The sequence below is a fragment of the Carcharhinus amblyrhynchos genome, chromosome 25 (genome assembly GCF_965287045.1).
Source record: "Carcharhinus amblyrhynchos chromosome 25, sCarAmb.v2.hapA, whole genome shotgun sequence".
Taxonomy (NCBI): Eukaryota; Metazoa; Chordata; class Chondrichthyes; order Carcharhiniformes; family Carcharhinidae; genus Carcharhinus; species Carcharhinus amblyrhynchos.
The window spans coordinates 4733431-5009108 of NC_137348.1; the positions used below are offsets into that span (position 1 = coordinate 4733431).

At 45.9% G+C, this 275678-nt stretch overlaps 3 protein-coding genes across 4 annotated transcripts; 2 read left to right on the forward strand and 1 right to left on the reverse strand.

Moving 5' to 3' along the window:
* The first annotated feature begins 912 nt into the window (after positions 1–912).
* aif1l (allograft inflammatory factor 1-like) lies at positions 913–37353 on the forward strand. 2 transcript variants are annotated; one of them, XM_080212228.1, is made up of 6 exons: positions 913–1002; positions 9001–9062; positions 20000–20066; positions 24086–24127; positions 30207–30369; positions 36036–37353. In XM_080212228.1, exons 1-6 carry the CDS (start codon positions 915–917, stop codon positions 36121–36123), a joined length of 510 nt encoding a protein of 169 aa, XP_080068354.1. In that variant the 5' UTR covers positions 913–914; the 3' UTR covers positions 36124–37353. The 2 variants fall into 2 exon arrangements, with proteins under 2 accessions (XP_080068354.1, XP_080068355.1); XM_080212229.1 differs by lacking the exon at positions 913–1002 and adding an exon at positions 8753–8918 and having other exon boundaries at positions 36036–37352.
* A 9665-nt stretch (positions 37354–47018) lies between these two features.
* Positions 47019–206592, forward strand: nup214 (nucleoporin 214). Its single transcript, XM_080211964.1, has 36 exons — positions 47019–47076; positions 54512–54707; positions 57495–57646; positions 59835–60027; positions 60692–60762; positions 62807–62870; positions 65657–65760; positions 69914–70020; positions 71631–71697; positions 73131–73257; positions 76451–76609; positions 77985–78261; positions 83285–83483; positions 85213–85308; positions 86687–86836; positions 88853–89011; positions 93014–93117; positions 95670–95849; positions 98282–98367; positions 104788–104871; positions 105628–105870; positions 112168–112296; positions 115336–115432; positions 132171–132219; positions 133580–133682; positions 138169–138250; positions 140484–140545; positions 146968–147848; positions 147939–149268; positions 169129–169196; positions 175148–175286; positions 187998–188153; positions 188802–188973; positions 193939–194078; positions 200902–200929; positions 206320–206592. Exons 1-36 carry the CDS (start codon positions 47035–47037, stop codon positions 206354–206356), a joined length of 6333 nt encoding a protein of 2110 aa, XP_080068090.1. The 5' UTR covers positions 47019–47034; the 3' UTR covers positions 206357–206592.
* A 22092-nt stretch (positions 206593–228684) lies between these two features.
* Positions 228685–263006, reverse strand: fam78ab (family with sequence similarity 78 member Ab). Its single transcript, XM_080212153.1, has 2 exons — positions 261462–263006; positions 228685–230828 (listed from the first exon to the last, which is right to left on the reverse strand). The coding sequence occupies exons 1-2, from the start codon at positions 261785–261787 to the stop codon at positions 230303–230305; spliced, it is 852 nt and encodes a 283-aa protein (XP_080068279.1). The 5' UTR covers positions 261788–263006; the 3' UTR covers positions 228685–230302.
* Between the last annotated feature and the right edge of the window lie 12672 nt (positions 263007–275678).

Here is a 275678-nt window from a genome sequence, read left to right on the forward strand (position 1 = left end):
GGTGCTTGTTTGTCAGTTCTGGTGATGAGGCGTTCTGCCAGGTGACACTGACAGTCTGATTTGGCCATGATCAATTTTTTTTTCCAAAAATATACTTTATTCATAAAAATCTCAAGTAATCCATTGCAAATGTACAGGGCTTCGAATAGCAAAGCAATGTGGAATCAAAACATTTTAACAGATCTGTCCAAATTACAGTGTCTACATTTCAATACTTAAAAAACTATATCCATGTCTCAAATATTTACATATTTGTACTAATTACATGAATTACATTTCAGTTCTTAAAAATATATACATGCCTCAATAGATTTCTGTGTGCCATTATTGCTCAGATTGGCACACAGTTACGCAGGTCGAGGGTATTCTGCAGTTCCTGGGCCCTCGGTCTGCCTCCGTTAGAAGGCCTTACAGTGTGGCCTTTCCCCATTGTGCCTTTGCGGCGGCTGCCCCAAGCTTCAGCCCGTCCCTCAGCACGTAGTCCTGGACCTTGGAATGTGCCAGTCTGCAACACTCGGTCGAGGACAGTTCTTTCAGCTGGAAGATCAGCAAGTTTCGGGCGGACGAAAGTGCGTCCTTCGCCGAGTTGATGACCTTCCAGCAGCAGTTGAGCTAGAGTAAACATGTGGGGTTATGGGGATAGGAGTGTGGATGGTGCAGACTCAATGGCCTGAATGGCTTCCCCCTGCACTGTAAGGTTTCTATGACTTTATTTTGCTCCCCACAGAACCTGGCCTGCTGAGTTTTTCCAGCATTTTCTGTTTTTATTTTGGGTTTTCAGCATCTGCAGTATTTTTAGTTTTGTTTGGGTCGCATTAAACCCGGGCTTCACCTCTACCGCAGAATAATGCAGATCGCATGTTATAATCTACCCAATAACAACAAGTGATGCTACAGAACATCTCTATTATAGAATGTTACTGCATCGCAGTCCAAATGATGTGACTTTCAGCATCAACATAACATGGACGAAAAGTCTCGCGTTCCTGGAATGTTACATTGGTGAGTCCCACTTAACCCTAACCCTAACCCTAACCTTTACCTAACCCCAACTTTTATCTAACCCCAACTCCAACCTTTACCTAACCGAACCCTAACCCATTTAACCCTGACCCGAACCTGTACCTGACCCTAACCTGTACCTGACCTGAACCTTTACATTGTGTCCAGTTCTGGATGCCACACTTCAGAAAAGATGTGAGAGCATTAGAGAGAGTGCCGGAAAGATTCACCACAATGGTTCCAGCAATGAGGAACTTCAGTTATGAAGATCGATTGGAGAAGTTGGAACTCTTTCCCTTGGGGAAGGTAAAGTTTGAGAGGAGATTCGATAGAGGTATTCAAAACCATAAGGGTCCTGGTCAGAGTAGATAGGGAATTCAGAAGAATGAGAGGGGATCTTATAGAAACATATTATGAAGGGAATAGATAAGGTAGAAGCAGGGAAGTTGTTTCCACTGGTGGGTGAAACTAGGACTAGGGGCATAGCCTCAAAATAAGGGGAAACAGATATAGAACTGAGTTGAGGGGGAACTTCTTATACAAAGGGTTGTGAATCTGTGGAATTCCCTGCCCAGTGAAGTTGTTGAGACTACCTCTTTGAATATTTATAAGGCAAGGATAGATAAATTTTTGATCAGTAAAGGAATTGAGGGCTATGGTGAGTGGGCAGATAAGTGGAGCTGAGTCCACAAAAAGGTCAGCCATGATCTTATTGAATGGCGGAGCAGGCTCGAGGGGCCGAATGGCCTCCTCCTGCTCCTAGATCTTATGTTCTTAAAAAGTGTTCCCATTGATTGGACAGGCAGTACAGTGGTTAGCACTGCTGTCTCATAGCGTAAGGGACCTGGGTTCAATCCCAGCTTGGGTCACTGTCTGTGCAGTGTCTGCACGTTCTCCCCGTGTCTGCCTGGTATGGAGGGGAAGTCCTATGAGGAGAGACTGAGGGATTTGGGGTTGTTTTCGCTAGAAAGAAGGCGGCTAAGAGGGGATCTTATTGAAACATATAAGATGATTAGAGGTTTAGATAGGGTGGATAGTGATAGCCTTTTTCCTCGGATGGAGAAAGCTAGCACGAGGGGGCATGGCTTTAAATTAAGGGGTGGTAGATATAGGACGGATGTCAGGGGTAGGTTCTTTACCCAGAGGGTGGTGAGGGATTGGAATGCCCTGCCTGCTGCAGTTGTAAATGCGCCAAGTTTGGGGGCGTTTAAGAGATCCGTGGATAGGTTTATGGACAAAAAGGGATTGGTTTAGATTAGTGGGTCATTGTTTTTTAACTGGTCGGCGCAACATCGTGGGCCGAAGGGCCTGTTCTGCGCTGTAATGTTCTATGTTCTATGTTCTGCGTGGGTTTCCTTCGGGTGCTCCAGTTTCCTTCCACAGTCTGAAAGACGTGCTGGTTAGATGCATTAGCCATGCTAAATTCTCCCCCAGTGTACCCGAACAGGTGCCGGAGTGTGGTGACTAGGGGAGTTTCACAGTAACTTCATTGCAGTGTTAATGTAAGCCTACTTGTGACACTAGTTAAAATAAACTTCTTTAAAAAAGGGATCAAGAATGATGGGACACAGATTTAAGGAAATTGGAAAAAGAATTATTGGAGACTGGAAGAGAAAGATTTTCACGCAGTCCTTTGGATGTGGAATGAGCTGCCTGAGAGGGTGTTGGAGGCAGGGCCAATTACGTAAGAACATAAGAAATAGGAGCAGGAGTAGGCCATCTAGCCCTTCGAGCCTGCCCCGCCATTCAATAAGATCATGGCTGATCTGTTGTGGCTCAGTTCCACATTCCCGCCCTCTCCCCATAACCCTTAATCCCCTCTCATCAAAAACCCATCAATCCGCGTCTTAAAAATATTTAGCGAGGCAGCCTCCACCACTTCAACGGGCAGAGAATTCCAGAGATTCACCACCCTTTGAGTGAAGAAGTTCCTCCTCAACTCCGTTCTAAACCGCACCCCCCTTTATCTTGAGGCTGTGCCCCCTAGTCCTACTGTCCTTTCTGAGCGGGAAGAGTCTCTCCACCTCTATCCTATCCATCCCATTCATCATCTTATATGTCTCAATGAGATCTCCCCTCATTCTTCTAAACTCTAACGAGTACAAGCCTAGTTTATTCAGCCTCTCCTCATAACTCAACCCCCTCAACTCCGGTATCAGCCTAGTAAACCTCCTCTGCACTCCCTCCAAGGCCAAAATAACCTTGCGTAAGTGCGGCGACCAAAACTGCACACAGTACTCCAGCTGCGGCCTCACCAGTGCCCTGTACAGCTGCAGCAAGACCTCCCTACTTTTATATTCAATCCCCCTCGCTATGAAGGCCAGCATCCCATTAGCCTTCCTGACCACCTGCTGCACTTGCAGGCTGGTTGGCATTCAAGAAGAATGTGCAGGTTACGGGGAAAAGGCGGGAGAATGGGACTAGGTGAATTGCTCATTCAACGAGCTGGCACAGACACGATGGACTGAATAGCTTTCTGCACCATAACAATCCCCAGTGCCAGAGACATTATCTCTCTTTTCATTTCCGTCACTGTACAGGAACTGGATTTGCAAACAAACCAAGATCAGCGTTGGGATTTGGGCTGTTGTCAGCGCTGAGGTGAAAGGGTAATAGTGACTCCCCTCACTCGTTGTACACTTAAATTGTCAGGATATCAGGAATTTCGTGTGGAGGAGCAGAGTGTGCAGAAATCACTGCAACAGCCCAAAAATAACTGATAACAGAGTGAGCAAACTTAAACAATTCCAAATTCAAAGCTGCTGCTTCTGGAGATTGCTGGGAAGGTCACAGCGTGAAGTAACTTGGAGAAAGTTTGGACGGTGATAAGAGGAGCCTACACATTCCACAGTCTGGAGTGAGTGATTCGCAGGGACAGGATGTGGGTGAAAGGGTGCACCTGGATTAACCTTCAGGAAATCAAGCAATGCAAACCAGTCGGCCGTCCAGCGTGAATGTCCAGTGACGGGGGCGGGGGGTGTAATCGGGATTCTACTGAATCGACAAACAACTTAAAAATAGGCCATGGTGCGTCTCTGGCCTGTCTTTCCAGAGGAGCCTGGTAAAGCCTAGCTTGAAGAAAGCATGAACTGATTTGATCTTGAAACCCTTGGATTTAATGAGTTATTTAACGTTGCTTTTCTGTTTGTATAAAGTGGCTTTGAAGCCCTTGTACAAAATGACAAAGTTTATTTATTAGTGTCACAAGTAGGCTTACATAAACACTGCAATGAAGTTAGTGTAAAACACGCTTTGGAGCAGAAGGAGGCCATTTGGCCCTTCAAGCCTGTTCCACCATTCAGCACAATCATGGCTGATCATCCAACTCACTGGCCTAATCCTGCTTTCTCCCTATAGCCTTTGATCTCATTTGCCCCAAATGAAGGAGAATGTGGCACAGCCAATGTACCAAACCAGCACATGTTTCGGAACCTTTGAATAACGAGACCAAGGTGATTTTCTCTAGTGTTTACTATACCAAGTTCACAAATTACTGAAATTTTGGGTTAATGTTGGTCTGGGGGTAGCAGGGGGGTGGGGGGTGGTTGTGGTAAGGTGGATAGCAAGGGTCTCCTAATCTGTCATTGGGAATGGGTTGGATCTGGGTTTGAGGTGGAATTAATGAAGAGGAGTGTGTTTGGAACTTGCGGGGGGGAGGTGGTGGTGATGAGATTGGATTTGGGCTTGGGTTATATTTGGGGGTTGGCAGAGGTACTGGATCTGGGGCTGAGTCCAGTTCTGCGGGGGTAGAGATTGACAGTTTGGTTTGAGTCAGGTTTTGGTGCTTGTTTGGGTCAGTTTTAGGGGCTGGGGCTGGAATTAAGACTGAGAATGGGGTTCGGCTTGGTGTTGACTCGGCTCCTGCTGTGGAGTTAATGTTTAGGTTAGAGTGGGTGATTTCTGGGGTTAGGTATTGGGGAGGTTGGGATTGGCTCCAGGTCCTGGTGTGGAGTTAGGGTTGGTGATTTTGGGTGGGTATTGTGTGTGTGTGTGTGTGGGGCTGGGTGGGGGCGGTGGGGTGGGGATTGGTAGGGTTGAGATTTGTTCTGGGACCTGGTGCGGGGGTTAGGGTTGGTGATTTGGGGTGTGGGTATTGGATATCCTTGTCTGGTGTTAGCCTGGGTGATTTTGAGGAGGGGTAGTTATTGGTGGGGGGGGTGGAATGGAGTTTGCTCTGGGATCTAGTTCTGCTCAGGGTCCTGCTGTGGGATTAGGGTTAGTAATATTTTTTGGGAGAGGTATGTTGGTTGGGGTTTGGGGTTTGCTGTGGGTTAGAGTTGGAGGTTTGGGGTTAGGATTGGTGATTTTGGGCGGGGGGGTTTGTCTCTGGGTCTAGGGTGGGTGATTTGAGGGAGTGATTTGGGGGTAGCTATGGGGGTGGGTATGATGTGGGCTCAGTAATGGGTTTGTCTCTGGGTCTGGGAGTGGGTGATTTGTGGAATAGCTATGGGGGGTGGATATTGTGTGGGGTAGGTAAGGAGGTGGTGATTTGGCCCTGGGGCCTGGTTTGGGTTTAGAGTTTGGGGTTAGGGTTGGTGATTTTGGGGGTGGGTGTGGTTTGGTTCCAGGATGGGTGATTTTGCAGGGGGGGGGGTGATTTGGGGGATAGCTATGGAGGTGGGTATTATGTGGGCTCGGTAAGGGGTTTTGCAGAGTGGGGGAGATGGTTTGGGGGTGGATGTTGTGTGGGTTGGGCTGGGGGCATGGGTATTATGTGGGAGAGTATTGATGTATGGGAGGGTGGCCAGATTGGCTCTGGGTACGGGGGGTGAATGATTTTGGGAGGGGGGTGATTTGGGGGAGTGGGTGATAGCTATGGGAGTGGGTATTATGTGGACTGTGTAAGGGGCCTGGGGGTGGATGATTTTGAGGGAGGTGATTTTGGAGTTGGGTAATTTGGAAGAGAGCTACGGGGGGGTGGGTATTGTGTGGGCTCGGTAAGGGGTTTGGGTCCGCGGGGTGATTTGGGGGTGGGTTTTACCCCTGGGGGTATTGTGTGGGCTGGGTAAGGGTTTGTCTTGGGTCTGGGGAGGTGCTGATTTGGGGGATGGATATGTGGAGATGATTTTATGGGGGGTGATTTTGGGAGGGTGGGTGATAGCTATTGGGGAGGAGGGTGGGTGTTGTGTGGGCTGTGTCTGGGGGTGGGTGTTGTGTGGGCTGGGGGTGGGTTTTATATGGGCTGGGTCTGGGGGGGGTGGGTGTTATATGGGCTGGGTCTGGGGGGGGTGGGTGTTATATGGGCTGGGTCTGGGGGTGGGTTTTATATGGGCTGGGTCTGGTCTGGGGGGGGTGGGTTTTATATGGGCTGGGTCTGGTCTGGGGGGGTGGGTTTTATATGGGCTGGGTCTGGTCTGTGGGGGTGGGTTTTATATGGGCTGGGTCTGGTCTGTGGGGGTGGGTTTTATATGGGCTGGGTCTGGTCTGGGGGGGTGGGTATTATATGGGCTGGGTCTGGGGGTGGGTGTTATGTGGGCTGGGTCTGGGGGTGGGTTTTATATGGGCTGGGTCTGGTCTGGGGGGGTTGGGTTTTATATGGGCTGGGTCTGGTCTGGGGGGGTGGGTTTTATATGGGCTGGGTCTGGTCTGTGGGGGTGGGTTTTATATGGGCTGGGTCTGGTCTGGGGGGGTGGGTTTTATATGGGCTGGGTCTGGGGGGGTGGGTGTTATATGGGCTGGGTCTGGTCTGGGGGGTGGGTATTATATGGGCTGGGTCTGGGGGTGGGTGTTATATGGGCTGGGTCTGGGGGTGGGTATTATATGGGCTGGGTCTGGGGGTGGGTATTATATGGGCTGGGCCTGGGGGTGGGTGTTATATGGGCTGGGTCTGGGGGTGGGTGTTATATGGGCTGGGTCTGGGGGTGGGTATTATATGGGCTTGGTCTGGGGGTGGGTGTTATATGGGCTGGGTCTGGGGGTGGGTGTTATATGGGCTGGGTCTGGGGGTGGGTATTATATGGGCTGGGTCTGGGGGTGGGTATTATATGGGCTGGGTCTGGGGGTGGGTATTATATGGTCTGGGGGTGGGTATTATATGGGCTGGGTCTGGGGGTGGGTATTATATGGGCTGGGTCTGGGGGTGGGTATTATATGGGCTGGGTCTGGGGGTGGGTGTTATATGGGCTGGGTCTGGGGGTGGGTATTATATGGGCTGGGTCTCGGGGTGGGTGTTATATGGGCTGGGTCTGGGGGTGGGTATTATATGGGCTGGGTCTGGGGGTGGGTATTATATGGGCTGGGTCTGGGGGTGGGTGTTATATGGGCTGGGTCTGGGGGTGGGTGTTATATGGGCTGGGGGTGGGTGTTATATGGGCTGGGTCTGGGGGTGGGTATTATATGGGCTGGGTCTGGGGGTGGGTATTATATGGTCTGGGGGTGGGTATTATATGGGCTGGGTCTGGGGGTGGGTATTATATGGTCTGGGGGTGGGTATTATATGGGCTGGGTCTGGGGGTGGGTATTATATGGGCTGGGTCTGGGGGTGGGTATTATATGGGCTGGGTCTGGGGGTGGGTGTTATATGGGCTGGGTCTGGGGGTGGGTGTTATATGGGCTGGGTCTGGGGGTGGGTATTATATGGGCTGGGTCTGGGGGTGGGTATTATATGGGCTGGGTCTGGGGGTGGGTATTATATGGTCTGGGGGTGGGTATTATATGGGCTGGGTCTGGGGGTGGGTATTATATGGGCTGGGTCTGGGGGTGGGTATTATATGGGCTGGGTCTGGGGGTGGGTGTTATATGGGCTGGGTCTGGGGGTGGGTATTATATGGGCTGGGTCTCGGGGTGGGTGTTATATGGGCTGGGTCTGGGGGTGGGTATTATATGGGCTGGGTCTGGGGGTGGGTATTATATGGGCTGGGTCTGGGGGTGGGTGTTATATGGGCTGGGTCTGGGGGTGGGTGTTATATGGGCTGGGGGTGGGTGTTATATGGGCTGGGTCTGGGGGTGGGTATTATATGGGCTGGGTCTGGGGGTGGGTATTATATGGTCTGGGGGTGGGTATTATATGGGCTGGGTCTGGGGGTGGGTATTATATGGTCTGGGGGTGGGTATTATATGGGCTGGGTCTGGGGGTGGGTATTATATGGGCTGGGTCTGGGGGTGGGTATTATATGGGCTGGGTCTGGGGGTGGGTGTTATATGGGCTGGGTCTGGGGGTGGGTATTATATGGGCTGGGTCTCGGGGTGGGTGTTATATGGGCTGGGTCTGGGGGTGGGTATTATATGGGCTGGGTCTGGGGGTGGGTATTATATGGGCTGGGTCTGGGGGTGGGTGTTATATGGGCTGGGTCTGGGGGTGGGTGTTATATGGGCTGGGGGTGGGTGTTATATGGGCTGGGTCTGGGGGTGGGTATTATATGGGCTGGGTCTGGGGGTGGGTATTATATGGTCTGGGGGTGGGTATTATATGGGCTGGGTCTGGGGGTGGGTATTATATGGTCTGGGGGTGGGTATTATATGGGCTGGGTCTGGGGGTGGGTATTATATGGGCTGGGTCTGGGGGTGGGTATTATATGGGCTGGGTCTGGGGGTGGGTGTTATATGGGCTGGGTCTGGGGGTGGGTGTTATATGGGCTGGGTCTGGGGGTGGGTATTATATGGGCTGGGTCTGGGGGTGGGTATTATATGGGCTGGGTCTGGGGGTGGGTGTTATATGGGCTGGGTCTGGGGGTGGGTATTATATGGGCTGGGTCTGGGGGTGGGTATTATATGGGCTGGGTCTGGGGGTGGGTATTATATGGGCTGGGTCTCCCGCTGCTGTAGTTTCTCTCCTTTCCCGCAGCGGGCGTTTCCGCCCCGGGTCCCCGCGGCTCAGAGCAGCGGCTCCGGCTCAGCAGTGAGTTCAGTCCCGGAGCTGGAAACCGAGGCTCGGATCCCTCCGTCTGTCGAGATGCCCTCGGGACAGGAGGCTCAGGGTGAGACTGGGGGAGACAGGGTGTCTGGGGGGGTGAGTCTGGGGTATGTCCCCGCTCTGATCTGCTCCTCTCTCATTCACAGGGGGGAAGATGTTCGGTTTGCGGAAAGCGCAGCAGGAGGAGAGATTACACACAGTGAACAAGGTCAGAAACTCTGCTCAAACTCTGCTCACTGCAGATTCAACTTTACCCCAACCCTAAACTTGTCTTTTCCTCTGTGTATGTGTGTGAGATTCTCTCTTTCCCTCTTTTGTGTTCCTTTCTCTTCATTTTACTCCCTCTCTCTATTTCTGTCTGTTTTCTTATGTTCTGTCCCTCTGCCTCTTTTTACTCTCTCTCTGCCGCCTCCATAAAGAACATGTTTAAAGCTGTAATCATTTCTGCCTCAATCAGATCTCTGAATATTTTTGCAACTGGAACACACCCAGAGCTAAAAACAGAAAATGCTTGAAAAACTTTGGCAGAATTTGTGGAGAGAAACAGACTGATCTGACTCTGAACTTAGATACATTTATGTCTGATTTGCTTTATTAGTTTAGTTTATTTATTAGTGTTACAAGTAGGCTTATATTAACACTGCAATGAAGTGACTGTGAAAATCCCCTAGTCGCCACGCTCTGGCACCTGTTTGGGTTACACTGAGTGAGAATTTAGCATGCCCAATGCACCCTAACCAGCACGTCTTTTGGATTGTGGGAGGAAACCCACTCTAACATGGGGAGAATGACCCAAAGTGGGAATCGAACCTGAGTCTCTAGCATTGAGGTAGCAGTGCTAATCACTGTGCCACCATGCCGCCCATGGTGTTTGAGTCAGTGGAAGGGTGTGGGTTGGATTCCTGAGGGTGGGTGGGGGATTGTCCCTGGGTGGGTTAGACTTATCACCAAGCTTTGGTTATGTGTCTTACTCCAACCCCTGTCACTGTCCCTTTGTCAATGAGTTTGTATCTTCAGCTCTGAGCGTCCCCCAGCAATGTACCTTCCTTGGAAGACCAACAGGTACAGTTACTGAGGGGCAGTGGGGAGGGGTGGCTAGTGAGGGATCAATCCCCCTCGCCCCACCCCCAATTATTATTCCAAATTCCACAACACTTATTGCTTCTGGTTATCAGATCGTGAGGAATAAAGAGATTTGCATGTCTATCTCATACTGCCCCGTGGCCCTCAACAACCAATGAAGTACTTTCTGAAGTGTGGTCACTGCTGTTGTGTAGGTTACATAACAGTTCATCATCACCGCCTGGAGATTCCCTTCCCCCAGATCACTCACCATCCTGACTTGGAAATATCAGCTGTTCCTTCACTGTCGCTGGGTTAAAATCCCAGAATATCTTCCCTAACAGCACTGTGGGTGTACTTACACCACATGGACTGCAGCTCACCACCACCTTCTCAAGGGGCAACTAGGGATGGGCAATAAAAATGTGGAATTTCATATCCTGTGAAGAAATAAAAAGTTAATTTGTGCATAGCAAGCTTCCACAAGTAGCTCCATGATAATAACCAGCTAATCTGCTTTTAATGATCTTGGTTGAGGGATAATCATTGTCTGGCATTCCCAAGTTCTTTTGATACTCCCATAGGATCTGTTGGGTAAAGATTACTTGTCGGGTGAAAATGGATCTGAATCTGAGGCAGGTAATTAGAGTCAAGATCCAAGTTACTCATCTGTAAGGAGAGAAAAGAGCTGACGTTTTGAGTCCGGGTGACCCGTTGTTAAAGCTTTGACGAAGAGTCACCTGGACTCGAAACGTCAGCTCTTTTCTCTCCTTACAGATGCTGCCAGACCTGCTGAGATTTTCCAGCGTTTTCTCTTTTGGTTTCAGATTCCAGCATCTGCAGTAATTTGTTTTTATCCGAGTCACTCATGATCTACTTGACTGGTAGAACAGGTTCACGGGGCCTCCTGCTTCTATTTTCTTTGTTTTCTGTAACCCCAGTTTTATTTCTTTCAACAATTTAACTTTATATCCGTAAAGCCTCGAACCAGATTCCACGTTGCGCTATTTTAGCTGCAGTGTAGTTCACGGTGAGCTTCACTGGACAAATCTCCTGCAGTTTCAGCAATGCCACAGGAGGGCTGCTAGTGAACATCTGAAACCGTTTGCTGGGATTTCCATTTTGGAATGCGGATGGGCGGATGGGCCAGGGGTGGAGGATTGGAATTCACACGACCAGTCTGACGATGTTGTCCAGCAATATTGTCGGGTTAGGCGGGTGGCACATTCATCTTTGGAGTCAGAATGTCACAGGTTCGAGTCTCACTCCTGACACTCAAGCACAAAGTCCAGATTGAGAATCCTGCTGGGGTGCTGAGGGAGTGCTGCGCTGTCAAAGGTGCCATCTTTGAGATGGAACATTAAGCTCAGGCCCTGCCCATCCTCTCAGTTGGATAGGAAAGATCCCACAGACACAATTTCAAAGACAGGCATGGGCGTTTGCCTGGGTGGGGTGGGGGGGGGGGGGGGAGGTGTTGATTATTCATCCAACATCAGTAAAAAGCAGATTTTCTGATCACTATCTCATTGCAGTTTGTGTGATCTTTCTGTACGATCTGGCTGCTGTGTGTTAGCGGTTACAAAAATAACTTCACTTCCAAAGTACTGGCACAGTGGTTAGCACTGCTATCTCGTAGCGCCAGGGAGCAGGATTCGATTCCCGGCTTGGATCACTGTCTATGCGGAGTTTGCACATTCTCCCCGTGTCTGTGTGGGTTTCCTCCGGGTGCTCCGGTTTCCTCCCACAGCCCGAAAGACGTGCTGGTTAGATGCATTGCCCCTGTTAAATTTTCCCTCAGTGTACCCGTACAGGTGCTGGAGTGTGGCAACTATGGGATTTTCACTGTAACTTCATTGCAGTGTTAATGTAAACCTACTTGTGATGCTAATAAACATAAACTGACTTGTCCCTTGAGCTCAAAGGTGACACGGTGGTTAGCACTGCTGCCTGAGTGCCTGGGACCTGGATTCGATTTCCAGCTTGGGTCACTGTCTGTTTGGAGTTTGTACATTCTTCCTGTGTCTGCGTGGGTTTCCTCTGGGTGCTCTGGTTTCCTCCCACAGTGTGAAAGAGGTGCTGGTTAGATGCATTTACCCGAACAGGCACCGGAGTGTGGCGACTAGGGGAATTTCACAGTAACTTGTGACCAATAAATAAACTTTACTCTAACTTTAGTTGTGAAAGGCACTATATAAATGCAGGGGGGTTTTTTTTGTTTGTCCAGGCAGTGAGTCCTCAGTGGGTTTATCACTGTACACATTCCTCGTGCAGTACCAGCTGGGTTAAGTGTGTGCTGGTATTATACAGGCACTTAGCAAAGCAAATATTCTGGGAGAGGGCCAGAAGTTGGGATTGATTAGATCTCTGGCCTTTCCAGAGTTGCAGGGATAGAAGGCTCCAATAAAAAGCTCCCATTGTCCAAATGTTTTCACAAAAACACATTGTGTTCGCAGAGAGCCAGCATCGAGGCAGAATACTATTCCTCTTTCTGAAAAGGTAGGAATGTTATTGATGTCAGTCTCTACATCGAGACCCTGAATTTCCTCGTATTACACATCACCATGAGAAAAACCAGTATCACCTCTTCACAATCAGCCATGATTGAATGGTGGAACAGACTCAATGATCCGAATGGTCTAATTCTGCTCCTATATCTAATGGTTTAATTTGAAGAGTTAAGGCAGCTCTAGTCAGTTCATTAAATCACAGAACTTTACAACTAAAGAGAATATTCAGCTCGTTGTGCCTCTGCCAGCTCTTTGATGTAACGCTCATGTTAAGTTCCACATCCCGTCTGTAACCCTGTAAGTTCCTTGATCTTAGGCGCCTAATCCCAAATCCCTCTTTGTGTTATTTATGGAGTTGCTTTCTGTCAACTTTTCGGATCAAGCATTCCAGATCCCGACAACCCTCTGAGTGGAACACCTTTCTCCCCAATCTCAATCTTTAGCCGTTGACTCTGAATCTGGGATCTCTGCTCATTGTCACCCCCTCTGGAGGGAATAGGGTTTCTCAATGTATATTTTACCAAAGCCTCCCTCATCACCCTGAAACCCCCCCCCCCATTACGTCACATCTTCACCAGCTTTGTTCCAATGTGAACAGTCCTAGATTTTCCAGTCTCTCCTCATGACTGAGATCCCTCAACCCTGGTGACATCCTGGAAAACCTGCCCCACCCTCTTTGTAAAGACTATTTACCAAGGAATTATGCAGAGATGTATCATAGAATCCCTACAGTGCAAAAGAGGCCATTCGGCCCATCGTGCCTTCACCGACTCACCCAGGCTCTATCCCTGTAACCCCACACAATCACCGTGGCTAATCCCATCTAACCTACACATCTTGGGGCACTAAGGAGTAACTTAGCAATGACCAGTGTGCCTAACCTGCACAGCTTTGGAGTCTGGGAGGAAACCCATGCAGAAACGGGGAGAACATGCAGATTCCACAAAGACAGTAAACCAAGGCTGGAATTGAACTCAGGTCCTTGGAGCTGTGAAGCAGCAGTGCCACCCATGGGAAGGAGCTTTGATCGGGTAGATAGGGAGGAACTGACAGGAGGCTGTTTAACCAGAGGACATTGATTGATGGTAATTGACAGAGGAAGCAGAGAGGGGACGAGGAGTGATTTATTTTGTTGAGAATTGTTGTAATCTGCCTGAGAAGAGTGGAAACAGTATTAATAATGTTTAAAAGGCAGGTGGATAAATATCTGAAATGGGGAAAGTGCAGAGCCATTGGGGAAGAGCAGAGGAATGGGACCAGATGGATATCTCATTCAAAGAACTGACACAGGCTCAAAGGGCTGAATGGCCTGCTGTGTTCCCTGTAATGCTGTGAAGCACAAGAACAGGCCAAGTCTTCTTGCCGCTGTGATAAGCAGCTCAGTGTTTCTTCACTGCTGGCTCTGAGTTTGGGAGGATTCTCCCAGACACTGGATTTCAGCATTCCAACCCAGAATTCCGAGCTGGCGCTCCGGATTCCACTCCCTGGGGGACAGATTTGTGCTCTCCGACCTGGAGACTGGAAGGCTGCCACTGAACCAAGGACTGTGGCACAGTGGTTAGAACTGCTGCCTCACAGCGCTAGGGACCTGGGTTCAATTCCCAGCTTGGGTCACTCTCTGTGCAGAGTTTGCACGTTCTCCCCGTATCTGCATGGGTTTCCTCTGGGTGCTCTGGTTTCCTCCCTCAGTTCGAAAGACGTGCTAGTTAGGTGTATTGGCCATGCTAAATTCTCCCACAGTGTACCCGAACAGGTGCTGGAGTGTGGTGACTAGGGGATTTTCACAGTAACTTCACTGTGGTGTTAATGTAAGCCTATCTGTGACACTAATAAATCAATAAACTCCATAAGGGCTTGCTATCTGAAAATACAGAATGGAAACTTAGAACAGTAAGGAGAAGTCGCTGACTCTTGGTGCTGGTAAATTATTACAGTCGTATCGTTATCTGTGACCAGCCATATTTCACTGTGGAAGTGAACTATTGTTTGAGGCGGTGAACTTGCTGCTGGATTTCCTTCTGCTCTAATCAGAACTGGTCACGTGATTTATTTAGCACTGCTGTCTCACAATGCCAGGGACCCAGGTTCAATTCCTGCCTCGGGTGACTCTGTGCAGTTTGCACATTCTCCCCATGTATGTGGGTTTCCTCCAGGTGCTCCAGTTTCCTTCCACAGTCCAATGATGTGCCAGTTAGGTGGATTGGCTGTGCTAAATTGCCCCTTAGTGTCCAAAGATGGTGTAGATCAGGGGATTAGCAGGGTAAATGCATGAGGATATGGAGCCCAACCCCCACTCGAAGATGCTGTGTTGGAGAATCAGTGCAGGCTTGATGGGCCAAATGGCCTCCTTCAGCATTGCAGAGATTCCGTTTATCCTGTCCTGACCCCTGGATCTTGGATTAGTTATGAGCGTGTTCATTTCAGACAAAGCCCCTCCGCTCCAAAGCCTATGATAATGGCATACATCACAACAAAGATACAAAGTGGAGGAATTAAACACACGGTCAGCCTGTGGGTGAGGAAGTGTTTGGAGCTGGGACTTGACTCCAGCTTTTCCTCGCTGGCTTCTGATTTCTCTCTGCCTCGAAAGGCAGCTCTCAGCTGGCTGAATATTGCTGACACTGACGCTCATTCAAAGCACACGAGTTGGCAGCAGTTCCCAGCATTGTGGAGATCGGACCATGAGGCTGGTTTGAGTTCCAGAAATGTGCCAGTGAATGGTGTCGAGGTGAATGAGTAGTGGCTTTGTGCTCACAAGCCACCAACTTATAAGAGATCCTCACCACAAAATAAAACCAGGCAGTCAAACCAACATGGTTGTGACAGCAGAATGGATTGTTTATTGATTTGATTTGTTTTATTATTGCAACATGTATTAAGTGAAAAGTATTGTTTCTTACGCGCTATACAGACAAAGCATACTGTTCATACAGAAGGAAAGGAGAGTGCAGAATGTAGGGTTACGGTCATAGCTAGGGTGTAGAGAAAGATCAACTTAATGCGAGGTAGGTCCATTCAAAAGTCTGACAGCAGCAGGGAAGAAGCCGTTCTTGAAGCAGTTGGTACGTGATCTCAGATTTTTGTACCTTTTTCCCGACGGAAGAAGGTGGAAGAGAGAATGTCTGGGGTGCGTGGGGTCCTTGATTATGCTGGCTGCTTTTCTGAGGCAGTGGGAAGTGTAGACAGAGTCAATGGATGGGAGGCTGGTTTGCGCAAAGGACTGGGCTTCGTTCACAACTCTTGGTGTGTGTTTTTAAAAAGTTTTCGTGGGATGTGGGCATTGGTGGCAAGGGCAGCATTTATTGCCCCTTAAGGAACAGGGAGTGTTGATGCCCTGCTTTGAACATGTAGCGTAGGTACATCCACAGTGCTGTTGGGAAGTTCTAGCATTTTGACGCAATGACAGTGAAGCAACATAAATAAGATCATAAGACAAGAGCAGAATTTGGCCACTCAGCCCATCGAGTCTGTTCTGCCATTAAATCATCCCCATTCTCCTGCCTTTTCCCTATAACCCCTGATCAGGATGGTGAGTGGCTTGGAGGGGAACTTGCAGGTGGTGGTGTTCCCATACGTTTGCTGTCTCTGTCCTTCTGAGTGGCAGAGGTTACAGGTTTGGAAGGTGCTGTTGAAGGAGCCCTGGTGAGTTGGTGAAATGCTGCCATGGTGATGCCATTGAATGTCTGGGCTCTTTCCTGAATATTTACAAAGCTCAGATCTCTCCGCTTTGCCAGTCTTCTACATGATGGACGGAACGATCTCCTTCGCTGAATGATACAAGCTATATGAGGGCTCAGCAAGTTGGAAAAGGCTGCTTTTTGATGGACTTCAGGCCAAGTGGGGTTGGTCAACTCTGGCTTGTGCCTGGTGGGTTCATCACATGACCTCTTGTCCTCCTGTCATTGGCCCAACCGTTGGGAATCCTGCCTTTCCACAACCAATTGGAGTGAGAACAGGCTCCCTATTGGCTGACAGGATAATCCCCCTCAGTTCATGAAACAGAATGTCCCCCCCTGCCCCTCACTGAGAAATCAGTCTGCGCCGGGCTTACTGCAGTCCGGGTATCAGTGTGGAGTCCATGGCAGGAAGTGTTAGTTCCCCAGGGATTTGTACCCATAGCTCAGGCTGACACTCCCAGCGCAGTACTGAGGGAGCTGCACTGCTGGAGGAGACTTGCATTGATATAGCACCTTTCTCAACCTCAGCACACCCCAAGGACTCCTTGGCCTACTTTTGAAGTGCTGTCATTCTTGGGGAACATGGAAGCGAATGTGTGCACAGCAAGATCCCACAAACAGCAATGCTGGTGTTGTTGGTTGAAGCATGAATACTGGCCAGGACACCCCCAAATTCTTCTTTGAAACTGTGTCATGTTCATCCAACCCAGAAAGCAGAACAGCCCTTGATTTAATATCATAGAATCCCTACAGTACAGAAGGAGGCCATTCAGCCCATCAAGCCTGCACCAACAGCAATCCCACCCAGGCCCTAACACTGTAACCCACATGTATTTACCCTGCTAATCCCCTTGACACCAAGGGGAAATTTAGCATAGGAAACCAACCATGCTAATCTTTGGACTGTGGGAGGAAACTGGGGCATGCAGAGGAAACCCACGCAGACATGGGGAGAATGTACAAACTCTGCACAGACAATGACCCGAGGCTGGAATTGAACTGGGTTCCCTGGTGCTGCGAGGAAGCTGTGCTAGCCACTGTGCCACTCTATAATCAGAGGGCAGCCCTGACAGTGCGGGACTCCCTCAGTGCTGCACAGGGAGGGTCGGTCTGGATATGGTGCTGAAGCTTCTGGGTTGGAGACTTGAACCCTCACCTTCCTGATCCGGCACTTACAGGCGTGCTTTGGAAAGTAAATGGGGAGGGAGATTGTGGGAAGGGGGGAGTGTAATCCCATTACCCCGACACGAAAGCTCGCTGCTTTACACTGCTATTGGGCAGGGAAAATATAGAGAATTTTCCTTAGAGCAAGGTTGTAAAAGTAATTAATAAAGTAGGATTTTGTACTGCTGTAATCAGTCTCTGTGCCTTGAAGGTATTCTGACTCATTTTAACTCGATATTCTGAACTCCAGCCCTGGTTTACTGATTCTTCAGAGGAGTTTAGATGTTACCAAAGCACTAACAACCCCCCAACACCCCCGTGCGCACCCCCCACCCCCCAAGAATGATTCTGCAATGACTTGTGGTGTTATAGAATCACAAAGCAGTACAGATCAATAGGTGACCATTCGATCCATCAGGTTCCTGCTTGCTCTTGCAAAGAGCAACTCAATCTCACCTCTCTCATTTGTGTAGCGGGCTCAGAAATGCTTCCCAATCAATGCTTCTCCTTTTCTCTGGAGGTGTAGTTACTGTTCTGGGAAACACGGCAGACTAACTGTACAGCAAGATCTCTCAAGCTGTGCTCCCTCCTCCCCCACCTTGTGATCTCTGCATTTCTTTTTCTCCTCCCCTATATTTTCCAGTTCCCTTTTTATGATTTCCTTGTTTCCCAGGCTGTGTGCTGATCTTAATATCAAAGATCATAGCATTCCTACAGTGCAGCAAGAGGCCATTCGGCCCAACAAAACTGCAAGACTCTCTGATAGAGTACCCCACCCAGGACCTATCCCTGTTACCCACACGTACTTACCCCGCCAATCCCCCTAATTTACACATCTTGGGACACTTGGGGACAATTTAACATGACCAATGCACCTGGAGGAAACCCACGCAGACACAGGGAGAACATGCAGAGTCCACACAGATAGTCACCCAAGTGGGGAATTGAACCCAGTTCCCTGGTGTTGTGAGGTAGCAGTGCTAACCATGTACCACCATGCCACCCTTATATTCCAGATTATTTATTTGAATTTTACCAGTTGCCATTGGTGGCACAGTGGTTAGCACTGCTGCCTCACAGCTCCAGAGCCTGGGTTCAATTCAGGCCTCGGACCACCGTCTATGTGGAATTTGCACGTTCTCCCTGTGTCTGCGTGGGTTTCCTCCGGGTGCTCCCACAGTCCAAAGGTGTGGGTCAGGTTGATTGGCCATGATAAATTTACCCTTAGTGTCAGGAGTTGGGGGTAAATATGTAGGGTTGCGTGAATAGGGACTGGGTGGGATTGTGGTTAGTGCCAGATCAATGGGCTGAATGACCTTCTGCACTTTGGGATTTGAACCCATGCCCCAGAACATTAGTCTGGCCTCTGGATTACTAGTCCAATGAAATTACCACTCTGCTACTATCTCCCCATCCTGTTATACACCGATAGCTATGAAGCATTTTGCATTATCCCAATCCCATGGAATGTGAGTTTATTTTCTCTATCTTCAGTTTGCAGCTGGAGATGGGACAGTGAGTAAGAGGCAGTCTCTGAGCAAGAGTGATGAGATTGACAATTCATGTATGTTGTTTCTATTCAGCCATGGAACAAGGATGTCGCTAGCTAGGCCAGCATTTATTGTCCATCCCTAATTGCCCCTTGAGAAGGAGATGGTGAGCTGCCTTCTTGAACTGCTGCAGTCCTTTGTGGTGTCAGTGCACCCACAGTGCTGCGAGGGAGGGTGTTCCAGGATTTTGACCCAGTGAAGGAACAGCCAATATATTTCCAAGTCAGGATGGTGAGTGTCTTGGAGGGGAGCCCCAGGTGGTGGTGTTCCACGTATCTGCTGCCGTTTTGTCCTTCCAGGTGGCAGTGGTTGTGGCTTTGGAAGGTGTTACCTAAGGAGAAAATAAGCAAAATTCTGCAGATACTGGAATCTGAAACAGAAAATGCTGGAAAAGCTCAGCGGGTCTGTCAGTGTCTGCAAGGAGTGAAACAGAGTCAATGTTTCGGGTTAGTTTGATTCTTCACCCAAACTGAGAGAAAGGGAGAATCTGTTAAACACTCTGCTGTAACTGGAAGGGATTGCAACAAAACTGAAGAACAAGAGGTAGAGGACTGGGGGTGAATCATAGAATCCCTACAGTGCAGAAGGAGGCCATTCGGCCCATCAAATCTGCACTGACAACAATCCCACCCAGGCCCTATCCCCATAACCCCACACACTTACCCACTAATCCCGCTAACCTACACATCCTGGGACACTAAGGGAAATTTAGCATGGCCAATCAATCTAACCCACACATCTTTGGACTGGGGTCGATCATGGGGAGAATGTGCAAACTCTGCCAAGGCTGGAATTGAACCTGGGTCCCTGGCACTGAGGGGCAGCACTGCTAACCACTGTGCCACCTTTTGATATTAAGGTAAGTTGCTGTCATATGATCGGATTGGTGGTGGAGGGAGCACGGCCCATCCACCTAATGGAGCTGCTTTGTCCTGGATGATGTTGAGTTTCTTGCATGTTGTTGGAGCTGCACTCATCCAGGCTGTGGGCAGTTTTCCAACACACTCCTGACTTGTGCCTTGTAGATGGTGGACAGGCTTTGGGGAGTCAGGAGGTGAGTTACTGGCTGCAGGATTCCAAGTCTCTGACCCGATCTGGTAACCACTGTATTTATCTGGGTGCTCCATGCTGTATATCAACTAGTGAATGCTTTATAACTGTACACTTTCAAACTCTCTCCTCCAGGAATTTCTGGAAGATCAGAAATATAACGATGAAGAAAACCTGGCAGAAAATCTGGAATCTTTTAAAAGTAAATGTCAGAATATTCCCATTATTGTTAGTGTCAATGCTCTTCATAATGTGGAGATGTTGGTGTTGGACTGGGGTGGGCACAGTAAGCAGTCTCTCTACACCAGGTTAAAGTCCAACAGGTTTATTTGGAGTCACGAGCTTTCGGAGCGCTGCCCCTTCATCAGGTGAGTGACTTTAACCTGGTGTTGTGAGACTTCTTACAACCTCTTCACGCCAGTGGGAACCGTGGCTCAGCACCTCTTGCACTCACCTCTGAATCAAAAGGTTCTGGGTTCAAACCCCAGGGCAGTGCGATATTCAAAGTGAATATTCCAGTGAACTGCGCTGTCGGAGCTTCTACCCTTTGGATGATATTTAAACTCGGGCCCAAACTGCCTGTTCAGGTGGCTGTAAATGATCAGGTGGTGTTATTCTGAAGGACAGCCAGGAAGTCCGACTCACTGTCCTGGTCACTATTTATCCCTTGGTCAAAAACACAGGCCATTATCACACTGCTGCTTGTGGGATCCTGCTGTGCACAAATTGGCTGCTGCGTTTCCCACATTACAACAGTGACAACCTTTCAAAAGTATTTCATTGGCTGTAAAGTGCTTTGAGATCCCTGATGGTTGTGAAAGGTGCTATAGAAATGAAAATCTTCCCTATTCCTATTATTCCAATTGGTTAGCCCAGTCAGTACAGGAGAACCCTTACGATCTCTGCTGTCCCCTGTGGGTGTTGTGTATCTAAAGTAAAGTTTATTTATTAGGGTACCAAGTAGGCTTACATTAACACTGCAATGAAGTTACTGTGAAAATCCCCTAGTCGCCACACTCTGCCGTCTGTTCGGGTACACTGAGGGAGAATTTAGCACGCCCAATGCACCTAATCAACACATCTTTCAGACTTTAGGAGAAAACTGAAGCACCCGAAGAAAACCCACGCAGACACAGGGAGAACGTGCAAACTCTCCACAGACAGTGATCCAAGGCTAGGAATCGAACCAGCTCCCTGGTGCCGTGAGGTAGCAGTGCTAACCACTGTGCCACCCTACTGCCCACCTTCCTCTGTGTTGGATACATGGATGGGTGCCAGTTATCCCCGTGGGTGCCATGTGGCCTTTGATAGTGGATATTTGGGTCAGTGCCAGTTGTCCCCAAGTGCTCAGTTGATCTCCTGACAGAGTTAGATTGTGTTTGTGTGGGGGTTTGGGACATTGCTTGTTAACGACAGTGATTGCTGATAACCCACTGATAAAACATTCCACAATTACAGAGAGCAGGCCACCTTCATGCCTTGTCCTCTACTCTGTTCCCATTTGCTATAAACAGCCTTTCACTGCCTCAGGAAGTGTTGCTAAAATTCAATTATCCACCGCTGGTGATGGTGAACTCTTTATATTTCTCTGTAGTGGATTGTGCTGAGATAGACTGTGAGATTGATTGTCAGACTGGTGTTAAGCATCAGAATGAAATGATCCTCTGCATTACTGATCACAGGCAAATAAATCCCAGTGAAAGGAGCACATTAACTCCCTGTGGGCTGGTAAGGAAGGTGACAGAATGGCTAGGAGGCCCTTCAGCCCACTAATTGTGCTTGTACTGACCCTTTGAGAGAATCCCATTCTCTCTTTTCCCACCTCTCTGTCATTTTTAATATGTTTCCCTCCCAAGTTTTAAAGTTTATTTTAGTTTCACAAGTAGGCTTAATTTAACATTGCAATGACGTCACTGAAAATCCCCTCGTCGCCACATTCTGGCACCTGTTCAGGTACACAGCTACCTGTGTGCATTGGCCGTGCTAAATTCTCCCTCAGTGTACCCGAACAAATGCCAGAGTGTGGCGACGAGGGGATTTTCACAGTAACTTCATTGCAATGTTAATGTAAGCCTACTCATGAGACTAATAAACCTCTCCCTCCAATGTTCCTGATGGTGATTCTGGGTGGCCAGGGTGGGGGTGGGGATAAGGTGGGATCCACTCCCCGGTCCTTGACAACCTGAGGTCAATGTAATGATGCTTGGACACCAGGGCAGGGGACACTTGTCACCCACTGGCACCCACCCAGGTCCGCAACACCGGGTGGTGTACTGTGTACTGACTGAGATAACTGGAATAATAGGGAAAGGAAGAAAGGTTTTCATTTATATTACATTTTCATGACCACCGGATGTCATGAAGTCTTTACAGCCAATGGAGTGTAGCCACTGCTGGAATGCAGGAAACATGGCAGACAATTCATGCACAGCAAGATCCCACAAACAGCAAATCTGGGCACACTGTGTGAAATGGTGCCATTGGCAAGGTTGGCATTTATTGTCCACCCTGAGCTACCCCTGAGAAGATGGTGACAATGCTTCTTGAACTGTTCCCGTCACCAAGACCACCCACCTCCATCTTTCTAACACGGCCTCTATCTGCCATGGCTCAGCCCACCTGCTGCTGGAACCCCCAGCCACACCTCTGTTATCTCAAAACTCACCGATTCTGATACTTTCCTGAAGAGATCCCAATATTCTAAACTTCCGATAAACCCTAGCTCACCCAAAACTCTGCTTCCTGCTTCCTCATGTCCCATGCAATCATCTCTCCCCCCGCCCCACCCCAAATCCCGCTGACTTACACTGGCCTAGCCAGCGGCACCCACCTGCCCTGAATGAGTATTACTGTCCCAGCAATGCTGTGGTTTTAAAATTCTCATCCTCGTTTCCAAAGCCCTCCAGACCTCAACCCTGCTTGACTTCCTCCAACTCCAAGATCTCTGCCTTCCTACAATTCCACCCTCTTCAGCATCTCTGATTTTAATTGTTCCACCATTCCTGGATCCTAAACCCTGGAATTCCCTTCTTATAAACTCTGGAATTCCCCTCCTGCATCTTTCCCTCGCTACCTCGTTCCTCCCTAAAATCTTCCTCCAAGTTTTTTGGTCACCTATCCCTATTGTTTCCTGCTGTGTCTTGATGTCACATTTTTACCTGTTAATGCTGCAGTGAAGGTTTACAGCTCCTTCTCCTCCCTGCACCATGTCTTCAGAAGGTGTTGGCGATCATGGACCTCCGTTGGATTGGTCCATGAATACACTTGACAAAGCACTGCAGTGGTTTGCTGTTGCTGTCTACAGTGTGTCTGTATTTTACACAGAGGGTGGTGAATGCCTGGGGCAGTGGTAGGAGCAGGTACGATAGTGTCATTTAAAGGGCGACCTGATGAATACATGAATCAGGTGGGAATGGATACAGTAAAGTTTATTTATTAGTCACAAGTAGATTTACATTTACTGTGAAAATCCCCTAGTCGCCACACTCCGGTGCCTGTTCGGGTACACTGAGGGAGAATTTAGCACGGCCAATGCACTGAACCAGCACGTCTTTTGGACTGTGGGAGGAAACCGGAGGCCCCCGAAGAAACCCATGCAGACACGGGGAGAACATGCAAACTCCAACCAGACAGTGACCTGAGCTGGGAATCGAATCTGGGTCCCTGGCGCTGTGAGGCAGCAGTTCTAACCACTGTGCCACCATGCTGCTCATATGGTTATGGACCCTGTAAGTGCGTACAGTTTTAGTTTAGGCAGGCTTCATGATCAGTGCAGGCTTGGCGGGCTGAAGGGCCTGTTCCTGTGCTGTACTTTTCTTTATTCTTTGAAGCAGGAATCTCACCTACCCTCACTGCCTGCCATCAGACACTTGGGAAGGGTCTACTGGTTGATAATCAACCTGTGTCTTGTTACAAACACACCTTCCATGGTCATCAAGCCCCGAAGTGGGACTTGAACCTGCAGCTTCTGGCCCAGAGGTAGAGAGGCTGCTCCCACTGGACTACAAGACCTCTCCTTGCGCTACATTCAAGGTGCTATATAAATGCAAGTAGCTGTTAATGATTATTTCAATGGTACGTCAGTCGTTCTATTCTAAGTTTGATTCTTTCTCTGAAGATTGTAAATCCACAGTGGAGTTAGCTGGGGAGAGAGTAAGCAGCTATTGCCGTGTTCAGCAGGGTGTGGAGATTTGCCTAATCTTCCTTCTCTGTTTTTTGCAGAGAAGTACATGGAATTTGATCTCAACGACCAAGGTGACATTGGTGAGTGTCAGAGTGTCACACACGCACACAGACCTGATAATTCTTTATCTGACTTTGAGATGATATTGACTGCGGTGGAAATATTCCTCCGGCCAGCCTTGCTACTAGTGTTCCATGTTTTAAAGTGAAAAAGGGAACATATTCTTTGGCTGTGATCTGGGCCCGTGCTGTTGGTGAGAAGATTCTTGCTGAACCTGCTCTCAGGGATGGTACCTGCACCTTCTGACCTGACATTTCAACCTCCACTCTAAATTAAACTTTACCATTCAGGAGAAACCTCTTTACCCAGAGAGTGGTGAGAATGTGGAACTCACTCCCACAGGGAGTTGTTGAGGCGAATAGAATCATAAAAACCCTATCGTGCAGAAAGGCCATTAGACCCATTGAAACTGCACCAACTCTCCAGTAGAGCATCTTACCCAGGCTCTATCCCCTTATTTATCCCATTAATCCCCCTAACCCCACTTAATCTACACAGCTTTGGTCACTAAGGGACAATTTAGCATGGCCAACCCACCTAACCCCCACGTCTTTGGACTGTGGGAGAAAACGGGAGCAGCCGGAGGAAACCCATTCAGACACGGGAAGAATGTGCAACCTCCCTACAGTCACCTGTACATTCACACTAAGTGAGTGCTCTGAAAGCTCACGCCCCCAAATAAACCTGTTGGACTTCAACCTGGTGTTGTGAGACTTCTTACTGTCCAACGCCGGCATCTCCACACCATGGCCACATTCATGCTGTAATGAAGTTACTGTGAAAATCCCCTAATTGCCACATTCCTGCGCCAGTTCAGATATACTGGAGGAGAATTTAGCACAGCCAATGTACCTAACCCACACATCTTTGAACAGTGGGAGGAAACCGGAGCACCCAGAGAACACCCACACAGACATGGGGAGAACATGCAAACTCCACACAGACAGTGACCCGAGGCCGGAATTGAACCCAGGTCCCCGGCGCTGTGAGGCAGCAATGCCAACCACTGTGCCACCGTATCGATGTGTCTAAGTGGGAGCTGGATAGACACGTGAGGGAGAAAGGAATAGAGTGGAATGACAATAGGATGAGATGAAGCAGGGTGGGAGCATGAACACCAGCACAGAACAGGTGGGCCAAATGCCCTCTTCCTGTTCTGGAAATCCTAGAAATCTATGATTCAGCCCATCAAGTCTGTACCCACTGCAGTTCCATCCTGGCCCAATTCCCATAAACCTGCTAATCCCCGGGACACTAATGGGCAATTCAGCATGGCCAATCAACCTAACCTGCACATCTTTGGACTGTGGGAGGAAACCAGAGCACCCGGAGAAACCCACACAGACACGGAGAGAACATGCAGACTCCCACACAGACAGCCCCCCGAGACTTGAACCCGGGTCCCTGGTGCTGTGAAGCAGCGGTGCTATCCACTGTGCCACCGTGACACCCTAATGCTTTGTAACATTTGGTAACACAACATTGACCTGGGTATCATTCACCCCCTTTCAAGGGAGCCAAAAAAATAACTATAGCACTTCACGGGAGAAACTGAAATGAATAAAATTCTTAGGTTGACAGGATGAATGCAGAAAGGGGTTGGAGAGTCTGGGACACGGGGACATAGGCTCAGAATGAGGGGGCGATTGCTTAGGACTGAAATAAGGAGAAATTTCTTCACTCGGAGGGTTGTAAATCTTACAAATCTGTACACCCGAGAGCAGTGGATGCTCAGTTGCTGATTGGAGCAGAATAGTCTTGAAGAGCAAAATGATCTGTTCTTGTTCTTATGTTTTTATGGATATATTCAGAATCGAATTTGATGGAATTCAGACACTGAGAGAATCGAGGGTTATGGGGAGTTGGGGAGGAAGTGGGAAAGTAAAGTTGAGGTAGAAGATCAACCGTGATCTGACTGATTGGCGGAACAGGTTTGAGGGACATTTGAGGCTGGAGTTTATGACCTTGCTTGGGGTAAAGCTTGTAAAATCCCACCTAAGGCTAACGGAGAATTCTGTTGTGAGCCTCGCCCGCCCTGGCCTTGGTCTTAACCCTGCTCCTTCAGTTAATAACTGATCACCTTCCTGAAGGAGCAGCAACCAGGTCATGTACAGCTGTAATCCCCAGTCAATTCAGAGCACATTACTGCAAACCTTTAGCTTCTCTCTCTGTGACCCACCACAACCTGTTCAGGTAACAGGTGGCACAGTGGTTAGCACTGCTGCCTCGCAGCGCCAGGGACTCGGGTTCAATTCCTGGCTTGGGTCACTGTCTGTGTGGAGTCTGCACCTTCTCCCTGTGTCTGCGTGGGTTTCCTCCGGTTTCCTCCCACAGTCCAAAAGACGCCCTGATTAGGTGCATCGGCCACGCTAAATTCTCTCTGTGTACCCGAACAGGCGCTGGAGTGTGGCAACCAGAGGATTTTCACAGTAACTTCACTGCGGTGTTAATGTAAGCCTACTTGTAGCACTAATAAGTAAATAAATATAGCCTGCTCATTATTTTAATTATTGACTTACCGAATCATAAAGAAGAAGTCCATTCGGCCCCTTGTCCCTGCTGGCTCTTTGAAAGATCCGTCCAATTAATCCTGCTTCGCCCCTACTCTTTCTCCACAGCTCTGCTAATTTAGTCTTTTCAAATATTTATTCGATTCCCTTTTGAAAGCAAAAGGAGAAAATGTTAGGGAAACTCAGCAGGTCTGACGGTATCTGTGGAGGAAGAATAGAGTTAATGTTTTGAGTCAGGATCCAGACTGGAAGTGTCGGCTCTATTCTCTCTCCACAGATGCTGTCAGACCTGCTGAGTTTAGGAACATAAGAACTGGGAGCAGGAGTAGGCCATTCGGCCCCTCGAGCCTGCTCCACCATTCAATAAGATCATGGCTGATCTTTTCATGGACCCAGCTCCACTTACCCGCCCACTCACCATAACCCTTAATTCCTTTACTGTTCAAAACCTTATCTATCCTTGCCTTAAAAGTATTCAATGAGGGAGCCTCAACTGCTTCACTGGTGAGGGAATTTCACAGATTCACAACCCTCTGGGTGAAGAAGTTCCTTCTCAACTCAGTCCTAAATCTGCTCCCCATTATTTTGAGGCAATACCCCCTAGTTCAAGTTTCACCTGCCAGTGAAAACAACCTCCCTTACCTATTTCCTTCGTAATCTTTTATGTTTCCAATAAGATCTCTCCTCATTCTTCTGAATTCCAATGAGTATAGTCCCAGTCTACTCATAAGCCAACCCTCTCAACTCCGGAATCAACCTAGCGAATCTCCTCTGCACCCTCTCCAGTGCCAGTATATCCTTTCTCAAGTGAGGAGACCAAAACTGTACACAGTACTCCAGGGGTGGCCTCACCTCTTCCTTGTACAGCTGCTGGTAAGGTCGCACCTGGAGTTCTGTGTACGGTTTCCTTCAGCATTTTCTGTTTTTGTTTCAGATTCCAGCAGTATTTCCGTGGTATTTTTGCCTTTATCCTTTTGGAAGCTCCTCTTCAATCGGTTTCCATCATCCCTTTCTCTCTCAACTCATAGTGTAGGACAGAACCTCACCTCCTCTCTGGTCAGTTACCACAGATCTGTGACCTCTTTTTCGGACCCTCCCACCAGTGGGGAAACACTTTTTTTTTTCTCCTTTATTGACTCCATCAAAAGCCCTGATCGTTCCGAACGCCGTTAAATTTCTCCTGAACCTTCCGCTGCTTCGGAAATCAAACAGATTTGTGACTCTGTTCGTGAAGCAGGTGAAAGGAATGTCACGCAGGCTCCTCACTGGGAAATATAATGCCCTGGAGCTAGTTACATGGACCGCACCACAACAATCAACAGTATTTTCTGAATGACTTGTTTTTCATCCTGGGGATGTGGGCGTCGCTGGCAAGGTCAGCAGTTATTGTGGAGTAAGGGCTTTCACAGCGATGTTGGGAAGGGAGTTTCTCCGTTCTGACCCGGTGAAAATGAATTATTCATTTATGGTCCGTACGCGCAAACTTCCATTACCGCTGCCTCTCCCTTCTCTGTTTGATGGGTTGGTGGAGTGTTTGTGAAATCATCAGAACAGTGACTCGAATATTGTAGAATCCCTGCAGCGCAAAAGAGGCCATTCGGCCCATCGAACCTGCACTGACTCGCTGATGGAACAACTTACCCAGGCCGTCTCCCCTGGCTCTAATCCCTCACATCTACCAAGGCTCATTCCATCTAACCTACACACCTTGGGACACTGGGGGAGAATTTATTGTGGCCAATCGACCTAACCCTTTTGGACATCTTTTGGACCTTGGGAGGAAATCGGAGCACCGGAGGAAACCCACACAGACATCTGTGGGAAGGAAAGCACTGAGTGAAATGTTTGCATTTAAACCTCTGCAGTTCACTGACCACTGCTCTGTGAGGAGTGAGGCCATTCAGCCCATCTTGCACATCCCCATCCAGTGAAAGCCCCATTTCCCCATCATAGCGTCCAATTTTTCCTTAATGACTCTGAGGGCTTTTAGCCACAGTCTCTGTCTCTGAATCCCTCCGGAGAGACCGGCTTCTCATTCCTGCTTCTCGTCAGCTGCCGTTAATGGCCTCAACGTGGGATTGGTATCTTGACTGGCCCCTTCCTTCAGGACTGTGTTTGAGAGGTTCGATTGGCCAAGTGTAGAGAGGACGTGTGGGATTCCAAAACTAGCTTACACAAATAGAAATTAGTAAATCCCATGGGGAATTCAGAACAAACACCTTTACTTTAAGAATGTGGAACTCGCTCCCACAGGGAGTGATTGAGGTAGATAATGCGTTTAATGGAAAATTGGATCAACACGTGAGGAGAAAAAGGAGTAGAAGGATAGGGTGAGATGAAGAGGGATGGGAGGAAGCTCATATGAAACATAGCTGATGAGCAGTTGGGCCTTAAGATGTAGGAATAGAATTAGGCCACTCGGCCCATCGAGTCTTCTCTGCCATTCAATGTGGCTGATATTTTTCTCATCCCCATTCTCCTGCCTTCTTCCCATAACCTTTGATCCCCTTATTGATCACGAACCTATCTATCTCTGTCTTAAAGACACTCAATGACCTGGTCTCCACAGCCTTCGAGTTCCACAGATTCACCACCCGCTGGCAGAAGAAATTCCTCATTTCAGTTTCAAAGGAGCGCTCCCTTCACTCTGAGGTTGTGCCCTTGAGTTTTAGTCTCTCCCACTAGTGGAAACATACTCTCCGCTCTATCCGGGCTTCTCAATATTCTGTAAGTTTCAATTAGATTCTCCCTCATCCTTCTAAACTCCATCAAGTAGAGATCCATAATGACAGCACGGTGGCACCATGGTTGGCACTGCTGTCAGGGATCCAGGTTCAATTCCGGACTTGGGTGACTCTGTGTGGAGATTGCATGTTCTCCCCATGTCTGCGTGGGTTTCCTCCGAGTGCTCTGATTTCCAAAGATATGTAGGTTTGGTGAATTAGCCACGCTAAATTGCTAGTGTCCAAGATGTGTAGGTTAGGGGATTAACAGGATAAATCTGTGGAGTTACAGGGATAGGGTCTGGGTGGGATCCTCTGTCAGTCAGTGCAGACTTGATGGGCTAAATGGCCTCCTTCTGCATTGTAGGGGTTCCATGGTTTCTCTGCTGTGGACTCTACGTAAGCCCCAGCAATATGCCTAACACCATTTTGAAAGGGACCTGCCTTAAGGTGTCTGAGCTCCTTCTTGCACCAGGCAATGGACCCCTTTAAATCTGGAAATTGAGATCCTATGATATGAACTCTGGGCTATGGAACTAACATGGCCAATGAGGAGTGAGCATCCAATCTGGGACACAGATCAATAATCTGGAATACTGTCACCCTACGACTCCCCCATCACCACAGCTCACCCTACCCCAGAGTGAAGAGAACCTCAGAGATAGGACAATACGACCAGTGCTGTCCAGGTGAGGGGGCACAGAGGCAAAGCCTCTTGGATCAGGTCAGTGTTGGGGTTAGCGTAGCTATCAATGGAATGGTGTACAATGGGCTGAAATGCCCCCCACTCTGTCTCTGTGTGAGGTTTGCCTGTGATGTTGTGTTGTGGGGATTAATGATTACTTTCTTCTGCTCTGCCCACTCAGACCTGATGAGCCTGAAACAGATGCTGGAGAAACTGGGAGTTCCCAAGACCCACCTGGAGGTGAAGAAGATGATCGCTGAAGTAACCGGGGGCAGCAGTGAGACCATCTCCTACCGAGACTTTGTCACCATGATGCTGGGAAAACGCTCTGCTGTTCTCCGATTGTGAGTGTTGGTACCTTTCGGTGACTCTGTATCCTGTGCCAGCTTCTCTGTCTTTGCAGATGGAGTTTAATTTAGATAAGCGCAAGGTGATGCATTTTGGTAGATTGAACCAGGGCAGGACTTACTCAGTTAATGGTAGGGTGCTGGGAAGAGTTACAGAACAGAGACCTAGGGGTACATGTTCATAGCTCCTTGAACGTGGAGTTACAGCTGGACAGAGTGGTAAAGAAGGCATTCAGCATGCTTGGTTTTATTGATCAGAACATTGAATACAGGAGTTGGGACGTCTTGTTGAAGACATTGGTAAGGCCACAATTAGAATATTGTGTACAGTTCTGGTCACCCAATTATAGAAAGCATATTATTAAACGAGAAAGAGTGCAGAAAAGATTTACTAGGATACTACTAGGACTTGATGGTTTGAGTTATAAAGAGAGGCTGGATAGAATTGGACTTTTTTCTCTGGAGCGTAGGAGGCTGAGGGGTGATCTTATAGAGGTCTATAAAATAATGAGGGACATAGATCAGCTAGATAGTCAAAATCTTTCCCCAAAAGTAGGGGAGCCTAAAACTAGAGGGCATTGGTTTAAAGGTGAGAGGAGAGAGGCAAGTATCTAGAGGGGCAATTTTTTCACACAGAGGGGGGTGAGTGTCTGGAACAAGCTGCCAGAGGTAGTTGTAGAGGCGGGTACAATTTTGTCTTTTGAAAAGGTTTTAGACAGTTACACGGCTAAGATGGGTATAGACGGATATGGGACTAGGTTAGGGATTGGAGAAAAAAAAGGCAGCATGGACAAGTTGGAGCACAGAGCCTGTTTCCATGCTGTAAACCTCTATGATTCTATAACTTGTTGTAAAAGGGATTGAGAGCAAAAGCAGATTATATTTACAGAACATCTTTAACATAAAGAAACATCTCAATGTTTGAAATGAAGTATCACACCGAGCCTTACAAGGCAGTGTTACGTCAGGTGACCAAAGGTTCCCAAGCCGAGAATCAAACCCAGGTCCCTGGAAGTGTGGCAGCCATGCTAACCACTGTGCCACCGTGCTGCCCGCAGGCTGTGAATGGTGCTATATAAATGCACATCTTTCTTACTGCCCCAGTGCTAATCATCACACAGTCCAGCTATTAACCTGGTGTAAGGTTGGGCCCATTCTCTGAGGATCAACTGCAGCATAGTAACTTCATTGCAGTGTTAATGTAAGCCTGCTAATAAATAAGCTTTAAAAACTGTCTGTTATGTTTCGATTTGGGCTCAGTTTAAGTTTAGGATTTGGAGTGTGTAGAGTGATGGGTGAGAGCAATGAGGAGGGTCTGATGGCAGCAGCCTCTGAAACAGGAGGAGCAGTGTCAGCCTGCCACCTCTCTCTGAAAAGCAGCGACATTACCAATTCTTCCCTGCCCACCTTAAACCTACACACGCTGCATTTAAATAGGAGTGACATTCCGAAAGAACGCAGAGATGTGAATGCCTTTTTTGTGGACTTTAGCAGCATGCAAACGTGTCAATTCAACTCATTGTGTGGGGGTGGAATTAACTGTGAGCGAGTGCTGGTCTTGGGGCCATTCACAGGGGCTAACGCTCAGCTTTCTTGCTGCTCCTGGGAGTGTGGGACATGAATAAATCTTCAGCAGCTGAATCCTCTTATACACAAGAAACTTGTGACATCCCGGGACACTGTGACAGTATTCAGTGCACGGCCTGATCCCAGGACACTGTGGCACTATCCAGTGTACAGTCCGATCCCGGGACACTGTGGCAGTATTCACTCTGATCGCAGGAGAGTTTAGAGATTGAAGAATTAAACTTTGTACAGGTCAACTATGGTTCAGTTGGTATAATCTTGATTTTTAACTCAAAGTTGTGGGTTCTAGTCCACCTCAGATGTCAATACACAATCCAGCTAGCAGTGCTGTACTGAGGGAGAGCCGCACTGTCAGAGGGTCAGTGCTGAGGGAGTGCCGCACTGTCAGAGGGCCAATGAAACATTAAACCAATGCTCTGTCTGCCCCCTTAGACACTAAAGTTTCCTTGCACAATTTCAAAGAATAGTAGGGAACTGTCATTTATTAGTACAGAGTATGGTAAATAAAGACATTTTGTCAAAGCTTTTGTTTTTGCACTCATCAGAATTTCAAACAATGCTTAGCAGTTAACTGTCAGTCATCATCAACTGATGCAGTCACCAAAGCAATGTCTCTTCCAATTAGAGTCTGCCACCAATCAGCACTCTTTTCTCACAGTATAAATGTCATTGTTTTGCCTGACATTGGTATCCTTGTGATTGTCATGATGAGTACAAGATGAAACATTTTGACAAAATGTTTTTTCAAGAAACACTTGTAGTGGGAGAGATTTCCCTGGTGTCCCAAACCAGGTTTATCTTTTAACCAACAGCACAAGAACCAGATTTCCAAATCATTTTCACATTGCTGTTTATGGGAGCTTGCTGTGCACAAATTGGCTGCTGCATTTTCCAAATGACCACAATGATTACACTTCAATAATTATTTCAAAGGTTATAAACCTCTTTGGGACATCGTGGGTTGTTAACGGCACTATACAAATGGAAGTTCCTTCTCTAATATATTCGATACAGTAGTTCCTTGTTTAACATATGTGATTATGGAATCATAGAATCCCTGCAATGCAGAAAGAGGCCATTCAGCCTATCGAGCTTGTACCGACAACAATCCCACTCCCCACCCTATCCCTGTAACCCCAAGAATTTACCTTGCTACGCTCCCTGACACTAAGGGTACATTCAGCATAGCCAATCAAGCTAATGCACACATCTTTGGAGTGTGGGAGGAAACTGGAGCACCTGGAGAAAACCCACCCAAAAACAGCAAGAATGTGCAAATTCTGCAGAGACAGTGACCCGAGGCCAGAATTGAACCTGGGTCCCTAGCATTGTGAGGCAGCAGTGCTAACCACTGTGCCACTCCTATTATGTACAATTTTAAATGAAACAACTTTAAGTGAATCAGATTTTCCAATTGCCCCAATATAAAATTTAGTCATCTATTTATTCCTCCGGGCGCTCTGGTTTCCTCCCACACCCCAAAGATGTGCTCTTAGGCTGATTGGTGTACCAAATTGACCCTACACTATTCTCCCCTGAATCTGGCTACATTAGGGGTACCATTCACATACACACGGGGCAAGGTAGGTGTAGGAAAATGCTTTGTTGAAATGGTGGCGCGGGCTTGTTGGGCCGAAGGGCCTGTTTCCCGTGCTGGGTTGTTCTTTGTTCTTTGCTAAACTTCATTCCTCCTTCTACTCTTTCTCCTTTGCTGTCCCACTGAACTTAATAAACAGAAGTGTCCAAATGGTGCACTCTGGCCTATGCTGGCACAACTCCCAGCTTGATGCCCAGATAAGTCAATCTCTCTTGTGTATTTCTAATCTGATTTGTCTTGCTCGAATGCTGTAGGACTCGATTTGAACATTGTTGCCATGCTGGTGAGAAAGCCTTAAATGGGAACACCAAGATCTGTTAGGATCCATATCATGTGACACGTACAAGTTACTGGACGTGAGCAGAGTGGCCCTTGGGAATGTATGATATGGCACACAAAGATAAAGAGCTTGGACATATTAGCTCCAAGGAGCGCACGTCCCTTAAAATTCGAAGCCGGTTGTCGTAAACATGTCCTCCATTCGGACACTGTCAGCTAATGGAGACAATAACAGATTAGCATTGAACACATTTGAGTAGCATTCTTGTGTGTTAACATTCGTAATAACCCAGATAAAATAGCATTCTGGAGAATGAAGGAGGGGGAGATGATGTCCTAATGGTATTATCACTAGACTATTAAGCTCAGCTAACGTTCTGGGAACCCGTGTTTGGGTCCTGCCACGGCAGATGGTGGATTTTGAATTTGGTGGAAGATGGCTGGAATGAAGAATCTACTGATGACCACTCTCTCTGGAACGATGGAGGTTGAGGGATGACCTGATAGAAGGCCACAAGATTGAGAGGCATGGACGGAGTAAGTAGTCAGAAGCTTTTTCCCAGGTGGAAGAGTCAGTTACTGGGGGGGCACAGGTTTAATGTGCGAAGGGCAAGTTTAGAGGAGATGTACGAAGCAGATTTTTTACACAGAAGTGGTGGGTGCCTGGAATTCATTGCCGGGGAGGTAGTAGGAGCAGATACGATAGTGACTTTTAAGGAGTGTATTGACAAATACATGAATAGAACGGGAATAGAGGAATATGGTCCCCAGAAGGGTAGGGGGTTTTAGTTAAGTCAGGCAGCATGGTCGGTGTAGGGTCGGAAGGCCGAAGAGCCTGTTCCTTGTGCTGTAATTTTTCTTTGTTCTTAAACATCGCAGTTAGATCATTCCTCAATTTTCTGAACTCAAGTGGATTCAAGTCTAGTTTGTGCATGCGTTTCACGTTTTAACCCTTTTAGTTCTAGCATCATTTTGATGAATCTGTGCTACACCCCCTCCGAGGTCAATATATCCCTACTGAGGTAGTGTGCCTAGAACTGGAGGCAACATTTCTGACAGGATCAGAGCCCAGTTTTTACCCCTAAGCTAATTCCAATTGCCTGTGTTTGGCCCATATCCCTCTGTACACATCTTCCTATTTAACTATCTAAATGCTTTTTAAAAGACAAAATTGCTCCCGCCTTGACGACTACTTCTGGCTGCTTGTTCCAGACTTCAAAGAAAAAGAAAAATGTTTGGAACAGAGCTGCAGGAGATATTGCAAACTTCAAGATTAAACTATTTTGTTGATCGTAGAATATTGCAACACAGGAGGAGGCCATTTGGTCCATTGTGGCTATGTTGGCTCTTTGCAAAGCTGTCTGGTTTGCAAAAGGTAGCACAGTGGTGAGCGCTGCTGCTTCACAGCACCAGGGGACCTGGGTTTGAATCCCGGCTCAGGCTGCTGTTTATGTGGAGTCTGCACATTCTCCCTGTGTCTGTGTGGGTTTCCTCTGGACGCTCCAGTTTCCTCCAGCAGTCCAAAGATGTGCGGGTTTGGTTGATTGGCCATTCTAAATTGCTCCTTAGTGTCCCGGAATGCATCAGTTAGAGGGATTAGTGAGTAAATATATAGGGATATGGGGGTAGGGCCTGGGTGGGATTGTGATGGTGCAGACTAGATGGGCTGAATGGCCTCTTTCTGCACTGTAGGATTCTATGGTTAAAAGCTAGTTAGGTTCTGTAGGACTTTTCCTTTCAGAAAAAACATTAAAACATTATACCCTGTGTTTAAATACCGTACGTTGCTAAATTTCTATATTTGGAAATAAGGTCGCTTTTAAAATTAGATTTTAAAAAACACTAACTCTGCTTATCGCCCGTTTGCCACCTTGCCTGCTCTCGGACTCTCCCGCTCTGACCCATCGCGGGAAAGTCGGGGAGCGGGAGGGTTGGGGCGCAGGAGGGTACAAAATCGTGCCAATTGGGTCACGTGTCCCAGGATGACATCCGATGTGAAACATTGCGAATGTGGACTAACAATGCTGAGGATTAATACTAACCCTGCTTAAAAAATACATAACGTTAAATCGAAACAACTTAAAATGGGGAAACTTCCTTTAGATCCGTTCTGTTGATGTCGGAGAATTGTTTTAAAAACTGAGGGCAATCCACTGAAGAGTTTTTAAGCTACAACCTTTTCTGTTTTTTTTGTTTGCAGGATAATGATGTTTGAAGGAAAGAGTGATGGGAATGGTTCAAAACCCGCAGGACCTCCTGCGAAGAGGGACATCTCCAGCCTCCCGTGACCCCGGGCTGGGAACTAACATTGTGCCTTGTCTCAGTTTGTAAATACTTCTGTCTGATGCTTCATTCCGGCTGCCTCGGGAGGAAATGGGATTAGAACAAACAGAATAGCTGTCGATAAAGACTATATTTAATTTGATTTATTATTGTCACGTGTATTAACGTACAGTGAAAAGTATTGTTTCTTGCGCGCTATACAGTCAAAGCATGCCGTTCATGGAGAAGGAAATGAGCGGGTGCAGAATGTAGTGTTACAGTCATAGCTGGGGTGTAGAGAAAGATCAACTTAATGTCAGTTAAGTCCATTCAAAAGTCTGACAGCAACAGGGAAGAAGCTGTTCTTGAACTGGTTGATACGTGACCTCAGACTTTTGTGTCTTTTTCCCGATGGAAGAAGGTGGAAGAGAGAATGTCCGGGGTGCGTGGGGTCCTTAATTATTCTGGCTGCTTTTCCAAGGCAGCAGGAAGTGTAGACAGAGTCAGTGAGTGGGAGGCTGGTTTGCATAATGGATTGGGCTACATTCACAATCTTTTGTAGTTCCTTGCAGACTTGGGCAGAGCAGGAGCCCATACCAAGCTGTGATACGACCAGAAAGCATGCTTTCTGTGGGGCATCTGTAAAAGTTGGTGAGAGTCGCAGCTGACATGCCAAATTTCCTTAGTCTTCTGAGAAAGTCGAGGTGTTGGTGGGGCTTTCTTAACTATCGTGTCGGCATGGGGGGGGAACCAGGGCAGGTTGTTGGTGACCTGGGCACCTAGAAACTTCCTTCTCTATGAACGGTATGTTTTGTCTGTACGGCAATACAATACTTTTCACTATATGTTAATACATGTGACAATAATAAATCAAATCAAATAAGCAGCAAGCGCATCATTCCTCAAATGTGTCTCACCCGGAGCTCTCAAGGACGGGAAAGAGGTTTTGTTGTAATCAGTCCAGAGTTGTCCAGTGAAAACCTACACACCATTCCCAGGTGAGAATCCAGTGAAGTTAATTCAGGCACAGACTGGCTTTGCCTCATCGAGACTCTTTCCTTTCTGTCAGATGGTTGTGGGTTCAAGTCTTCACTCTACGGACTTGAAACCAGAGTCCAGACTCTGACGCCTGGTGCGGTGCCGAGGGAGTGCTGCACTGCTGGAGGTGCTGCCTTCCAGGCAAGGCTTTAAACTGGGGCCCTGACTGTCTCTCAATTAGATTACAAAATTCTCTGGCAGCCCACCCCCCCCCCCCCCCCCCACCCCGGCCCCCCGCAGTGTTGAGGATGAGCAGGGGATGTTCTCCCCAGCAGCCTGCTCCACGTTTATCCGTCAACCGACACCATTTAAAAATAACAACAGAGTCTCTGGCCACTGTCAGTTTGTTGTGTGTGGGATCTTGCCATGCATGGATTAACTGCTGCTTTTCCTGCATCGCAACACTGACTACAATTACTTCATTGGCTGTAAAACATTGTTGGATATTCTGAAGTGGGGAAAGGTGCTACAGAAATGCGAACTGTTTTATACATTTCCCCTTGAATCCCTGGCTCTGCCGCACTCTGTGCTTTGCTGCTGGTTGGTTTGCTTGTGGGACGGTTAATTAGAAATAATACAACTCCAGTTTTACTTAGTGAGCGTTGTAGATGCAGGACACTCAGCTCAGCTGCTCCATCCTGGTAGTTCACACTCCACGTGAGGCTCTTTGTCAAACCCTATCAATATATCCTTTCCTCCGCGAGTATTTATCCAGCTTCCCCTTAGATATATCAATGCCAATCATTTCAACCACTCCCTGTGGGAGCGGATTCCACAACCTCCCCACTCCCTGGATAGAGAGGGTTCTCCTGAATTCCCCGTTGGATTAATGACTGACAGCTCCTCGTTCTGGTCTTCCTCGTAAGCGGAAACATCATCCACTGTTGGGTTAGATTCAGAAAGAATGTTCCCGATGGTGGGGGAGTCCAGAACTAGATGATCAGAGGGTTAGAAAGGGTGGACAGTGAGAGCTTTTTTCCTCGGATGGTGAATGCTAACACGGGGGGACATAGCTTTAAATTAAGAGGTGGTAATTATAGGACAGATGTCAGAGGTAGGTACTTTACTCAGAGGGTAGTAAGGGCGTGGAATGCCCTGCCTGCAGCAGTTGTGGACTTGCCAACTTTAAGGGTGTTCAAATGGTCAGTGAATAGGCATATGGATAACATTGGAATAGTTTAGGTTAGAGGGCCATTAGATTGGTTCCACTGGTCGGCGCAACATTGAGGGTCAAAGGGCCTGTACAGCGCTGTAATGTTCTATGTTCTAGAACTGGGGGTCACAGTTTGTCGATAAGGGGTAAACCTTTTAGAACTGAGGTGAGGAGAAATTTCTTCACGCAGAGGGTGGTGAATGTGTGGAATTCACTATCACACAAAGCAGTTGAGGCTAAAATGTCTGATTTTCAAGAAGAAATTAGTTATAGCTCTTGGAGCTAAAGGGATCAAGGGATTTGGGAGGAAAGGGGGATCAGGACATTGAAATCGATGATTAGCCATCATCAAAATGAAGGGCTGAATGGCCTACTCCTGGTTCTAGTTTCTATGTTTCTACCTCTGCATCTACCCTGTCAAACCCTTTCAGAATTTTGAAGACCCCAATCAGGTTGTCTCTTTAACCTTCTCCTTTTCAGAGAGCTGTTTAATCTTTTCCGATGGTTATAACCTCTCCGTTCTGCTCTTCTCCTTGTCAATGATTTTTGTACCTCTGCCAGTGCCTTGATTCAGTTCTGAACAATTCCGTTCAGGATGTTGAAAATCCCTCTTTCAACTCTGCGATGAAAAAATGTTCAAATCTCTCTAACTTCATCAACTTTTGCTATGGAAAATATTTTTAACCACGAGAGTATATGTGTATACGTACACATATATATCTATATATATATTGTAGTGAATGGAAGCCTTTCTGTAACGATTTCAATGCTGGATGCAGTGGGAATGGTTGGATGATTTATGGTTAATAATAAAACAATCAATCTTTTTGTACATCTTCAGATATGAAATAAATGATTTGTAAACGGAGGTGTGTCTGTCTTTCCACTTTGGGTTGGATGTTTTCAACATTATAATGTTTTATTGCAGAATGCCAGCTGCAGATCAACGGTTGTTTTCTCTGACCTTTGAGTCAGAGGCTGCGAGTTCAAATCCCACTCTAGGCTTGATTAGGAGAATCTGGTCCAGAGGGAGCTGCTTTCTTTTTATGTGTCGGACCTCTCAGGGCAGGAGGGAATTTGAGAGATCCCAGAGTGTTAGTCCAAAGAAACACAAGTGTTAGGGACCAGCCAGAAACTCCAAGGTATTTTATTCAGTTACCCCGACTCTGACCTTTACATTTGATTTTAGCATCAGGGTGTTTCACACCAGTTATGATTCTAGTAACCCACTGGGAAGCTTTCATTAAGCAAAGTTTACTTATGAACGCAGTTAGAATATAACAAAAAGATTTAGCATAACTCTTACCGATTTATAATACTTTAACATGACAAAGTATAATTCTTAACAGCTAGCTATCTTTGTTGTTCCAATTCAGCAGCATCACCCATAGACAGAAATCCCTTCTCTAGAACCAGTCAGCACACAAGTGATTCTAGACTTCCAGGCTTTTGACTTCTGGACAGAAATCGAGACCGCAGTTTTCAGAGAAGGACCCTAACCCTGACACGAACCCTAACCCTAACCCTGAAACAGTAAACTTCAGAGAAGTAAGCCAGGTCTCTGACAGCTCTCAGTCTCCAGCCTTCAGAGAGGGTAAAAGAGACACACTGCTCTCTCTGAACTCAAAAACAACACCTCAGCTTGAATGTTCTAGCCTAACTTCACCCAATCACATGACCATACCTGGCAATGATGAGACAGAGTACAGGAATGAGATAGAGAATCTGGTGAACTGGTGCAACAACAATAATCTCTCCATCAATGTCAACAAAACAAAGGAGATTGTCACTGACTTTAGAAAACATAAAGGAGAACATGCCCCTCTCCACATCAACGGGGATGAAGCAGAAAGGGTCGAGAGCATTTTTAGGTATAGAGATCACTAACAACCTGTCCTAGTCCCCCCATGCCCACACTATAGTTAAGAAAGCCCACCAATGCCTCTGCTTTCTCAGGAGACTAAGGAAATTTGGCATGTCCGCTACGACTCTCACCAACTTTTACAGATGCACTATAGAAAGGATTCTTTCTGATTGTATCACAGCTTGGTATGGTTCCTGCTCTGTCCAAGACCACAAGGAACTACAAAAGGTCCTGACTGTAGCTCAATTCATCAAGCAAACCAGCCTCCCATCCATTGATTCTGTCTACACTTCCCGCTGCCTCAGCAAAGTAGCCAGTATAATTAAGGACCCCACATACCCTGGACATTCTCTCTTCCACCATCTTCCGTCAGGAAAAAGATACAAGAGTCTGAGATCATGTACCAACCAACTCAAGAACAGTTTCTTCCCTGCTGCTGTCAGACTTTTGAATGGATTTACCTTGCATTAAGTTGATCTTTCTCTACACCTTAGCCATAACCGTAACACTACATTCTGCACTCCCTCTCTATGAATGGTTTGCTTTGTCTGCATTGTGCACAAGAAATAATACTTTTCACTGTATGTTAATACATGTAACAATAATAAATCAAATCAAAATCAATTATCCCAATCGACCCCACTCTGCAAAATCCCAGAGGAACACCAAGAACAGCATTAGTTCAGATTAAGCAATTATGCTGCTGCAGCAACATACAGGATGTTTGTTATAGACAGAATGGCACTGAGTGCATAGAACTGCTACAAAAGACCCTGCACAGGAACATGGCTCAAATCCATGTCTTAAAAGCACAGTATCATCATACAAGGGTGCCCTGGTGCCTGTCGGTTATTTAGCCCTCAATCACCATCACCGATCATCTCATCAATATCAGATTGCTGTTTGAGGGATCTTGCTGTGCACAACATGCCTGCTGCGTTTCCTACATCACAACAGCGACCACACTGCAAAAGTAGCTGATTGGCCGTAAGGTGCTTTGGGAGATTGTCAAAGGAAATATATAAACGTGACTTTGTTCTTACAAATGAGCTGTCACTGGCTATAACACAATGGGAGATATTTATTAATCCATCAACACTCACAGTGTTGGTGCATCCCACCTTGAGGGCAGGGACTCATAATGAATCTTTTTAAACGGGGCTCCAACGCGACAAAGGGGAGGCTGATTTACACTCAATAGATGCTGCATGTGTTTCCCAGTCTCAGGGAAATGTTTCAGTGAAAGGGAGTTGACATCTCTCATCCACAAGACAATAGACCCAACCACCTTCAGCTGCTTCATCAATGACCTTCCTCCCAGTGTGAGGTCAGAAGTGAGAATGTGCAGTCATCACTAAACAAGTTCAGTACCATTTAAGACTCCTTGGATACTGAAACAATCCATGTCCATATGTAGCAGGGTAGGAAGTCTTACAGCACCAGTTAAAGCCCAACAGGTTTATTTGGAATCACAAGTTTTTGGAGGGTCGCTCCTTCCTCAGTGGACTCCACTCATCTGATGTAGGAGCAGCACTCCAAAAACTCGGGAGGCCAAATAAACCTGCTGTTGTGAGACTTCTTACTGCGCCCACCCCAGTTCAACACTGGCATCTCCACATTATCTCCAGGACTTGGGTAATATTCAGGGCTATTGGGCTAATGAGTGACAAGTATCATTCATGCCACAAAAGTGCTAGACAAAGACTACCTGCAACAAGAGACAACCATTCGTTGATTCATTCCTCAGCAAAGCCTTGACCAGTTAGTCAAGCTACTGGTTTAAATTCCAAACAATGCTTGGCAATTCACTGGCAGTCACCATCAACTGGTGCATTCTCAATGGCAACATGTCTATCAATCAGAGTCCACTCACCAATCAGTCAGCAGCTCTCTTCTCATACAGTATAAATGTGACGTTTCCCCGGCATTATTATTCTCACAAACTTTCCTGATGAATAAGATAAAAAAAACTTAAACAAAAAAAGTTTCTTTCTTCAGTGATCCCCATTGGTAGGTGTATAAATGTCTATTACCTGTTTAACGATGTAATTACCATTAAACCTTAACAATGTAATTAATAAGACATTAACAGATTCCCTTCTATTCCTTTAAAATTAAAACTTTTGACAGCTTAAGAACAAACTAATTGAACAGAAACAAAATTATATGTATTTTCCATCTTCCATGTCTCATGTTATGATAATCAATAGATCCCATATTCTCCCTCTTTAAACATTTTGTCTTTTCATTGTATATAATTATAAAGCAAAAGAAGGGAATATACATTTTCCATTTCCTCATTATAACATGAGGCATTCCTCTTCCAATATATCGAATCATTTTAATTTGATTTGATATGTTATTGTCGCATGTATTAGTATACAGTGAAAAGTATTGTTTCTTGTGCTATACAGACAATGCATACCATTCATAGAGAAGGAAAGGAGAGAGTGCAGAATGTAGTGTTACAGTCAAAGCTAGGGTGTAGATAAAGATCAACTTAATGCAAGGTAGGTCCATTCTCTTTGTCTACACTTCCCGCTGCCTCAGCAGAGCAGCCAGCATAATTAAGGACCTCACGCACCCTGGACACTCTCCCTTCCACCTTCGGGAAAAAGATACAAAAGTCTGAGGTTGCGTACCAACCAACTCAAGAACAGCTTCTTCCCTGCGGCTGTCAGACTTTTGAATGGACCTACCTTGCATTAAGTTGATCTTTCTCTACACCCTAGTTATGACTGTAACACTACATTCTGCACCCTCTCCTTTCCTTCTCTATAAACGGTATGTTTTGTCTGTATAGTGCGCAAGAAACAATACTTTTCACTGTAAATGCATGTGACAGTAAATTAAATCAAATCATTCAAAAGTCTGACAGCAGCAGGGAAGAAACTGCTTTTGAGTCAGCTGGTACGTAAGGGCTAGATGGCCTACTCCTGCTCCTATCTCTTGTGTTCTCGTTCTTATGTAACCTCAGACTTTTATATCTTTTTCCTGATGGAAGAAGGTGCAAGAGAGAATGTCCAGGCTGCACGGGGTCCGTAATTTCGCTGGCTGCTTTTTGAGGCAGTGGTAAGTGTTGACGGAGTCAGTTGGTGGGAGGTTGGTTTGCGTGATGGAGTGGGCTTCGATCATGGCCTTTTGTGATTTCTTGTCTTGGGCAGCACAAGGGCCATGACAAGCCGTCATACAACCAGAAAGAATACTTTCTATGGTGCATCTTAAAAAGTAAGTGAGAGTTGTCGTGGACATGCCAAATTTCCTTAGCCTCCTGAGAAAGTAGAGGCATTGGTGGGGCTTTCCTGCCTTAGGTGGAGCCATTTCTGAAGCTGTTGTTGACTCATTGAGAGAGAGTGATCGCTGTGATGAAATCAATAACTCCACTCTCATTGGATCATGAGCCGACCAGGTTGGTCGAGGGTGAACAAGATGGATTTTCCTCAAGCAATTCTGATGTTCCTATTTATTCTTTTCCACAGGATCCTGTGGATTTTCCCTCCAGCTTCATATATTTGTCAAGGTGATTGGGAAACGGAAGTGGGAGGGGCGGATGGGGGGAGGGCGACAGATAAACTGTGAACAGAGGAGAAGAAAGGGGTATAGGGGAGTGAGGGGGCAGGTGCAGCAAGTGGGTAGAGAGGGTGCCCATGGCAAGGGGGATCTGATGACATCTTGTGACACATGGCGCACTGCTGTCCTTCCGGAACCATGATGGAACATGAAGGAGCTCCGGAACAGCACACTCATGGAGATCCACAGAGGAAAATCTGTGGAAATGCAGAATCTGCAGTTTCTCAAGTTCTGTCCTCTTGCTGGGAGAGTTACAGTTGGATGTTGAGGACAGGCACTCCACCAAATTCATCTTGTCGTGTTGTAATGAGTATTATACTTCCTGCCACAGCAAACAAAATCTGGAATTAAGAGTCTACTGATGACCATGAAACTATTGTTGATTGTTGGAAAAACCCATCAGGTTCACTAATGTCCTTTAGGGAAGGAAATCTGCCGTCCTTACCCGGTCTGGCCTACATGTGACTCCAGAGCCACAGCATTGTGGTTGAATCTCAACTGCCCTCCTAGGGCAACTAAGGATGGGCAATAAATGCTGGCCAGCCAGAAATGCCCATGTCCCACAAATGAATAAAAGACATTTAATTGTTTGCAATGTTTCCAGCGGTTGTGTGTGTGTGAATGTATGAGTGTATTTGAGTGTGTGTATCTGTGTGAGTGTGTGTGTGAGAGAGCATGTGGATATGTTTAAAAAGTTTATTTATTCGTGACACAAGCAGGCTTACATTAACATTGCAATGAAGTTACTGTAAAAATCCCCAAGTTGCTACATTCAGTGCCTGTTTGAGGACACTGAGGGAAAATTTAGCACAGCCAATGAACTCCGAACAACACATCTTTCGGGCTGTGGGAGGAAACCGGAGCAACCGGAGGAAACCCACGCAGGCACGGGGAGAATGTGCAGACTCTGCACAGACAGTGACCTAAGACGGGAATTGAACCCAGGTCCCTGGTGCTGGGAGGCAGCAGCGCTAACCACACTGTGTCACTGTGCCGCCCCGTGTGTGCGCGTGAGTGTGGGTATGTATGTGTGTGATGGTGAGAATGTGTGTGAATCAACCAAGCTGTGCTGTCTGTGCCCGTGTGCCAACAGTTGGCGAGACATTGCCTCCCTCTGAGTGTTGTGGTATCTGCTTTGTGGAATAAAGAATTGAGTCAGACACTGCAGTTTCAGCAGAAACAGTGCCAGGAGATCCCAGCGGCTGGAGCACAACTAATCAAAAAGGGGAGTCAGATTCTGGGGAGATTCCAATTCTGTTGTCAAATGTGCCTATCACTCATTCCCATTGTCCAACCTTGGGGATTGTACATCTGTCTCAAACAGCTCTGCACACACACACACACACTGCGTATACACACAGACTGCACATATACTCAGACTGCACACATGTACAAAAACACAGACTGCACAGATACACAGACTGCATTCACACACAGACTGCACACACATACAGACTGCACACATACATATACCGCACAGATATATGTACACAGACTGCTGTAAACACTCTGCCCAACTTTCCTTTTCCTGACATGCTCCTGCCAATTTCCCGTAGCTCCCATTGTTTCTGAACTGCGGTGACTCGCTGGGTTGTGAGTACTTGCCCCCACACCAGAGACTTGAGCACAAATTTGAGGCCAACATTCCCAGGTCTGAGAGGGTGCAGCACCGTCACAGACGCTGTCTTTCAGTTGAGGCATTAAGGAGATACCACGGCCACTATTCTGGCCAATATTTGTTCATCAACCAGGGTCACTGAAATGGATTATTGAAGCATTATTTCATTGCTGTTTGAGAGGGCTTGCTGTGTACAAATTGATTGTTGCGTATCCTACATTACAAAAGTAATTCAAAATGTACTTCATTAGATTGACTTTAACATCGTAGAAAATAAGAGCGGGGGAGGCTATTTGGCACTTCGAGCCTGCTCTGCCACTTATTATGATCATCAAACTCAATAGCCTGATCCTGTCTTGACCTCTGATATCCTTTGATTCCCTTTGCCTCAAGTGCTATATCTAATTACTTCTTGAAAACATTCAATGATTTGTCCTCAACTATTTTCTGTGGTGATAAATTCCGCAGGCTGACCAGTCTCTGGGTGAAGAAATATCTCCTCATCTCTGTCCTAAATGGTCTGACTTGTATCCCCAGGCTGTCAGTCTTGGTTCTGGACACCTCCATAAGAACATAAGAAATAGGAGCAGGAGTAGGCCATCTAGCCCCTCGAGCCTGTCCCGTCATTCAATAAGATCATGGCTGATCTGAAGTGGATCAGTTCCACTTTCCCGCCCTCTCCCCATAACTCTTAATCCCCTTGTCTATCAGAAACCTATCTACCCGTGACTTAAATATATTTAGCGAGGCAGCCTCCACCACTTCAACGGGCAGAGAATTCCAGAGATTCACCACCCTTTGAGTGAAGAAGTTCCTCCTCAACTCCGATTTAAACTGCCCCTCCCTTATTTTGAGGCTGTGCCCTCTCGTCCTGCTATCCTTTCTAAGCGGGAAGAATCTGTCTACCCTATCCGTCCCTTTCATTATCTTATACGTCTCTATAAGACACCATAGGGAACATCCTTTTTGCATCTACCCTGTCCAATCCTGTTCGAATTTTGTAAGTTTCTATGAGATCTCCCCTCATTCTTGTAAACGCCAGTGAATATAATCCGAACAACTCAATCTCTCCTCGTAAATCAGTCCTGCCATCCCAGGGATCAGTCTGGTAAAAGTAAAATACTGCGAATGTTCTGACAAAGGGTCATCCAGACTCGAAACGTTGGCTCAAACCTGTTGGACTTTAACCTGGTGTTGTGAGACTTCTTACTGTGTTTACCCCAGTCCAACGCCAGCATCTCCACATCTGCTATCTCCCCACAGATGCTGTCAGGCCTGCTGAGATTTTCAACATTTTCTGATCAGTCTGGTAAACCTTTGCGCTCCCTCTTGAGTAAGAACATCCTTCCTCAGATAAATAGACCAAAACTGTACACAACACTCCAGGTGTGGTCTCACCAAGGTCCTGTATAACAGATTATGCTATAGGCAAGCAAATTCTTTCTTTCTAGACTGTACCTTCTCGACTGCACAGGGCTCATGTGAAAGGCGCTATACAAATGTAAGTTCCTTCACTTCCCCAGCACAGCAGCCGCCTGCAGTACCGCCCTCCACGCCGCTAGATGGCAGCGCAGACCGGGCATTGGCCCCGCCCCCTCACGGGCAGTGACCCCAGACAGGTTGTGACGTAGTACCAGCGCCGGAAGTGTTGACGCGCGGGCCAGCGGCGGCGGCGGCGGCGGATCAGCGACGCAATGGGAGAGAATCAGAGCCCAGCTCCCGAGAGGGAGATGAAGGTGAGAGGGAGAGGGGGAATGGAGGAGGAGGAGGAGGGGAATGGGGGAGGAGGAGGAGGGAATGGAGGAGGAGGAGGAGGAGGAGGGGAATGGGGGAGGAGGAGGAGGAGGGGAATGGGGGAGGAGGAGGAGGGGGGAATGGGGGAGGAGGAGGAGGAGGAGGAGGGGACTGGGGGAGGAGGAGGAGGAGGGGACTGGGGGAGGAGGAGGAGGAGGGGACTGGGGGAGGAGGAGGAGGAGGGGACTGGGGGAGGAGGAGGAGGAGGGGACTGGGGGAGGAGGAGGAGGAGGGGACTGGGGGAGGAGGAGGAGGAGGGGAATGGGGGAGGAGGAGGAGGAGGGGAATGGGGGAGGAGGAGGGGGGGAATGGAGGAGGAGGAGGAGGGGAATGGGGAGGAGGAGGAGGGGAATGGGGGAGGAGGAGGGGGGGAATGGGGGAGGAGGAGGAGGAGGGGAGAGGAGGAGGGGGGGAGAGGAGGAGGAGGGGAATGGAGGAGGAGGAGGAGGGGAATGGAGGAGGAGGGGAGAGGAGGAGGGGAGGGGGAATGGAGGAGGAGGAGGGGAATGGAGGAGGAGGGGAGAGGAGGAGGGGGGAATGGAGGAGGAGGAGGGGAATGGAGGAGGAGGAGGGGAATGATGGAAGAGGAGGGGGTAATAGAGGGGGAGAAGGGGGAATGGAGAGGGTAATGGAGGAGGCATTGGGTAATGGAGTTGGGGTATTGGAGGCAAGGAGGTAATGGAGGAGTGGAAGGAGAGGGGTTATAATGAGTAAGACGGGGGTCATGGGGAGAGGGTGTGAATGGAGGGGGAGAAGGTGGGTGGAGGGGGGAAGGGGTGACTGGAAGCAGGGGGAGGAGAGTGGCGTTACGAGGGATCTTGGGGAGAATGAAAGGGCATCACGGTGGCACAGTGGTTAGCACTGCTGCCTCAGAGCTCCAGGGATCCGGGTTCGATTCCTCGCTTGGGTCAACTGTCTGTGTGGAGTCTGCACATTCTCCCCGTGTCTGTGTGGATTTCCTCCGGGTGATCTGGTTTCCTGCCACACTCCAAAGATGTGTGGGTTATGTGGATTCGCCATGCTAAATTGACCCTTAGTGTTGGGGACAAGCAGAGTAAATACGTGGGGTTTATGGTGTTAGGGCCTGGGTGGGATTGTGGTCGGTGTAGACTTAATGGGCTGATTGACCTCCTTTTGCACCGTAGGAATTCAATGATTATATGAAAGAAACCCCAGTTTGTCTTGCTTCTGCATAACTGAAGTTCCTCATCACTGGTACCCATTCTCGTAAATATCTTCAGTACTCCCTCTAATGCCTTATCATCCTTTATGAAGGACCATGCCCAGAACTGGCCCAATTTCTATGCTGTATTCAGAGGGTGGTGGGTGAGTGGAATCGGCTGCCGTCGGTGGTGGTGGAGGCAAATTCGATAGGGTCTTTTAAGAGACTTTTGGATGAGGACATGGGACAATAGGATTGAGGGTTATAGGTAAGACTAGTAGGTAGTGATATGATCGGCACAACTTGTCGGCCAAAGGGCCTGTTTGTGCTGTAGTTTTTCTGTGTTTTATAAGGCATTGTGACACAGTGGTTAGCACTGCTGCCTCACTGCTCCGAGGACCCACGTTCGATTCCTGACTTGGATCACTGACTGTGCGGAGTCTGCACCTTCTCCTTATATCTGTGTGGGTTTCCTCTGGATGCTCTGGTTTCCTCCCACAGTCGGAAAGATGTACTGGTTAGGTGTGTTGGCCATGCTAAATTCTCCCTCAGTGTACTCGAACAGGCGCCAGAGTGTGGCGACTGGAGGATTTTTGCAGTAATTTCATTGCAGTGTTAACGTAAGCCTACTTATGACACTAATAAATAAAACAATATTTATTTTAAATAAGAGAATCATTCAAATTAAGAGCTGCAAAATCTCAGCAACTAATTTCCATGAGTTCTTCTCAACAACCCAGTATTCTGGAGCCTGAGTTTGAGTATGTGTTTAATATTAATTTTAGTCTAGATTTGGTTTCGCTGGCTTCTGATCGCAGTAGTGGTGGTGATGTTCCACCACTACTCAGACCTGGGGAGTCTGAGTTGCTGTGACAACATTGACTTTTACATGTTGTCACCTGGAGCTATGGAGAGTGATGCTAGAGGCTCTCGGTTTTTTTCCCATCATTTCGCTGACCAGGAATCTCTCACTCCTATAACCTGTCATTGCTGTGTGTTGGAAGGATTTGCAGATTAACCATCTGTTTGGCCACATTATGAACACACTGCCCTTGGCTCTCAGAGTACTGGGGTGGGCCTGGCCAGGGAATTTCTGAGGCACCACCGCATCACAAGACCTCCAAGTGGCCCCAGACATGCCTTCAACAGATACAAGATGTGAATCCAAGATGTCAGTTGCTTTGTGCTAAATTATGCCTTCATTTTTATCCTTCACTTCCACGTAATGATACAGATGGACATTCAAAGGCATAAAGTCATTGAGGCTTTGGGATTTTGACTTGGATTTCTTGTGTGAACTCTTCTCAAGAAACTTTCTTTGGTGTTTAGTCTGCTGGCAGGATCATTAACTTTGCCAGGGAAGCCTGGGAACTAACAGGGAGTGACAAGAATACTGATCCAGTGCTCCTCACGCTCAGTAGCAGAGTTCTGTGCCCCTGTTAGATCAAGATCATCACTTACATGCGTATGCACATGTGCGTAGCATGCAATCATGCACAGAGTTGATACCCAGTTGAATAGTACCGAGCGTCTCATTACTGGAAACTACAGATTACCAGAAACCATAGATGAACAGGGATATCGACTGCTTGCTGAAGTCCAGGTCTTGAGGCATTCACATCAGGTGATATTGACCGATACAAGAAGGCCAGATACGATCTAAGGAGATCCATCAAAGATGCCAAAAGACATCACCGAACCAAGTTAGAGTCCCAGGCTAGCCATACCAACGCACGCTAACTATGGCAAGGTCGGCAAAACGTAATAGGCAACAAAATGAAGACATGTAAAGTCACCGGTTCCAACGCACTCCTCTCTGATGAGCTCAATGCATTCTACGCTCGTTTTGAGCAAGAGGTCAGCAAGAGCACGCCCTCTACCTTGGAAGCCCTGGATGAACCTGTATCTGGGGTCACCACTGCAGATGTCAGAGCAGCTTTCTTGAAGGTCAGCTCACGGAGAGCAACTGACCTGGATGGGGTACCTGGACGTACACTGAGATCCTGCGCGGATCAGCTAGCGGAGGTATTCACAGACATCTTCAGCCTCTCCCTACAACAATCTGAGGTCCCTATCTGCTTCAAGAAGATGACCATCATCCCGGTACCTAAGAAAAACCAGGCAGCGTGCCTTAAATGACTATCGGTAAGGGGCTCTGACATCCATCATTATGAAGTGCTTCAAAAAATTAGTCATGGCATGAATCAATTCCAGCCTCCCGGACTACCTGGATCCACTATAGTTTGCCCAACATCGCAACAGGTCCATAGCAGATGCCATTTCCCTGGCCCTGCACTCAACTCTGGAACACCTTGATAACAAGGACGCTGATGTCAGACTTCTATTTATTGACTACGGTTCAGCCTTCAACCTACTATTCCCACGAAACTCAACTCCAAACTCCATGGCCTGGTCCTCGGCTCCTCCCTCTGCAACTGGATCCTGAACTTTCTAATTCATTGACCACAATCAGCAAGGATAGGCAACAGCACCCCTTCCACGATCATCCTCAACACCGGTGTCCCAGAAGGCTGTGTTCTCAGCCCCCTCTTATACTCTTTATACACCTATGACTGTGCGACTAAACTCCCCATCAGTTCGATTTTCGCGTTTGTTGACAATAGCACCATAGTGGGTCGGACCTCAAATAATGACAAGGCACAGTACAGGAATGAGAGAGAATCTGGTGAACTGGTGTGGTAACAGTAATCTCTCCCTCAATGTCAACAAAAAGAAGGAAATTGTTGTTGAATTTAGGAAACATAAAGGAGGACATGTCCCTGTCAACATCAATGGGGATGAAGTAGAAAGGGTCGAGCGTGTCAAGTTTTTAGGTGTCCAGATCACCAACATGTCCTGGTCCCCCCCATGCTGACACTATAGTTAAGAAAGCCCACCAATGTCTGCTTTCTCAAAAGGCTAAGGAAATTTGGCATGTCAGCTGCGACTCTCGCCAACTTTTACAGATGCACCATAGAAAGCATTCTTCCTGGTTGTATCACAACTTAGTGTGGGCTCTTGCTCTGCCCAAGACCACAAGGAACTATAAAGGGTCGTGAATGTCGCCCAATCCATTATGCGAGCGAGGCTCCCATCCAGTAGAGTCTGTCTACACTTTCCGCTGCCTCGGCAAAGCAGCCAACATAATTAAGAACCCCGAACATTCTCTCTTCCACCTTCTTCCGTCAGGAAAAAGATACAAAGTCTGAGGTCACATATTAACTGACTCGAACAGCTTCTTCCCTGCTGTTGTCAGACTTTTGAATGGACTTACCTTGCACCAAGTTGATGTTTCCCTGTGCCCTAACTATGACTGTAGCACTACATTCTGCATTGTCTTCTTTCCTTCTCTATGAACGGTAAGCTTTGTCTGCATAGCACACAAGGAACAATACTTTTCACTATGTTAATACATATGCTAATAAATCAAATCAGTCACCACTTGGAAATCATTTATATAGATTGTAAACAGTTGACTCCTGCAGCATTCCACTGGTTACAGCTTGCCAGCCAGAGAAGGACCCAGTTATCCTGAGCAGCTGCTTTCTGTCAGTCAGCCAATCCTCGATTCCAGCCAATACTCTACCCCAACCGCCTGGGATCGAACCTTCTGGATCAGTCTTTCATACGGCACCTTGCCAAATGCCTTCTGGAAGTCTCTATAAGAATGGTCCACCCTCAGTAGGCTCAGGACTGACCCTCCAACCCTGACAAACCTCCCCAGATGAGGCTGTAGTGCCAGTCCCTATGTGCTTATGGGGGAGAACACACTCTGCACCATATCACAGAAGGCAGCCCAATCCACGGACTCAGCAGAGGCCTATCCGCACAGCAGGACCTGAGGAAACTGCTTGGCTTACGGACTTTGAATTTGCTAAATAAATTCAATCGCGGCCTGGAGCCCTGCTTGAGTGCTGCTGTTCACCAAAATGAGGCTCAGGTTTATATTCCTAAACTGGATGGAACAGGAAATGGTCAGTTTTATACATTCTAGTTAAACTGAGGTCCTGACTTGACTGCCTTTGCAGAGGGTCAAGGAAGATCCCCTTGCGCAATTTGTGAAGGGTAGGAGAGTTCAACCTGGGTCCTGATTATACTTAACTGCAAAGCTGTTACCACCAATCTCTCATCTCTAACATACACAAGCTCCAGAATCCTGCCGGTTGGTGTCTCTTCTGCAAGGAATAGTAGCAAGAGTGGCCACCAGTCCTTTCAAGTCTGTCTCGCCATTCAATACCATCATGACTGATCAATGTTGACTTCAGCTCCTTTTCTGTGCCATTTCCCTGTAGCCCTCTATTCCTCGATCTATCAAATGTTCATCCACCTCCACTTTAAATACTTCTAATGGTCCACCACACTTTGGTGGATCTTCAGAATTCTCTTTCCCAATCTCTGTTGGAATAAATTCCAATGCACCTCAGTTTTAAACAACTGACCATTTATCTTGTAGTTATGTCCCCTTGTTTGAGACTCTCTCACGAGTGAAAATATTTCACCATCTACCCTGTCAAGCATCCCTCAGGATCTTATATGCTTGAATAAGGTCACCCCTCAGTCTTAACTCTAAGGAATACAGACCCCAACTATTTAATCACTCTTGATAGGGCAACCCTCTCATCCCAGGAGTTAGCCTAGTGAATCCCCTTGGATTATCTCCAGTGTTATTATATCCTTTTTTTTTAGATAAGGGGACCAAAACTGTACGCAGCTTTCCAGCTGAGGCCTCACCAACACCCTGTACAATTGCAACAAAACCTCCCTGTTTCTAAACTTCAACCCCTTTGCAATATAGGCCAAAATGCAAGTTGGATCTGCCCGCTAACTTTTTGTGATTGATGCACTAGATCACCCAGATTCCTCGGCACTTCACCTCACCTGCAGTCTCCCCCCATTTAGGTAATCTGTCTTTTGATTTCTCCCACGAAAGTGCATGACCTCACACTTCCCCACATTAAACTCCAGTTGCCAGGTTTTCACCCAGTCATCCAATTTATCTGTATCTCATTGCAAAATCACAGTATCCCCCTCATAGCCTGGTTTGTTGTCCACTCTACAACTTGCTCTGTCATCGGGGGCAGTAGTTTCCCTGAAATTCTCTTTGTAATCCCTGACCAAAGATCCTCACCACCTTGTAGCCCTCCATCAAAGTCTTACTGTCAGCCATTATCCCCTAATTTCCCAGCTTACTATCTTGTTGTTTACCCTTGCCCTGCCCCTGGGTTCAGGAAGTGCAAGTTCTACTGTGTGTGTTATGGGACAGCACAGAAGGAGGCTGTTCACTCCATTGTGTCTGTGCAGGCTCTTTGGAAGGGTGGCAAGGTGACACAGTAGTTAGCGCTGCTGCCTCAGTGCCAGGGACTCGAGTTCAATTCCAATCTCAGGCCACAGTCTGTGTGGAGTCTGCACATTCTCCCTGTGCCTGTGTGGGTTTCCTTTGGGTGCTCTGGTTTCCTCCCACAGTCCAAAGAGTGCAGAAGGGTCATTAACACCACAATGATGTGACAAGGGTCACTTTAGCATGCCAATCCAGCTAACCTGCACATCTTTGGCAGATGTGTAGGTTAGGAAGATTGGTCATGCTAAATTGCCCCTTCGTGTCAAGGGGATTTGCAGGGTAAATACATGGGGTTACAGGAATAAGGCCTGGGTGGGATTGTTGTCAGTGCAGACTCGATGAGCCAAGTGGCGACCTCCTGTTCTGTAGGGATTCTATCCAATCAATAGATCCCTTCCCTTACCTTGCAGATTATTCCTTCTTCAAGTATCAGAGAATCATAGAATCCCAACAGTGCAGAAGGAGGCCGTTTGGCCCATTGAGTCTGTGTTGACCATGATCCCACCCAGGCCCTATTCCCGTAACCCCACACATTTACCCCACTAATCCCCCGACACTTCAGCATAGCCAATCCACCTAACCTGCATATCTTTGGAGTGTGGGAGGAAACCCATGTAGACACGGGAGAATGTGCAAACTCCACAAAGACAGTAACCTGAGGCCGGAATTGAACCTGGGCCCCTGGCTCTGTAAGGCAGCAGTGCTTGCCACCGTGCCATCCAAGTACAAATCCAACTCCCCTCTTTGTGTTTATCTTTTGTGGTTGACGAGGTGACATCGTTAGTTAGTTTTCCATCACTTTGTTACAGAGCTGCAGCTTGTTCATTGTTGCTAACCCTGATTTTTAAAAGCTGCTTTGTTTCATTTGCCTCTGCAGAACTTCCAGTTCCGTCAGATGAAGAAAATCCGGATCTTTGAGTCTCCGGATGAGTTGTTGAAGGACAGGGTGAATCTCCTGGTTATATCCAATACTTATGGGCTGATCTTTATGGGATGGAAAGGTGGCCTGAAGATCATCAACAGTCACTATGTTACCATTATTGACAAGAATGAGGGAAACATCAACACAATCAGTAAGTATATCTCACATCCTGTTCACTTGAGGCATGGTGGCACAGTAGTTAGCACTGTTGCCTCTCAGCACCAGGAACCCAGGTTTGATTGCCAGCTTGGGTCACTATGCAGAATCTGCATGTTCTCCTGTTGTTTGTGTAAGTTTCTTCTGGGTGCTCCGGTTTTCTCCCACAGTCCGAAAGACACCCTGGTTAGGTGCATTGGCCATGCTAAATTCTCCCTCAGTGTAACCAAACAGGTGCTGGAGTGTGGCGACTAGGGGATTTTCACAGTAACTTCATTGTAGTGTTAATGTAAGCCTACTTGTGAACTAATAAATAAACTTAAAACCTGTAGTTATGATTGAGTCAAAGTCAAATTCTACACCAATTGAACGAACAGCATCTGCAGAAGCTGTGTGTGTGTCTGTCTGTGTTTGAGATATGACTGTGTGTAACGCGTGTGCGATGTGACTGTGTGTAACGCGTGTGCGATGTGACTGTGTGTAACGCGTGTGCGATGTGACTGTGTGTAACGCGTGTGCGATGTGACTGTGTGTAACGCGTGTGCGATGTGACTGTGTGTAACGCGTGTGCGATGTGACTGTGTGTAACGCGTGTGCGATGTGACTGTGTGTAACGCGTGTGCGATGTGACTGTGTGTAACGCGTGTGCGATGTGACTGTGTGTAACGCGTGTGCGATGTGACTGTGTGTAACGCGTGTGCGATGTGACTGTGTGTAACGCGTGTGCGATGTGACTGTGTGTAACGCGTGTGCGATGTGACTGTGTGTAACGCGTGTGCGATGTGACTGTGTGTAACGCGTGTGCGATGTGACTGTGTGTAACGCGTGTGCGATGTGACTGTGTGTAACGCGTGTGCGATGTGACTGTGTGTAACGCGTGTGCGATGTGACTGTGTGTAACGCGTGTGCGATGTGACAGTGTGTAACGCGTGTGCGATGTGACAGTGTGTAACGCGTGTGCGATGTGACAGTGTGTAACGCGTGTGCGATGTGACAGTGTGTAACGCGTGTGCGATGTGACAGTGTGTAACGCGTGTGCGTGCGTGTGAGATATTGTATATAATGATACTTGGTCAAATAATTATTGTTCATAATCGATGAGAATTACAGTTAATGTTGTTGTACACCTGGAGTAAAGGGATGTTGTGAATTATAAACTAAAGCATCTCTGCGTAGTGTATCACATGATTTCATGGTGACATCATCAGGCATTTGGGACAATTTCTCTCTCTGCCATCCTGCACTGTAAGCAAGCAGCACCTATCCAATAAAGTTCCACATACTGGTTACGTAACCCACTGTGTGGCAACCTTTTCATTCTTTTATCTTTGCTGTTGAAGTGAGTTTAATGTAAATGGATGATCCGGATTTGAAACATTGGCTCTAATCTCCCTCCGTGGTAGCTGTCAAACCTGCTGAGTTTCTCCAGCATTTTCTGTTTCAGATTCCAGCATCTGCAGTATTTTGCCTTTATCTTGAGTTGAGGAGTTTGAGGGCAGATTAAATTGGGTCTTTAAGATGATAAATAAAATTAATGCAGAGAAGGAGGAGGAACTTCTTCACTCAAAGGGTGGTGAATCTCTGGAATTCTCTGCCCGTTGAAGTGGTGGAGGCTGCCTCGCTAAATATTTTTAAGAAGCGGGTTGATGGGTTCTTGATAAGAGAGGGGATTAAGGGTTATGGGGAAAGGGCGGGAAAGTGGAACTGAGCCACAACAGATCAGCCATGATCTTATTGAATGGCGGGGCAGGCTCGAAGGGCTAGATGGCCTACTCCTGCTCCTATTTCTTATGTTCTTATGTTCTTAAATGTCCTCGGCTTGTGGAATAAATCAGAACAAGTAGCTTGACTTTAAAATGAGAGCTTGGCCAACTTTTAGGGCAATTGATAGCGGCATTGCTGATTTCATATGAAGGGTTAATCCTGACCCCAGCTCTAACCCAATGCTAACTTTTACTCCACCACATCCCTTGTCCAACCCTAACCCATCCTTAACCCAACCCTAACCTTTGCCCATCCCCAACCCAATGCTAACCTTTACCCTACCATATCCCTTACCCCTCCCTACTTGTTGCCCTCCCCTCCCCTTACCCAATCCTAACCCAACGTCACCCTTACCCATTTCTAACCCTTAACCAATCCAATCCTTCCCTATCCCTTACCTAAACCCAACTCAAGCTCTGACTAACCCCTCACTGTTAAGGATGGCAACTTTGTTTCCTGAAAGGTCATTAATTAATCAGATGTATTTTTACAACAGTCTGGTAGTTTGGTAAAAGCGAAGTTTATTTATTGGTTACAAGTAAGGTTTACATTAACACTGCAATGAAAGTGCTGTGAAATTTCCCTAGTCGCCACAGTCCAGTGCCTTTTCGGGTTAATGCACCTAAGCAGCATGTCTTTGGACTGTGGGAGGAAACCGGAGCACCCAGAGGAAATCCATGCAGACGTGGGGAGAATGTGCAAACTCCACACAAACAGTGACCCAAGCCAGGAATCGAACCTGGGTCCCTGGCGCTGTGAGGCAGCAGCAGTGTTAACCACTGTGCCACCCATGATGATTATTGATACATTTCATTCCAGGTTTAGTTAGTTAATTGATTTTAATTTTCATCCCTGCCCAGACTGTCTGAGACAGGTCTTGTGTCTCTAGAGCATTAGTCGGAGCCTCTGGGTCATCCATTCTGTAAAATAGCACATGTCCACATTGTTACAATGCCCCTAAATGCTGTCCCGTGTTCAGTGTATCTATCTAAACCTGGTTCTCTTTCTCCTGTTACAGTTGAAGATGCCCCTATCATGTCGATTTTTATGAAGCTTCCAGTGCACCACATTGCGCTGAGCTGTGATGATTTAACTCTGTCTGTTGCCATGACATCGGAGGAGTATGGGCTGGTCATTGCCTTCTTTGATGTCCGAACGTTTTTGAACAAGGTGAGTGAGCGCTGATTTTCCTCTGTATGATTTAGTTTTGTTGCCATGGACAAGTTTTGCATTTGAAACACTTGCTCTCAGTTCGTGTGAAGTTCAGTTCCGAACATGTCAAAAGAATGGTCCAGTAATATCACCAAATCGTACAGCACAGGAGGTGGCTGTTTGATTCATCCTTCCTGTACTGGCATTTTAAAAGGGCTCTTTCCAGACCTGCGGTTTCTACCAGCTTAAAGCTCAGGGGCAGCAGATACATGGGAACACCATCACCTTAGAATTCCCCTCCAAGTCACTCACCATCCTGACTTGGAAATGCATCATTGTTCCCTTACTGCTGCTGGGTCAAAATCCTGGAATTCCCCCTTTAACAGCACTGAATGTGTTGGACAGGACCCAGGGGAGAGAATCAGCAGCTGAGCTCCCTGTGGAGCTGCTGCAGCAGCCGAGGGTCAGTTGATAATTTCCAAACTGAAAATGCGTATTAAAGCTAATGGAACTGAAATGAGTTAAGGTACAGATCAGGCTTAGGGGGCTGAATGGCCTGTTCCTATAGGAGAGCATTTAGCACTTAAAAGATGTTACTGCATTTTTAACTATACCAAGCATGTAATTTTATCCCCTTTGTGTATTTGTCCGATTTACATTGTTATATTCAACATCCTCATCAAGTGGGTTTAGAATCATAGAATCCCTACAATGCAGAAGGAGGCCATTCAGCCCATCAAGTCTGCACCAACAAGAATCCCACAGTGGCCCTATCTCCGCTTAGTTCCTCTGCCAATCCCTCTAACCTATCACATCTGGGACACTAAAGGTTAATTTGGTATATTCAATCGACCTAACCCGCACATCTTTGGTCTGTGGGAAACCGGAGCACCTGGAGGAAACCCACACAGACATGGGGAGAACATGCAAACTCCAAGCAGACAGTCGTCCAAGATTGGAATTGAACCCAGCTCCTTGGAGCTGAGAGGCAGCTGTGCTAACCGCTATGCCACCATTGCCACCCGTGTAGAATGAATGAGGAATTATTTAATGGAGCCTTTTGATGCAGAATTAAGCCCTCCCGCTTTCTCTGCTCCCCCTCAACTTCCAGCCCTTCTTGATGAGCATTCCCTAATTTAGTGGCCATGCCTCAGCTGCCAGTCCAAAGCTGCAGAATTTCCTCCCTGAACTTCTCCTTCCTGCCCCGCACCCCTTTCCCCCTCTGCTCTCGCTTGTCCTCGTGCCCTCCCTCACGTGAGAGCACGGAGGGGGAAGGGGATGCAGGACGGGGAGGAGAAGTACAGGGAGGAAATTCTGCAGTTTTGGCCTGGCAGCTGAGACATGGTCATTAAATTCAGGGAATGCTTATCAAGAAGGATTGGAAGTTGAGGGGGAGCAGAGAAAATGGGAGGGCTTAATTTTGCATCAGAAAGCTTCATTAAATAATTCCTCATTCATTCTACATGTTTGGCATGCTGGCATAGTGGTTAGCACTGCTGCCTCTCAGCTCTAAGGACCTGGGTTCTGTTCCAGTCTTTGGGTCACTGTCTGTGTGGAGTTTGCATGTTCTCCCCGTGTCTGTGTGGGTTTCCTCTGGGTGCTCTGATTTTCTCCCACAGTCCGAAAGATGTGCAGGTTAGGTTGATTGGACTTGCTAGATTAACTCTTAGTGTCCTAGGATGTGATAGGTTCGAGGGCTTAGCAGGGTAACTAAGTGGGAGTAGGGCTTGGGTGGAATTCTTGTCGGTGCAGACCCGATGGGCTGAATGGCCGCCTGCACTGTAGGGTCTCTGATTTTCTCAATCTTTTTCTTGCGCTGTCGTCTCCTCACACCCACTCCCCTCACTCCGAGGTGCTCCTTAAAATCAACTCCTTTTGTTAGTTAAACACAACTGATACGGAATAAGTTGCTAGTGAAGAACTGGGGTTTCACTTCACTTTTATAAAGAGAAACTTAGTGTCACTGGTGTGTGGTTGAGTTAGGAGATAGAGGCTTGCATTGTTTCCTTCCAAACCAAGCCTGAGTGAAGATGGGCTCCAGTTCTAACCTCCAGCTGACTTTCTTGAATACAACACTTGTGTGACTCTGTCTGTCTGAGCTGATTATCTCCTTGTGATGCTTGGTGTTGAGCGATTATGAGCCTGTCTTGGGATATGTTTAGGGATGGGAATGGTGCTAAATAAATGCCAGCTTTTCTTGTTGTAGGAGAAGCAGCAGAAGCGGCCGTTTGTGTACTACAAGCCAGAAGTCAAAGGCACAGTTTTGGATTTGAAATGGAATCCTTCAGTGAACAGCATTCTGGCTGTCTGTCTGTCTGATGGGAGTTTGACCATATTGGAGGTTACCGATATCATTAAGCAGCATGCCAGTCTGCCACCCACAGCTGGTATTACTTCATGTATGTGTTATTTTTCTTACACGGGACTCCCACATGAATGATCCTATTGTGTCATTTGTAATTTGTGCCTTGTGCCTTAGTGCTATTGAGATTGGAGGAAGTTTTGTTTCTGTTTGTTTTCTACACAGAGGGTTAACTGATTGTACTGCTTAAGCAGCTGGCCCAGTTTGCCGATCTGCACGCAGTAAATTCAATAAAACTTTGGTCCATTTAAAAAAAACTGATTTGTATTTGGGCATATGAGTGAAGTGGTCTAGCGATATTATTGTCAGATTACTAAACCAGCAACTCAGCTAATATTCTGGGGACCTGGGTTCGAGGCCCGCCATGGCAGACGGTGGAATTTGAATTCAATAAAAAAAATCTGGAATTGAGAATCTACTGATGACTATGAAACCATTGTCGATTGGCAGAGAAACCCAACTGATTCACTAATGTCCTTCAGGGAAGGAAATCTGATGTCCTCTGTCTGTCTGTCTCTGTGTCTCTTTCTCTCTCTCTGTCTCTCTTTTTCTCTGTGTCTCTCTTCTCTCTGTCTCTTTTTCTTCTCTCTCTCTGTCTCTCTTTTTCTCTGTGTCTCTCTTCTCTCTGTCTCTTTTTCTTCTCTCTCTCTGTCTCTCTTTTTCTCTCTCCTCATACTCTCACTCTCTCCCTCTCTCCTCAGTGTGCTGGAGTCCGAAAGGGAAGCAGCTGGCAGCAGGTCGACAGGATGGAACGGTGGTTCAATACTCACCGGTAAGTCCAGTGTTTTTATCCTTTTTCAATTGCCTCATTTTCTCACTCCTCCCTATCTGTAATAACCTGCAGCCCTCTCAGATATCTGCGTTCCTCCAATTCACCGTCACCACGGTACGGGGCCTTAACCTTTGGAATTCTCTCTCCCCCCCCCCCCCCCCCCCCACACACACACACACACACACACACACACACACACACACACCCTTGTGACTCTCTCTCTCCGACTATAGGATAGTCCTTCAAACCAGTGCCATCTCCCCTATTGCTGGAGGACATTCTGATAACACTCCTGTGAAGCATCTGGGTACATTTGATTTTGCTCAGGATGCTATATAAATGCAAGTTGTTGGTACACCTGAGTGTTTCAGTGTTAAAAAATCAAAACTGGCATTGTGTTTTGCAGAATTTACACTGCACTTCTGTGAAAGGCCAGTAAAGCTTTCTGCCGGGAGTCAAACTCTCAGGTTTCAGCAACTTCCCTTGCTGTTTTCTCTGTCTCTCTCAATATAGTAAATGGCAGAATCCTTAAGGGTATTGATAGGCAGAGGGATCTGGGTGTACAGGTACACAGGTCACTGAAAGTGACGACGCAGGTGGAGAAGGTAGTCAAGAAGGCATACGGCATGCTTGCCTTCATCGGCCAGAGCATTGAGTTTAAAAATTGGCAAGTCATGTTGCAGCTTTATAGAACCTTAGTTAGGCTGCACTTGAAATATAGCGTTCAATTCTGGTTGCCATGTTACCAGAAGGATATGGAGGCTTTGGAGAAGGTACAGAAAAGATTTATCAGGATGTTGCCTGGTATGGAGGGCATTAGCAATGAGGAGAGGTTGGAGAAACTTGGTTTGTTCTCACTGGAATGAAGTTGAGGGGAGTCCTGATAGAAGTCTACAAGATTATGAGGGACAGAGTGGATAGTCAGAAGCTTTTTCCCAGGGTGGAAGAGTCAATTACTAAGGGGCACAGGTTTAAGGGGCAAGGTTTAAAGGAGATGTACGAGGCACATTTTTTACACAGAGGATGGTGGGCACCTGGAACTCACTGCCAGGGGAGATAGTGGAATCAGATACGATAGTGACTTTTAAGGGGTGTCTTGACAAATACATGAATAGGATGGGAATGGAGGGGGTATGGTCCCCAGAAGGATAAAGGTTTTAGTTCAGTCGGGCAGCATGGTCAGTGCAGGCTTGGAGGGCTGAAGGGCCTGTTCCTGTGCTATAATTTTCTTTTATTCTTTGTCTCCTGGAGTGAGATTCAGTACCATTTAATAAGAGTCCTCAGCTGCCTATCACTGTTAGTGCAGTTTGAGTGGCACCTTCCTGTCAACGTGAAACAATCAATGTCTGTGCTCCCAAGAGCGGAATCCCTTTGGTCTTCTTTGTGAATCGAGATGAGTTCTCGTATCCTTGCAATTCCCTAACTGAGGGCTGTGTATCCTCAGTCACTGAGAGAGTATACCAGACACGGGATCCGTAGAAGCTTGGTCACAGGATCCTGGGTACTATGGAAATCGGGGGGGGGGGGAAGAAGTGGGTGAATTGGGGGTTGATGCTGGGGCAGCTTGGAAACTGGGGGAGGAAACAACTATAGAGGGGTAGCTGGGGAAACGAGGCCTGTGGGGATATTAGAATCATAGAGTGCCTACAAAACAGAAGAGGTTGCTTACTCTCTGACAGAGCATCTCACCCTCACCCAGGCCCGATCCCTGGCCCTTCTCCCTGTAACCCTACACACTTACCATGGCCAATGCGCTTAACCAACACGGCTTTCGGACTGTGGGAGGAAACCAGAGCACCTGAAGGAAACCCATGCAGACACGGGAGAACGTGCAGACGCTGCACAGAGCTGGGAATCAAACCCGAGTCCCTGGCGCTGTGAGGCAGCAGTGCTAATCACTGTACCACCGTGCCATCCACTGTGGGAATGTTGACTTGAAGTAGATAAGTTGTGATCTTGCTGAACCGCGGAGTGGCCTCGAGGGGCCCTGATTTTTTTTGTTATTTTAAGTATGATCGTGCTTAGAGATTTTGTTTTCCTGCAGGTTCTTCAAGAAAAGAAAGTTATCCCGGCTCCCCCTTTCTACACCTCGGATAATCCAGTTAAAGGTAGGGTGTATAGAATCCCTGGCTTGCACACCGTCCAGCCAGGCACTTGAAAAGAATTATTGGATTATTCCCCCTCCCAACTCCTTCCACCATCACCTGCACGTTTCTCCCTTCAGCCTTTTATTCTTGTTGGAAGTTTTGATTCTGCTTCCACTGCCCTTTCAGGCAGCACATTCCAAAACATAACTCACTATTTCTCCCTTCTGGCTCTCTTGATCATGACATCCTGGCCTCAATGGGCCAAATGGCCTCCCCCTGTGCTTAATCACTCTGACTTTAAGTCTGCATCCTCCAGTTACTGACCTGTTGGTGGAAACAGCTCCTCCTTATCAAAAAATCCTTCCGTAAATTTAGAAGTCTCTGTTAAACGTCCCCTTAATCTTCCCAGCTCTCAGGAGAATGATCCCAGCTTTTCCAGTCTCCCTGTGTAACTGAGCTCCCTCATTCCTGGTAACATTCTGGTAAATGTTGGCGGCATGGTGGCACAGTGGTTAACACTGCTGCTCCTCAGCGCCAGGGACCCGGGTTTAATTCCCGGCTTGGGTCACTGTCTGTGTGGAGTTTGCATGTTCTCCCCGTGTCTGTGTGGGTTTCCTCCGGGTGCTCCGGTTTCCTCCCACAGTCTGAAAGATGTGTTGGTTGGGTGCATTGGCCGTGCTAAATTTTCCCTCAGTGTACCCGAACAGGCACTGGAGCGTGGCGACTAGGGGATTTTCACAGTAACTTCATTGCAATGTTAATGTAAGCCTACTTGTAACACTAATAAATAAACTTTAAAAATACTGTCTTCCCTCATTCCGTTTCCAAAATACTGTTTGTTAATGGAGTGTTGAAGTGGTAGCGTTGAGAGAATGCAGACTCTGGGGACCTCTGGTGGCAGACATGAGTTGATCAGTGCTGCAGTTTTTTAACCTCGAGATTTGTTCTGCACCTTTTTGTTTTGTTTAAATTTCTCAAATTTTTGGGGTCAGTGCTTTGATTAAGGGGGACACAGGAACTGTTCAGAGTAATGCTGTGCACTGACTTTCCGAACCGAGAGAGATTATTCAGCTTCTTGAGCCTACAGTGCCATTTAGAAGGATCAGAATTAAAAAAGTTTATTAGTGTCATAACTAGGATTACGTTAATGCTGCAATGAAGTTACTGTGAAAATCCCCTAGTTGCCCCACACAGACGCCTGTTTGGGTACACTGAGGGAGAATTTAGCATGGACAATGCACCTAACCAGCACGTCTTTCAGATTGTGGGTGGAAACCAGAACACCCAGAGGAGACCCACACAGACATGGGGAGAATGTGCAGACTCAGCACAGATGGCTACTAGATTTCTGGTCTTTTAACACCTCTGATGAGTGATCCAGACAGACACTTCCAGAAAGAGTTCCACTCCCAGATAATAGATTCTCAGAGAAATTTATTTCCGAGCAGAGCCCAGACTCCAGAGCTCAGAGGAAGCAAGAGAGACAGAAAGAGCAACCTTTCTTTAAATATCCCAAAAAGCAGACTATCCTGAGTTCTGTGTGAAAGTCTAGCTGTACCCAGTCGTATGACCTTACCTGTCAATCAATCTAACGAAGCCCCACTTTGAAATATCCCGGGGAAAACACAAGCCAACAGAACCCTGCATTAGTGCAGTTTAAAACAAACGTAGCAATTAAGATCAATTATGCTGCTGTAGTAATGATAGTGCTGCTGGATGCAGACAAAACAGCACAAAGTACATAGGACAGATTCTGCACAAGAAACATGACTAAAATATATTTCTTAAAGACATAGCATCGTCACAATACCTGGAGGATGCTACCACTTCTAGCCAAGACTGCCACTGTTTAAGGATAAGAAGTTGGAGATGTGAACTTTTATCTAGCTGTCCAGAGAACAGGGGAGGCTGGCTTGTTGCATTTATCCAAGACAGAGTTGGACAGATTTCTGATTGACAAAGGATCGGTGTGTTTTTGGGGACAGACAGTGAAGTGGAGTTGAGGTCGAAATTGGAGCTGGGTGGTGTAGTGGTATTGTCTCTGGACCAGAGTTCCAGGATTATGCTCTGGGACCCAGGTTCAAATCCCACCATGGGAGCTGGTGAAATTTGAATTCAGTAAATGTCTGGAATTAAAACATAATGGTGACCGTTGTTGATTGTTGTAAAAGCCTACCTGGTTCACCAGTGTCCTTCAGGGAAGGAAATCTGCTGTTCTCACTTGACCTGGCCTACACCTATCTCCAGACCTGCAGCAATGTGGTTGACTCTTAAAATACCCTCTGCAATGGCTGAGCAAACCACTTATTTGAAGGGTATCTAGGGATGGAGAAGTAGTGCTGGCCCAGCCAGCGCTGCCCACAACCCCTGACATTATATTGAATAGTGAAGCAGGCTCAAGCCTGCTCTTGTGTTCCTATGACCACTTCCGCTGCACGTGCACCTTGTCACCACCTCGGCCCTGTCCAAAGCTCTGCTATCAGAATGATACAAATTGGTTAAAAGCTCAAAGGTTAAAGCTGAATTGGGGGTGTTCTTATGGCAGTGCTCTCCCAGTTAAGTGACCTTACACGCACATGTCATCAACAAGGTATTCTGAGCCTTGAGGGGTACTGCCCCATCACCTAACTGTCAGGTGTGGTCACTCCAAATAGTGCTTTCAATGGAAAACAGCAAGGTTGTTAGAGGGCTTGTATAATGGACTGCTGATGCCTTCCTGCATCTGGGCTGTTTTGATATTTCAAGTGTCGGATCTTTTGCTGTTGGTGCTCTGCTTGTTGCTGAGATTGTCTCTCTTCCTGTGACAGTGCTGGATATCTCCTGGATCAGTACGTACGTTTTTGGTGTGGTCTATGTGGCAGCAGACGGATCACTGGAGAGTCCGCCCGAGCTTGTGATTCTCTCCCTGGCGGTAGGCACCCTGTCTTTGAACAAGCTTCGAATTTTCGCAATAAGTGACGTGTATGATCCCTTAATTTGAAAACCTCACATTCTACTGTGTTGGTTGCAGTTTGTGACTGATGTCATTTGCCTGATGAGCAGTGTCAGAGGTTGTGGGTTTGGGTCCCGTTTTGAGAGAGTTTAACACACATCCGGGCAGATGCTCCCTTTGCAGTACTGAGGGAGTGCTACATTGTTGGAAGTGCTGCCTTTCAGGTATTATGGACTGGAGGGGGTTTCATTTAAACAGCCCTGATTTCTCAACTTGTCAGCCGACTGTAACAGAAATATCGATTGCTTTTGATTTGCTTTCCCCTTGATAAGTGGCGGCATGTTTCCCAACCCGGCAGTTTTAGTGTGATCAAATTTTTAATAATAACCCCACAGCAAACTTGAAATGGAAAATGGCCACCTACAGGTGGTAAAACGGCAAACTAAGCTTTGCAGTACAACGAGGTATTACAACTGGTTTCATTAACTAGAGGTTTATGTTACACGACTTGCACCTTTCCACGCTGGCTTTGATGAAAGGAGGGAGACGAAGAATAGGTAAGTTAGCTTAACATCTGTAATTGGTAAGATCTCAGAGTCAATTATAAAGGATGTAATAGCAGAGCATTTAGAAATGTTTTGCCATTACATCAAGCAAAGTCATCATGCCTTCATTAAGGGAAATAATTACTGACAAATTTATTAGAGTTCTTTGAGATGGTAACGAGCAGGATAGATAAAAGACACCTAGGTAAGGAGCAAGATAGATGAAGGGGAATCAGATGTAAATTATTCTGATTTCCAAAAAGTGCGCGATAAGGTATTGCACAAGAGGCTGCTTAATAAGACAAGAGCCCATAGTGCTGGGGTAGTATCTTAGCAAGGATAGAGGATTGCCAGTCGAATAGAATACAGAGTGTTGGAATAGGAGGTGAATTTTCAGGGTGATAGCCTGTAACTGGTGGAGTGCAACAGGGATCAGTGCTGGACCACAATTATTTACAATATTTATTAATGACTTAGATGAGGGAAGTGAATGAAGTTTATAGATAAAACAAAAATAGGTGGGAAGGCAAGTGGTGAGGATAACAGAGTTTACAGAGGGATATGGACAAGCTAGAACGTGAGTGGGCAAAGCCTAGACAGATAGAATGTTATGTAGGAAAATGTGAGTTCTGCACGTTGGTAGTAAGAATAAAGGAGCAGAGTATTATTTAAATGGAAAAAGGCTGCAGAAAGATGCGGCATAGAGCCATTTGGGAATCCTCATGCGTAAATGTCAAAAGCTAGCATGCAAGTTCAGGTAGTGAGGAAGGTAAATGGAATGTTGACCTTTATTTCAAAGGGAATTTAGTATAAAAGTAAGGATGCCTTGCTAAAACTATACGGGACACTGATTAGACCACACCTGGAATACAGTGAACAGCTTTGCTCCCCTTATCTCAGGAAAGATAACTGGCGTTGGAGGCAGTCCAGAGAACGTTCACTAGGTTGATCCCAGGGATAGAGCAGTTCTCTTTTGAGGAGAGGTTGAGTAGATTGGGCCTGTACTCATTCGAGTGTGAAGAAATGGGAGATGACCTTATTAAGAGACACAGGATTCTCAGGGGGGTTTGACAGGGTAGATGCTGAAGGGTTTTTTTCCCTGTGGAAGAGTCTGGGTAAAAATTCTCACAACACCAGGTTAAAGTCCAACAAGGTTATTTGTTAGTAAACCCACTAGTTACCCTCAAACAAACTTGTTGGATTTTAATCTGGTGTTGTGAGACTTCTTACTGTGTTTACCCCAGTCCAACGCCGGCATCTCCAGATCATGAAGAGTCTGAGGCCAGAGGGCATATTGTGAGTGGGGAGTCACCCATTTGGAACAGAAATAAGGAGGAATTTCTCCTGAGGAAAATGAATCTGTGGAATTCATTACCACAGAGAGTTGTTGAGGCTTATGCATCAAGTATGTTCATGGCTGAGTTAGACAGATTTTTAATCAAGGGAATCGAGGGTTATGGGGATAAAGCGGGAAAGTGGAATTGAGAATTATTGCATCCGATGTGTTGTGATCTCATTGAATGGAACTGCAGACTTGATGGGCCAAATGGCCTACTTCTGCTCCTTATTGTCTAAAGGATGTGTATCCCTTCGTCTGGGTCCCAACGATTATTAAATATTCTCAACTTTCAGACTTGCAAGGGAGGTTGCAAGGCCCTTTGACTGAGCAGATGAATAGCTTCCAGTTGGCCAGGTCTAGCTTATGAAATGTCGAGTGTCCTTTGTATAATTCTTAGAATTTGGTCACTGCAGCCTACATGGGTCATTAGTGTCTCTTCAGAGATAATGAAGTAAAAGTTTCTGTGATGCTAACATAGTAGCTTCTTCTCTTTAGGGTCACAGACTTCAGCCATATTAAGGTTTTTTTCCAGTTTATAAATTTTTAGGAATTGGTCATGGGAATATGTATGTACGTTTTATAAAAATCTACAGTGTGAAGTCTTAGCCCTTGATATTGACGAGAATTTAAACGGAGGTTCTGTTTTTCCTCCGCTGGCACAACTTTGAAAAGCTGTCGAGATGTTCTCTGGTCAATCACCCCTTATCCTACATTGTCTTGAAAAATAAATCTAGTCCTAAACTAAATAATAAACTGCGGGTGACTACATTTCATTACACTTTGATACACTTCATCGATCCCAGGAATGAAAAGCTTGACAGATGAGGAGTGTTTGCAGGCCCTGGGTCTGTACTCGATGGAATTTAGAAGGATGGGGTGTGGATCCCATTGATACTTACAGGATACTGAAAGGTCTGGATAGAGTTAACATGGGGAAGATGTTTCCATTAGTCAGAGAGACTGGGATCCTAGGGCACAGCCTCAGAGTAAAGGGATGATCCTTTAGAACCGAGACGAGGTAGAATTTCTTCAGCCAATGGGTGGTGAATCTGTGGAATTTATTGCTACAGAGGAGGCCGGGTCATTGAGTGCTTTTAAGACAGAGATAGATTGTTCTTGATTGGTAATGGGATCAAAGGTTACAGGAAAAAGGCAGGAGAATGGAATTGAGAAACTTATCAGCCATGATTAAACAGTGGAGCAGACTTGATGGACCAAGTGGCCTAATTCTGCCTCTATTTTATTAAGAACTTGATTGGTTGCAAAATGTTTTGGTTAAAGTTCTTTACTCTTTTCTGGAATGTGGCTGTGCTGGCTGGGCCAGCATTTGTTGCCACCTATGATTGTCCTTGAGAAGGTGGTGGTGAGTTACTGCCTTGAACCACTGCAGTCGATATGGGGCAGGTACATCCACAGCGCCGTTGAGGGGAGAGTTCCAGGATTTTGATCTAGCAATAGTGAAGGAACGGTGAAACAGTTTTGGATCAGGATGGTGTGTGGCTTGGAGGAGAGTTTCAGGTGGTGGTGTTTCCATGCAACTGCTGCTGCTGTTCTGTAGGTTGCAGGTTTGGAAGGTGCTGTCGGAGGCGCCTTGGTGAATTGGAGCAGTGCATCTTGTCGATGGTGCTGCTGCTGCCGCCACTGTGTGTCGGTGGTGGAGGGAGTGATTATTAAAGATGGTGCATGGTGATGCCATTCAAGTTGCTGTTTTGTCCTGGATGATGTTGAGTTTCTTGAGTGTTGTTGGAGCTGCACCCATCCAGGCAAGTAGGGAGTATTGCATCACACCCCTGACCTGTGCCTTGTGGGTGGTGGACCAGCTTTGGAAAGTCAGGCAGTGTGTGTTACTCGCTGCAGATTTCCCACCCTCTGACCAACTCTTGCAGCGACAGGAATTGAAAATCTGTTTGTTCTTTAATCACTTGGGCCATTGTGGAAACCCCGGAAGGTTATTGAGCAGGGAAATGAGAAACAGGCCAGGCTTTCGAGACAGAGGGTTGAGGTCGTGGGGGGATTTTGAAGCAGTTCAAAGTTTATTCCCCAGTGAGGTGGCTGTTTAAGAAGAAATGTGGATGTTCATCATTGGGTGACATTTTCTTTGAAGGATTGACCGCATGTCACCTTTGACAGCCTGAAATGACTGATGTAATTGAATGTTAATGATATCACGCAGCGCTGTCAATACAGGTCAATGTGAACTTGTTTTTACCATATTAAAATATTAAAATGAATGAATTCTCTTTTTCAGAAAAAGGATGAGAAACGAGAGGATCGATTCTTCAATTTTAATGACCTGTGTTTTGGAGTAACTACGGAGAGGCAGCACCATTACTACCTGCACTACTTGGAGAGCTGGTGTGTTTGAGAGCTTTCATTCATAGTGTGTATAGTAAAGTGGCTGAGATGCAGCCTGTAAATCACACCTTGCTGCTTGTATTCTTTGTCCATAAACCTGAGGTACAATTTCTTCACTTGTCCCGAAATAGTCTCCCTGTTACATTGGGAGCATAACAGGAGAGCTCAGCTCTGACACATGCACACGCGTGCCCCCACATAGGTGCCCGCCCACGCGTGCACCAGCATCCACATGTACAGGTGTTGCTGAACTATAATCTGCGAACTGTGAAGATAGAATCATGGAATAGAAACCCTACAGTGCAGAAGGAGGCCATCTGGCCCATCGAGTCTGCACCGACCACAATCCTACCCGGGCCCTACCCCCATATCCCTCCACATTTGCCCGCTAATCCCTCTAACCTACACATCTCAGGAACTAAGGGGCAATTCTGGCATGGCCAATCAACCTAACTCTCAGACCTTTGGCCTGTGGGAGGAAACTGGAGGAAACCCATGCAGACATGAGGAGAATGTGCAAACTCCACACAGACAATGACCCAAGATGGGAATCGAACCCTGGAGCTGTGAAGCAGCAGTGCTAACCACTGTGCTACCACGCCGCCCCAAATGATAATGGTAATAGACTTCAAAAGGTTGAATGAATGAGTGTGAGGTCGATAAAATGAGATCGACAAAGAGAAGTATGAAGTGATTCATTTCGGTCAGGAGAATGTGGAGCATCCCCACAAAATAAAGGGTACAGTAATAAAAGATTGTGGAGCAGAGGGTCCTGGGGTATATGTGTGCAGATTGGTGAATCGGGAGGGCAGATTGAGAAATGGCAAATGCAATCCTGGGCTTTTTAAATAATGAAAGCAGGGTAAATGTAAAGAAGCAAACCAATGATTCAGCCTCAGCTGGTGTGTCTCACCCAATACTGGGCACCAGTCTTCAGGGAGGAGGTACAAGGTGTTGATGAGGATGCAGTGGTTACAGGAATGAGGGACTTAGACTGGAGAAGCCAGGCCTGTTTTCCTTGGAGAAGTGAATTGGTGCAAATTGGCACCACAGTTCCTACATTTCAACAAGGAAATGGCTCATTTGTGATAAAGCATCTTTGGACATCATGAAAGATGCCGTGTAAATGCATGTTTGTTTTTGTAAACTAGCCGAACCATAGAAATATAAACAGGCAGAATGGATTGGATGGGACCTGGTGGCTATTTCTGTGCCATGTATCCATTCGAATATTGAGTAATTCTTGTGTAAAAATCTATTCCCCAGTTGGACTAACTTGCGCTCCATTTGGCCTGTAAATTTTCCAGTCTGCCTTGTTAAAAACAAATTCACAGCGAACGCTGATGGCATTGTGTTGATCACACTTGCAGTTAAGTTGCAGTCAAGTTACTGAGCTGTTCCTAACAAATGAAACAACATGAGCAGATGTTCAGACTGCTTGTGTGCATGTTGTGTATCCTAAACAAATTTGCTCTGAACTTGCAATTGTTAATTAAAACATTAGTTCATGTTGAGGTAGAAGACCATTAAGTTTTGAGGCTTAATGTCTAGAATTTGATGCTGAGATGCTGACTGACTGCTGTATCCGATTCCTGCTGTGTTATTTACAGGGATATGCTCTTCGCCTCTTCAGCAGCATCCATTGAAGTCAGCGTTGTTGCTCGGCAAGCGGACAAGGTAATACTACTGACTTCCAAAGGCATTTTTCAATGGATAATCTGTACGGTTTATGGGAAGAGGCTGGAAATGTGATTAATTGAAGTGCCTTGCCACTGTAGATATTTGATCTGGGTTTCAGATGCATAAGCTACAGGTAACGACGCAGGTTGATAAAGCTCAGAGTACACTGTACTTATGTCAAATCTATTTGAGTCTTGGCTAGACCACACCTGTAGTACTGTGCAGACAATCTTTGTTTCCCTATTATGGAAAGCATACTGAGGTGTGGAGGGAGGCAGTGGTATTGTCGCTGGGTTAATAATCCAGGCGCCCAGGGTAGTGTTGTAGGGACCCAAGTTCGAAGCCCACCACGGCAGAAGTTTAAATTCAGTAAAAATCTGGAAATAAAGTAATGATGACCATGAAACCATTATTGATTGTTGTTTTAAAAAAAACCCCATCTAGTTTATTAAAGTCCTTTAGAAAAGGGGGGTGGGGGGGTTTAAACTGGGCCATTTTTCTAAGCCATTTCGACCTTCTGGCTAAGATAAAGCGTTACATCCAGCCCAGGAGGGGGCGCAATGCCTCTTGCTGTCAGCTTGGATCTCGTTTGTCCCTTACTTGGAGACCAAAAAATTTTAAAAAACTGATACCAGAACCAATGAGTCACAATTTACCAGGAAAGACTAAACCGGCTGTGGCTCTGTTTTCATTGTGGAAGGGAGAAGGCTGATAGAGACCTTTAACATCACAAAGAGACTTGATTGGTTGGGGGAAAGCAAAGCGAGGGGTCATAAATGTGTGATAGTAACTAATAAATTCTACAGGAGATTCAGGAGAAACTTTTTTACCCAGAGAGTGGCAAGAATGTGCAACTCACTGGCAAATGGGGAGGTTGAGACGAATGTCATCGATGCTTTTAAGGGGAGGACTTGTCAGGACAAGGAAAAAGAAACACAAAGTTATGCTGTTGAGGGTTAGATGAAGAAGGGGACAGAAGCTTATGTGGGACATAATGCCACAGTCACGGGCTGTCTCTGTGCTGTAAATTCTGTACAAGTCTCAGAATAGGGGGAGGAGATGGCCTTGTGGCATTGTCGCTAGACTATTAATCCAGAAACTCACCGAATTTTCTGGGGACCTGGGTTTAAATCCTGCCACACAGATGGTGGAATTTGAATTCAACAAGTTATCTGGAATTAAAAATCTGCTGATGACTATGAAACCATTGTTGAATGTTGGGAAAACTCATCTGGTTCACTAATGCCCTTTAGGGAAGGAAATCTGCTGTCTACCTGGTCTGGCCTACATGTGACTCCAAATCCATAGCAATGTGGTTGACTCTCAACTGCACTCCAAGGGCTACTAGGGATGGGCAACAAATGCTGGTCCAACCAGTGACGCCCACATCCCATGAATGAATAACAAAACATTCTATGTTTCTCATTCAGACGGACTGGGAACTTTGGGTCCTGGAGGATGCAGCTCGAGCAGAATTTCCTGTGACTGAGAACAGTGAAGATACCATGCCAGTCGGTATTGGCATTGACTTCACCAGTCAGCAGTCAGTCACCATAGGTGAGACTTTCTCTCTAAATTTCTAAAGTAAAGCTTATTTATTAGTGTACTAAGTAGGCTTACATTAACACTGCAATCAAGTTACTGTGAAAATCCCCTAGTCGCCACACTCGGCCTGTTCTGGTACACTGAGGGAAAATTTAGCGTCGCCAGTGCGCTCTAACCAACATGTGTTTCAGACTGTGGGAGGAAACCCGAGCACCCGGAGGAAACCCACGCAGACACGAGAAGAACGTGCAAACTCCACACAGACAGTGACCCAAGCCGGGAATCGAACCCGGTCCCCTGGCGCTGTGAGGCAGCAGCACTAACCACTGTGCAACCGTGCTGCCCCGAATCTTCTGAATCAATGTTTGGGATAACTTATCCATGCGTGATTATCAGTCTTTAACCCCACCTGCTAACAGAGGGGCTTATTGCGGTGGGAGGGTGGGGGGTGCATCCTTGCTGAACAGGCCATGGGATCTTTTACTTCCAACCTCAGTGAGTTAAACAACTGGATCAAATGTCATGCCACCCCTGTGTGGCATGGGGGTGTGAAAAAATTGTAATTGTAAGGAAATAAATGTTACAACAATTTTCACATGGGGTTAGCACTGCTGCCTCACAGCTTCAGGGACCCAGGTTCGATTCCCGGCTTAGGTCATTGTCAGTGTGGAGTTTGCACATTCACCCCATGTCTGTGTGGGTTTCCTCTGGGTGCTTCAGTTTCTTTCCACAGTCTGAAAGATCTGATGGTTAGGGTGCATTGGCCGTGCTAAATTCTCCCTCAGTGTACCTGGACATTTGCTGGAGTGTGGCGATTAGGGGATTTTCACGGTAACTTCATGGCAGTGCTAATGTAAGCCTACTTTTATCATTCCCGTAGCATCCCGATTCTAATTGTTCCCCCTTTGGTGGTCAGGCCTTTAGCTATCAAGATTCAAAGCCCTGGAATTCACTCCCTGTTCTTCACTTTGTGCCTTGAAGATGCTTTTTAAAAGCAACCTGATTGACTAGGCGTATAGCTAGCAGTTCTCACACTGCCATTGCCTGATCTGGTGTCTAATTTTGCTTTGTAATGCTGCTGTGAAGTGGATTGTAATGTTTTAATATGTTAAGATGTGGAGCTGCAGCACTCCAAAAACTCATGCTACCAAATAAACCTGTTGGACTTTAATCTGGTGTTAGAACATAGAACATTACAGCGCAGAACAGGCCCTTCGGCCCACAATGTTGCGCCGACCAGTTAAAAAGCAATGACCCTCTAACCTAAACCAAACCCTTTCCATCCATAAACCTATCCACGGATCTCGTAAACGCCCCCAAACTAGGCGCATTTACAACTGCAGCAGGCAGGGCATTCCAATCCCTCACCACCCTCTGGGTAAAGAACCTACCCCTGACATCCGTCCTATAACTACCACCCCTTAATTTAAAGCTATGCCCCCTCGTGCTAGCTTTCTCCATCCGAGGAAAAAGGCTATCACTGTCCTCCCTTTCTAAACCTCTGATCATCTTATATGTTTCAATAAGGTCCCCTCGTAGCCGCCTTCATTCTAACGAAAACAACCTCAAATCCCTCAATCTCTCCTCATAGGACCTCCCCTCCATACCAGGCAACATCCTGGTAAACCTCCTCTGCACCCTCTCCAAAGCCTCCACATCCTTCCTATAATGTGGGGACCAGAACGGCACACAATACTCCAAGTGCGGCCGCACCAGAGTTTTGTACAGTTGCAACGTGACGCTGCGGCTCCTAAATTCAATCCCCCTACCAATAAACGCCAAGACGCCGTATGCCTTCCTAACAACCCTATCTACTTGATTCCCAACTTTCAGGGATCTATGTACACATACACCTAGATCCCTCTGTTCATCCACATTATTCAGAGTCCTACCGTTAGCCCTATACTCTGCACATCTGTTATTCCTGCCAAAGTGAATTACCTCACACTTTTCCGCATTAAACTCCATCCGCCACCTCTCGGCCCAGCTCTGCAACTTGTCCAAGTCTCCCTGTAAACTAAGACACCCTTCCTCACTATCTACCACACCTCCGACTTTGGTGTCATCAGCAAATTTACTAATCCACCCAACTATACCCTCATCCAGATCATTTATAAAAATTACAAACAGCAGTGGCCCCAAAACAGATCCCTGAGGCACACCACTCGTCACTGAACTCCATGACGAATACTTAGCATCAACCACCACCCTCTGTCTCCTATCCGCCAGCCAATTCCTGATCCAATTACCTAAATCACCCTCAGTCCCATACATCTGCATTTTCTGCAGAAGCCTTCCATGGTGAACCTTATCAAACGCCTTACTAAAGTCCATATATACCACGTCAACTGCTTTACCCCCATCCACCTCTTTGGTCACTTTCTCAAAAAACTCAATAAGGTTAGTAAGGCACGACCTACCCTCCACAAAACCATGCTGACTATCTCCAATCAATTCATTACTCTCCAAATAACTATAAATCCTATCCCTAATAATTTTTTCTAAAACCTTGCCCACAACAGAAGTAAGACTCACCGGTCTATAATTCCCGGGGAAGTCTCTGTTCCCCTTCTTAAACAATGGGACAACATTCGCTATCCTCCAATCTTCTGGCACTGTACCTGTGACCAACGACGACCTGAAGATCAGAGCCAGAGGCTCTGCAATCGCCTCTTATTTTGATAAGAGAGGGGATCAAGGGTTATGGGGAGAGGGCGGGAATGTGGAACTGAGCCACGACAGATCAGCCATGATCTTATTGAATGGCGGGGCAGGCTCGAAGGGCCAGATGGCCTACTCCTGCTCCTATTTCTTATGTTCTTATGTTCTCTCTTGCCTCCCAGAGAATCCTAGGGTAAATCCCGTCCGGCCCAGGGGACTTATCTATTTTCTGTTGTGAGACTAATTAATATGTTAAAGCCATGATATCAATATAAACTGTTGTATGTAAAGGGCAATGAGTATAAACATGATTAGATTTAACACACTTTGACCATTGGGAAGGAAATCACAATCTTCACTGCAGGAAAAACACACACAAGTGGCAGTTCCTCTTGACATGCATATTTGATGATATGACTATCGGTGCAGTATACAGTCAATACAGAATGCAGTCAACATAGAATTGAACCAACTCTTTGCTTCAATTCAATGCGTGTAGGTTTTTATAAATCAAATTAAACAGATTTTATTTGTTTCCATGCAGGTACTGAGAAGGTTTACCCTCCTTGCCCTATCTTGATGTTGCTCTCAACAGATGGACTTCTTTGTCCATTCTATATGCTCAACTCAATACCTGGGATGAAGCCAATCACGCATGGTCCGCTTTGCCCAAATGTTCAAGGGGAGAGAGAGCCCAAATCAGGTATAGGCTACACCTGCACACAGCAGAGGAAATACGTAGGATGGCAGCATTCAAAACACAGAAGAGGACTATTTGGCCTGTTTTCAGCTGTGTTGGCTTTGTGCAAGAACTGTTCACTTGGTTGTATTCCCTTTTAAAAGCTGTAATTAATATTGTTTCCTCCTCTTGAGTTTAACCCCCACTCTAGATATTTGTTGCCATAATACAAACCACCATTCCGAGTGCATTATCGCGGGAGTGAGGCATGCCTGGGCTATATGAAGGGACAGTAAAAGCAAATTCATTCTAATCTTTGAATTCGAAGAAGGCTTGAGAAAGAACTTGATGATTTTATGGAGAAAGAGGGCAGGGCGCGAGACATTCCTTTGCTCTTTCGAAGAGCCATCGCATGCAAAATGGGCAAAATGGCCTCTTTCTCTTGTGCCAATACTGTGCCTTTAAGAAATGTATTTGTGCCATGTTTCTTATGCAGGATTTGTTTGTCATTTGTTTTATTATCGGTGCTGCTTTGTCTGTACCCAGCTGCCCCCGTTGTTACTGCAGGAGCATAATTGATCTTAATTGATGTTTGTTTTAATCTGGACTAATACAGGATTATTATTTTAGTATATTCCTCTGGGGGTTTTCAGAGGGGGTTGATTCGGGTATTGACAAGAAGTCATATGACTGGGTAGGGCTACGCGTTCAGAGAAACTCAGTTCATTTGCTGCTTTGGAGCTGTAGCGGGAAGAAACAGCTCTCTATCTTTCTCTTTTTCTGGAAATTTGAGACTGGGGTTTGCTAGAAGAGAGGTCCCTTTCTCTGAGATTCTGTTGCTTGAGAGTAGATCTTTCTCTGAAAACTGCTGCATGGGAGTCAGAAGGCAGGTGTTTTTCTGTTTCTGTTTAGATGGGTTAAAAGGCTAGACATCTAGCATCCAGTTCAGCATGTCTGTTTTTGATGTCAGTTGGTTCTGAAGAAGGATGTATGACTACGGGGATATTGCTTAAATTGGAACTATAGAGGTTGACATACTTTGTCATGTTTAAGTATTGTAAAAGTTGTGCTAATTCTTTGTTATTTTCTAATATAATCTAATAAAAGTTTCCTAGTGGGTCAATAGAATCACACCTGGAGCGAAACACCTTACGCTCACACTGAAGCCAAAATGAAATGAAGTTGGGTCTAACTTCATAATGTATCTTGGGAGTTTCCGATCTGGTCCCTAACACTCTGCTCCAGGATTTTATTAAACCTGTTGACCAACCAAACATTTTTTGCATGTGCTCCTGTTGGAAGAATTTGGATGTTGTATTTGAACAGTGCTTGCTTGATTTTAATATAGTTTCAGCTTTTTCCAGGGAGCTTATCGCTAATCCTTGGCCTTATCTTCTAGCCCAGGCATCGATAGCTGCTCCTTCGGTGTTGGTGCCGTCGCGTGCTGCCATAGTATCATCACAGGACTCCGCAAAAGTTGTGCCTCCTCGTGCTTCATTCCGTCCAACTGTTTTGCCAGTGACCCTGCCCTCCTTACCCCCATTTGGAAAGGAACCATCTAAAGAACTCCCACATTCCCAAGTGAGCCCCAAGATGGATGAGTCAGGTTCCTCGTCTGACAGTAATAATTTGCAAGGATTGAAGTTTGGTTTGACACATCCCTCCAAATTTGTGAGGTACGTCCTGTTTGATTTTATTCCCATCAGTCTCATGCAGTTGCGTCAAAATTCAGAGCGCAGAAAGACATTTAGGCCAGCTGGTTCATGCTGACGTTTAAGTATGTGTGTGTTTGTGTGTCCCATCCCATTTCCCACCCATCCCATCTATCTGTGGAGAGAGAAACCACTAACATTTGAGATTTGATGCCTTTTTGTCAGAAAGATTCTTGTGCTGCCTATATTTGCCCAACTTCCCCTTAAATGTAAGTCTGCTATTCACCATAACCATTCCATGTGCTAACAAGTCCCACATTCCAGTTTAGCTGCGTGAAAAAGAGTCCCCTCAATTCCCTAATGGATTTATTAATTAACTTGTCTCCCAGTAAGTGGAAACATCTCTGCATCTACCCTAATAAACCCCCTCATTGCTAAGACTGCTTTTTGGCCATTCCATGGTGGCACAGTACTTAGCACTGCTGCCTCAGCACCAGGGACCTGGGTTCAATTCCCGGCTTGGGTCACTGTCTATCTGTGCGGAGTCTGCATAGGTTTCTTCCCACAGTCTGAAAGGTGTGCTGGTTAGGTGCATTGACTTTAACAGGCATCGAACTGTGGCAACTAGGGGAATTTCACAGTAACTTCATTGCAGTGTTAATGTAAGCCTTACTTGTGACTTGTAATAAAGTTAAATGTTTCCTTTTTTAGAGAAAAGAGCCAAGTTCAGTCTTCTCTGATAGTAATAATTTCTCAATTCTGGGCTCATCCTTGCAATCCTACTTTTTTTTGTACCTTCACTAGTGTTGTGAAATTGTGGGCAGAATGGTCTCCTGCACTGCAGGGATGCAATGGAAGGGTTGTAAAGATAAGCGTTTAAATATGACCTCACTGTATGTTAGAATCTGACACGCCACTCTAACATGGGAGCAGCTATGAGCTTTCAACTCCTCAAGCCTCTTACACTATTGAATTAGATCATGGCTGATCTGTACTCCATTTACACACTGACTTAAACCTGAATAATTGTAGCTATCAGAAAAACTATAGAGAACAGTTTTGAAAATGTTGATGGCTGCTTCCCTTTTCCCACCCCAACCTGATCAGTTATTTGGGGAAGGGAGAGGGCTGCAGATTTCGACTGCCCTCTGTCCCTTCCTGACATCATCCCTGGCTGGATGAGCTCTCATTTTAAGCTGATGTCTCTTGTTTTGAACTGCTTCATCAGAGCATGAGAACATAAGAAATAGGAGCAGGAGTAGGCCATCTAGCCCTTCGAGCCTGCCCCGCCATTCAATAAGATCATGGCTGATCTGTCGTGGCTCAGTTCCACCTTCCCGCCCTCTCCCCATAACCCTTAATCCCCTCTCTTATCAAAAACCCATCAACCCGTGTCTTAAAAATATTTAGCAAGGTAGCCTCCACCACTTCAACGGGCAGAGAATTCCAGAGATTCACCACCCTTTGAGTGAAGAAGTTCTTCCTCAACTCCGTTCTAAACTGCCCTCCCTTTATCTTGAGGCTGTGCCCCCTAGTCCTACTGTCCTTTCTGAGCGGGAAGAGTCTCTCCACCTCTACCCTATCCATCCCATTCGTCATCTTATACGTCTCAATGAGATCTCCCCTCATTCTTCTAAACTCTAACGAGTACAAGCCTAGTTTATTCAGCCTCTCCTCATAGCTCAACCCCCTCAACTCCAGCATCAGCCTAGTAAACCTCCTCTGCACCCCTCCAAGGCCAAAATATCCTTGCGTAAGTACGGCGCCCAAAACTGCACACAGTACTCCAGCTGCGGCCTCACCGATGCCCTATACAGCTGCAGCAAGACCTCCCTACTTTTATATTCAATCCCCCTCGCTATGAAGGCCAGCATCCCATTCGCCTTCCTGACCACCTGCTGCAGCTGCAAGCTGGGTTTTTGTGACTCATGCACAAGGACCCCGAGGTCCCTCTGCACCGTCACCTGCTGCAGTTTTTCGCCACGTAAGTAATAATCCTTCCTACCATTATTCCTGCCAAAGTGGACCACCTTGCACTTGCCAACATTAAATTCCATTTGCCAGTTCCTGGCCCATTCGCCCAGCCTATCTAGATCCTTCTGTAGACTCTCCACACCCTCCGCACAATTTGCCGTTCCACCAATCTTGGTGTCATCAGCAAATTTCGACACCATACACTCGGTTCCCTCCTCCAGATCATCTATATAAATGATAAATAGCTGAGGCCCCAGCACCGACCCCTGGGGCACTCCACTAGTCACCAACCGCCAATCCGAATAGCACCCATTGACCCCCACTCTCTGCCTCCTATTTGACAACCAATCCTCTATCCACGCTAACACCCTACCCCCAACTCCATGTCCCCTGACCTTCTGCAATAACCTCTTGTGAGGTACCTTGTCAAACGCCTTCTGAAAATCAAGAAAGACCACATCCACCGGCTCTCCTTTATCCACCGCCCTAGACACATCCTCATAGAACTCCAGTAAATTTGTCAGACACGACTTCCCTTTAACGAAACCATGCTGCTTCTGCTCTATCAAGCAATTCCCCTCAAGATGCCTCGCTATTTCCTCCTTAATGACGGATTCTAACATTTTACCTACCACAGACGTTAAACTAACCGGCCTATAATTCCCTGCCTTTTGCCTGGCACCCTTCTTAAACAACGACGTAACATTAGCCGTTTTCCAATCTTCCGGCACTTCCCCGGAATCCAGCGACGTCTGGAAAATAACCACCAAGGCATCCACTTTCACCTCCGCCATTTCTTTCAGAACCCTCGGATGCATTCCATCCGGTCCTGGGGACTTGTCCACAATCAGCCCCTCCAGTCTGTCGAGCACCGCCTCTCTAGTAACAGTAATGTCATTGAGACCCTCCAGTCCTACCACCTTTCCATTTCTAACACCCGGCAAATTATTCACGTCCTCCTCCGTGAAGACCGAAACAAAAAAGGTATTCAAGACCTCAGCCATATCCCCATCCCCTACCACTAAGTCCCCCTTCTCATCCTCTAAGGGTCCAACGTTCACCCTAGCCAGCCTCTTCCTTTTTATGTATTTATAAAAACTCTTGCTATCCTTTTTTATATTAAGCGCTAGCCCAGCTTCATAGTTTCTCCTACCCTTCTTTATCAACTTCTTTGTCAATCTTTGTTGACATTTAAACCTCTCCCAATCCTCTTCTCGCCCACTACTCTTAGCTACTCTAAACGCCTCCGCTTTTAGTTTAACACTTTCCTTCACCTCCTTCGTTATCCACGGCTTATTACCTCTCCTCCTACAGTCCTTTTTGACCATCGGAATAAATTTCTGCTGAGCACCAAGAAAGATCTCCTTAAAGATCCTCCACTGCTCCTCAGCAGACCTACCTTCCAACGCGCTCCCCCAGTCCACATTCGCCAATTCTTCTCTCATCCTACCGTACTCCCCTCTGTTCAAACAAAGGACGCGTGTCCGGGAACCCACTTTCTCCTCCTCCATCTGCACCAGAAACTCCACCATACAATGATCACTCTCCCCAAGAGGATCCTTCACCGCAAGGTCCCTAATTCTACCTGCCTCATTACATAACACCAGATCCAAGATAGTTCGCTCCTTCGTCGGCTCCAACACACACTGTTCAAGGAAACTATCCCGGCAGCATTCCAAGAACTCCTCCTCAAGCCCACCTCGTCCAACATGGGTCGACCAATCAATATGTAGATTGAAATCCCCCATAATTACGGCTGTCCCATTCCTGCACGCCGCACTTATTTGCGCGTTAACAGCCCGCCCCACCTCCAGATCATTATTCGGGGGCCTATAGACAACACCCACCAGCGTCTTCCTCCCTTTGCTGTTCCTAATCTCTACCCACAACGATTCCACTTTCTGCTCTTTGGCTCCAATGTCATCCTTTGCTACCACCCTGATGCTATCCTTAATCAGCAGAGCTCCCCCACCCCCGGTTTTTCCTCCCGCCTATCCTTCCTATGCACTTGATACCCCTGGACATTCGGCTCCCAGTCCCTGTCACCTTGCAGCCATGTCTCTGTAATGGCCACGAGATCATATCCATTTGTGCTGATCTGCGCCACCAGCTCATCCACTTCATTCCGAATGCTTCGTGCATTCAGATAAAGTGCCTTCATCCCGGCCTTCACCTGGACCCTATTTGCTGGAACGCCACCAACCATACTCACACCCCCTACTCCCTTTATTATTGGGACATCCTCGGCCTCTACCCTTACCTGTACCCTCTCCTTAACTTTAGACCCCGTAATGTCACCTACCCTCGCACCCTCCCCCCCCCCCAATTAGTTTAAAGCCCTGTCTACAGTCCTCTTTACACGATTCGCCAGGACTCTGGTCCCAGCACGGTTCAGACCAACCTCATCCCACCCGAACAGGTCCCACCTACCCCAATACTGATGCCAATGCCCCATAAATTCAAACCCATTCCTCCCACACCAATCCCTGAGCCACCCATTCACTTCCTTAATCCTATCAACCCTACACCCGTCTGCACTCGGTTCAGGCAGTAGCTCAGAGATAACCACCTTGTCGGTTCTACTTTTTAATTCCATTCCCAGCTTTTCATACTCCCTCCCCAGATCCTTACTTCGCATTTTGCCTACGTCGTTGGCACCCACATGTACCATAACGACCGGATTCTCACCCTCCCAGAGAAAATAATTTCTCTATTTCTTCCCCTCTATTAATCAGCTAAAAAGCAATCAGTTGTTGATCTTCAGTATTTGCTGGTGATGTTCTTTGGCTCAGGCTCCGGGAGCTGGTGATGGTGATCATTAAAGGCAGTGGCCTTTCACCTTGGCCTCTTGCCCTCACCCCCACAACCAAGTGGTTAGCAGTTATTCTGGTTTTTGGTGATTAAATGGGTTGGTCACAATTCCTGAAGGAGTGGGCAATGTGTGTTTGCACAACGTATGGCCTTGGTGGGCTGAATGGCCTGATTGACTTCTGTGCTTTAATGTTCGATGGTTCTGGTTACTAGTCTGGCCATTTGGATGATTTTTCATGCCGGCTATTGCTCTGTTTTGCAGGTTCGTGGAATTTGGAAGCACGTTGTCCATTGAACCCGTTGCAGAGACAAGTCAGCAGGTTCACCCCGGAGAAGCAGATGGTACACGTGCAGCTCCTGCAACTCCCCGTGCAGCTTCTGCAACTCCTCATGTAGCTTCAACTCGAAGTTTATTGGGTTCTGCTGCAGTCTTGCCTGTTACCAAGACTTGCCCAACCCAGGTAAGAGTTTGGGTAACTCAGTCATCGTGATATACAATTACTGTATTTGCAGATCACCTGATGAGCACATTGTGTGATGTAAAAAAATACAGGCGACTTAAGCAAAGAGACAGGTGTTTCCTCCTGCTTTCCAGAAACTGGGTGTTTCCGAAGCTGGGAGGAGTCTTAGATTTCTCAGTGCTTCCAGTCTGGAGTGAGGTCCCACAGCAAGCCAGCTCTTTGCCCGATGTTTGGGATTGAATCTGCCACTTCTGCAGAAGGAGAAACTGAGTAGACCAGGGGAAATAGGGGTGGCATAGTGGTTAGCACTGCTATCTCACAGTGCCAGCGACCCAGGTTCAATTCCTGGCTTGGGTCACTGTCTCTGTGGAGTTTGCACGTTCTCCCCATGTGGATTTCCTCCCACAGGCCAAAAGACGTGCTGGTAAGTTGCATTGGCCATGCTAAATTCTCCCTCAGTGTACCCAAACAGGCGCCTGAGTGTGGATTTTCACAGTAACTTCATTGCACTGTTAATGCAAGCCTACTATTGGCACTAGTAAATAAACTTTAAACTTTGAACATGGATCCTCCAGGTGTTTTCCCTCTTTTTTCCCAGTTTTCTGATTACTTTGCAGAATGTCAGTGGGGAAGGGGACGTATTCAGGAGGAGGTAGTGTCAGATCCTGGTGTCCAGCTGCTAGTGTGGTGGGGCTGGCTTGATAAGTCTTTTGCTGCCTGCCAACTTGGAAAGTTGTTACAAGTTGCAAAGATCCAGCACTTTCAGTTGTTAAATGGATCATAGGTTAAATGGTGCAGTTAGAGTCTGGACACATATCCTCTCCATGTCCTTTGTTATAAAGGGTTTACCAGGCTGATTCCTGGGATGGCGAGTCTATCATATGTGGAAGGAATAAGTTGGTTAGGATTATATTCACTGGAGTTTAGAAGAGCGAGAGGTGGTCTCATAGAAACTTATAAAATTCTAACAGGATTAGACAGGATAGATTCAGAAAGAATGTTCCCAATGGTGGAGGAATGCAGAACGAGGGGTCATAGTTTGAGGGCAAGGGGTAAAGTTTTTGGGACTGAAGTGTGGAGAAATTTCTTCACCCAGAGGGTGGGGAATGTGTGGAATTCATGACCATAAGATGTAGTTGAGGCTAAAACGTTCAAGAAGAAATCAGATATAGCTCATGGGACTAAAGGGTTCAAGGGATATATGGGGAAAGGAGGGGATTAGTATATTGAATTTGATGATTAGCCATGATCTTAATGAATGGCCGCCTCCTGCTTCTAGTTTCTTTGTTTCTATTACAGTTCTCTACCTCTTACTTACTGACCAATCCAGTTTCCCAGTTTCTCTTGTCATTAAAGAGATAAGAGGGGCAGCAGCTTCTGATGGGGGCACTGTAATAAGCAGAATGTCAAAGGAAACTTAACCACCGAAACCCAAATATCATTCTTCGCAATGATGATCCCTGTGGTGTCCACCAGTTGTGGAAGGCCTGAAGGATACCGGCAGACACCATATACCCTCTCTCCAGGGCCACCTGGCTATTCGTGTAACCCCTGGTAGAGGGGCAAAAGCCACTCTTTATATGTGCTCAAGATACCTGAATCTTTTGATACCCTTCACCTGCTTATCTTCGCCTGTAACAACACCTTTAAGATAACACTGACACCAGCTGGTGGGTATAAATATTTTGTGGTGGATGTTGGTACACATTGCGTTGTCTTTTCTCCTCAGAAATCTGCCACTTTGGAAGTGTCCGTGTCTGATTTAGAGAAACAGCTGCAGCAGTATCCAGCCTTAGACCCCGTCATGGTGGGAATCATGGAGGAGGTGAGAGTGGGGGACGTGAAACCCTTCCTTCAATGTCAATTCTTCAATGTCAATCCACTTGTAATTTTCCACCTTTGCCCACCCCCCCCCCCCAACCCCCCCCAAAAGAGGTCATCAGCTGCGAAAATGTTCAATTGTGAGGCCAATTCTGCACCTTCAATGTTTGAACATAATATTTTGTAACTAACTCTCACAAAGAACCATTTGCCTATCGCCCCCTCCCCCACAGTTATTAAGCTACATTAGCTGCTGGCTTAACAACATTTTAGATTTTAAAATAGTCACCCTCCTGGTACTCCCCCAGTGGCTCGATGTGCCCCCAGCGAATGCATGCCCTTGATGTGTTCCCCTGGTACTGAATTCCCCCATGGTACGATGCTCTCTCAGCATTATATTGGATTGTCAACTTCAGCCATGTGCCCATGTCCCTGGAGTTTGGTTTGAGCCCATAAAGTCTCTCAGATCTCGTGGTTAGCCACTAAGCCATTGCTTAGATTGGCTGCTCTGTATTACAGCAACTTGCATTTGTGCAGCAGCTGGAACAGCAACTGTTGGAATGTCCCAGAGAGCTTGGGCTACACCGAGCCATTTTGGGCCGAGTGACCAAAAGTTTGATGCAGGAGAGATGGTTTTGAAGCTGCAGGGGAGCCTGGCTCGGGAATTCCAGAGCTTTAGATGTGTACAATACAATCCTACAGTGCAGATGGAGGCCATTTGGCCTATCGAGTCTGCACCGACTGTAATCCCTCCCAACCTCTATTCCCATATGCCCACACATTTACCCTGCTAGACTCCCTGACACTAGGGACGATTTAGCATGGCTAATCAACCTAACCCCCACATCTTTGAAGTGTGGAGGAAATGCACAGACACAGGGAGAACGTGCAGACTCCATACAGACAGCGACCCGATTCGGGAATTGAACCTGGCTCCCTGGCGCTGTGAGGCAGCAGTGCTAACCACTTGTGCCGTCATTTAGGTAGCTGAAGGTTGGGAAATGTTTGGTATAATAGTGATGGCACTTCATGGGGTTGCCTTGAGTTGCTAGTTGTTAGTGCTGCTGCCTCAAAGCGTCAGGGACCCAGGTTCAATTCCAGCCTCGGGTCACTGCCTGTGTGGAGTTTGCATATTCTCCCCATGTCTGCGTGGGTTTCCTGCCACGTTCTGAAAGTCTTATTGGTTAGGTGAATTGACTCGAACAGGTGCCAGACTGTGGCAACTAGAGGAATTTCACAGTAATTTCATTGCAGCATTAATGTAAGCCTTACTTGTGATTAATAGACAGACTTCAAGGTTGTGAGAAGTTTAATCTTTTTTATCAGTGTATTTGTTTGGGGAACGTTGCCTTTGGAACACTAACGGCAGGCATTTTGCACAGATTGCTCTCTTTCAGAAGGAACTGGACGATTTGAAGGCTCGCACTGCACGCTCTAACTTTGAGGTCGGCAGTGCGAAGGAGATGTCTCACCTGCGTTATGATGCACAGTCGCTGCACACCTTCCTGTTGGAGATCAAGGAGATAACTGAGGCAAGTGGAAAGTCATTATCAGGGTAATTCTTTAGCAAAGGGGGAGCAGCCGGGTACTGAGGTTGTGGCAGTTTGTGATCGTGGGCAATCAACCCCATTACGTAATAAATTGTCACCCACCCCCTGCCCACCCATCCACAGACCAATCTTACACTACTGATGGACAACTATCTGGGCAATTAGTAACTACGTTTCATCACCATAACAACAGACTTCTCTCTGTGTTTAAAGACTGGTGGATATTGTGACAAGTTCATTAAGACCTTTTGTCCCTCGTTCAAATGCTGTTACCCATTATTGTTTTGAACAAAAGCAAAATACTGTTCATGCTGGAAATCTGAAATAAAAATTAAAATGCTGGAAACACTCGAGATCTGGTAGCTGTTGAGATGAGAGAAATAGATTTATCGCTCCAGGGTGGGTGAGCTGTGATCAGAATGGGAAGAAGTCTCTCAACACACCCACCTGATGAAGGAGCAGCACTGCGAAAGCTGGTGATTCCAAATAAACCTGTTGGACTTTAACCTGGTGTTGTGAGACTTCTTACTTCTTGCCCGCCCCAGTCCAATGCCAGCATCTCCACATTGTGACATTAGAACCATTTGGCATTCCCTCTCCACAGATGCTGATAAGAGTTTCCAGCATTTTTCTTAGTTCCTTACACTCCAGTACTCGCTGTTTACAGGCTCTGATTGTTAACTTGTTAACGTAAGTGGAAAGGAGAATGTGAACTCTGGAGGACAGGTTTCTTTGGAAAGGTTGGAAGCTGCCAGCCACTCACTGTGCATAGACTGAACTGCACAGTTTTAAACTTCACAAACTGGCGCATCTCCTGTCTCCTCATTCACCCCCTAACATGGAGATTGCTGCTTGGATCTCATAGAATATACAGTACAGGAGCAGGCCATTCTGCCCAACTGTTCTGTGCTAGGTATTTACTATTCCAACCTACCACCTCTTTTAGCATATTTTTCTATTTCCTTTTCTGTCGTGCACTTAGCTAACATCTTTAGAAAGTTAGCCTCAATCATTTCCCGCTGTGGTGAGTTGTACATTTTGACCAGCCTGAGTAAAGACATTGCTTCCTATTTTTGACACGGTAGTGCATTGGTTAGCACTGCTGCCTCACAGACCCAGGTTCAATTCCCGGCTTGGGTCACTGTCTGTGCAGTGTTTACACATTCTCCCCGTGTCTGCGTGGGCTTCCTCTGGGTGCTCCTGTTTCCTCCCACACTCCAAAGATGTGGGAGGTTATGTGATTGGCTATGCTAAATTGCCCTTTAGTATCAGGGGGACTAGCAGGCTAAATAGATTGAGTTAAGGGGATAGGGCCTGGGTGGGATTGTGGTTGACGCAGACTCGATGGGCCAAATGGCCGCCTCCTGCACTGTAGGGGTTATGTGATTCCTGATGAGATTTAACTTGTATTTTCTCCTGCCTGTGGAAATATTCCCTTGTGCCGACTCTGTCAAACTTACTCATAATTTTCAAGTCATCCACTAAGCCTCCTCTAAGCCCTCTCTTTTCTGCAGCAAGAAACGTCATCGGCATGTTCACTCTTTCCTGATCTCTGTAATCTCTCCGATCTGCTGCTGTCCCTGAAAACCTTCATCGCACTCCCTGTTGGAAAGTGGCGACCAGAACTGAGTGAAGTTCAGTCTGAGCCACGTGCAAGGCTGTAAAATCTGGGTGGGCAGAGACTTTGGTCTTAGCCATGGATTGGGGGGAAGGGGCTGGTTTGAGGGAGGACCATGTCAATTGGTCCTGGATTCTGGTTACAGGACTGACCTGCACTCAGCACCATATACGAGATCCTCCCTCAGATTGGCCGGTATGGAAGAATAATTCCGTTTCCCCCCCCTCGCTGCCTATTTACTCTTCCGTTATTGAGGCAAATTATTGAGAAGTATCATCAGAGGATACGTGGATGTAAAGCTGTCTGTTTGTGGGAAGAATTCTCTTGGTTGGCAATGGCTTTTAAGTTTGATTATATTTCCTTTTTTCCCACCCTATTAGACGCTGCACGAAGAGATCGGCATTCTGAAAACTGTGATGCTGGAAGGATTTGCCGCTGTGGAAGATGCAACAACACATAACGAACGAAGCATTGACAAGAATTATCTTCTGCTGCTGCGTAGAAAACCTCTCGACCCAAAGAGCGAGGCTCAACTTAAGGTACGTCGCTGGCTTGTGCTGATGGCTTCAGAAAAGCCGTCCTGCACTGAACTCCTCGAGGCAGACCTCATCAACGTTTTATCCACGTTCAACTGGTAATTCCTGGAGTCCTTCATCATTGATCAGGCAAATTGAATATGAACTGGAAAAGGAATTTAGCAAGTTGACAAAAGACCAGATGGGAGTTTTTTTAAGCAGTCCAGAGCAGGTTCATTAGGTTGATCTCGGGTATGGAGGGATTTTGAGAGGTTGAGTAGATTGGGCCCGCATTCATTAATGTTTAGAAGAATGCGAGGCAACTTTATTGAGATACATAAGGTTCACGAGAGGCTTGACAGAGTCGGTGCTGAGAGGTGGTTTGCCCTCGTGGGAAAATCTAGGACCAGAGGGCATCACCTTAGAGTAAAGGGATCGCCCATTTAAAACAGAGCTGAGGAATTTCTTCTCAGAGGGGAGTGAATCTGTGCAATTCTTTACTGCAAGGGCTGTAGAGGTGGGGCCATTAAATATGTTCAAGGCTGAGATATTCAGATTTTTAATCAGTAAGGGAATCGAGGGTTCTGGGGATAAGACAGCGAAGCGGAGTTGAGAATTATCTGTAATGATCTCGTTGAATGACAGAGCAGATTCGATGGGCCGAATCGCCGACCTCTTCTCTCACATCTTATGGTCGAATGGTTTTGTAACAAGTTGTGAATTGGAATGCACTGTCTGAAAAATTCAATAGTGATATCCTTAAGGGAATTGGAAATTACATCAAATTATTTAATATTCGCAGCGGAGATAATTTTGCTTTGTTTTGATAATCCTCACTCCACTTTCCCACCTTATCCCCATTACTCTCGATTCCCTTGCTGATTAAAAATCTCTCTATCTCAGCCTTGAACTTAATTAACAACCCAGCCCCTGCAGCTCTCTGCAGTTAAGAATTCCACAGATTCAGTCTCCTCTGAGAGAAGAGGTTCCTCCACATCTCTGTCTACTCATCTGTGCTGACTGTTGATGTATTTTTGGTTTCTAGGTGTTTTCTATGTTCTCCTTTAGTAGGTATTTCGTTATGTTTCCAAACTGATAAGCTGACTGCTCGATAGTTCCCTTCCTTCTAAAATATTCATGTAACATTATCTATTCAGCAGGTCTCTGACACCATACCCTTTTCTAATAAATTATTAAACTTGCACAATTGTGATTCTGCTATCTCTTTCCCAGATTCTTTTAAAATGTGCGAATATGATCTCTCTAGACACTGGCTTTACCCTCATTGAACTTGGTTAGTTTATTTCAGGCTTTTACTTGTTTTTTTCTGTGTGGGTGTATGTACTTGGAAAGGAAAAGCATCACAAGTGAAAGAGCCTGGGAATGGACTACTTGGAAAGCTTACCAAGAGACAGTGCAGGCATGAAGGGCCAAATAGCCTCCTCCTGGGTTATATGTTCTCTTTCAAATCTCTCAATAAATGTATCCTGGATTGTTCTGGTCAGTATATCCACCCTGGACTCTCAAACATTGTCTCCATAACACAGGCTCATGAGTAGTTTGTCTACCTGCAGAACAGCAGCAGGGCCCTCACTGTAATTGAAGATTCAATCTGCCCTCAATTTCCCTGTGAGACTCCTGCTTCAGTCCCCAGCACCAGGGCCAATCATGCTGACAGGATGAGCTGCAGTAGGCTGGGGAAGAGGCTCTTGTCGAGACAAATCTGGTATGGACAACTGGGGTCTTTCTTGAAAGGGAATCCAACTGAATTCTAATTCTTAAACTGCTTTGGTGAGGTGTGAACTGGTCGTCTCGAAATTGTTAACCCAGCAATGTAACCAGTACACGACTGTAACCAGGCTGTGTTTTGATCCTGTTAATTCTATGAACAAGATCTTTCAGATTTTTCCCTGTGGAGATATAATATTGATGGTTGGGTGGCACAGTGGTTAGCATTGCTGCCTCACAGCACAAGGGACCTGAGTTCAATTCTGGCCTCAGCTCATTGTCTGTATGGAGTTTGCATGTTCTCCCTCATGTACTTAACTAGCTTTCCCTTAACTTAATCTGTGCTGTTTGTCTCAAGTATTCCTTGCAGGGAGTTCTACATTCTCTCTGGTCTCTGGGTATGAGAAATTTCTTCTGAATTCTCTGTTGGATTTATCAGTGCCAATCATATATTCATCATCTGTGTTTTTCATTCCCCCCCCCCACCGCGCGCACGCGCGCCACAATTGGAAACATTTTCTCAGTAATGACCCTATCAAACCCTTCTATCAGGTCACCCCTCCATCTTTTTCCAAAAGAAAGGAGGCCCAGCATGGTAAGTCTTTCTTGATAGATATTACCTGAGTATCATCTTTGCAAATCCCTTTTTGACCTTTGGTAGTGCCTTCATATTCTTTTCATAATCCCATAAGATGTAGGAGCAGAAGGCCATTCAATCCATTGAGCCTGAGCCACCATTCAATGTGATCATGACTGATCTGTAATGATAGTTCTCTACCTTCCCATCGGATGTCTGTAACCCTTAATTTCCTTATTGATTAAAAATCTGTCTACCTCAGCCTTGAACATACTTAACCCAACCCTTACAGCCCTCTGTGGTAAAGAATCCCACAGATCCAAGACCCTCTGAGAGAAGGAATTCCTCTTCATCTCTGTCTTAAATGGGTGACCCTCTTACTCTGAGATTAAGCCCTCTGGTGCGAGACTCTCCCACAAGGGTAACCCTTGTCAAGCCCCCTGAGTATCCGATATGTCTCAATAAGGTCACACCTCATTCTTTAAAGTCCAGTGAGTACAGACCCAACCTACTCGACCTCTCCTGATAAGAAAATCCTTCCATACCCAGGATCAACCTAGTGAACCTTCTCTGAACTGCCTCCAACGCCAGTTATCTTTCCTTAGAAAAGGGGACTAAAACTGTTCACAGTAATATGGAGACAAGAACTGTGCACAATACTAAAACAGAGGTTTGATACAAGGTTAACAAAACAACTCTGTTTTGCAACTCTGTCTCTGCAGAAATGAACCCCAATGTGTTGTTTGCCTTTCTTAGGGCCTTATTAATCTGCAAACTTTGTAATGTAGAATCACACATGTCTGTGCCAGCTCGTGCAGTTTAGTTTCTCAGGACAGAAAGGGAATGAGTTCTGTGCGTGAAGTGTTTACGGTACCCTTCATGAGGGTAAAGCCAGCCACTGTCTGGGCGGAGCTTGCACGTTCTCCCTGTGTTTGCGTGGGTTTCCTCTGAGTGCTCCGGTTTCCTCCCACAGTCTGAAAGGTATGCTGGTTAGGTGCATTGGCTGTGCTAAATTCTCCCTCAGTGTACCTGAACAGGTGCCGGAGTGTGGCGACGAGGGGATTTTTACCGTAACTTCTGCTCTAGGTAAAACAATACCTCTGAGATTGTTAGTGAGTCAAAATACAGTGGCTTTTATTTCAGAGCTGTGGCTTTTATTCCAGAGCTTTGGGAGAACTGGTTCCTGACAATGGACTGCCAGACTTCTCATAGAACACAAATACAAGCGGGTATTTATACATCATGAATCTTAGTAACAGTCATGATACAAACTCCCAATTCTGGTCAAAATCTTTGATCTTCCTTTTTCAATTACAACGCCTGCGACTGCGTCGGCATCTCTGTCTTTGAAGTTACTTGTGTGATTGCGGTTTCCCAACAGCAGCTGTTTAATGATGTTTAATTAACATAAACAGGCAAGGCTTGCAATGTCTGCAAAATAACATTCACATCTGACCATCTATGTTCGTATCTGACCATTTGTCTTTATGAGAATTAAAGAACGAAAGACATGAATAAGTAATTTACATTAACGCCAGGAGCAATAGAAGCCTGGGAAGATCATATTTGTGATATATTCTCGGCACAAAATGCATTAACCCTTTCCCTACTTCACTTACATAAATGTGAATGTATGTATACTCGTGACACTGATAAATAAACTTATTTTTAACCTTTCCTGTTGTACATTTTTTTCAAATGGAATTTTGTTTGCTTTGCAGGAAATTCGCCATCTGCACCAGTACGTGAAGTTTGCAGTGCGGGACGTAAATGATGTGTTGGATATGGAATGGGAGCAACACCAGGAAAAGAACAAGAAACACAAGTGAGTGGTTCTGAATGCAGAGCTTGGGAATGTGCTTTAGTCTTCACATGCGCTGTCAATCATAGGAAAGTAAGAGCAGGAGTAGGCCACTCAGCCCTTTGAGCCTACCTTTATATTCAATAAGATCGCAGTTCACTTGGTTCCCATCTTCTCTACATTTTCCTGTCCTGCCCCTCTTTGACACTTGACCTCCTTGTCTATCAGAAATCTGTCGAACTCTGCTTCGATACATTCAGTGAGTAATATGTCCAAGGTCTGCATGCCTGAGTCTCGAGCACACGAGTCTCAGTTGAATGAGTACTGTATTGTCAGAAGTGTGATCTTTCCAATGAGACGTTAAGGCAAGATTTTAACTACCTGCTAAGGTGGATGTTGAATTTTCCCAAGGTCTCCAGTTTGAAGAACAAGATTGTTGTGTGTGGGAGCTTGCTGTGCACAAATTAACTGCTCGTTTCCCCAGATTATAACTGTGACTGCACCAGTCCTTTATTCATTGTAAAGCACTCGTGATCCCTGGACTTTGTGGAAAGCACAAAGAGAGCTCGTCTCGCTATCACTTCAGAAGTGACCAATAGGTTAGCCCCGAGTTCCTGTTCTCTGACCCCTTAAGCCCTCAAAGAAGAATTATAGAATCCCTGCAGTGCAGAAGGAAGCCATTCGGCCCATCGAGTCAGCACGAACCACAATCCGACTCAAACCCTCTTCCCATAATCCCAAATATTCACCCTGCTAACCCCCCCTAACACCAGGGTCAATTTAGCATGTCCAGTCAACCTAACCTGCACATCTTTGGATTGTGGGAAGAAACTGGAGCACCCAGAGGAAACCCATGCAGACACGGGGAGAATGTGCAAACACCGCACAGACTGTGACCTGAAGCTGGAATGGAACCCGGGTCCCTGGCGCTGTGAGGTAGCAGTGCTAACCACTGTGCCGCCCTTGCCTGTGCACTAGTGCATTTTCCTTCTGATTTCAGTATTCTGAACATCGGGAAGCTGAAGGATTGTAAATAGCCCCTCCCTCATTGGCGAATCGAGACTAATATCTGGGAATCCTTTAACCAATCGCTGTGCAGTTTTATCAGTCCTGCATTTTTGATCCCAAACCAGTTGGTGAATTGTGAAACTGGACGCTAATCCATTTCTTCATAAGTTTATGTACAGAATGAAGCATTAGATATTTCTTCCTATCCATTATCTGCTGTGAACCAGCAATCTTTCTTTTATAGAAGCTCCAGGTAATTATCTAAACAATGCCCTTCATCTGTGTGTCTTAACAACAGAACTAACATCCATCAGCGCTGCAGGCCAGTGAGGGCTGACAGCTAAAAGAAAGGATTTGCTGCAAGCGTTGACTCCAACATGTTGACCCTGTGCATACCCACCCCCTGCAAGTGCTGATACCATCAGATGTAAACCTCCCTCTCCCCATACGTCTTTGTAAATATTGACACCTATCTGGGACTTCAGTGATTCCCACTGACTTGAGATCTATTTTCAGAAATAGTTTGTGCTGCACAGCAGATGGAACGTTGTCATTGTACAACAGCAGATTGCTCTAAAGTCATCGACCAAGGTGGCGCAGTGTTAGCACTGCTGCCTCACAGTGCCAGGGACCTGAGTTTGATTCCCAGCTTGGGTCATTGTCTGTGTGGAGTTTGGTGGACTGGCAATGCTAAATTGCCCCTTAGTGTCAGGGGGATTAGCAGGGTAAATGCATGGGGTTAAGGGGATGGGGCCTAGGTGGGATTGTGGTCAGTGCAGACTCAGTGTGCCGAATGGCCTTCTTGTCTACTATAAGGATTCTATGATCAAATATAGAAATCTGTGACCTAATCTTGCAGATCCCTTGAAGTTATGTTTTTTGGTGCAGGTGCGCATTTGGCCATTGAAGGTTTCTATGCAGCTGCATAGAATGTATAGTTCAGAAACAGGTCACTTGGGCCATCAGGTTGATGTTAGGTGTTGATGCTTCGTATGAGCCTTCTTCCACCCTCTTCTAACCCTATCAATATATCCTGCAATTCTTTCTTCCTTCTGTGTTTATCCACCTTCCTTTTAAATGTTGCTGTACCACTTATCTCAACTACTTCCTGCAGTAGCAGGTTTCCCATTCTCACCATCTGAATAAAGACATATCTCCTTAATTTCCTATTAGCTTTGTTCGTAATTATATATTTGTGGTCTTTGGTTCTCATCTCCCCAGCAGGTGGAAACATCACCCCTCCATCCACCCTATCAAACCCTTCTATAAGCCTCAAGGCCTCTTATCAGATCACCATCAATGACACAGGCTTGTCTGTTCAGTCCTTCCTGCTGTTTATAATCTCTGTTCCAGTAATGTCCCTGTAAACCTTTTTGCATCTTTGCCAGTGTCCCAAATCTTTTGATAAGGAGGAATGTGGAACAGTACGCCACATTTCCATTCGAGATTTGCTGCACAAGTGTACGCTCGGTGATGTTAAGTTTCCACAATCCCTGTCCTGTGTGGAGGAGCTGAGTGTTTTATCTTTGCTTTATTTGAATTTCAAAGCTCTCACTGTTTCATTCCAGACACTTAGTTCTACCGGAGAGAGAAGTGTTGTTTAATGCTTTGGCGAGTCATCATGAGATCATTACCCAGCAGGATAAGAAGATTAATGAGCTGATAAACAGCCTGCAGAACCTCCGTATTTACAATCAGACCTCCAAGTGGTGTATACCCAATGACAGATGTCTGGAGAGTGATCAGTGGTAGGTTTTAAAAACATCTTCATTAAGAACATTAGTGTACAAGGTTCTTGGTGTTTCACTGCATGCCTGCTGGGATTCAGTAGGTTAGCACTTTCAGCTTTGGCTGAGAAGATTGTGGGTTGAAGTGTTGCTGCAAAGACATGAGCACAAAATCCAAGCTGACATTTGCAGCACTAGAACATAGAAAACCACAGCACAAACAGGCCCTTTGGCCCACAAGTTGCGCTGATCCTATCCCTACCTACTAGGCCTACCTATAACCCTTAATCCCATTAAATCCCATGTACTCATCCAGAAGTCTCTTAAAAGACCCAAATGAGTTCACTTCCACCACCACTGACGGCAGCCGATTCTACTCACTCACCACCCTCTGAGTGAAAAACTTACCCCTGACATCTCCTCTGTACCTGCTCCCCAGCACCTTAAACCTATGTCCTCTCGTAGCAACCATTTCAGCCCTGGAAAATAGCCTCTGAGAATCCGCCTGATCTATACCTCTCAACATCTTATAAACCTCTATCAGGTCACCTCTCATTCTTCGCCTCTCCAGGGAGAAAAGACCTAGCTCCCTCAACCTATCCTCGTAAGGCATGCCACCCAATCCAGGCAACATCTTAAATCTCCTCTGCACCCTTTCAGTAGCTTCCACGTCTTTCTTGTAATGAGGTGACCAGAACTGCGCACAGTACTCCAAGTGGGGTCTGACTAGGGTCTTATAAAGCTGCAGCATTATCTAATGGAGTGCTGCACTGTTCATGGTGAGCTGTTGTTCTCTCAGCAAGATCCCATCGTACTGTTTCAGAGAGGAGCCGGGCTTTTCTCCATCTCAGTTTCTCTGCTCCCTCACCTGCTCCGACATTTCTCCTCCTGAACTTGCTGTACCCGTTTTCTCAAGACCAACCCTGACTTCATCAAACCCACTGATAAGGATGGTGCTGTTTTCTGGCATACTGACCTCTACCTCACAGAGGCTGAGCGCCAACTCTCAGATACTTCCTCCTGCCTCCCCGGGACCATGAGCCCACCCCCAAACATCAAGCCATTGTTTCGAGGACTGTCACTGACCTCATCTCCCCTGGTGAACTTTTATTTTTATAGAATCCTAGAATTGTACAATCCGTACCCTGCAGAGAAGGCCATTTGGCCCATCGAGCTTGCACTGACTCTCTGACAGAGTATTTTACCCAGGCCTTCTCCCTTGCCCTACCCCTGTAACCCTACACACATGACTAATCTATTTAACTTACACATCCTGGGACACTCAGGTAATTTAGCACGGCCAAACCATCTAACTTGCATATCTTTGGATCATGGGAAGAAATCAGAGCACCTGGAACAAAACCCACACAGACAGAGGGAGAATGTGCAGATTTGCCATAGATAATCACCCAAGGTCGGAATTGAACCTGGGTCCCTAGCGCTGTGAGGCAGCAGTGCCAACCATTGTGTTGCCGTCCACAGCTTCCAACCTCATAGTTCCCCCAACCCTGCCCAGCCTGCTTCTATTTGCTTCCTAAAATACATGAGCAGGACCGCTCAGTAGACCCATGCCTGTTTCAGCCACACAGAACTCATTTCTTCTTGAATTGATTCTCACTCCCCTTGGGGGGAAAAAAGAATTCTGTTCTTAGTTGAGTTGTTTCTTTTTGCCAGCGGAGCTTCTGCATTTCCACCAGTGAGTGGCCTGAGTCCATCTAAAATACTCTGCAACTTGCTGGCTAGTTGAGACATGGCCAGTGGGATGAAGGGAAAAGCTCTTCACCTTGACTTAAAAGTTGGAACGTATTCTTTATCCTTGCATTGCAGTTCATGAGTTGAATAGTTTTGCCGAGTTGACCTTATTCTGTACGAGAACTGCCGTGTTTTTAAAAGTGCCACTTTTATCAGCCCCTATACAAGTCGTGTAAACGCTCTAACCATTTGTCTTGTGCAGATGCCTTCATGGCCTTAGGTAATAAAACAAATTGAATCAGAGCAGGAGATGGATTTTAGGCTATTTTTGTAGGTGCAGTGCTGACTCAGAGGAAAGTATTGGTGTCTTGGCAAAGTCCCAGCTCCCGCAGGTGTTAAATTGGATAGATTTTGACCTTCGGATGAAGCTTGTTTCGTTGCCCTGTTAATGTACTCAATTTGCTCTTTATTAAATGTTGGACACCTGAGACTCTCCGCAGTCTGTGGGGGAGCTGAACCACCTTGTAAATTCAGCCTGGGTGAAAAGACGAATCTCACTTGGAACTCTTGAGATATTTCAAAGGTAACTGTAAGGATGGCACCTTTGATAAAGAGCTGGCCATCACAGAAAGTTATAAAAATTGGGACACCATTTGGTCCATTGTATCAGTGCTAGATCCCAAACAATCCCAGACTAACAATTTATGAATCAATTTTTTAACCACACCTTCAATTTCTGTCCTGATTTATTGTTCCTTTAGCTGGGATACTGAGCTGGAGATGCTTCGCAATGTTCTGGTAAAAAGTACTCTGGATGCAACTCCGAAGGTGACTCCAACTACCCCAGGTAAATCATTGCTATATCATTATCCAATGTGTTCATAGAGAAAGGGCCAAGTGTTTGGGGTGAACTTTTAAAGTAATGGTTTTTTTCTACGTATACTGTTGCCTGCTTCCTTTTGTAGACTCGAGAGTCAGGGCTGAGTATTGATTTGACTTGGTGTCTCATTACAAATGGAGTTCAGGGATTCCCGTGCTAGCTAACTGACTGCAGCTGCTCCAGGAGTTGAGATGTTGCCATCGCAATCCCTCTCCTGCCTACAGTGGGAATTCAACCTGGCATCCCGCTGGAAACTGTGTTCCTGGACATCGGGACACAATAGAACCACGTTCAGCTCTTCACTCTGATATGTCCTGATGGAATCCTTTGGAACTGCTCCTTCGGGAGAGGAGGGGATTGAATGGGGGAACAGGGGAAGCTGTTACACTCGGGTAATGGAGGTGGCTGTTGTCAGATTTGGAAGCTTCAAGACCCACTCAAGAACTAAAGCCCATAATCTAGGCTGACAGTCCAATGCAGTAGTGAAGGATTGCTGCACTGTCAGAGCAGCAATTTTTAGGGAAACAAGGGACTTATATTTGCATTAGCGGCTTATATTCTGAAATGCAGTCCAGGTGTTTCAAATTACTCTTGTAAACAAAGCTTCCGCTCCACTTCTAACAGTGAATCCAGTCCAGGTTTTACAGCACCTCTTTAGGATTTCTTTACAAATAAGGGAAAGCTTAAAGTGGGTTTAATTTAATGTTTCTGTGCCTGGAAAGGTAAAGCTATTCTTAAATTAATGCTAGACAAAGGTGTGGAGGCTGGTTATATGTGGAGATTGGTTCAGTTCAAACCACGTTCCTGTTGTGTCGAGAGGGTGAAGAGTAAATAAACTCGAAGTGGTAAGTGGCAACAGGTGCTGAGATACTCTTCAGAAGCACTTTGTAATTAGTTGTAGCTGAATTTGTTGGCAAGTGGAACCCACACACCGGGGAGTGAACATCTCTGAACTTTGTCAGGAGAAGCTGCACAGAACAATGGAACTGTAAAGAGGCTTTCAAGGAACCAGTCACAGTCTGGATAACCAGGGAATTGAGACAGAAAGAATGGCTTAAGACAATTGGTGTTAAGAGGGCAGAGACTGAGATATTGTTCAAAAGAATCCAAGAGCATTCAAAAGTGTTCTGAGCTAAAGAGACAAGTGCAATAACCAGATTGAAAGTGGGAAAGCAGACTTCAGAGGTAAATCAAGAGTTTGATGCCATTTTAAGAGTCTGCGAATTGAGAGTTGAAGCAATTGCGAACAGTTTGTACTGCAGCCAAAACAAAGAAATCCTAAAGAGGTGGTGTAAAATCTAGACTGGATTCACTGTTAGAAGTGGAGCAGAAGCTTTGTTTGCAGAAGTAATTTGAAAAACCTGGACTGGTATTTGGAATGTAAGCCATTAATGGAAAGCATTATTGTGAAAGAGGCTTTTAAAATGTGTTCTTTGGAAGTGGCGAGGACAATGATTGGGGGATTCTGAGGAGAAGTCTAGGAGACACAAACTTAGGTTCAGAGTGGAATGTGTGAATTTGACAACAGCCAATCTGTGTGCTCAAAGGGACTTTGTGCTAGTGAGACCATTGTAGCTTAAGATATACTTTGTAAACCATGCTAATATTAGAATGTATGTGTAATTGTTAAGCTAAGTGGGGAGTATAGCAATATTGCATCATAATCCCATTTTTTTCATATTTAACAATTTCTTTTTATGTTTCTCATGTGCTGGTGCAAACTCAATGGGCTGAAGGGCCTCTTCTGCTTTGTATGATTCTATAATAAAACTAATTAATTAATTGTTCTGTAACTCTGTCCCTCCTGCTTATAACAAGAGTAATCATTCCAGTCATTTGAACCATGGTTTTGATTTGATTTATTACTGTCACATGCATTGTGATGCAATGAAAAGTATTGTTTCTTGTGCGCTATACAGTTAAAGCGTACCATTCATAGAGAAGGGAAGGAGAGGGAACAGCATGTAGTGTAACAGTCATAGCTGGGATGTAGAGAAGAGGTCATAGAGGTTTACAGCATGGAAACAGGCCCTTCGGCCCAACTTGCCCATGCTGCCTTTTCTTTAAACCCGTAAGCTAGTCCCAATTGCTCGCATTTGGCCCATATCCCTTTACACCCATCTTACCCATGTAAGTGTCTAAATGCTTTTTAAAAGACAAAATTGTACCCACATCTACTACTACCTCTGGCAGCTTGTTCTAGGCACTCCCCACCTTCTGTGTGAAAATATTGCCCATCTGGACCTTTTTGTATCTCTCTCTCTCTCTCTCTCACCTTAAACCTATGTCCTCTAGTTTTAGACTCTCCTGTCTATGGGAAAAGATACTGACTATCTAGTTGATCGGTGCCCTTCATTATTTTATCGACCTCTATGAGATCACCCCTAAGCCTTCTATGCTCCAGAGAAAAAAGTCCTAGTCTATCCAGCCTCTCCTTATAACTCAAACCATCAAGTCCTGGTAGCATCCTAATAAATCTCCTCTGCATTCTGAGAGAAAGATCAGCCCAATGTGAGGTAGGTCTTCCATTCTGGAATTTTCCTGTCCGGTTATAACATCAACTGGGGTTGTAAAGGAATGAAATGTTAAACTGGATCTGTTGTCTTAGATGAAAGTGAAGATCACATGGGTGGGATAGGTATGTTTCAGCTGCTGTTCTTTGTGTAATGCAGTTCTGTCTAACCAGTGAGCTGTAACTGATAGAGAATCACTTCACCTCCCAAAATCTGTTATTGAAAGCTGCATACAGTTTCGCATGGGATGGTTGAGCCCCCCCTTACCATTCCTCATGTTCAGTCCTTAAACAATTGTTGCTCTGGTGTTGACCTTGTCTTCGTTAGATAAGGTCGTAAAATGCACAGAAGGTGGCCATTGGGCCCACCTTGACTATGCCATTCGTTGATAGAATCATTCAGTTATTGCTATTCCATTGCCCTTTCCAAGCAACCCTGTACGCTTTTCCCCTTGAATATTTATCTATTTCTCTTGAGAATTAACTATTGAACCTGCTGATAGGTTCTGAAGTATGGTCTCACTTTTCTTTAAAGGGCCTCAAATCTGGATGAGCACTTGTAGGTAATAAAACTGTCAGGTTATGTGGAAAAAGAGGGAAGTGGGCATAGCTAAACTGTTCTTGCAGGGAGCTGACATGGACTTAAAGGGCCACATGGCCACCACCTGTGCTGTAACCTTTCTGAAATTCTAAAGAGATCCCAGAAACCAAATCTTGTTTCGGTGGGAGTGCAGTACAACTCTGAAATGGTTAAAAGTGCCATTAACTTTAAGTCAGCAATTTATTTTAACTTGGAACCATGTGCATGCAGCCAAGGATAAAATTCATCAACTCCAAACAAAGCTAGAGATAGAAGAAATACAAAGTACCCCCTCCCAACATGGGATAGTGATACAGATTTCCAGGGGATTTGATTTGATTTATTATTGTCACATAGATGGCGCAGTAGCGCAGTGGTTAGCACTGCTGCTTCACAGCTCCAGGGTCCTGGGTTCGATTCCCGGCTTGGGTCACTGTCTGTGTGGAGTTTGCACGTTCTCCTCATGTCTGTGTGGGTTTCCTCTGGGTGCTCTGGTTTCCTCCCACAGTCCAAAAATGTGCGGGTTAGGTTGATTGGCCATGCTAAAATTGCCCCATAGTGTCCTGAGATGCGTAGGTTAGAGGGACTAGTGGGTAAAATATGTAGGGAAATGGGGATAGGGCCTGGGTGGAATTGTGGTCGGTGCAGACTTGATGGGTTGAACGGCTTCTTTCTGTACAGTAGGGTTTCTATGATTCTATGTATTGGGATACAGTGATAAGTGTTATTTCTTGTGCGCTATTCAGACAAAACATACTGTTCATAGAGAACGGCGGGGGGGAGGGAATGAAAAGAGGGTGCAGAATGTAGTGTTACAGTCACAGCTAGGGTGTAGAGAAAGATCAACTTAATGCGAGGTAGGTCCATTCAAAAGGCTGGCAGCAGCAGGGAAGAAGTTGTTCTTGAGTCGGTTGGTACGTGTCCTCAGACCTTTGTACCTTTACCCTACGGAAAGTGGTGGAAGAAAGAATGTCTGGAGTAGAATTGATTTGGGTCAGTTGACGACAAAGTAAAAGAACAGGAAATGCTGGAAACACTCAGCAGCCAGTTCAGGGTCTGTAGAGAGTGAGATGAGATTGTACTTTCGGTACAACCTTGATCAGGATGGCAAAACATGCTTATCACAGTACCGGAAGATGGTGGAAGAAAGAATGTCTGGGGTAGAATAGATTTGGGTCAGTTGACAGTTTAAATTGGAGCTTCTGCTGAGAACAGTCTTTTGGGTTTTAGAGATGCACGGCTGAAATGGGAGCTCGATGTTCCAGGAAGGTTTGATGTGTGTTGGGCAGCGTCCAAAGAACTGGTTCTGCATTTGTGTCTACTCGTTCTTTTTTTGTAAATTCAATTAAAGTTGAATGCACAGCACTTGGCAAAGGTTTTGTTCTGTTTGGGGAAAATGGTTACATTTGTGTTTCTTATCTCTTGCGAAGGTTCCAGGGCACTTTGCGCATATTTAATTCATTTTGAAGTGTAGTTGTGGTTATGCAGTTTGATGCAGCAGTCATGCCTGTGCGGCAAGATCCCAGAAACAACAAAGTAAAATGCTGGAAACACTCAGCAGCCAGTTCAGTGTCTGTAGGGAGTGAGATGAGATTGTACTTGACATGCAACCTTGATCAGGACAGCACAACATGCTTATCACAGTATCAGAAGTAGAGGGATAAATGTTGGCCAGGACCCAAGTAGAATATCCTGCTCTTTAAGCGATATCATCCGATAATCACTCTCCTCTTGAGCTATAAGATTTTCCCAGTTGGTCTTTCCCAGGACACACAGATATAAACATAGAAACATGTAAGATAGGAATAGGAGGAGCCCATTCGGCCCTTCAAACCTGCCCTGCCATTCGTCACAAACATGGCTGATTGTCCAACTCAATAGCCTAATCCTGCTTTCTCCCCATAACCTTTGATCCCGTTTGCCCCAAGTGCTATATCCAGCCACCTCTTGAATACATTCAATGTTTTGCATCAACTACTTCCTGCAGTAATGAATTCCACAGGCTCACTGCTCTTTGGGTGAAGAAATGGCTCCTCATCTCTGTCCTAAATGGTTTACCCCGAATCCTCGGAGTGTGACCCCTGGTTCTGGACACCCTCCATCACTGGGAACATCCTCCCTGTGTCTACACTATCAAATCCTGTTATAATTTTATAACTCTGAGATCCCCCCTCATTCGCCTGAACTCCAGCAAAAATAGACCTAACCTAGGCAATCTCTCCTTCTACATCAGTCCCGTCATTCCCAGAATCAGCCTGGTAAACCTTCACTGCACTCCCTTGAGAACAAGAACATCCTTCCTCAGTAAAGAAGACCAAAACTGCACACAAAATTCTAGGTAATCTTTAAAGGCTACAGGTCAACTAGGTAAAAAGGCATAAGGAATTCATGGCTTTATAAACGGAGACACCTGAAAACATAAACAAGGAGGGACCATACTAAATTTTTCCAGTTTATGTTGGAACATTGTGTCTAATTCTGGGGAGAAATATCATGGGAAGAGGGGGCAGAAGGGAATTAACGTAATGCTACCAAGGATGATGGAGTTTAGTTTTGTGGAAAAACTAAAAAAGCTGGAATTATCTGTGGAATTTAGGAATGGAATGGTGGTCAAAATTAAGAAAGTGCTTTTTTTAAATTCTTGGGGTCTGAGCATCGCTGGCAGTTGTCCATCCCTAATTGGCTGAGAACTTAGTGACTTACTGGACTGTTTCAAAGGGTAGTTAAGAGTCAGCCACATGGCACTAGAGTCTTAGGCCAGACTGGGTAAGGATGGCAAGTTTCCTTCCCCAAAGGGGCACAGTGAACAATCGATAATAGTTGGCTTGGTCACCATTACTGGGACTAACTTTATATTTTAGATTTATGAATTAGGTTTAAATTCCTGTCGTGGTGGATTTGAGCCCATGTGCCCACAGCATTAACGCTGCTGCCTTACTGTGCCAGGGACCTGGCTTCAATTCAACCTCGGGTCACTGTCTGTGTGGAGTTTGTGTGTTCTCCCCCTGTCTGTGTGAGTTTCCTCTGGGTGCGCTGGTTTCCTCCCACAGTCAAAAGATTAGGTGAATAAGCCATGGGAAATGTGTGCGCTTGAAGGAACAGGACAGGAGTGAGAGCCTGGGTAAGGTGCTCTGTAGAGAGTTGGTGCAGGCGATGGGCTGAATCGCTTCTTCTGCACTGTGGGGATTCTATGATGCCAAACCTCTGGATTACAAGTCCAGTGACATGGCTACTATACCACATGTTGGTAGATTGATTTGATAATGTGTAATATCTTTTTCTTTCTGACCTTTAGGTAAACTGTCTCCAGTGAAGCAATCCCAGCTACGGAACTTCCTTTCAAAAAGACAGACTCCACCCGTGAGATCCACTGCACCAGGTAACAAGTAAATCCTTCAGAGCAATAGCCACTTCTGATGCATGGATTCAATCGTTAATTACAACTGTGTAAGGGGAGTGGAAGCAGACTCAGTTGGAACTGACGGGTCAATGGAGCTCAGTGCTGACACTGAGCCCCCACCCGCCAACCTCCATATTTCAATGAGAGAGGTGCTGAAAGCTTCTAACTGTTTATGTTAACTTAAAGGCTCTGTTCGTTTCGGGCAGAAATATTTGGGTTTTCTCAGTGATTCGCATCTTGTAATGTTCAATCACTCCTAGTCTGCTTTAATATCTTCAAATCCCCTCTTGTAGCATGCAGTCACATTTACTGTTTAACATGGTCTGCAGTCACATTTAGTGTTTAACATGGTCTGCAGTTAAAACCCAAGCTGCAAAGTAGGACAGGAAACAACTGGGCAACAAGTCACCATTTGGAAGGAATATACCTGTTATACAGTAATAGCCGTACCCACATTGTACAGCCAAAGCATTTCTGAAAGACGTGCTGGTTAGTAGGTGCATTGACCCCAACAGGTACCGGAGTGTGGTGACTAAAGGAATTTCACAGTAACTTAATTGCAGTGTTAATGTTAGCCTTACTTGTGACTGATAAATAAACTTTACTTTTACTTATTTTTAATACTGTTAAATCTGGCTTTGAAAAAAACAAAGTCTTTGCGATCTCTTAAAATGCACCCTGCTACTTGTTCTCAGGGTGGTAATCTGTGCCATGCTGTTTATTCTTCCCCTGCAGCTAATCTGACCAGGTCAGCATTTATATCACCAAAATGTCTTGGTGAGTTGGACAGCACGATCCAAGTCTCTGCTTCACTGCGTCTGGATCAGGAAGGTCTCCAGCCTGAGCAACAGGAGGCGGCGCCATCATTCAAACATGCCCCTGTCTCGAGACTGCCCTCGTTCCCACCAGCAATGATCACTGCGCAGTCAACGCCTTATGGCAAACCTCCGCCGGCTGCAACTTCCACTCCCAGCACAGGTAAGAGCGGGGAGTAAAAATTCTGCTGACCGAGGTACTGTGGTAGCATGAAACACTTGCAGCTTTTCACCGCTGCAGCATGTGCCAAAGCCCTTCAGAGCCCAGCACTGTAATGTAGCTACTGTTCTATGTACTGAAAAGGGGGCAGCCAGTTTGAACACAGTGAGTTTCCACAATCAGCAACGGGATGAATGACCAGATAACCCAACTTGTGCTGGATCAATATTACCCAGGGCGAACTCCACTTTCCTTCACATTGGTACCATGAGATCTTTTACATTGGCTGCAGGGTGAAATGTCTTGCACTGTTTTTATATATTGACCTTTTTAGATGTGAAATATCATTTACATTACAAGTCGAAAACCTAGTGCAATTTTCAGAATGTTTGCAAAAGTAGTACTTTAAGGTTAATTGAACCATAGAAACCCTGCAGTGCAGAAGGAGGCCATTCAGCCCATTGAGTCTGTACCGACAATCCCACCAAGGCCTTATCCCTGCAGCCCCACATATTTCCCCTGCTATCCCTTTAATCTGTGCATCTAAGGGTCAACTTAGCATAGCCAATCAATCTAACTCACATATCTTTGGAGGGTGGGAGGAAACCAGAGCACCCGGAAGAACCCCATGCAAATACAGCGAGAATGTGCAAATTCCACACAGACAGTCACCGGAGACCGAGAATCGAACCCTGTTCCTGGAGCTGTGAGGCAGCAGTGTTGACCACTGTGCCAGATTGTGCTGATAGAGGGTGTACCGAGGTACTACTGACTTTGCTGCCAATGAAGTTGCTAAGGAAGTGCATTCTTGGCACAGTTAGCACCATTGAGTTGTGGCTTCCCTCGCTATGATTTATTTATAATAGATACTTTCCCATTGCGGTTTGCAAAAATGACAGGCTTGCCTTTGTGGTCACATCTTTTTTCATCTCGGGGTATTTCAAAGCGGTTTACAGCCACTTCATTTTGTTTTGAGATGTTGTTCCTGAAATATAAAAAATGCGGCAATCAATTTGCACACCTCAAGTTCTCAGAACAGCAGTGCAGTAATAACTGTGACACGCTGGCACAGTGGTTTGCACTACTGCCTCACCGTGCCAGGGACCCGGGTTTGATTCCTGGCTTGGGTCTCTTTGCGGAGTCTGCATGTTCTCTTCGTGTCTGCGTTTTCCTCCGGGTGCTCCGGTTTCCTCCCATATTCCAAAGATCATAAGACATAGGAGCAGAATTAGGCCACTAGGTCCATCGCGTTTACTCTGCCATTCTATCTGGCCGACATTTTTCTCATCCCCATTCTCCTGTCTTTTCCCCATAACCCCTAATCCCCCTGACGTGCGGGTTAGGTGCATTGGCCATGTTAAATTGCCCCTTCATGTCAGGGGGACTAGCAGGGTAAATATGTGGGGTTATGGGGATAGGGCCTGGATGGGATTGTGATGGGTGCAGACTCGATGGGCCAAATGGCCTCCTTCTGCACTGTAGGGAATCTATATTAAAAAAAAAGTAATTTTCGTGATGATAATTGAGCCAGAACCTGGGGGAGAACCTGCAAAATTGTGTCTGCGGGGTCTCCACTTCCACGCCCGAGGGCAGGTGGGGGCTTAGTTTTAACGTCTCTCCTGAAAAAGGGATTTACGGTCAAATAAGTTGTTTCTCAATGACACATAGCACTGCTGCCGTATTATCCTGTAGACTGTGACAGGCAGTAGAGTACTGGGACATTCATATAAAACTGGCACAGATGTGCTGATGTGTTCAAGCTGCAGCTGCAAGAAAATTAAAGTTGTGTTCATTCCCACACCAGTTCATGGAGGTGAACTCATACTAATCAGCTGCTCCCATTCAAATTGGTTCCAAATTCTGACTTGATGTTAGAATGAAATAATGGCAATAAACCTAAAACAAAGGAAGGATTTATTATGGGAATTTGGAGGATTCGGGTTAATTGCTGACATGTTGAGTTTATAACTTATTTTGGTACCTCTGTTTATTCACAAATGGGCGGGCATTCCAGTTTAATTAGCTGTAACTCTCTGGGAATTCCACAATCCTGAGATTAACTGGCAATGAAAGCAACTACTTCCAAACAGGCTCAAAAATCCAGGCCATCTCACTAATTTAGAAACCCTACAGTGCAGAATGAGGCCATTCGGCTCATGATGCCCACATTGACAGCAATCCCGCTCAGGCCCTACACCCATAACACCGCATATTTATCCTGCTATTCCCCATGACACTAAGGGCCAATTTATCCTAGACAATCAATCTAACCCGCACATCTTTGGACTGTGGGAGGAAACCAGAGCACCTGGAGGAAACCCAGAGAGACACAGGGAGAATGTACAAACACTCACAGACAGCATAAGAAATAGGAGCAGGAGTAGGCCATCTAGCCCCTTGAGCCTGCCCCGCCATTCAGTAAGATCATGGCTGATCTGAAGTGGTTCAATTCCACTTCTCTGCCTGCTCCCCATAACCCTTAATTCCCTTATCGATCAGAAATCTATCTACCCGTGATTTAAACATCAGCAACCCAAGATCAGAATTAAACCTGATCCCAGCGCTGTGAGGCAGCAGTGCTAACCACTGTGTCATCCATATAGCCCAAATAAAGAGATGAGTACGTGGTAAGGATTGCACAAGGTGTGGCATATAGGTGAAGGTTACTCAATACGGTGTAATTTCATATAAATACTATGAATATAACATAAGGAGCATGAGCAGGAATAGACCCCTTAAAACCTGGCTCGCCATCCAATAAGGTTACGACTGACTTTCCTCATTTGCACCTTCCCGCACCATCCTTTGTTAATTGGATGTTAATTATATGCATAGACATACATAAAGGGTATCGATTAAATACTGAGTGCGCTAATAAACAGAGGACCAGTGCCCATACTCGTCTGCAAATGCCCAAACCTATCTGATCTTAGAAGCTAAGCAGATTCAGGTGTGGTTTTTATTTGGATGGGAGGCTGCCTGAGAACGTCAGGTGCAGCAGGTTCTTCTGTGGCTGTCTTCACAGGGTGGGGGTCCTCGAAGGGGGGGGGGTGTATGAGGCATCCATTCACAGGCTTCCGACCTTCCACAACCAGTGGGCACTGCTGGGGCTGGAGTTCTTCTTTTGATTTGGTAAGCTTCCTTTCAGATGAGTTGTTTTTTTGTTGCAGTGCACTTTTAAGGAGCTATCACTTTAATTTATTTGTCAATTTCTTAATGAGTCAGTTGTTTAACTGATCTGTTTAAAAGAGAATAAAGAGGGACCTCTGGGACACTGGGGTGGAGGTAGTCATGTGTATCGCCGTATTCTGCGAATAAACCTATTATCTAAGAAAGTATGAAGTGTCTGGTTCGTACTTCATCGATTTATCGATGAGGCAATGGTTTAGTGATATTATCACTTGACTATTAATCCAGAAATTCAGCTAATGTTCTGGGGACACGGGTTCGAATCCCATTACCGCAGATGGTGGAATTTGAATTCCGTAAAAACAAAAAAATTTGTAATTAGGAATCTACTGATGACCATGAAATTTATATAGATGATCTGGAGGAGGGAACCGAGTGTAGGGTGTCGAAATTTGCTGATGACACCAAGATTGGTGGAACGGCAAATTGTGCGGAGGGTGTGGAGAGTCTGCAGAAGGATCTAGATAGGCTGGGCGAATGGGCCAGGAAATGTCAAATGGAATTTAATGTTGGCAAGTGCGAGGTGGTCCACTTTGGTAGGAAGAATGGTAGGAAGGACTATTACTTAAGTGGCGAAAAACTGCAGCAGGCGACGGTGCAGAGGGACCTCGGGGTCCTTGTGCATGAGTCGCAAAAACCCAGCCTGCAGGTGCAGCAGGTGGTCAGGAAGGCGAATGGGATGCTGGCCTTCATAGCGAGGGGGATTGAATATAAAAGTAGGGAGGTCTTGCTGCGGCTGTATAGGGCATTGGTGAGGCCGCAGCTGGAGTAGTGTGTGCAGTTTTGGGCGCCGTACTTACGCAAGGATATTTTGGCCTTGGAGGGAGTGCAGAGGAGGTTTACTAGGCTGATGCCGGAGTTGAGGGGGTTGAGCTATGAGGAGAGGCTGAATAAACTAGGCTTGTACTCGTTAGAGTTTAGAAGAATGAGGGGAGATCTCATTGAGACGTATAAGATGATGAATGGGATGGATAGGATAGAGGTGGAGAGACTCTTCCCACTCAGAAAGGACAGTAGGACTAGAGGGCACAGCCTCAAGATAAAGGGGGGGGCGGTTTAGAGCGGAGTTGAGGAGGAACTTCTTCACTCAAAGGGTGGTGAATCTCTGGAATTCTCTGCCCGTTGAAGTGGTGGAGGCTGCCTCGCTAAATATTTTTAAGACGCGGGTTGATGGGTTTTTGATAAGCGAGGGGATTAAGGGTTATGGGGAGAGGGCGGGAATGTGGAACTGAGCCACGACAGATCAGCCATGATCTTATTGAATGGCAGGGCAGGCTCAAAGGGCTAGATGGCCTACTCCTGCTCCTATTTCTTATGTTCTTATGAAATCACTGCCAATTGTCGGAAAAACCTATCTGGTTCACGAATGTCTTTTAGGAAAGAAAATCTGTTGTCCTTTTCTGGTCTGGCCTACATGTGACTCCACAGCCACAGCAATGTGGTTGACTCTCAACTGTCCTCGGATAACTTGGGATGGACAATAAATGCTGGCTAGCCAGCAACACCCATGTCCCGTGAACAAATAAAAGTTTAGGATTAGATTAACATCCATATTCTGATGAAAGGTTTGACCTGAAGCAATCTCTTCAGTGATGAATCTGACCTATTTGTGTTTTGACCATTTTCTGTTTTTACCTCGTATCGCCTGATTGCCTCTTGCACCAGATAATCTATCAACCTCCATCTTGAATGGGTGCCTCGAACTTGTTGCCGGGGGAGGTAGTGGAAGCGGATATAGTAGTGACTTTTAAGCGACGTCTTGACAAATACATGAGTAGGATGGGAATAGAGCGATGTGGCTTGCAGAAGGGTTAGGGGTTTTAGAAAATTGGGCAGCATGGTTGGTGCAGGCTTGGAGGACCAAGGGCCTGTTCCTGTGCTGTAATTTTCTTTGTTCTTTGACTGTGCATCCATTGCTTTCTGGGGTCAAAAATGCCAAAGATTCAGAGCCCTCCAAATGAAGAAATTTCTCCTTGTCTCTGTCCTAAAGCCCTTCACCTGAAATGGTGACATCCGGAATCTCCAGCCAGGAAAGAACAGCTGCTTCAGTATCTATGGCTCTTGCTTTCTGACAGATTTGAAGGTGCCAACCCTGTCTTTACTGTAGACTGCTAAATGGTGTTTGTCCCCCTTTAGGCAGTGTGGAGAGGTCTGCAGTTTGACAGAAACCAGAATGATGAGCTGCAAATGGTTTAAATTACTCAGGCTGAGCAGAAAATGTCAACTCTTGGAATTGGAGGGCAAGCGTCTTGCCAAGGACACTAAAAGCAACCCTTAGTTGCTGCTGTTAAAAAGTTGAGGTGCTTGGGAACATCTATCAAAAGGTTGTGCAATGTAGGAATGGGAGGGAGGAGACCATGATCAAGGAGCCATCAGTCAGTGCCAACTCATTCTTCCTCTTCATGTCCATCATGTTCAACTGCCATCTCATTGAAATGGAATAGACAGCTTCCTCAGACAGAACCAGTGTGTCATCCTACAACAGTCAAACTTTCACAACTTGTCATTTTAAGAAAAGAAGTGGTGACATCTAGCCATGGATGATTAATTCAGGAAGAACAAGGTAGTGACAGTTTCCAGCTCTTGTGCTTTCTTTTCAGCCTCCTGTCCACCACCCCCAGTGATCTTCAGTTCATCCAAAAGTCTCCTGACTTACTGAACCTCATTGACTCCTGGTTCAATCAAGCCTTCAGATGACAAAATTCTCATCTGTGTTCAAGTCTGTCCCTGCCCTCATCCCTCCCAATTTCTGTGACCTCCCCCAGCTCTAGAACCATCAAGATCACCTCATTCCTCTGATTCTGGCATCTTACGCATCTCTTGATTCCTTTCATTGGGGACCTTCTCTATCTTTCTCGCTTCCCTTTTAGACAATCCTTCAGATCTTCCATTTTGATCCAGCTTTTGGTCACTTGCCCTAATAACTACTTTTGTTGCTTGCTGCCAAATTTTGTTTGATTGCGCTCTTTTAGAGTGCCTTGGGACATTTGACAGTATTAAAGGCACTGTGTAGACACAAGTTAATGTTGAGCTGCAAGAGAATTTCATAGTTTTACACAGATGGCTTCTCAAAAAAATGTTTTTTTATTTCCCACCACCCACTTCAATCAGTTCCAAAATCAACGGGTAAGACGGTGAAACCCGGAGTGTCAGCAGCCGAGAAGCCGGCCACCAGCCTTCCAGCTGCCCAAGCCGCTGCCCAGGCAGCTTTCCGGAGACAGATGACCAGTCAGGCACCAGGTAACTAAAATCACTGACCATAACTGGCTGTGAGAGGGTGGGAGCAGCTGACGTACATCGTGGATTCAAGATCGATTGTTAAAAGTAAATTCCTTGATGTGGTGCTACAGATGTGTCGCCATCTGGGATAAGACATTAAATCAGAGCACAACACAAGAGATAGAAGCAGGAGTGGCCACCAGGCCCTTCCAGCCTGCCCTGCCATTCAATACCATCATAGCTGATCTATGCTGGCCTCGACTTCCTTTCAGTGCCATTTCCCCATAGCCCTCTATTCCTCAATCTATCAAATATTTATCTACCTCCACTTTAAATACTTCTAATGATCCAACCTCGGGGCAGAGAATTCCAGAGTTTCACCACCCTCTGTGAGAAGAAATTTCTACGCACCTTGGTTAAATGATGGGCTCTTTATTCTGTAGCTATGTCCCCTTGTTCTTGTCCTGTCTGCCTCTCGAGGATGTAAAAGACCCCGTGGCCACTATTCTGAAGGAGAAGAGGAATATCCTGGGCAATATTCTAAACCTAAATTGCTCTTAAAAAAATGTAACTTGTTGTTTTCACATTGCTGTTTCTGGGAGCTTGCTGTGCACAAATTGTGTTTCCTACATTGTGACAGTGTCAGACATAGTTGCTTTGCTGTAAAGTGCTTTGGGGAAGCCTGAGTTCATGAATGGTACAAAACAAATTAATTATTTTCATCAACTTGATACTACTCAGTGGTGTTGAAGGAAAGGGAATGTCGAGGTGTGATTATCCTTGGCAGCCTGAGTCTCCGGTTCTGACTTAGTCATTGCATTTGCCCTGTTTGAAATGTTGTGGGGCCCTGAGATTTTGCGAGGGGTGGGGGGGGGATGCATAACAGACTGGCCTCATTTGATGTTCTGCTGTAGAATTCATCCATTCTACTTGCAAGTTAATGGAATTTAGATAACTCCTTGAGGGTCCCTGCCTTTTCCCGAACCAAAAACAGCAGCGACATTGTCCTGTCCCACGAGTGCACAAGTGCCCTGCCGTTGTTATTCACGATGGGGAAGTGGGAAGGTGACTAAAACTTGTGACTTTAGACCAATGACCTTGTTTGATCACTGCGATGGCCTCAAATACACACTTCCCAATAACTCCGAATAGAGATTGTTTAAGATTCTGCCCTCGGATGAGGGCATTAAATCTGAAGTCAATGTGGCATTTGCCAATGTAATGCTGGTTTGCTTCAAAGTTATGAAGACAGTTGAAAAGTTCAGAATGGGGTGATTTTCCAGCCACCCTCACCCCCAAGACCAGAAATTTCCATCCGAGGTCAACGGACCTTTGCATGGCCCACTGAATTTTCTCCACTACAATTCCCCGATACACAGGCAGGATGGGAAAATTCTGCTCAAGCTGTAAAATCATCTTTGATTTGTAACCTCCATGTCACACAGCAGTTTGTGTTCATGTAGCTTGCCCATTTAGCAAGATGTTCCAAGGTGTTTCAAGAGTGTCATCGGACAAAATCTTTCGCTGGGTCATGTGAGGAGACTCAGGTGACCAAAAGCTTGGTCAAAAGAGACAAGTCTAAAGGAATGCTGTGAAGGAATGAGATGGCACAGTGGTTAGCACTGCTGTCTCACAGTGCCAGGGACCCAGGTTCAACTCCCAGCTTGGGTGACTGTCCATGTGGAGTCTGCACATTATTCCGTGTCTGCTTGGGTTTCCTCTGGGTGCTCTGGTTTCCTCCCACAATCCAAAGATGTACGGGTTAGATGGATTGGCCGTGCTAAATTGCCCCTTAGTGTCAGGGGACTAGCTAGGGTAAATGCATGGGGTTGTGGGGATAGGGTCTGTGGGATTGTGATGGGTGCAGACTTGATGGGCCAAATGGCCTTCTGCTCTGTAAGATTCTATGAATCAAGATGTCGAGAGGGTTTTGCAAGGGATTTTCCCTCGAACTTTTGGGCCTCAGCAGTTGAGGGCATGGACACTTGTTTTGTAGTGGCTAAAAATCAAGCACACACAAGAGACCAAAGTTGATTTGATTTTGATTTGATTTATTATTATTTTTGTATGTATTAGTATATAGTGAAAAGTACTGTTTCTTGAGCATTATACAGACAAAGCATACAGTTCATAGAGAAGCAAACAAGAAATTGCAGAATGTAGTGTTACAGTCAAGCTAGGGTGTAGAGAAAGATCAACTTAACGTAAGTCCATTCAAAAGTCTGACAGCAGCAGGGAAGAAGCCATTCTTGAGTTGATTGGTACGTGACCTCAGACTTTTGTAGCTTTTTCCCAACGGAAGAAGGTGGAAGAGAGAATGTCCAGAATGCATGAGGTTCTTAATTATGCTGGCTGCTTTACCAAGGCAGCGGGAAGTGTATGGATGGGAGACTGGTTTGCATGATGGATTGGGTTACATTCATGACCTTTTGTAGCTTCTTGCAGTCTTGGTCAGAGCAGGAGCCATACGAAGCTGTGATACAACCAGAAAGAATGCTTTCTATGGTGCATCTATAAAAGTTGATGAGAGTCGTACTTGACATGCCAAATTTCCTTAGTCTTCTGAGAAAGTAGAGGCGTTGGTGGGCTTTCTTAACAATAGTGTCAGCGTGGAGGGGAAGTAGGACAGGTTGTTGGTAACCTAGACACCTCAAAATTTGAAGCGCTCGATTCATTTTACTTTGTCCCCATTGATGTAGACAGGGACATATTCTCCACTACGCTTGGAGGAGTGCAACTATATCAGAATCGTACGGGGAGGCCTCGGAGGGTTTTGAAATTGCGGATGCGAATTTTAAGATTGAAACATTCCCAAATGAGGAGCCAGAGTAAGGCAGGGACACTCTGGGGCAGATGCTCAGATTGTATGTAAAGTGCAAAATGGGATTTTGCTGCGGGAAAGCACCTGTCAAATAGACAACTGTTGGAATTAAAGATGGTGTAAAAGGTTTCTAATATTGTAACTTTTTAAATCTGTTCCATTGGAGACAATGGGGAAAAAAATTTTAATCGAATTATAGTGATTTATTTTGAACTTGTTTTCATTTTTGTCAAATTTAGTTTCAAGTATTGACACAGAGTCTGAACCAAAGGAAGCTACCCCAGCCACCAGCCTTCAATTCCTGAAAGATGCAAGTCTGCCTCCGAGTGTCACTGGGTGAGTAATATTTACCATGTGGAGCGATGGAAGGCAGTGCAGGTTACTGTCATCAGTGAAGTCAAATCTTCAATCATCTGTTTTAAATGCTTCCCTAAGCCATTCCGCCTCTATCTCTTGCACTGTCCAGTTAGATTAAGGCAGAACAGCGGGCTCACCGTAGGTCTATTGCCTTTAACATAGAAACATAGAAGATGGGTGCAGGAGGAGGCCATTCAGCCCTCTGAGTCTGCTCCCATTCATCATGATCATGGCTGATAATCCAACTCAATAGTCTAATTCTGCTTTTCCCTATAACTTTTGATCCCATTTGCCCCAAATGCTATATTCAGCCACCTCTTGAATATATTCAATGTTTTGGCATAAACCGCTTCCTGTGGTAATGAATTCCACAGGCTCACCACTCTGGGTGAAGAAATGTCTCCTCAGCTCTGTCCTAAGTGGTCTACCCTGAATCCTCAGACTGTGACCCCTGGTTCTGGACCAGTAAGAAGTCTCACAACACCAGGTTAAAGTCCAACAGGTTTATGGACTTTAACCTGGTGTTGTGAGACTTCTTACTGTGTTTACCCCAGTCTAATGTCAGCATCTCCACATCTGGACCAGGGATCCAGAAGAAGTTAACCTGTCAACCTCGGTTTTAATTGACCCTTGAGGAGAGAGAGAATTCCAGGTTTTCACTCCCCGCTGTGGGAAGAAGCTCTTACTGACGTCGCCCTGGGGTGACCTGGCACTGAGTTTCTGCCCCCTCTTCCAGACTTGCCCACTCGAAGAAATTATTTCGCTCTATCTACCCTAACAACCTCTTTATGATCATTTTAAATGTTTCGATTCTACCACCCCTTCCACCAATGGAAAACGAGCCTAGTTTTTGCAATATCCTCAGAATTAGCTCCCTGGTATCATTCTGGTAAATCATCTGCACTGCATTCCTTCACAGGCCAGTATATCCTTCCTAATGTGCAGTGTCCAGAACTGAATGCTCTTACTGCAGATGGGGTCTGACTACAGCTTAATTTAACAATAACTTTTATCACTGTCGTTCCAACCCCCTTGAAGTCAAGGCCAACATTCCATTTGCCTTGTGAATGATCTTGTTGCAGTGATAGTTCTCCAGGTTCACCCAGTACCTCTTAATACCTTGATTTTCCAACTCACTCAATTAATCTATATCTCATAACACTTTCTTTTGTGGTATAGTTTTCCTGAGATTTGCTGTGAAACGGCTCAGCTTGAATCCTACAACTCCCTGTACGAGTGGGGAAATAAAGAAAGACTGCGTCATATGGTGCCTTTCACCATCACGGGATGTCCCAAAGGGCTTTAAATCCAATGAATTACTTGTTGTCACTGCTTTTGGACAAATGGAGAAGCAGTGTGTGCCTTTGACCGTTCACTTGGACCCTTCCAACTGATTCCCCTCACATGAGGAAGTCCAACCTCATTTACACACAATCTCTCTTCGTTAGCCTTGTTCGCTCACTCCAGGTATAATCCTGTTGAATTTTCCTTGAATCTCTAAGAGGACTGCATAACTTTCCTAACCTGGAATGCCAACACTGAGCATTTTGCTCCAAATAAGGCCCGACCCACTTTCTGTATAACTTCCTGATTTTCACATTCCCAGCCTTGTACATTCCAATTCGTAATTCTAATCGCTTTTCACAATGGCCAGCCGTTAATGGCCTCAGCACCTAAACCTCTGAAATCTGTTCGTTTTCTCCCATCTTTCATCCTGACTTCCTGCCCCTTCCCTTAAACTGCGTGCACCACGATTCTGCAGACCTGCCTGTCAGAGACAAACAGAGCTAAGGCTTCAGGTTTGTGACCTGCCGTCCGGACTGGTGAACAATCATCGACCATAAGATATAGGAGTAGAATTAGGCCATTCGGCCCATTGAGTCTGCTCCCCACTCGATCATGATTGATATGATTCTCACCCCATAACCTCATTCTCTCCCCATAACCCTTGATCCCCTTATTGATCAAGGACACATTTATCTCTGTCTTAAAGACAGTCAATGACCTGGCCTTCACAGCCATAGAAGAGATCGTCATGGAATTACTACAGTGCAGAAGGAGGCCATTCAGCCCAACACATCTGCACTCACCACAATCCCACCCAGACCCTATTCCTGCAACCCCACATATTTACCCTGCTAATCTCCTGACAGGATCAATTTAGTGTGACCAATCAGCCTAACCCACACATCTTTAGACTGTGGGAGGAAACCGGAGCACCTGGAGGAAACCCACGCAGACATGGGGAGAACGTGCAAACACTGCACAGACTGTCACCCAAGCTGGGAATTGAACCCGGGTCCCTGGCGCTGTGAGGCAGCAGTGCTAACCCACTGTGCCACCGTGCCGCCCTTTATGGCAATGCGTTCCACAGATTCATTACCCTCTGGCTGAAGAAATTCCGCCTCATCTCAGTTTTAAGGGAACACCCCTTCACTCTGAGGTTGTGCCCTCAAGTTCTAGACTCCGCCACTAGTGGAAGCATCCTCTCCACATCCACTCTATCCAAACCTCTCAGTATTCGGTACGTTTGCAATGCACAATGCATGGTTTCTCTCTTTACGGGTGCTGTCATATCTGCCGTGTATTTCCAGCATTTTTTTATTTCTGGTTCCGAGTATTTGCAACATTTTGCTTCTATCTTGTGACATTATTCTGCTGACTCGACCCGGTGCAGACCTCACTGTCCCAGCCCTTTTCCATGTTTAATGACTGCAGAACTTGAGAGTGCTTTTTCATTGTCAGTCATTATTGAAGCTGGCAGCTTTGATCTGTTAGTACATCTAATGCAGGGGGGAGCTGTACAATAAATGGCAGAACCATCAGGAGTATAGACACACAGAGGGATCTGGGTGTGCAAGTCCATAGATCCTTAAAGGTGGCAACACAGGTGGAAAAGGTGGTGAAGAAGGCATATGGCATTCTTGCCTTGATTGGATGGGGCATAGAGTACAAAAGTTGGCATATGATGTTGCAGTTATATAGAACATTGGTTAGGCCACATTTGGAATACTGTGTCCAGTTCTGGTCGCCACACTATCAGAAGGATGTGGAGGTTTTAAAGAGAATGCAGAAAAGGTTTACCAGGATGTTGCCTGGTATGGAGGATATTAGCTATGAGGTGAGATTGAGCAAATTAGGGTAGTTCTCCCTAAAAAGACAGAGGCTGAGGGGCGACCTGATAGAAGTTTATAAAATTATGAAGAGCATAGATAGGGTGAACTGTTGGAAGCTTTTTCCCAGGTCAGAAATGACAAACACAAGGGCTCAAGTTCAGGGTAAGGGGGACAAGGTTCAGTACTGATATGCGAAGGACGTTTTTTTACACAGAGGGTGGTGGGGGCCTGGAATGCACTGCCAAGCAAGGTAGTTGAGGCAGACACGCTAGGATTGTTTAAGTCTTATCTAGATAGCCACATGAACAGACTGGGAATAGAGGGATACAAATGGATGGCCTAGTTAGTAACACGTGATTGGTGCAGGCTTGGAGGGCCGAAGGGCCTGTTGCTGTGCTGTATTGGTCTTTGCAGCTTCCCTCATGGCAGTGGTCACCAGATCGGACATGTAGTACTATAGCATTTCAAAACCTCAAATCCCCCTTTTAATAACAGGAGACCCACTTGTGTGCATGATTGTGTGTAGCTGTGAGTTACCTACACTTCTCATGCATTTACTATCTGAGTTGTGGCGAGAGAAACAATACATTTGTGCACTGAGCAATGCAAACTTATCAAATACTGGGAGGTCTAAATAAAGTGAACATGGAGAGGATGTTTCCACTAGTGGGAGAGACTAGAACTTGAGGCACAACCTCAGAGTGAAGGGAACGCTCCTTTAAAACTGAGATAAGGAATTTCTTCGGCCCGAGGGTGATGAATGGTTTGAAGAGTGTGGTGGACATATTTCTAACAAAAAAGGGGATAAGAATATGGGGAACAGGTGTGGGGAGATGGATTTGACACCAGGGAGAGATCAGCCATGATCTGGTTGAATGGCAGAGCAGGCTTGAGAGCTGAATTTGCCGACTTCTCCTAATTCCTATGTTCCTATTTATGACCATTTGTCCTCCTGATCTGTTTCTGCAGCTGCGTTGAACACAGCCTCAAACCACGCAGGCCTCTTGATGGACGTGTGCCCATTTATCATTGGCTGTCCATCTGGGTGGTGTTCCTTGTTTGGAGACCATTGTTCTTGGTGCTTGTTGCTATGATGCCCATTGTTACATTTTGTTGTTGGGGCCTGTGGAACTGTGTGGTTGTGTCGGGGCCTGTGGAACTCTGTGGTTGATGCACGTTGCGTTCTCAATACAGCTTATGAGATCCCTTCTTCCTGACCAGCGACTGCAGAGAAGTAGTTTCGCTACTTGTTTGCTTATACCTGCGGTTGCCTTTCTCTGACTTGACTCAACTCCTTGATGGTTTACGTGACCACATGTCAGCATCTCTTCCCTCATCTCATAGAGTCATAGAGGTTTACAGCATGGAAACAGGCCCTTCAACCCAACTTGTCCATGCTGCCTATTTTTTAAACCCCCAAGCTAATCCCAATTGCTCATGTTTGGCCATATCCCTCTACACCCAAGGGAGGGATCCTGAGGGATGGTGATTTGCCATCATTTGCACAAGTGCTATCTTAGGCTGTCCGATTACCCTGTTATGCCCCTAGGCTCTTGTGACCACAGGTATGGTCTTAATGCCTTCAGATCACCCTTTCTGGTGACTCCTTGTCACTATCTTGTAGAGTTGCATCGTGTTGGGTAATTCATTTGATTAGAGCAAGGCACTTGTCAGATTCGCTGTCTCTGCTTTGCTGAAGCAGATCACGGCAAGTTGCTGCTGCTACACTGAACCTGGAAGGTTTCTGCTGCAGCACCCTCAACTTCCTTCACGGGGAGCGCTGCTTCTAAAAGCACGTCTGCAACATACAGCTGCTTCCCTTACTAATATGTCACATCTAGATAATATCTTTGAAAAAAACCCAACATTCTTTGCAGACGCTTTGGAACCTATAACAGCAGTTTGAGAAGAATACTTGGTGTGTGTCTTGTGTTTGGACTCCACTGCTGCAGGTGCTGTCTAATTAACGCACTTCTATCTGATAGTAGGATTGCCCAAATACTTTGTCTTTCTGCGCTGCATAAAGGTATACTCTGGAGCTTAATGTGTGTGCTGGAGGATTCTGTGCGCTGTTTAGGGAATGCATGAAAGTTAATTTTATTTAATCCAGGGACCTAACTTGTAGGATCTGTTGCATATAGTTGCAAAGTGCAATTACTTTAACCACTATACTCTCCATCAGCCAGAACCTGGTGTGTCTTTAGGCTTATTTAAGACCGTAAGACATAGCAGTAGAATTCGGCCACTCGGCCCCATCAATTCTGCTCCGCCATTCAATCATGACTGATTTTTTTTCTCACCCCCATTCTCCTGCCTTTTCCCCATCACCCCAATCCCCTTGTTAATCGAGAACCTATCTATTTCTGTCTTAAAAGACACTCTGACCTGGCCTCCACAGCCTTCTGCGGCAAAGAGTTCCACATATTCTCCGCTCTGGCTGAAGAAATTCCTCCTCATCTGTTTTAAAGGATTGGCCCTTTAGCCTGAGGTTGTGCCCTACTAGCGGAAACATCCTCTCCACATCCACTCGATCCAGGCCTCACAATATCCTGTAAGTTTCAATAAGACTACCCCCCCCCCCCCCCCCAATCCTTCTAAACTCCAGAGTACAGACCCAGAGTCCTCAAATAAACTTCATTCCAAGGATCATTCTTGTGAACCTCCTCTGATGCTTTCCAAGCCCAGCACATCCTTCCTTAGATCTGGGGCCCAGAACTGCTCAAAATACTCCAAATGGGGTCTGACCAGAGCCTTATACACCCTCAGAAGTACATCCCTGCTCTTGTATTCCAGCCCTCTTGACATGAATGCTAATATTGCATTTGCCTTCCGAACTGCTGACTCAACCTGCACGTTAAACTTAAGAGACCCTTGAACAATGACTCCCAAGTCCCTTTGTGTTTCTGATTTCTGAAGCATTTTCCCATTTAGAAGATAGCCTATGTCTCCATTCCTCCTTCCAAAGTGCATAACCTCACACTTTTCCACACTGTATTCCATCTGCGACTTTGCCCACTCTCCGAACCTGTCCAAGTCCTTCTGCAGCCCCTCTGCATCTTCAATGCTACCTGTCCCTCTACATATCTTTGTGTCATCTGCAAACTTCACAACAGTGCCTTCAGTTCCTCCCTACAAATCATGTTGTGAAAAGTTGTGGCCCCAGCACTGAGCCCTGAGGCACACCACTCATCACTGGCTACCATCCTGAAAAAGACCCTTTTATCCCCATTCTCTGGCTTCAGCCAGAACCTAGTGTGTCTTCAGGCTTATTTCCAACTGAGCACCTCTCATAGTTAACGATTGTTCAAGGCAGGCTTCCATTTTCACATCTACATAATCCCCATCTACAACTGATGAAGTCAGTTGTATTTCTAGCTGGTTAATACGAAAGCCAGGGGAATCCAGATGATTGTATTAAACAAATATTAGTCAGTTTTGCTTTTGTGCAAATAAAGAACATGAGAAGAGCTTGCTGCTTTATCTTTGCTTCTTTCTTTTTGCGATATTGAATTGAACTTGTGTTTTTTTTTCCATGTACTTTAAAGGGATCGTTGTTTAAAATCAGGAACTTCCACACACAAGTGGTTTTGTTCTGCTGTGAATGATGCTGCACTTTGTAAACCTGCCTTTAGGTGGCACCATTGCTGCTCTGGTTCGGGTGTGAATGACACCATCGAATCCCTACAGTACAGAAACAGGCCGTTCGGCCCGTCACGTCTGCCCCATCTTACCCAGGCTCTCCCCTCCGGCTGATCCTCGTAACCCCGCACATTCACCATGGCTAATCCATGTTACCTACACGCCTGTGCAGTGTGGGAGGAAACCCGTGGGGAGAACATGCAAACTCCGCACAGACATTGAATTGAACCTGGGTCCCTGACGCTGTGTGGCAGCTGTGCTATCCGCTGTGCCAACTGTCACCCACACCAGCTGGGGTGAGTGGAGCTTTTTTCACAAACTGGCAGCAGGTGCTAGCAGTCTGGGGCAACATGTTACAGATCGTGAACTTGCACAGAAACAGGCCGTTTTGTCCGGCACATCTCTGTCAGTGTTTATGTTCCACGTAAACTTCATTTCATCCCTCCATCCTATCACCAAATCCTTCTGTCCCTTTCTTCCTTCTGAATTTTCCCTCGAATACATCTATTGGGCAGCATGGTGGCACAGTGGTTAGCACTGCTGCCTCTCGGTGCCAGGGACCCGGGTTCGATTCCTGGCTTGGGTCGCTGTCCGTGTGGAGTTTGCACGTTCTCCCCGTGTCTGCGTGGGTTTCTTCCGGATGCTCCGGTAACTTCCCACAATCTAAAGATGTGCAGGTTAGGTTGGATTGGCCATGCTGAATTCACTCTAGTGTCAGGGGATTAGCAGTGTTAATATGTGGGGTTATGGGAATAGGGCCTGAGTGGGATTGTGGTTGGTGCAGACTCGATGGGCCGAATGGGCTCCTTCTGCACTGTAGGATTTCTGTGATTCTATGCTATTCATCTCCATTTCATGTTATTTACCTCCATTCCCTGTGTGCTGCCTCTGTATTCTTTCCCCTAACAAGAGGACAGAGCTGCCCCATTGAAAAGAAAACATCCCCAGAGCTTTGGGGAAAGAGCTGGGCTCAGCAGGAATAATCGGATAGCTGTGCTGTAAAGCCAGCACGAGGCATTTATCTGTTCACCTTAGACAGCCTTGCCGATGTGCTCCAGGCACCGTGGTCCTCGAGAATCAATTTAATGATGAAGTCTGCTAGATGGTGCATATTTCTGTGGAGGATTTGGAGGTGAACCGTCCGGGTGGAATCCCAGTGCCCTGCTGTTTAATAGCCTCCTGGCAAAGCGCAGTGCTATTGCTAATCTTTGTGAGCCTATAATGTGTGCTTTAGTTAAGCTATAAGCAGGGTTGTATCCTGATCAAGAGATAAGAAAGCTTTCACCTGGAATTAGTGTAAAAAAAAGGTTTGGAATATATAATCCCCTTCAAGGGCAACTGTCCTTCAATTTGTGCCAGTGGGGAACAAGGTAACTTTGACTGTATTAATCCTCATTCATGGGAACAGGAAGAGGCCATTCAGCCCCTTGAACCTGTCCAATCATTCAATAAGTCCATGGCAGAAGTGTCTGTACCATACCCAACTGCCTTTGCTTCATCTGCTTTATATCCTTGGAGAGTTAAGTTGCTTTTGATCTCTGATTTCAAGGGAATGGTTGAGTCAGTATCTCTGCTCATTGTAGGTGAAATATTTCCTAGCTGCCCTGCTGAATGACTTGGCTGTGACATTAAGGTTATGTCTCTGTGTCCGAGAGTTCCCCAACAGCTGCAGTTCATTGGCTTGGATGAGTATTTTTGTGCACTTCATTTTTTAAAACTCAGCATATTCCATCACCTGTGCCACTATCAATTTACAGAGCGAGAAATCTTAGACTTGACGAATCAGCAGATTCCAGGGCCACGAACCCTAGTTGACTGTGGAAGTTGCAGCTTCAGACTTGCTGCCTTGGTTACAATCTACACCTTTCCCTGCACCCTGTTTCCCCTGCTCTACCCCTGTCACTGTCAGCCTCCCCCAACTTCACTCCATCCACACTACCCTGATTTCCCCACCTCCTCCCTCCCTCTGCACTCTTTCCCCCTCCTGCCCTATTCACATCTCATCCCCTCACATCTCTCCATTACTACCAGCTCCTCTCTTCTTTTGATGTTGACCAGTGCCCCACAAGAGCAATGATATTATCGCAATCAGCCCCACCTCCCACCTCCATCTGGCTTGGGCACTGATTTCCATTTTTAACTGTTGCTGCTTCTGTATTCAAACTCCTGCACAAGGAACTGGCTTCCTGTCCAGAAAGCTTGTGTCCTGTTGTTGCAACATTCCATTGTGTTTTCCTGTCAGTATTTCCCATGGGCTCCTACGCCCGCCCCAGTTTAACGCAGCAGCTCAGTAGCTGGGGAAGGGGTTTTTGATGCCGTTCTGTTTTACTTTTTTACATGCTTGTGGGCGATGCAATTTATTTGCAAATCAAAGCACTCAGAGAGAGAAGTTTGCAACTGCTGTTTGGCCCTGCATGGCCTGATTAATTGTGCTCAGAGTCCAGTCTCTTGCTCTTGGCATCGGTGAATGAGATGTGATTGACATCATTAACCTGCTTGTTGTGGCTCTGCTGCTTCAGGGGAGGTGATGGCCTAGTGGTATTACTGCTGGACTATTAACTCAGAAACTCAGTTAATGTTCTGGGGACCCCGGTTCGAATCCTGCCATGGCAGATGATGGAATTTGAACTCAATAAAAAATATCTGGAATTGAAAGTCTAATGTGACAATAAAATTTGATTTGATTTATTATTCTCACATGTATTAACAGACAGTGAAAAGTATTGTTTCTTGCATGCTATACAGACAAAACATACCATTCATAGAGAAGGAGACGAGCGAGTACAGAATGTAGTGTTATAGTTGTAGCTAGGGTGTAGAGAAAAATCAACTTAATGCAAAGTAGGCCCATTCAGAAGTCTGACAGCAGCAGGGAAGAAGCTGTTCTTCAGTTGGTTGGTATTTGACCTCAGACTTTTGTATCTTTTTCCTGGTGGAAGAGAATGTCCAGGGTGTGTGGAGTCCTTAATTACACTGGCTGCTTTGCTCAGGCAGTGGGAAGTGTAGACAGAGTCAATGGATGGGAGGCTGGTTTGTGAGATGGAGTGGGCTACATTCACAACCTTTTGTAGTGCCTTGCATTCTTGGGCAGAGCAGGAGCCATCCCAAGCTGTGATACATCCAGAAAGAATGCTTTCTATGGTGCATCTATAAAAGTTGGTCAGAGTCACACTGACATGCCAAATGTCTTTAGTCTTCTGAGCAAGTAGAGGCGTTGGTGGGCTTTCTTAACTGTGTGTGGTGGTGGTGGGGCCTACCTGGGCAGGTTGTACAGGACAGGTGATTTGTTCACTTAAAAACTTGAAGCTCTCGACCCTTTCTACTTCGTTCCTGTTGATGTAGACTATTGTCTGCGTGAAACCATTGTCAATTGTTGGAAAAACTCATCTGGTTCATGAGTGCCCTTTATGGAAGGAAATCTGCCATCCTTTCCTGGTTTGGCCTACATGTGACTCCAAAGCCACAGTAATGTGGTTGACTCTCAACTGCTCTAGGACAACTAGGGTTGGGCAATAAATGCTGGCCAGCCAGGGACACCCATGTTCCATGAATGAATACTAAAAAAAATGCATTTATATAGCACCTCTTACATTGCAAATTGTCTCCAGCACTTCAAAGGGATATCTTTGGGCCATATTTAACACTTAAAACACACAAGGGGATATAGGACTGGTAACCAAAATCTTGGACGAATAGGCAGGAGCATCTCAAAGGGGAAGGAAAGAAGTGGAGATGGCCAAGAGAGGAAAGGGTCATGCCAAGTGTGAACAGTGATACCGTTCAGTCAGGGGAGGGGGAGATACCTTTTTGCTCTGATGTGTGACTAAGTGTGATAATATAGTTCCAGTTAGGAAAGTGTAATACAACACATCATTAACACTGGTGTTAATTGGAGTCCTGCATCTTGCTGCTGTTTGTCCTGGAACATCTCTGTTTTCCCCTTCTTTGTGGATTAACCCTCAGCGAGCTGGTCTTCCTGTGACGCAAAGAGGAGTGGCATACTACTGAAATGTGAGCTGCCTGACTGCCCCTTTAGTACTTTGCCATTGCTCCATCATCTGGCTTTAGCCTTGAAAAGTTCAAGGAATTCTGCAATCTACTTCAAATCCAGCCGGGCAGTGGATCCTCAAAGAATTCAGTGTTGATGGCTCAGTCTGTCATTCACTGGCAGTCATTGATGGCTCCCCACCCTCCCCCATCACTGACCTGGCTGCTCAGATCGAAGCCTACTGTGCTGTGTGAATTAGCCCATCTCATTGGTGTGAAAACAATCTACCTCACTTCCCCTTGAGAAGCATAGCGTGGTCTTATTGCCAAACTAAGAATGATAGATACCAAATGCTTTATCATAGCCTCCGAATGTTTCACAATCACTTGACTACTTTTGAATTGCAGTCACTGTCTTTTATCACTCTGTCCCTCCCACTGTCTTCATTTCTATCTGGCCCCTTCTCTTTGAGAAAGCTTCCTGCTCATTGGATAGTGTCATGAGATATTTTACTTGCCTGAATCAGCAAGCTTGGCTTTAACATCTCATTTAGAAAGTGACGCAGCTATCAGTCTTGACTATGCACGTTATCAAAGGGAGTTCTATCATTGCAATTCCCCTGTAGGGCAGCACGGTGGCGGAGTGGTTAGCACTGCCGTCTCACAGCGTCGGGGCCTTGGGCCACTGTCTGTGCAGAGTTTGCACGTTCTCCCCATGTCTGTTTGGGTTTTCTCCGGGTGTTCCAATTTCCTCCCACAGCCCAAAGATGTGTGGGTTAGGCTGATTGACCACGATAAGCTGGCCCTATTAGTAGGGTAAATATGTGGGGTTATGGGAATAGGACCTGGGTGGGATTGTGTTCAGTGCAGACTCTATTGACTGACTGGAGGTCTCTTGCACTGTAGGGATTCTATGGGATGTCTCTTCCTTCTAAAGTCTGGCCCTTCTAAAGTCTTTTTGCTTGTTAAACATTAGTTACCTTTAATCATTGGATTTTTTAGTTATGAGTCTCTGAGGTCCAGTTTTTTTATAGTTTGCTTGATGTGGCTCCATCATTTTGAATGTGGAGACCGTTTGACCTGCTTTGAATTTGTCCCAGGTATTCTCCAACTCTCCAAAACCACCTGTTCTTTACACAACTGCTGTCTTATTTCCTCAGTTGCCTTGAGGTGTGTATTGAAGAGATTGTGGAATCACTGGTTTTCATTCCCATCGCACTGTTTGGGGCCTCTGATGCACTGATTATCAAACCCCAGTAAGTGTATAGTGGCCCCATCCTGTCGTAGAACTGTCGTTCTTCCGCTATCATGAGCTCCAAATCCTGGAACAAATTCCCTGATGGCACTTGGGTGAATCCTCTTGATGCCTTCAGGAATGGACAGAAATGCTGACCTTGCCCACATCCCAAGGACAGATCTTTTTAAACAATTAGCCTTGGATAGAGTGCATCACAGATATACCAAAATGTTATCTGAATGATATGACTGCAAGGAACTCCAAAGGTGAATGTAGCCGAGTACATCACACAAACCAGCCTCCCATCTCTTGACTCTGTTTATACTTCCTGCTGCCTCGGCAAAGCAGCCAGGACTCTACGCGTCCCGGACATTCTCTCTTCCACCACCTTCCGTAGGGAAAAAGATACAAAGTCTGAGGTCACGTACCAACTGACTCAAGAACAGCTTCTTCCCTGCTGCTGTCAGACTTTTGAATGGACCTACCTTGAATTAAGTTGATCTCTCTCTACACCATAGCTATGACTGTAGCACTGCATTCTGCATTCTCGTTTCCTTCTCTATGAACAGTATGCTTTGTCTGTGTGGCACGCAAGAAACAATACTTTCCACTGTATGTTAATACATGTGACAATAATAAATCAAATCAAAATATGTGATGTTATTTCCTTAAATAAATAAGTTTAAGAGAGTGATTTGTTTGGAGTTTTTAAAATATTAAGGGGGACAGAATGGGAGGTTGAGAGAAACTATTTCCCCTTGTTCGGCTGTCTAGGACCGGCAGGCATCACCTAAAAATTACAACCAGATCTTTCAGAAATTGGAACAGGGAACACTTCTGCATACAAAGGGTGCTTTGTAAAGCGTTATGTACAAGGGATATTGCCCTTGAAGGTGGTGGGGCATACTGAGCGTGGAGTGTTATGGTCAGGTCAGAAGCTCCAAGGTGTTTTATGGAGCCCCCCGCCCCCGCCCCTGCCCCTGTCCCCAGATCATAAGTTTTTGGTTAGGATAAGCATAATCCGTTTCACCTCTGGTGTGATTCAAATGACCCACTAGGGAGCTTTTATCAAACAAAGGTTATATAAGAATATAGTTAACACATATGGAAAGAAAATTAGCAATAACTTTTATCAATTACAAACAAAAACAAAACAACCACGATAATGTATAAACCTTAACAAATGTATCTAACATGTTCCAATCAAACAGAAACCTTCCATAGACAAACCCCTTTGAACAGGTTCAACACAGCAAAGACTCGTGTGATACTGGAACCGAGTCCTTTGGTTGGAGAATTGAAAATTCTCAATCTTATAAGCTCTAGCAGTCCTCTTGAACAGTTTGAAGCCAGACAGCTTCCCAGAACCTCAGGGAGAGACTCTGGTCAAGCTGCCACTTGCAAATTCTTTACTCTAGGAAGGCAATAAGCCTTGCTTTCAGCTAACCAACAGAATTTCCAAAACCAGAGGGAGAGAGACGCTTGCATTGAGCTTGATGTCCCTTCTAAAACTAAAACCTGTAGCTCAAAACAGAAAGTGAAAGAGCTCCTGTCATCTGACCTGCAAACATTCTTTCTCCTGACATTGCAGGGCCAGAAAATAATTCCCAAAATAAAAGTAAACAACCTCCATTTAAGCCACCGACGGAGCAATAAAAGGACTCCTTGTAGACAGCCCGGCAACAATGACATCAGCTCAGGCTCTAAGTTGCAGAGAACATTTTTTAAAAAAAATCCCTTAGAAGGTACACTCACATCACAGCAGTTAGCCAAACAAATGGGATTTTCACCTTCATAAATAGTGGTATTTTATGCAAAAGTAGTAAAGTAATGCTGACTCTTTATAAAGATTTGGCTTTGGCCACAGTAGATGACCATGTGCAGTTCCGGTCACTCCCAAACGTTAAGATCTTCGAGTGTGTGTGCGGAGGAGATTTCCCAGAATGATTCCAGGATTTGATTTGTTATTGTCTCATATATTAACATACAGTGAAAAGTATTCTTTCTTGCGTGCTATACAGACAAAACATACCATTCGTGGAGAAAGAAAGGAGAAGTTACGGAATGTAGTGTTACAATCATAGCTAGGGTGTCATTAAAAGAGTTGGAATAAGGTTTTAGAAGCATAGGATGAGAACAAAATATAGAATTAGAAGGACACAGCTTGCAAGAAGTTGCCTCTCTCCGGCACTGTCTTGGAGATGAGGTTAGGATTGGAGACGCTGGGGTTGTTCTCCTTGGAGCAAAGGAGATTGAGGGGTGATTAGAGGTGGACAAGATTATGACAAGTTTAGATACAAAGAAAAGCTGTTTGTATTACTGATGGCACAAGGACTAGGTAAAAAGTCTGACAACACCAGGTTTTAGTCCAACCTATTTATTTGATAATATTCTCACAAGCTTTCGAGGGGTTACCCTCGAAGAGGGTAACCCCTCGAAAGCTTGTGAGAATATTATCAAATAAATAGGTTGGACTAAAACCTGGTGTTGTCAGACTTTTTACTGTGTTTACACCAGTCCAACGCCGGCATACCCACATCATGACAAGGACTAGGGGCAGGGAATTAAAGTTTTGGGCAAGAGGTGCAGAGGGGGTTGTGAGGAAGCAGTCTCTTACGCAGCGGGTGGTAATGACCTGAAGTAGCTGCCCAGGATGGTGAAGGAAGCAAAGGTGATGAATGATTTCAAAGGGAAATTGGAGGGGCACTTAAGGAAAATAAACTTGCAGAGCTGTAGAGATAAAGCTGGAAAATGGGACTGTCTAGATTATTCAACAAAGGCGCGCAGCCTGCATGGATTCAATGGCCTCCTCCTGTGCCATAATAACTCCACAGCCTTCCCTGGCAAGGTTGTTATATGGAGTTAGATCACATATCAGCCATGATCTCATTGAAGGGCTGAACAGGCTTGAGGAGTTAAATTTATTGAATCTCTATGGTGCAGAATGAGGCCATTTGGCCCATTGAGTCTGTACAGACTATCCAAAAGAGTATTTTACCCATCCCTATCCCTGCACCATATCCCCATAAGCCTGTGCATTTACCATGGTTAATCCACCTCATCTATACATTTTGGACTGTGGGAGGAAACTGGAGCACTCAGAGGAAATTCCTAATGATCCTTTTTAAATTTCCTGTGTTTTTGTTTTTGGATCTATCTTAGGAATTGGTTGAGAAAGCCGTTGGATACAACATAATTAAATGTAACCTAAAAGATGGGGAAGCATTGGATGTGCCTTCTCCCTCTGTCCCAGTTCAAGACAATATAAATGAACCAAGAAAACTATTAAGGACATTGCAAAGGATAATGACTGTTTGAGTAACAAACCAAGCAGCAACCTTCAGTGTCGATTCTAATAGCTATACCTTGGAAACTATTGGAATAAAAGAGTAGTAACAGCAGGTATGACAAGGTTATATGAGTGGACTGGCAGAATAAGAAGAGACTGCTTTTTATCTAGGATTTAGTCCAAGCAAGGCAATGTCCCAGTGGTATTATCACAGGACTATTAATCCAGAAATTTAACGAATGTTTTGGAGACCTGGTTTTGGATTCTATCATGGCAGATGGTGGACTTGGAATTCAGTAAAAAAAATCTGGGATTAAGAATCTCCTGATGACCGTGAAACCATTCTCAATTGTCGGAAAAACCCATATGGATCACGAATATCCTTTAGGGAAGGGAATCTGCCTTCCTTACCTGGTCTGGCCTACACATGACTCCCGAAACACAGCAATATGGTTGACCCTCAACTGCCCTCTGATCAAGAAGAACTAGGGATGGGCAACAAATGCTGGCCAGCCAGCGATGCCAATGTCCCATGAATGAATAAAAAGAAACTTTTAGAAATTCTCAGAAGTGTCTGTGTATAAGTTACACATTCTAAAAAATGGAGAATTTGCCTGTAACACAGACTCAACACATTGTAGACTTGTTTCATCCGCTCTGGGTGTGGGATCCTGGTTTTAAATTTTCCATCTTTGGTTTCTAATTCCTCTGTAGCCTTGCCTCTCCCTTCTATCTCTATAACCTCCTCCAGTCCAGTAATCCACCATGACCTCCAATTCTGACCATTTGTGCATCCTGATTGTCATCATTCCACTCTTGGTGGCCATATCTTCATTCTTAAGCTCTGGTATTCGAGAGGGGGTTATGGTGACACTGTGATAATGTCACTGAACTAGCAATCCAGGGACCCCGGCTAATGCTGTGGCACACAGGTTTAAACCCCCCTGCAGCAACTGGTGTTGTTTATCTACATTCAGATTTATTGGTTGAAAAAATTAGCCTCAATATTGGTGACCATGAAGCTATCGTCAATTGTTGCAAAAACCCTCCTTCATAAATCCCCTTTAGTGAGGGAAATCTGCTGTCCTAACCTGGCCTGGCCAACTTGTGATTCCAGACTTGCCAAAAACGTGGTTGACACTGAACAACAAGCAATTCAGTTCAAGGACAATCCGGGATGGGCAACACGCTGGCCTTGCCAATCACACCCATGTCCCGTGAAACAATGAAGAGTTTCTCCCCATAGTTCCTGCCTTCTCTCCTGGCTGCCTTGTACACTAACCCCATTTATTTTTGAGAATGTCCCACGTGGCTCTTGTAACAGTGGCAGGAATTTTGAGGAGACATGGAGTGTGATTCAGTGACTGGTGTCCGTGCTCGTTTCGAGGTATTTTCAGGTGCAGCGCTTTAACTAATCTTGTACTCTGCTTTCTCTTTCTCCCTCACCAGCCCTCCTGCGCCAACATCTGATGCAGAGATTAGCAGTCAGATCAAACCGGTAAGGTTATGCCATATTTGCAGAACTCATAACATGCAGTGTGGAAATCCAGCTGTATTGGTTTGCATTTTGTCCCGTGGTGGGGGGTGGTTCAGCCACATGACACTCGGAGTGGACCTCATGTGGGGCAGCTGTGTGGGTCAGAGGGGAGCCACCAGCTCAGGGTGGAGGTCACTGGGGAACGCCGTTCATTCATTTGAAAGGTGGCAGAAATCTTGGAACTTTAAAAAGCTGTTAAACGGAAAGAGGGCTTTATCAGTGGAGAAAGTGGGGTTGGTCTTTCTGGAAACCTCTTTTTTTGAAGCTTTATCCAGTGACTGAGAAGTGCTCGCTTGAAGGGAAATCGTAAATGCGTTCATTTGCAGACAACGCAGCAATAGAAGGAGTTGTGGATACAGTAGAAGATTGTTGGAGGATGTAGTGAGATATAGATCTATTGCAGATATAGGCACAGAACTGTCATATGGAGATTAATCTGGGCAATTGTGAGATGCTGCACTTTGGGAGATCAGATGTTAAGGGTAAGTATATAGTCAATGGCTGGACCTGTATAGCATTGATGCATAAGGGGGAACATGGTGTTCAAGTCCATAGGTCCCTGAAAGTTGCCACAGAAGTAGATAGGGTGGTAACAAAAGCAGATGGCAAGCTTGCCTTTATTGATTGGGGCATTGAGAACAAGAATCAGGATGTCATGTTGCAGCTTTATAAAACTTTGGTTAGGCTGTTAAAGAGTATTGTGTTCAATTCTGGTCGCCACGTAACAGGAAAGACATGGAGGCTTTGGAGTGGGTGTAGATGAGGTTTACCAGGATGCTGCCTGGGTTAGAGAGAATGAGTTATAAGGAAAGGCTGGACAAACTAGGGTTGTTTTCTCTGGAGCGGCAGAGAGTAAGGGGGGACCTGATAAAAGTCAGTAAAATTACGAGTATGAGAGGCATAGAAAGGGTTGACAGTCGGAATCTTTTTCCCAGAGTTGAAATGTCTAATACAAGGGGGGATGTACTTAAGGTGAGAGGGGGAAAGTTCAAAGGAGATGTGAGGGCCAAGTTTTTTTACACACAGTGATAGGTGTCTGGAACGTACTGCCAGGGTGGTTGTGGAAGCAAATACGATACAGGTGTTTAAGGGGCTTTCAGATAAGCACATGAATAGGCAAGGAATAGAAGGATATGAAGCAAGGGCAGGCAAAAGGGATTCGTTTAAATTGGCGTTATGTTTGGCACAGATTACGGATTGTGGGCGGAAGGGCCTGTTCCTGTGCTCTACTGTTTGATTTCTTATTATTTCACCGATCGCATCAGTTTCTAAAGGGAATATGTGTTAACTTTCCGAGTTAAATGTCTCCTCAATGTTTCAGGGATCTATGAAAGGGTTGCCAGCATTGGGATCCAGTTCAAGCGGATCACCTCTGTTAGAATCTCCTTTACTCGCATCAAGCTTGGGCTTCCCTCCCACCAAAGGTAAGGGGTGCAGGGTTTAGTATCGGGGTATGGCGTCGAAGGTGAATTTGCTGTCACTGGGGAAAGGAAAGGTGGATATTTGGCAATTTTACAACCAGAGAACACAGATCATTGATGAAAGAACCAGACAGAGAGGAATTATACTTTAATAAAGTGATTTCTGATGATTTGGAAGGCATTGCCTTAAAGGACAGTGTCAGCAGATTCAAAAATAACTTTCAAAAGCGAATTGAATAAATACTTGTTAAAAAAAACATATTTAGGACTGTGGAGAGCTGAGGTGGGGGTGGGAATAAATGGGAAACGGAGTGAGATGAAATGGGAAGAGTGGAATCTATAATAACAAAATGGTATCTGAACTGAAACATAACAGGGCTCCATTATATGCAGGCGTAAGATTGCAGCTGGAATCTGATAATGCTTTCAAAATTAATTGTGTGCTGTGGCATGCCACCTTGCAGGTGAGTAATTGAGGCAATTTGTATTTGGAATTGTGAGAAAAATATACTGAGGTTTTAACGCAGGGGTGTACAATCTCTTCAGTCACAGCAGAACCCTGGCAATTGAGGGTCTGTTGGATCTTTGAGTGCAGAAGGCCCACTGTCCCTGAACTAGATTTTTGAAAGCGTTTCCCATTTATTTCCCTCTCCCCTCCCCGCTTCCTTGTTTTTGTACATTGTGCTTTTTTAATGCACCTCCCTTAAAGCTTACATTGTCTTCTCATTCTCCCTTACATCGTGAGGATATGGTAGCATCGTGGTAATGTCACTTGACTTGTAATCCAGAGGCCCGAGCTAATGCTGTGGGACATGGGCTGATGGCAACTGGTGATACAAAAGGTTGTGAATGTAGCCCAGTCCATCTCGCAAACCAGGCTCCCATCCATTGACTCTGTCTACACTTCCTGCAGCCTCAGAAAAGCAGCCAGTATAATCAAGGACCCCACGCACCCTGGTTATTCTCTCTTCCATCTTCTTCCATTGGGAAAATATATAAAAGTCTGAGGTCACATACCAACCGACTCAAGAACAGCTTCTTCCCTGCTGCTATCAGACTTTTGAATGGACTTACCTTGCATTAAGTTGATCTTTCTCGACATCCTAGCTATGACTGTAACACTGCATTCTATACTGTCTCATTTCCTACATTATGAATGGTATGCTTTGTCTCTATAGTGCGCAAAAAACGGTATTTTTCACTTAGGTTAATATATCTGACAACATCAAATCAAATTTGAATTCAGTTTTGGACTATAAAGCTTGTCTCAGAGTTGGTGAACTTGACAGCTCGCACCGATTGTCGCAAAAACACGTGGTTCAGTAATGTCCTTTAGGAAAGGAAATTTGCCATCCTTACTTGGTCTGGGCTGCATGTGACTCCAGACCCACAGCAATGTGGTTCACTTTTAAATGCCCTCTCGAGTAGCTTAGCAAGCCGCTCAGCTCAAAGGCATTTGGGGATTGCCCTCAAATCAAGGACAGTGGGCCTTCTGTAATCAAAGATCCCAGACACCCTCGATTGCCTGGCCTCTGCTGTGACTGAGGAAGAGATTGTACACCCCTGCATTAAAACCACAGTATGTTTCTCTCACAATTCCAAACTCAAATTGCCTCAAGCAGTTACTCTGCTGCAAGGTGGCACACCACAGTAAACAATTAATTTTGAAAGCAGTATCAGATTCTAGCTGCAATCTTACGCCTGCATATTATGGAGCCCTGTTATCTTTCAGTTCAGATACCACTTTGTCATTTGTAGATTACAGTCTTCCTTAGGTTCCCATTTAATCTTTAATGTAATGTTTATTTATTGGTCACAAGTAAGGCTTACATTAATGCTGCAACGAGGTTACTGTGAAATTCCCCTAGTTGCCGCACTCCGGCGCCTGTTCAGGTACACTGAGGGAGAATTTAGCACAGCCGATGCACCTGAACCAGCATGTTTTCCAGAATGTGGCAGGAAACCAGAGCACCCGGAGGAAACCCACACAGACACGGGGAGAACGTGCAAACTCCACAAGCTGGGAATTGAACCCCGGTCCCTAGTGCTGTGAGCCAGCGATGCTAACCACTGTGCTATCGTGCATCTCGCTCTATTTCCCTTTTGTTGGCACTCCCCCTCAGCACCCCACCAAGGTTCTCAATATGTTTTCTTTCCAGGTGTTTATCCAATTCACTTTTGAAAGTTATTTTTGAATCTGCTGACAGTCAGTGACGCCCACATCCCTCGAAAGAATAAAAAAGATAAATGTATTACTTCATGCTTCCGTGTTAAATTACATCTGTCACGTGTTTGTCCATTTCATCACCTCGCCTTTGTGTTTTTGAAGATTTCTACTGCCTGCAAAGCTGGGACCTGTTTGTTTCTGATTTCTGGTTTGCCTGATTGAATTTTGTGGTCTGAAGGATGGGTCAGGATTATTATTAAGCGTGTAGAGGATTTACTGGACATGCCATTAACATGATTGATTTTATTTATCCTTTAATTTGCTGAACGGAGTGAACTGCATGAAAGTGGAATGCCGCAGTTATGATTCAGCCCCAGTGTGGGGAACTTTTATACATACTCGCTGCAATATTTCTATTCACCCCATGTCCTCGCGTGCCTGTTCAGTGGTGCAGATTGTCCATAAAGATATACAGCATTCAAAAAGCAGCATGTTTGCCAAGTGCGTGCACTCAATCATCGCTGACAATAACAGTTAATTTGTCTTCGCCTATCTGAGACCCTGCTCCTACTGAACAGCTGGCCTGCTTATTTACAAAACCGTATCCCACGTGCTCCCGGATTTCTGCTTTCCCATTCCAAAGGAAGTAGGCATGGACTCGCACAGGAAGAGATTGCAAAGGGATATAGACCAGTCAATAGATGAAAGCAGAGTGGATAAAATACAATGTGGAGAAATGTGAAGTTATCCACTGCAGAAGGAAATCTAGAATATTTTTAAAATCAGGACAGGATGGGCAATGCTGACACTCAGGAATTGCGTGTTCTGTACACAGATTCCAAAGTGAACGTGCAGGTACAGAAGCCAGTCAGGAAGGCGCATGATTGCAAAAGGCTTGGAGTGCAGGAATAACCAAATCTTGCTGCAATTATGGACCGCATGGTGGCACAGTGTTAGCACTGCTGCCTCACAGCACCAGGGACCCCATGTCTGCGTGGGTTTCCTTCTGGTGCTCCGGCTTTCTCCCACACTCCAAAGATGTGTGGATGTGGTTGATTGACCATGCTAAATTGTCCCTCAGTGTCAGGGGGATTAGAAGCGTAAATGACAGGGTGACTGGGATAGGGCCTGGGTGTGATTGTTGTTGATGCAGGCTTGAATGGCCGCCTTTTGAACTGCAGGGATTCTATCAAATATGCAGAGCCCTGGTGAGAGTGCAACTGGAGTACTATACATAGTTTTGGGCCTTCTTATCTAATAAAGAAGGATATGCTTGCTTTAGAGGTAGTTCAGAAATGATTCACTGGTCATGGTTGATTTGTTGGTACATATTGCTGGAGAAAGACATTTTGTGAAAGCTTTGACTAAATACCCCTTTGCTGCAACACTAGAGACAGATTGCTGGGACAAGGGGATTGCCCAATGAGAGAAATTAAATGACTGGTCTATATTACCTGGAGTTTAGAAGAATAAAAGGTGATCTCATTGAAACTCTGCAAGGACTTGACACAGTAGATGCTGGGAGATGTTTCCACAGAATCAAGAGCTTTAGCAGCCTCTTCATTCAGAGCGTTGTGAATTTTTGATTCTTCACCCCAGAGAGATGCGGACGTTTAATGATTGAAGAGATTTAGCGTAAAGCTGGGTTAGTATTCAGGCAGAAAGGGGATTGTGGGAACCGGGGATTGTGCAGGACGATAATGAAGGTGGAGCAGACTTGAATATCTCAGTGGTTTACGCTCATTTCTTGGATTCTAAGCACAAACGTATGCACAAGCCCCCCACATAGACACATGCACTCATACCCTTCTAAGCACCCATATGCACACAGACCCCAAAGCAAATATGCACACACTCACGCACACACAAGTGCGTGCGCGCACACACACGCGCACACCGCCCCCAGTACCCATGCATACATACCCTCCCTAAGCACCCATACACGCACACATCTCCCACAAGCACCTATACGCACACACCCCCAAAGCACCCATACACACACATATGTGTGCACAATGACTCACCCCCCCCCCCAAGTGCATGCACAACACACACACAAGCACGCATGCTCACACCCACCCACCCCCTTAGCACCCATATACACACACAAGCCTGCACATGTACACCCAGATCACAGCTTTCCCATTATAATTTTCTTTTATCCATGGTTTGGGGGATATCGAAAGTACTTTATCTTTTAAAGCATTGCTGACTTATCCCAACAGTTTTGTTTGATCTGTGCCAGGCTGTCAGAAGCATTTTTGTTTTCTGTGTTGTGCGAAATCAACCCAGAATAATTTTTTATGTCTTCTTTGATTGCAGCAGGCGTGGGGAAATCTGACCTGCCTGTGGGAAGCACTGGCGAACAGCTCCACAAAATCTCCTCGTATCCAGGAGCCTCCACGTGAGTGACTTTTAACTTTGCAGAACACGTATTTAAATTGAAGCTGCGATGGGCACAGAATTCACTTAATCTCACGAAAAGACTGCACCCTGTTCAGAGTCTCTGTATTCACACTTCCCACCTTGGGATCAAACACAATTTCTAAACTTCAGGCGAAACCAAATTCTTGTGGTTTGTAGCAGGGGAGAGATAATACTGATTTGATTTATTGTTGTCACATGTATTAGCATACAGTAAAAAGTATTACTTCTATACAGACACAGCGTACCATTCATAGAGAAGGAAAGAAGAGAATGTAGGGTTACAGTCAGAGCTAGGGTGTCGAGAAAGATCAATTTAGTATGAGGTAGGTCCATTCAAAAGTCTGGCAGCAGTGAAGAAGCTGTTCTTGAGTCAGTTGGTACGTGTCCTCAGACTTTTGTATCTTTTTCCCAACAGAAGAAGGCAAAAGAGAGAATGTCCAGGGTGTGTGAGGTCCTGAATTACGCTGGCTGCTTTGCTGAGGCAGCGGGAACTGTTGACCGAGTCAGTGGATGGATGGTAGGCTGGATTGTGTGATGAGGAAGACTGAAACAGATAGATTACAGGGTGACAAACTTTGAGAATTGGTGAATGAAGTTCAACACAGATAATTGAACAAGTTAGAGAATTTTGGTTGGAAGAATAGGTGATCAGAGTAAGAAGTCTTACACCAGATTAAAGTCCAACAAGTTGATTTGGAATCACAAGCTTTCAGAGTGCTGCTCCTTCGTCACTCACCTGATGATGAAGCAGTGCTGTGAAAGCTGGTGATTCCAGGTAAACCTGTTGGACTTTAACTTGGTGTTGTGAGACTTTTTACTGTGCCAACCTCGGTCCAACGCCAGCACCTCCACATCAAGAATAGGTGAGGTGAGGTAGAGGAGCCAAGGCATTTCAGAGTGCATCAGTCACCGATTATTGTGCTCTAAAGAAGAGTCATACGCAGAACATTAACCCTGTCCCTCGCTCCACAGATGCTGCCAGACCCGCTGAGTTTTTCCAGCATTTCTGCTTTTATTTCAAATTTCGAGTATCTGTAATATTGTGCTAAAAGTTGCACCACAGGTTAACAAGACTGTAAAAAAAAAAGCAAATTAAACCTTAAATTTTATTTATAGAGGGATAGAGTTGAAAAGTATGGACGTTATGTTAAACCTGTATCAATTCTTGGTTAGACCAGTACTGCATACAGTTCTGGTTGCCATGTTATAGAAAGGAAACCTAGGTATTAGAGAAGGTGCAGGGAAGATGATCAAGAATGATAACAGAAATGTGTGGGCATACACTTCAGGGAAGGAGTGACAGGTTGTATCACCCTTCCCTTGAAAAAGAGGCCAAGGTGTAGCCTAATAGAGTGTAGCAGAGTGGCGCAGCAGAAACTTGCTGGGCCCATAATCCGGAGGTCGATGGATCCATTCTCTGCTATTACATTTTCTCTATTTTGTATTTTAAAAATATTTAGACAGTTACATGGGTAAGATGGGTATAGAGAGATATGGGTTAAATGTGGGCAATTGGGATTAGCTTAGGGGTTTGTAAAAAAAAAAGGCGGCATTGGACAAGTTGGGCCAAAGGGCCTATTTCCATGCTGTAAACCTCTATGACCCTATGATTTCTATGACTAATATAAATCTTGAAAATTATGAAAGGTTTTGATAGACTGCAAATTAGAGAGAATGTTCCTCCCTTTAGGGAAAAGCAAAACTAGATGCTCTCAATATAAGATAGTCACTAGGAAATTGGGAAGAATCCTCTTTACTGAAAGAACAGCAAATGCAGAACTTGCAACCACAGGGAGCAGCTGCAGTGAATGGCCCAGGTGTATTTAAGAGACAGTCGGCCAAGCATTTAAGCAAAGGAGAAAGGACAGATGGTGACAATGGTAAAATGCCATGGGAAAAGGTAGAAGGAGGAAGCTTGAGTGGAGGATAAACAGAGGCATGGGCTGGATGAGCCAAATGGCCTGTTTGTGTGCCTGTTGATGATGTCTTTGTTGATGGTCCAGTTCAGTCAGCCCATGCCTTCTAATGCCACATGACCACATTGACATTCCCTGCCTGTGTGTGTCTGCCTTCCCACCATTCCCTATGTCTTCCCTCAGTGTGTCCTGTGACCCCACTGTAATACCACACTATTCTGGGAAGGAAATGCTGGACTGCACTCGTGGTCAGGCTGCTCTCTGTGATGGTGTTTATTTTTCCTTCTCTTGCAGGGGGTTCCGTTTCACATCTCCAAGCACTTCATCGTTGAACGCACTGAGCACCAAAGGACAGGGTAAGTCCTGGACTGCCATTGTCTGGTGTACGTATTCAGTTTGTTTCAAGACAGCAAGTTTAGAAAGGAGTTTCTCAAATTTTAATTCCATTCTTCAGAATTGAGAACTTATCAAATTCTTTGATGACTTTGGGACTGCCGAGACCACATTCGTTGAATGTCGAATAAAGCAGGCTACTCAAAATACCCAGTCCAGGTGTTTAAGCTCCACTCACACCTCCTCCCATCCTCTCTTATGATGTGGAGATGCTGGCGTTGGACTGGGGTGGGTACAGTAAGAAGTCTCTCAACACCAGGTTAAAGTCCAACAGGTTTATTTAGAATCACGAGCTTTCAAAGTGCTGCTCTATCATCAGGTGAGTGGAGCGTTGGGTTCACAAACATGGCATACATAGACAAAGACACAATTGTAAGACAATGCGAGTCTTTTCAGGCAATCAAGTCTTTGCAGGTGCAGACAGTGCGAGTGGAGAGAGGGTTAATCACAAGTTAAAGAGGTGTGAATTGTCTCAAGCCAGGACAGTTAGTAGGATTTTGCAAGCCCAGGCCAAATGGTGAGGGTTACAGATAGTGTGACATGAGCCCAAGATCCCAGTTGAGGCTGTCCTCGTATGCGGAACTTGGCTGTCGTGCTGTGTTTGTGAAAACTACCTCAAATGGCGGAGGTGATAGTGGATGCCTTGGTGGTTATTTTCCAGACGTCGCTGGATTCCGGGGAAGTGCCGGAAGGTTGGAAAGCGGCTAATGTTACGCCGTTGTTTAAGAAGGGTGCCAGGCAAAAGGCAGGGAATTATAGGCCGGTTAGTTTAACGTCTGTTGTGGGTAAAGTGTTAGAATCCGTCATCAAGGAGGAAATAGCGAGGCATCTTGAGGGGAATTGCTTGATAGAACAGACGCAGCACGGTTTCGTTAAGGGGAAGTCGTGTCTGACAAATTTACTGGAGTTCTATGAGGATGTGTCTAGGGCGGTGGATAGAGGAGAGCCGGTGGATGTGGTCTTTCTTGATTTTCAGAAGGCGTTTGACAAGGTTTCACAAGAGGTTATTGCAGAAGGTTAGGGGACATGGAGTTGGGGGTAGGGTGTTAGCGTGGATAGAGGATTGGTTGTCAAATAGGAGGCAGAGAGTGGGGGGTCAATGGGTGCTATTCGGATTGGCGGTTGGTGACTAGTGGAGTGCCCCAGGGGTCGGTGCTGGGGCCTCAGCTATTTACCATTTATATAGATGATCTGGAGGAGGGAACCGAGTGTAGGGTGTCGAAATTTGCTGATGACACCAAGATTGGTGGAACGGCAAATTGCGCGGAGGGTGTGGAGAGTCTGCAGAAGGATCTAGATAGGCTGGGCGAATGGGCCAGGAACTGGCAAATGGAATTTAATGTTGGCAAGTGCGAGGTGGTCCACTTTGGTAGGAATAATGGTAGGAAGGATTATTACTTACTTGGCGAAAAACTGCAGCAGGTGACAGTGCAGAGGGACCTCGGGGTCCTTGTGCATGAGTCGCAAAAACCCAGCTTGCAGGTGCAGCAGGTGGTCAGGAAGGTGAATGGGATGCTGGCCTTCATCGCGAGGGGGGTTGAATATAAAAGTAGGGAGGTCTTGCTGCGGCTATATAGGGCATTGGTGAGGCCGCAGCTGGAGTACTGTGTGCAGTTTTGGGCGCCGTACTTACGCAAGGATATTTTGGCCTTGGAGGGAGTGCAGAGGAAGTTTAAGAACATAAGAACATAAGAAATAGGAGCAGAAGTAGGCCATCTGGCCCTTCGAGCCTGCCCCGCCATTCAATAAGATCATGGCTGATCTGTCGTGGCTCAGTTCCACTTTCCTGCCCTCTCCCCATAACCCTTAATCCCTTCTCTTATCAAAAACCCATCAACCCGCTTCTTAAAAATATTTAGCGAGGCAGCCTCCACCACTTCAACGGGCAGAGAATTCCAGAGATTCACCACCCTTTGAGTGAAGAAGTTCCTCCTCAACTCCGTTCTGAACCGCCCCCCCTTTATCTTGAGGCTGTGCCCCCTAGTCCTACTGTCTTTTTTGAGCGGGAAGAGTCTTTCCACCTCTATCCTATCCATCCCATTCATCATCTTATACGTCTCAATGAGATCTCCCCTCATTCTTCTAAACTCTAACGAGTACAAGCCTAGTTTATTCAGCCTCTCCTCATAGCTCAACCCCCTCAACTCCGGTATCAGCCTAGTAAACCTCCTCTGCACTCCCTCCAAGGCCAAAATATCCTTGCGCAGGTGCGGCGCCCAAAACTGCACACAGTACTCCAGCTGCGGCCTCACCAATGCCCTATACAGCTGCAGCAAGACCTCCCTACTTTTATATTCAATCCCCCTCGCTATGAAGGCCAGCATCCCATTCGCCTTCCTGACCACCTGCTGCACCTGCAGGCTGGGTTTTTGCGACTCATGCACAAGGACCCCGAGGTCCCTCTGCACCGTCGCCTGCTGCAGTTTTTCGCCACGTAAGTAATAGTCCTTCCTACCATTCTTCCTACCAAAGTGGACCACCTCACACTTGCCAACATTAAATTCCATTTGCCATTTCCTGGCCCATTCGCCCAGCCTATCTAGATCCTTCTGCAGACTCTCCACACCCTCCGCACAATTTGCCTTTCCCCCAATCTTGGTGTCATCAGCAAATTTCGACACCCTACACTCGGTTTACTAGGCTGATGCCGGAGTTGAGGGGATTGAGCTATGAGGAGAGGCTGAATAAACTAGGCTTGTACTCGTTAGAGTTTAGAAGAATGAGGGAAGATCTCATTGAGACATATAAGATGATGAATGGGATGGATAGGATAGAGGTGGAGAGACTCTTCCCGCTCAGAAAGGACAGTAGGACTAGGGGGCACAGCCTCAAGATAAGGCGGGGGGGGGGCAGTTTAGAACGGAGTTGAGGAAGAACTTCTTCACTCAAAGGGTGGTGAATCTCTGGAATTCTCTGCCCGTTGAAGTGGTGGGAGCTACCTTGCTAAATATTTTTAAGACGTGGGTTGATGGGTTTTTGATAAGAGAGGGGATTAAGGGTTATGGGGAGAGGGCGGGAATGTGGAACTGAGCCACGACAGATCAGCCATGATCTTATTGAATGGCGGGGCAGGCTCGAAGGGCTAGATGGCCTACTCCTGCTCCTATTTCTTATGTTCTTATGTTCTTATGTTCTCTCCACTCACCTGATGAAGGAGCAGCGCTCTGAAAGCTCGTGATTCCAAATAAACCTATTCAAAGTTTTAAAGTTTATTTATTAGTCACAAGTAAGGCTTACATTAACACTTCAGTGAAGTTACTGTGAAATTCCCCTAGTCACCACACTCCAGCACCTGTTCAGGTCAATGCACTTAACCAGCACGTCTTTCAGACTGTGGGACAAAACTGGAGCACCTGGAGAAAACTCACGCAACACGAGAACATGCAGATTCCATGCGGACAGTGATCCAAGTTGGGAATCAAACCTGCGACCCTGGCGTTGAGGCAGCAGAGCTAACCACCATGCCACCTCCGCTGAACTTTGACCTGATTGTGTGAGACTTCGTACTGTGCCCACCCTCTTTCATCAATTTTGTCACCACAATCTGTCAGTACCCTCCTCCCTCATGTTTATCCAGTGTTCTCTTAAATGCATGTATTCCATTCACACTGTGGTAGGATGTTCCACATTCTCACCATTCTTTGGGTACATAGAACATAGAATACTACAGCACAAACAGGCCCTTCGGCCCACAAGTTGCACCGATCACATCTATACCTACCAAGCCATAGAACTATCTATAACCCCCAATCCCATTAAACCCCATATACTCATCCAGAAATCTTTTAAAAGACCCCAGCGAGTTTGCCTCTACCACCACCGACGGCAGCCGATTTCACTCACTCACCACCCTCTGAGTGAAAAACTTACCCCTAACATCTCCTCTGTACTTGCTTTCCAGCACCTTAAACCTGTGTCCTCTCGTAGCGACCATTTCAGCCCTGGGAAATAGCCTCCGAGAATCCACCCTATCTATTCCTCTCAACATCTTATAAACCTCTATCAGGTCGCCTCTCAACCTTCGTCTGTCCAGGGAGAAGAGTCCCAGCTCCCTCAACCTATCTTCATAAGGCGTGCCTCCCAATCCAGGCAACATCCTTGTAAATCTCCTCTGCACCCTCTCAATAGCTCCCCCGTCCTTCCTGTCTTGAGGCGACCAGAACTGCGCACAGTACTCCAAATGGGGTCTGACAAGGATCCTATAAAGTTGCCGCATTACCTCCCGACTCCTAAACTCAATCCCTCGATTAATGAAGGCCAGTACACCATACGCCTTCTTGACCACATCCTCCACCTGCGAGGCCGATTTAAGAGTCCTATGGACCCGGACCCCAAGATCCTTCTGCCCTTCAACACAGCTAAGACTCCTACCCTTGATATTGTATTCCTTCATCCCATTGGTCCTGCCAAAGTGGACCACTACACATTTATCCGCGTTGACGTCCATCTGCCACTTCTCCACCCAGACTTGAATCCTACCTATGTCACGCTGCAACTTCTGACATCCCTCCAGACTATCCACAACACCACCAACCTATGTATCGTCGGCAGAAGGTTTTCCTGAATTCGGTTTATGAATGACCGTTTTAAAGTAAGGGTGGCACAGTGACTAGCACTGCTGCCTCACAGCGCCAGGGACCCAGGTTCAATTCCCAGCTTGGGTCATTGTGTGGAGTTTGCACAGTCTCCCTGTATCTGCATGGGTTTCCTCTGGGTGTTCCTGTTTCTTCCCACAATCCAAAAAGATGCACTGGCTATACTTCGTTCTGGATATCGCCTTTCTAATCTTCCTTTCCCGTCTCCAGTGCCTCTCCATCCTTTTTATAACCTGGAGACCAGATCTGCATGTTGTACTCTGTGCTTTAACTATGGTTGACACAAGTTCAGTATAACAACCCTACTTTGCGATTCTGTGCCTCTGGAAATAAAGCCCTTGCATTGTTTTGTTTTTTATAAATGGCCTCATTAACCTGCATTGCTACTTTGTGACTTATATACTTGTATTCACAGATCCCGTTGCTTTTTTACCCTGCTTGCAAAGATCCTTATTTTCCAAGTAATATGTGACTCTTTTTTAGCAAGACGTAAAATCACTAACTCTCAAATTTTGAAATTCAGTTGCGTATAATTTGCCCATTCTTCACGTTGGTTAGTCTTCTTGTACTCACAATAGAATCATAGAGTCCCTACAGTGCAGAAGGACGCCGTTTGGCCCATCAAGTCTACACCGACCACGATCCCACCCAGGCCCCATCCCCATAACCCCACATATTTATCCTGCTAATTCCCTGACACTAAGGTGCAATTTAGCACGGCCAGTTCACCTAACCCGCACATCCTTGGACTGTGGGAGCAAACTAGAGCATCTGAAGGAAACCCACGCAGACACGGGAGAATGTGCAAACTCCACACAGTCACCCGAGGCCAGAATCAAATTCGCTGTCCTTGGCACTGTGCAGTAGTGCTACCCACCGCCACCGTGCTGCCACTTGCTGGTTAGGGTTGACTATCTTTCTAAATTTGGTGCTGCCACAAATTTAGAAATTGTTTTTGATTCCAATTTTTCAATATAGTTTATGAATAAAAAAGTTAAAATTTATCAGTGTAAAAGTAAGGCTTATATTAACACTGCAATGAAGTTGCTGTGAAAATCCCCCAGTCGCCACACTCCAGTGCTTCTTTGGGTACACTGAGGAAGAATTTAGCATGGCCAATGCACCTAACCAGCACGTCTTTCAGACTCTGGGAGGAAACCAGAGCACCCGAAGGAAACTCACAGGGAGAATGTGCAGACTCCACACAGACAAGCCGTGAATCGAACCCGGGTCCCTGGCACTGAGAAGCAGCAGTGCTAACCGCTCTGCTCCCCTGCTGCCATAGGTGGTCCCAGCTTATTCCTCTGGGATCCAACTTCCTACTTTCTATCTTGTAGCTAGTTGACTATCCTTCCTGCCAATTGCCCCCAGAATTGGCATATGCTAAATGTATTTTTCGGTCTGTCATGTGTCATCATTTTGATTTTTGTTCCACTGATGATTTGTCACTTTTTTCTACTGTCATTATATTGTCTCTAATGAGTACAATTCTCTTGTCCTTTCATCCTGTATCTTTTCAAATTCGTTATCCCCTGCAATATTTAGATTTTGCTCCTAATTTCTGTGTAGCTATATCTTATTAATCCTAACTATATCATAATCCTCACAATATATTTTACTGTGAATGTTCTGTGCACTGTTGTACAAGCAGTTCTACTCATTTTTCATAGTTTCTCTTTCTTTATTTTTAACTGTTTATTTGCATTCCTGTTTTATGATAACTTGTTCCTTGTTCATTTTGGGTTCTTTGTTAGCTCAGTTAGACTCAAAACTCTTCTTCTATTCTTCAGGATTCTCTGCAAGTGGAATAGATGCCATTCGCAGCAGCTTTGGACCATCCAGTAAGGCACCCTTTGGGTTGGGAGCTGAAGTCCCCCTTTTGAGCAAGGGCTCAAAGCCTATTTCCATTTCTGCGTCTGAGTCTACAACTACATGCGATAGCGTATGTGCTTCCAGCACCTCAAGTACAGAAATGCCTCCAGCTGGCAAGCCAGGTGCAACTGGTGCTCCTCCGGAACCTATCCTTATCCCTGCAGCAGCAAGCAAGGCTGAAGACCAGCAACCCAGACCCGAACGCCAGCCATCCAAACCGGACACTCGTACTTCACGAGTTCCAATTTACCCCCCTAAAGCTGAGGCCCCTGCGCAGCCCAGGCCCGAGGCCCCTGCGCAGCCCAGGCCCGAGGCCCCTGCGCAGCCCAGGCCCGAGGCCCCTGCGCAGCCCAGGCCCGAGGCCCCTGCGCAGCCCAGGCCCGAGGCCCCGCCGCAGCCCAGGCCCGAGGCCCCTGCGCAGCCCCGGCCCGAGGCCCCTGCGCAGCCCAGGCCCGAGGCCCCTGCGCAGCCCAGGCCCGAGGCCCCTGCGCAGCCCAGGCCCGAGGCCCCGCCGCAGCCCAGGCCCGAGGCCCCGCCGCAGCCCCGGCCCGAGGCCCCGCCGCAGCCCCGGCCCGAGGCCCCGCCGCAGCCCCGGCCCGAGGCCCCGCCGCAGCCCCGGCCCGAGGCCCCGCCGCAGCCCCGGCCCGAGGCCCCGCCGCAGCCCCGGCCCGAGGCCCCGCCGCAGCCCAGGCCCGAGGCCCCTGTGCAGCCCAGGCCCGAGGCCCCTGTGCAGCCCAGGCCCGAGGCCCCTGTGCAGCCCAGGCCCGAGGCCCCTGTGCAGCCCAGGCCCGAGGCCCCTGTGCAGCCCAGGCCCGAGGCCCCTGTGCAGCCCAGGCCCGAGGCCCCTGCGCAGCCCAGGCCCGAGGCCCCTGCGCAGCCCAGGGCCGAGGCCCCGCCGCAGCCCAGGGCCGAGGCCCCGCCGCAGCCTGAAACAGGCCCCCTTGAGGGCAGTGCCAAAGGAGTCACGATTGGCAGCTTCTCGGGACTTGTTGTCAGTCAGACTGACGATACATCCAAGTTGGACAGATCTCCCCAGGACAGTTTTACCTTTGCACCAATGCCCAAAACATCAGTACCTCAAACGCCCCGAGAGTCAGCACCTTCAACGCCCCAATTGTCAACACCTCCAACACCCAAAGCATCAGCACTTCCAATGCTATTTGGGAGCACCTTTCCATTGGGAAAGTCAGATGCCACAGGAAATGGTGCACCCAAACCAACTGGAGGACCATTTATCTCTGTTTCTGTCAGCAGCACAGAAATCTCAAGTTCGAGTAGCAGTTTACAATCAGGACTTGACAGACTTGACATTCCTTCGATGCAAGAGAAACCTTCCAGTGCTGAACAGTTTGCTGCAGCTATTGCTGCTGTAAGTGCTTTCCAAGATGCATCCCTTGCTAGATCACTGACCTCCAGCGAATCCTCAGCTTCTGATTTCACAAAGCTATCCGTTTCTGAAGAGGACATGCCAACCTTCTTGTCCAGAATGGCTGAGAAACAGTCTGTGGCAGCTAGCACTGAAACATCTACTCCCTCTGACACTGAACCCGTACCAGGAGTGGTCATTATTTCACCAGAATCCTTAATTTCAAAAGCATCAGGCTCAGCCAGTGGCAGTCAGCCTCCCACACCTTTCCCCAGCAGCGAGCAGTCCACCTCATCATTGGTTAGAATTGGTCAAGCCTCCACATCAACGCCTGCTGCATCCCACATCCCAGTCACCCAGTCCAGTCAACATTCAGTCACCAGCACAGCACAAGAGTTTGGGCTGCCGGTGACATCAGCCTCAGTGTCCAGCCTTGTGGATGGCAAGGATAGCGTCGCCCCTGTGCACCTCGAAAGCACCAGCTCTGCAGGCGCTCTTGTGAAGCCCAGCTTTGGCCAGTTGCCGGACGCGGGCTTCGGGCAGCAGACTTCCGGGCAGCAAACTCCCAGCAGCAGCACCTTCACCTTCAAACAGCCCACATTTGGAGCCACACCATCTTTTGCGCAGACGACTTCTGCCAGTGCGCCAGTGCCAAGTGGTGGTCATTTCAACGGATCCACCACTCCTGCTCATACCAGTGCATTCCCATTCGGACCATCGCCTGCCAGCAGCGGAATCTTGTTCGGACAGTCTTCCGTGCCAGCATTTGGACAGAACGCTGGTTTTCCACAAAACCAGCAGTTTGGATCCAGCCCAGCAGTCGCACCTGCTTTCGGCTTTGGGCAACCTGCAAGTAAGATTTTGTATTTTGACAGTCGCCTTGTTGTTCACTTTGCCTTTTTTATGCTTAATGAAACCAAGTTCTTGCATTTATCTGGTGCCTTTCATTTCCATCAGAGGGAAATGGAAATCTGGAACTGGCTTGTCCTTATCTCCAAACTTGTTAAGATTGGAAGGCTGGTTGTAAATTTCTAAATGGAGAATGGTAGATTTGTAAGGGTTTGGGCAGGTTGATAAGAAATACAGATCATAGAATCATAAGTGCAGAAGGAGGCTATTTGGCCCATAGCGTCTGCACCAACCACAATTCCACCCAGTCCCTGTCCCCACAAACCCATGTATTTACCCTAGCTCGTTCCCTCGACACTAAGGGGCAATTTAGAATGGCCAATCCACCTAACCCACACATCTTTGGACTGTGGGAGGTAACTGGGGCACCCAGAGGAAACCCATGCAAGCTCCTCACAGACAGTGATCCAAGGCTGGAATTGAACCTGTGTCCCTGGTGCTGTGAGGCAGCAGTGCTAACCACTGTGCTGCCCATCTATGATCGAATTGAATGGTGGACTGCCCTGGGGTGCTGAACCTGTGATCAGAGGGTATGTCCTTATGCCTCAGGGCTTTTGAGTCAGTTTTGCAAGTAGGTAAAAACTGCAACAAATTTGCATGCAGCAAAACTCCAAACAGAGGTGAAGAATATTCGTGATGGTAGTTGTTAATGATGCATTTCACTAAATTAGTGGAAGATTTAAATGCAAATTGATAGTGTCGAGATGCCCTCTAAAATAACCTCAAGAGCTGCGACAGTAAGGGCAGCACGCTGGCGCAGCAGTTAGCACTGCTGCCTCACAGTACCAGGAACTTGGGTTCAATTTCGATCTTGGGTGACTGTCTGTGCACAGTTTGCATGTTCTCCCCGTGTCAGTGTGGGTTTCCTCTGGGTGCTCCAATTTCCTCCCACAATCCAAAGATGCGCGGGTTAGGTTGATTGGCTGTGTTAAATTGCCCCTTAGTGTTGGGGGGGGTTAGCAGGGTAACTTTGTGGGGTTATGAGGATAGGGCCTGGGTGGGATTCTTGTTGGTGCAGGTGTGATGGACTGAATGGCCTCATGCACTATAAGGATTCTATGATTCCATTAAATACTGCCAGTTAAATTATCCAATATTGAGTTTGGGCCATTGGTTTTCCAATCATGCTATACAGTTTATGTCCTTTATTTTTCATGAAAGAGCAATATTGCACAGTATTAAATGTCAATTAGTAATGGTCAAAGTGGTCACGTTTGATGTTCATTTGTATTCATGCATGGGGATCTGTTGGCTAGATGGTTTCTGTGTGGTGCAGATTGAGGCAACAGCGTGAGTTCAACCCTACATGGTCTGTGGAAGTTCATGATGGCCTGCTTCCTTGTCTTGCCCCATGCTAAGTGCAGAATTTCTGTGGTCCTTCGTGGCCAAGTGGCTAATAACCTTCCTGCCTGTTACTGGTATAAATTATTATTGCAGTGCAGTTCAATCTTGATCGAGTGTGAGCAAATCGATTTACTTGGTTGGCGTAGCCCCTACTGACAGCCATAGATTGTCATTCGCATTGAACCATGCAGAGAAAATTGCCAGTAACCTGCGTGATCAGGTAGCAGCCTAGATGGTATTGCACAAATTCCCTGTACAAATTTGACAGGGAATGTGGGCCTGCGGGTATCTGAAACGTGAGGCCCGATCAGAAAATGGTCTCTTTGCAGTTATTTTCGCCAGGGAGAGAGTGCAGAGTAACCCAGTGGTGCAGAAACTGAAAACTAAGCTATGGAGCACGGCTTGGTGACTTCCGTATGTTTTTAAAGTGCCAGAGAAAATAATGGGGCTTAAGGGATAGACAAGTCAGCGGGATCAGATGGTTTCCACCACAAAGTATTTTAAAAAAGGCAGTAGCCGCGCGAGTCAAAATGTACCAACACTTGCTGGGTGCAGAAATTCAGCCTTTGAGTTGGAAGATTGCAAATGTCACTATTACCAATGGAGGGAGGGAATGATTGGCTTGTCAGTCATGGGGTTGTTATTTGAATCCACCATAAACAGCATGACTGAGCAATTATGAGTTAGAGAGTCAGCATGGATTCGTGAGGGGTAGGAGGTCATATTGGACTAATTTGAGTTGAATTTGTTTGAGGTCACTGGCATAGAAATCAGGGAGTGTCTATTAGTGTTGTATATATTTGATTTATTATTGTTACATGCATTATCATACAGTGAAAAGTATTATTTCTTGTGCACTATACATACAAAGTATACCATTCATAGAGAAGGAAATGAGAGACTGCAGAATGAAGTGTTACACTCATAGCTAGGGTGTAGAAAAAGATCAACTTAATGCAAGGTAGGTCCATTCAAAGGCAGCAGGGAAGAAGCTGTTCTTGAATTGGTTGGTACATGACCTCAGACTTTTGTATCTTTTTCCCGATGGAAGAAGGTGGAAGAGAGAATGTTTGGGGTGCGTGGGGGGGGTCCTTAATTATGCTGGCTGCTTTTCTGAGGCAGCAGGAAGTGTAGACAGAGTCAACGGATGGGAGGCTGGTTTACATGGACTTAGAGGAGACATATGATGTTCCAGGAGTGGTTACCAATGAAGATTTAGCATATGATTTAAAGAAAATGGACAAACAAATGTAGTTGTTTTCTTCTGATTTTAATGGTTTGAAATTTTGATTTCTTTTCCTTCCTGTCCCTCAGTTTCTGTCAATCCAATCTTCTCTTTTCCCAATCTTTCTTTGACTGTACGTGACGTGCTAAACCGATCCTTGTCCTCAGTCCTTCCTTTCTTTATTTCTCAATCCTTAAGTCTCATTGTTTCAGTTGATTGACTGTTTGACCTGTCCTTCAGTGCGGTCCCAAAGGCCTCATTGCCCCCACTACACACTTATGAGCTCACACTTGCAGCATTGTTGAAGCAATTGTTTTCCGCACAGACCAGCTAGCGAACTAACTGGACAAATCGTGAGATGCCCCACATTCAGGGCCTTCCTTTTTAGTGAGTTCCTTCCTTTACACCATTTTAATCTTCAATTATTTGTTCCTTTCTCTGTGAGAAAGAGGTTTCAATTGGAAATGTAGGGCCTTAACTAATTGTGTGTAGAACAGGCTCAATTCCAATGCTGACACTAATATTTTGAAAAATTGTAATGTTGAGCATTTAAAAATCGTAGTAACTTTTAATAATTAGTAACTGTTAGTGACTTTTAATAATTGTGTTAAACTTCACTGCAGTTGACAAGTTAATTTTCTTTTGTTCACCGCCTTTACACACATTTCCAGATGTGAGAAATGTGTGAATTTAAAAACAGGTGTTTTCAGTTGCAAATGATCGCTTCATCCGTTATTTGGACTGTGATACTGTGTGTGGCTGGCAAATAGGTCCCTCATCAGAGCGTTTAAATTTTTGATGTTTTAGAAAAAATTTGAGCCATGGCCAAAGGAGAATATAGGGAGTGTCCCACACCTGGGCAAAGCTCAAACATGTGGAAGGACCAAAACGTCCATAGGGCATCAACCATTTAGAGAATGGGTACAGAATGACCAAATCCCCAGTTTTATAGTTGGTGGACACAAATAGGAACAGACTATTCACCATCTCAAATCTTTGCCATCATTCTGGTGGTTCATGGTCGATCTGTACCTCAACTCCAACCACAAAGATCTGGTTAAAGTTTATTTATTAGAGTCACAAGTAGGCTGACATTAACACTGCAATGAAGTTACTGTGAAAATCCCCTAGTGGCCATACTCCAGTGCCTGTTCGGGTATACAGAGGGAGAATTTAGCACGGCCAATGCACCTTAACCAGCACGTCTTTTGGATTGGATTTTTTTTTCTCTTTGTTTCTTGATAAGGGACGTAATAGGGACATAGGGACATAAGAACATAAGAAATAGGAGCAGGAGTAGGCCATCTAGCCCTTCGAGCCTGCCCCGCCATTCAATAAGATCATGGCTGATCTGAAGTGGCTCAGTTCCACATTCCCACTTTCTCCCCATAACCCTTAATCCCCTTGCCTACCAAAAACCTATCTACCCGCGTCTTAAATATATTTAGCGAGGTAGCCTCCACCACTTCAACGGGCAGAGAATTCCAGAAATTCACCAACCTTTGAATGAAGAAGTTCCTCCTCAATTCCGCCCCCCCCCCCCCCATCTTGAGGCTGTGCCCTCTAGTCCTGCTGTCCTTTCTGAGCGGGAAGAACCTCTCCACCTCTACCCTATCCATCCCTTTCATCATCTTATACATCTCAATAAGATCCCCCCCTCATCCTTGTAAACTCTAACGAGTACAAGCCCAGTCTATTCAGCCTCTCCTCATAGCTCAATCCCCTCAACTCCGGTATCAGCCTAGTGAACCTCCTCTGCACTCCCTCCAAGGCCAAAATATCCTTGCGTAAGTGCGGCGACCAAAACTGCACACAGTACTCCAGCTGTGGCCTCACCAGTGCCCTGTACAGTTGCAGCAAGACCTCCCTACTTTTATATTCAATCCCCCTTGCTATGAAGACCAGCATCCCATTTGCCTTCCTGACCACCTGCTGCACCTGTAGGCTGGGTTTTTGCGACTCATGCACAAGGACCCCCAGGTCCCTCTGCACCGTAGCATGCTGCAGCTTTTCGCCCTGTAAGTAGTAGTCCTTCCTACTATTATTCCTACCAAAGTGGATAACCTCACACTTGCCAACATTGTATTCCATCTGCCAGGTCCTCGCCCACTCGCTCAGCCTATCTAGATCCCTCTGCAGACTTTCCACACCCTCCGCACAATTTGTTGTCCCACTTATCTTTGTGTCATTGGCAAATTTCGACACCTTACACTTGGCTCCCTCCTCCAGATCATCTATATAAATGGTAAATAGCTGAGGCCCCAGCACCGATCCCTGGGGCACTCCACTAGTCACCAGCCGCCAATCCAAATAGCACCCATTGACACCCACTCTCTGCCTCCTTTTTGACAGCCAATCCCCTATCCACGCTAACACCTTACCCCCAACTCCATGCCCCCCTAACCTTCTGTAACAACCTTTTGTGTGGCACCTTATCAAACGCCTTCTGAAAATCGAGAAACACCACATCCACCGGTTCCCCTCTATCCACCGCACTTGACACATCCTCATAGAATTCCAATAAATTTGTCAGACACGACTTCCCCTTAACGAATCCGTGCTGCGTCTGCTCTATCAAACAGTTCTTCTCAAAATGCCTCGCTATTTTCTCTTTGATTACGGATTCAAGCATTTTTCCTACAACAGACATTAAACTAACCAGCCTATAATTCCCTGCCTTTTGCCTGCTACCCTTTTTAAATAGCAGCATAACATTAGCCGTTTTCCAATCTTCCGGCACTTCCCCGGAATCCAGCGAGGTTTGGAAAATAATCACCAAGGCGTCCACTATCACCTCTGCCATTTCCTTCAGAACCCTTGGATGCATTCCATCCTGTCCTGGGGACTTGTCCACCATCAGTCCACCATCTAGTCTGTCGAGCACTGCCTCTCTAGTAACAATGATCTCATTCAGGCCCTCCACTCCTACCATCTCTCCATCGTTAACACCCGGCAGTGCAGGCAGTGCGATGTTCCTCCTGTGGGATGTTTGAGGTGAGGGACACCGGTAGTGTCCCGGCTGAGTACACCTGCAGGAAGTGCACCCAATTCCAGCTCCTTGAGGACCGTGTAAGGGACCTGGAGCTGGAACTGGAGGAACTAAGGATCATTCGGGAAGCAGAGGCAGTTACTGATAAAAGTTACAGGCAGATAGTTACTCCTAAAAGTGATACGTGGGTGACTGCTAGAAGGGGTAAGAAGCGGTCAGAACAGCGATCCCCCGTGGCTGTTCCTCTCCAAAACAAGTACTCTGTTTTGGATGCTGTTGGGGGTAAGCCACGGGGTACAGGTCTCGGGAGTAGAGCCTGCCCTTGGCGCTCAGGTGGGAAGGGGGAAGAAGAGAACAGGATTAGTGACTGGGGATTCCATAGTTAAGGGGACAGATAGGAGAGTCTGCGGGAACAAGCGAGACTCGCGGTTGGTATGTTGCTTCCCAGGTGCCAGGGTCTGTGATGTCTCTGATCGAGTGTTCGAGATCCTTAAGGAGGAGGGGAACCAGCCCCAAGTCATGGTTCGTGTAGGCACCCATGACATAGGTAGGAAAAGGGATGGGGATGTAAGACAGAAATTCAGGGAGTTAGGGTAGAAGCTTAGGGCTAAAACAAACAGAGTTGTTATCTCTGATTTGTTACCCGTGCCACGGGATAGTGTGGAGAAGAATAGAGAGAGAGAACATTTGAACTCGTGGCTAAAGAGATAGTGCAGGAGGGAGGGTTTCAGATACTTGGACAATTGGAGCTCATTCTGGGGTAGGTGGGACCTCTACAAAAGGAGTGGTCTGCACCTGAACCAGAGGGGTACCAATATCTTGGGGGGAGAATTTGCCAATGCTATTCGGGGGGGGTTTAAACTGATTCAGTGGGGGGTGGGAACCTGAATTGTAGCTCCAATGTACAGGAGGATGAGAATAGGGAGGTCATGGATAAGGTTTCTAGGTTGCAGCAGTGTATTGGCAGGCAAGAGGGTGGTTTGAAGTGTGTATACTTTAATGTGAGGAGCATACGCAATAAGGTGGATGAACTTGCAGCCTGGATTGGTGTCTGGGACTTCAATGTTGTGGCCATTTCAGAGACATGGATAGAGCAGGGACAGGAATGGTTGTTGCAGGTTCCGGGGTTCAGATGTTTCAGTCAGAGCAGAGAAGGCAGTAGAAGAGGGGGAGGCGTGGCATTGTTCGTCAAGGACAGTATTACGGTGGCAGAGAGGACGTTTGATGTGGACTTGTGTATTGAGGCAGTATAGGCTGAGATTAGAAACAGGAAAGGAGAGGTCACCCTGCTGGGAGTTTTTTATAGGCCTCCAAAAAGTTCCAGAGATGTAGAGGAAAGAATTGCAAAGATGATCCTGGATGGGAGCAAGAGTCATGATGTGGATGTGCTGGCGTTGGACTGGGATAAACACAGTAAAAAGTCTGACAACACCAGGTTTAAGTCCAACCGATTTATTTGATAGTAAACTCACTAGCTTTCGGGGTTAGCCCCTTCGTCAGATGAATGGAGAGTTCAGAACTCTCCATTCACCTGACGAAGGGGCTAACCCCAAAAGCTAGTGAGTGTACTATCAAATAAATCGGTTGGACTTAAACTTGGTGCTGTCAGAATTTTTACTGGGAGCAAAAGTAACAGGGTAGTTGTTATGGGGGACTTTTAACTTTACAAGTATCGATTGGAAAAGGTAAAGTTCAAACACGTTAGATGGGTCAGTTTTTGTCCAATGTGTGCAGGAAGGTTTCCTGACACGGTATGTAGATAGGTCAACAAGAGGTGAGGCTACATTGGATTTGGTACTGGGTAATGAACCAGACCAGGTGTTAGACTCGGAGGTAAGTGAGCACTTTGGTGATAGTGACCACAATTTGGTTACGTTTACCTTAGTGATGGAAAGGGATAGGCATATACCGAAGGGCAGAACTTATAGCTGGGGGAAAGGTAATTATGAGGCTATTAGGAAAGATTTAGGATACATAGGTTGGAGTAGGAAACTGCAGGGCTGGGAACAACTGAAATGTGGAGCTTATTCAAGGAGCAGCTACAGCGAGTCCTTGATAAATATGTACCTGTCAGGCAGGGAGGAAGTGGTCGAGTGAAGGAACCGTGGTGTACTAAGGAAGTTGAATTTCTGGTGAAGAGGAAGAAGGAGGCTTATGTAAAGATGAGACGTGAAGACTCAGGGCACTGGAGAGTTACAAATTAGCCAGGAAGGAGAGTTAAGAAGAGCTAGAAGAGGACATGAGAAGACTTTGGTGGGTAGGATCAAGGAGAACCCTAAAGCTTTCTATTGGTATGTCAAGAATAAAAGATTGGTTAGGGCAAGATTAGGGCCAGTCAGGGACAGTAGTGGGAAGTTGTGCGTGGAGCCTGAAGAGATAGGAGAGGCACTAAATGAATATTTTTCGTCAGTATTCACGCAGGAAAAAGTCAATGTAGTCGAGAAGAATACTGAGATACAGGCTTTTAGACTAGACGGGATTGAGGTACATAAGGAGGAGGTGTTAGCAATTCTTGAGAGTATGAAAATAGATAAGTCCCCTGGGCCGGATGGGATTTACCCTAGGATTCTCTGGGAGGCTAGGGAGGAGATTGCAGAGCCTTTGTCTTTGATCTTCATGTCGTCATTGGCTACAGGTATAGTGCCCTTGTTCAAGAATTATAGACCGGTGAGCCTTACTTCTGCTGTGGGCAAAGTTTTGGGAAGAATTATAAGGGATAGGATTTATAATCATCTAGAGAGAAATAAATTGATTAGGAATAGTCAATACGGTTTTGTGAAGGGTAGGTCGTGCCTCACAAACTTTATCGAGTTCTTTGAAAAGGTGACCAAAAAGGTGGATAAGGGTGAGGCAGTTGACATGGTGTATATGGATTTTAGCAAAGTGTTTGATAAGGTTCCCCATGGTAGGCTATTGCAGAAAATGCAGGTGCATGGGATTGAGGGTGATTTAGCAGTTTGGATCAGGAATTGGCTAGCTGATAGAAGACAGAGGGTGGTAGTTGATGGGAAATATTCAACCTGGAGTTCAGTTACAAGTGGTGTACGTCAGGGATCTGTTTTGGAGCCACTGCTGTTTGTCATTTTTATAAATGACCTAGATGAGGGCGTAGAAGGATGGGTTAGTAAATTTGCTGACGACACCAAAGTCGGAGGAGTTGTAGACAGTGAGGATGGATATTACAGTTTGCAGAGGGACATAGATAAGCTGCAGAGCTGGGCCAAGAGGTGGCAAATGGAGTTTAATGCAGAAAAGTGTGAGGTGATTCACTTTGGTAAGAGTAACAGGAGTACAGAATACAGGGCTAATGGAAGGACTCTTGGTAGTGTCAATGAGCAGAGAGATCTCATGTGCATAGATCCCTGAAAATTGGCACCCAGGTTGATAAGGTTGTTAAGAAGGCGTATGGTGTGTTAGCTTTTATTGGTAGAGGCATTGAATTTCGGAGCCGTGAGATCATGTTGCGACTGTACAAAACTCTGGAGTGGCCGCACTTGGAGTATTGCGTACAGTTCTGGTTGTCGCATTATAAGAAAGATGTGGAGGCATTGGCAAGGGTGCAAAGGAGGTTTACCAGGATGTTGCCTGGTATGGTGGGAAGGTCTTATGAGGAAAGGCTGAGGGACTTGAGGTTACTTTCGTTAGAGAGAAGAAGGTTAAGAGGTGACCTAATTGAGGCATATAAGATGATCAGAGAGTTAGATAGGGTGGACAGTGAGAGCCGTTTTCCTCAGATGGTGATGGCTAACACGAGGGGACGTAGCTTTAAATTGAGGGGTGGTAATTATAGGACGGATGTCAGAGGTAGGTTCTTTACTCAGAGGGTAGTAAGGGTGTGGAATGCCCTGCCTGCAGCAGTTGTGGACTCGCCAACATTAAGGGCGTTCAAATGGTCGGTGGATAGGCACATGGATAACATTGGAATAGATTAGGTTAGAGGATCATTAGATCCGTTCCACTGGTCGGCGCAACATTGAGGGCCGAAGGGCCTGTACTGCGCTATAATGTTCTATATTCTTATGTTTTATTGTGGGAGGAAACCGGAACACCCGGAGGAAACACATTCAGAGATGGGGAGAACGTGCTAACTCCACACAGAAAGTGACCCAAGCCGGGAATCGAACCCGAGTCCCTGGCATTGTGAGGCAGCAGTGCTAACCACTGCGTTAGTTATACTCCAGTGATTGGTAGCCATCAGTTTGGCAACTGATTCATGTGCTTTAAGGCACATAAATGCTACAAAAAAGTCATTTCAAGCTGCCTCCTTATAGAAATGTTAACTTGTCTCCGAGCTTTCTACACAATATACAGTTGTAGCCCCTCTACCTTGATTGATTTGACCAGGTCCCCACCTGACCCTAGGCATGAAAATGTCATGCCTTGTGCAGATATGCATCATGTCTGTCCCTGTCTGATGGGAATGTGGATTGGAGGAACACTAGGCAGGGTTAGCGTTAAAATGATTTATTTTAGTTTAACTTCAGGTCAAATGAACTGGCACCTGGTACAGGCCCTGGCGCTTTGTGACATGGGCACAAGGGCACCCTTGGGAAACTCGATGGCCTCTGGCCGTGTGAATGGTTTCTCCAGCATGTGTTGAGCTAGGCTCACCTCAAATGATGTGGAGTTGCCGGCGTTGGACTGGGATGGGGCGCAGTAAATAGTCTCACAACACCAGGTTAAAGTCCAACAGGTTTATTTGGTAGCACGAGCTTTCGGAGTGCTGCTCCTTCATCGGGCACTCACCTGGTGAAGAGGCTGCGCTGCAAAAGCTCGTGCTACCAAATAAACCTGTTGGACTTTAACCTGGTGTTGTGAGACCACTTACTGTCCTCAAATGGGACATGGCAGATGAGTGTCTCTCAGCTGCAGGCTGAGGTTGCTATCAGGTACATCGCTTATATTTTGCAGGAATAGGTTGGCTTTAGCTTGTGTCTGCAAGTTTCGCCCCTTTTTAGTTCTCTCTCCAGTTCAGGCACATGTTAAATTATTTTCACAGCTTCCTATTTTGAGCATGACCTGCTTTGTTCCTAATTTAACTAAGTGCTGCTCCCCATCTGTCTCTGTTTCTGTCACCAGTCACCTGCAATCTTTTCAACAGCCAATGTCTAGCCACGAAGAATGGTTTCAGCTCGGAGGAGGCCATTTGGCCTGTCATATTATACTAGCTCACTGCAAGAGTTACTCAGCAAGTCCCACTCTCCAGACCTTTCCCAGAGCTGTATTGTTTTCTTTTCCTTCTTTGGATAATAATCCAATTCCATTTTGAAAGCTGCAATTGAAATTGCTTCCATCACCATCTCAGGCACGGCATTCCTGAATGGAAACTCGTGCTGTCTAAAAAAGCTCTTCCTCTTGTTGCGTTTGGTTCTTTTGCCAACCACTTTCACAACCCGTTCGTTCACAACCCTTCTGCCTATGGGAGCAGTTTCTCTTTATCCATTGTGTCCACACCCCGTCATGACTTTCCCATTCTCGTTCATGGAATGTGGCTAGGCTAAGCCAGCAGTTATCGCAAACCCCTGATTGCCCTTGAGAAAGTGGCAGTGTGCTGACTTCTGAAGTTTTTAAGTTTACTCACTTATTCGTCACAAGAAGGCTTATATTAACACTGCAATGAAGTTGCTTTGAAATTCCCTTACTTGCCACACTCCGGCGCCTGTTTGGGTCAATGCACCTAACCAGCACATCTTTCAGATTGTGGGAGGAAACTGGGGCACCTGGAGGAAACCCATGCAGGCACAGGGAGAATGTGCAAACTCCACACAGGCAGTGACCCAAGGCTGGAATTGAACCCGGGCCCCTGGCGCTATGAGGCAGCAGTGCTAACCACTGTGCCACTGTGCCACCTACCTGATCTTGAACAGCTGCAGGAGGGATTGCAGTAGTGTAGTGGTATTGCCACTGGACAAATAATCCAGGGTAATGCTCTGGGGATCTGGGTTCAAATCCCTGCACAGCAGATAGTGAAATTTAAATTTCATAAAAATTTGGAATTAAAAGCCTAATGATGACTATGAATCCATTGTCGACTGTCGGAAAAACCCATCTGGTTCACTAATGTCCTTTAAGGAAGGAAACCGATCATCCTTGGTCTGGTCTCCACGTGACTCCAAATCCACAGCAATGTGGCTGACTCTTAAATGCTTTCAATACTGTGAAGCAAGGGTGTTATCCACTGAACTGTGGCAGGGATCAGGTCATTCATTTCCTGCTTTTTTTATGTAGTGCAGCAGTGAAGAGAGAGGTCAGTTAAATCTGCAGGAAAGTGTTGAACTGGAAAGTTGTGGCGTTAGTAAATATTTAGTAAGATGTAGCATCCTATTACAGACCTGAAGGCCAACATTACATTGCCTTCCCAGTTTGCTGAACTTGCATGCTAGCTTTTTGTGATTATGCGCAAGGATCTCCAAATCGCGTTGTGCTGCAGCTGTCTACAGTCTTTCTTTCTTTAGATTATATTCAGCTCCTTTATTCTTCCTACAAAAATGCAGAACTTTACATTTTCCTGTATTATATTCCACCTGCTAAGTTTTGCCCACTCACTTAACCTGTCTAAATGCCTCTGTAGAGTCTGCCATTCTCATCACTTGGCTTCCCACCTATTTTTGTGTCATCCGCAAACTTCACATTGGTATATTCACTTCCCTCAACCAAGTCATTAAGATATATTGTAAAGAACTGTGGCCCCTGCACTGGTCTGTATGGCATTCTACCAGTTGCAGGTTGCCATCCTGAAAATACCTTTCTTATCCAACTCTGTGTTCCATTAGGTTGGCAATCCTCTATCCACGCTAATGTACTACCCCCCAACACCATCTTATTAAGTAGCCGTTTGTGTGGTACCTTAGAATCATAGAAACCCTACAGTGCAGAAGGAGGCCATTTGGTCCATCGAGTTCTTACTAACAACAATCCCACCCAGGCCCTATCCCATAACTCCCACATATTTACCCCACTAATTCCTCTAACCTATGCATCTTGGGACACTAGGGGCAATTTAGTACGGCCAGTGCACCTAACCTGCACATCTTTGGACTGGGACAAGACCGGAGCACCTGGAGGAAACCCATGCAGATACGGGGAGAATGTGCAAACTCCCTCAGACAGTGCCCAAGCTGGGAATTGAACCCGGGTCCCTGCACTGTGAGGCAGCAGTGCTAACTACTGTGCCAGCATGGCATATCCTAATCGAATGCCTTATGAAAATTCAAGCATATTGCATTTACTGGTTCCCTTCTATCCATCTTGTTTATTCCCACCTCAACGAGTCAGGCATGACTTCCTCTTTATGAAGCCATACTGTGTGATTGTGTTGGGGGATCTTGAGCCCACTCTCTCTGTCCGCAATATCACCAGCAGTACTCGAGATTCAGCAAAACCCGAAAATTGCGAGGGGGATATGCTGGCAATGGTCAGGGCAGGGGAGGCAGGCCACAGATACTCCCATGATGGAAGTTGGGGTTGGGGAGAGAGATTCATTTTATTTCTTGTTGGAGCAAGTTTCTGGCTCCAAGTCCCCACCCTGCCAAACTGATGCTGCAAACCATACGCACTCTTTTTTGGAGGAAGTTAAAGGGACACGATCTGGAGAGAAAACTGGTCAGTGGAGCTGGAGAATTCATTGGCAAATTCTTGCAAGACTCCACCGGTTGTGTATTTCCAAATGCTTTGCTATTGCATCCTTTATAATGGACTCACGTTTTCCCAATGACAGGTGTTAAGCTAACTGGCTTATGCTTAACTGTTCTTTTCCTCTACCCTTTTTGATTCAGAGTGTTCCGTTGGCAGTTTTCCAATCCTCTGGGACTTTAATGATGCAGAATTTAAGGATTCTTGGAACATTATAACCACTGTCTCTGGGGCTACTTCCTTTAGTATCGTAGGATGCAACCCATCAGGCCCAGGGAACGTACTAGCCTTTAGCCCATTAGATTCCCTCGTACTGTTCATAGTATAGATGATAGTTCATCGTCATAGAATCCCTACAATGCAGAAGGAGGCCATTCTGCCCATTGAGTCTGCACCAACTTTCCAATAGAACATATTATCCAGGACTCCCCCCCCCCCCCCCCCCCCCCCCCCCCCGCTTCTTATCCCTGTAACCACAGATTTACCATGGCTAATCCACCTAACCTACACATCGTTGGACTTTTGGAGGAAACTCATGCACACTCCGCACAGATATTCATCCAAGCCAGGAATTGAACCCATGTCCCTGGTGCTGTGAGGCTGCAGTGCTAACCACTATGCCACCATGCCACCATTATTGAATTTATTTTGACCCTTGATTATTTTCGTATTTTTGGAAAACTATTAGTGTCTTCTATCATGAAAACTGAAGCAAAATATTTATTTAACTCCTTTGCCATTTCCTGGTTTCCCATTATTATTTCTCCATTCCTGTAAGGAACTTATGTTTACTTTGGCCCCTTTTTTTTAATATATTTAAATAAGCTCTTGCTGTCTGTTTTAATGTGACTTGCCAGTTTGCCCTCATAATTTATCTTCTCCCTCTTTATTTTTTGATCATCTTTTGTTAGTTTTTTAAAGTTTGCCAAATCTCTAGTTTACCACTATTCTTTGTCACAATTTATGCTTTCTTTCAGTTTAATACTACCCTTAACTTCTGGACAATATCCAGGCTTGGGCTGACAAGTGGCAAGTGACTTTTGCGCCACACAAATGCCAGGCAATGACCATCACCAATAAGAGAGACTCTAAACACCGTCCCTTAACATTCAGTGGTGTAAACATCACTGAATCCCCCACTGTCAATATCCTTGGCCACTACCATTGACCAGAAACTTGACTGGACTCACCACATAAACACAGTGGCTACAAGAGAGGTCAGAGGCCATGAATACTGCGGTGAGTAACTCACCCCCTGATTCCCCAAAGTCTATCCACTATCTACAAGGCACAAGTCAGGAGTGCGATGGAATGCTCCCCACTTGCCTGAATGGGTGCAGCTCCAGCAACACTCACGAAGCTTGACGCAATCCAGGACAAAGCAGCCCGCTTGATTAGCAACATATCTACAAATATTTACTGTCTCCACCACCGACGCTAAGTCGCAGCAGTGTGTACTATCTACAAGATGCACTGCAGCAATTCACCAAAGATCCTTAGACAGCACCTTCCAAACCCATGGCCGCTTCCATCTAGAAGGACAAGGGCAACAGATAAATGGGACACCACCATTTGCAAGTTCCCCCCAAAACCAGTCACCATCCTGATTCGGAAATATATTGCTGTTCCTTCACAGTCGCTGGAATTCCCTCCCTAAAGTCATTGTGGATAAACCCACAACATGTGGACTGCAGCGATTGAAGAAGGCAGCTCACCAGCACCTTCTCAAGGGCAACTAGGAATGGGTAATAAATGCTGGCCAGCCAGCGATGCCCATGTCCCACGAATGAATAAAATAAACTTCCTTGCTTAACCATGGTTGATTTATCCCCTCCCTAGAATCCTTCTTCCTCACTGAGATATATCTTTGTTTTAAGTCTTGAACTTTTTCATAAATGTCTGCCATTGCAGACCAACCATCTTTTCTGCTAAACTCCTTTCTCAGTCCACTCCAGCATACTGTGCTTTGTAACTGAAACTTAACACAGTTGTTTTTGATCTGCGTTTCTCACTCTCAAACTGAATGCTAAATTCTAACATGTTATGATCACTATTTTCTTTTACTCTGACATTTTTATTAAACCTGCCTGATGCCTGGTTGGATCCACATATTGTTCTAAGAAACTGTCCCAAATACACTCTATGAATTCTTTCTCGTTGCTGTCTCTGCCAATTTGATTTTCCAAATCCACGTGAATCCTAGTCACCCATGCTTCAAGACCTACCTTTTTTTTGACATGCCCTTATTATCTCCTGAAGTATTCTCCATCCCTGAGTATAGCTCATGTTAGGAGGCCTATAGACTTGTCCCACCCTGGGACTGCCCCTGGTTATCCCTCACCTGCACCCATATAGGGTGCCCCACCTCCATGGGGCGGCACAGTGGTTAGCACTGCTGTCTCACAGCGCCAGGGAGCCAGGTTCAATTCCCAGCTTGGGTCACTGTCTGTGTGGAGTTTACACGTTCTCCCCATGTCTGCGTGGTTTTCTCTGGGTGCTCCGATTTTTCTCTACAAGTGAATTAGTCGTGGTAAATTCTCCCTCAGTGTACCTGAACAAATGCCAGATTGTGGTAGCATGGGGATTTTCACAATAACTTAACTGCAGTGTGAATGTAAGCCCGCTTGTGACTAATAAATTAATTTTACTTTATAGATTCTACATCTTCCGATCCAAGATCACATCTTGCTTTCGAACTTGTTCCATCTCGCGCTAACAAAGCTGCCCACCCCCTTTCCTTCCTGCGTGTCTGTATGAAAGTCACACACACCCCTGACTATTTAGTTCTCAGCTTTGATTTCCTTATAACCAGGTCTCTGTAATGACAAAAAATAGCCCATTAACTTCAGCTTCTACAGTTAATTCATTCACTTTGTCACAAATGCTGTGTGCATTTTAGTAAAGAGACAGTTTTGCCTTTTTTACTGTATATTCTCCCCTTGACTCAGTTTGCTGTTTTTTTAATGTTTGTACTCTGTCTCTGTCTGTCACACTTGGTATTATTACCCAAATAGCTGCCTTGCAATGTTGCCCTATTGTTTTGCTTTGCAAACCTACACATCCCCTCTCCAGAACCATCTCCTCCTCCCACTCTATTTAGATTAAAACCCTCTCTGCTTCCCTAGTTATGCAGTATTGCACTTCAGCCAGCGATCATTTAATTTGTTGATCGTTAAGGTTACAGATTTATAGCAGCTGGCAGAGGAACCAGAGGTGGAATGAGGAAATGTTTGTTCCGTCAGTGAGAAGTGTTGCGCTAACCATTGTAGATCACTGCTTAGGCCTCAACTGGGGTGTTGCGTCCAATTCTATTGAACCACCTTTTAGCAAGGATGTCAAGACCTTTGAGAGGGTGCAGAGAGATTTCCCTGGAAGTATTCCAGGGATGACAGTCTTCAGTAATTTGCGATTTAAACTGAGAATAAAATGAGACCATTTGACCCCTTGAGCTTGTTCTGCCACTCAGTGAGATTATGCTTAATCAGTATCTAACTCCACTTACCTGCCTATATCCCTTAACATCACAATAGTTAGCACTACTGCCTCACAGCGCTAGGGACCCCAGTTTGATTCTCAGCTTGGGTCACTATCTGTGTGGAGTCTGCATGTGCTCCCGTGTCTGTGTGGGTTTCCTCTGGGTGCTCCGGTTTCCTCTCGGTGCTCCGGTTTCCTCTCAGAGTCGAAAAGACGTGCTGGTTAGGTGCATAGGCCATGGTAAAATCTCCCTCAGTGTACTTGAACAGGTGCTGGAGTGTGGCTACTAGGGGATTTTCACAGTAACTTCATTACAGTGATAATGTAAGCCTACTTGTGATACTAACAGACTTCAACTTATCTTTGGCTAATAAAATATCAGTCTTGGATTTAAAATGAACAATTAATCTCACCTCAATTGCAATTTATGGAGGAAAATTTGAAACTTCTGCTATCCTTCGTGTGGAGAGTTGTATTCTTGAAAGTTTTGGGGGCCGTAATATTTAAACCATGCAGTGGGACATGTGACAATAATAAATAGTTTATTAGTTTCTCTCTCTTTACTCCTGTTAATATCTGGAATACTTTGAAATCACTTCTTGCTCTTCTAAATTTGAGAAAATATAACCCAGTGGTGCTAGAATACAAGAGCAGGGATGTACTTCTAAGGCTGTATAAGGCCTCCACTTGTGAGCAGTTTTGGGCCCTATATCTAAGGAAGGATGTGCTGGCCTCCAGAGGAAGTTCGCAAGAATGATTCCTGGAATAAAGAGCTTGTTGTATGAGGAATGGTTGATGACTCTGGGTCTATACTCGTTGGAGTTTAGAAGGATGGGGGGATCTTATTGAAACTTAGAGGATACTGCGGGGCCTGGATAGAGTGGACGTGGAGAGGATGTTTCCACTAGTAGGAAAAACTAGAACCAGGAGACACAACCTCAGGCTAAAGGGATGATCCTTTAGAACAGAGATGAGGAGGGATTTTTTAAGCCAGAGAGTGGTGAATCTGTGGAACTCTTTGCTGCAGAAGGCTGTGGAGGCCAGGTCATTGAGTGTCTTTAAGACAGAGATAGATAGATTCTTGATTAATAAGGGGATCAGGGGTCATGGAGAAAAGGCAAGAGAAAAATATTAGCCATGATTGAATAGCGGAGCAGACTTGATGGGCTGAGTGGCCTAATTTTGCCTCTATGTCTTATGGCCTGTGTAATCTCTCCTTGTAATTTAATTATTGAAATCCAAATATTATTCTGGTAAATCTACACTGCACTCCTTCCAAGGTCGGTATATCCTATCAAGATGTTTTGCCCAGGACTGTTCACAGTACTCTGGCTGTGATCTAACCAGAGCTTCATACACCTGTTGAATAAAACAAAATCCTCTCCTCTTGTATTCTAGTCTTTTCGATATGAAGGCCAGTGTTGCATTAGCCTCTTCAATTATTTTTACTTCGTATTTTTTTAAATTCATTCATGGGATATGGGCACTGCTGGCTGGCCGGCATTTGTTGCCCATCCCTAGTTGCCCTTGGAGGGCAGTTGAGAGTCAACCACATTGCTGTGACTGTGGAGTCACATGTAGGCCAAATCGGGTAAGGATGGCAGATTTCCTTCCCTAAAGGACATTAGCGAACCAGATGGGTTTTTCTGACAATCGACAGTGGTTTCATGGACATCAGTAGATTCTTAACTCCAGGTATATTTTAAATTGAACTCACATTCATGTGGCAGCGTTTGAACCTGGGTCCCCAGAACATTAGCTGAGTTTCTGGATTGGTAGTCTATGATAATACCACTGGACCATTGCCTCCCCTCATCATGGCATTTTATTGATCCATGGAATCGGATCTCTGAAGGACTTCACTTGATCAAATGAGAATTGTTCTGCTGGCAGATCGCTCGGTAACCAAAGAAATACAGATTTAATAGAATTGACAAGTTATTTTTGCGCAGTGAATTGTGATATGGAATGTGCCACTGGGAAAGTGGCTGGAGTCAGATTCGATAATAACTTGCAAAGCAGAAATGGGGAAAAAGAGAAAAAGTAGTTATGAGGACAAAAGCAAGCAGGAGTGTAACTAAGGAGAAAGCTCCTTCAAAGAGCCAACACAGGTGCAATGGGTCGAATGGCCTGCTGTATTCAAAACCATGAGGGGTCTGGACACAGTAGACAGGGAAATCTGTTCCCACTGGCGAAAGGATCAAGAACAAAGGCGGCTTGGATTTAAGGTAATTGGCAGAAACAGGGATTGACGCGAGGCAGTAGTTGGGATCTTGAATGTGGTTGCCCAACAGTGCGGTGGAGGCAAATTCAATAGAATATTCAAGAGGGATTTGGATTGTTATCTAAAGAGTAAGAATGTGCAGGGTTGTGGGGAGAAGGTGCAGGAATGGCACTAGGTGCATTGGTCACTTGGAGAACAGGTGCTGACAGTGGGCCGAATGGCCTCCTCCTACACTACAACAGTGCTGAGATTCTGCGCTGTGAAATTCTATAATCTATATACCCAGTTGCCTTTTTGAAAAGGAATAATGCAATAAGTAAGCTCATTCTTTTGAACGCTGGTACTTGTGTACCTTTAAGTGGATGAAGTCACAACACCAGGTTAAAGTCCAACAGGTTTATTTGATAGTAAATGCCACAAGCTTTTGGAATGCTGTTCCTTCGCCAGGTGAGTGGAAAGTTCTGATCAGAAACAGGGCATGTAAAGGCACACACCAACTGTTGACTCGCCAACTTTAAGGGCGTTCAAATGGTCAGTGGATAGGCATATGGATAACATTGGAATAGTTTAGGTTAGAGGGTCATTAGATTGGTTCCACTGGTCGGTGCAACATTGAGGGCCGAAGGGCCTGTACTGAGCTGTAATGTTCTATGAAAGATGGTGAGCTTTGACCAGTAGTGGTCAGATTCCGATCAAAGCAAATTTATGCAGATGCTGAAATCTGAAACCTAAAGAGAAAACACTGGAAAATCTCAGGGGGTCTGGCAGATCTGTAAGGAGAGAAAAGAGCTGACATTTTGAGTCCAGATGACTCGTTGTCAAAGCCAATTCAATTCCCTTGAAGTTTGGCGCAATACCCTGCCTCTTAGATTGATGAGATGGTTACACCTCAAATTGACTTTTTTATTCTTTTCAGATTTTGGTTCCACTCCGGTGAGTTCTATGTTCAACCAAGTTGGAAGCGCCAGCAATGTGTTTGGTCAGGTGAGATCCCATAAGCTTTCAAAGCATTGCTATTCGAATTGTCACTGTAAATTGTCTTGTAGGATCGTATACTCTCTGTACAGTAATGGCAATCCTCCAGTGTCTCTGCTTTGTCATAGCAATTGCAACCAGGCCTCCCCTATTATGGCCTCTTAGTGAACATATTGACCCACCGTCAACTTTCCCAATAAGTTCCCACTTCCTTCCCCATCCTTGTTTTTCCCTACCACCCTGCAAATTCTTTCCATTTCAAGTGTTTATCCTATTCCTGTTTGAAAGTTACTTTTCAATTTACTTCCTTTTGAGGACTGCATTTCAGAAACATTCAACCTGTCTCCCCTCTGAGTCTCCTGCTTGTTATCTTGTAACTGTCTCAGGTGCAACATTCCCTTGAGTTTGTCTTTGCTATTTCTTGCACTGTACAGCCCCTGTAGGAATGCTGAATGGCCAGGTGTGTGCACGTCTTAAAGGGACCACTGCTTGTGCACGGCCTGTTTGCCCTCCCCAAGTAGCATCGAGAGGCCGTTGCTTCTCTGATTCCCAACCCTCCTGCCAGCAGAAACAGTCCCTCTTGTTCGCTCTTATTATGAGATGGAGATGCTGGCATGGAATTGGGTGGGCACAGTAAGAAGTCTCACAACAGCAGGTTAAAAGTCCAACATGTTTATTTGGAAAAATGAGCTTTCAGAGCACTGTGCACTCTGAAAGCCCGTGATTCCAAATAAACCTGTTGGACTTTAAACTGGTGTTACCATACAGGTTTACAGCATGGAAGCAGGCCCTTTGGCCCAACTTGTCCATGCTGAATTTCAAGTGTGAGGCTTATCACGCTTATTAGTCGACTCTTTTAAACCTCTAGATCTTCACCATGGCTTCTTTTTCTCTCAACATGGCAAAAACTGTTAACACCTGGTAGCAATTGCAGAATTACATAGAATTAGACATCACAGACTTTGATCCACCTGGTCCATGCCTGTATTTATGCTCCAGTTGTGTCTCCTCCCAACCCGCTTTGGCCAGCTCTCTTCTATCCCTTTCTCCCTTCTGTTTATCCAGCTCCCCCTTAAATGCAGCCATGCTCCTTGTGGTAGCGAGTCCCAATTTGGCCTCCCCACAAGTGACAGCATCATTGCTGTGTCAACCGAATCGAACCTTATTAGTAACCCCTTGCAGATTCACTGAGCTATACTCACCTTTCCAGCATTCTAATATACTGCATTGGCTGTGGGGAGAATGCTCGTCATTTTGCATGCTGAGCAACGCTGTAACCTCCAAAGTTGATGGTTAAGAGAACAGTGTGGTTTATGGTTTCATTATCAGGTCATGATAGTCAGTGGAGAAGGATAATCAGTGGGTGCCCTCCCCACATTTCTCCGTCACATTCCAGGACAGGTGAGAGCTGTTTCATCTTGGCTGGATTTTCCATGATTTCCTCCCCCTCTGTTGTTCTGTGACTATTTGCACCTCCTTTTGATCCATCTTTTTTTTCTGTCGTGACCCCATTACCACAATCGCACCATCATCGCTTCCTTTACTCAATCACTCCTGCTTTCCACCCCCTCTCAGGTCTTCCTTTATGAGCGTCAGGGTGACACAGTGGTTAGCACTGCTGCCTCACAGTGCCAGGGACCTGGGTTTGATTCCCAGCTTGGGTTACTGGTGAATGGCCTCCTTCTGTACTGTGGGGATTGTATAATAGGATTGGATGATGTCAATCCTTTTTCCCACTGAGACTCCATTTTGTTGGGCAACGTTGAACAATTTAGCATGGCCAATCCACCCAACCTGCATATCTTTGGACTGTGGGAGGAAACTGGAGCTGCGGCCACCCCCCCCGCCCCCCCCCCCCCCGGTAACCCACGCAGACATGTGGAGAACATGCAGATGCATACAGACACAATGACCCAAGGCTGGAATTGAACCTGCGTTCCCAGCGCTGTGAGGCAGCAGCATTAACCACTGTGCCACCCCTGGTCAGGGGGTGGAATTTGCATCATGACCAGAGTCTGCTCGCGATAAGTCGCCATTGCTACCCCAAGCTTGTGACCCAAAACGATTGACCTGTAACCCCAACAGAGTTGTGAGCCCTCCCTGTGTTATGCTCTTATACACCAACCTCCAGTTCCCTGCCTTGAGTTTCAAATTCCTTCCAGATGCAAGCTTGTCAACCAAAAACATTCACCTTCCTGCCTTTCACTGCGGATGCTGCCTGATCTGCTGAGTACTTTTCCAGCATTTTGTGTTGATATTCTATGGCCTTTATCCCATCTGTTTGAGTTGTAATAATACTCTGGGTCCCATAGGTGAAGACAGCTAATAAACATATTCCTGCTGCTGCCAAACTCCCTGCGGTCTTCGTCATTCTTGTATTTTGTCACATTGAGGGGGAAGGGCAGAGTGGTAGAGCAGGTGTTACTGTAGCTGAATGCCTATCCCGCACAAGCACTCGGACTGGTTCCTGTTGCCCATTGTCCAGATGTAGCGAGCGGTCTCCCACGGGAATGTGCACTGGGGCCTTTCAGCTTTTCAGTATTTATAAATGACATGGGATGAAAGAATAGAAAGTCATGTGACCAAGTTTGCTGACAACACCAGGTTAGGGACCACAGCGAGTAGTGTAGTTGAGAGTAGAAACCTACAAAGTGACTGTGACAGATTTTTTTCGGGGCAGGCGATATTCGCAGAACGGCATTCCCCATTGGCCTTGGGCGGCCGTGTCAGTAAACTCAGGGTCATAGAACCCCTACAGTGCAGAAGGAAGCCATTCAATCCATTGAATCTGCACCCAGCACAATCCCACCCAGGCATTTTCCCTATAACCCCATGCATTTACCCTAGCTAGTCCCCCTAACACTAAGGGGCAATTTAGCATGGCCAATCCATCTAACCCGCACATCTTTGGAATGTGGAGGAAACTGAAGCATCCAGAGGAAACCCAGGTAGACATGGGAAGAACGTGTAGACTCCACACAGACAGCCAGGAATCAAATCTGGGTCCCTGGTGCTGTGAAGCAGCAGTACTAACCACTGTGCCATCCCATTGAGTAAAAGCTTCGTCTGCTACGGATTCAGTGTGGGGAAGTGTGAGATCGTTTGTTTTGGACCCAAGATATTAATAGATGAGAGAATTTTCTAAATGGTGAGTGGAGAGGAACTATGGAGCAGCAGAGAAATTTAATGTTCCAAGTCCAGAATTATTAAAAGCTCGTGGACAGGTACAGAAATATTTTGAAAGGCTAATTGAATCTTGACCTTTATTTCAAAGAGTCTGCAAGGCAAAGGGGTGGAAGTAACATTATAATTTTATATAACTCTAGATTAGACTCTATTTGGAGTGCTGAATTCAGTTCTGGTTGCCACAACTTAGAAAGGATAAATTGTCCCCTGAGGTGGTGCAGTGGCACTAAATGTTATTAAACGTGGAAGTGGAATCATGGGACAGATCAGTTACACGTACACATACGGAGTTGGAGTAGGAGCCGGCCCCTCGTACCAGCTCAACCATTTAATAAGGTCATAGCTAACCTCAGCCCCACACTCTGCCAACCTCCAATAACCTTTCCCACCCTTGTCAATCAAGAATCTGGACACCTCAGCATTAAAGCTGTTCAAAGACCCTGCTTCCACTGCCATTTGAAGAGGAGAGAACAGAGATTCATCACCCTCAGAGAAGATATTCTCCTTGTTTTCATCTTAAATGAGCGACCCCTTATTTTTAAGCATTGACCCCTAGTTCTAGATTCCCTGACAAATAGAAACATCCTCTCCATATCCACCCTGTCAAAACCCGTCAAGATCTTAAAGGTCTTGATCAAGTTGCCTCTTACTCTTCTAAACTCTAGTGGATACAAACCTAACCTCTTCGGCTTTCCTCATTAACACAAAACATCCATTCCTGATAATTTAATAACCCTCCTCTGAACTGCTTTTAATGCATTTACATCTTTGCTTTAATAAGGAGACCAGTACTGTCCACAGTACTTCAAGTGTGGTCTCACCAATGCCCTGTCCAATAGAAGCAGAACATCACTACTTTCCTAATCAGTTCCCTTCACAATAAATGATATTCTATTAGATTTCCTAATTACTTGCTGTACTTGAGTACACAGTACTAATTAAGTTGCAGAACAGGCTTGAGGGGCTGAATGGTTGCCTGCTATTCCTGTGACCCTTACTGCAATGTGTTTGAAACTGCACCCTATGGAGCACAGCACAAAATAACCTGTTAGAAACAATGTGCAAGGAGTACGGGAGAAAGGCAGGGGAATTGGCACCATGTCATGATGCTTGTGTGGACAGTTGCTGCAGACGTGTTGGGCCAAATGGCCTCCTGCACTCTAATGACCCTCTCATAATCAGCTCCGAAGTGATTTGGTTGCCTCTGTTCTTTGTGCCAAGCTCGGGTGAAACCTATTATGTTTCGGGTTACGTCAGCTGGTGTGTTAGTTCTCTCCCGAATGCTGTGCTGGCGTGCGCTGTGGAAGGTTCTTCCAAAGAACATCTTTGGATAGCGGTCTGTTTGCAATTCACTTCATCCAGATCTCTGCTGCCCGTAACCTATCTCACTTCAAGTCCTACCCGTCCATTTGAACACCCTGACCTATACTAGCTCCCAGTCTAACACCAAATTTTAAATTCTTATTAATCCCTTAAAGTCCTCCCTGTCTGTGTAAACTCCTACAGCTCTCCAACCACTCTGCACTGCTGCAGTTTTGCTCTCTTGCACATCCCGGATTTCCTTTGATCTGCTATTGGTGGTTCTGCCTTCAGTTGCCCGGGCCTTGCGTTCTGGAACCTTCTCCCTCACCTGATGACACCAAGATTGGGGGAAAGGCAAATTGTGCGGAGGGTGTGGAGAGTCTGCAGAAGGATCTAGATAGGCTGGGCGAATGGGCCAGGAAATGGCAAATGGAATTTAATGTTGGCAAGTGTGAGGTGGTCCACTTTGGTAGGAAGAATGGTAGGAAGGACTATTACTTACGTGGCGAAAAACTGCAGCAGGCGACGGTGCAGAGGGACCTCGGGGTCCTTGTGCATGAGTCGCAAAAACCCAGCTTGCAGGTGCAGCAGGTGGTCAGGAAGGCGAATGGGATGCTGGCCTTCATAGCGAGGGGGATTGAATATAAAAGTAGGGAGGTCTTGCTGCAGCTGTATAGGGCATTGGTGAGGCCGCAGCTGGAGTACTGTGTGCAGTTTTGGGCGCCGCACCTGCGCAAGGATATTTTGGCCCTGGAGGGAGTGCAGAGGAGGTTTACTAGGCTGATACCGGAGTTGAGGGGATTGAGCTATGAGGAGAGGCTGAATAAACTAGGCTTGTACTCGTTAGAGTTTAGAAGAATGAGGGGAGATCTCATTGAGACGTATAAGATGATGAATGGGATGGATAGGATAGAGGTGGAGAGACTCTTCCCGCTCAAAAAAGACAGTAGGACTAGGGGGCACAGCCTCAAGATAAAGGGGAGGCGGTTTAGAACGGAGTTGAGGAGGAACTTCTTCACTCAAAGGGTGGTGAATCTCTGGAATTCTCTGCCCGTTGAAGTGGTGGAGGCTGCCTCGCTAAATATTTTTAAGAAGCGGGTTGATGGGTTCTTGATAAGAGGGGATTAAGGGTTATGGGGAGAAAGCGGGAAAGTGGAACTGAGCCACGACAGATCAGCCATGATCTTATTGAATGGTGGGGCAGGCTCGAAGGGCTAGATGGCCTACTCCTGCTCCTATTTCTTATGTTCTTACCTCTCCACTTCTCTTTAAGATGATTCCCCACAACACACCTCTGACAAAACTTTTGATCATCTGTCTGAATCTCGCCTCCTTGAGGCTCCGTGTCAAATTGTATCTACTTAGCCCTCGGTGAAGCACATTGGGACATTTTGCTTTATAAGTTGTTGTTGCTGCCAGACCTGCTGCAATAATTCTGCCTGGAGGTAAATCAGTATACCTTTCCTTTACAGACTACCAGCACGGGAACAAGTTTTGGTTCTTCACCTTCTACAAGTGGATTCTTCACCGGGCTGGGAAGAAAGCTGAGCGTGGAGGCAAGCGTGAGGAATCCGTTTGGACAGATGAGCTTTGGATCAACAGAGGCTGCTGGTGAGTTCCGTCAGAGTTTATTTTTGGGCTGGTGGTCTTTGGGAGATGTGTGGTATTCCCAGCTTGTGTATTATTCAGATAAGGAAGCTGTGCACAACAGTTATAGAGGTTTACAGCATGGAAGTAGGCCCTTTGGCCCCTTTTTTTAAAACTCCTAAGCTAGTCCCAATTGCCCGCATTGGCCCATATCCCTCTATACCTATCTTACCCATGTAACTGTCTAAATGCTTTTTAAAAGACAAAATTGTACCCGCCTCTACTGCTACGTCTAACAGCTTGTTCCAGACACTCACCGCCCTGGGTGTGAAAAAATTGCCCCTCTGGACGCTTTTGTATCTCTCCCCTCTCACCTTAAACCTATGCCTCTAGTTTTAGACTCCCCTACCTTTGGGAAAAGATATTGACTATCTAGCTGATCAGTGCCCTTCATTATTTTACAGACCTCCATAAGATCACCCCTCAGCCTTCTGCGCTCCAGAGAAAAATGTCCCAGTTTATCCAGCCTCTCCTTATAACTCAAACCATCAAGTCCCAGTAGCACCCCAGTAAATCTTTTCTGCACTCTTTTCTAGTTTAATAATATCCTTCCTATAATAAGGTGACCAGAACTGTACACAGTATTCCAGGTGTGGCCTTACCACACTTGACTGATTTACTAGAAACATAGAAAATAGGAGTAGGAGAAGGCCATTTGGTCCTTCGAGCGTGCTCTGCCATTCATCACTGTATAGTATATAAAATATATTGAATGAATGATTATTTTTCATTAAATACAAGGACAATATATTGTGACGAAAAATTTAAAAACTTAGTACAATTTCCACATGATCTGAAATTGCATGGAACCCTTCGTAAATATTTGAGGAACACGTGTTCTGGGGGACCCTGGTTGAAAAACCACTGCTGTCAGGTTATTCATTCCATTGAGAACCAGCGTTGGTTGAATGTAAAAGAGTTGCTGTGGTATTGTTTGAAAGAAAAGCAAGAGTGTTGTTGCTGGTTTCCTGGCCTATATTTACCCTTTAGCCATCGTTAAATCAGATTACAAAAATAGCAGTGCTGGCAAATCTCGGCAGGTCTGACAGCATCTATGGAGAGACAATAGAGCCAGCGTTTCGAGTCTGGAGGCCTTCAATTTTCCTTCACTTCAGCTCTGACGAAGGGTCATCCAGACTCGAAACGTTGGCTCTGTTCTCTTTCCAGAGATGCTGTCAGACCTGCTGGGATTTTCCAGCATTTTCTGTTCTTGTTTCAGATTCCAGCATCCACAGTATTTTGCCTTTATATTAATTCGGATTATCTGGGCATTGCTGTCAATATGTGAGCTTGCTGTGCACAAATTAGCTGCCTGTGTTACAGCAGTAGCTGCACTTCAGGACTCCTGAAGTTGTGAAAGATATTTTATCAATACAGTTCTGCCTTTTTGATTCGATTTTGATTTTTTTATTTGATTTGATTTATTATTGTCAAATGTATTAACATACAGTGAAAACTATTGCTTCTTGCGCACTATATAGACAAAGCATACCGTTCATAGAGAAGAAAAGGAGAGTGTGCAGAATGTAGTGTTACTGTCATAGCTAGGGTGTAGAGGAAGATCAACTTAATGCAGGGTAAGTCCATTCAGAAGTCTGACAGCAGCAGGGAAAAAGCTGTCAGACTTTTGTATCTTTTTCCTGACGGAAGAAGGTGGAAGAGGGAATGTCCAGAGTGCGTGGGGATCCTTAATTATGCTGGCTGCTTTGCATTTATGCTGATGGAGCTGTTTAATCTTGTCTGTTATCCTATATGGAGTGTGCCCAGTGCCTGTGCATTGGCTTAAAACCTAGCTCTTTCTGGGCTGACGCTGGGGCTGTTTCACTCTGGGACCCATTTGTTTTTAGGCCTTGCTTATTCATGGGTTTCATTAGAAACAGCATCAGTAACTGAGCCAGCCCACTATTGCCTGACAAGGATCGACACAAGTGCTCATCACTATTAATGCAATAAACACATAGGCCAGTTTAATAATCAGATGTCAAAATGAGGAACAAAGTACCGTTAAAACTGGAAAGAGCCCTATCAATTCATTCCTCCTAACATGAACAATGTCCATGAGCTGCTCTGTTCCCCATGGATCCCCAGTGGTCACAGCAGGTTCCAAAGACACTGCATACAACCTCTCCAAGATGAATCTCCTCCAATGCGTGGCGACACTTCAGCCCCACACAGCCAATCCTTGTCTGCCTTGTTACAGGGTGGATGGTCTTGTAAGTTTCCCCTCAAGATAAACAACATTTACACATAGATATTCGTGGGTATATTAAGTAAATGGTACTTAAGTATTTAAATATATTATTTCACAGTAGGGCAGTGCTAAACCGTGTGTGTTTTTACCTGAGGTGCCACGCACAGTGGAGTGGACCTGACATCAGTGATTCTGTATACATTTCCACTTTGGGGGCGATCACCATTTGCCTCCCTTAGGGTAGTACAGTGCTTAACACTGCTGCCTCACAGCACCAGGGACCCAGGTCCGATTCCGGCCTAGGGTGACTGTCTGAGTGGAGTTTGCACATTCTCCCCATGTCTGCGTGGGTTTCCTCCCACAGTCCAAAGATGGCACGTTAGGTGGATTGGCCGTGCTAAGTTGTCCCTTAGTGTCCCAAGTATCCAAAGAAGGATGTGTTGGTTTTAGAGAGGGCCCAGAGGAGGTTCACAAGATTGATCCAGGAATGAAAAGCTTGATACATGAGGAGGGGTTGAGGACACTGAGTCTATACTTGCTGGAGTTTAGAAGGATGGGGGGTGGGTGGGGGGCGGTAGTTAGGGTTCTGATTGAAACTTACAGAATACTGAAAGACCTGGATAAAGTGGACATGGAGAAGATGTTTCCCTTAGTAGAGGGACTAGAATCCAAAGGCACAGCCTCAGAGTAAAGGGACAACCTTTAGAACCAAAATGAGGACGAATTTCTTCAGCCAGAGGGTGGTGCTGTATGGAATTCATTGTCACAGAAAGCTGTGGAGACCAGGTCATTGAGAATAGTTCAGACAGAAATAGATCAGTTCATGATTGGTAAGCGGGTCAAAGGCTATGGGCAGAAGGGGGGAGGATAGGGTTGAGAAACCTATCCGCCATGATTGAATGGCAGAGCAGACTTGATAGGCCAAATGGTCTAATTTTGCTCCTATATCTTATGGCCTAAGATGTGTAGGTTAGGGGTTCATCGACATAAATATGTGATGTTGCAGGGCCTGGATAAGATGCTCTGTTGGATAGTTGGTGCATGTTTGTTAGACTGAATGGCCTCTTTATACACTGTAGGGATTCTGTGACTCTTAATTGCCCTCTGCAATGATCTTGCAGCCACTCAGTTGTATTCACAACCTTCTCAAAGACAATTAGCGATGAGTAATAAATGCTGGCAACCACATGCGCGAGTAAATTAAAAAAAAATAATGCTGATGGGATCGATTGCAATTCAAAAATTACTGGACATAATTAAATTAAATTAATGTAAAGAGAAATCAATACCTGTCCCATTTGATTCATTAACAACCCTGTTGGGGAATGCAGTCTGGAGAACGTTGAGTTCGAGGATTTTCTTGTGGGTCACCTCCTGAGCTGACTCAGATGGACACAGTCTGTGATTTATTTGCCCCTTTTGAGTGGCATTGTCCATGTCTGGTTGGTCTTGCAGAAGGATTATCAGAGTCTCTGCTTATACAGGCTCTTTGGCAGTGTGCCCAGTTAGACATCTACTGGTGCCCTGTTGGAATCCTTTGTCCTTCACAGATCTATGATTCCATGATTTGAATCTCTTGAAACAGCACGGAATATCGCTGCTAGCATTCAGATTCTTCCAGCGGCCCTGACTGCATTTCAGTTCATGAACTGCAAGATCGTGCCTTGGATCAGCTGTAATTCATATGGCATTCCGACAGGACAATGATTAGGCTTCATCAGAGCTTTTTTAATCTATGGTTCCTTCTCAGTTTAATTTGAGTCAGGAGATTATTCCACTGTATTTTTGCCTGCCACAGTCCAACCAGGATTGGAACGCATTTTCTCATCATATAGACTTTGGTGATATTGGTTAAAGGAGTAATTAGAAATAGGATTCCTATTATTAGGATTTCCCTTTATGGGGCAGCGTGGTGGCACAGTGGTTAGCACTGCTGCCTCACAGCAGCAAGGACCTGGGTTTGATTCCCAGTTTGAGTCACTGTCTGTGCAGAGTTTGCACGTTCTCCCCTGCTGTCTGCGTGGGTTTCCTCCGGGTGCTCCGGTTTCCTCCCACACTCCAAAGATGTGTGAGTTAGGTGGATTGGCCATACTAAATTGCCCCTTATTATCAAGGTAACTAGCTTGGGTAAATTTATGGCATTTTGGGGATTGGATCTGGGTGGAATTGTAGTCAGTGCAGACTCGACAGGCTGAATGGCCTCCTTCTGCATTGTAGGATTCTAGGATCTGGATTGAGTAGATCAACTTGATTCTTTTTGAATCTGTTCCACATTTCACCACCAGAACATGGGGGGAAAACCTCTTCATCTCGCTCTTTGAATATTTTAACATCCACTCGAAGCATTGGAGTAGACAGAAGGGTTTCTTAGATCCATCGGGCACTCAGCGTGGGCAGCACTCCTCAGTAATGCACTGAAGTGTCACCTGAGATTGTGCGTAATCCCTTGGAGGATGTGACTAATGGAGAGCCAAACTGGTCCTGTTGCCCTGAGAGTGGTGACTAGTCTTTTCCTTCAGCTGCTGCAAGCCAGGCGCTGACGTTATTAGGTAGTGAATTTCAGGATGACACTATCAGGCAGGGAATTCCGGGATGATGTTATTAGGCAGGGAATTTCAGGATTTTAACCCAGTGAGAATGAAGGAATGTCAGTTTATGACCAAATCGGTAGGATGTGAAAACTGTGGGAAGTTTGGTTCCCAGAGTCTTGCTGCTCATGGCCTCCTCTGGCGATTGGAGTCACAGGGCTTAGAGGTGCTGAGCCAGGCTTTGATGCATTTTGAATTTGGTCCAAGTTCAGAGTAATACTTTTTTTTAATTCATTCGTGGGACATGGGCATCGCTGGCTGGCCAGCATTTATTGCCCATCCCCAGCTGCCCTTGCAGGGTACTTAAGAGTCAACCACATTGTTGTGGTTCTGGAGTCACATGTAGGCTAGAGCAGGTAAGATCAGCAGATTCCCCTCCCTAAAGGACATTAGTGAACCAGATGGTTTTTCTGACAATTGACAGTAGTTTCATGATCATCAGTAGATTCTTAACTCCAAATATTTTTTATTGAATTCAAATTCCACCATCTGCTGTAGTGGGATTCAAACCTGGGTCCCCAGAACATTAGCTGAGTTTCTGGATTCATAGTCTAGCGATAATATCACTAGGCCATCGTCTCCCTATATAGCACAGAGGAGACCATTCAGCCCAATGTGCCTGTACTAGCTCTGAGTTACCAGTTGGTTCCACTCCCCCCCTTACCCCATAGCCCTGGAAACCTCGAAGCTCCATCAACTTTGTGATGCCTCCTGTATTGAACTAAAAATGAAATCAACTTGAACTAAGTACCTTGCAACTTTCATTGTTAGAACTGTATCTGTTAAATCAGAGAGCAAGTTGTTGGGAAATTGATTGAGAGTGGGACACCATTTAAGCTACATGCAACAAGAATAGGATTGGAAGGAAGGAACTAAATGCTCCTTAATCTAGATATAAAACCCAGTGAAGTTACAGGGCAGCATGGTGGCACAGTGGTTAGCACTGCCGCCTCAAAGTGTCAGGGACCTGGATTCGATTTCCAGCTTAGGTCACTGTGTGAAGTTTGCACGTTTTCCCTGTGTCTGCGTGGGTTTCCTCCAGGTGCTCCAGTTTCTTCCCACAGTCCAAAGATGTGCAGTTTAGGTAGATTGGCCATGGTAAATTGCCCCTTAGTGTTAGGGGACTAGGTAGGGTAAATGCATGGAGTTATGGGGACGGGGCCTGGGTGGGATTGTGGTCGGTGCAGAATCAATGAGCTGAATGGCCTCCTTCTGCACTGTAGGGATTCTATATCCAGGTTACTGAGAGATTTATTATCAGATGTAATGCCCCTGGTGAGGAACCCTTTCCATCCGGAACAGGCTTTGTATCCCTTCTCCAATTCACATTTATCAGCCAGAACATAGTACCCACTGGGTACCTGATCTGAATATCTTTGTATGTGCTTTGGAGCCAGGAATTGTTAAAGCACCAGCGAGGGGTGAGAGGTTAGATTTGCTTAATTGAAGTCTTCTGGGAAGAAGAAAGAAAAATTGATTTTTGTCCTGAAGTGAGCTGTGGGAACACAGTTTGTTTATAGCTCATTGCTGCATTGAACTGTAGTGTCATACTCACTGTATATGGCAGCCCTTTGAGACGTCAAGCTGTTGCTAAAACTCCTTTGGTCAGTTAGCTATGATGTAGTATTGTCAAATAGTCCAAAACCAGACTATCCACTGCTGGCAGTGCAACGTATACAGACTATGGGGACAGTAGAAGCAAATCTAGGTGATCGATAATTGTTAAAGGTGGTGCCTGCACTGTGTTAATGAGTATAGAGTTTAATCAGTGTTTAACTGAGTGTTCCTATGCAGGTTGTGGAGGTGCTCTGAAATTGGAGGTTTGAGGGTTTTACGGAAACACATTTGCAACCAAACTGGTCAATGTGGGTTTGTTTATGCTCTACACAAGCCTCCTCCCAGCCGCTCTCCATCTCACCCTAATCCTGCATTCTTTTCTCCCTTGCGTGTTTATCTAACTTTCTCTTGTCTGCGTCACAGAAGGCTGCTGGGATGCTTTTATGTACGAGTCTTGTGAGGATTTCTAAAATGAATACACGCCTTCAGGATAATAGCTGGGCAGTCGCCTCCGCAAGTCGGCATTGTAATCCAACAGAGCGCAGAGAACAAACCTTTGCATTTGTGTGGAGCATTAACTATCACTCAGTAAGCCCTTGAGCGCAGAGAAAGAAAGCAAGCCCTGGCATCTTGCACCATTGAAGGAATGGTGCGGACTTGTCAGAGAAGGTGCTGCTGGTGACGGCTGCACTAATCTGAGCGAGCACAGTGCAGATGATTTCACATCAGCGGGGAATGTTGATGGTTGGCAAGGTGACCTTTTTCTTAAAAGCCTCGATTCCGTATTTCCTTCACATTGCCTAATAAGCACTAACTGCAGGGTGTTCTTGTAAAGTTTAACATTGAGGTAGAAGAGAGAGAACCTGGAATATATAAAATGCCTGTCACATTCCCAGGATATTCAGAAGCATTCGCAGCTGCTTTCTGACAGGTTCTCCTCATTGTTTTACAGGCCAGAATGAGGAGCCAGTTCGTGCACTGTGGTTATGCATTAAATAGTGACTAAAGTTTAAAGCACTCTTGGTATGCTGCAGGTTGACAAGAGGTGCTATATAAATGCAAGTTATTTCCTTCAGTGACCAGATAATCTTGATTTTCTTCATTCCACCAATAGCAGCCCTGCCTTGGCCCCAAATTCTGGAATTCTCTCTCTGTCTCTCTCTTCCCTTGCGAAGCTCCATGTAATCACTCTCGCCTGCCCTAATATCCTCATGTGACTCAGCCCAGCTTGTGTGTGGCTACATGCCTGTGAAACAGCTTGGAAGGTTTTTAAATGACAGTAAAGGTGTATATGGTAATATCCTTTCAATTGTATTGTTAGGGTTAAAGGAAGCAGGATGGAATGAATTGCCTTTGAACAAAGGAATCGGGGATAGCTGGGACACTGGGCTGAATGGGAGGGGACTGAGCAAGTCCATCAGTTTTCTTAAAGAAAAGCTCTGTGTATTGGTTATGACTTCATCAACCGGCTTAGATTTTCTTGACCCTAAATTACTATTGTAGTACTGATTGGACAGTAAATATTAACCAGCGTTTCTTCAGAAAGACTACAAATCTCTCTCTCACTCTCATTCTCACTCTTTCTCTCTCACACTCTCACTGTTTCTCGGGCTTTCGCTGGCTGGTGCTCTCTTTCGCTTGCTCGCTTGCCGCATGGCAGATGCAGTATGAAGTGGATACGTGTGACGTTATCCAATTTGGTAGCAATAAGTGATAAACAGATTATTACTTGAATGGGTGTAAATTGAGAGAGGTGGATACGCAGTAAGACTTTGGTGTCCTCATGCATCAGTCCCTGAAAGTAAGCACGCAGGTGCAACAGGCAGTAAAGAAGGCAGGTGGTGTGTTGGTCACTGACTCCCTCTCTGCCTCTGGCTCACTCACTGCTGCTTGCTATCTGTCACCCCTATCTTGCCTCAAATACTTGCAGCATTATTATCACAAGCCCTGTGCCATCTATAACCTAATTCTACAGCTAAGGTCTCCAGGTGATTCTGGGTGGGACTTTGAACTCTGAATCATAAGGTTTTGGGGTCATGACACATACAAGAGACTTGAGCACAAAATCCAGGCTGAAATCCCACAGCTGCCCCGCCAGAGGTGCTGTCTTTCAGATATAACAAAGCCCCATCTACCCTCTTGTCTGAATATAAAAGACCCTAGGGCACTGTGAGAGGAGCAGGAAAGTTCTCTCCAGTATCTTGGTCAATAATTAATCTTTCAACCATCCTCATGAATCAGATTATTTGGTTATCACGTTGAAGTTTGCCTTACTCTGTGTGTGAAATGGCTGCCACATTTCCAATGTTATAACATTGACTGTATTTCAAAAAATACTTTTTTGTCTGTAAAGGCTGTGTGAAAACCTGAGGGTACAAATGTGAGTCGGTGACTAATAAATCCAATCAGGAATTCAGGTGAAATCTGTTTAGAATGGTGAGAGAATGGAACTTGCTTCCACAAAGAGCAGAGGGAAGAGAATTGCTTAGCTGTATATTGTGCAAGCCTAGAATCTAAAAGGGTGTCTACAGTGGGATCAGGTTGAGTCCATTTGATATAATTTGTACTTAAGCATAGGGAGCATTTGTGAAATTTACTGGCAACAGAAATGAGGGCTTTGACAAACTGTGATAGGTTATAAATGGCTTAGTGAAATGGGCTATGAGGTACTGCATTGTGAGCAAAGCAACTTGCGTTTATATAGCACCTTTAACATAGTAAAACAGGAGGATTGAATTGAAACTGAGTCAGATAAGGTGTCTTCATGCCTGCTGACTGTAAGAATGGTCGTTACACTCGGCTTTAAGGAGCCTCTTAAAAAGAGGAGTGATTGGTATTCGAGGTTTTAGAGTGGGAAAGTCCTTAAACCAATAGTGAGGGATGAACAAGAGGCCCATTTTGGAATTCTTTGGGTGTTGTGGGGCTAGAAAAGGTTCCAGAGGCGGGAAGGAGTGAGATCATGGAGGCATTTCAAAACAAGAATGAGAATTTTCAATTTAAGAAGTTAGCCCGACTGGAAGCCAGTGTAACCCAGTGAGTCCCAGGAAGAATGGATCTGAATGATTTTCTCACCCACGTACACGCTTAGTGTAAAATTTCACTTTGTCAGCAGAAAAGCAAACTGAGAAACCTCCGACTAGCTTTGATTGTCCAGAACTAACAGCACTAGACAGGGTGGATGCAGGGAGGATGTTCTTGATGGTGGGGGAGTCCAGAACCAGGGTCACAGTCTGAGGATTCAGGGTAGACCATTTAGGACAGAGGTGAGGAGACATTTCTTCACCCAAAGAGCGGTGAGCCTGTAGAATTCATTACCACAGGAAGTAGGCGATGCCAAAGCATAGAATGTATTCAAGAGGCGGCTGGATATAGCACTTGGGGCGAATGGGATCAGAGGTTATGGGGAGAAAGCAGGATTAGGCTATTGAGTTGGATGATCAGCCATGATTGTGATGAATGGCAGAGCAGGCTCGAAGGGCCAAATGGCCTCCTCCTGCTCCTATCTTCTATATCTATGTCTAATTCCCTTCTTCCTTCTGAAATCCAGAGTTTCCTACAGCTTGCTACCTTCACTCCTCAGCTCAGCATTCCTTCCACTGTTTAAAACCTAATCTGAACATCTGACTAGGACATCCCAATTTACTGGAGCTTTCGTTCTTAACTCTGGGGATGCCCATGTGATGGGTCTTGGCTTTTTCCAGTGCCAACAGTAAGCATTTGTATAGCACCTTTCTCACAGTAAAACATCCCAAAATTCCGCGCAGCAGCAATTATTAAACAAAGTTTGATACCAACCACAAAGAGGGATGCTGAGAAAGATGAGATGGATTTAAGGGAGCTTTTTTAAAAATGGAGAGTCAGGCAGAGGGTTTTAGAGAGGAAATTCCAGAGCTTGGCACCAAGGTATTTGTTTTATTTGTTTATTAGTTACAAGTAGGCTTACATTAACACTGCAATGAAGTTACTGTGAAAATCCTCTAGTCGCCACACTCCGGCACCTGTTCGTTACAGAGGGAGAATTTAGCATGGCCAATGCACCTAACCAGCACATCTTTCAGACTGTGAGAGGAAACAGGAGCGCCTGGAGGAAACCCACACAGACATGGGAAGGACATGCAAACTCTGCTCAGACAGCGAATCAAACCAGGAATCGAACCTGATTCGCTGGCAGTAGTGCTTGCCAGTGTGCTGCCAGTAGTAAAAAGCATGATTAACTTGGCTGGAAAATTAGGGATACGCAATATGACAAAACCAGACCCCTGGTCAACAATCTGTCTTTGTGCCCAGCCATTCACCACTGGAAATTTGGAGCCACAATTAGCTGAGGAAGAATTAATTATACGTATAGCTAGGGAAGCAGTTATAGTCAGATGTTAACAATCCATTCAGTAACTTCTTCTGACAGTGTGAATGGTTGTGGTGACACCAGGAATGGATTTCTCAGGGTAGCATTTTAGTCCATGGGTGATATTTTTTCATCCAGGGAATGTGGGCATCGCTGGCTGGACCAGCATTTATAGGCCATCCCTCATTACCTTTGAACTGAGTGGCTTATTAAGGCATTTAAGGGTCAACCACATTGCTGTGGGTCTGGAGTCACATGTAGACCAGACTGGGTAAAGACAGCAGATTTCCTTCCCTGAAGGACATTAGTGAACCAGATGGGTTTTTACAACAATTGGCAATTGTTTCATGGTCATCATTAGACTTATTGAGTTCAGATTTCACCAGCTGCTGTAGTGGGATTCGAACCCAGGTCCCTGGAGCATTAAATGAAAGCAAATTGCTGCGGAAGCTGAAAACGGAAACAAAAACAGAAGATGCTGGAAAATCTCAGCAGATGTGACAGTATCTGTGGAGAGTGCTCAGAGTTAACCTTTTGTCAGAGCTCTTCACATTTTGAGAACAGTTAGAGAGGGGCAACAAATGCTGCCCTTTCCAGTGTTACCTTCGTACCTTGACAAATAGAGAACAAACTTGGATAGCTTTTTCAAAGAGTCAACACAGATACACTGGGCTGAATGGCCTCTGTTTATACTGTGTCATTCTGTGACTTCCAAAACTCTTTGTAGAATTCCTGTTGACTTCACTTGGGACACGTTATCTATATCCCATAAAGGACTTTTGCAAAGCTTGCCATTTTAATCTGCTGTCAGTTTGTCTCCGTCAGCATTCCTGTCTCAAGGTTGTGGATTCAAACCACCCAGCCATCTTGAAGACATTATTTAAGCTGACAACCCAATGCACAACTGAAGTATCATAGAATCGTAGAATCATCGAATCCTACAGTGCAGAAGAAGGTCATTTGGCTCATTGAGTCTGCACCAACCACAATCCCTGATCCCAAAACCCCATGCATCTACGCTAGCTAGTCGCCCCTGACACTAAAGGGCAGTTTAGCATGGCCAATCAACCTAATCTATCTTTGGACTGTAAGTAGTCTCACAACATCAGTTTAAAGTCCAACAGGTCAAAGTCAAACCTGTTGGACTTTAACCTGGTGTTGTGAGATTACTTACTGTGCCTACCCCAGTTCAACACCAGCAACTCCACACCATCTTTGGACTGTGGGAGGAAACCTATGCAGACAAGGGAAGAATGCGCAAACTCCACACAGTCATCTGAGGCCAGAATTGAACCCAGGTCCCTGGCGCTGTGAGGCAGCCGTGCTAATGACTGTGCCATATTGCTGGAGATGCTGCCTTTCAAATAAGACACAAAACCGAGCCACCTTCTGTGCATTAGGGTATGTGTAAAGGATGCTGTTGTACTCAAAATGCAGCAGGGCGCTTGCCCAATGTTCTGTCCAACATCCCTCTCTCAGGCAATATGACAGTTTAATAAATTGATGTTTGAGAGACCTCGCAATGCAAAAATGGCCTTTATGTCAACATCATTCTAATGCAGGAAAGTTTCAAAATGCTGTGATGATACAAAGCCCGAGTTCTTGCTATGAACATCCTGTGGTCATAATCTTTTGAGTGTTTTAGTTTGTGATAGAGATATTAATGATGGTTAGCTGATGGGTCCTTTTGTGTTTTTCGTGGTCTCAGGATACCCTACAGACCTTTGGAGCCAGTTGAGTACCTTTGAAGTGTAGTCACTGTTATAAATGTGCAGAAACACAGCAATCTCTCTCAAATAAAAATGAGGCAGTAGACCTGATAATGGTTGTAAGATTGAAGGAGCTGGCAACTTGAATCCATCCCCCTGCCACCCCCGTATCTCCAAGCCCCTTGTGGCACTTAGTCACTGACACTGAGTACCTGATGTGGCCCATAACCGGTGTAAGTGATACTAAGGATATAACCTTGCTGACGGGTGTCTGTTCTTCACCAGGTGCACAGAACTTGTTTGGGAACAGCGGTGCCAAGACATTTGGGTTTGGCTCTACCACTTTTGGATCGGATCAGAAACCATCAGGCTCGTTCAGCGCTGGCTCCAGCGTCGCCACTCAAGGATTTGGCAGCTTTGCCACGCCCACAAAACCCCCAGGTAATTTGTTCCGAGGACTGACTGGGCAGGGCGGGTGATTCCGATCAGTAAAGGGAGCTGGGGGCTCTGCGATGTGAGCTGGCTGAGAGAGAAACATTCACATTTGAAGATTGGAGTTGTGCTCATGTTTCAGTTTTTCTGGGGATTTGTAAGTGGCCTGAGTGAAGCAGATTATGGTTCAAAATTCTAATCACTCAACGTTTAAAATGTATCAGATTATCCGAATAATATTACCAAATGTCTCAACACCTGATGAGGCGGAGATGCTGGCGTTGGACTGGGGTGGGCACAGTAAGAAGTCTCACAACACCAGATTAAAGTCCAACAAGATTATTTGGTAGCACGTGCTTTTGGAGCGCTGCTCCTTCGTGAGGTGACTCATCTGATGAAGGAGCAGCAATCTGAAAGCTCGTGATTCCAAATAAACCTGTTGGACTTCAAACTGGTGTTGAGACTTCTTACTGTGCCAACACCTAACCTCAGACATCTTCCTGAGGTGTTTGTTTCTTCCCCTTTCTCCCTCTCACTGCCAACTGATCACTTTTTGCTCATTCTCGTGTGTGTGTGTTTCGTTCCAATGTTAAATCATTGCATTGAGTTGTGTTGTTCTTTCATTCACCCTCCCTTTCTTTCCTCTTTACTCTCCAGGTGGTTTTGGTGCTGCTCCAGTGTTTGGCAGTCCTCCGGGCTTTGGTGCTGCCCCGACTTTCGGAGGGTCCCCAGCGTTTGGAGGTGCCACAGGTTTTAGTGGAGCCATGAGTCCTTCAGGAGGCAAGGTGTTTGGTGAAGGAACGGCAGCTGCCAGTGCCGGAGGATTTGGGTAAGACCTGGGGAAATGTTTGGTGGGGCTGGAAGGGATGCAGTGGGATGATTGGATCTATCTGTGTGTTGATAGCATGAAATACAGTGAAATTGCAAAGAGTCAGGCTTGGAAGGCACGAAATTCAGGTTATGTCAAGTCACCAACCCTTCTCACCGACAGAATGGCCAATCCCATAGAACATTGCCGGTGATGAGCTGAAATTCCAAATTGGCTACTCCTGATTAGCTGAACTTGGCTAAGCTTGTCATAGATCCCACCAGCCAATCAGAGGCTACATAAGAGTGCACCATCATGGGGCACTGGGAAAGCCTTCGCTTGATATTGAGATCTCCCTGCGAAAGTACTTGCAAAAGCTGCAAGAAAGTCAATGTTTTCAGCAGAGTGAAGGTGAGGTTGATGCAAGTGTAAGACCGTGACATCAAGCGGAAAATGGACATCATAATGGAGTGGGAGATTCCGCCGCTGAGCCACCATCATGAAACACAGCATCTTGGGACAATTGGACAAGCTGGCATCCCCTCCAGCAAGGAGAAGAATGAGCGTTATTGGCTATCCCAACATGTCTGAGGCACTGCTGACATAGTCCAAGATCTCCCGAGCAGAGAAAGTTTCCATCTCTCCAGCAGGAAAGGGTAGTTTCCCTGGTGAAGAAACTGGGCCACATGGAGTTTACCTGAAGTATTGGGTTACGTGGAGACCCAGTCATGTGGGATGGGGCCTCCTCAGCTTTCCCCAAACTCTACTTCACACACATGTGGAGGAGGCTTCCTTGGGATTTGGTTCATTGAGATTTTTGTATTATAAAAAGCTATAGTTAATTCTATTTGTTGGGGAAATAATTGAAGGTTACGGGTAGCCAATCAGTTTATTTTGGCCTATCTGCAGTCAGCTTCTGCATCGTGAGCCAAACACCATGGACCTGAACCCACATCTCTCCTTGCGCCCATTCTAAAACTCACCCTGTTCACAGAGTCTACCTTGGCCCTAATTACACTAAACTACTGACCGCCCAACCTCTCTGCCTCGCCCTTGTTCTAGCTGCAGTTGTTCCCACTCAGGAAGACAGTGGTTAGCACTGCTGCCTCACAGCGCCAATGACCCGGGTTCAATTCTGGCCTCGGGTCAGTTTGTGTGGAGTTTACACATTCTCCCCATGTCTGTGTGGGTTTCCTCCGGGTGCTCCAGTTTCCTCCCACGGTCCAAAGGTGTGCAGGTTAGATTGATTGACTATGCTGAATTAACCTTAGTGTTGGGGGAATAGCAGGGTAAATATCAGGGGTTACAGGAACAGGGCCTGGGTGGGATTGTGATTGATGCAGACTCAGTGGGTCAAATGGCCTCCTTCTGCACTGTGAGGATATTATGTCCAAACTGCTATCAGCATTTCCTCCTTATCCTTAACCCCTCTTTCCTACTGTCCTATCTCCCAACTCTGAATCCTTTCCAATGTCCTTGGACATGTTGTTGCCTCTCAGGTTTGTGACCATCCACATGGACATCTTGGCTGTACTTGATGGTACAGAAAAAGAGAGTGTGTATCCAGACATAATGCAAGCTTTGTGAATGACCATTTCCTCCCCCACCCCTGGACCCATTGTGAAATCTCCTGGGGGAAGCAGGGAAAAAAATCCTGAAGCTAATTTAGGAATATACTCTGTAAAATTCTAAGCGTGTCGAGGCAGCTCCAGGAAACCACACAGAGTCATACATGTTACCAAGCCAGCACTTTACCTCTGTCGCACAAGGTGCCTTCTGTCAGGATCCTACCCAGCACCCTTCTCCAGGACTATACAACCACATTCCTCAGATACCTCGAATAGTTGGTTGCAAAGGAGGGAAATTCTGAAAAGTAGCATTTCTGAACGTTTAACCTGTCTTTTATGCTTCTAACCTGACTCAAATCAACTAGATCTGATGTGTTTTTTTTAATCTGTTGCTAAATGCACCCAAATTGAGAGAGAGAAGGGTGAATCACTCAGTAATTCGGTGCCTCATTATTTTTCCCTGAAGCTATACGTTAAACTGAAAAAAAAGATAAAAGATGAATCTAATAAAGTCCAGCCACTGTTGGCTGTGTACATTTTTATTCATCTGATTGTGGCAGGTGGCAAAGGTTGTGCTTGACTATAGAAGATTACGGGGCAATCTCACTGAGATGTTTAAGATGATTAAAATGTTTGGTTTGATAAGAGAGGTAAAACATAACTGAGAGGGGTAACATTAAAAATTAGAAAGAGGCTGTTCAGGGTTGATGTGAGGAAATACTTGTACTGTCGGGATTCTATGATTCTATTTCACGCACACGGTTATGGAAATCTGCAATTCCTCTCTCTTCTTCACGACCACCGCTACAGAAAGTTACAGAGACTCGATGCCAATTGAAAATTCCGAAACTGAGATTCATAAGTTTTTTTTGTTAGGCAAGGGTATTAAAATATTCTCCGGTTTTCTCGGTCAGATTGATTGGCCGTGCTAAATTGGCTCGACTATCAGAGGATTATCAGGGTGGATATGTGGGGTTACGGGAATGGGACTTGGGTCGGATTGTGGTCAGTGCAGACTTGATGGGCCAAATGGCCGTCTCCTATACTGTAGGGATTTTATGAACCAAAGCAGATGAATGGGGTTAAGCTTCAGATCAAGTGTGGTTTAATTGAATGCTAGAACAGAATCGAAAGGCTGAGTGGCCCTCTCCTGTTCATATATAATTACTCTGATGCACTTGCATTCTGTGTAGATATTTGGATCTTCACATCCTCTTTGCAACAGCATCTGTTCTGTTCAGATATGGGGGACCAATATCACAGAGCCACTCGCTGTATTTGGGTCACTGAACCTGACTCCCTTGTCCTGGTTACAGATGGAGCCAGTGTAGTGTGTCTTGAGCCTGTGATTCTACCCCCAGGTAATGGAAACTGGATTTAGTTTCATCAGCACAGAATTAGCGGGCGGATTCTGGTCTGCCTGGATTTATAGCCAAACACTCAGCAATATGAAATGCTTATGATCTGTTTAATCCATAAAAACTTCTGGTTGTTCCTGTATATAGAGTACAGAAGGGTGTCCATTTGGCTCCTTGTGTCTGTACCCAGCTCTTTGTAAAAGGTATTCAATTGGTCCTGTTTGTTGCCCTTTCTATATGGCCCTACAATTCCTTTCCCCTTTGAGTTTATCCCTCACTATTCAATCTGCTTCTGCCATTCTTTCACAAGGATTAGGAGCAGGAGTCAGCCATTCAGCCCCTCGAGCCTGCTCTACCATTTAATATGATCATGGCTGATCTTACCTTGGCCTCATCTCCACCTTCCTGCCCACTCCCTAGAACCCTTCATCCGCTAATTAAAAACCTTTCTTCCTCTGCCTCAGATTTGCTGAGTGTTCCGGCATCCATTGCACTCTGGGGTAGGGAATTCCACAGATTCACCACCCTTTGAGTGAAGTCATTCCTCCTCCTTTCTGTTTTAAATCTGCCTGACTCCCCAGCCTCTTGTTCTAGAATGTCCAACAAGACAAATATCCACTCTATGTCTACCCTATCCCCTTTAGCATCCCATATACCTCAATTCAATCTCCTCTTGTTCTTCTAAATCCAATGAGTTTAAGGCCTAAACGACTCAATCTCTCTTCATTAGACAAGTCCTTCATCCTTGGAATCAATCTAATGAACCTTCTGTGAGCTGCCTGTACTGCATTTACATCCTACTCAAGTAAAGGGACCAGAACCACGCACAGTGCTCCAGGTGCTTTCTCGCAGCAGCACTTTGCACATAGCTATGTTCTGAAAAGAAGATCATATTTCTAAATGCAGTAGAGTTGGGAAAAGAAGGTGATTGTTAGTAAATTAGGAGCTCATCCTCTCCTTCACAAAAGCTTTTGTTTTCCCCAAAGTGTTGGGTATTTGGCCCTGTCATTGACTGAACTGGTCCACATTATTTCCCATGTCGTATATCTGTTAACAGGTAGAAGTCTCACAACACCAGGTTAAAGTCCAACAGGTTTATTTGGAATCATGAGCTTTCAGAGCGCTGCTCCTTCATTAGGTTACTAACCTGATGCAGGGGCAGCTCCCTGAAAGCTCATGATTCCAAATAAACCTGTTGGACTTTAATCTGGTGTTGTGAGACTTCTTACTGCGCCCACCCCAGTCCACATTATATCTGTTAAGTCTGCTGTGAATTTAAAATTAACACAATGAGCCTCATCTGTGTGGCTGGCTGCAGTTCCACTGTTAGTTAATTAGATCAGTCCCCTAACCAAAGCCCAGCAGCAGAAACTGAAAATGCAAGTCAAAGGCTGGGAATTCTGCAACAAGTAACTCACCTCCTGACTCCCCAACTTCACCTACGAGGCACAAGTCAGGAGTGTGATGGAATATATTCTTGACTTGCCTGGAATTGTGCGGCTCCAACTGTGGGAAGCTTGACACCATCGAGAACAAAGCACTGATAGACACAAAACCCACCAGCTTTAACAGCTGTGTAGCATGGCTGCAGTGTGCTACAAGGTGTACTGCCACATGGCACCTTTGCACCCCCCTCCCCCAAAAAACTTATGATCGATCTCTGCCAGTGAGACAAGGACAGCAAGTGCGTGGGAACACCATCACCTCCAAGTTGCGCACACCACCCTGACTCAAGCACACGTCTCCATTCCTTCATCATCACTGAGTCAAAGTCAGCCAACACGCCACTGGCTACAGGAAGGTGTCTCTACATCACCTTCTTAGAGATGGGGAATAAATGCTAGCTTCACCGTCTCTCAATGATAATGGGTAGTTTAAGAGTTCGGTTGAACGTGATAAATTACGTTACAGCTTTACAAAAACTGCAGTAGTTGTCTGGCTTTACACAATACACAGTTGTCTAAATCCTGACTACTGGAGTACGCCTTCCTTTAGCTCACTGCCTTTTAAGTGGTCAATTGTATGTAGTTGCTAACCAATATCTATCTTTTTTTACACAGCTTTGGAAACACTGCCAATGCACAAACGTTTGCAAGCGTGGCAAATCAACACAATGCAGGGGCTTTTGGAACAAGTGGGCAGACACCTGGTTTTGGAGGACAAGCAGCCAGTTTTACAGGCTTTGGACCCAGCGGAGGAGGTATGGATTCCCCTGTTTACAGCCAACATTCTACAGAGGTCAGACACAGGCCTTTTGGATCACCTGGTCCCCTCCCACCCTACATCATCTCATCCTGTTAGCATATCTCATCTATTCCTTTCTCTCTCGCGTTTATTGAGCTTCCCATTAATGACATTAATGCCATAGACCTTAAAGACTCCAAGGTAACGAGTTTCACGTTCTGCCTACTCTCTGGGTGAAGAAGTTCCTCCCGAATTCCTTATTGGATTTGTAAGTAACTGTCGTACATGCACATTGACCTGGACACACACATGGAAACAGAATAGCTGATAAAGTGGTTACAGTACAGAAAAAAGGCCATTTGGTCCATCACATCTGTGCTGACTCTCTGCAAAAGCAATTGATTTGACCCTGGTCTTTTCCCCACAGTCCTGTAATATTTTCTCTTCAGATAATGATTTAATTCTCTTAAAGCTGTAATTGGATCTGCCTCCAATCAATTCTCAAACCACACTCACTCCAGAGTAGTGATGGGCTACACGCAGCCCATGAGACATTTTGTTGACTGTTGCCAATGTGTAGAGTTGCCATATTCCATCCATGCAGACTTTTTCCTAATGGAATGAAGTGATACGCACATAAAACAAGGACAAGTGAAGTGAGGTGTGTGCTGATCGCTCACAACATTGACTGTGAGAGCATCTGTGTCCAAAATATAAATATTTGTTTAGCTGTTACCATCTGAATTTGTTTGCTCTATTACCATATGAATGATTAAGCATTTGCTAAGTGTATTTAATGTTGTTCATTGGGTCACAGTTAGTGAACAAGCCTGATTTCACTGAGGTGACGTGGGGGGGAGGCCCACTCACTAGCCGAGGTTACCCATCACTCTTCCCGGCCCAAATCACTTGTTTCTTAAACGATGTTTTCCTCCAGCTGTCGTTGCTTCTTTTGCCAATTACTTTAAATTGTCATCCTCTGATTCTTAGTCTTTCCAGCAGTGGGAGTAGTTTCTTCCTTTCTACGCTACCTAGACCACACTCATGATTTTGACTACCTCCATTGGCCCCACCTTCTCCGTTTTACCTTGCATCTAACATTGTTCATTCTCTCTATGTTAAACAGTTGTAAACAGTTGTGGTAAGTTGGGGAATGGCGTTAAGCAGGAAATTAGAGAAGCAACATAACAAAGGTGCTGCAGTAATCATGGGTGATTTTAATCTACATAATGATTGGGAAAACCAAATTGGCAATAATGTTGTAGTGGATGAATTCCTAAAGTGTGTATGAGATGATTTGACAGACCAGTGCACTGAGGGTCCAAATCAGGAATGTGCAGTGAGAAAGGGTGAATTAATCCACAAAACCAGAAAGATGTGGAGGCTTTGGAGAGGGTAGAGAAAAGATTTGCTGGGATGTTGGCTGACATTGAGGATATTAGCTCCAGAGGCGCTGGAGAAACTTGGTTTTTTTCTCACTGGAACGATGTAGGTTGAGGGGTGACTTGATAGAAGTCTACAAGATTGAGGGGCATGGACAGACTGGATAGTCAGAAGCTTTTTCCCAGGGTGAAAGAATCAATTACTAGGGGGCGTAGGTTTGAGGTGCAAGGGGCAAAGTTAAAGGAGATGTACAAGGCAAGTTTTTTACCAAGAGGGTGGTGGGTGCCTGAAACTCGCTGCCGAGGGAGGTAGTGGAAGCAAATATAATAGTGAGTTTTAAGGGGCGTCTGGACAAATACGTGAATAGGATGGGAATAGAGTGATATGGTCCCCGGAAGAGTAGGGGGTTTTTGTTCACTTGGGCAGCATGGTCGGCGCAGGTTTGGAGGGGCCAAAGGGTCTATTCCTGTGCAGTAGTTTCCTTTGTTCTTTAATTTTGTTGTAGGGGTCCTTTAGGGAACAGTAATCAAGTTCGTCATTAGGACGGCACGGCTGTTAGCACTGTTGCCTCACAGCTCCAGGGACCCAGGCTCAATTCCAAATTCAGGTCACTGTCTGTGCAGAGTCTGCATATTCTCTCTATGTCTGTGTGAGTTTCCTCCGGGTGATTCCTGGTTTCCTCCCACAGTCCAGAGATGTGCAAGTTAGATTGATTGGCTATGCTAAGTTGCCCTTTGTGTCAGGGGACCCGCAGGCTAAATATGTGAGGTTATAGAGAAAGGGCCCGGGTGGGATTGTTGTCAGTGCAAGCTTGTGATGGGCCGAATGGCTTCGTTCTGCATTGTCGGGTTCTATGCTGACTCGTGTAGAAGGTGAAGTAGTCCAATCCAAACGCAGAAGTTAACCTCCATCTGCCAATCGTCAGCCCATCGGTCCAATTGAGCAAGATTCCGTTGCAATCTGAGATAACTTTCTTCACTGTCTACTACTTTGGTGGGGCAAGCAGAATGGCAGAGTGTTAGTTAAGTGATAGATTGGGAAATGTTGACGTATAAAGGGACCTGAGTGTTCTTGTACATCAGTCACTGAGCGAATGTGCAGGTGCAGCAGACAGTTAAAACAGCAAATAGGCAAACGGTATGTTGGCCTTCATTGCAAGAGGATTTGAGTACAGGAGCAAAGATATTTCACTGCAGCTGTACAGGGCCTTGGTGAGACCACACCTGGAGTATTGTGTGCAGGTTTGGTCTCCTTATGTAAGAAATGATATACTTACCGCAGAGAGAGCATGTAGCGAATGTTCACCAGATTGATTCTTGGAATAGTGGGATTTTCGTTTGAGGAGCGATCGAGTCAGTTGGTCCTGTATTCATTGGAGTTTAGAAAAATGGGATCTCATCGAAGCATATAGAATTCTGACAGGGTTGGCCAGACTGGATGCAGGGATATTTTCCCTGCCTTGGCAGTGGGTGGGAGGGGTGGGGGTGGTCTAGACCAAGAGGTCACAGTCTCAAGCTGTAGGGTAGGTATTGTTAGGATAGAAATGTGGCGAAATCTCTTCGCTAAGAGCGATGAGCCTGTGGAATTCTCTACCCCAGAGGGTGTGGAGGCCAAGTCACTGAATTTTATTAAGAATGAAATAGATTTCTAGACTCTAAAGGTGTCAGAGAGCATGGGGAGAGTGGAGGAGTATGATGTTTGGGACGGAATCAGCAAGCTCAAAAAGGCAAATTACTTACTCCGCTCCGATTTCCAGTTTCTCAATCAAATCCAGTTTCGGAATTTTAAAACATTCATTCGACCATTCCTTAGCCTTCACATTTCTAGTCTTCCCTGATAATAACCTCTCAGTACTGATATCATCCTTGTGTCCGTTTCACACCTTTCCCAGTTCCTCTACATGCTTCTTTACAATGTATTGCCCAGAACTGTCCACAGTACTCCCAGCGCGGTCTAACTGAGATTGTATACAAGTTTAACATGACTCAGGTACAGTTTGGTGTTGTGCACTTCTCTTCCAACTAGATTGTGAATTAATTCTGGTAAGTTCAGGAAGTCAGAATTGAGAGGTAACTGAGCCCGAGATGAGGAATAACCATGGACCTGTCGGCTCGTAGCTTTACCAAGTATGAAAAGCATCCTGTTTGTCTCAATTTAACGTGTATTGAAAGGACCGTGCAAATCAGAAACTAGCTTGTTTTCTGCTGTGGTACAAGTTTATGTGCCATTCCATTTATTAGAAAAAGGGCTGGTCTTCTAAGTCCTCGGGACACCCCAAAGTAGAACATAGAACACTACAGCACAGACAGGCCCTTCGGCCCACAAGTTGCACCGATCATATCCATACCTACCAGGCCATAGAACTATCTATAACTCCCAATCCCATTAAATCCCATGTACTCATCCAGAAGTCTTTTAAAAGACCCCAGCAAGTCCGCCTCCATCACCACCGACGGCAGCCGATTCCACTCACTCACCACCCTCTGAGTGAAAAACTTACCCCGACATCCCCTCTGTACTTGCTCCCCAGCACCTTAAACCTCGTAGCGTACTTTTTGAAATGTAGATACCGTTGTAATGAAGGAATTGTGGGTCCTCTAAGTAAATGCCATGGCATCATCGCAAGAGCCTTTGTTTTCACATCTATTCAGGAGCAATAATCATCTTTTCCCCTAATTCTTGCAAGGACTTGAGCACCTAATCCAAGCTGAGACGCTCTTAACCTTGCCTCCAGAGTCTAGGAATAGAAGTTAGGTGAGATCCTAAACGAATATTTCTCATCACTATTTACCGTTGAGAAAAGCATGGATGTTAGGGAACTTGAGAAAATAAATAGTGATGTCTTGAGGAATGTACATAATACAGAGAAGGAGGTGCTGGAAGTCTTAAAGCGCACCAAGGTAGATAAATCCACAAGACCTGATGAAGTGTATCCTCCTGTGGGAGGCTAGGGAGGAAATTGCAGGTCCCCTAGCAGAGATATTTGAATCATCGATAGTCACAGGTGAGGTACCTGAAGATTGGAGGCAAATGTTGTGCCTTTGTTTTAAAAAGGGCTGCAGGGAAAAGCCTGGGAACTACAGACCAGTGAGCCTCACATCTGTGGTGGGTAAATTGTTGGAAGGTATTTTAAGAGACAGGATCTGCAGGCATTTAAAGATGCAAGGACTGATTAGGGACAGTCAGCATGGCTTTGTGAGTGGAAAATCATGTCTCAAATTTGATTGAGTTTTCTGAAGAGGTAACCGAAAAGGAAGGTGAGGGCAGTGAAGTTGATGTTATCTACATAGACTTTGACAAGGTACCGCATGATAGGTTGTTGCATAAAATTAAATCACACGGTATCCAAGGTGAGGTAGCCAAATAGATATAAAATTGGCTTGATGAGAGAAGCCAGAGGGTGGTTGTAGAGGGTTGTTTCTCAAACTGGATGCCTGTGACCAGCAGTGTGCCCCAGGGGTCGGTGCTGGGTCCACTGTTACTTGTCACTTATATTAATGATTTGGATGAGAATATAGGAGGCATGGTTGGTAAATTTGCAGATGACACCAAGATTGGTGGCATAGTAGACAGTGAAGAAAGTTATCTCAGATTGCAACGGAATCTTGCTCAATTGGGCCAGTGGGTTGACGATTGGCAGATGGAATTTAACTTAGATAAATGCAAGATGATGCATTTTGGTAGATTGAACCAGGGCAGGACTTACTCAGTTAATGGTAGGGCGTTGGGGAGAGTTAGAGAACAAAGAGATTTGGGGTACATGTTCATAGCTCCTTGAAAGTGGAGTCACAGATGGACAGAGTGGTGAAGAAGGCTTGATTTCATTGGTCAGAACGTTGAATACAGGAGTTGGGACGTCTTTTGAAATTGTGCAAGACATTGGTAAGGCCACACTTGGAATGGAATACTGTGTGCAATTCTGGTCACCTTTTACAGAATGGATATTATTAAACTAGAAAGAGTGCAGAAGATGTTTACTAGGATACTACTGGGACTTGATGGTTTGAGTTATAAGAAGAGGCTGGATAGACTGGGACTTTTTTCTCTGGAGCATAGAAGGCTGAGGGGTGATCTTAGAGGTTTATGAAATAATGAGGGGCATAGATCAGCTAGATAGTCAATATCTTTTTTCAAAGTAGGGGAGTCTAAAACTAGTGGCCATAGATTTAAGGTGAGAGGGGAGAGATACAAAAGTGTTCAGCTGGGCAATTTTTTCACACACAGGGTGGTGAGTGCCTGGAATGAACTGCTAGAGGTAATAGTAGAGGGGGGTGCAATTTTGTCTTTTACAAAGCGTTTAGACAGTTACATGGGTAAGATGGATATAGAGGGATATGGGCCAAATATGGGCAATTGGGATTAGCTTTGGAGTTTAACAAAAAGGGCAGCATGGACAAGTTGGGTCGAAGGACCTGTTTCCATGCTGTAAACCTCTATGACTCTGAATTATTAAATCAGGATAAGCAATGGGCTATTTCAGACTAAAATGAGAAACCTTGTTCACTCAAGAGGCTTGTGAATCTTTGCAAATCTGAACCTGGAAGATGTGAGTGCTGTCACTGAGCATGTTGGAGGCTGAGATTGATCAAATTCTGGGTGTGAAGGGAATTGAGGGATAGGGTGGGAAGTGAAGCTACTAAGTGATCAGCTGTGAACTTTTTGAAAGGAACTACAGGCTCAAGAGGCCCGATGCCTCCTGCCCCTGTTTTGTGTAGTACACCCAGTGTGTGGTATTAAGGGAGTGCTGTACTGTTGGAAGTGCTGTCTTTCAGACGGGGTATTAAACTGAAGCCCTGTTCTACGCCTTCAGATAAAATCCCTTTGGTGCAGAAGAGACCATTCAGCCCATCGAGCCTGCACTGAATCTCTGATGGGGTATTTTACCCAGGCCCTCTCCCCTGTCCTATCCCTGTAACCTTGCATGTACACCATGACCAATCCGCCTGACTTGCACATCTTTGGACTGTGGGGGGAAACCGGAGCACCCAGGAGAAACCCAGCACCCAGAGGACACCCACGCAGACACAAGGCAAACTCTGTGCAGACAGTGACCCAAACTAGGAATTGAACCCGGGTCCCTGGCACTGTGAGATAGCAAGCGCTAACCACTGTGTCACACAGGTGGATATAAAAGAGACAGTTTCGAGTAAAGCAGGGAAGTTCACCCCAGACCATTATTTATCCCTCAGCCATCATCATAAAAAAATCAAATGATTGTACATTTATTTCATTGCTATTTTTGGCACCTCGCTGAGTCTAATTTAGCTGCTGAATTTCTCAATGTTAGAACATTGACTGCACCTCGTTGGCTATGAAACTCTTCAGGCTGTCCTGACCTCTTAAAATGGGCTGTGTCAACGCAAGCTGTTATTATGTAAGCTTCTTATCTTTCTGATTGTTGGATGCATTTCTTAAAGGTGACACTAATTTTTCCTTTGCTTCTCATTAAATTGCAGGGTTTGGAAGTTTTGGCGCTCAACATCAGTAAGTAAATGAGACTGAAAGTTCATTTCTAACTGATACCAGAACCCGGAATCCTATTAACCCCTTGCCTGCTGATCAAGCTGAATCGACAATAAAACATGTCAGGCCCTTTATGGGTTAAAGACAGTTTTCCCACTTTTGCATTTTAAGCGATGCTTTGACTTTGCTTTTTGACAGTTGTGCTGTGTATCTGTTGTTTTCTGTATTTCTACTGTAAGAGGATTGTTTGTTTGGCTGTTTTGTTACTGAGTTCAATAAAGGATTAATCAGAGGAGGAATACACTTTATTATATAATGAGCAGATGGGAAGCTAAAGGACTTAAAAGAATAATTCTCATCTCATTTGATTTACATCCCCAGGTTTTAGTAAAGAGAGAGGTCAACCCCTGACTAAATTGCAATCTTTTCCGAAACACATTGGCTGGGTATATATATCTTTTGATTCATGGTTTAGATACAGCATCAATTTTGATCTTAATTGAGTGAGTGTTCCATGCTCATTCCCATTTTCTGTGTCCATGCACAGCAAGATCCCACAGGCTGCAAAGAGATTCATGACGCTGTAGCTTGGTTTAACATCTCATTGGAAAACTGGCACCTTCAACAGTGTGGCATTATTTCAGTACTGCGCTCCGAGTGTCAGCCTGGGTTATAAGGCACCAGTCTGTCAGATAAACATACTGCAGTGAGCTGCACTGACACCTGACCTTGATGTTTTACTCTGCAATTCAGTCACTTCAGAGATCCTTCTAAAACTATCCCTGATCTGAATTGCCGGTTTGTGTATAGGATTGGTTTGATCCCTTCCAGGAAAGTCCCAGCACTGAATTTTTAAAAAGCATTTGGGCAGTTATATGGATACGATGGGTACAGAGGGATACGGACCAAATGTGGGCAATTGGGTCTAGCTTAAGGGTTTAAAAAAGGGTGGCATGAGCAAGTTGGGCCGAAGGGCCTGTTTCCATGCTGTAAACCTCAATGACTCTATGAATTCCTCCAAATTATATAAAAAAAAACTTTGGATTTAAATGTTGCTGCAAGGTCCAATTTTATTTAAAGGTTGTTTTTTTAAAGATTGGTTTCTGATTCCAAGTTGGACTCATGTTGCAGTTGCAGCGTAAACCCCTATTCACAGTTTGCCTGTTTTGGGTGGTTAGTCAATGAGATTGTGCACAGACGGGAGGATCAAACCTGTCCATGCTGAACCCCGCACGTTGTGACAAGACGCTTGCTTTAGAATGCAAATTAAACAGATCCTTTCAGCCTTGGCAAATCCATCTGTTCCCAGATTTGCTGCTCAGTTCTTTCCTTTCTTTCAGTCACTTTGTTAAAACAAATGTGTTTGATTTGTCATAAAATGCTGGGAACTGAACTTGCTGCTAATTGATGTGACTGTTGTGACAGGAATAATGGCTGAGGTACAAATATTACCCTGACAATCAATAGTAACCTCCCAACTGGCTTTCCCTCCCTATTGGACATGTGCTGACATTCGCCCTCTCTTTAACTGCTTCACGTGTCCTGGTATTGACATTTTCTGATTCCAGTTGCTAATCTGACTCTAATCTCAAATTATACAATCCAGAAATAAATATTCCCTTCTCACTGATGATAACTCTGCCACCTGGATCCTCCAGCACCCTTTGCATTGCTCTCTCTCTCCCTGTCCATCTCCCTCTCTCCTCCCTCTTTGTACGCTTTCTCTCCCTGTCTCTCTCTCTCCCCCTTTGCTCTCTCCTTTTCTATCTGTCTTTCCTCCTCATTGCAATCTCTCTCTCCCTGTCTCTCTCTCTCACCTTCTTCCTTTGTACTCTCTCTCTCCCTGTCTGTCTCTCTCTCCTTTCCCTTTGTGCAGTCTCTCTCTCTCCCTTGCTCCCTGTCTCTCTATCTCTCTCTTCTCCCTCTTTGCTCTCCATTCTCTGCCCTTCTATCACCCCCCTTTGCCCCTTTCTCCTGGCCATCCCCTCTTCTCCCACCTTCCCCACCCCTCCTTGCTAGTTCCTCTTCCTCTCCTCTGTCTCCCTTAGCCTTACATGTCTTTATTTCCTACCTATTTTACTCAGTGCTATGCTGGACATTCACTCATTGTTTCTTCCAGGTTTGGGTTTAGTTTTTGGTTCGGAGGTCAACTAATTACTTCCTCATTTAGTTGTTTGGTCCTTGGTATTGTCCAGTGCCGTGTTCTCAGTGGTGAATTTTACACTGGACCTGAAGAATATCCCCAAGTCTACATTGCTAATGATCGATAGTGCACATTCAAACCCCACACCAGCCTCCTCCTGCCTCCCTTCATCTCACCATGCCAGCAGAATCTTCTATTCCTTTCCTCCCTGCTGTGTTAATCTTCTCCTGAAATACATCAGGATTTGCATTGCATCATACGAACTACTAGATTCAGAGCCTTTCTGTTCAGGTGATCCAGTTGTGTTTCTTTAGAAGCTGAATTCCCAATCCACTCAGTTACTGTTGATTATAAGATTATTTGACGTTGTTTCTGCACTTTAAAATACTTTGGTCATGAACAGGCGAGTGGAACCAAATGTGCACTTGGGTAGATGTTGCAGTGAGAGAGGTCTAAACTGGGAGAGACACACAAAATAGCATCAGACTTCCCTTTCCCGTTGAATCCTTTAACTGGTACTCGGGGAATGGTACCAGATGTGGCGTCCATTTGGTTATACATGGCTGCTGCAAGATGTTGTCATGTGCTGGTCGTGGACTTATTGTACTGTTTGAATAATGCAAAGTTACTATAGAGTCAACGCAAAACAAGGAAAATTGGGCTTGCTGCTGCCTTTTGTGTTGCAAAATTGATTGAGTCATATTGTGACTGTCCTTTTAAATTCTAAAACCATGCGGTGATAGAATTCACTTCTCCCACTCTGTTGTTTTGTCCTTTCATGGAGTGTGAGCGGCGCTGGAAAGGCCAACATTTGCTACCAATCCTTATCCCTTAAACTGAGTGGCTTAATTACCCATTTCAGGGAGGCATTTAAGAGTCACCTGCATTGCTGTGGCTCTAGAGTCACATGTAGGCCAGACTGGGTAAGAATGGCAGATTTCCTCCCCTAAAGGGATGCTGGTTAAGGTACATTGGCCACGCTCAATTCTCCCTCAGTGTATCCCTACAGGTGCCAGAGTGTGGCGACTAGGGGATTTTCACAGTCACTTCATTGCAGTGTTAATGTAAGCCTACTTGTGACATGAATAAAATAAATAAATGAACCAGATGGGTTTTGGCAACAATCGATGGTGGTTTCATGTCCACCACTCCTGAGACTACCTTTATATTCTCACATTTTTATTAATTAAATTTGTTGTTTCAAATTCCACCTGCTGCTCTGGTGGGATTTGAACCAGTGTCCCCAAGGCATTAATAAAAGCAAACCAAAAGTGAAAATGCTGGAAAATCTCAGCAGATCTGGCAGCACCTGTAAGGAGAGAAAAGAACTGACGTTTCGAGTCCAGATAACCCTTTGTCAAAGCTAAAAGGCATAGAAAGTGGGAGATGTTTATACTGCAGGGGGAGAGAATGAAAGATGTCCCTGGATTAACAAATAGTACAATGATATTATCACCACCTCTTCCCTCTGCTCCAACAGATGAAAAGGATATTCTGAATCAAGAACTGTTTTTTTTAAAGGAATATAGTATTAGAAATGGAACGTCCTTGGCTAAACAAAGCCCAAACGTATTGCAAAGAGTAGCTGAAGTTTTGTTGTGGATTATTTATTTTCTGTTTTCAAAATTCAAAAGTTTAAACTTTATTTATTAGTTACAATAAGGCTTACCTTAACACTGCAGTGAAATTACTGTGAAATTCCCCACGTCACCACACTCTAGCATATGTACAGGTCAATGCACCTAACCAGCAGGCCTTACATGTGGGAGGAAACCAGGGCTTCCGGAGGAAACCCACGCAGACATGGGGAGAATGTGCAAACTTCACACAGGCAGTGACCCATGCCAAGAATCAAACCTAGGTCCCTGGCATCGCTAACCACTGTGCAACTGTGCCACCCCTAGGATGCTCCTGGGTGTGATGAGAAATATCTTTATATCCCCCTGAAGGTGTAGAGTCTAATGAGTATTACACAAGTTCCAACCCATGGACTTTGCCAAGTTCATTGGATTCCATTCTCAGGATATTAACTGAATAATTCCCGCCGCCCCTCCTATCCCAAATCAGGAAAGGACCATCCGCTGTCACTAGGAGTAAGGAACTTCTATATTTTACACTCAGTAAGGGATTGTCATGGCGGTGATCCAGTGAGCTCCTATTGATACGCCTGAGGGGAAAAAAAGCAAGTCACTTCTCTGTAACATAATTAAGAATCCCTGGATATCTCGAAATACTTCACAACCAATTAAGTACATTCGAAGTGTAGTCAATGTTGCACTGAAGGAAATGCAGCAGCCGGTTTACATGCAGCCAGCTCCACAATGTGAGAATGAGAAATTACTTCTCTTTTGTCAGCTTTGGCTGAGGGATGAACATTGGCCAGAGCAGTGATGCCAACTCCCCTGCTCTTCTCCATGGGGATCTCTCATGTTCACCGGAGAGGGCAAATGGGGCCTCGGTTTAATTGGCACCTCTGGCAGTGTAGCATTCACTCAGTACTGTACGGGTGCCAGGATTTTACACTCCAGTCTCTGAAGTGGAATTTGTATCCAAAACCTTCCGAGGTTTGCATTAACCACGCAGGCCTGGCTGATGTCGTCTCGGAGGTGGGGGCATCAGGGATTGTGCCTCTTTCACTGTGGCCTCCTGGAACTCATTCGATCACCCTTGAGGAATTGTGGAGGAATTTCTCAAGCTTTTCTTAAATTGGCCTACATTTTCCTGCAAACCCCAACCACGGAAACCTGCCTCGTCCCCAGGGACGTTGTGTGACTGGTTTGTGGGCAGACTCCAAGCACCTGTCGTCCTGTCCTTAATTTAACAGGAGGATAGAGAGAGAAAAAAACAGCAGGAAGCAAGAGAGGCTTTTCCCTGATGCAAGATTTGCTGCTATTGGTTTGGTAGATTTGTGCAGTGGGGGGTAATGTGGTTAAATCTCCCCTGAGGTCCCGCTGTCCCGTGGAGAAGGATCCGAGCTTCGCCAGCCTGTCTGCATCGCTGAAACCAATTTACTCCAAACTGTGGGGGGTGCGGGCTGAGGGAGAGGGGGTTGTTTGTACAGTTGTCACAGAGAAAGACTTAAAGAGCAATATGGGCAGAAATAAATTGAAGTTTATTTCACGTCATCTCCTTAAAGCAGCGACCCAACCAGGCAGGAGATATAAAATTCACACCCCGACTGAAATCTCACCAGAAATGAGTTTTGAGGCAGTGATTGGTTTGCTGTTTTTCAGTTGATTCTATGTTTAATTCTTTTTTCTTTTTTCAGATCCGGTCAGTCATTCACCAGTGGATGGAGGGGCTGAATTCTATGCAGCTTTTATTTGATTCTTTTTATGAAGTATATATATTATATTATATATATATGATAATTGGTAACCCAAAAGTTGTTGTGGGTGGCACGATTTACATTGAATCATAATTGCAAGCCAGTAAGGTCATTGTGCAGAGTCTGATGGAATCATGTGTGTTGCTCTGGGATATGCCTGTCACATGATATCATGTTAACGCCATACTTTGTCTAATAAAATTCTATTTTAAATTTGCCCTTATCTTCTCACTTTGTCAATGAGGCCCTGCTGATAGTTTAGACCCTTTCTGCTCCAAAGCTTCCCACAGTTGCCACGTACCCATTTTCATAGAATCCCGACAGTGCAGAATGAGGCCTTTCGGCCCATTGAGTTTGCACTGGCAACAATCCAACCCAGACCCATCCCTGTAACCCCATGTTTCTACCCTGCTAATCTCCCTGATCTCCCTGACACCAAGGGGCAATTCCAGGAAATCGAGTTCGATTCCTGGCTTGGGTCACTGTCCTTGCGGAGTCTGCATGTTCTCCCACGATCCAAAAGACATGCTGGTTAGGGTGCATTGGCCGTGCTAAATTCTCCCTCAGTGTACCCGAACAGGCGCCGGAGTGTGGTGACTAGGGGATTTTCACAGTAACTTCATTGCAGCGTTAATGTAAGCCTACATGTGACTAATAAATAAACTTTACTTTTTTACTAAGGCTAATCCACCAAACCTGCACATCTTTGGAATGTGGGAGGAAACCCACACAGACACGGGGAGAACATGCAAATTCCACACAGACAGTGACCAAGCCAGGAATTGAACCTGGGTCCCTGGTGCTGTGAGGAAGCACTGCTAACCACTGTGCGATCGTGGTGCCCGATGTAGATTGGGAGAGTTAAATTAGTCACAGTACAATAGAGGAGGAATTTCTGGAGTGTATACGGGATGGTTTTCTGGAGCAATACATTGAAGAACCAACAAGGGAGCCGGCCATCTTGGAGTTTGCATTGAGAAAGGATTAGTTGTGAGAGAACCTTGGGGATGAGTGAGTGACCGTAATATAATAGAATTCTTTATCAAGATGGACAGTGATGTGGTTGATTCTGAGACCAGGGTATTGAGTTTGATGATTGGCCGTCTGACCATAGTTAATGGCAGAGCACTTCCAATGGGCCGAATGGCCTCCAGCTTCTATTTTCTATGTATGTTTCCATGCAAGTGGAAGCATTTGCACCACTCCCTCACTGAGGGGAAGAACTTGCATTTATAAATAGCACCTATCATGTCTTCAGGATGTTGCACAAGTGCTTTCCAGCCAATGAGTTACATGTAAACTCTGCTTCACAAACGAAGAACTGATGAATGTTCTGGAACAATTTGGTGAATGAGCAATTTGACTTGGTCAGGGCACCCTCGAAAACTCAGTCTTCCTCACTTTGTTTCCGGGTGTCTGTGGAGGAACTAATGACAGTTGACCAGTTTATTTAATCATCAATTTCTGTTATCTTTCTATCAGCCAGCAGAATTGTCAAGCTGGTGCCTGGGCTATGTGTGCCAAGCAGTTTGGAAATTCAGTTACCCCGCAGGCTGTTGAAAACTCTTGCATCTTTTCATCATCTTGCCAGTCATAAAGACAGAACTTCGAATTTGCTACCCTTTAAGGGCGGTGGATGCTGGGGCAGCGAGGAGTTAGACAGATTTTTAATTGGGAATGGGTTAAAGGGTTATGGGAAGAAGGCAGGAAAATGGAGATGAGAAGCACATCAGTCATGATTGAGTGGCAGAGCAGACTTGATGGGCCAAATGGCCTACGTCTGCTCCTACATCTTCTAAAATGCAAGGGAACCGTGGGGTGGTGGTGCCCCATGGTCTTAATGGCACAGAAGGCCATTGGGCCCATTGAGTCTTTGCCGGTTCTGTGGGGAGCAGTCCAGTCCAATCTCATCCCCCTGCTCTGTTTGCATGGACCTGTTTCTCTCAAATCTCTATCCAGGTTCCTTTCGAAACCATCCTTCATCACTTCTGCCACACTCGTAGGCAGCGAGTTCCAATGCAGTGGTGCCTCAATGCGATGCTGCTCTGGAGCCCCAGTGCAACGATGTTTTGAGCATCGGTGCCGTGTGACGGTGCACCAGTGTGAAGTTTCCCAGCACAGGGCTGGGCTCCCAGCTGGTCTCTGCATTCCTCAGGCGCTGTGTTATCTGCGATCAGGAGAATTGCCGCAAAAACAGAGAGCAAACCAGGTCGAGAGGGGAAAAAACCATTAAAACCTACAAAGCTGAAAGGTAAGGACTATTTTGTAAATATATTAACAGAACAGAAGGATCGGAATGTACTGACTAAACTGATCTCAGTGAAGACTATGACTGCATGTTAGCATGGATCTGTAATTATACTCTTGATAGTTACTTGAAGGATGAAAGTGGACCTATTCTTTATTGTAAAAAGTCTGACAACACCAGGTTTAAGTCCAACCGATTTATTATTAAATAAATCGGTTGGACTTAAACCTGGTTTTTTCAGACTTTTTACTGTGTTTACCCCAGTCCAATGCCGGCATCTCCACATCATGCCTAATCTTTATTCACAGAGTATAACGTTGTAAGTATATATAACTACTAATGTAACACCAGTGTCAGAGTCTGTACTCTTCTGAATACCCATTAGTAAATGAATTTGTCTTTGAATATATTTAAGTCACGGGTGGATAGGTTTCTGATAGACAAGGGAATTAAGGGTTATGGGGAGCAGGCGGGTAAGTGGAATTGATCCACTTCAGATCAGCCGTGATCTTATTGAATGACAGGGCAGGCTCGAAGGGGCTAGATAGCCTACTTCTGCTCCTACTTCTTATGTTCTTATGAACTAATTAAGCAAATGATCCAGTGCTTTTGAAAGGAGGAGATTTTGTCAGTTCTGGTTTGTCACTCGCGAAGGCACGGTGTGGAGGAGATCCCAAATCTACCTGAACCGGAACGGAGATCAAACCTGCAGCTCAACCACGTGCTTGCCGTCCAGCTACCTGAGCTTCCAAACATGCTCAACTTACAACCCAGTCAGTGCTCCCCTCCTGCATATAGTTCACACCTCCTGCCAGCCCTGCTGGGCAGTGCGTGCATAGATGTAGCTTAGCTGTGATACTTTCACTGTTTACACAACCTATCAACGGTGCCCGTTGGATAAGTTCAGAGGTGAGCGAGACACTGGAGAGGTTTGGCAGGACCTACTATGAGGGATATGCACTTAAAGTAAGAAGGGGAAAGTTCAAAGGAGATGTGAGGGGCAGGTTTTTTACACACACAGTGGTAGGTGTCTGGAATGCGCTGCTGGGGGGGTGATGGAAGCAGATACAAGGGGGACGTTTAAGGGCTTTTAGACGAGCACATGAATATGCAAGGAATGAGAGATATGTAGCAAGGGCAGGCAGAAGTGATTAGTTTAATTAGGTATCATGTTCAGCACAACCTCATGGGCTGAAGGGCCTGTTCCTGTGCTGTTCTGTCTTAGAACTGTAGATGTTTTGGATACGGAGTAGGGAGAGGAGGGTGATGGCGCTTGACCTGTCATGTGGTTGAAGAAGTCACAAATCGATCCTATGGTTGTGCTGTTTTCCTTGTGTCCGCCACTTTTCCCCTCTTCCAATACACATCCAAAGATGCAGCCACAACCAGAATGGCCCCAGGGATGAAAGACTTCAGGTACATAGCGATACTGTCAAAGATGCTGCTGTTCTCAAAACAGAAGCAGTAGAGGTGTTCAGAATTAAGAGTTTGGATAGGCTGAATGGCCTCCTTCTGCACTGTATGATATTATGAGTTTTAATGAGTTAATATTTCCATCATAAGAATCCTCGATTTTTCAATGGGTGTTACCATCACAGAATCCCCCACTATCGACATCCTCAGGGTTACCATTGACCAGAAACTGAACTGGGCTAGTCATATTAATACTGTGCCTACGAGAGCAGATCAAAGGCTAGGAGTCTTGCAGCACGTAACTCACCACCTGACTCCCCCAAAGCCTGTCCACCATCTTCTTGGAGATCCTCTCCACTTTGAGCCGGCGGTTTGTGGTGTCAGTGGGAGTCGTGAGGTGGAGATGCCAGCGTTGGACTGGGGTGGGCACAGTAAGAAGTCTCACAACACCAGGTTAAAGTCCAACAGGTTTATTTGGTAGCACAAACTTTTGGAGCACTGCTCCTTCATTAGGTGAGTAATAACCAAATAAACCTGTTGGACTTTAACCTGGTGTTGTGAGAATTCTTCCTGCGCCCACCATCTAAAAGGCACAAGTCCGGAGTATAATGGAATATTCTCCAACTGCCTTGATGAGTGCAGCTCCGACAAACACTCAAGGAACTCGACATCTTGTAGGCGGGGGGGGCAGCCAGCTTGATTGCTTCCCCTTTCACAAATATTCAATCCCTCCAACTCTGGTGGACAGTGATAGCTGCGTGTACCATCTACAAGATGCACTGCAGGAACTCACCAAGGTTCCTTAGGCAGCACCTTCCAAATGTATGGCCACTACCATACAGAAAGACCAGGAGAGTATACGCCTGGGAGTTCCCCTCCAAGTCACTCACCACCCTGATTTGGAAATGTATTGCCATTCCTTCACTGCCACTGGGTCCAAATACTGAAACTCCCTCCCTAACAGCACTGTGGGTGTACCTACATCTTAGGGATTGAGCGGTTCAGGAAGGCAGCTCACCACCACTCTCTCAAAGGCAACTTAGAATGAGCAATAAATGCTGGTCTAGCCAGCGACACCTGCAAAATGAATCTACGAGGATATAGGTTTAAGGTAATTGGCAAAAAGGTAGACTGGGGGAGATGGTTATGTATCTGTCCATGTTGCAATGTTACGACCTGAGATGTGCTGCCCAAGAGGGGAATGGAAGCAGGAAAGAGTTGAGGGAGGGGGCGGGGGTTGGTGGTTTGGCGAGGCTGATTTGGGCGCTCCTTTCAAGGAGCAAGCTCAGTGAGTTGGATGGCCCCCTCCCATGCTGTACAATTCATTTAGCGCTCTCTGCCAGTTACCACCCCCTCCCTTCATGGGCAGTGTCCAGTAACCCCCCACACCCTAGTGTGACCCATTTGCCCAGTAAGTGGGCATCTTGAGAGGGGGCGGCAAGGTTCACTTTTAATCCTAAAATGATTCTGCTCAGTAGAAACCACTTTCAGTCTTTAACAGGAGTGAGGCTTTAAGCTGAGTCAGTGAAATCTGCCGTCTAAATGCAGAGATTTTTCCACTCTGTATAACTTTAAATTATAAATATACATTTATCAGCCACAGATGGCCAAAGTTGATGCAGAAGCGATCTCTCTCTGTCAGCAGTGCACTGTCAGGAATAGAGTTACTGAAACTTCACTGGGTTTAATTTACACACTCACTCTGCGGCAGTCTTTAGTAAGTCCTGACTGGTGTGTGACTGCCTCTCATGTTTGTTGCAGTTTGATTTCTGGTGCTGCCATAGACCCTCAATATTTCTGTTTCCCTTTTTGATTCTGTCTACTTTTCTCTCGATTTATTGCAGCCAAAATTCACCAGAAATCACCCAAAAGTAACTGGCTGCTGTATCCAGTCCCGTTGTCAGCCAGCCAGCCCCCCCACCCCCACCCCACGCAATTACAGGGGCCACATTCAAAATTCCCAGTTGCACTGAGCAGAAGTCAGATACCCGACTGCCTTCACTGTCTGATCTCCAAACCACCCCCCCCGTCTAATGCGCAACTCATCCAAACTCAGCCAACATCTGAACACACAATCCCACTCACCAACCAGCACCCTGTCTCCCCCTCGTCATTCCCTGTCCATCAACGTGGATTGGCTCCCTGCCTGGTAATGCCTCGAATTTGAAAGTTCTGATCCTTGTGTTCAAATTCTCCCGTGGATTTGCCCTTGTCCTCTCCCTCTCCCCATGACCGCCTCCAGCCCCACAACTCCTTCAGAAGGTTAGGGGGCATGGAGTTGGGGGTAAGGAGTTAGTGTGGGTAGAGGATTGGCTGTCAAATAGGAGGCAGAGAGTTGGTGTCAGTGGGTGCTATTCTGGTTGGCGGTTGGTGACTAGTGGAGTGCCCCAGGGGTCGGTGCTGGGGCCTCAGCTATTTACCATTTATATAGATGATCTGGAGGAGGGGGCTGAGTGCAGGGTGTCGAAATTTGCCAATGACACAAAGATGAGTGGAAAAGCAAATTGTGCGGAGGGTGTGGAAAGTCTGCAGAGGGATCTAGATAGGCTGAGCGAGTGGGCAAGGACCTGGCAGATGGAGTACAATGTTAGCAAGTGTGAGGTTATCCACTTTGGCAGGAATAATAGTAGGAGGGATTAATATTTAAAGGGCGAAAAGCTGCAGCATGCTACGGTGCAGAGGGACCTGGGGGTCCTTGTGCATGAGTCGCAAAAGCCCAGTCTGCAGGTGCAGCAGGTGATCAGGAAGGCGAATGGGATGCTGGCCTTTATAGCGAGGGGGATAGAATATAAAAGCAGGGAGGTCTTGCTGCAACTGTACAGGGCATTGGTGAGGTCGCAGCTGGAGTACTATGTGCAGTTTTGGTCGCTGCACTTGCACAAGGATATTTTGGCCTTGGAGGGAGTGCAGAGGAGGTTCACTAGGGTGATACCAGAGATGAGGGGGTTGGACTATGAAGAGAGACTAAATAGATTGGGTCTGTACTCATTGGAGTTTAGAAGGATGAGGGGGGATCTTACAGAGACATATAAGATGATGAAGGGGATGGACAGGGTAGAGGTAGGGAAATTCTTCCCGCTCAGAAAGGACAGCAGGACTAGAGGGCACAGCCTCAAGATAAGGGGGGGGGGGGTGCAGTTTAGAACGGAGTTGAGGAGGAACTTCTTCACTCAAAGGGTGGTGAATCTCTGGAATTCTCTGCCCGTTGAAGTGGTGGAGGCTACCTCGCTAAATATATTTAAGTCACGGGTAGATAGGTTTTTGGTAGGCAAGGGAATTAAGGGTTATGGGGAGAAAGCAGGAAGGTGGAACTGATCCACTTCAGATCAGCCATGATCTTATTGAATGGCGGGGCAGGCTCGAAGGGCTAGATGGCCTACCCCTGCTCCTATTTCTTATGTTCTTATGTTCTTAACCCTCCCAGGGTCCTTATTCTCCACCTATTCTGACCCCTTGAGAATCGTTGATTTCCTTCACTTCCCCATTGGTGGCCCCAAGCTCTGGAATTCCCTCCCCAAATCTGTTTCCTTCTCGATCACAACTCCTTTAAGACACTCCTTGAAACCTTCCTGGGCCCCTGGAAGGCAACATATAAATAAAGAAATTTATTTTACACAGTCCAAAGATGTGCGGGTTAGGTTGATTGGCCATGCTAAGAAATTGCCCCTTAGTGTTCAGGGACGTGTAGATTAGAGGGATTAGTGGGTATAATATGTAGGGATATGGGGGTAGGGCCTGGGTGGGATTGTGTTCGGTGCAGACTTGATGGGCTGAAGGGCCTCTTTCTGCACTGTTAGGTTCTAAGGTTTTACCCCTCTGAAAAACTTTTGCCACCTGCCCTCAGATCTGTACTTGTGCCTTGGAGCAAATTCTGTTTGATCACGTTGCTGTGAATGTTTGAGTACATTGAAGGCGCTATATAGATGCACTTGAGCGAACTGCCAACTGAAGGAAGACCATTGCTGCAAAAGCAATCACGTGATTTTCACAAGCCCTGATCGAGGCACCTCAGCTCATGCAAAACCGACCTAACACATCAGGATCTTGTGGGCACAGAATCAGGAAGTGTGAGTGTTCTAAGATAGAAACTGTGGCACAGAGGGTGTTGGATGTGGTCTGGAGCCAGTTCAGAACGTAACTGCCTCTCCCAGCTCGGAGCCTGCACTGTCTGGACGCAGAGTAAGGAAATGCAGCATGAATCAGCTTGAGCAGTGCCTCATGTGCACATGGCATTCTCCGAGTCCTATGTGGCCATCAAACATTTGCATTCCGTTACTCGGCCGAGCGCTAACACTTGTCTATCTTCTAAATAACACAACAACCTCCTGTCCTGCTTCCTGTGATGTGGGTATGCCGGCGTTGGACTGGCGTAAACACAGTAAAAAGCCTGACAACACCAGGTTTTAGTCCAACCTATTTATTTGATAATATACTCGCAAGCTTTCGGGTTAGCCCCTTCGTCAGGTGAATGGAGAGTTCTGGCCTCAGACAGAGTCTGTGCTTTATATGCTCTGTCTGAGGCCAGAACTCTCCATTCACCTGACGAAGGGGCTAACCCGAAAGCTTGTGAGTATATTATCAAATAAATAGGTTGGACTAAAACCTGGTGTTGTCAGACTTTTTACTCTGCTTCCTGTGCACAGAATTACATCTGTTAGTAAGACAGAAAGCTGAAGCAGAGGAGAAAAACACGAGGGCTTACGTTGATGTGCACACGAGGCAGTGTAACCCCGGACTTTCCAAAGTTCTTTAAAACCAGCGATTTATTTTTGAAGTGCAGTTGCTGCTGTGGGAGTCACGTGACAATGTCAACAATAATCTGCTAGTTGATAGTGGATAGATTTTTCAAAGCAGATGCATCCTTACTTGCTTTATTGTGCTTTATTATTGTGACTGAGAGATAAACATTGGCTGAGAGACGTGGGAGAGCTCCCTCTACTATTTCCCATCTACTTAAGGCCTTAATCTCTCATCTACAAGACCAGTTCTCTGAGATTCTGCCTCAGGAGAAAAGGGGAGTTGGGGGTTGATGATGCCATGTTTGGTGGAGGTCGTGGGGGGGGAAGAGGCCAAACGCAGCTTTCTGAAGAGAGGGAGCACCCGGACGAGGCCGAGGGGTGTTGCAGTGGAACGGGAGCGGGGAGCACAGGGAGCACCAGCCTGGGACTTTGCTGGGAGGTGTTGGGCTAACTTCTGAGGAGGCTGCTGAATGGGTGGCACAGTGGTTGCCACTGCTGCCTCAGCACCAGGGATCCGAGTTTGATTCTGGACTCGGGTGTCTGCCTGTGTGGAGGCTGCACGTTCTCCCAGTGTCTATGTGGGTTTCCTCCGGGGGCTCCGGTTTCCTCCCACACGCCACAGATGTGTGGGATAGGTGGATTGGCCGTGCTAAATTGTCCCTTAATGTCCTGGGATGTGTAAATTTGAGGGATTAGGAGGGTAAATATGTGAGGTGACGGGAATGGGGCCTGAGTGGTATTGTGGTGGATGCAGACTCAATGGGCTGAATGGCCTCCTCCTGCACTGTAGGGATTCTATGATTGCACAGTTGATTGTCTCATTCTGCAATACAGCACCAGCAAACTCAAACATTAACACTTGTTGTGTAGCTTGAACCATGACCACCTGATCCAGAGGTTAAATGTTACTTTTTAAAATACTTCCTCAGGATGTGGGCATCACTCGTTAGGTCCAACATTTATTGCCCTTCCCATAGTTTCCCTTGAGAAGGTGGTGGTGAGCCGCCGCCTTGAACTGCAGTCCGTGTGGTGTAGGGACTCCCACTGTGCTGTTAGGGAGGAGTTCCAGGGTTTAACGCAGTGAAGGAACAGCCTTCCAAATCCTGATTTCTGAATCAGGGTGGTGTGTGGTTTTGGGGGGGAAGTTACAGATGGTTGTGCAACTAACGAAATGATGTAGCCAACCTAGTTCCCTATTCTTGGCCAAAATGGATATCTCATCTCACCACATCCGCCGTATCAGTGATATTTTTGGTCCGCACTCTTCATTGAATGGCATTTATTGCACATTGTTTGCCCTCCTAGCCTGTACCGCCCATGCTGCCTGTCTAAAACCCCCTATCCTTCTGGGGACCATATCCCTCTATTCCCATCCTATTGTATTTGTCAAGGGCCCCTTCATACTGGTAATGAGGTCTAAGGTAACTCAAGACAGAGAGATTTTGTCCCTGGTTCCCCAGCAGAGACAGAGTGATAGAGAACCACGGTGGATGCACCAACTCTGCTCACCAGGAGCAAACTCCTTCACACTGTGGCCCGGGGGTGGGGGGGAGGGTGGGTGTTGTTCCTTTTGGCCATCTGTTGGTGGGAGATCTACGAGTTAATAAACAAAATAAGGCAACAAATGAGTGATGAGGGAAGTTGAGGCTGGGAGTTAGTGATTCTAAATCGGCCCCATCAGCATTTAGTGTCAGTCTGGACGTGACTGCGTTATATGAACAATTCACAAGTTGTCAGGATTTCCGCAGTGTGTTTCTGGAGCACATGCTGTGGCCTCACACACAGCCTGACCCTCAGGCCCCTGGAGATTGTGTTCCAAGTAAGAATGGTCAAATTGCTTCTATTTTAGACCAGATTTCCACATTGCACACAGCGCCTTTGGAAAGGAAAATAAGTTAAATGAACAAAACAATTTAACCAGAAAGTGCAAGTCCAATGATGGAAATAGACACAGGACAGTGTGTCTGATGAACACAGTATGGCTGAGGGAGACCATTCTGTCCATCGTAGCACAGTGGTTAGCACTCCTGCCTCACAGCGCCAGGTTTGATTCCAGCCTCAGGTGACTGCTTGCGTGGAGTTTGCACGTTCACTCCCGCCCGTGTGGGTTTCCTCCCACAGTCCAAAGCTGTACAGGTGGATTGACCACACTAAATGTGTGGGGTAGTGCTGGGCCTGGGTGAGATGCTCTTTTGGAGAGTTGGTAAAGACTTGATGGGCTGAATGGCCCCCTTCTGTACCTCATCTGTACAACCAGCCAACTCGCAATCCCTATTTGAGGTTCTCTTGCTCAATCACCTGAACCAGCTCCGTGTTAGCAGGTCAGAGGTTGGGTATTCTGAGAGTGACTCACCTCCTGACTTCCCAACGCCAATAAAGCACAGGTCAGGAGTGTGATGGAAAAACCTCCACTTCTCTGGACTGAGTGCAGCTCCAACAATTCTCTGAAGGGTTGACACCAGCCAGGAGGAGAAAGCACCCACTTGATTGACACAGTAACAGGGAGTGCTGGGAAACTCAGCACCCATAAAGAGAGAAACAGAGTTAACGTTTCAAGTCTTTTTCACTCTTCAACTTGATTGCCACCCCATCCAGCTCCTTCAGCAGCACTGCCTAACCGGTGACCTTCAACAACCACAAGCTTAAGGGCAGCAGACGCATGAAGCAGTATCGCCTGAAAATTCCAATCCAAATCTTTGCTGTTGCACAGAAAGATCCCATGCCCCAGCTACACTTAACTCACCTGTTTGATTGGTGGAGGTGTCTCTGCATGAAGGAGTTCCTTCTGCCCTCTGGTCTGAATACTTTGTGTGCATGCTGTTATGGTTCAAGTTAGAAATTCCAAAGTGTTTTATGAAACCACCTGGATCATAAGTTTTGCAATTTGTATTTGGTTAGAATGAGCATGAGATGTTTCACTCCAGATGTGATTCAAGTGACCCACTGGGGAGCTTTGATGGGCCAAATGGCCTCCTTCAGCACTGTAGGATTCAGTTATTCTCCAGGTAACTAAAAGGAGAGTTTGAGAAGCCTTTGCTCAGTTGGTGAATTTGCGTCAGGCTTTGCAAATATTTTAAAGCATTAATATTTGATCTTTTATTAATATTGAATTGGAAAGTCCAGGTGTCTGAGTCACGGTGTAGGGATTGTGCTGGAATACCATCCGCCCTCTCTGGGTGAAACACAATAACATGACATTTCCACAGCTAGCTCGATCAGACCAATGTTCTCTGCCCATTGAAAGAAGTACAACAGTGCCTTTCACTGTGGCCCATTGTCAGATCAGGTTTAAAAATAAATCACCCAGGTACAGATTAGAGAGAGTGTGATTATTGTGGGAAGGTGATGAATAACTCTTTACCTCGGTTGAAGGGGATTGTTTGCATTGTTGAGGTGACTTTGACCCTTTGTGTTCAGGGGTTATTGCAGATTGATTTATAGTCAAACTGATGAGGATTCCTTTATCACCTCGATGGGTACCTCCCTTGCAGCATTGTTGCTGCAACTGAATGCTTTCCTGGACCTTTGAAGGGAATATGAGGAGTTAATCAGACAGGCCTTTTTCAGAGTGGAAAGATGTAATGAGTGGAGTGCCACAGGGATCAGTTGTTGGCCCTGCAATTGTTCATATTAATAACCTGGAGGAAGGAACAGAATGCAAGTTTTCCAAATTTACTGATGATACAAAGATATGTGGAAGGGCAGGTTGTGATCAGGATATTATGATTCTTTTTTAAAATTTATTTATTAGTCTCACAAGCAGGTTTACATTGACATTCCAACAAAGCTACTGTGAAAATCCCCTAGTCGCCACACTCCAGCGCCTGTTCGAGAGGGAGAACTTAGCATGGCCCAATGCACCTAACCTGCACGTCTTTCAGATTGAGGGAGGAAACTGGAGCACCTGGAGGAAACCCACGCAGACATGGGGAGAACATGCAGCCCCCACACAGACAGTGTCCCAGTGCCGGGAATTAAATCCAGGTCCCTGGCGCTGTGAGGCAGCAGTGCTAACCACTGCCGCCGGGTTCTGCAACGGGATATAGGTAGATTGGATGACTGGACAAAAAACTGGCAAATGGATGTGGGGAAGTGTGAAGTAACGCACTTTGGTAGGAGGACTCGAAAGGCAGATTATCTAAATGGAGAGAGAGAGAGACTGCAGGAGAGTGAAGTGCAGAGGGATCTGGATGATCTAGTGCATGAATCACAAAAAGCTAGCAGCAGGTCCAACACGCAGTTAAGACGGCAAATGGCGTTTTGGCCTTTATTGCAAAGGGGTTGGAGTTTAAAAATGGGGAGGTTTTGTTGCAATTGTACAGGGTGTTGGTGAGGCCTCACCTGGAATACTGCGTACAGCTTTGATCCCCTTACCTAAAAAATGATATAGTAACACTGGAGATAATCCAAGGTGATTCACCAGGGTAACTCCTGGGATGAGAGGGTTGTCCTATCAAGAGTGATTAAATAGTCGGGGTCTGTATTCCTTAGAGTTTACGAAAGTAAAGGGTGACCTTATTCTAGCATGTAAGATCCTGAGGGGGTTTAACAGGATAGATGGTGAGATGCTTTCACTAGTGGGAGAGTCTTGAACAAGGGGACATAACTACAAGATTAAGGATCAATCATTTAAAACTGAGGTGCGTAGAAATTTATTCTCGCAGAGGGTTGTGAATCGCTAGAATTCTGTTTCCCACAGCGTGGTGGAGGCTGGATCGTTGGAAGTGTTTCAAGTGGAGGTGGATAAATATTTGATAGATCGAGGAATAGAAGGCATTGGGGAAACGTCACAGAAAAGGGGTTGAGGGTGGGTATAGATCAGCCATGATCGTGTTCAATGGCGGGACAGGCTCAAAGGGCCTGGTGGTCTCCTCCTGCTTCTGTTTCTTGTGTTGTTGGTCTGGGGTCACACTGAGGTCAAATCGGAAAGGACAAAGACAATCATAGAACTTGGAATAGTACAGCACAGGAACAGGCCCTTCGGCCCACAATATACATAAGAACATAAGAAATAGGAGCAGGAGTAGGCCATCTAGCCCTTCGAGCCTGCCCCGCCATTCAATCAGATCATGGCTGATCTGAAGTGGATCAGTTCCACTTTCCCGCTTTCTCCCCATAACCCTTAATTCCCTTATCTATCAGAAACCTATCCACCCATGACTTAAATATATTTAGCGAGGCAGCCTCCACCACTTCAATGGGTAGAGAATTCCAGAGATTCACCACCCTTTGAGTGAAGAAGTTCCTCCTCAACTCTGATCTAAACTGTCCCCCCTCTTGAGGCTGTGCCCTCTAGTCCTGCTATCCTTTCTAAGCGGGAAGAATCTCTCTACCTCTACCCTATCCATCCCTTTCATTATCTTATATGTCTCTATAAGATCCCCCCCTCATCCTTCTAAACTCCAACGAGTACAGACCCAGTCTATTTAGTCTCTCTTCATAGTCGAGAGAACATAGTCTTCATGTTCGGCACAACACAATGTTGTGCCAATTTAAACTAATCTCTTCTGTCTGCCCTTGATCTATGTCCCTCTATTCCTCGCATATTGATGTGCTGATCTAAAAGCTAACTAGGAGAGAAATCACAGCGGCATTAATAATATCTCACGCTCTTTGGCTATTTAATTATGAAAATCTGAGGTGGGTTCAAGTGCTGTTTGTCCAGTTTTCAAGTCAGTCAGTGGGGTGAGGAGGAGGCTGACCGATGTCCGGTGCAGGAAGGAGGGAAATGGCGAGGATGTGGGCTGGTGGGGTGTGTAGTGTTTGAGGGTGGGAGGAGGTGTGATGACACCTCCAGCCAGAGTTGGCAGGCCTGCGGACCCCAGTGTAATGATGATTGGTGTTTCAGTAACGATACCCACTCAATTCTCAGCCCTAAGGTGAGGATTCAGTGCTTGTGAGAGAGCTGCCATCTGAGTGTGTGACTTACAATATCCCGTAAGGTCTGGGAGAATGTTTCTTCTGGAAACCTGTAAGAAACAGGAGGAGGAATAGCCCTTATTGTTTATTTATTAGTGTCAGAAGTAGGGTTGCATTAACACTGCAATGAAGTTACTGTGAAAACCCCTAGTCGCCACACTCTGGTGCCTGTTCAGGTACACTGAGGGAGAATTTACCACGGCCAATGCACCCTAACCAGCACGTCTTTCGGACTGGAAACCAGAACATCCGGAGGAAACCCATGCAGACACAGGGAGAACATGCGAACTCCACATAGACAGTGACCCGAGGCTGGAATTGAACCCGGGTCCCAGGCGCTGTGAGGCAGCAGTGCTAAATACTGTGGCACCCTATGTAATGAAACTTCTTTTCATTTCCGTCCTTAAGTGACCTGCCCCTTATCTGAAACTATATATATGTATTACACACAGGCATACAAAAAGTACTCGGTAAAATACTGTGACAGTGAGAGATGCCCCCTCCTTGCAGCTGTCACACAGTCTTTGAAAGTGAAGCAGGTGGTACAGCTCTGGTCCCTCTCTTAGAATCCCAAAAGAACTAAAATTAACTTTGGCTCCGCTGCGTGTCTCCAGCGCAGATTCCAGCCCCGAGTTAATTTTAGAAATGAGATTTCTCCCTGGTCTACTTCTTGTCCTTGGGAACACAGCCTGATCCTGAGAATCTGTCTCCCACTGGATCTGTAACCCCATGCAAGTCCTGCCGTGTGTTCCCTGGGAATGGCTTCATGTGGCATTGATGTGTTGGGTCAGGAGGGGGAAATATCACCATAGGGATTTCTATCTGAACTGAGATTTCCTTTTTTAAATTCATTTATGGGACCTGGGTGTTGCTGGCTAGGCCAGCATTTATTGCCCATCCCTAACTGGCCGTGAGAAGGTGGTGATGAACTGCCTTCTTGAACTCACCACGGTCCACGTAGTGTAGGTACACCCACTGCGTTGTAATCGAGGGTTCATATCAGGGGTTTAAATGCTGAGTAGAATCAATTCGGGCAGCACGGTGGCACAGTGGTTAGCACTGCTGCTTCACAGCGCCAGAGACCTGGGTTCAATTCCCGGCTCGGGTCACTGTCTTTGCAGAGTTTGCACATTCTCCCTGTGTCTGCGTGGGTTTCCTCTGGGTGCTCCGGTTTCCTCCCACAGTCCAAAGATGTGCGGGTTAGGCCATGCTAAATTGCTCCTTAATGTCCCAAGATATGTAGGTTAGGGGGATTAGTTGGGTAAATACGCGGGGTTACAGGGATAGAGGCTGGGTAGGATTGTGCAGGCTCGATGGGCTGAATGGCCTCTGCACTATAGGGATTCTACAAAGTAGGATATAATGGATTCAATTTGAATTGCATCTCAATTACTGAGGGATTGGTGTAATTTTGTTAATTCCTGTAACGACTTTTCTGAAATTAAAACCAGAAATGTTTTATGGCATTAAACACCCATCCCTCCCATTGGGCTTTGTGACACAATCTAAAACTACACTCATTGCCCCCCCGCCACATTCCCCAAAGCTTCTTTCGTCTCTGCTTCCTGCACTCTGTGAATGTTGAAATTGTTTTGCGGAATCCATGATGTAAATTGTTAATTAAACACAGCTGTCCTGGGTGGGGAATGATTTGGGAATTTGCTCAGAGTATAACCGCGGGTTCGGGAGGGACTGGCTGACTCCGTCATTTTGCATTAGAAACATAGAAAAACTACAGCACAAACAGGCCCTTCGGCCCACAAGTTGCGCCGAACATGCCCCTATCTACTCGGCTTACCTATAACCCTCTACCTTACTAAGTTCCATGTACCGAGAACTAAGTTCCATATGAACTAAGTTCCAGAAGTCTCTTAAAAGACCCTATCAAATCCACCTCCCCCACCACCGACGGCAGCCCATTCCACTCACCCACCACCCTCTGAGTGAAAAACTTACCCCTGACATCTCCTCTGTACCTCCTCCCCTGCACCCGAAACCCATGTCCTCTTGTGGCAGCCATTCAGCCCTGGGAAAAGCCTCTGACAATTCACTCAATGAGTACCTCTCAATATCTTATACACCTCTATCAGGTCACCCCTCATCCTTTGTCTCTCCAAGGAGAAAAGACCGAGCTCTCTCAACGTAGTCTCATAAGGCCTGCTCCCCAATCCAGGCAACATCCTTGTAAATCTCCTCTGCATCCTTTCTATGGCTTCCACATCCTTCCTGTAATGAGGCGCCCAGAACTGAGCACATTGTTATCACAGAATCCGTACAGTGCAGAAGGAGTCATTTGACCCATCGACTGTGCGACAGAGCATCTTACCCAGGACACTGCAACTCCCCGCCACATTCATGTAATCCCACACATTTACCCTGCTAATTCCCCCACTGTCTTGGGACACTAAAGGAGGAGACCGGAGGAAGCATGTTGGATTGGCCGTGTTAAATTGCCTCTTGGTGTCAGGGGGAATAGCTAGGCAAAATGGATGGAGTGTGGGGATAGGACCTAGGTGCGCTTGTAGTTAGTGCATCTCGACAGGCCGAATGGCCTCCTTGTGCACTGTAGGATTCTATCAAACCCACAGAGACGCGGAGAATGTGCAGACTCCGTATGAACAGGCACCGAAAGCCAGAATCAAACCCAGCTCCCTGGAGCTGCGAGGCAGCAGTGCTAACCAGCCTGTCACCCTGCTGTCTTAGAAATAAATCTGGTTTAAGGTACAGGCTAGCTTTAGACTCATTTTTCCTCAATATACAATTATTGAAATTAATGCATTTATTAAATTTTCCCTCAGAAGACGTAATGGTTTCTGCCTCAGTCACTGTTTCCATTGCAGCAACATTCTGAGGACAGTTCTCCAAAATGAAGATTTCTCACTGACTGCCCCCTGCACTTGTTGCAATCTGGTTACGCCTCCATTTTAAAACTCTCACTTTAACTGTGCAGTACATCCCCGGCACTGCCTCTTTCTCTTTGATCTCCTCCAGCCCCCACACATCTCGGAGACATCTGCGCTTCTCTAATTCTGGCTTCCCGAACATCTGCCATTTCAGTTGTCCCACCTTTGACAGACTTGTCTTCAGCTGCCTGGATCCTCCATTCAGGAATTGCCTCCCTATCCTTGCTGCCTACCTCCCTCACGCTCTCTTTAAATTTAAGATACAGATTAAAGCCCCCCCCTCCATTGACCAAGCTTTGGCCCGTTGTCCTAATATTTGATAGCAAACTATTTGCTATCAGATTTTGTTTGCTGACATGCTTGGGACATTTTACGATGTTAACGTGCTACATAAATGCAAGTTGTTGAAATAATCCCTCCCTATTTTTCCTGCTGAAATGATTCTTCATTTTAATAACCATCCTTAAATCTCCTCCTTGATTTGACGAAGATAATCCCAACATCTCAAGTTTCTCATTCATTAACCCATTTTTAATTCATCATTTGCCTTAAAATAACACTCGGGAGAATTTTGAACAAACACTCTAATTGCTAACATTGCGTCGGAAACTCCAGTCAGTTAGAGATGGTGGGTAACTGGGAGTGAGCGTGCGTGTGCTCTGATTCACTATGAACCAGTTCCATCAGTTACAGTCGTGTTTAAAACATTCCTGCTGATTCTCTCAGCACTTTCTATAAAAGAAGAATTTGTGTTGCATCTTTCAAAACTTCAGAATGTCCCACAATGCCAGGGTAGGATTTAAACTACATCTTAAATTCATAGAGAGAGAGAGGGAAGTGGAGAGGTTTAGGGAGCGTATCACAGTGGTTAGCACTGCTGTCTCACGGTGTCGGGTTCGATCCCCGGCTTGGCTCACTGCCTGTGCAGAGTCTGTGCATTCTCCCCGTGTCCGCGTGGGTTTCCTCTGGGTGTTTGCTCCCACAGTCTGAAAGACGTGCTGGTTAGGGTGTATTGGCCGTGCTAAATTCTCCCCCTGTACCTGAACAGGCGCCAGAGTGTGGTGACAAGGGGATTTTCACAGTAACTTCATTGCAGTGTTAATGTAAGCCTTACTTGTGACGGTAATAAATAAACTTTAAGCTTTAGCTTTAACTTCTATAAAAGAGAATGCTGAATTTCCATTGCTCCTTTCAGAACTTCAAAATGTTCTAAAGTATCGGGTGACGTCCTGTTTTCAAGTGTAATTATGGTGGGAAAATGGGACCATCAAGTTGTACGTGTGAAATTGCGATGAATGATGACCAGATAATCTATTTGTGATCACGGTTGAGGGATATTATTTATTTATTTATTATTTCTTAGTGTCACAAGTAGGCTTACATTAACAGTGCAATGAAGTCACTGAAAATCCTCTAGTTGCCATGTTCAAGTGCCTGTTCGGGTACACTGAGGGAGAAGTTAGCATGGCCAATGTACCTAACCAGCACGTCTTTCAGACTGTGGGAGGAAACAGGAGCACCCAGAGGAAACCCACGCAGACATGGGGAGAACATGCAGACTCTGCACAGACAGTGACCCAAGCCAGATCCCTGGCCCTGTGTCAAACGCAGATCCCTGGCCCTGTGAGGTAGCAGCATTAACCACCGTGCCGCCCATTTTAGAATTACAATGTGTCATTTTATCATCTGCTTTCCCCAGGCTCACTTAACTTTCAGTGTTGATCTGTGCTTTAATACAAGTAATTAGGAGAGCTCATAGAATATTACCATTTATTGTGAAGGGAATTGAATACAAATACAAGGAGATTATGCTTCATTTGTACAAAGCACTGCTGAGACCACGTCTGGAGGATTGTGGACAGATTGGTCTCCTTAATTAAGAAAATATGTAAATGTGTTGGAAGCAATTCAGAGAAGATTTGCCAGACTAACACCAGGAAAGTATCAGCTATTTTATCAGGAAAGATTGAGTTTTTAATGAAGAAAGATTGAGTTTTTTTCTGAGGAGTGGTTGAGTTATCCAATGAGGGAAGGTTAGACTTTATGTCCATTGGAGTTTAGAAGCGTAAGAGGCAACTTTTTTTATTGAAACTTTCGGGCACTGAAGGGGGAGTTGACAGGATGGATGTGGAGAGAATGTTCTCGTTGGAGAATCTAGAGCTAGGGGGTCACTGTTTAAAAATAAGGGATCTCCAATTTAATCCGGAGATAAAGCAAAATGTTTTCACTCAGTCATGAGTTCCTGAAAAACAGGGACTCTGTTTAAAAATAAGGGGTCTCTCTTTTAAGACAAAGATGGGGAGAATTTTTTCCTCTCTGAAAGTCACAAGTCTTTGGAATTCTTCCCTGGAGATTGGTGGAGGCAAGGTCATTGAATATTTTGAAGGCAGAGAAAGGTAGACAGAGTCATGACTAACAAGCATTGCACAGCGGTTAGCAGAGTGTTTGAACATTTGGAGTCTCACAGCACCAGGGACCCTGTTTCGATTCCCGGCTTTGTTCATTCATTGTCTGTGCAGAGTCTGTGTTACCCAGAAACCCTCTTCCCTCACACCAAGGCGTCAATTGTGAACCTCTTCACCAACACGTACTCACCATCCCTTTGGAAATGGATCTCTGTATTTGAGATCGCTGGCTTTGAGCTTTTTAAGCGAAGCCTGTCAGTAAGGGACAGAGATATCACAGTAACTGGTAAGCCTTCACACCCGGTTATATTTATCCTTACCCACTTCCCTCAAATATTTCCTGCTTCCTCACACGCCCCACACACCCATCACTCAGGCTGCCAACTCAACTCCAGCTCAATCTTTATTGGATGTTTCAGCTTGAAACTTCCCATTCCAGTTATGCTCCTCGCTACCCCACCCCGCCACCTCCGTCCCACCGTCCCTCCCCCACCCCTCGGTCTCCCCCACACCGTCCCCTTCCCCAATCCCTCCCACCTCCCCCGCCTGCTTCCCCCACCTCCGTCCCCCTGTCCCTCCCCCCACACCCACTCCCTCCCCCACCTGGCGCTCCCCAGTCCTGGGAGCATCAGCCTCGATTCCGTGCTGAAATCTGTAATTTGAATCCACAGTCTCTCGGGTGGCACAGTTGTTAGCACTGCTGCCTCACATCTCCAGAAGACTTGGGTTCAGTTCCTGGTTTAGGTCACTGTCTGTGTGGAGTTGACACATTCTCCCTGTGTCTGTGTGGGTTTCCTCTGGGTGCTCTGGTTTCCTCTCTCAGTCCAAAGATGTGCAGAATAGGTGGATTGGCTGTGCTAAATTGTCCATTAGTGTCCCGGGATGCGTAGGTTAGAGGGATTAGTGAGTAAATATGTGGGGTGACGAGGATGGGGCCTGGGTGGGATTGGTGTCGGTGCAGGCTTGATGGGCTGAATGGCCTCCTCCTGCACTATAGGGATTCTAATCTATTCTATTCTAACTCTCTGTCCCAGGGGTGAAAGTGAAACTTGGCTAGCTGCAGCCTGGCTGTGATTGTCGTGACAAAATCAATTAGTTGCTCCTGTGACAGCAGGTTGGGAATGACTGTTCTGCAATGTTATATTTTGCTCAGTAAGCTGCCAGTTCTAATTAAAGCAGAGCTTTCGATCAACATTGCGGTTATCTTTCCCAGTCCTCTGCGTGTGTTACAGTGACAGCCGTCTGTAAATTGGCCATTCAACATCGTATATAATATCGACAGGGGAGGGTGTTGGAAATCGTAGCTTTTCAAGGTTGACTCGAGTGTGTTAATTGGTTTTAGAATTGTTGTGATGCAGGTTATTACTCACACAGGATAAACAATTTGTCCAGGTCTAAACTCTGCTGTGGCTCATTCAGAATCACCTTGGACATCACTGTAACACACGCAGAGGATGAATTCTGTTCACTGAGAGTTATCGCTGCGAACTCGGGAAGCTGCGGCTGTGGGAGGTTAGAGTGTGGAAATTGCAGAGGTGCTGACCACAGGATTCCTCAGATACAGGACAGGCGCCTCAAACTGGAGGATTGCAAATATTCCACCTTTATTCATTACAAGTCATAGAGGTTTACAACATGGAAAAGGGCCCTTTGGCCCAACTTGTCCATGCCGCCCTTTTTTAATAAACTCCAAAGTTAATCCCAATTGCCTGCGTTTGGCCCATATCCCCAAACCCATCTTACCCACGTAACTGTCTAAATGCTTTTTAAAAGAGAAAACTGTACCCGCCTCTACTACTACCTTTGGCAGCTTGTTCCGGGCACACTCTATCAAAGACCAAAGAGAACAGTGAACGATCACTGGCCGGTCAGTGTATTGTCTGTGATGAGGACAATTATCCCAGAGTAAGTTAACATTCACTTGGGCAGACAGGCAAACATAGATCCCCCGAACCATCGGGGACCTGGGGTGGAGGGTGCAGCCAGCAGTAGTACATACAATCGCCGCCTGCACCAGTTCACAGACTCCCTGTCCTTTTTACGGTCTCCTGGAGTCCGTGGACCATGTTTATATAAAAGGGTGACACAGTGGTTAGCACTGCTGCCTCACAGCGCCAGGGACCTGGGTTCGATTACCGGCTTGGGTCACTGTCTGTGTGGAGTTTGCACTTTCTCTCTGTGTTTATGTGGGTTTCCTCCGGGTGCTCCGGTTTCCTCCCACAGTCCAAAGATGTGCAGGTTAGGTGCATTGGCCATGCTAAATTGCCCATTAGTGCCAGGGGATGATTAGCAGGGTGAGTGCATGAGGCTGTGGGAATAGGGCCTGGGTGAGATTGTGGTTGGTACAGACTTGAAGGCCAAATGGCCTTATTCTGTATTGTAGGGATTCTATGAAAATTCTGTTGAATTCTCTGCGTCTGCCTGGGTTTCTTCCGGGTGTTCCAGTTTCTTCCCACAGTCCAAAAGACGTGCTGGTTAGGTGCATTGGCCATGCTAAATTCTCCGTCAGTGTACCCAAACAGGCACCGGAGTATGGCAACTAGGGGATTTTCACAGTAACTTCATTGCAGTGTTAATGTAACCTACTTGTGACCCTAATAAATAAACTTTAACTGAAGTTTCTGCTGTGGAAAACTATTGCAATCTGTGTGGAATGTGGAATTATTGGTGACAATTCGTGAGACTTCAGAGACTTTTATTTTTCCGTTTTTTCCATTTATCGTTTTCATACAGCATTTCTCTCCCTTTTTTTTCACAGCTTCAGATGCAAACAGACCCTTTCTGGATTCAAGTGTCAGTGTGTGCTGCTAAGTAACAGCAGCAAGCTTCAGATCAATTGCAAAAAACTTTACAGCCCTACAATTCAATAATTAACATTGCAGGTCTGATAACCCTTAACACTGTTCTCATTCACGGCATGTAACAAGAGGGGAGTGACACAGGGGACATGGACTTAATGAATTGAGTCGTTAGCGACAGTCTCTTAAAGGGGACTCCACCATTTCAAAACTAAATGCCCCAGCTAGCTTGCTTGCCACTGACCTGTTGCTAACTTTGATGTCTCAAAAAAACCCTTTGTGCACCTGTCACATTACCTGTGGCATGTACTGGCTAAAGATTTCTCGCTGAAGACACTCTTATTGGAGGGGTGACCTGATAGAGGTCTTTACAATTCTGAAGAGGGTTCGGAAGGGAAGATGGAAGCAGGGAAGAAGTTTCCACTCATGAGCGAACATTAAGAAATCCAGTGAAAAATTCAGGAGAACCCTCTTTATTCAGAGAGTGGTTAAAATATGGGACTGACCCCCATGGGGAGTGGTTGAGGTGAATAGAATCGGAGGGGGAAGCTGGATAAACGCACAAGAGAGAAAGGAAAAGAAAGTGATGCAATGATGTGAAATGAAGGAGACTTTTGAGGAGCAGAGACAGCATGGTCTGACAGGGCCAAATGGCCTGCTCCTATACTGTAAATTCCATGTATTGATTGGGATGTGGAGAGGGGAGTGTAAAAATACTTGGATACATAAGCGCACACACATCCCTGTGATAATCAACATATCCAACTTGTCTAATGTGTGGTCAAGTGTAACCTTTTCCAAGTCTTCCCCAGGAACTGTTCAAGTTGAATTTGGTTAGCCTGAGTTGACCATTTGTTAGAAATCCCTGGACATGGTCATCTTTTATTGGTGAGTGGACTCTTTGATTACGTTCCCCACTGAGCACATTTTTGGGTCCTTCCTCCCCTCCAGCTATAATGAAACTATTTGGGTTAATGAATGAAAGAAATCACATTCAGGAGATGGCGCAGGCTGGTTTACAGTCATATATTGCAGCTTGTAATGTGACAGCATTCAATCTACAGTCAGGGTGAAATACTTTGATCCTTTCTCTTAAGGCAAACATTTGCAATGAGATGCTTTCACTAACTTAAGGCAGCATGGCTAGGAAATAGTTTTCTTTAAAAACAAAAAAGTTGCAAAAGTTGTCCATGTGCAAGTGCATTCCAGTGTCGACCAACATTCAAAAGTTCCTTTGAGTTGTGCAATGCTTCGACAGAGGGAGAAGGAGGCAAAACCAAAAGTCTTTAAGATGAGATGATCCCCACAGTGCTATGGCCTTTAGCTCAGCAAACAAATCAGGTTTCAGCACAGTGATGTCCCCCTCCCCACACCCAAACAACCAATACGGTTCAAGGTAGAGCTGTTGTATTTCTTGCATGTATAGTGCACACGTGTTGGTCTGGGAGCCGAGTCCTGTGTTGTGTCTCACCAACGTCGCCACGTCCTGCCGTAGCTGTCAGATCTTTGGAGGGATAACCACCTCAGGGTCCCCAATGTTTGGTCGCCACATCAGCACCTGGGCATCGTTGGCATTGGGTTTCCTCAGGGCGTTGGGCACAATGGGCTCGTTCTTGCTGAGGATCAGGGGGTCCTCTTGCTCTATGGGCTCCATCAGGACGGCCCGCTTCCCCAGCACCGCGTTGGGATCCACGGCGATGTGAAGCTTCATCCTCCACTTGACAGTTTGCAGGACGATGATCTCGCCTGTCCCTTGGTTGATGGCCACGAGCCAGGTTGTGAAACTTTGGTCTCTCTCAATACTGGTGAGTTGGGGGATGTTGGACTTGCTGACAGGAACGGCCCATGTGACGCTGGGATAGAAGTTGTCATTCATGCTGACAGTAAAGCGGACCTCCCTCTTGGTGGGCCCCACTATGGTGTGGGTTTCTGTGGTGTTACCATACCAGGGATAATTCACTCCGTCAGAGTCACTTATTGCTAATATGTTTCCTTCTCTGAGATCGGGCAGTTCCCAACTGGACCTTTTTATTTAAAAAAAAGAAACAAAATTAAAATTACATCACATACAAAACCTTTACTTCTCTATTGATGAACACTGAGTGTCCATCAGCTCCTTGCCTCACTGCATTAAAATCTCTGCACCTCTGCTTTATCCAAGGCCACCTGATCCCACCCCTCACCATGGAATCCAAGCTGGTTGGTGAAGCTGAAACCAAGACTTTACTGAGAGAGTCTATTGACTGGTTCAGTCTCACAGCTCTCCGCCCGCACAGCCCAGTGTCCCAGCCAGCCCTGATTTATATTAACTGATTCAGTCTCACAGCTCTCCGCCCACACAGCCCAATGTTCCAGCCAGCCCTGATTTATATTAACTGATTCAGTCTCACAGCTCTCCACCCGCACAGCCCAGTGTCCCAGCCAGCCCTGATTTATATTAACTGATTCAGTCTCACAGCTCTCTGCCCGCACAGCCCAGTGTCCCAGCCAGCCCTGATTTATATTAACTGATTCAGTCTCTCAGCTCTCCCTCAAGTAGCCAGCCCTGATTTATACATGCTCAAAGACAATTAAGATCCATTGCCTGTTTCTCTTCGCCATAACAATGTAATTGTCGTGATAATTAACACCCTGCCTCAAAGGCTGTCGTCAAATCCTTTGGGAGAATGGGGATGAGAAAAATATGGAAACATAGAAATCAGCTTGATGGGCCGAGTGGCCTAATTCTGCTCCTGTGTCTTATGGTCTTTTGGTCTTCTATGTCTGCTTGATTTATAAAACGTACAGTTGGTCAGAGCTGGAGTATTGGGTTCAATTCTGGGCACTGTGCTTTAGAATTAACATGAAGGCTTTGGAGAAAGTACAGAAGAGACTTTTTGAGAATGGTGGCAGGGATGGAGAGGGGATGGGGGAGACAGGAGTGACTGAGGTGGTGCAGTTTGATTAAGAGGAAATTGATAGATGCTTAAAATCAGGATGGCTGAGTTGATTGGACACTGTGAGACTGTATTAGCTGAAAGATATCGAACCAGAGGGGACAAATTTGAAGTTATTGGTGAAAGAACTCGAGGTGAAATGTAGAAATCTTTACCTAGTGACCAGTTTGGATGTGGAATGCAGGGCCCAGAAGGGAACTGGGAACAGATTAAGCTGCAGCTTTTGAAAAGGAATTGGATAAATAATTGAAGGGAAAGAATTACAGGGATGTGGCGACATGGTGGGACTGATTAGATTGCTTTTTGAAAGGCCAGTGGTGACTTGATGGGCCAAATGGCCTCACTCTGTGCTGTAATATTTTATAAAAACTGCTGAAAGGGGTTAGGGAGTTGGGAAGCATGTCCTTATATGGGTTCAACAGGATACATTCAGTGTTGCTGATTGGCTGAGGCTGGATATTATTACAGTCATGTGGCATTGCCATTGGTGGAACAAGAGGGAAGAACAACATGCGGGTGTCTACTCTCCAGCGGATTGGAGAAGGTGGTCAAGTGGTCAAAAGATGGATAGCGAGCCATGGTCCCAGTTAAAGTCATTATTGGTGTCACAAGTAAGGCTTACATTAATGCTGCAATTAAGTTACTGTGAAATTCCCCTAGTTGCCACACTCCGGCGCCTGTTTGGGTCAATGCACCTAACCAGCACATCTTTGGACTGTGGGAGGAAACCGGTGCACCCGGAGGAAACCCACGCAGACATGGGGAGAATGTGCAAACTCCACACAGACAGTGATCCGAGCCGGGAATCGAACCTGGGTCCCTGGCGCTGTGAGGCAGCAGCAGTGCTAAACACTGTGCCACCAAGGGTCACGTATTCCTGATGACCCTTACACACATTGTGCAGTTCTGAGCTCCTCCCCATTATAAAGGGAACATTCAGATTTCCACAGCTGAGTGTGAGATGTTCCCTGGCACTTTATCAAAGAAGAACCAGACCTGGGCTGGAGTATCTATTGCTCCATAGAATCTCAACTGTACAGAGGCAGACCATTCGGCCCATCGTGCCTGTACCAACCGTATCCCCATTACCCTACATATTGACCCTGGTAATCCACCTAACCAGCACATTTTTGGACTGTGGGAGGAAATCCACACAGAGATGGGGAGAATGTGCAAACTCCGCATGGACAGTGACCCCAAGCCAGGAATCGAACCTGGGTCCCTGGCGCTGTGAAGCAGCAGTGCTAACCACTGTGCCAAAATAAAACAGTCATTTAGCTCCTTGCTGTGTGCAAATTGACGTTTTCTACATTACACCAGTGGCTACACTGCAACAGTACTTCATAGGCTGTAAAGTGCTTTGAGATGTCCAAAGATTACGAAGCGCCTTATGTAATGGGTGATGTGGAGGAGTTTCTGAACTGTGGTGTTTCTTTATGGAGGCCGGAGCATATCTCTTCTACCGTGTGTCAGGATCGGTGTTTGGCTGTTTAGCGCATCACACACTGTCAATCCAAGAGATCTTTATCGCCCTGACAAAGTATTACTCCCATCGCACTCCTGCAGTGATGCAGTGCCAGGTGTTCCTGAATGGCCGTGTACTGGTGCACATCTGTAATCTCCATGTCTAAATATGAGGTGATGCATTGTGGTAGATTGAACCAGGGCAGTTAATAGTGGAGCATTGGGGCGAGTTACAGAACAAAGAGATCTAGGGTTACATGTTCATAGTTCCTTGAAAGTGGAGTCGCAGGTGGAACGAGTGGTGAAGAAGGCATTTGGTGTATTTGGGTTTCATCGGTCAGAACATTGAATACAGGAGTTGGGACGTCTTGTTGAAATTGTACAAGACATTGGTAAGGCCACACTTGGAATACTGTGTACAGTTCTGGTCACCCTATTATAGAAAGGATATTATTAAACTAGAAAGAGTGCAGGAGAGATTTACTAGGATACTACCAGGATTTGATGATTTGAGTTATAAAGAAAGGTTGGATAGTCTGGGATTTTCTTCTCTGGTGTATAGGAGGCTGAAGGGTGACCTTATAGAGGTCTATAAAATAATGAAGGGCGTAGATAAGGAAGATAGTCAGTATCTTTTCCCAAAGGTAGGAGAGTCTAAAACTAGAGGGCATAGGTTTAATTTGAGAGGGTGAGATAGAAAAGGGTCTAGAGGGACAATTTGTTCAAACAGAGGATGGTGAGTGTCTGCAACATGCTGCCAAGAGGTAGTAGTAAAGGCAGGTACAGTTTTGTCTTTTAAAAAGTGTTTAGACAGTTACATGGGTAATATGGGTATAGAGGGCAAATGGGGGCAATTGGGACTAGCTTAGGGGGTTAAAGAATAAAGGGCGGCATGGACAAGTTGGGCCAAAGGGCCTGTTTCCATGCTGTAAACCTCTATGACTCTATCACCCAAAGCGAGCTGATTCCCTTTGCTGCTGGTCACTGGGTATTCCATCACATTGTTAGTCCTTTACGACATTGATCAGACAAGGAATTGGGAGTTACTCTGGAGAGAATGAACATCTTTACTAGTGAGCAATGTAGGAAGCAGTGAGACATTTAAACTGCTTTGATACTTCAATGGATTTTCTGCAGAGTTTTAGAAAAAGCATTTGGTTTTTTATTTAGTTACTGAGCAAGCCAATTAAAAATTGAACAGTCTAGTCAGTAATTAGTCACAAGCAGACAGATTGCAATATATCTTGATATTTACTTACTTTAGGCATCTAGTCTACAAATGTGCCATTCTATTAGTGCCCATTATATTCTGGGCTGATAATCTCGGGCCATTCCAATCAATCAAGGCAGGATAAAAATTGCATTTATAGAGTCGTTCACAAGCCTGCATCACCCCAAAGCACTTAACCAATGAATTATGTCTAAAATATTGTCACTGTTGTAACTTAAGAAATATAGCAGTCAACATGTGCACAGGATCCCACAAGCTGCCATATTTTTTTAACGGATATTGAGGGATAAATATCAGTTGGGGCATTAGGGAGAACTCTCCCACCTCTCTTCAAAATAGTATCTCTGAGAACCTTAAAGTGCATCTGTCAGGACAGGCAGGGTTGAATATCTCCACAAGTAGCACTTCCAACAGTGCAGCACTCCTGCAGTTACTGCACTCCAGCATCAACCTGGATTTTAGCTCAAGTCTCTGAAGTGGGATTTGAACCTGTGACTCGGGTGAGAACATCCTGGAGAGAAGAGCCTTTTTGAGTCAAGATGCACCCCTTATCAAAGCCTTCGCTTTTGGTGTTAGATTCCAGCGCCAGGGACCCGGGTTCAGTTCCTGGTTTGGGTCACTGTCTGTGCAGAGTCTGCATGTTCTCCCCGTGTCTGTGTGGGTTTCCTTCACAGTCTGAAAGGCGTGCTGGTTAGATGCATTAGCCATGCTAAATTCTCCCTCAGTGTACCTGAACAGGCACCGGAGTGTGGTGACTAGGGAATTTTCACAGTAACTTCATTGCAGTGTTAATGTAAACCCACTTGTAACACTAATAAATAGATATAACTGCAACTGGGAGCCCCAGCCTGAGCTTTTGTGCTCATGTCACTGGAATGGGAGCTTGGACCCATGGCCTTCTGACTTGCAGGTGGGAGTTATTCCAGAGTTAGCAATACAATGGAGAATATAGGACAAGTTAATAAGGGGTCAGTTGGCAGTAGTCCAGGTATCTGATGCTGCCAGGTGACACTCATGATCCTTGTTACTGTCTGGCTCCAAACACAAACAGAATTCCGCTCATGTGATGACAGCAACTTCCCTCGATATCAAGAAGATGGCACAGTGGTTAGCACTGCTGCCTCTCAGTGCCAGAGACTCAGATTTAATTCCAGCCTTGGTACAGTTAGCATGTTCTCCCCATGTCTGCATGGGTTTCCTCTGGGTGCTCCGGTTTCCTTTCACAGTCCAAAGATTTGCAGGTTAGGTGGAATAGCTGGGTAAATACATGGGGGTGATGCCTGGATAAGATGCTCTTTCGGAGAGTCAGTGCAGACTAGATGGGCTGAATGGTCTCCTGCACTGTGGAGATTCTATGATTCCTGCCCATGGAAAGCGTAAGATATTGTAGATATCATCTTTATCTTGTGTTGTGTAGCTTGGCATTAGTCACAACATTTGTTTTGATGCAGAGTTTATCAATATTTACGCAACATTTGATCAGGAGTGGACAAAGGGCAATCAATCTTAATGTGTTAAGAATTGAATTTGAGAAACAACAACTTTAGATCTGCCCTGGCTGTTATTGGTCATTCAGCATCATTCCAATTTCAACAGGGCTTCTGGCGAGTAGAGTGAACTTTGCAAAATTTGGCAAGCTCACATTAAGCTGCAGATTGGTATTTTAGACCATAAGACATAGGAGCTGAACTAGGCCACTCGGCCCATTGACACTGCTCCACCATTCAATCATGGCTGATATTTTTCTCATCCCCCATTCTCCTGCCTTTTCCCCAAAACCCCTGACCCCCTTATTAATCAAGAACCTATCTATCTCTGTCTTAAAGACACTCAGTGACCTGGCCTCCACAGCCTTCTGCAGCAAAGAGTTCCACAGATTCCCCACTCTCTGGCTGAAGAAATTCCTCCTCGTCTCTGTTTTAAAGGATCATCCCTTTAGCCTGACTGTGGTTCTAGTTTTTCCTACTAGTGGAAACATCCTCTCCACATCCACTCTATCCAGGCCTCTCAACATCCTGTAAGTTTCAATAAGATTCCCCCCTCATTCTTCTAAACTCCAACGGATACAGACCCAGAGTCCTCAACCATTCCTCATTTTATGGAGCCATAGCCTAAGATAGAATGCAATCTGGATTGGGTTCAGCGGGTAGGGGTGGCTATCGTAGTCGAGCGGAACATTGCTAAGACTGGCCAGCTCCCTATGTGAGTGAGGTCTAGCAGGGTTTGTGGAGATTTTGCACTTCATGCTGGGATCGCTGGCACTGAGATTGTCATCAAAAGGCTGCATTCTGATAGTGCCTACACCTCACTGACTGTAAAGCACTTTGGGTTGGCACTGGTTTTAACATTTCATGTGAAGGAGAATGCAGCACAAACTCAGTAACATACTGGGAGTGTCACCATGGATCATGGGCTCAAATCTATGGAGTCGCGTTAAAGAAATTGGGCCGGATTCTCCGGCCTCGCTCACGGCTGAGATTCTCCAGTCCCGCTGCAGTGAACAGAGATTTAGCTGAGCACCAAATTCTCTGTCCTCACTGTCAGGGTGACAGAGCGAGAATGAGGTGTGAAAATTCCAGCCACTATTGGAATACAATTTTCATCTTTCACATGTTAATATCTTCCTATCTTTCTGGAATGTTCCTGCTTTTAAGTATTTCCATTCCGGTATCTATATATTGCTTTAGAAAGAGACCAACAACAACTTGGTCACAGGTTGGTTTGAGAAATATCTCAGAATCCTACAGTGCACAAGGAGGCCATTCGGCCCATTGAGCAAGCACCAACCACAAGGTGCCCCATAATAAAATAATGAATGTTGGAGAATATGGAATCAGTACAAAATTAATTATTTATTGGCTTCCAGACACACTGAGAATAAATGTTGGTTATTCAGAGAAGTGGGATTTGTTATTCCACAAGCATTAGTGATGGCAGCGCTGCTGTTCCTAATTGACATCAAATTTTAAACTTGAGGCTGACACCAATGTTTGGGGGACAGAGTGGATGACCGTCAGTTCCGAGGAGGACGTCAGCCAACTACAGGAGGGCATTCATAAACCTGCGAAGGGCAAATACCCACATGTGAGGTAGGAGCTGGGATGGAGGAAGAAAAGGATCTTGGAGAACAAAAACACGAATCAGGAAAGGTTGTGCCGCAGATTAGCTAGACCTGCAAAACAGAATCTAACCAAACGCCCCGTTTTATTACCCGAGGAATGGAATTGTAACGTCAGCAACATTTACTCAGCCTATATTCGCGCTTATGTGGGTCAGAGTTCTGGTCGCCATATAATAAACAGGATATAGCAACACTGCAGAGGATGTAGAGAAGATTTACAAGGACAATACCGGAAATGTGTGGGTTTATATATCAGGACAGGATTGACAGACTCTCCGGGAGGCTGAGGGGTGACCTAACAGAGGCCTATGAAAAGGTTTTGATGGAGTGAATAGAGAGAGAGTGTTTCCATTTGTGGAGAAGAGCAGCTCCAGCGCCTATCAATGTAAGATTGACAGCAAGAAATCCAATCAGGAATTCTGAAGGAACGTCATTCCCCAGGGAGTGGTGAGAATGTGGAACTCGCTGCCACAGGGAGTGACCATAAATACGGAGTGTAGGTGTATTTAAGGAGACGCCGGGTAAACCTATGAGGGAGAAGGGAATGGAGGGTAATGATGGTCGGTTTAGAAAGGAGGTTCAGGCGGACAGCAACACAAACTGGCCTGTTTCTGTGCTGGGTTTCCTGTGTAATGTGTGGCTCAGTGAGTTCCAGTCTTGTATCTGAGTCAGAGAGAATTCACACCCCCACCCCTTCCCCTTCCAGACTTAAGAGCACCAATCCTGGGCAGGCTTTTCCTTCAGCGACACAGCTTGCCCTCTGACCTAGATGCGAAATATCTCGAAGACACGATTCCGAAGAACTGGACAGTTCTTCCTGCTCTCTTGACGGATGTTATCCCTCAGCCGGCATCACTGAAGCAGATTATCCATTTCTGATTGTGGGAGCTTGCTGTGCACAAATTGTCTGCTACACTTCCTGCATTCTAATAGTGCCTACACCTCATTGACTGTAAAGCACTTTGGGTTGGCACTGGTTTTAACACTTCATGTGAAGGAGAATGCAGCACAAACTCAGTAACGTACTGGGAGTGTCGCCATGGATCATGGGCTCAAATCTATGGAGTCGCGTTAAAGAAATTGGGCCGGATTCTCCGACCTCGCTCACGGCTGAGATTCTCCAGTCCCGTTGCAGTGAACAGAGATGTGGCTGAGCACCAAATTCTCTGTCCTCACTGTCAGGGTGACAGAGCGAGAATGAGGTGTGAAAATTCCAGCCACTATTGGAATACAATTTTCATCTTTCACATGTTAATATCTTCCTATCTTTCTGGAATGTTCCTGCTTTTAAGTATTTCCATTCCGGTATCTATATATTGCTTTAGAAAGAGACCAACAACAACTTGGTCACAGGTTGGTTTGAGAAATATCTCAGAATCCTACAGTGCACAAGGAGGCCATTCAGCCCATTGAGCAAGCACCAACCACAAGCCCACCCAGACACTATCCCCCAATAACCCATGCATTTACCCTACTTAGCTAGTCCCCCTGACATTAAGGGGCAATTTAGCACAGCCAATCCACCTAACCCACACATTTTTGGATTGTGGGAAGAAACTGGAGCACCCGGAGGAAACCCACACAGACATGGGGAAAATGTGCAAACTCTACACAGAGTGACCCAAGCCGGGAATCAAACCCAGGTCCCTGGTGCTATGAGGCAGCAGTGCTAACCATTGTGCCACCCTCAGTGAGGAGTCCTCCTCCCCTATGGAAAGGAAAGGGGTGGCTCACTGCTGTAGGCCTCAGGCCTGCCCCTCCTCCCCCCTGCAGCAAAGCCACCCCCCAGCTCCGCTCCTGATGTCCACCCATCTCAGAATCTGGCAGGAAGAAAGTGACAGAGTGAAGTGGCGAGGCATAGGGAGGGAATTCCAGCATCTGAGGCTGAGGCAACTGTAGGCACAACCTCCAACAGTGAAGCGATTCAAATTGGGAATGTACAAAAGGCTGGAATTAGAGGAACACGGATATCTCAGAGGGTTGTAGGGCAGGTGGAGATTACAGAGGTGGGGAGGGGCCATCGGGAGTATTTGAAAAACAAGGATGAGAATTTTCAAATTGAGATATTGCCTGATGGGGATGCCAATGTAGAGTGCGGAGAACAGGAGAATTGGATTTGCTCTGAGTTGAGAACTGGGAGCAAGTTTTGTGATGATGACAGGTTTATAGGAAACAAAAGTGGAGATTTGGTCAAATCACTCCTATTGAAAGGGGAAATGAGCAACGTTCCGTGATTCACATTGACTCATACAACAGGAAAGGACTCCATTCAGCCCATTGTGTGTGTTGGCTCTTTGAAACAGCTATCTAATTAGAGTCTCCACTGCTCCTGACCACACAGCCTTGCAAAATTGTCCAATGTTTCAGGAATTTAACCACTTCCCTGTGAAAATTCTGGTTGAATCTGCTTCAACCGGCCTTCCAGGCAATGCATTCCATATCATAAACTCTTTTTGTAACCCAATATAAAGATTTTGTTTTTTTCCCCATCCGGTCAAATTATAGGATAAGGAGAAGGCCTACACCCATTCCTCAGATACACAGCTCTAACCAGTGTGTTTAATAATGTCTCGACTGGCCAAAGATAATCCTTCCACCGAAGTCGCTAAGAAACTGTCATCTCATTGCGGGATCTTGCAGTGCACAAATTGGCCGCCATGTTTGCTGTATGACAGCAGTGACCACACTTCACAAACAGTATTTCACTGTCTGTAAAGTACTTTGGCATGGCCTGAAGCTGGAGAATAACTTGGTAGAAAGGCTATAATTATAAAGGACTTACGTTAGAGGAATGAAGTGCTTGTCTAACAGAGGCTGCAGGACCAAGAACTGGGAAGTGAGATTAGGTTGGAGATCTCATTTTTTTCATTCATTTGTGGGACATGGGTGTCGCTGGCTGGGCCAGCATTTATTGCCCATCCCTAGCTGCCAGAGGGTAGTTGAGAGTCAACCACATTGCTGTGACTCTAGAGTCACATGTAGGCCAGACCAGGTAAGGATGGCAGATTTCCTTCTCTGAAGGACATTGGTGAATGAGATGGGTTTTTCCGACAATCGACAATGTTTTCATGGTCATCAGTAAGCTCCTAATTCCAGATTTTTTTTAATTGAATTCAAATTCCACGGTGGTCTGCCATGGTGGGATTCGAACCAGGGTCCCCAGAACACTAGCTGAGTTTCTGGATTAATAATCTAGTGACAACAGGCTATTGCCTCCCCCTTTGACTGGTACAGACATGATGGGCCAAAAGGTCTCCTTTTGGCGTCTATGACTGTATGTTTGTCCATTCGTTCCCTTTTCAGTGATGCAACTTTGCTATGGAAACCGAGACTTTATGATGTGATAATGAGATGGTGTATGACATCAGAGAGAGCCTGGTTACCTGGGTGATGAGCAGATGTTGGTATTCCATTGGTGGGGTAATCCTGCCGACCAGCAGCAGTGACAATGGTGACCAGCTGAATGGTGAGTGATCTGTGCTCCAGATGTTACTATCTGTGTTTCTATAGCATCTTAAATGTAGTAAAACATCTGGGACACCTCAGCAACACAAATCAGATAAAATCTCACAATGAGACACATAAAAAGATGATGGAAAACTTGACTAGTCAGACAAGAGAGTCTTAGAGGAAGAGAGATTTCGGGAGGGAATTCCAGAGCTCAAGATCTCAAAATATGTGGAATTAAGAATCTACTGATGACCATGAAACCATTGTCAATTGTCGGAAAAACTCATCTGGTTCACTAATATTCTTTAGGAAAGGAAATTTGCCATCCTTACCCATTCTGGCCTACATGTGACTCCAGATCTACAGCAATGTGTTTGATGCTGAACTGCCCTCCGAGGGCAATTAGGGATGGGTAATAAATGCTGGCCAGCCAGCGATGCCCATGTCCCATAAATGAATAAAGAAATACCTGGGGGTGGTGGTTCAAGATCCAATTGGAGTAGTGCTGAGAATTAGGAGAGCTGTGAAATCCCAGGTGTTCATAGAATAGAATCATAGAATCCCTGCTGTACAGAATGAGGCCATTCAGCCCATCAAGTCTGTACCAACCACAATCCCATCCAGGCCCTATTCCTGTAACCCCACACATTTATCCTGCTAATCCCCCTGACACTAAGCTTTGTTCTTTGTTCTTAAGCTCAATTTAGCATAGCCAATCCACCTAACCCGCACATCTTTGGACTATGGGAGGAAACCGGTGCACCAGGAGGAAACCCATGTAGACACAGGGAGAATGTGCAAATTCCACACAGACAGTGACCCAAAGCTGGAATTGAACCCGGGTCCCTGGCGCCGTGAGGCAGCAGTGCTAACCACGGTGCCACCTGTTTGTCCTGTTGTTGGACAGGGAGCGTCTACAGTACAGGGGGTAATGGGTGATCGCAACAGTGTGGGCTAGCTTCGGGGCAGCAGAGTGCCCAGGGCAGTCACTGTGTCTTAATCTTAGCTTGGAGATACACAAGTGAAGGGCGCTGCTTAGTTAAGTACCCAGAATACTTATAAAGGGAGACTGTTGAGAAGTGGGGGAGGTGGGGGTCAATGCTGCATTCTGTAAAGAAACCAATTATTGGTGAAAGTATTAGTGTCTAGTTTCATACTTCACATAAACCTTGGGATGGAACTGACACATAGCACAGTCTGTTTACTGAGTGCTGGGGGGAGGAGTGGGAGGATGGAAATTAATTAGTTGTACCTAATCCTGAGCACTTAGTAATGGAACATTTTTATCAACAATGAAAGACCAATCCTTCTCTACTTGTCTGTTTTGTACACGTCTAGATTTGCATAGGATTGAATTTAAAGTCTTTAATTTTGGTGCTGTGGTTCACGCAGTGCCAAACTCACTCTCACCCAAGTGGTTTCCAATCCCTGCATCGTGAAATTAGTCATAATCTGGGGCCATCCTTATTTTCTACTATCCACCATTTGGATTACAGGAAATATCATTTAAAATAGAAAGATTTCTTCAGTGAGGTGATGCTGCAATTGAATGGGTGTCTCTCTTGAGGTCGTCCAAGCCCTTTTCTCCCCTGTCAGATGGGGACTGGCCTTGAAGGGGTGAGGAATTTGAGGTTCTCATGGGGAAGTAAGGTGGGCTGAACACCTCACCACTGAACTTTGGAACCATTCTTGTCTCTGTCCCACAGTGGGCAAACCCTTGACTACCCCAGCCACATTCTGAGCACACACACAAGGCCTCTGGGCCTAGAGGTTGCAAAGTGTTAGGTTAAGTGAAACTGGGGCCAGAATAGCACCAGAATTGACCCTCTGCAGCACTGAGATTGGGTGCGGTTTACATTGCTGTTGGTGTGCTGACCTTGACTGGTGTGACAGCCACGGCCCAGTGGGCAGCACTCTCGCCCCCGAGTCAAGAGGTTCAGGATTCATGTCCCACTCCAGAGCTCGATTAGATACTGTCGGAAGTGCTATCTCGCAAATGAGACATTCAACCCAGATCCCATCTGCCTGCCAGTGTCTAGGTAAAAGATAGTAAGAAGTCTCACAACACCAGGTTAAAGTCCAACAGGTTTATTTGGTAGCACAAGACACAAGCTTTCGGAGCGCTGCCCCTTCATCAGGTGAGTGGGAGTTCTGTTCACAAACAGAGTGTATAAAGACACAAACTCAATTTACAAAATAATGGTTGGAATGTGAGTCTTTACATGTAATCAAGTGTTAAAGGTACAGACAATGTGGGTGGAGAGAGGATTAAACACAGATTAAAGACCTGTAGCTTTAAGACTTGATTACCTGTAAAGACTCGCATTATTTTGTAAATTGAGTTTGTGTCTTTATATGCCCTGTTCATGAACAGAACTCCCACTCACCTGATGAAGGGGCAGCGCTCCGAAAGCTTGTGGCTTGTGCTAACAAATAAACCTGTTGGACTTTAACCTAGTGTTGTGAGATTTCTTACTGTGCCCCATCCCCAGTCCAACGCTGGCACCTCCACATCATAGGTAAAAGATTCTTAGGTATCATTTTGGAGGGGAGCAGGGGAGTTCCCCTGTTTGTCCTGCAACCAGTATTCAACCTCAAACGGTATCACAGAAACAGGTTCTCTGTGCTTTATCACATTGCTGCTAGTGTGGGAGTTTGCTGTGCACAAATTGGCTGCCATGTTTCCTACTTTACAACACTTCAAAAAGCACTTCCTTGGTTGTGAAACACATTGAAATGTCCTGGTGATCATAAAGAATGCAAATCTTTATCTACACAAGTCATATATCCTATAAGAGATAACTATCTACATGTGGTAGAAATGTCAATAATCACCACCATATATGGAGAAAGCTTACTCTGTATCTAGTACATCAATGTTATTTCTCGGTATTGTTTGTTATTGCTCCTTTCATGTCTCTAGAGGTGTTTAAGATGTTGAAAGGATTCAGTTAGAGTTTTGCAGTGAAACTGTGGGTAGCCAGAATGGTTTTTACAACCATTGACAAGACATTTAACTCCAGATTTTTATCAAATTCAAATTTCACCATCTGCCGTGGCAGGATTGGAACGCGGATTCCCAGGGAATTACCCTGGGTCTGTGGATATGCCACCGTCTCCCCTTTGCTTGGTAGGGCAACAAGAGATATGGAGCACAGGTGGCTAAATGGAGTTGAGGTACAGATCAGGCATGATCTAACTGAATGGTTGAGCAGGCCCGAGTAGGCTGTGTGGCCTACTCCTGTTGCTATGGCACCCAGTTGCTGTAACCCTCCAGCCCCTCACTCAACCTAGTTTGGCAGGGATCAGAGCTGCCACTTTGCTGGTTTGGGAATCAAGATAAATTAGGGTTGTTATCCTTCTTAATCGTGACCTGCATTATTTTACACTCGATGCAGTTTCTGTTTCATTCACTCAGCTGCACAGAGGTTTCAAGCCTGTTTTATTTCCTCCCCGTTAACCTCCTTCAGTAACACAGAGCTGTGAGCATTTCCAAAGCGGCTTCATCTGGAAAATTAGTTTGCAAAGTATGGGCCAGTAGTGCAGTTTTACTCTAACTCTCCTCCAGGGTCAGTTGCTTGATATTCAATATTCATTCTCTTGCCTCAGAGATTTGCGGAAAGCCTGATTAGAAAAGACTCTGGTGTGTCCCTGCCAATTTGCTATTAAGATGCATGTGTGCCTAAGTTAAAATACATTTCACCTTCCATTACTAACAAAGAGGCAGGCTTGATTGAATGTATTTCTGGCGGTTTCCTCACATGACTTGAACCCACGCTCCACACTCAACCAACACATTCATCCTTGTGACATCCTCCCCACACCAGATGGAAAGCAAAAAGACTCCTCAACCAATTGGATAATGCTGGACTGTCTAATTTTTTTTTTAATATCTGAAAAGCTGAAGGGAAATGACAAAAAAAAACTCACTTTCTCTGGGGAGGCGATGGCCTAGTGCTATTATCGCTCTACTCTCACTCCAGAAAATCAACTAATGTTCTGAGGAACCAGGTTCATATCCCACCATGACACATGATGGAATTGGAATTCAATAAAAAACATCTGGAATTAAGAATCTACTGATGACTGTGAAACCATTGTCAGAAAAACCCATCTGGTTCATTAAAGTTTATTTATTAGTCACAAGTAGGCTTACATTAACACCACAATGAAGTCATTGTGAAAATCCCCTAGTTGCCACACTTCGGCATCGGTTCGGGTACACTGAGGGAGAATTTAGCACGGCCAATGCACCCTAACCAGCACGTCTTTCAGACTGTGGGAGGAAACTGGAGCACCCAGAGGGAACCCACACAGACACTGGGAGAATATGCAAACTCCACACTGAGTGACCCATGTCAGGAATTGAACCCAGGTCCCTGACTAATGGACTAATGCCCTTTAGAGAAGGAATTCTATCGTCCTTACCCAGTCTGGCGTTCATGTGACTCCAAAGCCACAGCAATGTGGTTGACTCTCGACTGCCATTGGCAACTAGGCAATAAATGCTGGCTCAGCCAGCGACACCCATGTCCCACAAATTAATAAAGTCCTGGTGATTTTTCTCCAGGGTCACACACAGCAGTATCCTGGAGATTGAGCTTCAATTCTTGGACACTCTAGGCCAATTCTGGAAGGTTGGCAACCCCAACTCTCAGACACACAAAGCAAATTCACTCGTAAGCTTGCAGGTCACTGAGAACCTGCTAGAATCCGGGATCAGGCGGTTCAAAAACCCACATGACAGCTAATGGAATTTAAATTCAAATAATAAATAATGGAATCACTATATACAGGAAAAGGCCATTCAGCCCATCAAATCTGTACAACTCACACAGGCCATATTCCTGTAACCACACACATTTACCCTACATAGGGCCCCTGACACTTAAGGGCAATTGAGCACAGTCAGTCCACCTAACCTGCATATCTTTGGACTGTGGGAGGAAACCGGAGCACCCAGAGAAAACCCACACAGACACGGGGAGAAAGTGCAAACTCCACACAGACAGTGACCCGAGGCCCGAATCAAACCGTTGTGCTGTGAGGCAGCAGTGCTAACTACTGTGCCACCATGCCGAATAATGTCTAAATTGCAACATTGATTACAATTCAAGAAACATTGAATTGGCTATAAGGTACCTTGATACAGTCTGCTATTGTGCTTTATAAATGTGCATTTTCTTCATCTTTGATTGTGATGGGCATCTTGTGATAACTAGTGTGTGAGTGAGAGTGTGTGTGTGTGAGTGAGAGAATGTGAATGAGAGTGTGAATGTGGGAGTGCATGTGTGTGTCTGTGTGAGAGTGCATGTGAGCGTGTGTGGATGTGTGTGTGAGAGTGCGTGGGTGAGTGCGAGTGCGAGAGTGTCTGTGGGTGTGTGTGGATGTGCATGTGTGTGAGAGTACGTGTGTGAGAGTGCACGCGTGTGTGTGTGAGTGTGTGTGTGTGAGTAAGAGGTGTGGGTGTGGGGGGTGTGTGTGTGTGTATGTGTGGCTGTGAGTGTGTGTGTGAGTGTGTGTGTGGTAAGAGCCCCTTCGCTGCTATGCCACACTGATCCCCCAACAAGCAATCATTGAATTCCTGCAGCATGTCCTGTTTGAAGTATTGGGCTGAATGTCACTCCCATGTCCCTGTGCTAATTCTGCTTACTTCTCAATTTCCTCTTGTCTGCATTTGCTGCTATCGTATGCAATGATATTATGTTCCTTAGGGAATCCAATTACATTATCCTATTGAAGAGTGTTTGGATCAAGGTGTCTGGTGTGGGAAATGTTTCAGCTCACCCATGCCTGCCACAGGACAGTTTATCATCTACGGTGATTCAAGCCTCGGACCCCAGAGCATTGCCCCACGTTTGTGGATTACCCATCCAGTGACCAGTACCACTAGACCACAGGAGGGCGAGTGGATCTGGTGTGGGGAGTCAGGTACATACAACAGTTTTAAGAGGGAGATCAGGAAGCACCTTTCCCGCTGTCACAGAAACCTGGAACTCTCATATTTGTACATGTTTTCAAAGACCGAGGCTGCTTGATTTTCAGTGGGGAAGGAGATATAGAATAAAAAGTAAAATAAAGTTTATTTATCAGTGTCACAAGTACTGCACTGAAGTTACTGTGAAAATCCCCTAGTCACCACACTCCAGTGCCTGTTCAGTTACACTGAGGGAGAATTTAGCATGGCCAATGCACTCTAACCAGCACGTCTTTCGGACTGAGGGAGGAAACCGGAGCACCCGGAGGAAACCCACGCAGACACGGGGAGAACGTGCAGACTCTGGACAGACAGTGACTCAAGCTGGGAATCGAACCCGGGTCCCTGGTGCTGTGAGGCAGCAGTGCTAGCCACTGGATAAAGTGCGAATCAGCCGTGATCTATTTGGATGGTGGAGGAAGCTGGAGGGTTGAATGGCCTGTCCCGCTCTGATCTTACTAATGGGTCTCTGCGTACAAATCATTTAAGAAATAACAAAGATCCAAATGTTGAACTCAACATTTACAAACCTCATCTTCAACCCAAATTCTACCCAGCTGAGGATGTGGTATTTAATTTTGTGTTTTTCATTTGGTATCTTCTCCAAATGAAACACATTTTACAGAATTTAACCATCCATTTCTTTATTGGGAATATTCCTAGCATCCATTACCTCTTGTTCCATTCTGTCATAGCCTTGCCTCCAATACCCACATCCCCTGAAGACAATTTTAAACAAAATGACTGACCTTTCAGAATTGCCTTACTTGCTACACAATGTCAACATCACCTTCTGTCACACCCACGTTTGGTAGGTGGGTCCTCAAACAGGATCTAAAAATCATCGAATCCCGACAGTGCAGAAGAGGCCATTCAGCCCATCACATCTGCACCAACAACACCCCTAGTCCCGGGATCCCACGTATTTACCCTGCCAAACCCCCGGCACTAACGGGCAATTTAGCACAGCCAATCCACCTAACCCGCACATCTTTGGAGTGTGGGAAGAAACTGGAGCACCCGGAGGAAACCCATGTCAGAACGGGGAGAACATGCAAACTCCACACAGTCACCCGAGGTCAGAATTGAACCCGGGTCCATGGTGCTGTGAGGCAGCAGTGCTAACCATTGTGTCACTCCAGGATATGGTACATTTCCCAGAAACATAACAGAGAGGCAATATCAGACCATGATGTAAGAATTGCCCACTTATAGTGTCAGATATTGCATTAATAGATGGCCCCTTTACCATCAGCTCATTTGTCAGTCTTTGGTCACATCACAGCCTTCTCATAGCATGCCCACAGCACAGGAGACGTTTCAGCCCATCGCGCCTTTGCTGACTCTTGGAAAGAGTGATTCAATCCATCGCCCCCTCACAACCCTTTACCCCATTGCCCCTTTTCAAATATTTATCCAACTCCTCTTTGGAAGCTATTATTCGATAGAATTGATAGCACAGAAACAGTCCATTCAGCCCAAATGCTTCAGATGAGGCCATTCCCATTGGTTTTAATCTCAGCCCAACACCATATCCTTTCTCCTCCTAATCGATACCATTCACCTCAACCACTCCCCGCAGGACTGAGTTCCACGTTCTCCCCGCTCACTGCGTAAAGATTATTTTCCTGAATTCCTCATTAGATTTAGAACCATAATAAAGCTACAGCAGAGAAGGAGGCCATTTGGCCCATCTTGTCCATGCCAGACAAAGGGCACACAGGTGCTCTTTCTAATCTCACTTCCTGCACCCGGCCCATAGCCCTGTGGCTTACAGTATCTAAGATGCCGATCCAGGTACTTTTTAGAAGCGTTTAGGATCTCTGCCTCCACCACCAACTCAAGCAGCGAATTCCAGATTTCTTCCTCATGTCCCCTCTACACCTACTGCCACTTATTTTGAATCTATGCCTCCTGGTTCTAGAATTCTCTGTCAAGCAAAACCATTTTATCCTTGTTTGAGACTATCACAGATTGATGGCCCACACATTCGTAATCTGTCACTGCCGTTCTTTCAGAAGTGATGAGACAGAGTACAGGAATGAGAGAGAATCTGGTGAACTGGTGTAGCAACAATAATCTCTCCCTCAATGTCAACAAAATGAAGAAGATTGTCACCGACTTCAGGAAGCGTAAAGGAGAACATGCCCCTGTCTACATCAATGGGGACAAGGTAAAAAGGGTCGAGAGTTTCAAGTTTTTAGGTGTCCAGATCACCAACAACCTGTCCTGGTCCCTCCATGCCGACACTATAATTAAGAAAGCCCATCAACGCCTCTACTTTCTCAGAAGACTAAGGAAATTTGGCATGTCAACTACAAAGCTCATCAACTTTTACAGATGCACCGTAGAAAGCATCCTTTCTGGTTATATCACAGCTTGGTATGGCTCCTGCTCTGCCCAAGACTGTTAGGAACGACAAAAGGTCATGAATGTAATCCAATCCATCACGCAAACCAGCCTCCCATCCATTGACTCTGTCTACACTTTCCACTGCCTTGGCAAAGCAGCCGGCATAATTAAGGACCTCGCGCACCCCGAACATTCTCTTTTCCACCTTCCTCCGTTGGGAGGGCAATACAAAAGTCTGAGGTCATGTACCAACCGTCTCAAGAACAGCTTCTTCCCTGCTGCTGTCAGACTTTTGAAAGGACCAACCTTACAGTAAGTTGATCTTTTTCTGCACCCTAGCTGTGACTGTAACACTACATTCTGCACTCTCTCCTTTCCTTCCCTATAAAATGGTATGCTTTGTCTGTATAGTGCACAAGAAACAATACTTTTCACTGTATGCTAATACATGTGTTGTGTTGAGTATAGGGCTAACGGGAGGACTTTGAATAGAGTGGAGGAGCAGAGGGATCTAGGTGTATGTGTACATAGATCCCTGAAAGTTGGGAATCAAGTAGATAAGGTTGTTAAGAAGGCGTACGGTGTCTTGGCGTTTATTGGTAGGGGGATTGAATTTAGGAGTCGCAGCGTCATGTTGCAACTGTACACAACTCTGGTGCGGCCGCACTTGGAGTACTGTGTGCAGTTCTGGTCCCCACATTACAGGAAGGATGTGGAGGCTTTGGAGAGGGTGCAGAGGAGGTTTACCAGGATGTTGCCTGGTATGCAGGGGAGGTCCTATGAGGAGAGACTGAGGGATTTGGGGTTGTTTTCACTGGAAAGAAGGCGGCTAAGAGGGGATCTTATAGAAACATATAAGATGATTAGAGGTTTAGATAGGGTGGATGGTGATAGCCTGTTTCCTCGGATGGAGAAATCTAGCACGAGGGGGCATGGCTTTAAATTAATGGGGGGTAGTTATAGGACGGATGTCAGGGGCAGGTTCTTTACCCAGAGGGTGGTGAGGGACTGGAATGCCCTGCCTGCTGCAGTTGTAAATGCGCCTAGTTTGGGGGCGTTTAAGAGATTGGTGGATAGGTTTATGGACGAAAAGGGATTGGTTTAGATTAGTGGGTCAATGTTTTTTTTTAAAAATAAGACTGGTCGGCGCAACATTGTGGGCCAAAGGGCCTGTTCCGCGCTGTAGTGTTCTATGTTCTATGTTCTATATGACAATAATAAATCAAAGCAAAAGTGTTGTTCCAGATCGTAACACCACACTGTGTAAAAATGTTCTCCTTGTCTGCCCGCTGACTGCTTTGTCAGTTATTTTCGATATGTCTCCTGTGATTACTGACCCTTCTATCTGCATGAAGGTTTTTTAAAAAATTTACTCGTTCAAAACTATTTAATGATTAAAAATTGAGGATTAAACCTTTAACACCAAGCGATTTATAATCTTGTAATTTTGATGCTAATAAATGAGCCTGAGATTATGCGTATCATTATAATTATTAGATGTGATAATTGCGGCCTCAGGATTTGTGGGAATGACATTTAATCCCCTGGTGTTTAGTGAATGCTGGCTTTCAAAAACATAATCTTTGCAACTCATCGCATCTTGAGGTCGATGCTGCAGAATGCCAACACTTTGCAATAACTTGTGTGAGATACCGTCCCGGGGACAGGGGCAGTCTGACATTAATAGTCATCTTCCTCTTCTTCCCCCTCCCCCCAGCTATTCTCACCATTTTCTTCCATACCATCTCTTGGATGGCACAGTGGTTAGCGCTGCTGCCTTGCAGCACCAGGGACCTGGGTTCAATTCCGGCCTTGGGTCACTGTCTGAATTTGCATGTTCTCCTTGTGGAGTTTGCATGTTCTCCCTGTGTCTGTGTGGGTTTCTTCTGGTTGCTCTGGTTTCCTCCCACAGTCCAAAGATGTGCAGATTAGGTGAAATGGCCATGCTAAATTCTCCCTCCATGTCCCATTACAAATTTTTACAGATGCACCATAGAAAACATGGGTTTTCTGGATGTATCACAGCTTGGTATGGCTCCTGCTCTGACCAAGACCTCAAGAAGCTATGAAGTGGTGTGAATATAGCCCAGTCCATCACGCAAACCAACCTCCCATCCACTCATTCCTTCTACACTTTCCGCTTCCTTGGAAAAACAGCCAGCATAATCAAGGGCCTCACACAGCCCGGACATTCTCTCTTCCACCTTCTTCCATTGGGAAAAAGATACAAAAGTCTGAGGTCACTCAGACCGTCTCAAGAGTAGCTTCTTCCCTGCTGTCATCAGACTTTTGAATAGGCCAATGTCGCATTAAGCTGATCTTTCTCTACACACTAGCTGTGACTGCAAGACTATATTCTGCACTCTCTCCTTTCCTTCTCCCCCATGTGCTCTATGAACAGTATGCTTTATTTGAATAATGTGCAAGAAACAATACTTTTCACTGTATCCCTATACATGTGATATTAATAAATCAAATTTTAAAAAGACATTAGCCATGGTAAATGAGTGAGGTTACAGGGATAGGGTGGGGGAGAGGGCCTGGGTGAAATACTCTGTCAGAGTTGGGGCAGACTTAGTGGGCTGAATGGCCTCTTCTGCACTGTAGGGTTTCTATGATTCATGCCATTTATTTGTCCAACAGACATGGAACACCCACATTTCCTTTGCTTGAGACTTGTAGAGACACTCAGTGGCTGACATGTGGGGGTGATTTAAATTTTGAGTCAAAAGGTCGTGAGTTTGAGTCCCAGCCCAAACTCTTGAGTTAGAACATCTAGGCTGACAGTTGCTGTGCAGTACACTCGCACTGTCGGAGGGTCAGCGCCGAGGGGGGCGCCGCACTGTCGGAGGGTCAGCGCCGAGGGGGCGCCGCACTGTCGGAGGGTCAGCGCCGAGGGGGCGCCGCACTGTCGGAGGGTCAGTGCCGAGGGGGCAACCGCACTGTCGGAAGTGCTAACCTTTGGCTGAGACAACAAGCTGATTGGCCTGTTTGTAGAAAGTCTAGTGTGGTAAGTTTGAGACCAGTTTCTCCCTGATGTCCTGATCAATATCTATTTTTCAAACAGCATCACCAAATAAACACATCAGTGGTTTTACCACAAGTTGTGGGATCTTGCTGTGCACAATTTGGTTGCTGCATTTCCTATATCACAACTATTTCAATGGCTGTAAATCACGTTGGGATTTCTGAAGTCAGGAATGAAGTTATATAAATGTCGGTTTGTTCTTTACAGTACTGAGACGTTGAGCTGATGGTTCATTGGATGGAAATGATCACGGCCCTGTTTGAAAAACAGGGAGTTTTTAATTTCTTCCTGGGATATGGGCGGGCCAAGATTTGTTGCCCGTCCCTAATTGCCCTCGAACTGGGTGGCTCGCTCGGCTATTTCAAAATCAACCACATTGCTGTGGCTCTGGGGTCACACATAGGCCAGACCGGGTAAGGACGGCAGATTTCCTTCCCTAAAGGACATTAGTGAACCAGATGGGTTTTTACACCAATCGCTGACAGCTTTATGGTCGTGGTTGGGGCAGCACAGTGGTTAGCACTGCCGCCTCACAGTACCAAGGACCAGGGTTCAATTCTGGCCTTGGGTGACTGTGTGAAGTCTGCACGTTCTCTCTGTGTTTGTGTGGGTTTCCTCTGGGTGCTCCGGTTTCTTCCCACAGTCCAGTGGTGTGCGGGTTAGGCGAATTGGCCATGCTAAATTGATCCCTTAGCGGCAGGGGCATTAGCAGAGTAGATGTGTGGAGATATGGGGATGGGGCCTGGGTGGGATTGTTGTCAGCGCAGGCTCGATAGGCTGAATGGCCTCCTTCTGCACTGTAGAGATTCTATGATTTTGACAAGATTTATATTCCAGATTAATTAACTGAATTTAAATTCCATAATCTATCGTGGTGGGATTTGAACCCTTGACCCCAGGAGCATTAGCCTGGATCTTTGGATTACTGGTCCAGTGACATTAGCATTGCGCCACCATCTCCCCCAGAATCATGACCAAAGTTTATTTCACATAACATGTCCAGACGCTGATTAATCCAGATAAACTTCCCGACAAACAAACTCCAATTCAAAAGTACCTCATTGACTGCGAGGCACTCGATGAGGTCCTGGGGGTGAGGAGAGTTCTGGAGAAATAAAACTGGACTTTTCCAGGATCCTGGGGATTTGGAAATCAGGAGAGTGCAATCCTGGAACTGAACTCATTTTCCAGGCTGCATAGGAGGAGCCAGTCAGACTATAACAAAGCAACAACATGGATTGAGTTGTTTGGTCAATGTTGGGGTTTATTTATCAGTCACAATGTGCTTACATTAACACTGCAATGAAGTTACTGTGAAAATCCCCTGGTCGCCACACTTTGGGGCCTGTTCGTGTACACTGAGGGAGAATTTAATGCACCTAACCAACACATCTTTCGGACTGTGGGAGGAAACTGGAGCACCCGAAGGAAAACCACATCGATATAGGGAGAATGTGCAAACTCTGCACAGACGGTGACCCGAGCCAGGAATCAAAACCAGGTCACTGGCACTGTGAGGCGCAAGTGTGAACCACTGTGCTGCCCTCAATGTGCCATTTAGACAAGCAAGAGACCAACATTTTGTTTTCAATCCAACATTTTCCTCCTGACCCAGTAGATTGGGTTATAACTGTACAATGTTCCCACGTTGAGAGGATGTGGGTTGGGCGGAGTGGGGGTCACATGTTTGTTGCTCTGTGCAGCTTGTGTTACTGGCTTGTTTCTGAACAGGTTTGGATGGAACGGGATCTTTCACACAGTGGGAAGCCCCCTGTCAAAGACTGTGCTCACTGCTCTCTGTATCACCAAATGCTGTGTTAGGAACATGCTATCTGATCAGGTTGTAGGTTGATGTGGCTGTGGGTAACACCTTTGCTACTGAGTCAGGTTTCTAACCTGGCAGAGATATCAAGTTGTGTTCCACCATCAGCCTCTTGCGCCTCTACTTGTAATATGAAGATCAAGATTGTTCACAGTCACTCCGAGTGTGTTAGCTGGGATACAAGTTTAACATAACTTCTCTACTTTTCAATTCTAACTGTCTAGAAATGAAACCCAGCACTTTGTGATGGCCTCGTTAACCATGTCAGCACCCTGAGTGCCTGAGTGACAACAGCAAAGATCAATAAAATAAGAGGGAAAAGATATACATGATCAAAGGGAGTGACGCTGAGCAGTAATGATCTAAATCAGTTTCACTACTTCATAGAATCTTTATACTGCAGAAGAAGGCCATTCAGCCCCTCGAATCTGCAACAACTCTCCAATAGAGCATCCCACCCAGGTCCGTTCCCTGTCCTGTAACCCACCATTTACCCCACTAATCCACCTAACCTGCACATTTTGGGACACTAAGGGGCAATTTCACATGGCCAATCCATTTAACCTGCACATCTTTGGGTGCTCTTCTATAAGTTTTTTGAAGGGGTAACCAAGAAGCTTTAGCAAGGCCTTTGACAAGGTACTGCATGGTAGGTTGTTACATAAGGTTAAATCTCACAGGATCCAGGGTAAGGTAGTTAAATGGCCACAAAATTGGCTTCTTGACAGAAGCCAGAGGATGTTTGTAGAGGGTTGTTTTTCAACTGGAGGCCTGTGACCAGCAGTGTGCCTCAGGAATCGGTGCTGGGCCCACTGTTATTTGTCATTTATATTAATGATTTGGATGAGAATATAGGAGGCATGGTTAGTAAGTTTGCAGATGACACCACAGTGTCATAGTGGACAGTGAAGAAAGTTATTTCCGATTGCAACGGGATCTTGATCAATTGGGCTAATGGACTGACAAATGGCAGATGGAGTTTAATTTAGACAAATGCGAGGTGGTGCATTTTGGTAGACTGAACCAAGGCAGGAGTTACTCAGTTAATGGTAGGGCGCTGGGGAGAGTTACAGAACAAAGAGATCTAGGGGTACATGTTCATAGCTCCTTGAAAGTGGAGTCAAAGATGGACTGAGTGGTGAAGAAGGCATTCGGCATACTTGGTTTCATCAGTCAGAACATTGAATACAGGAGTTGGGACATCTTGTTGAAGTTGTACAAGACATTGGTAAGGCCGCGCTTGGAATACTGTGCACAGTTCTGATCACCCTATTATAGAAAGGACATTATTAAACTAGAGAGAGTGCAGAAAAGATTTACTAGGATGCTACTGGGACTTGATGGCTTGAGTTATAAGGAGAGGCTGGATGGACTGGGACTTTTTTTCTATGGAGTGTAGGAGACCAAGGGGTGATTTTATAGAGGTCTATAAAACAATGAGGGGCACAGATCTGTAGCTAGTCAATATCTTTTCCCAAAGAGTCTAAAATCAGAGGGTATAGGCTAAAGGTGAGAGGGGAGAGATACAAGTGTCCAGAGGGGCAATTTTTTCACACAGAGGGCAGTGAGTATCTGGAACAAGCTGCCAGAGGTAGTAGTAGAGGCGGGTACAATTTTGTCTTTTCAAAAGCATTTAGACAGTTACATGGGTAAGATACGTAAGAGGGATATGGACCAAATGTGGGCAACTGGGATTAGCTTAGGCATTTAAAAAAAATGGGTGGCATGGACAAGTTAGACCAGAGGGCCTGTTTCCATGCTGTAAACCTCTATGACTCTAAGTTTTACGGCAGCATGGTCACTGTCTGTGTGGAGTTTGCACATTCTCCCCATGTCCGTGTGGGTTTTTTCCAACTGCTCCAGTTTCTGCCCATCGTCCAAAAACGTGGGTTAGGTGGTCTGGCCATGCTAAATTGCCCCTCAGTGAATGGCGGACTAGTTAGGGCAAATGCATAGAGTTATGGGGATTGTGGTCAGTGCAGACCCAATGGGCCGAACGGCTTCCTTCTGCACTGTAGTGCAATACTTTTCACTGTATGTTCATACATGTGGGAAATCAAATCAATAATATGTTATGATTCTATGATCTTTCGACTGTGGGGGGAAACTGGAGGAAACCCATGCAGATATGGGGATAATGTGCAAACTCCACACAATCACCCAAGCCGGGAATTAAACCCAGATCCCTAGCACTGTGAAGAACAGTGCTAACCACAGTGCTGCTCCAACTTGTGTAAGAACTGTAAGTGATTGTGTATCCATTCAATAAACAAAATGTATAAAGGTTGTATATATCATAGTTTTATAGAATTAGCTTGTTAAGTAACAGAAAGGGCAGGTAAGGGAAATGTAGTAGAGGAAATGTCCGAAAGTCCTTTGATAAGGTACCAGATATCACGATTGTAACCAAGATCAGAGCATGATTTTTGCCTAGGAGACATGTCTCAGAATCCACTTCACAGGGAGAGCAGAGCTCGAGATTACTAGCCACAGAATTGCGATGGTGCAGAAAGAGGCCATTTGGCCCATCGAGTTTGCACCAACTCACCAAAAGAGCACCTTACTCAGGCCTTCTCCTCCTCCCTATCCCTGTAACCCCCACACATTTACCATGGCCAATCTCCCTAACCTACACATCTTTGGAGTGTGGGAGGAAACCGGAGCATCCGGAGAAAACCCATGCAGACACAGGGAGAATGTACAAACTCCACACAGACAGTGACCCAAGCCGGGAATCGAATCCAGGTCCCTAGCACTCTGAGGTAGCAGTGCTAACCCCTGTGCCACCATGCTGCATTTGTATACCATGGCGTCTGTTCCACCGTGCCGTGTCTGTAGCTCAAGCTGATGATGTGATGGTTACTAATAAATCCAATCAGGAATTCAGAAGAAACTTCTTCATCCAGTGCGTGGTGAGAATGTGAAACTCTCCCATGGTGAGTAGTTAAGATGAATCGTATAGGTGTAATTAAGGGGTGACTAGATAAACACATGGAGGAATAGGAGGATAAATTGATGTTAGATAAAGTGGAAGGGCAGGAAGTTTCCATTGTTCATGAATACCAGCACAGAACAGCAAGGTACAATGGCCTGTTTGATTGCTGAATGTCTAATGTCAGACTTTAAAGTTTTAAAGTTAATTTATTAGTCATAAGTAAGGCTTACATTAACACTGCAATGAGGTTACTGTGAAATTTCCCTCGTCACCACAATCTGGCGTCTGATTGGATCAATGCACCTAAGCAGCACGTCTTTCAGAATGTGGGAGGAAACCGGAGCACCTAGAGGAAACCCACACAGACACGAGGAGAATGTGCAAACTCCACACAGGCAGTGACCCAAGCTGGGAATCAAACATGAGTCCCTGGCACTGTGAAGCAGCAATGCTAACCACTGTGCCACCGTGCTGCTCCTGTAGTTCCTCTAGAGCTGGGCTGTCACTATATCTATCAAACTGTCTATACTGCGATTGTATTGTGACTGTACCTCTCACACTGTCTATACTGGCATTGTATTGTATCTGTATCTATCCCACTGTCTATACTGGGATTGAGACTGTACCTATCACACTGTCTATAATGTGATTATGACTGTATCTATCACAGTCTATATTGCAATTGAATTGTGACTATCTAGCACACTGTCTATACTGAGATTGTATTGTGACTGTATCTATCACACTGTCTATATTGGAATTGTATTGTGATTGTATCTATCTCTGTCTATACTGGAATTGTATTGTGTCTGTATCTATCACACTGTCTATACTGCGGTTATGACTATCTATCACACTGTTTATACTGCGATTGTATTGTGACTGTATCACACTGTCTATACTGGGATATGACAGTATCTGTCACACTGTCTGCACTGGGATTGCATTGTGTCTGTATCCATCACACTGTTTCTACTGTGATTGTGTTGTGTCTATATCTATCACACTGTCTGTACTGTGATTATGACTATCTAACACACTGTTTGTACTGGGATATGACAGTATCTGCATATGCCTATCTGAACTAGGATTGGATTGTGTCTGTATTTATCACATTATCTATACTGAGATTGTATTGTGTTTTATTTCTTTATACTGTGATTGTATTGTGTCTGTATCTATCACACTGTTTGTACTTGGATTGTGACCGTATCTATCATACTATCTACACAGGCATTGCATTGTGATTGTATTTATCACACTATCCATATTGGAATTGTATTGTGTCCGTACCTATCACACTGTCTACACTGGAATTGTATCGTGTCTGTATCTATCACACTGTTTATACTGTGATTGTATTGTGTCTGTATTTATCACACTCTTTATACTGTGATTGTATTATGTTTGTATCTATCACACTGTTTGTACTTGGATTATGACTGTATCTATCATACTGTCTACACAGGCATTGTATTGTGATTGTATTTATCACATTATCCATACCGGAATTGTATCGTGTCTGTATCTATCACACTGTCTATACTGGAGTTGTATCGTGTCTGTATCTGTCACATGGTCTATACTAGGATTGTATTGTGACTATCTCACTGTCTATACTGGGATTGTATTGTGTCTGTATCTATCACACTGTCTATACTGCGAATGTATTGTGACTGTATTTATCACACTGTCTATACTGAGATTGTATCATGTCTGTATCTATCACACTGTCTATACTGCGAATGTATCGTGACTGTATCCAACACACTGTTTATACTGGGATTATAACTGTATCTATCACACTGTTTATGCTGGCATTGTATTGTGTCTGTGTCTATCACTGTCTATATGGGGATTGTGACTAACTATCACACTGTCTATATTGGGATTGTATTGTGACTGTATTTATCATATTATCTATACTGAGATTGTACTGTGACTGTATCTAACACACTGTCTATACTGGCATTGTATTGTGACTGTATTTATCATACTGTCTATACTGGCATTGTATTGTGACTGTATCTATCATACTATCTATTATGGCATGGTATTGTGACTATTTATCACACTGTCTATACTGCGATTCTGTGTGTCTATTTCTATCACGCTCTCTATACTGCAAATGTGTTGTGTCTGTATCTATCACACTGTCTATACTGTGATTGTGTTGTGTCTGTAAGTATCACACTGGCTATATAGGGATTGTATTGTGACTGTATCTGTCATACTATGACTGTACATAACTCATTGTAAACACACGGGATGTGTTGTGACAAATTCTGCACAGTTGTTCAAGATTTCTGTCTCTCTGAATTAATTTTCCATGTTATAAAAGGCTGAATGCATAATGCAGTAAAAAAAATCTACTCTAATATATATTCCAATAGCTGGCACTAATCTAATCAAGTCAGTGCATCATTCCACATGAGCATGAAGTAGGAATGGATTTTCAGAATCATTATTTGCCTGAGTTTCTTAATTATACCTAAATGTATTGATAAATCACCCCGAGTAACAGGAACACCAGTCCATGTGTGGGAAGCTGCATTGATACAAGTTTGAGAACAGCAATGAAATTAGACACATTGCAACCAACTATCCTTTACACCCTCATGCAAGGACTGGAGCGATCGGATAACATGATGCTATATGGAGAGCATGGCTGTACCTGCAAACTCAGCAATGCAGTCTGCTCTAGAGGATATTAAACAACACAGCTACTGCTGGGGTGTCTAGATCTGCACACCAAGGTGCATTTCATTTAAGTTAAATTCTACCCCATGATGCAATTAACAGTAGAGGGAGAGCAAAGCACAACCTGATTTCCCCTGATATTGGCTGAACTCCCTTCCGATTGGCTCCACCATTATACATGCATGAATATACAGTCACAGACACACTGACACACACAAATACACAGACTTGTACACTCACAGACACACACAGGCATAAATACACAGACTTATACAATCACAGACACACTGACACAAATACACAGACTTACATACTCACTGACACAAACACACACAAATATACAGAATTGTACAATCACAGATTTATACAATCACATACAGAAACACAGACTTGTACACTCACAGGCACACATACAAATATAGACTGATACAATCAATGACACACACACAAAACACAGACATACAAACACATGCACACAAATACACAGACTTATACACTCAGACACACTGACACAGACATTTACACTCACAGATACTGACACACAAATACACACTTGTACAATCACTAAGGAAACTAGGCATGTCAGCTTTCTATGGTGCACCTTTACAGATGCACCATAGAAAGCATTCTTTCTGGTTGTATCACAGCTTGGTATGGCTCCTGATCTGCCCAAGACCACAAGAAACTACAAAAGATCGTGAACGTAGCCCAATCCATCACGCAAACCAGCCTCCCATCCATTGACTCTGTCTACACTTTCCACTGCCTCGACAAAGCAGCCAGTATAATTAAGGACCCCATGCATGCCGGACATTCTCTCTTCCACCTTCTTCCGTTGGGCAAAAGATACAAAGTCTGAGGTCACATACCAACGACTCAACAGCTTCTTCCCTGTCAGACTTTTATCTTGCATTAAGTTGATCTTTCTCTAGATCCTAGCTATGACTGTAACACTACATTCTGCACGCTTTCTTTTCCTTCTCTATGAGCAGTATGCTTTGTCTGTATAGCGTGCAAGAAACAATACTTTTCACGTAACATGTAACAATAATAAATTAAACAGACACATACACAGATTTATACACTCATTGACTCACAAATACAGATTTGTACACTCCCTGACACAAATACTCACAACCTGACACGTGCACTCAAACATGCGCACACTCAAACACGGATGCTGACACATGCACACACACCCAATCAATCTGACACACACACACTGACACACACTCTGACACTGACATACATTGTGACACACACTGACATTGATGCACACACCCATTGACACTGATAAACACACATACTAACAGACACAGTGACACACTGACACTCACACCCTTGCTGACACACCAAGACTAACACACATTGATACACACACTGACAAACACAGACAGTGACACTGACACACACACACTGATACACATTTGCTGGCAAACACACACACTCACACACTGACAGATTGATGCACAGACATTGACACACAGACACATTCACTGACACAGACAGACACGTTCTGACACACATGTGAATATATCCACCCATGCCCAGGTTCTCCTGTGCCAGTTAGTGTGTGGTAGGGGCTCTGAATTCTCTGCTACCCTCTCTCCAGTTCCCCTTTACCCGCTCTCACATACTCACATGCCCAGGTCCCCGTACGTGTTGTAAAACTCCATGTAGTTGCAGGCTTGAATCCAGCCGATCACCCAGGTCTCTGCCCGGAGGATGGGGGGCACACACACCCGGGCTGTGGCTCGGAAGTAAGGGGTTCGATAGCGCAGCACAATGTCTGAGCTTTCGTCGATGATGGTGGGGCTGTGGTCGATGCTGGCGGAGATGTCCTTGATGCAGATGGACTCGCGGCAGACCCTGGGCTTGCAGACCAAGCTGTTAATACAACCCATAGCACTGGGTAAGAGGGCAAGGAGAGCGAGAGACAACAGCACCCAGGACACAAGGCGAAACATTGAGCTCAGCACTTAGAGGGAAAACTCTGTCCAACTTCCAGCTGAGTTCAGTCTGAGTGAGGGCAGCTTCCAGTCATTCATTTAGCACTGACAACGCCGGGCTGAAGCCTCCACAGTTTACCCCAGTCAGAAAGGCCCTTCAAACTAGGGATCACAGACAAATCTTCCACCGGCTCAATGACAATGCTGTCCTGGTTCCTTAAAGCTGAAGAGTGAAGATACTCCAGTCTCTCTCTCTCTCTCGATCCCAGAATGAAGGAGCAGATTAATTCTTCTTGTCCAGATGACAGGGTTTTCCTGAAGCCCTGTTGCCACTCTGCCCTCGCTGGCTGCTAGCCCCCTCTGCTCTGCCAGCCCCACCTCTCTGCCATGTCTCACAGAGATGCTGAGGGCTCTAGAGAGGGATGGGGCTGGCCCCCTCCAGCTTTCAGCCCACTGATGGCCATAGGGTGTAGAGAATGTCTCTGTCTATCTGTCCCTATCTCTCTCTCTGTCTGTCCCCGTGAGTCTCGGGGACTCTACAGTCTGCAGGAGATTGCTGTTTCCCTCTCTATGTCTGTCCGTCCCTGTCTCTGTCTGTCCTGCCCCCTCTCTCTTCTCTGTCTCTGTCTGTCCCGTCCCCCTCTCTCTTCTCTGTCCCTGTGTGTCTGTCCTGTCCCCCTCTCTCTTCGCTGTCCTGTCCCTCTCTCTCTGTCCCTGTCTCTCTCTCTCTCTCTCTGTCTGGGGACTCTCTTAACAGTCTAGAGGAGATTGCTGTTCTCTCTCTGTTTGTCCGTCACTGTCTCTCTCCTGTCTCTGTCTGTCTCTGTCGCTGTGAGTCTTGGGGACTCTGTAGAGGAGATTGCTGCTTTTTTCTCTCTCTCTCTCTCTGCTCCCACCCTCTGTGCGGTTGCTGACTGTATGCTGGGCCAGCCAGCCAGCTCCACACTGTCGCTGCCGCTCACAATTCACATTATTAGCTCCGTAACAATACGGCGCTGGGTCACCGGCACACCCACAAAGACATTGCCCCTCCTCAGGTCCACTGCTGAGGTCAGGTTCCAATCCAGCCCACTGCTGCTAACAAATAAATAAATATTCAATCATATCCCTCTCCCCCTTTCACCCCCACTTCTCCCTCTGGAGCTGTTTCTATCTGACACAAAATGGGCTGACCTCCAGCATGTGAAATGTCCTGTTTGAAGGTGATTTGAAATAGAATCTCTCTCTCTGTCACTGGGATGGAGCCTTTTATCTTCATTCAGGGCGATTTCCGGGGTTTAATATCTTTATGCATTGTGGGACTTGTAGTTTTAATCCCTCTCTACCTTCCCCTTTTTCAGATTTGGGTTTCTCTCCCCCATCGGAAAAAGCTAAACGATTCTCTCGCAGGGCTGGAGAATACTGCACTTTTCCCCCAGTCAGTTAAATCGCCAATTCTCCCTTTGGGTCACAGACTTTCCCATTCAATCCCCGAGAGCCCCCCCCCCCCACTGAAAATATTAATACCCACCCAAAGACCCCGTTGTAAATATTGACTCTCCCCCAGATACTCCCCTGTAAATATTGACTATCCTCCAGAGACCTCCTGTAAATATTGACTATCCTCCAGAGACCTCCTGTAAATACTGACTCTCCCCCAGATACTCCCCTGTAAATATTGACACTCCCCCAAAGACGCCCATGTAAATACTGACTCTCCCCCAGATACTCCCCTGTAAATATTGACTATCCTCCAGAGACCTCCTGTAAATACTGACACTCTCCCAGAGACCCCCCCCTGTAAATATAGACACTCTCCCCCCACATCCCCCTCCCGTGTTATGGTGGTAAGGTGGGAAAGTGGAGTTGAGGATTATCCCATCAGATCAGTCATGATCTCATTGAATGGAGGAACAGACTCCATGGCTCAAATGGCCCACTTCTGTTCCTATGTTTTGTGGTCTTATAGAACGTTACCAAACATAAAGCATTAATGACCAGAATGGGATATATAAACTTGGTGTGAATTTGATCTTGAGCCTCGGGAAAGATTGAGTGGAGTGATCGGATTAAGATTTATTTTCAATGATTTGCCCAAATTTATTGTTTTAGTTTGAAATCTTTACATTTTTTTAAAGTTTATTTATTAGAATCATACTATCTATACAATGCAAAAGAGGCCATTTGGCCCATCGAGCCTGCTCCAACAACAATCTCACCCAGGCCCTATCCCTGTAATCCTATTTACCCTACTAGTCCCCCTGACGCTATGGGCAATTTAACATGGCCAAGCCACCTAATCCGCACATCTTTGGACTGTGGGAAGAAATTGGAACATCCAGCGGAAACCCATGTAGACAACGTGCAAACTCCACACAGACAGTGACCCGAGGCCAGAATCGAACTCAGGTCCCTGGCGCTATGAGGCAGCAGTGCTGACCACTGAGCCACCGCGCCACATTAAAAAAAAGTATGTTGACTTTCAAATTGGAACACTATTAGTGTCTACACTCTTGTTGTTGCTGACATTCAGTGAAAATGTTGTCCACCACAGAATCTCTTCATTGGGCCTGATGTACTGGTCTTTCTAATTCAGTCTCTTTGGAACCAACAAGCATTCAGCCAGAGATTTCCAAAGCTTGAAAGCTAGTCAAGAGCTCAACCATCAGCACAATTTACTGGCATGATCCTTCTGTAAATTGGATTGCATATTTAACAAAACCCTCCTCCCTCCTGAATACACAGGGTGAAACGCAATTCCTAGGATGGCACAGAGATCATAAGAACAGAAGAAATAGGAGCAGGAGCCATTCAATAAGATCATGGCTGATCTGAAGTGGATCAGTTCCACTTTCCTGCTTTCTCCCCATAACCCTTAATTCCCTTGTCTATCAAAAAACCTATCTACCCGTGACTTAAATATATTTAGCAAGGTAGCCTCCACCACGTCAACGGCAGAGAATTCACAGTGTTAGGAACCCGATTCAATTCCAGTTTGGGTCACATTCTGTGCGGAGTCTGCATGTTTTTTGTGTCGGCGTGGGTTTCCTCCGGGTGCTCCAGTATCCTCCTACAGCCTGAAAGACGTTCTGATTAGGTGCACTGGTCATCTAAGTTCTCCCTGGGCATACCCGAACAGGCACCAGAGTGTGGCGACCAGGGGATTTTCACAATGACTTCATTGAAGTGTTAATGTACTATTTATAAATAAACTGTAAATTTTTTTAAAAACTCAAAGTATTTGTTGGACGCCCCATTTAACCTCAGTTTATCTCACTCTTTAATTCTGAATCATAGAATCTCTACAGAGCAGAAGGAAGTCATTTGGCTCACTGAGTCTGCATCGACTCTCTGACAGAGCATCCCACCCAGACTCTATCACCTTAACCCCACATAATAAACCCTGCTAATTCCCCTAACCTACACATCTTGGGACACTAAGGGGCAATGTGTGGGTTAGGTTGATTGACCATGCTAAATTGCCCTTAGTGTCAGGGGAATTAGCAGGGTAAATATGCAGGATTACAGGGATAGGGCCTGGGTGGGATTATTGTCAGTATAGACCTGATGGGCTGAATGGCCTCCTTCTGCACTATAGGGATTTGTGATTCTAATTTAGCATGGCCAATGCACCTAACCTGCACATCTTTGCTACATTCTCATAGGGCCATGAGAACAGGAATGTGGGGGGTTGGGCATATGGAGTCATGAGATGAAGTCTTCGGGTTAATGTCCAACCAGAGCTGGTGATCCATCTCCTTGAGACGTGTTCACAAACTCTAAATTGCAAAGAACTCAATAAAACAAGGTTCACACACATTGTGCACAATTATTCCTATGTTACAGACAGGGGGGCGGTGGTGGAGTATCTATTTTAAACAGTCCTTATTTAGAACATAGAACATAGAACACTACAGCACAAACAGGCCCTTCGGCCCACGAGTTGCACCGATCACATCAACACCTACCAATCTATAGACCTATCTATAACCCCCAATCCCATTAAACCCCATATACTCATCCAGACGTCTTTTAAAAGACCCCAGCGAGTTCGCCTCCACCACCACTGACGGCAGCCGATTCCATTCCCTCACCACCCTCTGAGTGAAAAACTTACCCCTAACATCACTTCTGTACTTTCCTCCCCGCACCTTAAATCTGTGTCCTCTCACCAACAGTTGTAAACAGAAATGTGTATCCATTTTCAGGCCCCCCACCCCAGTTTATACGTGGGGGCACATTTTGCAATCCCCCCAATCCCAGTTTTGGTGTGATCCAATTTCTATTCCACAGCTATTTCTATTCCATAGGGTAAACTCAGAGGGTTAGTTTATTTGCATATACTAAAAAAAGAGAGGAGGGGCACAATGTGGCTGTCTTTTTCACTTGTACAATAAAGTTGGGGGGGGAGGATTCACAGGACAAAGTCCACAAAGTAAAGAATTATTATTTCTCATGTCCAAAGCCCAGGATCAATGTCCATTATTGTATTGTTTTACAGGGGTCCACAGGCTGAAGATTGGTGCTGGATAATTTACTTTTCCAGTAGTGGTAATTTCCACAATGGGATAGGCATATAGAAATGAATTAGTCCAGTAGGTGATGGGGTACAAGTTCAGAGGGCCCAGTAGAAAGTGGAGATGGGGGCCAGGCTTTGACCTGAATCAAGCCCTTGCTCTGAACTGCCGCTGACTAGCTGGAAGATGGTAGATGGATTAGCACTACAGCAAGACAGCATAATTGCTTCTTCCAGCTGGGAGGTGTGCGGGGATCATGTAATTCCTTCCCACCTATCCACTTTGGCTTTGACATAGGATGTATATTCCTTTATCAGGATTCTTTACATTTTCCCAAACAATAAAAATGTCAAAGTGTTGCAATTCCAGCTAACGTTATTACTGGATGATTAGGTCACAGAATGGAACTCTGGTTCGATAGATCGTAACTTATATTTTTTGTTCAGAGATGCGGATGAATAGAGTCACAATGCTGACATTTAATTTTTAACAAAAGAATAAAACAATTATTAAACATGAAAAAATGAACTGTAACACAATACTCCCTCACCCCACCGATATCTTCACAGATGTACGCAGTTTTTTAAGGATTATACAAATTATGTACTATATGTTACACTATATTGTCAGTTCAAACCAACAGACACACCCTTCTCTGAAACCAAGTACTCCACCTAATACAACTCCTATGGATTTCTCATCATTCCCCCCCGCCCCCACACAGATGCTTTCCACACTGTGAGCCAAAGGATCTTACAGAAACTCTGATTTCTACACTATTTTCAAGCTCCAGTCTTAAAGAAACATGCCTTGGAATCTTCTCCCAAAAATACTTCTGGATGATTTCACTAAGGATCCACTTCCAGGGTTTCAGTCTCTCCTTTCAGTAATCCTCTGTCCTGGATTACCATGTGCATTCAAGCTTTCACAATCTCTCAGGTACCCAGCCATGCCAACAGAATACTACTTCTTCACAGATTGTCTTAAGGTGTCACCAACTTTAGGATTACTTCAGATATCTGGCTTCTCACTAGCTGACTTCACATGTCTACACATCATAGCTCTATCTTTAACTTCAGTGAACAATACCCTGTTCAGATTCCAGTTCTTTGTCCCTTTGATAGTGCAGACTCGATGGGCTGAAAGGCCTTTTCTGCACTGTATGATAGTGTATAATTCTATGACTCTTCCTGGACTTCTCTTTCATCTCCTGGTTTATATGACCATCTGTTATCTGGCATCTGGGACTTGCTTTCTACCCCTTACTCCACTGTACAGCATATGCCGACAGTTGCTGTTTTCTTCTCAGATACCTGGTTCCAACTGACCCATAAGTGCTTGTTTTTCAGCGCAGGTTCCTGATTGCTAGGCAACAGTCCAGTCTTTCCTTAAACCATGCTTGGTTTCACATCATCAATCTTTAATTACAATGTAGGCACAATTTGAAAAGAGACTAAAACACACAGACGTGTAGGCACCTTTGTTTAATATGAAGCTAAATAAAGGTTTAACCCTTTCTTATACAAAAACACAGAATTTAAGTTTATTTATTAGTCACAAGTAGGCTTACATTAACAGTGCAATGAAGTTACTGTGAAAATCCCCTAGTTGCCACACTCCGGCGCCTGTTCAGGCATACTGAGCGAGAATTTAGCATGGTCAATGCACTAACCAGCGCTTCTTTTGGACTGTGGGAGGAATCAGAGCACCCGGAGGAAACCCACGCAGACACAGTGAGAACATGCAGATTCCACACAGACAGCGACCCAAGCCAGGAATCGAACCTGAGTCCTTGGCACTGTGAGGCAGCAGTGCTAACCACTGTATCATCAAGCCACCCCTTTAAACTTGCTTAAAGCTATACCTTGTTTCTAATTTCTGCAAATACAAATATAGATTACTCAAAACTATGTGTTTCCTGCCAAAAGGAGGTTGCAGGGTCCACTGTCCTAACAGGCTAGTAGTTTCCATTGACCAGGACTAGTTTAGGAAATGTAGATGACCTTTGTATATTTCACTTGCAATTGGTTTTTTGTAGTTTACAGAGCCATAAGTATATCTTCAGGGATAACGAGGTGCCAACTTCTCTGATGTGAACCGTTAATGATCTCAGGACATCCCAAAGTACTTTACAACCATGCGAACTGTAGTTATGTAGGAATTGCTGGCACAGCAAGCTGCCATAATCAGTGAGATGATGATCTGTTTTAATGATGTCAGTGGAGCACATTGCAGAGAATTCTCCAAAATACTGCTGTGGAATCTTTTACAAACCACCCAAATGACTCATCTGAAAGGCAGCACCTCTGACAGTGCAGCACTCTGTCACCTTTGGCACTGGACTGGCAGCCTGGATTACATACTCGAGTCTTCAGAGCAGGACTTGAGCCTTCCAATTCAGATTACTCACCGAGCCCCGGCTGACACATTCAGGTGCCAGCCTCCTTCTCAAACAGAAGACTTTTCCTTACATTCTCGTGTTTCTGTTCTAATTGCGGTTGAGGGGGTTGTACGACAAATTGTCTTGTTGCCTCTTGTATATCCTGGATTTTCATCACTGCATTGTTGGTGGGTGTGTCTTCAGCTGCCTCAGTCTTCAGCTCTGGAATTCATTCCCCAAAGCTCTCCACCTCTCTTTCCTTCTTTAATACCGTCCTTAAGATCTACCCCATTGGCCAAGCTTCTCGTGATCGATCCTATTATCTCCTTGTGTGGCTCAGCTTCAGATTTTCACAGAATTGCACTGCAGGAGGAGGCCATTTGGCCCATCGTGTCAGCACCATGTTGTTTGGCTGTGAAGCCCCCTGGAATACTTTACCATGTTACAGGCGTGATATAAATGCAAGTTGTTGCTGCTTTTGTTCAGGTTCTGGGAGATCAGGATCTTTAAACTGGCTTCACACGTCACAGCTAAATCTTTCTCCAACACGGCAGACTTATTTTCTCATGGATCTCTGACTTAGCTGCCAGGGCTCTGGAATTGGCTAATTGACACCATCCATCCAGGCTGAACTGAGTATAAAAGTAAGTGAACACTTTCCAAACCCGTTTAGCAAACATGGAGGAGCTTCATCCAATTCAAACACAAATCCCTGAGGGGCAAGAAAATTTTCCGGACTTACTGTGACAGTGCAGTTCCCCTCTCAATTATATCTGAGCCTAAATTAATTTGAATTCCATGGGACGAGAACTAGATTCAAAACCTGTCCCTTTTTCTCATTAGAGTTTTCTCATTAGACCAGTGAGGTTATTACAAAATGCATCAAATAGACTTTCTGGATTTATTTTTATTCCTAGCTTTAGAGCAACAGAAAGTTGATAAAATGACCAAAATAAACTGTCAAGGAACATTATGTTAGTTTTTGAAAAGTACCATGCTGCCATTCTGCTTACATCTCTCTGGGACCAGAGAGATTAAGGGGAGAGATGCAGTAGGTTTTTGACTGAGTAAATAAGGAAGAAGTTTTTCCAACTGGCAGGAGAGTGTGTAACCAGAAGGATACGGATAAAGTTTATTAAATCAAAGCAAATTACTGCAGATGCTGGAATCTGAAACCAAAAGTGAAAATGCTGGAAAATCTCAGCAGGTTTGGCAGCATCTGTATGGAGAGAAAAGAGCTGACATTTCGAGTCCAGGTAACCCTTTGTCAAAGCTAAAAGGCATAGTACGTGGGAGGAATTTATACTGCAGGGTAAGGGAATGAGTCATAGCCACAAAATATGGGGAAAGGATAAGAGGTGCTAATGGCAGTCCATAAAGAGAATTTAGCTTTGGCAAAAGGTCATCTGGACTCGAAACGTCAGCTCTTTTCTCTCCTTACAGATGCTGCCAGAGCTGCTGAGATTTTCCAGCATTTTCTCTTTTGGTTTTAAAGTTTATTCATTAGTTTATTAGTGTCACAAGTGGGCTTACATTAACACAGCAATGAAGTCACTGTCAAATTCCCCTAATTGCCACACTCCGGCGCCTGTTTGGGTACACTGAAGGAGAATTTAGCAAGGCCAATGCACCTAACCAGCACGGCTTTCGGGAGGAAACCAGAGCACCCAGAGGAAACCCACGCAGACACAGGGAGCTAATTGGAGAGGGGGGGTGGGGTGGGGGTCAGGGTCAGGGTGGGACAAGGAGAATTTTTTTTACACAGAGCTAATTGTTGTGATCTGGAAGCGGATTCAACAGGAGCCTTCAAAAGGGAATCAGATTAATACCCAAAAGTTGTGGAATCCTGTCAGAGACCATTCTCCATCGCATCTGTGCTGGCTCTGTGTAAGAGCAATCTAATTATATCCAGTGTTCTTCCCCGTGACCACAGACAGTGGGAGCGGGTGGATGTGGAATCTGATACCAGGGGAGTTACAACGTCCATCCAACTTTCACCCACAGAAAATTCAGGAGGATCGGGATAAATACAACTTATTCTGCTAAAATTCTCTTCTGGACTCCCCTTATTTGTTATCAGAGTGAAATAGGAGCTGATATTAATAGGAGCACATAGAGTTAAAATAGGTTGGGTCTAATTGTATAAGTTGTTTTTAATCTGTAGCGTCGTCCTATTTATAGATCAGAATATTGCAGTCTGCAATTTCAAAGCAATTTCATTGGGATCCAAAGGGATCGTTGTTGCTGTGGCAATATAGTCTGGCCTCTCCTCATGGTGCTAACACAGTTTTGGTACATTAAATGAAATGAAATAAAAAAAAGAAAAGCAGAGGTCCCTTGAGAAGAATTGGAGTGGGTGGATGGGAATGGATGATCATATACTGAAAGTCTACCGCTCCACCCGCCACAGAATTGGAGCGGGCGAGGGGTGGACAATGGAAATGTCCATTGACCTTGGGTGGGATTTTCCAGTCTCAGGTCGAGTGAGGCCATAAAATCTCGTTCATAGAGTCATAGAGTTTTATAGCATGGGAAGAGGCCCTTCGATCCATCATGTGGCTAACACGAGAGGACATAGCTTTAAATTGAGGGGTGATAATTATAGGACAGATGTCAGAGGTAGGTTCTTTACTCAGAGGGTAGTAAGGGCATGGAATGCCCTGCCTGCAGCAGTTGTGGACTCGCCAACTTTAAGGGCATTAAGGTTGAACTATGAGGAGAAGCTGAATAAACTAGGCTTGTACTCGTTAGAGTTTAGAAGAATGCGGGGAGATCTCATTGAGACATATAAGATGATGAATGGGATGGATAGGATAGAGGTGGAAAGGCTCTTCCCGCTCAGAAAGGACAGTAGGACTAGAGGGCACAGCCTCAAGATAAAGGGGGGGGGGGTGCGGTTTAGAATGGAGTTGAGGAGGAACTTCTTCACTCAAAGGGTGGTGAATCTCTGGAATTCTCTGCCCATTGAAGTGGTGGAGGCTGCCTCGCTAAATATATTTAAGACGCGGGTAGATAGGTTTTTGATAGGCAAGGGGATTAAGGGTTATGGGGAGAGGGCGGGAAGATGGAACTGAGACACGACAGATCAGCCATGATCTTATTAAATGGCAGGACAGGCTCAAAGGGCTGGATGGCCTACTCCTGCTCCTACTTCTTATGTTCTTATGTTCTTATTCAAATGGTCAGTGGATAGGCATATGGTTAATATTGGAATAGCTTAGGTTAGAGGGTCATTAGATTGGTTCCACTGGTCGGCGCAACATCGAGGGCCAAAGGGCCTGTACTGCGCTGTAATGTTCTATGTGTCAGCCATTAAGCACCTGTCTATTCTAATCCCATTTCCCAGTGTTTGGTCCGTAGCCTTGTATGCTATGGTATTTCAAGTGCTCACCTAAATGTTTCTTAAACGTTCAGAAGGCTCCAGTCTCTACCATCCTTTCAGGCAGTGAATTCCAGGCAGTGAACCACCCTCCGAGTGGAAAAGTTTTTCCTCAAATTCCCTCAAAATCTATGCCCCCTGGTTACTGACCCCTCTTCTAAGGGGAAATGTTCCATCCTATCCACCCTATCCAGGTCCCTCATAATTTTCTACACCTCAGTCAGGTTCCGTCTTCAGCCTCTGAGGAAATGCCGCACTGTCAGAGGGTCAGTACTGAGGGAGTGCCACACTGTCAGAGGATCAGCGCCGAGGGAGTGTCACACTGTCAGAGGGTCACTGCTGAGGGAGTGCTGCACCGTCAGAGGATCAGTGCTGAGGGAGTGCCGCACTGTCAGAGGGTCAGTGCCGAGGGAGTGCTGCACTGTCAGAGGGTCACTGCTGAGGGAGTGCTGCACTGTCAGACGGTCAGTGCCGAGGGAATGCCGCACTGTCAGAGGGTCAGTGCCGAGGGAGTGCCGCACTGTCAGAGGATCAGTGCCGAGGGAGTGCCGCACTGTCAGAGGGTCAGTGCTGAGGGAGTGCCGCACTGTCAGAGGGAGTGCCGCACTGTCAGAGGGTCACTGCTGAGGGAGTGCTGCACTGTCAGAGGGTCACTGCTGAGGGAGTGCCACAGTGTCAGAGGGTCTGCGCTGAGGGAGTGCCGCACTGTCAGAGGGTCAGTACTGAGGGAGTGCCGCACTGTCAGAGGGTCAGTGCTGAGGGAGTGCCGCATTGTCAGAGGGTCAGTGCTGAGGGAGTGCTGCACAGTCAGAGGGTCAGTACTGAGGGAGTGCCGCACTCTCAGAGGGTCAGTGCTGAAGGATTGCCACACTGTCAGAGGGTCAGTGCTGAGGGAGTGCCACACTGTCAGAGGGTCAGTGCTGAGGGAGTGCCGCACTGTCAGAGGGTCAGTGCTGAGGGAGTGCTGCACTGTCAGAGGGTCAGTGCTGAGGGAGTGCCGCACTGTCAGAGGGTCAGTACTGAGGGAGTGCTGCACTGTCAGAGGGTCAGTGCTGAGGGAGTGCCATGCTGTTGAACATGCTGTCTTCTACACGAGATGTTTAACTGTCTGCCCTTCCCTGCGTGTAAAAAAAGAAAATCATGTGGCATAGTTTCAATAAAAGAGATTCCCAAAGTTGCCACTGATGTTTATCCCTCAACCACCATCACTGAACTAGATTATCTGATGGTTAGCACATTGCTGTTGGTGGGAGGTTGCTGTGCACAACTTGTTTCCCATGTTTCCTACACTGACTACAGTTCAAAACGTACATCACTGGCTGCAAAATGCTTCTGGACTTCCCGGGATGGTGACAGGCACCATAGAAATGCAAGTCTTTTGTTATTTGCACGTTGAAGGAGTATCTTGTTTTTCATGAAACTGGTAGGGTGATGATGGAGGGTGGGAATGTGGGTGAGGAGGGAGTAGGGGCAGAAGGAGGAGGAAGGAGAGATGGGCATGGAGAGAGGAGGGAGTGGAGGCAGGTAAGGAGGGAGTGGAGGTGAGCATGTAGGGAGGAGGAGGGAGTGGAGGCAAGTGAGGAGTGAGTGGAGGTGGTCATGAAGGGAGAAGGAGGGAGTGGAGGTGGGTGAGGAGGGAGGAGGAGGGAGTGAAGGAGAGAGGAGGGAGTGGAGGTGGGTGAGGAGGGAGGAGGAGGGAGTGAAGGAGAAAGGAGGAGGAGTGGAGCTGGGTGAGGAGGGAGGAGGAGAGAGTGAAAGTGGGTGAGGAGGGAGGCGGGGGGAGCGGAGGCAGGTGAGCACGAGGGAGGACGGTTTGAACATAAGAACATAAGAACATAAGAACATAAGAAATAGGAGCAGGAGTAGGCCATCTAGCCCCTCGAGCCTGCCCCGCCATTCAATAAGATCATGGCTGATCTGTCGTGGCTCAGTTCCACTTTCCCGCCCTCTCCCCATAACCCTTAATCCCTTCTCTTATCAAAAACCCATCAACCCGCTTCTTAAAAATATTTAGCGAGGCAGCCTCCACCACTTCAACGGGCAGAGAATTCCAGAGATTCACCACCCTTTGAGTGAAGAAGTTCCTCCTCAACTCCGTTCTAAACCGCCTCCCCTTTATCTTGAGGCTGTGCCCCCTAGTCCTACTGTCTTTTTTGAGCGGGAAGAGTCTCTCCACCTCTATCCTATCCATCCCATTCATCATCTTATACGTCTCAATGAGATCTCCCCTCATTCTTCTAAACTCTAACGAGTACAAGCCTAGTTTATTCAGCCTCTCCTCATAGCTCAATCCCCTCAACTCCGGTATCAGCCTAGTAAACCTCCTCTGCACTCCCTCCAGGGCCAAAATATCCTTGCGCAGGTGCGGCGCCCAAAACTGCACACAGTACTCCAGCTGCGGCCTCACCAATGCCCTATACAGCTGCAGCAAGACCTCCCTACTTTTATATTCAATCCCCCTCGCTATGAAGGCCAGCATCCCATTCGCCTTCCTGACCACCTGCTGCACCTGCAAGCTGCGTTTTTGCGACTCATGCACAAGGACCCCGAGGTCCCTCTGCACCGTCGCCTGCTGCAGTTTTTCGCCACGTAAGTAATAGTCCTTCCTACCATTCTTCCTACCAAAGTGGACCACCTCACACTTGCCAACATTAAATTCCATTTGCCATTTCCTGGCCCATTCGCCCAGCCTATCTAGATCCTTCTGCAGACTCTCCACACCCTCCGCACAATTTGCCGTTCCCCCAATCTTGGTGTCATCAGCAAATTTCGACACCCTGCACTCGGTTCCCTCCTCCAGATCATCTATATAAATGGTAAATAGCTGAGGCCCCAGCACCGACCCCTGGGGCACCCCACTAGTCACCATCCGCCAATCCGAATAGCACCCATTGACCCCCACTCTCTGCCTCCTATTTGACAACCAATCCTCTATCCACGCTAACACCCTACCCCCAACTCCATGTCCCCTGACCTTCTGCAATAACCTCTTGTGAGGTACCTTGTCAAACGCCTTCTGAAAATCCAGAAAATCCAGAATGTTTGGTGCATCCAATGATGCTGAGAGAGAGACTCCCAGTGTCTGGCAACAAAACTCAGCTGATGATGAGCAGAAGGAGCAAATGGGAGCAGGAGGCTGAATGGCCTCAGGATACACTGAGGGAGCGTTCAATCAACAATTGACATGAAGGGGACCAGTGGCACTGGAGTGCAGGGGGCGCGTCAATATAAAGAGACTGGAGTGGAGGCTTAGAGAAAGCTGGGTTTCTGGTCCCAGACTGTGTGGGAGACAGCTTCCTCCTCCAGCCAGCTGAATGGAAAAAAGAGAGAGACAGCGACACAAAAAGACAATCAGTAAATAACATAAAGAAACTGCAGGAACCCAAACAGGGGACAGTGAGACAGCCAGTATTCTATCTGACATGTTCTTGCCCGCTCAGTCCTTGCTTCTATCTCTGGGCAACATCATCCTCATTGTTTAGTTTCCAGCCGAACTTTGTATCGTCCCCTGACTTGCAAACATCAAACTCAGCCTCCTAGACTTTAAATAGCTGAGGCCCAAGCACCCATCCTAATGGTACCTCACTGCTGACAGTCCACAAACCCAAGAGTGTCCCATTTATTCCCACGCTCTGCTTTCTGTCCATCAGCTCA

What these genes read in the sequence shown, in the direction of transcription:
- nup214 (XM_080211964.1), top strand. Translation starts at nt 47,035, where the DNA reads ATGGGAGAGAATCAGAGCCCAGCTCCCGAGAGGGAGATGAAG. An exon ending in CTCGGATAATCCAGTTAAAG is followed by an intron (nt 62,871 to 65,656) that starts GTAGGGTGTATA and finishes TTCCTGTGACAG; the next exon opens with TGCTGGATATCTCCTGGATC. An exon ending in CGTGAGATCCACTGCACCAG is followed by an intron (nt 104,872 to 105,627) that starts GTAACAAGTAAA and finishes CTTCCCCTGCAG; the next exon opens with CTAATCTGACCAGGTCAGCA.
- fam78ab (XM_080212153.1), bottom strand. Translation starts at nt 261,787, where the DNA reads ATGTTTCGCCTTGTGTCCTGGGTGCTGTTGTCTCTCGCTCTCCTTGCC. An exon ending in ACGTACGGGGACCTGGGCAT is followed by an intron (nt 230,829 to 261,461) that starts GTGAGTATGTGA and finishes TTAAATAAAAAG; the next exon opens with GTCCAGTTGGGAACTGCCCG.
- aif1l (XM_080212228.1), top strand. Translation starts at nt 915, where the DNA reads ATGTTACTGCATCGCAGTCCAAATGATGTGACTTTCAGCATCAACATA. An exon ending in GTTCCTGGAATGTTACATTG is followed by an intron (nt 1,003 to 9,000) that starts GTGAGTCCCACT and finishes TCTCATTCACAG; the next exon opens with GGGGGAAGATGTTCGGTTTG. An exon ending in AAATCTGGAATCTTTTAAAA is followed by an intron (nt 20,067 to 24,085) that starts GTAAATGTCAGA and finishes TGTTTTTTGCAG; the next exon opens with AGAAGTACATGGAATTTGAT.